The sequence below is a fragment of the Xenopus laevis genome, chromosome 3L, assembly GCF_017654675.1.
Source record: "Xenopus laevis strain J_2021 chromosome 3L, Xenopus_laevis_v10.1, whole genome shotgun sequence".
Lineage (NCBI taxonomy): Eukaryota > Metazoa > Chordata > Amphibia > Anura > Pipidae > Xenopus > Xenopus laevis.
This window is the reverse complement of record NC_054375.1, coordinates 102265000-102553357: the sequence shown is the minus strand read 5'-3', so window position 1 is coordinate 102553357 and position 288358 is coordinate 102265000. Positions and strand designations below refer to the sequence as shown.

At 38.0% G+C, this 288358-nt stretch overlaps 4 protein-coding genes across 9 annotated transcripts; 1 reads left to right on the top strand and 3 right to left on the bottom strand.

The window, feature by feature from the left end:
• Window positions 1-71826: 71826 nt before the first annotated feature.
• On the bottom strand, window positions 71827-89291 carry mphosph10.L (M-phase phosphoprotein 10 (U3 small nucleolar ribonucleoprotein) L homeolog). Its single transcript, XM_018253001.2, has 11 exons — window positions 89151-89291; window positions 86824-87499; window positions 83342-83523; window positions 82676-82868; window positions 81747-81888; window positions 81530-81597; window positions 76768-76905; window positions 76107-76217; window positions 74663-74770; window positions 74232-74465; window positions 71827-72252 (listed from the first exon to the last, which is right to left on the bottom strand). The coding sequence occupies exons 1-11, from the start codon at window positions 89237-89239 to the stop codon at window positions 72103-72105; spliced, it is 2091 nt and encodes a 696-aa protein (XP_018108490.1). The 5' UTR covers window positions 89240-89291; the 3' UTR covers window positions 71827-72102.
• A 127-nt stretch (window positions 89292-89418) lies between these two features.
• fan1.L (FANCD2/FANCI-associated nuclease 1 L homeolog) lies at window positions 89419-107698 on the top strand. The gene is made up of 14 exons (XM_018253000.2): window positions 89419-89557; window positions 89959-91227; window positions 92269-92409; window positions 93119-93320; window positions 94496-94729; window positions 96412-96543; window positions 97363-97471; window positions 98821-98940; window positions 101346-101510; window positions 101602-101767; window positions 103952-104055; window positions 104243-104437; window positions 106353-106481; window positions 107489-107698. The coding sequence occupies exons 2-14, from the start codon at window positions 90015-90017 to the stop codon at window positions 107624-107626; spliced, it is 3048 nt and encodes a 1015-aa protein (XP_018108489.1). The 5' UTR covers window positions 89419-89557; window positions 89959-90014; the 3' UTR covers window positions 107627-107698.
• Window positions 107699-111369: 3671 nt separating this feature from the next.
• On the bottom strand, window positions 111370-158386 carry mtmr10.L (myotubularin related protein 10 L homeolog). Its single transcript, NM_001091102.1, is given in 16 exon segments — window positions 111370-113216; window positions 113666-113848; window positions 115941-116111; window positions 116574-116743; window positions 117393-117463; window positions 117748-117817; window positions 120471-120601; window positions 121546-121634; window positions 122300-122387; window positions 124359-124515; window positions 125148-125238; window positions 128396-128538; window positions 132636-132708; window positions 133989-134125; window positions 157675-157735; window positions 158092-158386. Coding segments are annotated over 16 exon segments (2295 nt in total). The 5' UTR covers window positions 158149-158386; the 3' UTR covers window positions 111370-112613.
• Window positions 158387-170003: 11617 nt separating this feature from the next.
• LOC108710294 (transient receptor potential cation channel subfamily M member 1-like) lies at window positions 170004-250531 on the bottom strand. 6 transcript variants are annotated; one of them, XM_041586741.1, is made up of 27 exons: window positions 250231-250531; window positions 218730-218809; window positions 217223-217418; window positions 214045-214258; window positions 213584-213708; window positions 212030-212201; window positions 211183-211357; window positions 210147-210270; window positions 201195-201267; window positions 200160-200260; window positions 198067-198237; window positions 196695-196829; window positions 196217-196267; window positions 195284-195424; window positions 193740-193769; window positions 192030-192319; window positions 190634-190862; window positions 188912-189034; window positions 188407-188538; window positions 182001-182129; window positions 181287-181538; window positions 180415-180589; window positions 177512-177532; window positions 176346-176490; window positions 173179-173381; window positions 172624-172756; window positions 170004-172328 (listed from the first exon to the last, which is right to left on the bottom strand). In XM_041586741.1, the coding sequence occupies exons 1-27, from the start codon at window positions 250360-250362 to the stop codon at window positions 171032-171034; spliced, it is 5049 nt and encodes a 1682-aa protein (XP_041442675.1). In that variant the 5' UTR covers window positions 250363-250531; the 3' UTR covers window positions 170004-171031. The 6 variants fall into 6 exon arrangements, with proteins under 6 accessions (XP_041442675.1, XP_041442670.1, XP_041442674.1 ...); XM_041586736.1 differs by lacking the exon at window positions 250231-250531 and adding an exon at window positions 224141-224484 and having other exon boundaries at window positions 193740-193814; XM_041586740.1 differs by lacking the exon at window positions 250231-250531 and adding an exon at window positions 224141-224484.
• Between the last annotated feature and the right edge of the window lie 37827 nt (window positions 250532-288358).

The following is a 288358-nucleotide window of genomic DNA, read 5'->3' as shown; positions in this document are numbered from 1 at the left end:
GGGGCACACCATAACTTTCGTTTTTTATATCTCAGTGTGGATTTGCTTATAGAAATACAGTATAATTGAATGTGTATATTTTCTTTTTTGTGGTCCCTTTCCTGAAGCCTCTATGAAGGTATTGAAGAAGGGTCTTCACAGTCTGCCAGGGAAACATTACTGATTTGCTTCCTTCACAGAAAATATCCCTAGTGCTTTTCCCTAAAAACTATTTTAATTTTCAAAAACCCATGATTTGCTGATCAGATAATTAATGGCATCTTCCTGGTGGGATGCAGCACTTAACCTCCTCAAGTATTTTATAAACTTTATATTAAAATTCTTATTTGATGTAATATGGCCCTAGAAATAAATGAACTCATAATTAGCACACTATGCTGATTAATCAACAGAGAACCAACAACAACCTACAATACCAAAAGCAGCACGTTTACAGTTCGCAATATTGTATTTTTCTTAGGTAGTCCATTACTAATTAAAGGGTTTTTTTCAGGTTCAATGTCGTTTATTTCTTCTTAAGGAAGGATTTGTCATTGTTGTCCTTTTTGCCACCATAGTCTTCCAGTGTACCAGCATCCTATACACCACCCTGGGTGAGCACAAGGTTCCGAATATTTCTATACTATTTCTGACAATGTTGTGGCACTTAAGGTGCATGAAAGTGTTTGGGTTTGGTTTGGAATTACTGATTTGTTATGTTCCTACTATTAAGGTATTACTATTTAAGCATTCAGTGTTGCATAAGCAGCCATTTTCTCTCTGAGTTTCTGGCCACACTCACAATCCTCTGATCTCCCGTGTGTTATAATCCCAATACAAAAATGCAGAAGCAAAGCAAGGCCTAGCAATCTGGGTGTATGTTATCATGGCAGGGGGTGGATGCGACCAGACAAACAGAGCTGTGAATAGCAATCGTTGCTGCAAGGTCAAACACAATTCTACAGGACATGTTAAGGGCATAGGAGGTGTTTAATTTATTAGATTCATTGTTTGCACTGTTCAATAATTAGTTTACTCAGTAAAAAACCTCTCTGGCATGCTCTTGCTACAAACAGGTCTGATTTACAGTCCCATTACCTGAAAGAAAACAATATATACACACAGCCATCTTCTACCAATACCATATATGGAAGCACTGATATATGCTATACTACTATTAGTAGTATAATATACAATAATATAATATAGTATATAATATAGTACTAAACTATTAGTGCAGCAATGAAACAGATTATATATATATATATATATATATATATATATATATATATATATATATATATATATATATATATATATATATATATATATATATATATATATATATATATATATGTATATATATATATACACACACACACACCCACCCACACAAACCTGGACACCCATGAGTCATTATTATTTCCTTTTTGAGAGCATTAAACCATTCCCTTGCTCTATATATGCCAAATACTGCAATACAGTGATTATGTCTAAGGATTAAATACATGGGGCCTATTCATAATAATTTCAGATTTTCAGTGGCAGGAATCTGGATGTTCCTGGGAAAACCTGGAAGTAAGGGGCCCTACCCACAGTTCTATCATGTAAATGCTGGTCTTTTAGACAAGTGAAAAAGAAACACTTGTAAAGAAAAAAAGACACAGATGGAAACTGGTGTATCTCATATTAGACTAAGAAAAGCAATTAACTGCAACATGACAAGAAAACATCTGTTATATAGAAAAGCTGAATCTTGAAACAGCAATGCGATATGGTTACCAACAGCATGGTAGAAAGGAATTGCGGTGGGTTAAAGATGCAGGCTGTATGCCAAGTTTCAGACAATAAAAATACTGCTGGAAAATGAGAAAACGCTAGCATCTTTTCTATTTTTCCTTTTTACGGGAAATAAATGATCTAAAAGAGGGTATAACTGATAACTGCTATTTGGAATAAAAATAAAACCTGCTATTTAGAATCTAAAAAACAATAACATTATTGAACAACAAACACTGTATTGCTGGAACACACCAACAGTGCCAACAAACTGTTTTATTGTCAATGGGAAGTAATCTTTGTGGTAGACTGAAATACAACCCTTATCACTCTGTCTAATGTGTCAAACTATGCTTCAGCATTCCCATACCCATCTCACCACCTCCCTGCCTCCATTTTCTGAGCCGGAAAACCTCTACATGCACACAGTAGGTTATCAGGCACCATAATTCCCACTAACTGTAAAAAAAAAACTAGAAATAAAAAAGGTGAATGAATTATTGTTTTAAAAAAAGGGCACACAATTAGACATCTTTAAATGTTATTTTACACAGCACGGTATTAATATGCCCCAGAGTTACAGTCTACTATAGAATGTGCATGGGTTCAACCAATGTTGGCCCATACTACAATTTTGATATGAGGGTTTTGCAGCCATTCACAGATTAAGGTGTGAAAGTATTGGATCTGATACTAGACATACCAACTTGGTTAAAGGGCAGTATTTCTAACTCGGAGGAACAACAGATGTATGACAGACAAGTGCAGTATCTGAACTTGTTCCCATTATTCTGTGTCTGGTATTCCTCAACCAACTGCTCATGTCATAGGGCATATGAAGGGAGTGCTACATAATGAGTATTTGTCATAGCCAGTCATGCACTTTTAATGCATGCCCCAAGGTCCCAGTTGGGGGGCTGACAAATTCTAAGAAATCTGCAATAAACTGCCTGAGGTATTTTCAATCCTAGATCTGTTTATGTTCTGGAATAGCATGCAAGGCCTATGACAAAGATTTGTTTAAGGCTCCAGTTAACAAGTCATGTTTGGTTCTACTGCGAGTCACCCAGGGGTAATAGAACTTTTTATTCTACCCATACATGACACTATGTTAAATTAATTCATATGAAAAACCTATAATTCCCAGGCATACATATCTTTCTCTATCCACATGTTCCTAATGTGCCTCTCTTAGCCCTAAATAGAAACCTCAGATGGTCTTGTATATTTAGGGGCAGATTTATTAGAGTTTAGAGCTTAATACATAAAAACTCACCCAAGTTCTATTCATTCCTATGGGATTTTCAGAAGCGTATTTATCAAAAATAACTTTCGCCCATTCATAAACACGCTTCTAAAAATCCCACAGGAATGAATAGAATTTGGGTGCGTTTTTATGTATTAAGCTCTAAACTCACATTTTGATAAATCTGCCCCTTAATGTAGACTAAAACATGAACAAAGTGTCCAGCAACATATAGTAATTCTAATTATTTTGTTTGCAGACTGTATAGTAAAGAAAAGATCCGCAAATACATATAATCCTCATTCCATCCCAAAAACTTGCTACAAAGTGCTGAGGACTTGGTTTATTTTGAAAGTTTTAATGCTACTGGAACTTGTACCTACTTAATTATTCGCTAATGCAGAATAAAATATAAGCAGCCGAAAGGAAATTATTAGAGCTCACATGAAAAATGAGATGCCGAGAAACAATTTGTGAAGGAAGCTCTGGCTCTAATCATTTAAATTAGAAAACACTTTTTGTGAGTCTGGGTTATCACTGTTCTGCAGGTGCCAGAATATTTGACTTAATACTGCAGTGTTTGCAAGTCTAACATAGCAGACATAAACACAAGGACAATATGTTTCCAGCATTATAGATCTGACTATCTTATTTATTCAGCAACCCTGTTCGAAATGCACAAAAAGCTGATTATTTCTGGAGCTAAAATATTAATGCGGAACATCTCTTAATCTGGTGATCTAATCCTGAAATAATCAGAGAAGCTACAATATCAAGCAAGCGTGTATAATAAATAAAACACCTCTTATTTGCCCTTCAGCAAGACATTTCTTGATTGTTCTCTTTGGTTTGATTTAAATATTATGTGCATCAACAGAAAGAGCAGAGATTGATGTAACATCTAGACCATTTCATATAGCTACATAAGCAGTTTACACTAAGGGGCTGAATCGAGTTGTGGTTTTTCTCTTGATTCTAGAAATATGCGGAGAAAATACATGGACGCAGAAAAACCAGAGAGTATTTTTTGAAACCTCGAATAGTCGGAATTTATTAAAGGAAAAAAACACAAAAAGTCTTTAGAAAAAACTCAGCAAGTAAAAGCTGGTGAAGTTGTATAGAAGTCAATGGGAATGTTCTCTAACAACTTTATTTATTTTCCTACATTCGAGATAATTTCAGGCAGGAAAAAAACACACACAGGAATATTTTGTCGCATTTTTTTCTTAAAGTGGACCCGTCACCTAGACATAAAAATCTGTATAATAAAAGTCCTTTTCAAATTAAATATGAAATCCAATTTCTTTTTTTTTTATTAAAGCGTTTCTAGCTGTTGTAAACTCATTTAAAATATCAGCTGTCAATCAAATATTGCCTGCCCTCCTCTATGCCTAGGCATAGAGGCGGGGCAAGCAATTACTTTCACTTTCCATTAGGCACTTCCTAGGTGTCACTGCTCTCCACACATTCCCCCAGTTCTCTTAACCATTTCATTGTGTAGTCAGGGCATGGGAATGGACATCATGTCCCCCATTCTGGTGCACAAACAAGATTCTGAGATGATGCAAGGCTTGTCTTAATAACAGTGTCCACAAATGGCTCCTGCCTGCTTGCTATAATTATGAATTCCCAGACTGATGGAAACAAGATTCAAATAAATTATACAGTTTAATTAAAGTTCATTTTGCTTGACTAACATGATAAAATAGGATTTGAAATATTTTTTTTTGGGTGACGGGTCCCCTTTAAATAAGCTAAGGTTTGTGAAAGAAGACTCACAAGTTTTGTCTACGTTTTTTTTTTCCCTCATCCATTGTTGTTTTTTTTTCACTAACTCAGATTTTGATAAATCTGCCCCTAAATCATTATGGTTATGCAAGTTTATAAGCTACAATATAAGTGTAGGGACCCTGAGATTTGGGTTAAATTACTCAGGCAGTTCCACTTTAGTATTTGGACACCTAAGGGTCCTTTAGATAACTCAGGCAGCTATGTCCCTTGCTGGGTCCACATTAGTTCACAGAGTTTGTCCACTAGGTGGCAGCAGTATAAATTATAAAGGGGTTTAGCACCATGTGGTCGGGGTCTGTCCTGGGACTTTGCCTCACCGAGAGGTACTACAGGTCCAGGTCTGCCAGTGAAGTTAGTTAAGTGTGAGTTAGTGATAGTGAATACAGTAATAGTCACTCTAGGAGTGAGAGTCAGCACAGGGTAGTTAGTGAGCAGATGTGGCTCCAACGAGGAGAAATAGTGGGGTTAGGACCCCGTGGTATTGGAACCACTAGAGCAGGGACTACAGTGGGTGAGTTGAGGACCAGATAGGGTACCAAGACCCAAGACCCCAGGCTGAATACAGTGGGTGAGGTGAGAACCAAGTCCGGTGCCAAGGTACAAGACCCCATGCTGAGAAACCCAAGCTTTAGTGTTCATCCGGAGGGATAGTGCCTATCTCCTAAGTCTATTATTGCTGATACTTTGATATATTGAATATTAGCTCACCTGGAGCACCTTGTACCCCCTGGAGGGAATATTGCTGTTTAAAGCTTTCCTATTATGCCTGTGAACATCTAAGTACCTGTGAACTACTCCATTGCAACAGTTCTCCATTAATAAACAAGTTTATGTTACTGCAAAGAAACTTGTCTGGCTGATTATCGTGCTGCATTGATCTACACCATGTACCAGGAGTTGCAGGGAGTTGCACAAGTACACTGGGGGTTCGAGGCACACTACAAGCAGTTTTAGCCTGTCACACACTGCCTTAATACACAGCAAAAGTACACTCAAGGGTGTGCTACATAAGAAATGTAATGGTAGAAATGGATTCAAAGTATCATGGTCAATGGAGTTCTTTAGGTATCTCAGATGAAAGGAAATTTTACCTCTTTGATGAGAACACAAAGTGCTGAAACAGAGTCAATATCACAGGCAGTGTTCATTAAACAATAAAGTAAACCTGAGTAATATGGAAAGGAAAAAATAAATTGTACCAAACAGGCATCAAACAGGAAAAAGCAATCTATAAGCAGAATTTGTAAAAAATTACACAATTTTAAAACATTATTACTAGCGTACCGATATGGGTCTTTTGTATCAGAAGTAATGGTAAGTGTGGCAACTTTGACCTAATACGCCATGGTAAAAATCACATCTATATTCACCTCCAAGAAACAGCAAATACATTATATGCAATGCAATTTCCATGCAACCAGTGGAATTCATCTACTGTAATAAAACATGCATGTTTTTGGATTTGAGCGGAGAACAATTAAGAGTATTGGGTTTACTTCTGTGAAGCACAGTATATTTTAGAGAAAGTAGGACTATAGAACAAGAGGAGAAGGTCTGAAGTTCTCAGGTGGGAAACTCGTAATTAATGTCAGCAAGAACTGATTTTTTTATTATGGCTAAACTAGCCATAATAAACACGCCTGGGACAAGCAAAAATCACTGGCATTTTTATTTATATAGAACATACATGAGACAGAAGTAATAAGGGTTATTACACGGAAATACTGGCAGACTAGATATCTTTTACATTAATTTATCTGCATTTCTGATTTTCTAGTTACATCATTTGCTGTGTGTCCCATACTCTACACTAGGATCCTATTTATCTATAGGTGATAATGCATTTCAACTAATAGAATAGGTTGCCACATCGCCTCTTGGCTACCTTCTACATAATACATGTGGAATAACCTAAACCCAAATAGAAGCAGATGAAGGCAAAGTTTAATTTTTTCCTGTGGCCCCAATAGCAAGCATAAAAAGCAAGAGATGTGGTAGAATGCAGACCAAAGAATAGGAGGAGGATAAAGAGGTAAAGAAAACCAGAAGATAAACATTAGAAAAGCCAATATGCATTAGGACTAGAGCTAAAGCTGGTAATTGATAGCAGTGGATCCAAGTAAACCAATATTGCCTTAAAGTTAACATCAGTGCTATTTGCGTGTGATGTGATTCAGCAGCATAAATTCTCTAATGGAGAGAGACTAGGAACGCAGTCCATCTGCCACTGTTCACTATAGCTTATGAATCTTCAGACCTACTGTGTAAAAATGATAGCTAACAATAGTGGCCAATTCATGCCATTGGCCCAAAGAGAGAATCATTAACTGTATAGTCAGGGACAGATGTAAGCAAAAGGGAGTTATACTAAGATCAGCCTAATACTATGGCAAGGTTACATTTTAAAAAATATATATACTGTATATATTTGTTTGGGACCTACTATGCAGAATGCTCAAGACCTGGAGTATTCTGGATAAGGGGTCTTTATATAATTTGATTCTGCATACCTTAAGTAAATTCAAGTTCAAGGTAATGTATTATTAATACAGAGAAAAAGGAAATCATTTTTAAAAATGTCATTATTTGCTTAAAACGGAGTCTATAGAAAATGTCCTTTCTGTAATTCAGAGCTTTCTAGATAATGGGTTTTTGCATAACAGATTCTTTTCCTGTACTAACCTTATTTAAAAATATATGTTTGCCCATTTGTGTGTGGCCTGGACAATAAATACAATGACATGTTTGAGGCACAAACTACCTTTTCTGCAAACATCAGGCCCCTGTGCGCAATGTCTATGAATATCTTGCGTCCAGAAATGATCATTTATATTACCACATATCAGTAATTTGTACATGAATTGCAAATGTTTTAAAGGAACCACCTACAGTGTCCTACAAATTGTCATGCCATTCAGAATTTGGCAACAAAATATATACAGTACCTAGGGGATATTAGTTTACTCCAAAATCACCAATGAGATTAAGCAATTCAATAGTATCAGAGAATTATACAGCAGGACAGTGTGGCAAAACATACCTACTGGTTTTCACATCGATACCAAGTATCAATCTGTCATTGTGAGTTGGTCCCTAAGCTCAGTAAGTGACAGCAGCACAGAGCTTGTGAAGTGAATCAGCAGAAAAGAAGATAGGGAGCTACTGGGGCACATTTCGAGACACAGATCATCCCTGCCAAAGGGCTGTGGTTACCTTGGGCTGGTATAGAAGCCCAAAACATAATGTACAACACTTCTAGCTACTTCTTTAGTTGAGCTTTAGTTTCCCCTTTGAACAATCTTCTGTAAGGAATAAAGCTGTGTGAGGGGACTTGGCTGCCTGGTTCATATATAGCAATTTTGTTTATGTATTTAGGAATGAACCTAGAGATTTACTTTGTTACCAGTTATAATAAATTGCTGAAGAAGATCCTATGACAAAAAAAAAAGAGAGAGATAATATAAGATTCATGCCCCGGTGGGGGTAATAACACTATACCTATTGAAGGAGGGGCTGAGAGACATAGGTGGATAGAGGAAGATATATTAAGAAACTGAAAGTGATTAGGATTATATTTGGATTACCAAATATGGCAGCAAGGTCTTATTATTACCATTAGCCTCAGACACAAATACAGAAGGATACTTTGAACTACCTTGATGGAAAAAAGTTGTTTTTTTCAAAACCAAAAAAAAATTAAAAAAACTGAGGGCACGCCACTTCATAAAGTAAAAACTACTGTTTATTATAGCATTAAGAAACAGGTGGCTGCTGTGTAATGGATGCCTAATGTGTTTCGGGAACACCCCTTAATCATTACAGCAAAAACAGTAATGTTAGAGCGAGTGCAAAATGTACAATGGCTAGAGTTCCAGAGCAAACTGGAAGGGTCAGAGTTTATACATCACTTGAGATGGGCGGAGGACAACAAAAGCTGAAAAAACAAAGTATATGTTTGCTTCCAAGGTTAATAAAAGACACAAGACTAAAGAAAGGTCTGCCAAAGCATCGGTGGCAAAGTGAAGAGATAATCACATTTCATTTTCCCACAGTGCTAATTAAGCAGACAAATGTGTTAGTTTTTTTCCAGCAAGGTGTTAATAGGCAGTTAAAATAAACACACAGCCTATTTTTTATTCAGATAACAGTAATAGCAATAGAAACATGCATTTATACTGTATCTCTGGTATGTAACTTCATTAGAGTTTTAATGATGGTAAATACTCGTTGCACGCTTCTCTGGGGTTGGGCATACATGAAGTGGGATACACGGCAATGTGTCTATTTTACACTACTCCAATTTACATTAAGTTGAGCCTATTATTTGTCTTAAAGGAACAGTTCAGTGTAAAAATAAAAACTCTGTAAATATATAGGCAGTGCAAAATAAAAAATGTTTCTAATATAGTTAGTTAGCCAAAAATGTAATGTATAAAGGCTGGAGTGACTGGATGTCTAACATAATAGCCAGAACACTACTTCCTGCTTTTCAGCTCTCTAACTCTGAGTTAGTCAGTGACTCGAAGGAGGGCCACATGGGACATAACTGTTCAGTGAGTTTGTAATTGATCCTTAGTATTCAGCTCAGATTCAAAAGCAACAGATATGACCCATGTGCCCCCCCTCAAGTCACTGATTGGTTACTGTCTGATAACCAGTGTAAACCAAGAGAGCTGAAACATTCCATTGGCAACAAAACATAGCTGCAAACATGACATAGAACTCTAGGTCATCATTTTGCAAGGCGGCTTGCAAAAGAGAACAGGTCTGCAAGTCACTTTAGTATATATATATATATATATATAGCTTGCCACATCGTTATATAGGCATGGGACGGGTTATCCAGAATTCTCGGATAAAGGATCTTTCCGTAATTTGGATCTCCATACCTTAAAGGGGTGGTTCACCTTTAAGTTAACTTTTAGTATGTTATAGAATGGCCAATTCTAAGCAACTTTTCAATTATTTATTTTTTTATAGTTTTTTTTACGAGTTGCCTTCTTCTTCTGACTCTTTCCAGCTTTAAAATGGCGGTCATTGATCCCATCTTAAAAGAAAATACGCTATAAGGCTACATATGTATTGTTATTGCTACTTTTTATTACTTATCTTTCTAATCAGGCCTCTCCTATGCATATTCCAGTCTCTTATTCAAATCAATGCATGGTTGCTAGGTTAATTTGGACCCTAGCAACCAGAATTCAGCTAAATGCTGAAATTGCAAACCGGAGAGCTGCTTGAATAAAAAGATAAATAATTTAAAAAACACAAATAATAAAAAATGAAAACCAATTGCAAATTATCTCAAAATATCACTTTCTATATAATACTAAAAGTTAGCGCACTGTTGAACAACCCCTTTAAGTGTACTAAAAAATAAAATTTAAATATTAATCCCAATAGGATAGTTTTCCATCCAATTGGAATTTATTATATCTTAGTTGGGATCGAGTACAAGGTACTGTTTTATTATTACAGAGAAGATGGAAATAATTTAAAAAAAAAATGTAATTATTTGATTATAATGAAGTCTATTGGAAACATTTTTTCCATAATTCATTACTTTCGTTCTGTATAATGGGTTTTCTGGAAACTGATACCATACCTGTACTATGTGTAGAAGTGTAATTAACTGCAAGACAAGCTCTAGTACTCACATTTGCATTTTACAGACCACGTTGCCAAGACAGACAATGATTTATCTGCAGCTACCAAACCAAAGACTAAAAATATAAATGCAAAAAACAGCAGCCAGTGCAGACACAGTAGCATAGATGGCCCAGCGGTGGTTAGAAATTTTCATTACACAAATGTAAAATTGATTATCCTCACAAGTTATGAGCGAATCTGTCCCATTTCACCAAAAAATTTGCGAAACTGATCAAAAATGTGTGAAACAGCGGAAAAATTCGCAAAACACATTGAAGTCAATAGGCGACAAATGTTTTTTTACGCATGCAACTTTTTTATGTCTATCTCCAAATGCATTAAAGTTATTTCTTGCAATAACTCTTTTGTCTTGGCTACATTTTGTCCAAATGAATTAAAGTCAAGGGGCGGTTCTTCTCAAGTTATTTCTCACTCAAAATACATTAAAGTCAATGGGTGTTTTTTCTTACAGTGACTTTTTTGCAGCAGCAAATTTTTCCATGCTGAATTTTTGATGCACGTTCACAAAAAAACTTGCAAATGGCGAAATGTGGAATTTCGCCACAAATCAAAGCTTGGAGAAAACACTCGCTCATCAATTATCCTCATGATTGAGGACAAGATCACTAAGAAGATTCTGAAAGTTATGAAACTATACATATGCTGCAGATTATTTACCTGGGGCAGTATACTTAATTAAGTTGAACAAGTACAGGGACATCTGGAGCAGTACTTCCAAAACTATCTACAAATAAAGGCAGAGAAAATCCCAGCAGGAAAGCCACCAGTTTTGCTCAAGTCAATTTAAGAAAGCTAAATAAAATATTTGCGTGTAGGCTCTGCAGGGCTAATACTACCGAAGACTAGACAAACAAAGCCATTTTACTTACCAGGTTGATCTAATTTCATAGTACAAACAGCTTAATTGGCATGATCTATCATTATCATGGGAAGTAATGGGTAATTAGGATTGTTAGTATTAAAAAACTTCACAAATTCTCTTATACAATGATGGGAAAATGCTCCTCTTTCACAGAAACAAGGGCAAACATTATAACAAAGACTTATTTTACCCAGCTTTTAAAAACATAACAAATGCTAACTAGATAAAAGCAGCAAACAAGCATTTTAAAAGATCGTAAAAGAGATACTGTTGTTGTATTTCACTTATTCTTAATCCCTCCAGCTTCCTTAAACAAACATACATAGGATCAGTTATTCAGAAACCCATTATCTGGAAGGCTCTGAAATACGGGAAAGTCATCTACCATAGACTCCATTTTAACAAATAATTCTAATTTTTAAAAGTCATTTGCCTTGGTAACCAATCTGCATGAATCCCCATTGGTGCCAAAACAATCCTTTGGGTTTATTTACTGCTAAAATGATTATTATTAATCATAATGATAATATTAAAACCTGTAATATGGTTTCATTGTTTTTGTTCATCTATGATTTATCTATCTGGTGTCAAGTGTTTGCGTTTATGTAGTGCTTATGTGTTCGGCATTTATCTAGAGTAGTGTGGAATATGTAATAATATAATACTTCCTCAAAATCCCAGCACTCTCGATAACCAAGCTCACGATGCCTGGGTGCACGCTTCACAAAACTGCATACAATCCTCTCCGGAAGAAGCCGCACTACTCAGGACTTATCAAAAAAATATAAATGTTTTTATTTCCAAATAAAAACATTTATATTTTTTTGATAAGTCCTGAGTAGTGCGGCTTCTTTCGGAGAGGATAATAATATAATACTATATAATAATAGTTTGCTTTCCTTTAGGAATAAAAAAATGCTAGCACATCCGTTTTTGGTGGACTTTTTAGTTCAATATTAACAGCAATTATTATTTACAGTATTGGGATAACATTATTACTTTGCAATATAATCGTTTGTGTCATAGGAGGGAGGGGCAACTCCTCTTACAGGAGTCTTACAGGGGAATGTAATAAAAGTTGCTAACGGAAAAACTATTCGCAACGCAAAAAGTTATGCCTTTGCTTTTGCTTTGGGCAAATTTAATATAGCTTTTGCGGGCCCAGAAACTATTTAGCGTCCGCTTACGCCCGTGGAAGACCGTTTGCAAATTTTATAATTTGCACCAATGTGCAATCAATTTAATAAAATTTCTTAATGAAAAAGTCGTTATGTTTACTCCAAAAGATTACAACACCTTCAAGTACCCCTTAAGAGTGCGCAATTAAAATTTGCAATGCAGTAACAGTTTAAGGAACAATATTGCATTGAGTGATGTGGATTTTTAGTCTTATTGGTGCGAATTGTTTTGCTCTTAGCAACTTTAATTACATTCTCCTGTATGGGTTTTAATGTGTATATGTTGGCACAGTTGTTTATTAAACATCACCATTTTAATTACATTCAATATTATCAAGGATCTTATTATCTGGCTTTTGGGGGATGAAGCCCTATTGTGTTTTTTATTTTATATTATAAAAAAAAGTATTGCCTTTTTTTTTCAATCAGTTGTCAGAAGTCAAATATCTGCTAACAAAATCCAAACTGTGCTTTTGTGATCTCAAAGCTCAGAAGTGTATTCTGAACAGGCCCAACAGAAATAAAAGATAAAAAAGAAATCTGCTAGTATCAAAAACACTGACATGCTTTCAGATTTCGGTCTTTTGTGCTCTTACAATATCCCCTGTTCAGAATACAGGATTTTGTCTTCTCTAGCAACCACAGATGAAATTATATTGTTATACTGAACCATGTGATTTGATTAAATATTAGAAGAAGACAGACAGCTGTAGTGTTCACAAAGCAGTTAAAGATAAATGTCCACCAGGGAAAGTTAGACAAACTTTCAATTCTAACAACTGCTTTATTTGCCCAGCTATGCACTTCGGATGTATATATATATATTTTTTTTTTTAAAAAACTATAAAAATAAGGTATTACAAACACAGCATTTTCATTTTATCTGGACTATAATAGCAATAGATCAGGACTGATATGAACGATGAACAATCTCTAAAGAGATATCTAAAGGGATTGCTCAACCAAACATTCCTAGAAAATGTAATTCTAAGGGGGAAATTTACTAACTTGTGAAAATTCGCTAGCACCGGCTTCACACCCATCACTACACTTCGCCAGGCGAAAATTCGCTCAGACAACACTAATTGACTAAAATGCGAAGTTGCTTCCAGGGCACCGTTGGCAAATTTTTGCTAGCGTTACTTCGGCAATCAAATCAAAGATGCACTAGCTTTCAATTATGCCTATCGCAACTTCGTTAAAGGTCTTCGCTCAGGCTTATTTGCATAAGGCGGGAAATTATAAAGTTAAATGGACGTATATGTTGCAGCAAATACATTACATTACATAAGTCCAGGGAACCTTAATAAAGAAAATAGAATTGTTATAATGCCCTACACATGAACCCACTGTATAGTTTATGTTTCATATGTTAGAAAATGTATGGGGGAACCCGGCTAACCAAAAACATTTTAAGGACTTTTGAAGGCTATGACTCTGAAAAAAGGAAAAGACGCCAGCGTTTTTTGGGACTTAGAAACTTTTTCCACTAAAAATATGATGTAAGTAACAGAAGACTGAGGAAGATCTATGCGCTCCAATGCACTTCTCCTGGTCTGAGCTGGTGAAGGCAAGCCTGGCGAAAGAGGTAACGTTCAGTAAAATCCAGATCTTAGTGAATTTTCGGAGTAACGTCCATTCACCAGAGCGAAAATTCGCCTTGAGATAGAGTGCGTATGAGCACTTGCATCTGTCCCTTTCGCTACCGAAGTTACGCCTGCGCCTGTTAGTAAACCTGAAAGCGGTAAAGCTGGCGAATTGTTGCCAGCGTTAGTCACTTCACTCTTTAGTAAATCTGCCGCTAGTAATCTAGAACTGCAATGTGCTATAAATGTATGTTTACATTATAAAGCTGAAATTAACACAATGAAGTCTCGCAAGCGCAAACCTGCAATGTAGGAGATTTACTAATAACAAAAGTCAAATCCTAATGTTAACTGATTTTGACTTGTTTCAAGTTTTAATTGTTTGAAAGACTCTTGAATTCTGACTTCATTAAAGTAGATAAAGTATTTAGCTGTCCTCCCCCTATTATACACTTATGAAGGGACTTCTTTTCTCAAGCCAGAACTGACATTTATGTTATCACAGGTTAACATCATGTAGGACTCAAAGAGTTAAACAATGGTCCACATTAAAAACCAAAAGGGCAACTAAGAAACGTTAATAATATGAGGACTGGCCCCCTCTTTATAACATATGGTTGATTTCATCAATAAAACAAGAGCGTTCCAGCCATGAAAAATTACTGAGAATATGTATGACCAGCCTTAAAAACAGTAGCAATATGAACAAAGGCTGCTTTGCAAGATCTCTGGGAAATGCAAAACAGCAACTGTAAGGTAGAACCCATTCTAGCTCTCAAGGAAACTATTTATAATTGGAAACCAACTGAACCGTGTATAGTAGTTACTAAAGCTTTAGAACCTTTAGAAAATTATAGAAAGATATTGTTCAGTGCTATATTGTCATAGTAGAATAATAAAAGCTTTTCCTAATGCTTCTCTACTGTGCTTGGGTAATTGTAGCCTTTCTGGAGACCACATATATGGGGGAATATGATATTCAGCCTACATGCTATAAGCTCTTTTGATGTAATCATATCAGAAAAGGGATATAATTGACATCAATCATCAAAAATAGCTTTGTTGCCAACAAACCCAGCATGTGCCCAACACCACACACACAAATAACACAGCTCACAGAATAGCTAGCTGTCTGTCTGCTAACACTGGAAGTATTCAGTCACCAAGTCATTAAAATATAAAATTACTTGTGATAAGCCATTTGAAGACTAACCATGGACTTTCTTCAAAATCTTCTTTCCAGCATATGATTTTACAGTAAAATAGATCCTACTGGTTAACAGCATAATCAGCAAAATAAGTGCTCACAATTTTCCACTTCCAAGGAGCCTCCCTGAAAACAAATTACCTTTGTAAACGTGACACCAATATTCAAGTGGTTGCCTGCCCCATATTACTTCTGCGAAGAAGTGTGAAAAAGTAGTGCAAAAAATTCAACAAGTTTTAAAAGAAAATGTCAGATTGCTCATTTAAATTAGGTATCAATTAGCTATAATCACTGCACTGGTTTTGAGCTGCATAGGTTGCAAAAAGGCAGAAGTAAAAACAACAATGATACATGATGATACTGATGATTGCACATAATTGCTTTAAAAAAAAAGAAATATACTGAAGAGCATATAAAGTCTCTTTTTTCCTGTTTCTGTTCTCCTAGTGTATTGGATTTATGTACCCATTGTTTTTAACTGTGGTCCCTTACAAAATGAGATCTGAAACCCCAAAGCCAACAGCTGCAATTGTGCCCTTCTTAAAAGAGCTTTTCTTCCAGTAGAGATTCCAAATTATTCTAAAAAAGCAAGTCAAATCCTTTGCTTAAGCTGTTCTGACTTGGAAGGCACAATTTTAAATGTGAGGTTTCACAGCACCGATCTTAAAAGCGAAGTCAAGTCTAACTACTATTCAGATTATATATTCATTCCATATGATTATGAGATATCTGCTTACCACAACCACACGCAATAATAACTACATGCTAAAAATCTAGTAGTACAGGATCCATTATCCGGAAACCAGTTATCTAGAAAGTGCTGAATTACGTAATGGCCGTCTCCCAAAGACTCCATTTTATCCAAATAATCACAATTTTTACAAATTATTTCATTTTTCTCTGAAATAATAAAACAGCACCTTGTATTTGATCCAAACTAAGATATAATTTATATAATTAATTATTGGAAGCAAAACCAGCCTATTGGGTTTATTTAATGTTGACATGATTTTTTAGCATACTTAAGGCATGAAGATCCAAATTATGGAAAGATCCGTTATGTGGAAAACCCCAGGTCCAGAGCATTCTGGATAACAGGTCCCATACCTGTATATATGCTGCACAAATTGAGAATCACATGTGCGTGCATCATATTGTACAGAAATCTTTTTGTGGCAAAGTGGTATAATGCAGACACATTGCACTGGTCATCTAATAAGGACCATGTGCTTTATCTGGGCTCCCAAACTCCTATATACGAGGCATCATGTTAATGCAAAATTGCATCCAAAGGTTTCTGTGTATAACTTGGCAAGAAAATGAACAGAACCACCGAAAAGCAAAAAAAAAGTATTTTCTTTCCTACCCAACAGGTGTATTAATAACATAAAGCATACATGTAAATATGGCAAAGTTAAAAACACCATTTTTTTTTTGTCATATTAGACTTGTGTCTATGCAGGCAACATGAAATTTAAATCCGGACAGCCATCTGAGGATGAAAAGAATTGCAGTGCTCAAGGACAGGAGGGCCATGCCTCTAGTGTACAAAAGATCCTAAATCTACATAACCCCCATGGGACAGAAAATGTAAAGTTGATTTATTTTTTTAAACTGCTCCATAACAGCCCCTTTGGGACAGAAGGTGTGTCCGTTTGGCTATAAATACTTTAATAAAGTATTGATAAAGCTTGCGTATATCGAGTGAAATGGTATTGATAAAGCTTGCGTATATCGAGTGAAATGCGTCAGATACTATTGATTATAACTTTATTAGGCAGGGAGGCGGTTCATCAATAATTGCTTCAGTGGATAGGTGGAAGGGTTGATGTGGGTGGAAGCGGGTGGTTTTTGCACTGCAGTGTAGTAGAATCCATAACAGCCAGCATTTAGAATCTTCCGTTAACAGCACCTTGTGTTACGCGCATATCAAGAGAACTGTGCGGGTTGGATCAGCTCGTCGAATCTTAGACACACATGTGGCTATAGTAATACCGGCAAGAGAGAGCGGATTCTCAGATCTATTAAGAGTAATGCTAAGAGCTCTTACAGATGAGCGTTTTTAGCTGCGCTCCCCTGCATTCCGGTTTCATGCGTTCAGCCACACAGGAGTAGACGCACTGAATTATTTTTAATGGGGCTGTACTCACACAGACGTATGTAAGCGCCGAACGCAGGTTGGGAAGCAGCATGTTGCATTTTTCCTGCGTTCGGCGCTTACATGCGCCTGTTTGAGTACAGCCCCATTGAAAAGAATTCAATGGGGCTCCCCTGTGGCTGAACGCATGAAACTGGAACGCAGGGGAGAGCAGCAAAAAACGCTCATCTGTAAGAGCCCTTATACTCTCACGTATACTTTGCTCTGGCTTTATCTCCTTAATACCTAGGTATACATACGGGTATTGAGTCTCATTCCTGCAAACACTTATATCCCCATAACCGTACAGTTAACCAAACATTATATAACGGAGGACGGAATTGTATTAACCAAGATGAATCATACAGTTACAATTTAACTCTCCATATTCTGTCTATAAGCTTTGAGTCGGAACAGTTTTTCTCTCCTAATTTCTTTTTTTCCATACAATTTTAAACTATTATGATTAAAGGTTAATTTTTATCTTAATCACATGGTGGGAATTCCGACTTATACAGTGGGGGATGCAAATCTATGGGTCATGCTTCTTTTTCTTTGGACTTATCTACACATTATCTGACCCTGCACACCACTTGCTTGTTCTCATATGTCAACCAAGGAAGGTGCTACCTACTACTCTCCTTACACATTTGGCTATAAATACAAATAAAACATATTAAGCAATGTATAGCATTAAAATGTGAAGCAAAAATAACTAAGTCCCACTGCTTAAGGTGTAGTACATGCATTGAACGGTACATACTGGCTATTTGGGGTAAGATCTAAGCACAAAGTAGTGGCAAAGTGCACAGATACCACCCACAGGAGAGACATTTGCATCAAGATGTGAAGAACAGTCATATGTAAAGCAGAGACCTGTTCTCCGTTATTAAGGGATCCTTTGGCAGAAGTGACAATCAGAAAAAAGTGACAGAAAATGGTGGAAAACGAAAGAAACAAGGAGCAGAGTCATAACAGATTTAAAGCAAAAGAAAGAAAGTGGTAAATAAGCTCCTCCGTCCCTCCTAGCCAAAAATGTCCAGTAGAACAAAGCTGCGGAATACTGTTACCAGTGACCTGTATTAAAGATGACAGTTTAATAGAATCATTTGTAATCGACAGAGATTGCTTTCATAAAGGTCACGCCTGCGTATTGAAAATGAGCGCAACTTTAATACCAGTGAGATTTATTTTGAGTGATGCTTGCACTGATTTACAGTCTCCAAAATATGACCCAACCGACTCTCAATTTAATTTCTTTTACACACAGAACTTAGCAGGTTCATTCTCTCTGGCTGGCTCCAGGCATTGTTGTATTGACACCATTTAGAAAACTGTATGAAAGCCATTCTCCGTATAAATCACAGATTCCTTAAAGTGGTTCTTTACTTAAGATTTTCCATCTGTTCTAATATCCCATATTTGCATAATTTTGTAACATAATTATTATACAATTCTATGTGATCACATATATAAATCATACTAGCATATTGAATTGTTTGGGGCTCATGCTGGAAGCACCAATTTAATATTAGCCCTACAGATAGAAAGTAGCATAGAAATCCATAGCATAATGTAGAAGGTATACTGATTCACCAAACTATTGATGTGTCACCCCACCAGCAACTTATTGGGCTCCTGCATAATCTTATCAGTTCAAAAGCTGGCTGGTAAGCTGTGCCTCTCCTTATTAACGTCTTGCTCATAGTCATGCTGTGCTATTATGTATTAAGAAGGAGTAAGGGTCTAATACAGATTAGGCAGCCAGTAAAAACAGGAACAGCAGAATATAATGTAGGGATCATAGTATATAAAAACATGTTGAGAGTTCAGTACTAAATTTCAGATACACCTTGGTCAGGACCAAGAACAGCTCCATTCTCCTCCTGCCACCAGCATTATCTGTTAGCCCAGGCACACACTAGTCCCCACCCCTGGCCATCAGCTGGGGTTTGTTTATTAGTGCATAGAGTAACACATCTATCCAGGCATCAGCTCCCCAGTCTTGATGAAGCAGCACCATCAGCAGCACTTACAGAAGGAAGCAAGCCATCCCAATAACATGCCTTAACACCACTCCTTGTTCTGTCCCATTTCATGAAATGATTATATTGCTCATCTCCAGACCCAGCCTAATGTGCACATGCCTTTCATAGCAAATAGATGTAACCACAAACAATCATCTTGAGCACCAGGTTTGTTTAGCAGTCTCTACATTCATCGCAGACCTCCCTGAAATCTCTTTCCACAACAGGGTGTCAAAGCAAAAGGTCTCTTGTCCCTACCAAGTTGCAGCTCAGCCTACCTGTTCTGCAGTGCCTTGCTCTGCTCTCTTCTCTGCGGAAGCTCAGGATTCTCAGGCAGCAAACAGCTCTTTTGTGTGCCTGCTTCCCAGCCACACGCTGAGACTACTAATTAACCCCGGAAGCAGCATGGACCAGCCCCATCCATCGCCTGGGAACATGCATAGGCTAAATCTGTAACACCCTGATGGAGAAAGGGAGAAGAATGCACCAGAGAGAGAAGGGAGGGGGAGAGACTGTAACCATAGAGATGGCTGCCCCCATCCTCCTCCTGTAGGCTTCTGTGCCTTGTAGTAAAAAAAAAAAATACATAATGTGAGCAATACACAAGAGGGGAATGTTTGTAAATGTGTATTTATCCCCATCTGCTGCAGCTCACCCTAACTAAATGTTTTTGCATAAATGAAATGCTATTGCCGTCGCCCGAAAGCTTATGTTTTATATAGGAAAGGATCACGTGTTCTTCCATTAAAATGAAGCGTTGCCTATTTACAAGGTAATAAGTACAGTGCAGCGTCTTGCAGCTTCTCCATTATTGTAGCAAATTAGCCCTTGACGGTGGTGTGATATTGCAAAGTTTTTCATTTGTTACTGGGCACAATTGGAGTAACAAAAAAAAGAAAGTTGGAGCTCAAGCTACACTGGATTTGTACAGTTTTAGATGCACACACACACACAACCTCGTTTTTTGTGTTTGCCGTAATCTGTCTTGCTCAAAAGAATTAAGAAACAACAGTGTGAAAACCTTGTTTCAAATGAACCCCTTACTTGCCAGGGCACTCTGATCTTGCGGTATCACTCGGAGTTAGACAACCATAGATCAAAGGTCAGTTCAGGAAAATATAATACACTACCGCTGCAATCATGTCCCTTGCTTGCCAGCAGTCCTATAGCAATAACAATACATGCTTTCAATTGGCTTAAAGCAACTCACCATCTTTTGGGTGTCAGGGAGACTGGACATGCTCAGTGTGCTCTGGGCTGCTATTCAGATGCTAAGCTTACAAGTCATCAACAAAACAATTATTAGACAGTCTGTCACAGAAGGTAATGCTACCAAGCTGATTATTAATAAACTCTCACACAGAATGTGTTGCTTTCCTGACGAAGGGGTACGCCCCCGAAACGTTGTTTCCTGTTTGGCATTGACAATAAACACGGGTTATGAACCCTTAAGCATCCGTGTGCTGGAGTTTCATCTTATTGCTTTCTATGTTCCCATATAAGAAGGATGAATAAATGACTAGTCAGCCAGTGGGTTTTTATAAATATTTTTGTTTTACAAACGCTACAGTTTCCAAGTCATCCATTTTAAAAAAAGAATGCCTCTAAGGGTAGGACTACATGGACGATTTTGGCGCAATCCGATGCGCTGCTTCAAAATGCCTTTGCAGCCTGCACCATCTGCATCCAACAGCCGTGTCGCATCGGATCAACGCTGCGACACCATGCGACACTGTATTCAATTACCTTATTTCCGTCGCATGCGATTTGTCGCAGCACATCGGATCACGCCAAAATCGTCCTTGTAGTCCATCTCCCAGAACACGTCAGGCAATGCAAGTCCTTGACTTGTTGCAATAAAGACTCCTATTTCCATCCGGAGTGCCGTCTGATCTATTTTGGAGTGGCTATTATTTTTGTATTATATGTGTTTTTTTTTTAATAATTTCACTTTTTGTTCAGCACCTCTCCAGTTTGAAATTCCAGCAGCTATCTGGTTGCTAGGGTTAAAATTACCTTAGCAACCATGTTGGTCTGAGGTTTTACTGAGAGACTTGAATATGAATAGGAGAGGGTCTGAATAGAACAATAATACAAAAAAAATAGCAATAACAAAAATAAAATTGCAGCCTCACAGAGCAATAGTTTTTGTCTGCTAGTGACTCCCATTTGAAAGCTGGGAAGAGTCAGAAGGCAAATAATTCAAATACTATAGAGAATAAAAAAATTGAGACCAGTAGGAAAGTTGCTTAGAATTGGACATTCTATAACATAGTAAAAGTTACCTTGTGGGTGAACTACAGTATCCTTTTACTTTTAAAGCACTCTAGCCTAATTCTTTGTTAGGCGTTAAAAAATAGCAACTTTACTTGTTTTTGAATTATTTTGTTTTTTGTTCAGCAGCTCTCCAGTTTGGGATTTTAGCAGCTCTCTGATTTGAATAAGAGAGGACCTAGACAAAAAGATAAGCAATAGAAGTCAACAATTAAATTGTAGTCTCAATTATAGCATTATAGCGGTTGTTCACCTTCCAAACACTATTTCAGTTGAGTTGTTTTCAAATTGTTCTCCAGAAATAAAGACTTTTTTCAATTGCATTCCATTTTTTAGTTTTTCCAAAATCTTATTTTAAAGTTGAATGTTCCTGTCTCTGGCAGCTCAGAAATTCAGGTGCAGATTCTGAACTGTTACAATTTTTTTTTTTTTAATTCAAATCTGCTTTTATTGTAAAATATAAGCAAAAATAAACAAACAGAAAGGAAAATAAAATAAAAGGTAAGTACAAGGTATTTGGTGCAAGAACATGTGATAGTAATAACATGTAGAATGCTACAAAACATTATCAAAGCAAATACACAATCTCCTATGCAGATTCCCTCACTACGTGCCTATGGGGGTGGGACCATGATTATGGGTGGACATGGAGATCTGATGGATAGTCCAGGGTTCCCAAATTTTAACAAATCTATCTTTCCTGTCAGTGTCCGATTCAGACATTATCTCCAAGGTCCTCCTTGTGTTGAGCTGAGTATACAACTGTTGTGTCGTGGGAGTCACAGGTTGTTTCCAGGTAGTAGCTATTAGGGTGATTGCCATGTTAAAAATTTGGAACAAAAGGCATCTGTCCACTTTGGAAATTTTGATAGGATATATTTGGAGCAGAGCGACCTGTGGCAGCTGCGGAACATCCAGATGGAGTACCTCTTTGATTACCCTAAAGACGTCATTCCAAAATGGTACCACTTTCGTACATTCCCACCACATATGGAGCGCTGTACCCTGAAGACCACACTGTCTCCAACACACATTGGGATAGGCTGGAGAAAAAGTTGCAATTCTACTAGGTGTGAGGTACCAGCTACTTAATAGCTTTGTGTGGGTCTCAATGTGGTTTGTACAGTGTGTAGCACCTTTGGAACTATTTATGCTGCGATTCCATTGCGCAGGTGTGAATGACAATCCCAATTCGTTTTCCCATTTTTCCATATATGGCAAGGTACGAGTTTCATCCCTCTGAGTGAGCATTTTATAACAGTCTGACAGGATGGCCTTGCCACTCCAAAATTTGCCACAGAGGTGTTCCATCAGAGTGTTGTTACGGAGAGATTTGTAATCCTGGTTTAATGACTGCAATAAATGGGTTATTTGTTGATAGACATAGAGTTGGTTTTGGTGAAGACCATATTTTTCCATCAGATCCTCAAATCTGCTAAATTTTTTTGCAAAGTAAAGATCCCCCAGATTGACAATGCCAGCATCAGTCCATTTGTTCAAAGATAAGTGCGGAATATAATATTTGAATGCTGTCAAAGGAAGCAACGGTGATGGGAAAGGTCCAAACCTATACTTCAAAGATGTACTGTCCCAAACTTTCATGGAGAGTAATGTTGTCGGCAGAAGGGTAGCTACTGATGGTCTCTGCTTCTTAGGCATCCAAAAAAAGTGAGTAAGGGACTGTTCCCTGACCCTGTGAGTCTCCATGTCCACCCACATTTTATAACCACTCTCCGCATGTAACCTAACCACCGTCTCAAGAATTGCAGCCAAGTAGTAAGACTTTAAATTGGGTATGCCCAACCCACCCGAGGATTTAGAATATTGTGAAATAGCAAACGACAACCGCGGGGGCTTTTGTTGCCAAATAAACCTATTAACCTCCTTCTGGAGTTTAGCAAAAAATTTGAAAGGAAGGGTTATCTGTAACATTCTGAACACGTATAGTATTCTAGGCAGAAGATTCATTTTTATGGATATTATGCGACCATACCAGGAGATTGACTCTTTATGCCATCTGTGACATTCAGATTCGGCCAGTTTGAGTAAGGGCAAGTAGTTTAATTTATAGATCAGCTCAGGATTTTTAGGTAGTTTTATGCCCAGGTACAATATATGGGAATCCCTCCATTCAAACGAATGATGTTGCATGACCCCTGTTATAGCCTGTTTCGAAATGTTAATGGGGAGAGCTTGTGTTTTCTTAGTGTTAATTTTGTACCATGAGATTGACTGAAACCGCTCTAATTCCTGCATCAAGTTTGGTAAGGAAACAACAGGCTCGGTGATAACCAATAGGATATCATCCGCAAAAAGCCCTATCTTTTGTTGTCCTACAGCCGTAGCTACACCCTTTATAAGCTGATTGTCTCTTATTGTCTGGGCTAGCGGCTCGACCATTAAAGCAAAAATTAGAGGCAATAGCGGGCATCTCTGCCTAGTCCCATTGGTGAGCCGGAAGGCGCCCGACAGGGTCCCTGCTGTAGAGACTTTAGCTGTTGGACTGGAATAAAGCGGCTGAATAGCTTTTAGGAATGCGTCTCCCAAACTGAATTTTGTGAGCGTGGCTCTCATATAGTCCCAGTTCACCCTGTCAAACGCCTTCTCAGCGTCCAAAGACAACAGCAGAGCAGGCGTGTTAGCTTGTTTTAACATGTGTAGGATATTATGAAACCGTCTGGTACTATTTGCACCCTGTCTGTTCAAGACAAACCCTACTTGGTCATTATTAATAAGGGAAGGAAGAACTAGATTAAGCCTTAGCGCTAAAAGTTGAGTATATTTTAAGATCGGTGTTAAGTAGAGTGATGGGTCTATAATTTTGGCATTGGTCCTGGGTTTTGCCCGGCTTGGGAATGGTGACTACATGTGCCTGTAAATATTCTGGATGTATGTGGCCAGTATCCATTATATTCTGAAATACCTTAAGGAGGTGTGGGGATAGGATCGTTGCAAATGTTTTGTAGTACTGGTTAGTATACCCGTCTGGGCCTGGGGCTTTGTCAGGTTTAAGGCCCTTAATCACTGTTTGAATCTCTTCCAAGGTGATGGGCTGACTGAGTGATTCAAGTTGTTGTGCCGAGGGTATAGGGAGCCGAAGTTTATCCAAATAATCTGTGATAAGATCCATAGAAGGGATCGGGTCATTAGTGGCAGGGCCCAAATTATAAAGAGATTCATAATATTGTGCAAACCTATTAGCTATTTGTTTAGGATCAGTTACCTTTACCTGACCATCCATTAAGTATTGAATTCTATTCTGAGCTTGTTTCTGCCTCAATAAGGTAGCCAGTAATCTGTCCGCTTTATTCCCTTTGGTATAAAATAGATGTTTCAACCGCTGCAAACGGTACGATGTTTTAGCTGCCAATATAGCATTCAATTTATTCCTTGTCTCATTTATTTGTTGAACAGTGGATATATTATAATGTTGGATAAGTTTTTTTTCTAGCTCCGACAATCTGGTTTCTAGTTGTGATTGTTCTAGTTCTCTTTGTGTTCTCACTAGTTTAGCTTGGGAAATTAATTAACCCCTTATAACTGCTTTATGTGCCAACCAAGTATTCTGCAAGTTAGTATCTTCCGGTACATTATCACCAAAGTATACTGTCTACATTCAACTTTCTGCAACAAGGCACTATTCAGTCTCCAAGGGAGCTTCTCAGAGTATCTATCCAGAGATATATCCATGCCAATAGGAGCATGATCAGACCATGTACGTAGCCCTATCCAGGGGTGCCGAACTAGTGTTGTGGTCTGCGTATCCGTCAAGAACATGTCAATCCTAGTATGTGTGTGAAATCTCGGGGAAAAATAAGTGTATTCCTTCTCCGTCGGGTATTTCGCCCTCCATACATCTATCAAAGCGAAATTATGCAATAAGGTCCTAAGTTTGTTGGCCTGTGCCAATTGACGACTGCTGGCCACCCCTTTAACCCCCCTATGGACATCCATGTGTGGGTGCAATGTCATATTAAAGTCTCCAGCAACGATACACCTTCCCTGTCTCTCGCTAAGTAGTTTGACAAAAGTTTGTGATAAAAATCTACATTGATTTTCATTTGGGGCATATACATTTACCAAGGTGTATTTGACATTATCCAACATACAGACTAACATGAGATATCGACCTGCCGGATCAGCAATGGACTGCAAGAGCCGAAACGAAATCCTAGTAGATAGCAAAATAGAAACACCTTTTGTCTTATTTTGAGAGTATGAGTGGAAAGTATGGGGATAGTATCTGTTAGAGAATCGTGGAGGATTCTTGATACTGAAATGCGTTTCTTGGAAAAATAGCACATCAGCCTTTGCCAGATGAGCATCTCTAAGAGCTTGACTCCTCTTATGCGGGGAGTTTAAGCCCCTTGCATTCAGTGAGTAAAATCGTACCATTTCCCCTCTACAGTCCATTGCTTAACCCCCAGCCTCGATGTAAATTTCACAAAATAGTCTGGCCTGGCAATCTGCACCGTATCACATTCAGTTTCCGCAGCAATAAACAACATAATCATAACAGTCACATTCACAAATTCCTTGTACCAAAAAAATATAGCAAAGAAAACTATCAAAAAGAACATACATAAATGAACAGCAGACGTTAAGAAACGTAGCATCTGCAAACCAAGCATGTGGTAGCACATAGCAGGAACCACAAATTCACTCCTCACCAGAACATTTGGGGGGCTCCGGAGATTTTCCATCCCTGTTTAGTCAGGGGACCTTGAAGAAAAACTGTAATTTCTGTAACTGTAGTAGCCTTAAGGGGCTAAAATCAGCAATGAAAAAACAATAACTTTCTACCAACTCTATGTCTTGACCCATTCTTTCCGTAGCCTGCGTGGTGAAGTTGGAGGTTGATGCAGGGAGGGAGGCTCCATGTCCTTGCCTGGGACGAGGATATTCCACCTAATAAGGGCCTTTTTCGCTTCGTCAGCAGAGGACAGCGTGACTGGGACTCCATTTCTTTGTATTATAAGCTTGACAGGGTATCCCCAGCGATAGGGGATGTTATGTTGGCTTAGCAACTTAGTTATGTCTGCGAAAGCCTTCCTTTTCAGGAGCGTAGCAGGCGACAAATCAGTATAGATCTCTAGACTGTTATACTCCTCCGGCCATCCCTCTTTTTTCCTGGCAAGCGATAAGAGTCTATCTTTTGTTTTGTAAAAAACAAAACGCGCCAGCACATCCCGTGGAGCCGCCTCCGGGGCCGTTTTTGGTTTAGGCACCCGGTGTATGCGGTCTAGTGCCCTTTCCAGTCGATGTGTATCAGGCATTATGGCAGCCGTCAACTGTAACATGTATTGTTCTAAGTCCTGCGGGTTAACTGCCTCAGGGATGCCCCTTAACCGTAAATTATTGCGGCGCGACCTGTCTTCCAGGTCTATTACCTTATCTTGTAGACGGTCAGCCCCCGACTGAAGTTTACTGTGGGCATCAGCGAGTTCATTATGGGCGTCCGCAAAGTCGCTCAATTGTTCTTCCAAGTGCGCAGCCCTTTCACCGACATCATGTATGTCTTTGCGGAGTTCCTCCGACATTTGCTTAATGTCTTTTTGGAGTGCCCCTTTCACTTCTTGCAGCATGTCACGGATTTGTGCCGCCGTAGCAGGGGCGCACTCTTGTTGAGGATCCGGCATGGGAACTTGCTGTGCTGTACCCGCGCAAGGTGGCGTGTCCAATATGGCGCCTGAAGCCCTCGTGGTACGCTGCACCGCTGGAGTAAAGTAAGTAGAAACTGTTTTCTGATTCTTTTTCAGGTTTCTCTTTTGGCCCATAATATTCCGGAAGCTGTCTTGTAACTTTACAAGCTGGTTAGGGCTCAATAAGTTCGCCCCTTAAGGCTGTTTTCTCCCCCGACACACGGAGCTCGTTCCTCAAGCGGCCATCTTGGATGCTCGGCAAGCTCCGCCCCCCCAATACTGTAACTGTTACAATTTTTCAACATTTAGTTGATACATTTCTCAGCAGCATCTCTGGAGTATTAGCAACTATTGTATCAATTCTAACAGCTGCCTTTAATAAAAACTCAGGGATTCTGCTCAGCAGTGACAAAGATATGAAATGTATCAACTAAATGCATCAATTTAGAACAGTTTAGAGAGTCAGCAACCCCCCCCCATAGCAGCTTTAGAAAGGTGAAAAATTCAACTTAAACTTCAATATTAGAAAAATGGTAGCATATAGAAAATGGAAAATGTCTTTAATTCTGGTGAACTATCTGAAACCAACTGAACTGAAAAAAAGTGTTGGAATGTGAACAATCCCTTTAATATTTTGGCTTCCAGGCAGAGGATGCAAGTCTATGCACTTCACAGTTGCTGGAAGTACAGGAATCTATTCATGCAGATGGACTTGACAGATTTATGGTCTAATTGAACAAAACAACGCAGAAGTTTAGTGGAGGACATGTCCTCGGTTGAATCTCAGAGTTGATGCCCTCATTTAGATTATGAATAAACTGTCTAAATTTGTGGATTAGCAAATTCTGTGAAATCAGAGCTGATGGTAGCTTTTTTTGTTGCCTTTGGTTTTAAAGAGTAGTGGATAATTAGATTTCTGTTATAAACCAGTACTTATAGCAGGAGTCAGCCAGACAAGTCAGGGCAGTGTTTAATCCGCACATCTAAAAATTGTTTTGTAGCATCTTATAGGCAACATATATGTAATAAGAGGAGTTTTTTCATTGATGGCTCATGGTAATACTTTGATCCAAATATAAGACTTTGATATACATATAAGACAAAGAACTGTTATCAATGGTGGCTCATAGTAATACTTTGATAGAAATATAAGACATAGAACTGTTCAACTGCTGAATCCAATATTGTATACAAGACAACTTTATAACCTATAATCCTGTACAATGAAGCTTTATATGAGCTTCCCTTTATTATTGCCAAGGGCAGAATATGTACTCGAATACTACTAAACGATAAGATAAGGCCTCTGCTTCGGATGTGCTTGTTGGGAGCCTGGCCAGCTACTGATGAGCGCATGGGAAGCAAGAACTGTTGTTGACTTAGTGGTTTAATGTAGGAGCTCATTGTTTTTGAGCATAAAAATTGGGAGCCTCCATTTGGTTAGCTAAGATCTCTCCTATGGGGTAATGCGCATACTGCCCAGGACCTTGTGGACCATTTGAGGCTTAGATCTGCTGACTGTATCGGGATGTCCCAGCCTTGGTTGCAGAGAGGGGTGCTTTGCTCATTTGCTCTGAATCTGAAATAAAACCTTTGCTTATACATAGGTGTTGTGTGCTAATTGTTTCCGAGAGACTCATAGAACCTCTAGTAAAACACTATAGACAAAAAAATTATTGCTAACCTCTAAATATAACTGAGGCATCTTTGTGTATATGCCATACTCCATGAAGGAATGAATGTACCAGCAACCGCAAATACCCTGGGCCTGCCTGTGGCCAATGAGGTTGCATTGCTGTCTACAGGGCATTGAGAAGCATAGCATAACATCAAAATGGAAGATGGAATGGAAGTGTAAGAGCAAATTCAGGCCACTTTGTGCTTATTTACACAGGTCCTGCACTTGGGGCTTTTCTGCAGAACCTACATGCACAAAGCAGCCCTGTACCTGCTGAAGCTTGTCAATGCTGGCAGCCCAAAGACCTGAGGCAAGACTGGTTCAAAGGGAAAGGATACAAATAGCGCAAAAAACATGGCTGGCATCTGTAATAACCCAGTGCAGGGTGTTGCAGAACTAGACGAATCTATACAGAGATGCGAGACTGAAGGGTGGAAGTCTACACACTATCTGCTCCTCCACTTCCTCTTCCTGTGTCCATAATCCTTCATGTTACTCCACCCAGTACTAAGCTGCTAATGTATATTAAAATGAACGTTTAACAATCTCACAGGAATGGACAGCAAAACATTACAGCATCTATTATCCAGAATGCTTGGGACCTGGGGTTTTCTCATAGTTTGGATCACCATACCTTAAGTTTACTAAACAATAAAATGTAGTGCTCTTGCACACACGTGTTTTTTATGAATTTACAAAAACATGCTAAGAGCATAAAGACGCTTATATATTGCATTTTTGAATGCAACTATGTGCATTTGAAAAACAAGCCTATTGTCTTTTGAATGAGCATTAAGCAGAATAAAACTCAGCATGTTGCATCTAAAAAACACATACAAACAAAACGAATGCTCACGAGTACAACCAAATAGATATATATATATATAGCATTAAGGTATGTTCAGACCTGTATCTCAAACTTGCTTTAAATGCAGAAAAGAAATCCCAAACCTTTAGAACCCAAAAAATCCATTCCTTGTCCTAGAATCATCTTGCTGTGATTACCTGACATTACACCACTGTAGATTTATCAAATATTTAAAATGTATGGATGTACTATATCAGTATGGGAAAGCTGATTGATGATCATGATTTTCTCATGTCCATTTTTTAATATCAAGCAGCTATGGTGACATATGCATCGGTAGAGAACTGTACCCTCCATTAATTAAACATTATATATACCGAATAGGATACATAAAAAACAATCATGTAAAATATCTGCTTAAATGCACACTATGGGAGTAATTCAGAGTTTTCTGGTTATTGGGTTTCAGGTTACGAGATCCCTCTCATACCTGTATAACACTATCAGGATCATACATAACATAACTACTGTAAAAGAAACCCAACCAATGAATTGAATGATAACATGGTCCAATGATACATGTGCCAAATGACATCACAAGTGGTTATTTTCCTAGTAATCAGCCATATTGTGGACATAAGATTTATGTAAATAATGTACAGCCAAGTGAATAAATCTGAGATTATCACCATGCCATCATTTGCAGATCACAGGGAAATCAGGACACAAATAAACTGTCACAAGTCTTATACAATATATGTTAGCTGATGGTCTGAAAAGTTGTACAGTATTATATGAAAGATACAAAATGCTGCAATTCAATCCAGCTGTCAGGAACAATTATTACAAGTGAATTATGATTTTCATGAATACATTATTAGTCAATCAGTGAATAATATAACATCATTTATGACTGATATGTATTCATTTGTAAAAATGACGGTATTAATACAATTGATAGATAATCCATAAAATATTCAGTAATTTTGTATGGTAAAGGCTTGATTTAGGGCTTTTACACGCACGCTGGCTTTTTTAAGTGCATTCTGATGTGGTGGATGTATTGTGCATTCATCGGCAATGCAATGCAGGAGTTAACTAACCAAAACTCAAATAAGTCTGTCCTCTATGCAGTCAATACTCTGTATTAATTATTATTTGGCTCCGATTATGGCACATATCTTGCTTACACAGGGAGACTTATAAGAAATGCATTGTGTAGATGGATATGCATCCACATGCCTTAAAGGGGTTATTCACCTTCCAAACACTTTTTCAGTTGAGTTGTTTTCAGATTGTTCTCCAGAAATAAAGACTTTTTTCAATTGCTTTCCATTTTTTTATTCTTTACAGTTTTTCCAAAATCGAAGTTTAAAGTTGAATGTTCCTGTCTCTGGTGTTTGAGTCTGACAGCTCAGTAATTCAGGCGCAGATTCTGAAATTTAGTTGAAACATTTCTCAGCAGCATCTTAGCAAAAATTGTATCAATTTTAACAGCTGCCTTTAATGAAACTCAGGGATTCTGATCAGCAGGGACAAAGATAAGAAAAGCATCAGAACAGTTTAATAAGTTGCCGACTCCCCCCCCCCCCCCCGAGCTGCTTTAGAAGGTGAAAAATTAGACTTACACTTCAATTTTAGAAAAACGGACACAAATAGAAAATAGAAAGTAATTGGAAAAAGTCTTTATTTCTGGTGAACTATCTGAAAATAACTGAACTGAAAAATGTATTGGAAGGTGAACAATCCCTTTAAGCCTCTTTCCATGGAGATGAAAAATAAGCATGCACCACTATCCTCAATAACGGCTTTTATAGAAAACACATTTGTGACTTATTTCAAGGGAATGACACTATTCTTTAAAACCAACAAGCTACACATAAATAGCAGGAATTGGTAACCTGCAGTCCTCTAGCTATGATTGTACTGCAGTTAATGGCTCTTTGTCTATATTGGGGTGCTTGAAGTTAATCATTTAAACAACAACTAGAAGGCAACTTCATATACATACTCTATACCCAGATAGATATGCACTCGGGCACACACACACCTACATACTGAGATACATGGAGAAAATTTTAGTCACCTGCAAAATCTATGCATTAACTTAAATTCATTCTTTGTAGGTTTGGAAGCAAATAACCATATTTCAAGAGCAGCAGATATTTGTTGTTTGTGAAGGTGGATGAAACTCGAGAAGAAAAACATTATCACGTAAAAATCAAAACAGCTTACTATCAAAACAGCTTACCAGCAGCTCCCAAGGCAGGCAGCACAATTTGGGTTGTAAAACTTGCAGTAAATAGAGTCATTACCTTCAGCTGTGTTCCTACACACACACACACACTCACACATGCACTTACCTGCCCTCAGATCTCATGCCATGCAAATCACTTGTACAGTGGAGACTAGTATCCATTTGGTTTAACACATACAGAGTAGCCTGCTACAGGTAGCCACAGATAACCTATGGATCCCTTTAAAATAAATACACATAAAAGAAATTCTGTTTAATAACACCAATAATGACTTTACATGCTTGCAATGCACCTTGCATTCCGGAGTGGCTTTTTTTTGCATTCTACCATATAAGGGCTCTTACTGACGAGCGGTTGTAGCTGCGCTCCCCTGCGTTCCATTTTTCTTCGTTCAGCGCAGGAATAGACGCATTACATTACACAATGGGGCTGTACTCACACAGGCCCGTGTAGGCGCCGAATGCAGGTTGAGACACAACATGCTGCATTTTTCCTGCGTTCAGCGCCTACACACGCCTGTGTGAGTACAGCCCCATTGGAAAAAATGTAATGCGTCTATTCCTGCACTCCCCTGCGGCTGAACGCAGAAAAACGGAACGCAGGGGAGCGTAGCTACAACCGCTCGTCAGCAAGAGCCCTAAGAATGCAAGAGTTAACAGAACCCATGTTACCCTAAAGAGAAACATCTTTAGCAGTTCGGCCTGGCACACTAAGTACATTCACTATGGGGTAGCAATGGGCTCTGTGTAACTCATTCCTTCCTGTGTGGTGTGTAAGAGCCTTTAAATAATTCATTTGAACGCCGCAGACTGCAATTTCAGTATGCAGCTGACTTAACTGATAATTAGTCATACAGTACATTGATTACATTTTAAAGTGGTCAAGTGATGAACCTACTAACTAGCATTAAGGGCTCGTACATACAGGCTTTGTAACTGCAATCCCATGCTGTGAATTTGCAACATGGAGTTGTAAATTTGATGGTCTTTAAATGACAAGTTAATGACAAATATAGCCTTACTCCAATAAGGTCAATACTAGACCAACATTATGACCTGCAGCGGGGATTCATAAAAGAGGTATTAAGAATGTGGAGTTCAATGTTCATTTACACCTGAAAATCATTAAATGAATGGGATCCGTTATCTGGAACCCCTTATCCAGATAGCTCCAAATTACGGGATGGCCATCTCCCATAGGCTCCATTTTATCCACATAAACCAGATTTTTAAAAACAATTTCCTTTTTCTCTGTAATAATAAAATAGTACCTTGTAGTTGATCCTGACTAAGATATAATAAACCTTTATTGGAAGCAAAACCAACCTCTTAGGTTTATTTAATGTTTACATGATTTTCTAGTAGACCTAGGGTATAAAGATCCAAATTACAGAAAGATCCCTTATCGGAAAACCCCAGGTCCCAAGCATTTTGGATAACAGGTCCCATACCTATTCCAAATGACAATTTAATGCCAGTGTTTAAACAACATCATTAATTATTTTCTGGCATAAAGGAAGGTCACTTTTGTGAATTCCTCTGTGGGTGTATTTTATGCATTGGGGCTGACAGAATTGTGCATCACTTGTGAAACATGCTGCAGCTTTTATAATACAGCTATAGGATCCTTTATCCGGAAACCAGTTATCCAGAAAGTTCCAAATTACAGGCAGGGATAGACTGGGGGGCCTGGGGATGGAGATCCAAATTACTGAAAGATCCGTTATCCAGAAAACCTTAGGTCCCAAGCAATCTGGATAACAGGTCTCATACTTGTACTGTACTGTCTAGATTTCTCCTTGAAGAAAATCCCCATGTAGGTTAAATGGGAACATTAAAGAGGCCATTTGCAAATACAGTATAGAATGCTTAAAAGATTTTTTGTTCAGCATATCCTAAACAATGCAATGTCAGAGCGTATGCTGTGCCTGTAAAGTCTTCTATGCCATCATAATATGCAATTGAGTTAATTACAAATCAGCCATGCAGTACATGTATTTATGGGTTTATCTGACATTGAAACCCACACACATGAGTGCTGAAAAATGATCTATTCAGTTGTACACTGCATTACTGCACAAAAGCACATCTATTCTCCTGTATGACTAAGAGCTGATAATTAGTTAACTAATGATTAATGTTTTATTAATTTGGGTTTAAAGTTAAAGGGAAAAATAGCCCCTTTTTGTCATAAGCTTATTCCTATGTACCCACATACCTGATTTCACAGGCTGTCTATCTCTTACTCATATTAACTCATATTAACCATTACCCTAAACCCCTTAGGCTCACAGAGTAATTTTTCCATTTTGAAATGATGAATTCTGGGACTTCCAGTGAATCTGTGCACCATTCACTATGGAAAGTAGAAAGACTTCAAGTCACAGAATTCATAATTTCGCAATGGAAAAGGGTGAGGGAGGGATTGTATGACTCTGTGAGCCTTAGGGTAGGACTCCACAACGATTTTGTCACGATCCGACGCGCTGCAACAAAAGGCATGCGACGAAAATAAGGTAAGAGATAGAATTGTCGCATGGTGTCGCAGCGTTGATCCGACACGACTGTCGGATGCAGACGCAGCAAAAATAGACAGCCTGTGACATCAGGTATGTCTGTGAAAAAAAATAAATATATATTTATTTTTTGAAGTCCAAATAGTGTTAATGCACCTTTTTACATATGCCCAACTAAATGAGCTCACGTAAAAAACAGGGGTATATTTTAAGTGTGACTGAAGTAGTATACATTTCCGCTTAGTCTCATATTGAGTGTAACTAACTTTCCTCAGATGAAGCTAATAAGCAGCTGTTTTAAAGTTCATCTGGTTCTGGCATGCTCCTTACATTTACATAATGAACTATCTGGTTCCTTGGCAATGTGTTCCTCTTCTCACTACAAGCCTAAAGCAGCATAAGATCAATTCATTTGAAATATGCCATCATTTTTTTTAAAAGGAGCCCCCTCTTAAAGCGTACCTGTCACTTACATATAAAAATCTGTATAATGAAAGTCCTTTGCAAATTAAACATGGAACCTAAATTATTTTCTTCATTAAAAATCTATACCTGGTATAAAGGTGTTTAAATATCTGAGCTGTCAATCAAGTATTGCCTGTGCCACCTTTATGCCTAAGAGGCATAGAGGTGGGACAGTCAATTACTTTCACTGTCCATTCAGCTCTTACTAAATTTCACTGCTCTCCTCACATTTCCCCTTCCCTCCTGAGGCTCTATAATTGTGGAAGGCACTGTGTATGGGCATTAGGTCCCCCATTCCTCTGTATACACAAGATTTTTGGGTGATACACAATTTGTCCACAAAAGGGTGTCCACAAAAGGGCACCTGCCTGCTTGCTATGGTTGTGTAATTCCAAGTCTGAAGGAAACAAAATTGAATTAATAAATATAGCTTAAGCAAGGTTTCTTTTGCTCAACTAACATGATAGAACATAATTTGGAATTATTCCTTAGGGTGACAGGTCCCCTTTAAGGTCCAGCATGTAATCTTGATAGTTTTTTCTTCATACAAGTTTAGAGATATATGAAGACATTGTCGGTTCAGTCATCCATCTGTAGTTCCAAGAATATCAAGGAGAAAATGTGTTCAGTCCCAGTATCATCTTAAATTGCCATCAGGGCTACAGGACTGGAGCTAGGGGTAGGCAGAAGAGGCACATGCCTAGGGCACAAGTTGGGGGGTAAGCACGTACCTCTGCTGCCTGTCAGGTACTGTAAATGCTATGATAAGCAATATGGACGTTTACAGCTTATCAAGAAAAAATGTCTGCTGATTATGTCCGAGCAAGATGTGTACCCTATATTCTTTTTAAATGGAAATCTGTCATGATACCTTATTGTCTGCACAAACTTGAATCCACTGTTCATAACGGGCATTTCTGTTCATTCATATGGATGGGAAAGGGTCCAAATCCCTTTAGCTTAGAACTGAAGTACAGTGTACAGCTTGTGTCATGTAGGTAGCGGTGAAGTCAAGAAAACTTTTGCCATTCATGTGCTGTTTGATTGGGTGCCAGGAGTTTGAGATCAGCAATTATTGAAGAAGCAAGGGCAAACTAATTTGTGCAACCACATTAAGGGCAGACTATAGTAATGAAATGTACTAAGAGTACTGTATGCTACTTGGGAATTAAAATACCGTCACATTCCTATAAATATCATAGGAACGTGTCAGTATCAAGTAGGTGCCGCACCCGGAATAGTTCCCCTCAAAGCCGCCCCCAGCCCCGCAAACCTGCATTAACCCGACCCTCCAACACTACTAAAAGATCTTCGGTGCTGTTTCAGTGACGCTGGGCTGGGGGCGGCGAGATCCTCCCATAGGCTGATTATGAATGAAAACAGGACTTCAGCCTATGAAAGGATCGCTCCACCCCAGCTCAGCGTCACTGAAGCAACACGGAAGATCCGTTAGTATTGTCAGCGGGTCGGCTAAACAAAGGTTCGCGGGGCTGGGGCGGCTTTGAGGGGTGCTTTGAAGGGAACTATTCCGGGGGCAGCACATACTGTACTTGATCCTGACATGTTTCTAAGATTTTTATAGGAATGTGTCGGTAAGGCTTTAATTATGTTTTATGGACTGGAGTAACAGAAAAATGCACATATAAAAGAATACAGGAATAAGGAAAACATGAAAGTAGAGTCTCAAGTAATCTACTCAGTAAGGCTCATTTACTAAAATTGCAAAATTTGTGCCAGTTTAGAAACCCACAGCAGCCAATCAGCAACCTGGATTATGGGGACAGGGTGAGCTGGAACATTTTTTAAAAACACAGCACACATCATGTGGAAAGCCTCTGATTGAAAAAGTGTATTTATTCTACAGTTTGGGTGGTCGCTAGGCCATCACCCCTCAACCTCACTGCTTAGACTTTTTTTTGCTTTTTTTCAAATAAATAACTGAGATCTTATATCATATAATTGGAGCTCTAACAGCATTGCAATTACTACTAGTCATAAAAGAGGCTGCTTCTTCTGCCCCACACACGTGAGAGCACAGTGACACTTGGGTCAAATGGAGACGGCCCATAAAATGAATTCCACCTCTTCATAAATAACAGACCATGTTTCCTGTGCTTTATTACAGACCCATTTCAGATGATGATTCATTCTTCTCATGTGAGAGTGTGGGTGACGGTAGAGATGTTATCAATATTACATTTAATAATTTAATGCATTATGCAATAATAAGCTGCAGACAATATCCACAGTGGTTGCAGCAGCTCTATACCCCTGGAAAGCAGCAGATCATATACAGGTTTTCAAGGAATTCTTTTCTTTAATTCTCTGTAGATATTGTTTACGTACAATATTATCATTTGAATAGCCTGTTGCTCCACACATTAACAGTCTACTATTGAACATATACAGTCTATGGCAGCAATGGATGTGTAAAATTATAATATAGGGTGGAGAAGGGCCACAGATATATGACTAACTCATCACAGTTAATGCTGGACACTAGAATGGGAGAGCCCTTAAAATGTAATCTAGGCACCCCCCAAGGCAAAAACATGAATCATACAAAATGCTTGATACCTGCACTTTTCTAGATCAGTTCTTTCTATGAAGTAGGGGCCAGGGCACAATGCATTTAGGCTTCTAAATATAAGAAGTAGAACTGCTTGCAATATCCATGTGTCCATGATAAATTAATTAAAAATCACAAAAAAGAAATTAAATAGAATGCAATGTGAAATTGTGTTATAGCAAATTTTTTTTTTGACCATTCCCATTTTGTGGCCACACCCCCATTTTACAACATTTAGCAGGTTATGAAAGTTTGAACACATTTCTGCGGTTTTTATGTGTTATTACAGTTTTGCTAATGAAGGTGAATTGCCATTTAAACTGTGAGTCTAAGTTCTCCCAAGAGACCTGCTTATCTTAGACTGTTACAAAAGTATTTAAGTATCTTTTCTGGGCTCTCTGACAAAAGCCAAATAAGTTAGTTAGTTTGTTTTTCTGGCTGTTCAGTGCAGGAGATCAAAGAGAAAGTCGGGACATTTCATTAAGAAACCCGGGACTGCAGGTTGAGCTTTAAAAATCGGGATTGTCCTGTGAAAAACGGGACATTTGGGAGGTATGCTGTTATTCCCACATCATTCCAATAGTAGTGCACCCACCTCCTTATACAGAAATATAATACAAATCCCAGCATGCCCCGTAATATGAAGACATTGCATGTAGAACTTGTCTGCACAGTACCTACCTAGTACAATGCCATATTATCCCCACATGATTCAAGTCTCTGGCCACCTCTCCACCTATGACTACTACTGATCAAATGATCTCTCGCAGGGTGAAGAAGTTTGGTGACAAGCTCCACCGCTGCCACTTGAAGTGTAGGGTTACCATTTGGCCACTAAAATTAGTTATTTCTGCCTAATGGTATCAACTGAGTTAACATCGATGTGAAGGGCAGAATTGTTTCTGGAAAAGTTGGCAATCCTAAAAATATATTCCTAGTTTTTAGCTTAATGTTCATGTTGCCCTATAGCTTAATCACAATAGTAGGTTTAGCAGTCCTATAAAAAAACATAATCTAAAAGATCATAGACTCACTACTTTTCCAACCGTGTTAGAAAATGAACTGATCTAAAATTCAGTTTTTTGTTAATATGCATCTGTTTCCCTGTTCCAGATATTTGTTGTATAGATTCCATTCCCCGTGGCTGAAATATTTTAATAAACTGCTCAGCTACTCTATCCTCTAATGTAGCTGTCAGTATTCCCCTTAATTAGGTTTTAATTATGCAGACAATGATTGCATTCCATTTCAAATCTGGTTTTAATCACATTTTCTCAGTATACAGCGTTATCCTCTAAGCATAGGGCTGGTCCCTTCCTATACATATTTCATTTTATTAACTCTCAAAAGTCCATTCACACTATAGTATGTAATTAGTTTTAGATTGCCTATTTTTCTTTTTTCTGTTTCATTCCATAATGATTTAACTTTTATTTCCATTTGTCTATGAATTCTTCAAGCACAAATGCTAGTGAACTAGTTCATCCCCTTAATTCATTCTGTTGCATTCAGGACACAGATATATCCCAGGTTCCCTGCCTTTGTAGAGCTTGGTCTCATAAGTGACTTGCCATGGAACTACTTGTAGCAGATCAGAAATGGGTTTCATTGATTATACATGGCACCATATATTTGCTACACACAGCATAAATCACACAAGGTATACTGATTAGAATTTTAGATAGATAGCTCCAAGATATTTCAATAGAGATTGCAGTCAAGATTACTGCATAATGTATGGACCGCATGCTAACCTAGAGCCATGGTCAGAAATGTATTCCTTTTGTTAAACAATGGAGCTAAGGCTAGACTATGCTACTTAGATCCCTGTTGGTAAACTAGTTTGAATAGCTAGGGTGTTTAATTTAAAGTGTAGTTTCCAGTGAGCGTACATTTGTCCTTTACATTTACCTGACGTCTGAAAGGGAAAAAAATGGACCTTCAAAATTGCAGTTTCTGGATTTGACTCTTAGATGTGGAGTTTAGAAGAGGATTGTGACATCAAAAAGGAAGACAAATGCACCAGTGAGGATGTTTACAACTCCTGCCATTAGTAAACTTTCCTCAAATGGAGACTGCAATTTCTCATGGCCATGGCCTAAACAGAAAACTCATAAAAAATAAAAAAAATAAATAAAAAACAATACAAGTTACTACTTTGGCAAGTTAAAATGCTAGTGCTGACTTTCCTGAGTCAGTACAGAGGATCTAAATTCGAATGTGTCCAGATGCAGGAAGAATATTACAGATCTGGAGTTTAATGTTATAAAAGATATATTTAGCTACCATCCACTGTAACTGTACCATCATCTGGTAAGCTTACTTTGGATGTCACTGATGCCATATTAATGGAGGTCAACCTTAAAGGAATTGTTCAGTGTAAAAATATAAACTGGGTAAATAGATAGGCTGTGCATTATTAAAAAGATTCTAATTAAGTTAGTTAGGCAAAAATGAAGAGTTTAGAGGCTGGAGTGACTGGATGTCTGTCAGGAGCGCATGTTTCCTATCTTCCTGACCCTTGGCTTGACCTTGATTCTGATTCTTGCTGCCTGCCTTATTGAACTTGACTACGCTTACGCCTGGATACAGCAAGCTTGGACTTTAACCCTAAGCTTCCTCCTTGGTTCGGACTTCTCCCTATGGTAACCGATAGGCCCCCTGACAATGTATAACATAATAGCCAGAACACTACTTCCTGCTTTTCAGCTCTCTTGGTTTCCACTGATTGGTTACCAGGCAGTAACTGGGCAGGCAACTAGCAAGGAGAGAGGCTGACAGGTAGGCCTAGGTCAGGGGCAGTCTGAAGAGGAAAGTCCAGTAAACAGGTTGAGGTGAATACCAGGAGTTCAAACTGTAGTCAGGCAAGGATGGGAACAGGAAAAGAGGAACCAGGGCAAGGAACCAGGAACGAAGTAAGGAATCATGCACGGGAATCATGGGAACAAGAATATCACTAGATCTGGCTATGAGGCTTTATTCATCAAGCAATGGAGACTTGCATGGTGCAGACTTATAAAGGCTCTTAACTGACAGATTGAGAACACTTGATGTTAGCAAGGTAGGCAGAGGAAAAGAACAGCAGTGTGGCAATATATAGTATGGTTTTCCTTATATAAAAAGTTGGACAACACTGCTTTCAATATGCACTTTGTCTTTTAAATTGCAATTACAGAGATACTTAACAGAGCTGTTTTTGCATTTATGTAGAGTACAAATGGGCCTATGTTCAGTATTAGACTTAAAACAATATGCAGATAAATTCACATCTGGTGCTTAAAAGCAGAATACTAAGGGAACGCAATCAGTAGCGATTATGTGAGATACATTTTGGTTTCAGGCATTATTTAAATAGATCGAGTTTGTGATGTTCTAAGTGTGACAAATTGGCTTTCTTTTCACATTTATCAGAGACCCATTATCAATTTACATTATGTGCCATCAGCAAGTGTTTCTATTTAAATAGGAAAGATGGTATCTGCTGATTTCTGCTTCCTTATCCTAGAACAGGAGTGTCCAAACTTTTTGCAAAGAGGGCCAGATTTAGTGAGGTGAAAATATGTGAGGGCCGACCATTCAGCCGGACATCCATTCTGATGTAGCTAGCTTGTGATCAGGATCATTCACTCCTGGAGATGGACGCGTACACGGCATTTAGGAAGTGGAGAAGTGGAGTCTGTTTGGACTTATTCTCCGTACCTCATTTAAACAAGGAATTGCATAGCCGTAGCAGCAATATTTGGGCACATTAGTGAAATGATCTGCCACTTGGTCTATACTGCTGCCTGTTTGCTGAAGGTGTTAGTAATAGACACTTACTGCATGTAGTGATGCACTGCTCTCACATACGTCTTTAGTTCACTGTACTGGCACGTCAGTACGTCTATTGCACCTTCAGCCCTAAAGAAGTATGCGAGAGCGGTGCGTCACTACGTGCCAGTACGTGTCTATTGCTAACACCTTCAGCACACAGGCAGCAGTATCATTTCACTAATGTGCCCAAATATTACTGCTTAGGCTACGCAATTCCTGATTGTACAGTGCTGGGGGGCCACATTATTATTAATTTCATGATGGAGGCTGAGGGCAGGTGTAAATTTGAAAATGGGAAGCAATTTGGCCCCCGGGCCTGGTTTTGGACATGCCTGCCCTACCATTTATTCCTTGTTTTACCCTGATTTTAACCTGGTCTTTATTTTTGTTCAGTACAAGTCTTCCATATTTGTTTGTGCCCTCTACTGACTTTGGTCTATAGTGTGAATAATGTTTGTTTATCCTTTGTTGGTACTGTATTTTATGGGCTGTTCTAAACTCCAGTCTCTTAAAGCTAATACTGATATATTTGGCACCTTTGCCTGCCCTTGTGGTTGTTCTTACAGCTCTGCATTACATGACATAGTGGCAGCAAAGTACCTGATGGCTACTTAAGAAATTAACGGAAGCTTTAGGTTAAAGAGCTCAAGCTGGATTCTTTGAGCTTTGTCGGCATTTAGGTTCCCTTAATATACAATACAGTACAGATATAAGATTAGGAAAGGTCATAATAATTTATCTTGGGCATTTGATGTCTGTGAACTACTGTAACTCTTTGGCAGGAAAAATACAATCCAATGAAATATGGCTGCCACTACAATACTGGAATCATTAAGAGACAGATTTTTATTTCATTTTAACAGAAAGAGTACAAGTGAGAAACATCATAAACACTATTTACTGTGTCATGGCAGAGTGAATCTTGGAATAACAATAAAATAAGGATTATATATAAGAGCTTGGCTAAAGGCATACGAATGTTGGGGGAAGAAACACTGAAATATAGAATAGAATATCTAGCATCCACAAGTCAATAATCTGCCAACTTCCTTGCACATTACATTCTTGGGCTCTAAAGGTAAACTGATGGCACAAGATAAGTAAATGTCTATTGCTCTTGCCTTGGCAAACATGTCACAATAATAAGGAACTATATAGGATCCGGTGTAGTGGATTTGCAGTAGATGTATATATTATGATATATTTTGAAAATAATTTTTGATATTCCCACGTAAATGTTTGCTTTTTGAATGAAGATCTGTTGGTCTCAGGAACAATATTTGTACATGGATAGAGAACTGGGTGCAGAATGAAATTGCCTGTTAGCATCCTTTAACTGGATTTGGGTTTGAAGGGAAACACCGCATGGTTTTGTTTTTCGTATTGGGACACTTTTATAAAAGAAAAAAATCTGTTAATTAATGAATTGCAATTGTTGAAAGCAACATTGTTGGTCAGTGTTTGCCTAATATATATACTGTACATAAATATATACCAAAAGCATCAGGTGTAATACTTGCAAAGGGACCTGACAAATTAGGCATTGAAGTGGCAGATTAGAGATCAATGTAGGGAAATATAAGGGTAAACATTTGGGTTACCTATACCCTTATTGTGACTATGTCAGTTATGAGAAAGCTTCAGACAGCAGGCAGAGCACACAAACCAACGCCCGCCTCGTTGCTCCTCTGGGCCGCAAATGGGGAAAAGTTAGGGCGCGCGCGGCGCGTCTCTTCCTGGTTTATGCGCGCTGGCGTGTGACGTCAGCGCGCAGTGGCGCGAAATTTAAAAGTATTAAAGGCACAGTTTGGATTTTTATCATTGCCCGTGATAGGATTTAGTTCCTGGTGCTTCTGAGCTTTGTGCTATATTCTGAACCTGTTTGATTCCTGTTTTTGACCCCTGCCTGGCTATTTGACTATTCTGACTTCTGGATTCTGACCCTTGCCTGATTATTGACTACCGCTTCTGATTAACCCTCTGATTGACATCCTGGTTTGACCTTTGCCTGTCTGATAACGTTTGTTCTCTGCCTGCCTCGACCCGGCCTGATCTGACTACTCTTTTGCCTAACGCCTTGTACTGCGATCTTCTGTCCAAAGACTTTGCCTTACTGTCGTGCCCCTCTGCCTATCCAGAACCCTCATCTTGCACCTCTCGTTTAAGTCCAGGTGGCATCCAAGTAAGCCGAGGGCTCCTCCTGAGGCCCAAAGGCGGTCACACTACTGGTGAAGCACGAGCCGAGACTAGGGTGCCTGGTGTTTGTTCTGGTGTTGGGTGCCGACCGTGACATTATCACGGGCCCAAGATGGACGAAGAAGGTCGAGCTGCCGCTGCTCCTTCCACCACTGAAGCGCTACTTACCACTCTGTTACAGCGCCTGGAAGAACATGAGCAGAGGCAAGATTACCTGATGCAAGGTTTCCACAATTTGACCCGTCGACTGGATGCTTCGGTTCAGTCTCCAACTCCAGTAGTCACACCTCCTGTGGCCACTCCGGTGGGTTCTCCTGCTCTGTTGGGTAATGTATCCAAAACCCATGAACCCAAAATTGTGTTTCCTGATAAATTCAATGGGGACAGGTCAAAATTTTTTGTGTTCCAAGAGGCATGTAAATTATACCTCAGCTTTTTCCCCCATTCATTCACTACTGGCAAGGAAAAAGTGAGGTTCGTAATAACCCTATTACAGGGTGATCCCCAAGTTTGGGCTCTCAGATTGCCCCTCTCAGATCCTGCCCGTTTTTCCCTTGATTCATTTTTTAAAACCATGGCTGTACTTCACGATGACCCGGATCGTGCATCTTCTGCCGACTCCGCGATTCGTAAATTGCGCCAGGGGAAACGGGATGCGGAGGTGTATTGCACCGAGTTCCGCCGGTGGGCAGTGGAGACTGGGTGGAACGACATGGCGCTTTGTAGCCAGTTCCGTATTGGGCTGTCTGATCCTGTCAAAGATAGCTTGCTAAATTATCCTTTAGCCTCCAACCTGGATGATCTCATGTCACTTGCCATCCAGGTAGATAGGAGGCAGAGTGAAAGAAGGGGTGAAAGGGGTTCTCCTATGCATTCTGGGTTTACCAATGTTAAGTATAACTTTCCTAATATGGTGTCCAATGTTAAGCCCTCTAACCCTTCCATGGTTCAACCTCAGGAGGAACCTATGCAATTGGGCATATCCCATCTAACCCCTGAGGAAAAAGCCTGCAGGCGTTCCCTTGGTCTTTGCATTTACTGTGGGGAAAAGGGTCATTTCCTGAATTTATGTCCTAAGAGGCCGGGAAACTTCCAAGCCTAAATGGAGAAGGGGAGCTCCATTTGGGTGCAGAAGTTTCCTCTCCCCAGTCTACCTCTAGGATTTTGATACCTGTTAAACTCACCTGGCCTACGGGTTCTGTCAGGGTGTCCGCTTTTGTGGATTCAGGGGCGGAGGGAAATTTTCTGGATGCCACCTTTGCGGCAAAATTTGGTATTCCCTTAATCCCCCTAATTCCTCCTATGAGGATTTTGGCTGTTGATAAAAAGCCTTTAGGTTCAGGCCTGGTAACTAAAAAGTCTGTGTCCCTTTCCATGTGCTCTGATAATCATCACAGTGAGAGGTTAGCCCTTTTTATCATTGAGGGTGCATCTTCTCCTCTTATTTTGGGGTTACCTTGGATCCAGTCCCATAATCCTCATATTGACTGGGTATCGGGGAAGATTCTGCAATGGGGTCTTAAGTGTGGTGGTTCATGTATTCCTCAGGTGGTGGCAACCACTTCTTTAGAAGGTTTACCTGCAGCATATGCTGAATATGCTGACGTGTTTTCTAAAAAAGCTGCAGAAACCCTACCTCCACACAGGCAGTATGATTGCTCTATAGATCTAATTCCTGGGTCTATTTCCCCTCGGGGTAGAACATACCCTGTTTCATTGCCGGAGGCCCAGGCAATGAAAGAGTATATTAAGGACAACCTTGAAAGAGGGTTCATTATGCCTTCCAGTTCCCCTGCGGGGGCAGGCTTTTTCTTTGTTGGAAAGAAAGATGGTGGTCTACGCCCCTGTATAGATTATAGGGGTCTCAATAAGATCACCATAAAGAACCGCTATCCCCTCCCGTTAATTTGTGAATTGTTTGACCAGGTTAAGGGTGCTAAGATCTATTCTAAGCTAGATTTTAGGGGCGCCTATAATCTCATACGTATTAGGGAGGGGGATGAGTGGAAAACTGCATTTAACACCAGGGACGGCCACTACGAATATCTTGTAATGCCCTTTGGTCTCTGTAACGCACCCGCCGTGTTCCAAGAATTTGTCAACGACATATTTCGGGACCTGCTGGGGATATTCGTAGTGGTCTATCTTGACGATATCTTGATTTTCTCCTCTAATTTGGGTGAACATAGAAATCATGTTCATCAAGTCTTGTGCAGACTCAGGGAGAATAATCTTTATGCCAAACTAGAAAAGTGTATCTTTGAGGTTACTTCCGTTCAGTTTTTAGGGTTTAATATTTCCAGCAAGGGTCTTGAAATGGATCCAGGCAAGGTGAGAGCTGTACTGGATTGGACCCAACTCCAATCATTACGTGCTACCCAAAGGTTCCTGGGGTTTGCAAATTACTATCGTCAGTTTATTAAAAAATTTTCCTTAATTGTGGCCCCCATTACTGATTTGACTAAGAAGGGTGCTGACCCCAGCATCTGGCCTCCCGAAGCGGTACAAGCTTTTGACTTCCTCAAGAAGGAATTCAAATCTGCCCCCATTCTTCGACACCCCGACACTGCGCTTCCTTTTATTGTGGAGGTTGACGCCTCTGAGGTAGGAGCTGGGGCAGTCCTTTCTCAAAGGCACCCGACTACCAACAAGTTACATCCCTGTGCTTTCTTCTCCAGGAAGTTTTCACCCGCAGAGGTGAATTATGATATAGGTAACAGGGAATTGTTGGCAGTCAAATGGGCCTTTGAGGAATGGCGGCATCTTCTAGAAGGTGCTAAACATTTGGTGACGGTCTGCCCCCATTCTTCGACACCCCGACACTGCGCTTCCTTTTATTGTGGAGGTTGACGCCTCTGAGGTAGGAGCTGGGGCAGTCCTTTCTCAAAGGCACCCGACTACCAACAAGTTACATCCCTGTGCTTTCTTCTCCAGGAAGTTTTCACCCGCAGAGGTGAATTATGATATAGGTAACAGGGAATTGTTGGCAGTCAAATGGGCCTTTGAGGAATGGCGGCATCTTCTAGAAGGTGCTAAACATTTGGTGACGGTCTATACCGACCATAAGAATTTACTGTATATTGAATCAGCTAAACGCCTAAATCCAAGGCAAGCCCGGTGGGCTTTATTCTTCTCTAGATTCAACTTTTCGTTAACTTTTCGGCCTGGTTCCAAAAATACCAAGGCGGATGCACTCTCTAGGAGTTTTGAATCCTTTTCCGCTGACTCTAGTGAGTGCACTCCCATCATTCCCAGGGAAATAATTGTTGCGACCTTGGAGTCTGACCTCTCTTCCTTGTTGTCCCCTTTACAGTCATCCGCTCCTGCTGATACCCCATCTGGTAAATGGTTCGTTCCTGAGGAGCTTAGGGAACAAGTGTTAAGAGAGGTTCATGATTCTAAAGTGGCAGGTCATCCAGGTATTGCAAAAACCATTTCTCTTTTATCCCGTCATGTCTGGTGGTCTTCCTTCAAACAGGATACTAAAACATTTGTCAATTCCTGTCCAGTCTGCCAAAGGTCTAAGTCATCTCATCATCTGTCGCAGGCTCTATTAAACCCCTTACCCGTCCCAGAGAAACCATGGTCTCACATTTCCATGGATTTTATTGTGGAGTTGCCTCCTTCTCAGGGTAAGACAGTGATTTGGGTGGTGGTCGATAGGTTCAGTAAAATGGCTCATTTTATACCTCTTAAACATCTCCCTTCTGCTAAAACCCTGGCTAACTTATTCATTACTCATATTTTTAAGTTCCATGGTTTTCCTGAAAATATTGTTTCTGACAGGGGGGTTCAGTTTGTTTCAAGATTTTGGCGTGCTTTCTGTTCCTTGGTGGGTACTGAATTATCTTTTTCTTCTGCCTATCACCCCCAAACTAACGGTCAAACCGAAAGGGTGAACCAGTCCCTTGAGCAGTATCTCAGATGCTATGTGTCCGATAACCAGTCCACATGGTCCGAACTGCTACCCTGGGCAGAATTTGCATACAATAATGCTACCCATTCCTCCTCAGGAGAGTCTCCTTTCTTTGTTGTGATGGTTTGCACCCCAAAGCGTTTTCTTTTTCTGACTCTAATTCCCCTGTACCCTCTGCCAATTCTTCTGTTCTGAAATTTTCCGAAATTTGGTCTCAAGTTCATAATTCTTTATCCGCAGCTTCCCTAGCTCAGAAAAGGGCTGCTGACAAATCCCGTAGGGAAGCACCCCAGTACAAGGTGGGAGATTTAGTATGGTTGTCGACAAAGAATATCAAATTGAAGGTTCCCTCTCCTAAACTGGGTCCTAGATTCATTGGTCCATATCCCATCATTACAGTAATTAATCCATCCTCTGTCCGTCTTCAGTTACCTCCTCAAAATTTCTAATTCCTTCCATGTCTCTCTTTTGAAGCCTGCCAATAATTCTTGTCACCTGTCTGTTCCTCCCCCAGTGTTGGTTGAAGGTCAGCCTGAGTATGAGATCCAGGAGTTCCTCGACTCCCGCCTTGTGAGGGGTAAGTTACAATATCTTACCAGGTGGAAGGGCTTCGGTCCTGAGGAGAACTCTTGGGTCTCAGTTGATGACATCAAGGCTGACCGCCTCAGGAGACAATACCATGCTAGGTTTCCCGGTAAGCCTGGGGGTCCAGTGGCCCCCCCCTAGAGAGGGGGGTAATGTAACGAACTTACCTGGTGGTCTAGTGGGAGGGGGTCTGCAGGGACGCCTGCAGCCCCCTCGGCAGGGACGCCCGCCTCGTTGCCCCTCTGGGCCGCAAATGGGGAAAAGTTAGGACGCGCGCGACGCATCTCTTCCTGGTTTTGTGCTCATGCGCGCTGGCGTGTGACGTCAGCGCGCAGTGGCGCGAAATTTAAAAGTATTAAAGGCACAGTTTGGATTTTTATCATTGCCCGTGATAGGATTTAGTTCCTGGTGCTTCTGAGCTTTGTGCTATATTCTGAACCTGTTTGATTCCTGTTTTTGACCCCTGCCTGGATATTTGACTATTCTGACTTCTGGATTCTGACCCTTGCCTGATTATTGACTACCGCTTTTGATTAACCCTCTAATTGACATCCTGGTTTGACCTTTGCCTGTCTGATAACGTTTGTTCTCTGCCTGCCTCGACCCGGCCTGATCTGACTACTCTTTTGCCTAACGCCTTGTACTGCGATCTTCTGTCCAAAGACTGTCGTGCCCCTCTGCCTATCCAGAACCCTCATCTTGCACCTCTCGTTTAAGTCCAGGTGGCATCCAAGTAAGCCGAGGGCTCCTCCCGAGGCCCAAAGGCGGTCACACTACTGGTGAAGCACGAGCCGAGACCAGGGTGCCTGGTGTTTGTTCTGGTGTTGGGTGCCGACCGTGACAAATGGTTAGCGAAATGTCAACCTGAACCCGCCCAACTGGAGGTAAACCTACAGGTCACCTTGGGTATCAGGTCAACCCACCCATCACTAATGTACAGGTATGTTAACTAGCTCCTGATGAAATGAACTCTAGAGTGAGTGTAATAAAAAGTAAGTTTCACTGGAGTAGTGACTGAAGTGAACAGTGAAAAATCTCGGTAAAAATCTGCGCAAATGTCTTGGTGCTATATAAAAGATAATTAGAAGCTGAGTTACAGTGGTAACATATGTTACTTAGTACAAAAGGCTCAAATCATTCCACAGAGTTAGGTTACCTGGCAATAAACAAATATAGCAGCAGAATTTTCTTTTTATGAGACGTTCATAATATATGGTGACTCACTTTCATTTGTGACTCACACAGAATGATCTATAACTTCCCTACTGTCTAATCTAATCCCTCTTTTTACCCCTTACGTATTTCTTCAATAGTACTGTTTCTATCTAGTACTCAAACATTTATATTATATAAGTCATTCTAGTCCAATCCTTTCCTGCTGCTATGATTTCCAGCCCAAAATAAAAAACTAACATCTCCAGCTCCTATAACGACAACACCTACACTTTATGAGAATCTGTGATATAGAGCAATTGCAGTAAACAATGTTAAAACCCCTGAGTCATGCCAATTGCTTCAGCTAATGTGCTAGCCCCCTCAGCCTTGAAAAAAACTATATTGTATTTTTACATGAATCAGTTATCACAGAAAGAGATGGAGCCCTGCACAAATATTGCATTCTTTGGGCATCGAAAATGTCATATAATGTAAAAATAATTATCCGTCTGTCATAACAGGTTACGGGTTTTTTTATTACAGAGTAAAGAGTAAAGGAAATCTTTTTTTTTTTTTTTAAATGTTGATTATCTCGATAAAGTCTATGGGAGGCGACCTTCAGGTAATTCAGAGCTTTCTGGATAATGGGTTTTCCGGTAAACGGATCAGAACAGCCACATTAGTAGTTACAGGGCTCATCATTTATTAATATACTATTTCAAACCAATATCTAGTTTACAAAGTTATAAAAAAAAAATTCTACTAGAGCTGAAATGCAGCAGTTTGTTTAAAAATACCCAAACATATCACCATTTCAAGGCTTATCTTAAATATTCAAGGCACTCTTATGCTACATTTGGTTGGGCCAGTCTGCTCGACCATCTGGGCATGTATGGCAAGTCAGGGTGTAATTTTCAAGCACTGACGTGCCTAAGAAAAGTTCTTGAAATTTTCTCATTCAATACTGTTATTAAAAGACAAAAAATGTAATAATGGAGTAAAAAAAGAAGGGTTATAAATTAAGATGGTATCAATTTAACATTCCCTTTTATAAAACCAATAGAGTCCAAGCTCCAAATTTATTTATCAAGGTACTAATTTATCTCAGTATTTCTAATATCCAATTTCGAGCAACTCTGAATTCCCGAATAGACCTTATTTATGAAAAAAAAAGCCCGAAACAATGGGGTCGGGCAAAACTCTGAAATCATTGGATATCAGTATGGACATCAGCACAGACACTGGGACCTTCCCCATTGACTTATACAGGACCTCGAGAGCTTTTAGATGCCGGGGTTTCGGATTCAGAGTTTTTAGACCATCGGACTTTAATAAATCTTGAATAATTCGTCGTTTTTTTTTTTTTGCTCCGAAAACTATGAATTATTTGAGGTACGGATATTCGAAGCTTGATAAATAACCCCCTAAAAGTTAGTTATAGATCATGATGATTGTTTTTTGTTGCTATGCCTGCTTTTGTTAACTGAACTTCCTAAACCTGACTGTTTTGTCACCTAACTGTCCCTTTTCAACCTATCAGAGTTTCTAATGCTAATGGACTCTGCTGCGCAAACATGTCAGCCCCCTCATAGAGGAATGTGGGGATCAGATAGGTAATGTAAAAGCACTGGGCAAAGGCTTTTAAGGTAAAATTAGAAATAGCATTTAAAGACAATGTTATGATAGATGTAAAAAAGGTTTAATTGTGTCAATATCTCTTTATGGTTCTATTTATGGGTCCATTTGCTTTTAGCAACATAAAAGACTTTAATAACTGATTCTTACTAAATGTAATTTACAGCATCACCTCATAGGAAGACAAATTCCTTATAAAGATCGCTACTACAATCCTGCTGTACCTTCTCCATGGCGTCCTATTTTTCTAATAAACTCGGAGACGATGCAGCATGTTTGTTTTTCTTCTTTACTTCAAGCGATATTGATTTTAGCTTGAAAAGAATAGATTCCAAGAAAATCAGATACAAATCTAATAGCAAGTAGATTATTACTAAGAGGGTCGAACTGGCATGTTTTATTAAATAAAAACAATTTATTATGTATGAACAAAATAATTCATTGAAGGAGACAATATACAGAGATACTACGGCAGGCATAGCGAAGTTATGCTAGCGTTGGCTAATTTGCATATAGCGGGAAGTTAAAGTTCAATGGACGTATATGTAGCAGCAAATACATTACATTGCCCTACACATGAGCCCAGTGTTTAGTTTATGTGCCATATGTTAGGAAATGTAGGGAGAAAGCCGGATACCCCACAAAAAATTTACAATCTTTTTCAGCCTATCATCCTGTAAAAAGGAGAAGACCCAGCGTTTTTGGGACTTAGAAAAAATGTAAACTTTTTTTGGGACCAAGTCCTATCTACTCTATTGCACTTCGCCTGGTCTGAGGTGGCAAAAGCAAGTCTGGCGATAGAGGTAACGTTCAGTAAAAAAAAACTTAGTGAATTTGTGTAGTAACGCTCTTTCGCCAGAGCGAGAAGTTGCGATAGAGTCTATCGCCTTCGCTAGCGTAATTACTCCAGAGACCATTAGAAAATCGGCAAAGTGCCGAAATGACGTCACGCTGGCGATTTTTCACCAGCGTTAACCACTTCGCCCTTTATAAATTTGCCCCATGGGAGATGGCCTTCCTGTAATTCGTAGCTTTCTGGATAACTAATCCCAAACCTGTACTAAAGTGAAACTAGCTTCATGTTCTTAGTTTAGTGCCAGAAATAGAAGAAGCCATAGATATTTCTTAATTAAAACAATAGGCAAAAAGTGTGTTCAGTACAAGCCCTATTAATTTGGCTAATGTTGAAAAGGGATGTTTGCTGTCCCTTTAACTTTGTATTTATTCCATTATTTCATTTAATTCTATGACAAGCCATACATTTCTACAACTGACATGTTTCAAAAAGCAATACACACAAATTAGATTCTAAAGTACTTATTGCACACTTTTTTACTTTCTGAAAAGCTGCAGTCAAGTATTAATCAACATCCATAAGAACAAAATGTCCTGCGTCACCAGATTCTGTTAAAGGAGGCCCTGGCCATTAAACCTTGTCATTTATAAATGCTCTACCTAAAACTTGAATTCAATCGGCAATCTGTACTTTTCTGTAATAGTTTTTATTGCATGCACAGATGCGCCTTTTGTGGCCTGCTTCCAAGGAACATAGGTTTCAGTGGATCCCTGAGACTCGTCTCTAGTATTAGCTACTTACACACAAACATTTAGTTGTTCTTAAACATCTTATTTTACAAAAAGGCAATTTATCACACGTGCTGGAGCTGCCCTAAGCTATGTTACCAAAAAACATTAAACTATTAATAGCAAATAATATATATATATATATATATATATATATATATATATATATATATATATATATATATATATATATATAATGTGTATAATATCAATACAACAAGGCACATTTACTTACCGCACCATATTGTGGCTGCAATTGCCATTTTTTTTACCCTCAATTCCAGTGTTGCTGTGCTCCGTCACTGAAGCAGCACCTAATGTGTTTATATTATGTCAATTGTGAGCACACTTTGTCCTGAATCAGATGCAATGGCGCTGAATTTCAGCTGGTGTAATGTCTGGCATTTGTGTTTGTATCTTATTCTTTTGGCTGCAGAGATTGACACAGGGCACTATGAAAATCTTGGAGCTACCAATGGGCTCCAAGGTGGCAGTAGTTTAGGGGTTCCCCAGTTTCATAAGATGCAACTATGCTCAATTAGGAATGGGTAGCAGGAGGACTGAGTGCTGTCAAGCACAACTATAAGGAAGTGCAAAAAGTGCCCTTTGCTTCTAGAACCTTTAATGGATGGGAATTATCTGCACAACTGACTGCAGGGAAATTAGCAAGACCACAACTTCTGTAGCGGATGAAAATGAACCCTATGCTGTTGTTTAATTATGCATAAGTTACTTCTTATTTGCATGAGCTCCTTTTCTATAGGGTTTGCTCTCCTAACAACTGGGAAGTTGTTGATTCATAGTATATTCACTTGAGACTACTTGTCCTGCCTCATGAGATGTTAGGGTGAGGGAGGCATCACATGTCATCCCAGACTACAGTGAGCCTGAAAACTGCAAACATCATTGAGATATATGTTTATAGGATAATAACCATGTGCACAGATAAGGGTTCAAAGGAGATTAAAGTCAAAAAGAATTATTATAACAACTCACTCACTTTGCCCTTCTGATCATTTTTACTATTTATTTGAATTTCCTAATTTCATTAATTTTTAAAGGTTTAAAAACATTTAACTGCTTGGTTTATCTCAGAGCTCCTGCGTCAGCAGCTTGAAGGGTAAATGCATATACAATCTGCATCCCCCACCCTCTGGAGTTAAAAGCTGTGCTAACAGCTGGAGGGATGGAGATGCTTTGGGGCACCAGCTTAACATACTGCTTCTGAGCTGTAGGCTCCATTTACCAGTGACTGCTAATATATGTAAAAACTCTTAAAAATAGAAAATTAAATTGCATAAGTGTTCAGGAGAGCACTCCAAGCAGGTTTACTTTAATTTTCTCATTGACTACAAATCTTCTTTAAATGCAATTCGTTTCATTACAAACACAGCACTGTCTGAGAGAAAGCATTTTCATTATGTCTCAATAAGTTTGAAAGCCTCGGCTATGAAGCAGTGTGCCCCATCATCACATCAGAAATTTCAGTCCAAATTAAAAAAAAATTTAGAAACTACGGTTCCTCACTTTTAACTAGATGAAGTTCTAATAGATATGCTGATGAGGATGCTCCTGTAGGCACTAGTGTAACTGAAGACCCTAATTAGCGTCAGGAATTTCAAGTTTTCTTTTTATGAATATTATAGTGTTACAGAAAACGGCTGAATCTGCAGAAGTCCCAAATGGCCCAAATGATGATGCATTTGTCTGATCCTCAAGTTTGCAAATTAGATATAAAAGCTTTCTGCAGCTAGCCTAATTGTCTGGGTGATTTCTTTATATAAGCTAATGCCAAAGCAAAGAGCATATATTTATGGGAACTCTGCACACAGTAACTGATATTTCTACAAGATGCCAAAAAAACAAACATTGTATTGATTGCTATGGGTAGCTACACCTGGGCAGATGTTATCCCCCATATGTAATAAAAGGCACTAAGTTTGCCCATGAGCAGTAACCTATAGCAACCAATGAGATTGGTTTAAACAGATGTCCAGTAAATGCTACCTGCTGATTGGTTGCTATGGGTTACTGCTCCTGGTCAAACTTAGTACCTTTTATTACATAACTCAATATGCCTTTTATGACATACGGAGGGTAGACTTCTGACAGTTGAATGACAATCACTTAGACGACTTTAAAAGCTTTTAAGATGATGATCACATACAGTACATGTACAATTTCAATTACTAGATTAGATTAGATAACCAGCATTGGCAGTCAGTCTTTGTTTTATCAGACAGTCTTGTCATTTTGTGTCACACACAGGGCCATGGGCTCATTCACTAGCACGGAGCAAAGCCAAACCTGTCCAGCAACCACAGCCCAATTAGAGATTTGCTTTGATTATAATCCGAAGCGCACAGGATCGGTCACAGGATATGTCTCTCATGACGAAAATCTTAATTAAAATCCAAGTTTATTGAGTTATTTTAAAAGCATATAGCATACAAAAAATGGAGATAGGGCAGGGGAGTGCACGGCTCGACGCGTTTCGTGACTGTGCTAGTCACTTCATCAGAAGCCTGCGCTTCCCCTGCTGACAGCATACTTACATAAACACACTTTTAAAAGCAACAAGTGATATTAATTAAATAAAGGAATCACACGAGCATGAATTAATGAAGTATAAGAACATTGCATGTAAATAAAAACAAATACATAAGTAGCATACAAGGATTAAGTAGTATATATATATATATATATATATAATATCAAAATGTAATGTGATGTAAATACAATAACAATGTGTAACATAGTAACGAAATAAGGCATAATAGTAGACTTATATATGTGGTATAAATTGTAAATAAATAATAAACATGAAATGCGAACGAAAATATATCCAAAAAATAAATAAATATAATAAAAAAAAATTAATGAAAGAGCCAATATTGTAAGGGGCAATCATAATTCATTAAGGAATAAAGGGTATACTGAAATATATATAATAATTCATAGAGAGGTTGCTACATTATTGGAAACCGATGCAATTCATCAAAAGATACACAACCCCATCCATTAATAGTCAGTTATTTTTTAAATATATATTAACCACTTAATCAATGAAACAATTAAGTTCCCACTCTCTATTGAGGCCCCTTGGTGTTATTTTGTTGATTAAGTGATTAATATATATTTAGAAAATAACTGACTATTAATGGATGGGGTTGTGTATCTCTTGATGAATTGTGTCGGTTCCAATGCCCTATCTCCATTTTTCGTATGTTATATGCTTTTAAAAAAAAAGACTCAATAAATTTGGATTTTAATTAAGATTTTCATCATGACATACATACTCTGTGACTGAACCGGTGATCCTTAAGTGCGCTTCTGGTTGTATTCCTTTATGGCTGCCCACATGACCAGAGTGGAATGGATCTACCGTACGGCGGGTAATGTTTTTTCTCTCCCTCCTATATTCAGCGTTCTGATGCGCATCTTTTCTCTCAGTAACACTGAGATTTACTTTGATTATACCACCCATGGTACCAAAAATAACTAATTGCTGCTTGGCTGCTATGGGTTACAGCACTGTTGAAAAAGTTACGACTGCTAATTTGACCCCTCTAAAAGTTATGCTGTAGTTTTCCACTTTAATAAATAATTGGGGTTACCCCCTTTCATTGCAATCCAGTATAGCAACCTTTCTGTATCCCTTAAACTAGTATGGAAGCAGTTCTTTAGTAAAAGCACATTGTACCTCTGTTGTTGTAAATTAGATCTATGATTGACAATGTTACAGTCTTATGAAAAAGTTTGGGAATCTGCATGTTGTAATATCCACACATGAGCTGATCTCAAATTCTGACTAAAAACACGAGAGAGTAATTAGTACAAGACCAAAACAAATTTTAGCACAGCAAAAATATTCAACACCAGTGAGAGCTGTTACATTGTACGTTATGCAAAGGGTTTCTGGGATAATGAATTTTTAGTTCTGCAGTTGAATACCCACAAGTCACAGTGTTAAATAACTGTAATCACCAAATTATATTTAAAGCGTTTAAAACTGGTTATAATTAGATCAGAAAACCTACTTAACACAAATTAGGCAATTATTCTTTTTGCGTTATTGCATCATCACAAGGATTAGCACAAAGTGCTCATTAGAATAAGCCTGATGTGATGAGAAGAAGCTCCAAATTGGAAACGTTTGTAATGAATTCTGCTTAGTAAGTAATAATTTCAAACATACAACTTTTTTGTATTGATATGCAACTTTTACACTTAAAATAGTTTTTGCAGTTTTTATGATGTTAAAAATAGCAAAAATTTAACAACTGGAAAAGATGTGGACATCTATGTGGGGTAGTAAGTCCAGAAATTGTGGGATGCCCCCACTCCCTCCATTCCATTGAAACTTTGTTGTATGCTGTATTGTCACCCTTTAACAAGTAATAGCAATGGACTTTCCAACTTATCCACATTCCTTAAAGGGGACCTGTCACCCCAAAAAATGAATCCAAGTCCTGTTTTATCATGTTAGTCAAGCAAAATGAACTTTGATTTCATTGTATAAATGATTGGACTTTTGTTTCCTTCAGTCTGGGATGTTCTAATTATAGCAAACAGGCAGGAGCCATTTTGTGGACACTGTTATTAAGGCAAGCCTTGCATCATCTAAGAATGGGGGACCCGATGTCCATCCCTATGCCCTGGTTACACAATTAAATGGTGAAGAGAACAGGGGAATGTTGGTAGAGCAGTGACATCTAGGAAGTGCTGAATGGAAAGTGAAAGTAATTGTCTGCCCCGCCTAAGGCATAGAGGAGGGGCAGACAATATTTGATTGACAGCTGGGATTTTTAAATGAGTTTACAACAGATATGAATGCTTAAATAGAAAATAAAACTTGGATTTCATGTTTATTTGGAAAAGGACTTTTATTATACATTTTTTGTCTGGATGACAGGTCCACTTTAAAACACAGTCATTGCATTTATTTCTTATATGCTTCAAGGTATATTATCTGTATCATATCAGATATTTAGTTTTTGTTTAAAATGCAAATAGAAAATAAATAAACTATATACTGTATTACTGTTTACTCAACGTTCCGGAATGAATTAATAATCATACCGCAATTCCCCAGTATTTTAAATTGCACTGAACTTTGAGCAACTTTAGTTCTTGTTTACTCTTGCAAGATGCATAAATGCTGCATACAATTATTATACCTTTACTTTCCTGTTTCCATGTTTGAATCTGCACATTATGGGGCGGATTTACATAGGGTCGAATATTGAGGGTTAATTACCCCTCGATATCCGACTGCCGAAGGTAAATCCTTCGACTTTTCGATATCGAAGTCAAAGGATTTACCGCAATTAGTTTGATGGAACGATTAAATCCTTCGAAACGAACGATTCGAAGGATTTTAATCCATCGATCAAACGATTTTTCTATGACCAAAAAAAGCTTAGAAAGCCTATGGGGACCTTCCCCATAGTCTAACATTGCGCCTCGTTTTACTTGCCGAAGTAGGGGGTCGAAGTTTTTTCTTAAAGAGACAGTACTTCGACTATCGAATGGTCGAATAGTCGAACGATTTTTAGTTCAAATCGTTCGATTCGAAGTCGAAGTAGCCAAAAAAATCATTCAAATTCGAAGTTTTTTTTAATCTATTCCTTCACTAGAACTAAGTAAATGTGCCCCTATGTGTTTGTCTGTTGTTGAAAAAGAAGGTGGCTCATCCTTTCCTGCCAGTGCAATGTGTTCCAACTCCAACAGAAACATGCACACCACCCATATCATGCACAGAGAGTGGAACCTAGAATACATTAACAAACTTCACATTTGTATCTGCAGTAAGCCCAAGGACCAGAAAAAAGTTGCTGGGTATAATATGTCACCTTAAAGTGATGGAAAATGAAAGGAAGGATTCCTTGGGGTACAGACACATGGGTACTAATGAACAGTGAAAACTGTGTTCAGCAATATTATGATAATATGATTGTCACTGGTCAAAGAAACACTTGGGGGCAGATTTATCAAGGGTCGAAGTGAAAATTCAAATATCTAATTTTCAAATTTAAATTGTCTTGTTTTTTTCAAGGCCAAAACTGTCAAATTAGACTAGGGAACTGTTAAAATTTGATTTGAGTTTTTTTAAAAAAAATTAGAAGTAGATTTTCGAGATTTATCATACACTGGCACTTTAAGAACTCAAATTTGACTGTTCGCCACCTAAAACCTGCCAAATTGCTGTTTTAGCCTATGGAAGACATCCTGGGATCAATTTGGAGTTGTTTGCAGCCTTTCTGACATTCAAGTTTTTTATGCAGAAAAAACTTGAATCAAGTTTGAAAAACTCAAATTGAATTCGATTAGAGTCTTCGGGTCAATCCCATTCACCAGACTTTGAAAATTCGTTTTTTTTTTATAAAACATTTTGATTTTTGAATTTGTTTTAAAAACTGTTTTAAAAAAACTACCATGAACTCGAAATTCAACCCTTGATAAATATGCCTCTTGGTTTCTCTATTGTTAAACTAAAGCTCCCCATAGACACGACGATTCTTCTTGCCGAACAACCGATTTTAGCGAAGTCCGACCAATCCATAGAAATTATCGTGCGGTTAGTGGGATTCGAACGATCGTACATTTTACGATTTTTTAAAAAATCTTTGTCGGTCCCAGTGCAATCTATCTATGTTTGCAGGGCCAAGCAGGCAGCTCCCCTTTGTTTTCCTGGCAAATTGGTCTTTTTAGATCGTACTATTGTTCCGAGAAAATCGTGGTCTCACGATGAGGCTCGGATCTTTTAAAAATCTCAACATCTATGGCCAGCTTAAGAATTTATAAAATTGTCCAGATGTAGTAAAACACGGGTGCAGTGTAGAGAGTTAAGGCTTGGTGAAAATGATAAAGCAAAGCAATCACTAGAACAGCAAAATCTAATGCTCTAATCAAATGCTAATGCTCTAATCAAATTCCAATGCTCGATTAGATTTGTGATTTGAGGGAGGGGGTACACACAACTGGTATAAATTTACTCTCAAACATTAAACCACAGAAACCAATCAGCAATTAGCTAGGGTCAGTGAACGAAAACAAAAGCAATGAATGCAACTGCTTTATAGCCCACCCCCTTCCCAGCTATCATGATAACATCCAGAAACATACGGATCAGCTCACACAACAATCCCATTAGCACAATTTTCCATTCAGGGTGTGATTTTGGAGTAGAGTATTCCTTGGCAAATGCTGTGGATTCAGCTCCATTCGCTATACATTCCAAAGGGTTTCTCATGGATTTGGATCCAAGCCCTGTCTACAAGACTATTTTTATGGTTTAATGCAGTCTTGTAAAATAATTTGAAACATTGGTGAAGGTGATTAGAACTGTGTTTTGACATACTGTGCTCTTTATATTAGTGAGGATGTTTTCTTCCCCGTTGAGAAATGCAGTCTGTAAAGGGCATGGCTTGTTTAGCACATGAATGTACTATTAAAGGATCCATTTGTTGTACCAGTAGGGACATGACATTGAGTTGGAGTGCCACTGTTATGCCAGTGTCTTAAAGATGTTTTTCAAACTTATGTTGTGGATTAACAAAGGAAAAGTGACTCACTATCCTGCTTTGCGTTATGTCAGTTACTAATAGTGTAGCCACCATGGTTTATTAAACAGCAACCTTACCATCTATGTTAGCATGCTTGTGGTTTCAGGGTTTTGTTGTGTATATAGTAATGGTCACATATTTAGACTTGAACATTACAACCCATTGGTACCACCCAGCAGTTGAGCAGGTAATTGCAATACAAGTGCAGCGTGAAGCACTTTGTACTAACCTTCCTGCCCATTAAGCACATGCATAACAGATAGGCTGCCGGTGTGTTGGCAAAGACAGCAATATTGCAGACACAGAATGAATAGCACTGTCAAATATTCAGTGTTTTATGAGACTCACTACATAACACAGTTATAGTGAAGAAAATGCCACAAAAGCGCTTTCGCTATTATCAACATAATAAAAAAATAGGCCTAAAACATCATTTGTTTACATATATCTGGAAAACACCTATAACTAATAACACCTAGTTTTTAATATATATTTCAATAAATACTGGTTTTAATATATATTAAAAACACCTAGTTTTTAATATATATTTCAATAAATACTGGTAACATTAAAGAGTAATAAACAATGTAATATTTAATAACGAAATGTTTTTGTACCCAAAACAATGATCTGAAAATCTGCCTCAAAAACGAATATTAATTTAGCATCTTAAATTTCATTGCAATCCCTATATAGCGCAGAGACATCAATATACATATCTGGAGTAAATCTAATTTAGATTATTTCCATACAAAAATGCATAAATTAAACTTTTATCTTTAAAGTATAAGAAAAAAAAAATCACTTTTTAAAAAACAATGTTCTGTAAATGATATACTTTTGGTGTAAAAGCCATTTTACACTGGGAGCCCTGACGGATTATCTAACATACAGTAACAAGAAGCTTCCCTACATGGAAATTTTATCAAAATAATTTAAAAAAACATTTAATTAGTATAAAGCATTTCTAACCAATTCTTCAATAGATATTACATTTTTTCAATAATTTTAAATTTTTTTTAAATGTAAGTGCAATTAAAAGCAGTATTTGTATCTTCTTATTCCCTCAACTTTCTGTCCTAACTACAGGTATATTAGCCATTATCCGGAAACCTGTTATCCAAAAAGCTCCGAATTAACGGAAGGCCATCTCCCATAGACTCCGAACTAATCAAATAATTCACATTTTTAAAAACGATTTCCTTTTTTTTCTGTAGTAATAAAACAGTACCTTGTACTTGATCCCAACTAAAATATACTTAAGCTTTATTGGCAGAAAAACAATACTATTGGGTCAAATTAACATTTTAATGATTTTTAAGAAGACCTAGGGTATGGTGATCCAAATTACAGAAAGATCCCTTACCCAGAAATTTCCAGGTCACAAGCATACCTGTACTTGCCTAGTATTGAAACACTGTGTGGTTAATACGCTCTCCTTTAACCCAAGACTTCAATTCCAACAATGCCCTGCAAAATCTGTAATAAACAGACAGATGAGACGTAAAATTACAAAAGCATTCAAGGCATTGTGGGAGCTGGAGTCTAAACTGGAGGAGAGCTGCTTTCTGCTTTATTTTTTCTTTAGTCAGGCAGGCAGAGAATATAATAGCAAAGGCCAGACAGATACTGCTTCTAAAGCAAATACATTTACATTATTCACCTTTATCAATGAGTTTTATTTAAATTAATGTGTATTTGAACATTGCTTAGATTTACTCATTTCATTATTTGATTGGACACTGCCTTTAAATACTAGTTACAATGTAATTCCTGATGAAGGGTGGGTCTTTCCCCCCCGAAACGTTGATGTTTGGTGGCTGAATAAAAGGGGATAATCCCCGACTGCACTAATCGGTGTGTGTGCGGATCCGTTTCTTTTACACGTTGGTTTAAATACTAGTTGCCATGGTATTAGTTAGACAAGATGCCACAATGTGAGTATTATAACAAGTAAATAAGAAGAGGTTACATTTGCCAGAGTGAATTTTAATGGCTTGAAGTTTCTCATGTATTTTATGACTAAGGTTATAGCCATATGTATTCGGCTTCTTCAAGCTCTACGAGAACGCCATCACAATCTTTTGGATGTAGGAAAACAACTGGCTTTCCATGAGCACCTATTCTTGGTTCTTCGCTTAGGATTTTGATTTTTTTGTCTTTCAGACCGGTCATTGCTGCTTTAAAGTCATCAACCTACGTGAAATAAAATGCAGTAGCGGGGAACTACCGGGGGAGCAGCCGGGCCCCGCCCGCGTCACGCACCAGGGCCCGCCCCTCTCTAGTTACGTTACTGATAAAATGGAAAGAATTATAAAAGTGTTCAGCGCGGGCCCTGGCCCACTTGCACCCCCTGCTCCCCCGGTAGTTCCGCCACTGCATTTTATTTCACATAGGTTGATGACATTAAAGCAGCAATGACCGGGCCGTACGATGGGGGCGGGGCCCGGCTGCGTGTCACGCACCAGGGCCCGCCCCTCTCTAGTTACGTTACTGATAAAATGGAAAGAATTATAAAAGTTCAGGGAGTGTTGCCAACCTCATGATATCGGGTTCTGGAGAGGGTATCACAGAATTTTAAAAATGTTCAGATTCCCTTTAACATATCACAAAACTGTATACATGAAATAAAACATTATTCTGATTACAAAGCTGTATTTTTCTGCTTGAAGGGGTAGACATGTCTCGGCCGCAGGCTAACTATTTGTATACAAAAAAGCAATTAGGTCTCATTTTTTTTTTGCATTCTTTTTTTATCCCCGAGGATGTAAGCAGAGTTTTTTTTGGAATATGGGCCAGGATCCAAAAATAAATAAAATATAAAACTAATTAGCATGAAGTAAACCGGTAAAAACAAATCCCTGCCTGACATGAAGATACTGGAGATGAATGATAATAAACAGTACGTTTAAATACAGGTGTATATTCATTTGTTGTCCAGCATTAATTAATGTCACCTACTAAATGTGACATCTGAAGACTTCCAAATATAACATACTTCATTGCAGGACCAAGCAACAATTTTAATATGTGGAGATATTGAGGTAAAGAGTAACCTTCAGAGAAAACCAGTGGCGTAACTACCGGGGGAGCAGGGAGCGCGATTGGGCCAGGGCCCGCACCCCCTCAGGGCCCTCCGGCAGCTTGCGCGCCACTGACTCCGGCGGCAGAAAATGTCATATGGAGGGGGGCAGGGGCCCGGCTGCACGTCCCGCACCAGGGCCAGTCCCCATTTAGTTACTGGAGAAAGCCGCAAATGATCAGTAGATGCAGAAATATAGGATGCTGAAACCATTGGCAAATCCTGGTGTTTCCTCATGAAGTGACAGTTGGTCATGCCTGCAATGTGATTGTCGGCCTCACTTACCAAAAGAAATCATTGGAAGTCAAGGGGAAGGGGCAAAGAATAACAAAAGCCTATGTTGCTGAATCTGACGTGGCTTTTGCTGAAAGTAAACTCTGGTCATTAATGTAGCATTTTGAAAACATTCCATTTGCCTTCTGTGTTTAACCCTGCAAAAGGGCATCCCCAGTCAATAAGCTGCAAGTTACCCTTATACTGAGGTTATTTGCATGTCTAAAATGTCCATTATACAGTTCTCTGTAACATAATCTCAAAGACCATGTTATGCTCACTATGCCTTTAGGCTAGGGCCAGACGGGACTGAAATCTGCTGGCTGATATCAGCCCTACTGTGGGCAGTAGCCTCCACTCTTTTCCACAATCAAAATTTATGAATGCAGAGACTCCTGGTTCTTCGCAGAAACCCACCAATCGCATCAAAGCCAATTCAGAAAAGAGAGGAGGCTACTGCCTGTGGTAGGGCTAATATCAGCCTATTCTCACAGCTAGTGCATTTCAGCCCCTGTGGCCCTAGCCTAAATACTTACAAGAGAGATTTGCAGATAAATTTTGTGTTATTCAAGATTTACAAGATCCAAAAGAGCATCTTTCCAAATAAGGTTCTGAACTAACTGTGACAAAAAGTTACCGTATGTTACATATTCACAAATCTGTGTGCTTTTTTTTTATACAACGATAGAAAAACTTAGAAATGCAAATAGTTACAGCCTGACCTATCTCTGAAGCTTTTTCCATTTGTAATAGTAACAGGGACCTTGTTCTCCTTACTGGAAGGTTTACACCTTACAATGATTATTATTTTTTTAGCAATTGTGATTCAACTGAGCCTACAGAAAAGTCCTCCATGTAATCCTTGGCAATGTCTTTTTTTATTGCGTGACATTGATTTTGGTTCTACATAAAGACTTCTTTTAATCCCTTTGTCTCCTAAAAAGAACACCAATTATATTTGAACCATCAAGTAACATATTAGACAAGGAAATATACACAATGTGGTAAAACTACAGTTCCCAGAATTCTCCTTTGGTTCCGACTCAGTTTATCCCGTATACTCCTCGGGTGGCAATCACAATATAACAGTCTGTATGAGTCAGCGCTAAAAGCAAGGAGAAATAAGAATACAGCATAAAGAGAATCTAAGTGTAGCGGGTTGTTGGTAGTTGTAGTTCCACACTCTCCCAAAATTCTACTTTAAGGTGCTTGATTACTTGTTACTTCCACCACGTGTCTTACTTATAAGTTGGGTACTTACAAACGTTTTAAGACTTTTAGGCATTCAAATATGACGTCATTCAAATATGACGTCACTGCCCTCGCCTTACGCGTTTCGTCTCCTTCGAAACGAAACCAGGAAATGACTGGGGAGAACACAGGGCGTCTCCATGGCAACAAAGTTGTTTAAGAGGCAGGGAAAGACACCTTGCCCACACGAAGCCTCTGACGAAGTCCCAAGGAGACGAAACGTGTAAGGCGAGGGCAGTGATGTCATCTCCAGGCGCCTAGGGGAGCTACAGCGGGTGGAAGCAACGCGGGTTGGAGCTGACACCAGGCTAATAACACGCATAGTAATTTTCCCCAAGTGGAGATTCAATACACCTTAAAGATCTTCTAAAATGTGAGTGGAATAATTGTTTTTATTTACACGTTAATAAAAATGTTTCGCACTACCTTCTGCGCTCTATATTTTCCGACAGCACGGAACAGTCACAGAGCAGACTACCCTGGTTATATTTGAATGTCTAAAAGTCTTAAAACGTTTGTAAGTACCCAACTTATAAGTAAGACACGTGGTGGAAGTAACAAGTAATCAAGCACCTTAAAGTAGAATTTTGGGGGAGTGTGGAACTACAACTACCAACAACCCGCTATATTTTCTTTATGCAGCATTCTTATTTCTCCTAGCTTTTAGCGCTGACTCATACAGACTATTATATTAGACAAGGCCCTCATTCCAGCCAACCACTCCTACACTATGTCCAACCTCCTCTCGCTCCCTCAATTTGCCCAGACAGTACAGGTGGATTCAGAGAACTATCTAGCCGAGTGATTTTGTTTCCTTTCCTCTGGATCAGCTTAAAGAGTGTGCTTATAAATCTGAACTCAATGGTAAATCTGTAGTATGCGTATGCTACACTCGGATACTAATAGCAAATAGTTGTAGCTAATTAAAACACAGTTAAGTGATTTCTTACTGTATATGGGTGCAGAAACCTACTTTCCCCACACATAACAACTATGCCTCTTTCTACCCAGCTGCAAGTAGGAGCTACTGATCTCCCTGTATGACATAAATATTAGGCATATTTGGACAAAATGGCATCAACTGTAAGCCACTTTATTGACTTCAATGGAAAACACTGCAAGTCACAGGCAATTATTAAAATGGAACTACGGATGACTGTAATTTGGGATGGAAATCTTTAGATTTATGGCACTTTCAACAGAAGCAATCTGTGGCAGGAAATGGATGTTTTGGATGCTGCTACACAGTGGCATAACTAAATAGTACTGGGCCTCACAGCAAATTATTTTACAGGCCCCCAAAATGTCTAGAGATTTACCAATATTTATTGAAACTGTGTATGAATTAGGGCCTCAACGGGCCCCTATACCTCCTGGGCCCCCCTGCAGCCGTAGGGTCTGCTTCCTCTGTAGTTACACCCCTGCTGCTACAAGTAGGAATGCTCAAACTTCCACATGTGACATAAGAGACAGGGAAGAAAATTAGTCATTTACCAGAAGTTTCAGCAGAGAAAATGTATGCTGGGCGGCAATGACAAGAACCTTGTGGCAACGGCAGTTATAATTTTTAGAATCACTTGTAATGAGCCTGTTCCAGGAGAATCAATGTAATTAGTTAATTGTGCCATGAATGAACTGACAAATGCCTGACTTAAAGATGAAAGCCTGCAGCTTGACATAATTAACAGAACTGGTACCCCATCTGGTAAAAGAACAGGAAAGACACTTAACTACGGTAGAAGCAAATCTAGCACAAGTGGTACTTGGTAACATTCAGCTTTACTTTCAATGCTGATGCAATCAATTATACTTCTTAGAAAAATCAATTCTAACCCCTCTTTCCTGCAAGGTCTTTGATAATGATCAAACCTTAATAAGAGATGTTGCAAGATTAAAAATGCTGCCTCTAATAAATCGCTGCATTACCCATAGGCCTCTAACAATGCACTTGCTCCAATCAAAAGAAAGATGAACTTACATTCAAGGTGCTTTAGAAGCAGAGATCGTACATAATTAAAGGGGATATAATGCCAACAAATTTTATTTAAATGCATAGCAACTATTATTCTGAGCATGTTTACCATGTATTTACTTTGTTTCAGTGTTGCTGTGTTTAGACTATGTTTACTGACAAACATATCTGTATACCAGGGTAAAAGGCAATTGCAGTATTAGCCACAGGGCAGCCAATGCAGGGACACTGGAAGGTCTAGGAAGCCCAATGGGCCTTATGATTGGAGATACAATTACTTGCTTACCATCTTGAAAAAGCGTCTGCGACACTCACATACTCAGTGGGCTCTGAATAGCCGTTGAGAAGCTAAGCTTAGGGGTCGTCACAAATTTACAAGCAGTTAATTACATTGGCCTGTAATATAAGCTGATGCTACAAGGCTGATTATTACATTCTCATGCTAGTTGCACTGTTTTCTGTGCTGTCATGAAGTAATTATTTGTATTGTGACATTTCTATTCTATGTGTACTGTATATTGTGAGTGGGTCCCTAAACTCAGTGCCAGCAGCACCAAACATGTGCAGTGAATCAGCAGAAAAGAAGATGGGGAGCTACTGGGGCATCTTTGGAGACACAGATCTTTACTGCTAAAGGGCTATGGTTGCCTTGGGCTGGTACAGAAGCCCAAAACATTTCTAGCTGCTTTAGTTCTCCTTTCAGGGATTCTCATGTTCAGAAGAAAAGAGGTTGCTACACCCCATGCCCTATTACTGTTATACTTGAAGTCACTCTGCACTGATTCTTTCTGAATCTGTAATGAGTATATAGCTGTCTGGGTTATAGAATTTCTAACACATTCTCACCAGTGAATTATTAAACAATATTTGATATGAAGAGAAACATAAAATTAAACATGTGCTGCCATCTCCTGGAAAGGAGAGGAAGTTGTTTTTGAATCATTATAGCTATTAATTTCCATTGTAAGTGCTGGAGATTTTTTTACTGTTTTCAGTTTGTCATATGCCTGTACTAATAATTCAAATCAATAGCATACCACTTTATATAGAAAACTTAATATCACCCCAACTAGCTGATACTGCATTTGATTTTTTTTACTATGAAATTTAAATGTGAGAATATTCAACCCCTTTACTGGTACAGGCATGGGATCCGTTATCCTGGAAACTTGTTATCTAAAGTGCTCTGAATTACAGAAAGGCCATCTCCCATAGACTCCATTTTATTCAAATAATCCACATTTTTAAAAAATATTTCCTTTTTCTCTGTAATAATAAAACAGTACCTTGTACTTGATCAAAACTATGATATAATTAATCCTTACTGGAAACAACCCCGGCCTATTGGGTTTATTTAATGTTTACATGATTTTGTAGTAGATATAAGGTATGAAGATCCAAATTACGGAAAGATCTTTTATCTGGAAAACCCCAGGTCCCGAGCATTCTGGATAACAGGTCCCATACCTGTATATAGAATTTCAACTTTACTTCAGCACTTGAACCATGTTGGCTTTTTAAAAGGCCTGTACAAATATCTCTCCTGTATAACAAGTACTAATACTACCTACTCAATGCAGTTGGGATACAACATAAAATATCTACCATAAAAATTACTTTGCATGCTTCTTATAATTTTGCCATAAAGTATTTGTCCAATGCTTTTACATTACCTGTCTGACTCCCTGTGATCGCCTATGAGGGGGCTGCCATATTTGTGCAGCAGGAGTCCATTAGCATTAGAAACTTTAACTGACAGCCTGAGATGCGACAGTCAGGTTGGGGAACTAACAATTACTTACAAAAACAAAACCTCTCAGCAAAACTAACTTTTAATGTACATTCATATTTTAAAAAGTAGTTTTTTTTAGTGTCAGTATCACTTTAAGCATCCAAAAAACCCCACATCTTAATCTTTCAATAGGATTTTACCTCTTTTCTGCTGCAGAAAACTAGCAGCATTAATCTGTTTATTTTCAAAAGGTTTCCAATGTAGGCGTGTTAAACTTGCTTCTGACATTACCACTACTTTTTCAAATTACAGGATCAACAACTACATCCCCCATAATGCCTCTCCTTATTAGTCTCCAGGACAGTGATTTGGCTCTCCTTACCACAGTGTTGGTAGCCTGGTAACTACCACTCCCCCCTTCCAGCACGCTCAAGCAGCAATAAAAATGAAAGAGGAAAAAGTTAAAACACCCTTGCCCATTACCTTAATCAATCGCACTGCCCAAGGATGAAAAGGAAGCTATCAGGGGTTAAGTGTCTGCTTTCCTGAGTGCGATGATGTCAAGATTTGTGATGACGACTACTTTACACTTCAGAGGTCTATAATAGCAGTCGGAGACAAAGAAGGGGATAAGGGTTAAGTAACCGTTAGGAAGGAATTTGGAAAAAAATTGACTAAAAAAGGTAAATTAAAAAAATAATGCATTCCTATTGAGAAAAAATGGAGATTTTAAGCCAGGACCAGATCAGCATCCACAGCATCAGGGTTGCCAGGTTGGTGGGTTTCCAGCCAAATTGGGCTACTAATTTAATGCACAGGTGGGTTTTGAAAATACAAACTAGCCAAGGAACGGATTTGGGCTACTTTTTGGGCCTTTGGCTAGTTTGTACTTTGGAAACCAGCCAAAGTTTTTTGTTGCCCTAATGCGCCAAGCCTGTGTCTCCCAATGCATGTTGGGTAATGTAGTTTTTGTTTAACAATTTGCCGACTGCCAAGCTTAATGTAAGTTTAATGTAAGACTACAAAATCCAGCATGTAATGGGACTGACTTGTGCAGAAGGTAGGAGTTAACAGATTTTGGGCTCTGTTCCCCAGTCTCCCTCTTATGCATACTCGCATGGACTTTTCTCAATTTCAGACAATTTTGGGGCAAAAATCTCGTGGCCACCAAAATGTCTAGAGGTTCACCTGTTTTACCAATATTTATTGAAATTGTATGTGAATTAGGGCCTCATGGGGCCCCTATACCTCCTGGGCCCCCCTCTGTAGTTACACCCCTAGTGACGGGCAAATCTGTCCCAAAAAAAAATCGAAACAATTTCCCCTGTAAATTAAGGGTATAACGCAGTATGACCATTCATTGAAGTGCTCTCAATAAAGTCAGGCGCTGTACCTGCAGCATTCCTAACTGTGGGCGCCGCCATTTTCCCACTGTCATTGAAACAAACATTGCACGCATTCCAGAGAGCGCGGCTTCAGTTAACGTCAAGGAAGGCGTCGCCATATTATCTAAACAAGCAAAGCCTTATTAGCAAAGACAACACTCGCAAGAGAACTGGCTTATTCGCAATGTAATGTTATCACTAGGCCGAATGGAAAGGGAGCACATGTGCTAAAAAGTAGCGCCAGAGACAATAACGCGGATGTCGACGGAACTATACAGAGATATTATTTTTGTCTTTTAGAATCCCGTGGACTCAGAGCTGCAATATGTATTTTACCTATGATACGTGTGTCCATTTGTATTACGTACAATCATTACTCCGAACGCGCGTGATTTTTGCGATTGTCCTTCTGCGACTGCCGTACCTGTATTAAAATATGTCACGCCCAAAGAACTCTGTTTAAAAGGATTGTTCACCTTTGAATTAACTTTAACTATAATGTAGAGAGTGATAATCGGAGAGAATTTCCAATTGGTTTCATTTTTAAGTTATTTAGCTTTTTATTTGGCAATCAAGGTTGAAATGTCAACAGTCTGGTTGCTAGGGTCCAAGTTACACTAGCAATTATGCATTCATTTGAATAAGAGACTGGAATATGTTTAGGAGAGGGTAGAAAACAATAATACATTTGTAGCTAGGGTTGCCACCTGCCCGGTATTTTACCGGTCTGGCCAGTAAAAATGATGGTTGATCCAAATGTCATTAATAGGGAAAAAAGATAAATATATAGGAAGGCCGGTATTTTTTCCAGAAAAGGTGGCAACCCTATTTGTAGCGCATATTTTTTTAGATGGCGTCAGTGACCCCCATTTGAAAGCTGGAAAGAGTCAGAAGAAGAAGGAATATCATTTAAATACTATAAAGAAGGCCAATTGAAAAGTTGCTTAGAATTAGCCATTCTATACCCCTTTATTGAAAGGAATAGGAAGAAAGCGAGTAATTGCAACATAAAGCAGCATCTCTAGTCTGTGCCTATCCTGTGAGCACTGCTGGTCTATGGAATCAGTGTAGCTGATAGACAGACCTGGGGAAGAACTGATTTCTGCTACATGATTGTTTCAAGAGTAAGAACCAGCAAATGAGAGTATACATGTACTGTTTTCATTTCCAATTACATTTAAAAAAAAACATTCAACGTTTTAATGAAGGTACGTTGCAAATTTTAGTCCCTAGTATTTATCTGCAGCATAACTTTGAGTATGTTTTAGACAGCATATTATAGTTTGCAGTTTGTCGTTTTTTTATTGTTTGCAGGATTCAAATAAGGAGAGTATGAATAATGTACTGATAATTAAAAGAAACACAAAATAATTAAGGGCAAAGGAAAAATTGCTTCAAGCCCCACTTCAAGGACTTGACCAGGGTTCTCCTTTGCTCATGAAATGAGTACAGATTTAGGAAAATATTGGTGCATCATTGATTCAGTCTTCAAGAATATCCAGGACAGCACTCACTCCATATCTTAAATCAATTGACCCTAAAGCTAGACTTGCCCATTCTTTCCATTGTAACTGGCTTTCAGACCGAGTCCCCCTGCCATCCTTTTGGGTGGCTGGAGGGTTTCACAGTTAGGGCTCATCCATGAAAGCTAGACCTAAAAGTCCCCAAATATGGGCAGAGATCAGCCACTGGTTTGGCATTTTCACTACAGTGTACGTTTTTTTGTTGTGACCAAAATGATTTTCTCCCAAAACTATATTTGATTAAGGTTATTTGAAATTTAAATTGGGCTGGCTGGAAAATCCCAGTAGCCAAATTAGGCTGAAGATGTAGTAGGAGGTAAACTGCACAGCTCTCCTGTGTTATCCAGTTACTGAGAGTGCCACTTTTGGATTTTCTAATTGGCGAGTCTGTTAATTTGGAAATGGAGGAACTGCTTACAGATTGTTTAAAAAAAAAAAAGGAAAAGAAAAAAGAAGGACCCATAAATCAGAAAGATAGTTTTAACTTACATTGTAAAATACAATTTTTATTTTTCAAAACGTGTAGCCATAAATTTCCTTATTACACTCACAGCTATTAAACATTTCCCCCAATCAATATGAATACATATTAAGCGGGGGTAACCTGCAGCTCTCCAAATATTTTAGCAATACCACAGCCAGCACCCTCGACAGTACATTAGTATAGTTACTGAAGCTGTAGTCTTAAGGGACGTATGTTGGCTGGGCATCTGCGTATTCTCTAATTAGATGTAGTAAAGAGCAGCAGCCACAGCTGTGCACTAGAGTTTGAGTTTATGGACCGAAAGTTCATTTCCTTTCTTTTGTTTCTTCTGTGCTGACTTAGCTCCCTTGATCTGTAATTTGACTTGATCCTGCAGCTGAGAGAAGAATGCTTGAGAAGACTTTAAAGCTTTATCCTTCCCTTCATCCTGAAACAGAAAAGAGAATGTTATGAAGAATGCAAATCAAGATTTAGCTTTTTACTCACAGACCAAGAAAAAAAAAAAAAAGAAGCAGCGTCACAGTGTGTGTATATATATCTATCTCTCTCTCTCTATACACAAAACAATTGCTTTGTACTTTGTAGACATTTTTCATTCTCTTGGGCACTATCAAAGCATTGATGCTTCTGGTTTCTAAGAACAGTAATCAAGAGATGCCACAAAGGCATTAAATATCATAGAAAGCTTTGATTTATTAAACTCAAACATGAGATGTAAAAGGCTTAAAAGCATTTATTAATATAATGATTATTCATATTATTGTTGCTCTACAGTAGAAATATAAAAATGAAGCAACCTTTCTATATACATTTATTAAAAGTTTTCAGTGCTTTTTTGTAAAAACGTTTGCTATTAAAAGCAGCATTTGCTTAACTCCTGATTGTTTAAACATTGTTTAAAGAATGTTGCAAAATTCTTGGTTTCCCAGCAAAGTCAGGTCTGTTAATCAGCAGCTTGTCTTACATTGTATCAACAGTCTGAGCCATCGAGGCAGAGGATAGAAAGGGACAGACAAACACTGCTTTCAATAGCTTAACATACATATACAAATCAATTAAAAACCATAGAAAATTTAACAAAGTTGCTTAGAATAATATTTTCTTATTATTAGGCAAATTTTTATTTAAGGGTTGCCCTTTAAGCAGTTGATGTACTCAGAAAATTCTCCTGTCTGCTTTTCAGAGGAATGATCCAGGCACTGCAATCTGCACAGTGCTAAACAGAGAGTTGCTGTACATGGAAAAGTTGGTCAGATGTAATGATGAGTCCAGCTTAGATTTAAAGTGGTAGCTCGCCTTGACCATTTGACACCAAAGTAATTCAAGTTTTTAATGGGCCACTTTCAACATAACTAATTACTTGTGTTAAATTCATCACAAATCATTTTACCTGCCACTATGTTTTGGGAGTGTGGGAGGAAAGCAAAACACCAAAAGGAAATCCGCACAGACATAGGGAGAAATTTCTTGCAAATAGAACATGGGTTGGAAATGTAGTTAAAACAGTAATGCTGCAACCAGCCCTAAGATAACTGAGCCACAGACAAGCCCATATTACTAGAAGTCCATTAACAGTTTATTCTTAATTTGATATAATATTAAAAGGGAAGTATACCCACTTTTCAACTTTAGTTCAATGAATAGGGCTTATGATCAACATACATTTCGATATGGTTTTTGTGATTTCATGCACTAAACAGAAAGTCACATTCTACTTCCTAGTTAGTATGAGCACAATTTAAACAAGTCGGCAATTCACTGAAAAGCTTTTGTATAATAAGCTGCTCCTTTTCTGAAAGGGTAACAATGGCTGCAGCTGGGGTGAGGGGAGGGGTTTGCTTATACAGCGGGTCTCTTCGAGCAATAGTGATTTGTTTTGATCATGCTCATATGAACAAAAAGAAGAGTGGGACTTCATATTCAATTCCAGATGCTGCCACATTTAGTGCAAGGAATATCAAAAACTATATATATATATATATATATATATATATATATATATATATATATATATATATATATATAATAAGCAAAACATTTTAAACAGAAACCCATTTAAGTAATGTTGAAAATACTAAAATATGGGCAGCACACATTTGCACTGCTACCTTGCAGTGCTACAGCCTTGAGTGCATGTTTCATTTCAAATACAGTTAACATTTAATCTACATAAAAAAAACTGTGTAAATAAAGTAATGATAACGGACTCTTATGAATATAGAACCCAAGGCAAAAATTGCCTTTATTGGTCTACTTGTAGGATCATGATTAAAACTAAAAGGATTGGTTGCTATCAGTAATTGCACTAGTGCAAAGTTCTGTTTATAATCAGTAAATGATTTCAGATATTTAGATTAGCCATAACAACTAGTTAACAAGTGACCAGAGTTTAACACAAAAAATTACCTTTAGTACTGTAGCCTTTCCTTCTTTGGTCAGTTTTTTAAGATCAGCTGCAGCATCTGCTTTATTATACGTTTTCTTTCCTTTTTCTGCTTTTATTTTATCCGCCTGCTTTTTCCTTTCTTCTCTTTCTTTAATTTTCTGCCTCTTGGTAGCCTTCTTCTTCCTTCTCTCCCGCTTCTTATCAGTGGTTGTTTTCTCTGCATTGGTCTTTACATCTCCAGCCTTGTTCTTTTCCTGTGAGAGAAATAGAAAGAACAATCAAGACTTGTGTTCATAGGATTCTACAGCTGCAATATATATATATTGCTCCTACAAGCAATGATTATGGCTGTTCTAGGGAAGAGCCACAAACAGCAGAAGTGAGCATACACATTTACGCTCACTGCCTTAGTCTTAGTTGCTCTTGGTCAACTATTATTAGAGATTCTTACCTTGACTTCCTCTGGAGCCAGAAGTGTTGCATCACTGACACTTACTGGTGCCACTTCTTCCATGCTGATTGCAGGCAAGTTTGAAACCACCTTAATATCAGGAACAGGCTAGGGGGGAAAAAATCATGTATAGAATTAGTAAGAGCACTCCCATTTGCATTATGTAGAAATTAAAAGTAAAAAAATAAAAGTGAAAAGAATATTTTACTGCATAATTATTCCCTTTTTATTACATTATCAATTACTTTTACACATGTTCAGAAATTTGCTGCCATATTACAGGATCAGATTTCAGTTATTTATATAGTTACATTTGCCTCAGTTACAGGGGAACTCCAGCTTAAAAATAAATGACAAAGAAAATGTCATTCTGAGAATTAAATTCTAATAATGTATGGATTGGACTCTTGGCTGGAGAAGTACTGCCTTTTGCTGCATTTTTTAAAAAGTCAAAACCAATATGTTTAACTTTTACATATACAAATAACTTAAAACTGTTAACATGGCTCCACACAGTTGCTATACCTTCTTACAAAGAGTAAGCGAATACAGTTTCCACCACAAAATAAGTAAGCTTTCATGAGAAAGGTCTATATAAATACACCAGTAAACCATCAAAGTAGTGCTGCTCTGAGTCCTCTGTCAAAAGAAACACCACATTTCTTTCCTTCAATTGTGTACACATGAGCTTCTGTATCAGACTTCCTGTTATCAGCTTAAAGCTCCAGGGCTAGGGCTTCAGCATGTTCAGATTGCTCCTCTCTCCCTCCCTGTTGTAATCTGAGTGAGCAGGGAGAGACTCAGGCAGGAATTGACGTCACACTAAACTAATCTGGCAGCTGCCATCCTTAAAAAATCAGAGAGCTTCTAGAGCCGTCAACTCAGGTATGGTAAAGCATTTTACATAATATAGCGTTCTAGCTTGCACTATTGTGGCTACTCTATTGGCAATAAACTGTCTTTAAATGCTTTTAAATGTACTCCAATATTTTTGGTTCACAATAGGCAGTGTAGGATTCACATTAAATCGAGTGCCTTGGCGTGGCACGTGAGCTTACATATTTTTGGCCAAAATGTGGTATATTTTTGATTTTTCTAAAATATATTAAAAGGAATCCAAACAGGCTGTATTTGAACTCTGGCAATATGGTTTCGCTTTTGTATGTGCAAATAATGGCTGTATATCGTTTGTAGCAGCTGGTCAATGCTACACCATGGGTTAGACCTAGCACTTATGATTTCAGCTTGTAAACTGAAGAGCTGCTGAACAAAAAGCTAAACAATTTAAAAAGCAAAAAAAATAAAAAAATAAATAATAGGACCAATTGGCAATTGAGACAACAAAGTCAATGTGTTATAGCTTCAATGTGAAGAATAAAGAACAGATCTTTACACTGTTGTAAATACAGAAAGGATAGAAAATAAGTCCTTTACAAATACTTACTGGTTTGGGTATGAAATGGAAATTTGAAAGGGCATCCAGCTTTAGGAAGAGGGAATCCATCATTTTTTGAATTTCCACATGTTTTGGATTTTCTTCCTCTTCTTTTTTCTTCTGTAGTAAAAAAAAAACCCACAATCCGTATTATTACAAGAGATGCCAGTATTTTCAGAGTATATAAGAGGAGTCTGGCAAAGTGGTCTGTTAATTTTTTTTGAGCTGCGCCATTGGAGCTGCTATATGCTAAAAAAAAAAGTATTGCTTATCATTAATTCTGGTATCTGGAACTGCAATAGTAGTGTTTGCGTGGTTCCCAAACTGTGAGCTTGCCCCCCCAACCTCAATGCCATTTAGGTTAACTGTGGGGAGAATGCCGATATGCTCACTTATATAGGCCTGAAAGTTTAGCTTCAATGTCAGTTAGGTTGAAACTTGTATTCTTGGAACTATGACTTAATAACCAATTCAGCAATATTTTTTCATATCTACAACTGTGTGGCCCTCCAAAGGGGACTTGAAGTGAAAGTCTGACAATGGCTGTTATACAGTTACAGCACATTTAATGTAGAAAAGAGTATTTATTGCCATCAATCATGCTCAGTGGTATGAAGTGAAACTCATATAATCCAGGCTCAAACAAACATAAATAGCTTAGATTTCTTACCTCATTTTGTTTAATATATTCCTGCTCATAAATCTCTGCAAGACTGAGTTTGCTCTTATCGTGGTCCAAGGTGAGTCGTTTCTTGTATTCAAAAGCATTTTCTTTTGGCTTTTCCTTGCGCACTACATCATCCCATAGCTTGGCAAAACAAATAGAGGAAAAATGGCAGAACACTTTCAGCAGGTTTTAACAACATGTAAAGCTTATATTTAAAGCAAATTGCCATTTAAAAAATAACATCTGTTTCTAGTTACAATAGTGGACTCTTGTTGGTTGATACAATGCAAAAGTGCTTATGAAGCATTATACATAGCGGATCATTACACATAATCAGTATTGGATTTTGAATACAGTTCCTTGCTGACCAACAAAATATAGAATGCAGAGGCACACTTCTCATGATCCTACACTTGGACCAGTGCAGTTTGGCCATGCATGTGTAAAGTGAAATGGGTGCAATATTGAGTTATTCTTCGCACAAGCCATGTTTGGGAGAATGTATCACATTAATGATATACTACTGTTCAATGATTTGAGTGGTGTACACTGGCTGTAAATAGTATATGGCCATGGTTAATAAAGTGGATTGTGATTAATTAAAGGGGTGGTTCACCTTTAAGTTAACGTTAACTATGGAAGTTATGGAATGGCCAATTCTAAGCAACTTTTCAATTGGTCTTCATTTTATCTTTTTTTATACTTTTTGAATGATTTGTCTTCTTCTTCTGACTCTTCTAAATTTAAATGACCCCATCTAAACAACAAGGCTACATATTTATTGTTATTGCTACTTTTTATTACTCATCTTTATATTCAGTCCCTCTCCTACTAATATCCCACTCTCAAATCAATGCATCACTGCAAGGGTAATTTGGACCCTAGCAATCAGATTGCTGAAATTGCAAACTGGAGAGCTGCAGAATAAAAAGCTAAATAACAAAACATATCACAAATGATAAAAATGAAAACCTTGTTACGCTGCACTGACATTTCATCCACTTTATTCCTTGCTGGCTCAATGCCCACTGTTACTCTGGGAATGGTATGACTACCTGAAGAGTTTTTTTTCACGGAACCACAATGGCGGTTTTTTTGACACATAATGTCAAGGGACTTAATAGCCCTCAAAAACATTCTATGGCCTTTCGCTATTATAAATCTATGGGAATACAAATACTTTTTTTGCAGGAAACACATTTTTCCAGAACTTCAATTCCTAATTATTTTCACAGCCAGTTCCCACATGTTTTTTGGGCCACGGCGGAGAAGAAACAGAAGGGAGTGGGAATCTTTATTAACAAAAATGTACCATTTAAATTGTTAAAGTGTATGCCCGACCCACAAGGGCATTTTGTGATTATTGTTTGTCTTATTGGGTAGACGCTCTACACCTTAGCATCAGTATATAGCCCGAATGATCACCAACATAAATTCTATAATAGATTTTTTACATCTTTGTCCATACACAACAGAGGACAAGTTATAATAGGAGGTGATTTGAACGCTACTTTGAATGCTAATAAGGGTTGTTATGATCCTATGAATCCACTTAAGAAATATACTGAATCTATTTCAAAAGTATTACAAACGAAACTAAAAGATACAGGACTTGCTGATGCATGGAGAGAGCATAATCCCTTTAAAAGTGATTATACCTTCTATTCGAACCCTAATAAGACATACTCCAGAATTGACTATGTTTTACTTAGTTTCCCACTTTTGCCAAAAATAATCTCGGCAACAATCCCTGTATGCTCTTGGTCAGACCACAATCCAGTGAAAGTTATTCTACACGATTTAGATTCTCTGAGACATGCTCAAATATGGAGGTTGAATGAAGCCATCCTTACAAACCCACAAGTTTGTTCCCAAATTGAACAGAAATTAATTTCCAATTTTGAAATTAATAATACTTCTGATGTTAGTGAATCAATACTTTGGGAAGCTCATAAAACCTACATCAGGGGTATTATTATTAAAATTTGTTCAAAAACGAAGAGGGAAAAAACTATAAAAGTGAATAAATTAAAGCAATTGGAACAAACTGAATTAGAGTATAGAACTAATCCTAATAATAGATTGATTAAAAGTATTTGACAACTCAAAACGGAACTCAATTTAATCCTTTTGGAAGATGTTGAAAAACAACCAATGGATGAGACAAAAATTTTATACTAAGGCTAATAAAATTGATACGTTGTTAGCAAATAAACTAAGGAAGATGCAGAAAGGTTCTTCTACGTATAGCTTACTTACCAAATCGGGCGCTATTACAGCTAATCCCTTAAAGATTGCTGAAACATTTAAGGATTACAATTCACAACTTTATAAGAACCAAACTATATTTAATAAACAGAAAGCAGACTCAATCTTCCGAGATATAGTGATTCCCACTTTAACTAATGATCAAATAGCTTCTATGGAACAACCTATTGCAATGGACGAAGTCCAGTGGGCCATAAAATCTTTGAAATCACAAAAAGCACCAGGGCCGGATGGGCTTACAGCCCCTTATTATAAACATTTCTCCAAAGTCTTGATACCTCATATCACTAATGTGTTTAATTTCATAGGAACCGGTCAGCAATACACTTCTGATTCTCTTAGAGCATTTATAACAGCCATCCCAAAACCAAACAAAGATAGCAATTTAGCTGAAAACCATAGACCAATTACAATATTAAACCATGATATAAAACTCATAGGGAAAATTCTGGCCAGGCGTATCAATGTGTTTTTAAATACCTTACTAAATAGAGACCAAGCAGGTTTTGTGCCTGGTAGACAGCCAACATTCGTAGGGTTATTGATTTAGTGCATTGGACCAGAGAGAGGGGCACACCCGCAGTGCTCCTCTCTCTGGATATAGAAAAAGCTTTTGACTCACTGTCATGGGATTTTCTTAAACATGCCCTGAATAGATATGGGTTCCCTCTGACTTTTTTGTACAACTTCACTACGGCCCAAATAAAGTATCGTGGCTTTCTTTCTACTCCAATTGTAATAGGAGGGGTACACGGCAGGGATGGCCACCGTCGCCAATCTTGTTTGTTATGACAATGGAATTTTTGGCAGCATGGATAAGGCATAATGTAGATGTATCGGGTATCTCTATAGCACAACAGGAATACAAATGCTGTTTATATGCTGATGACTTGCTGCTTACTATTACCAAGCCATTGATTTTATTGCCGAACCTCTTTAATATCATGGATAAATTTCAATTACTTTCTGGGCTTAAAATTAATGTAACTAAATCGGAGGCACTGCCGCTAAATATCTCACCTGCTATGAAGAAACTTTTAGAATTGAACTTTAATTTCGAATGGGTACAAACTTCAATAAAATACCTAGGGGTACGTATTACGGATCACACGTTAAGTATAAATAATTATAAAAACCTTATAAAGAAATTAGTGGATGACTTAAGATTCCTGGAAAAGTTTTTCGATCTCATGGTTTGGTAGAATTAACATCATAAAAATGAGCATATTACCCCGTATATTGTACCTGTTTCGTACCCTTCCTGTTCCACTGCCAGTTGATTTATTAACCAGGTTGCAAAATGCATGCCTCAATTTTATCTGGTGTGCTAAATGACCAAGAATAGCTAAAGCAATATTATATAGACATAGGTCAATGGGTGGTTTGTTCTTTCAAAACCACAGAAATGGGTACTGATTGAACAGGATATTTGTCAGTGCAGTTTCCTTGGGGATACCTTATGGATTCCTAATGTACCACAATCTGCTAAGAACTTTCCTACTGTAAAACATACCTTGACTATATGGCACGTTGTAACCTCTAAACCTCACTGGTTGTCTAAACATAAACCCTTAGCACCTTTGTTTAATAATCCAGACTTTCCACCGGGTCTGGAACCTAGGCAATTCAATTGGTGGGTAGATAAAGAGGATGTGCCACACTAGGCACAATGCTGCATATATTTTGGCAGTGTAATAGGGTACAACGCTGAACAAACCAATAGAGGCAATGTATAAACCACACTATAAACTAATCACACATTTTTTCACTGCAACAAAGCAAACTATTGCAAACGATTGGCGAACTTCACATTTGGCCTTCTCAGAAGTCAAAAACAGAATAGATACTGTCTTCCTTATGTAAATACTCACTAGCATAACGCAAGATAAACGGTAACAATTCACGAAAGTTTGGGACCCATGGATTCAATACCGCTACCCCGATAGATTTGACTGTAATGTTTAAGCCTACTAGTAGGCCATATGAAGAAACAGGAACGGAGTCCTATGGTACAACCTTACTGATAAGTTGTTTGTATAATACTTGGTGCAGTGTATGGAAGAAATCATCTTCTTCCCCCCCCCTTTTTTTTCTCTTCTCCCTTTCTCTTCGTCTCTTCTCACTGCTTTTATTTATTCCTCTTTTCTTTTCCTATGCTACCTAACCCTAAAAATTTTGAATACCTTGTTTATCAATATTTTTACATTCTCGGTAGCATATAGCACTCACCAATGAGTCGGACAATTGAATCGTATGTATTATGTTTAACTATGATGTGATGTCTCCAACGGCTGTTTAAATGTATACCCTATATCAATGCCCTGAGATGTAATTATTGAATATTTGCAATAAAGAAATATTGAAACAAAAAAAATGAAAACCAATTGCACATTGGCTCAGAATACTACTCTCTACATCATACTGAAAGTTAATTTAAAGGTGAACAACCCCTTTAAAAATACTAAACTAATAGCTTATCAAATGAACCAATACACACCTGGTCTTTTATTCTCTGTTTGATTATATCTTCAAGTTGCATAGTGGTTTCCTCTGAGATAACAGGTGCTACACGAAAAAAAGTATTTATATTAATAAATCTGTACCCATTTTAGCAATTGACCAGTACACATGTAGGGCAACAAATATGGACTATTTTTGTCATAAAGTTTGAGTATTCTGCCCAAAGAACATAACTGGACAAAGCTATTACTCACCCATCCTGGAAGCGTGGTCGAATACCAATGATTCTGAAAGTAGACTGTTTTCTGGCCTTTTTTGTGCTGTTGCCTCACCAGATAACTGCCATGGCTTCTCTTCTAGCATTTGCTTTTGCAGCGCTTGAATCTTTTCTGCCATCTGAAATCAAAACAATTCTAGCAGTTGAGTAGAATTACAATAAGGTAGAGAGCTACTCCTGATGTAAGGGAGGGTGGCCATGTGTGTTGCATTCTCAACATGCATCACATATGTGGTAAAAAAAGTACTTGAGTTTGATTTCTAGCTTATCCTTATGATATCTGTTTTTGAATTCACAGTATGTATTTTGCCACTACTCATTAAATGTGACAAAAATATATCGTTCTGTAGCCTTAATGAAAGCCAAAACCTCAAATCCTGGAAAGATCAATTCTAAACAGTTGTAGAAGGAACATGACATGGTTTCTTGACAGAATCAGAATGAGCAGAATGAAACGGTTTTACCTTTTGTGACCTTTTGTGCAAAATAGAATTTAAAATACAAACAAAGGCACAAGGCATATTAAGGAGTAGGGAGAAAGTCCAGGTAGGTTGTGAATATCAGTTAGGGGGTATAGACAGTGACTGCTGGCACAGAAAAGTTTATTGTAACTTTTTCAGAGTTAAATTTGGGCAAAATGATTCTGCTTAACACTTCAATTAAAAAAATTGTATCTTTGTGGCTCTGTCCTATTAATCGCTGCTCTCTTTTGGAGCCCAGTAAAGTTATGTAAATTTTTCCATCAGTTGAGCACAGGACTGCAAACCGTAGATTTGGGCAGATACCAGGGGGCCATACACAGTCAATATTTAGTGGATCTGGGGGGGGGCTGTTAGCCTATTTCGAATCTCAGTCCACATCTGGCTGTACTTTCTCCTTGTGTAGAATAAAACAGAAGACACTGACCTTCTCTTCCCTTTTCTCAAAGGAAGACTTGACTTCAACAGGCTCTGAGATCTCTTGTTTCTTTCCACCCAGTATATCACCAACATCTTCTCCTTCACTCTCATCAGAGAGATCAAATGTTACACGCTTAAATGCCTCCTTTGCTTTTTGGCTCTCCTCATTGTCCTCTATTTGTTCATCCTCCTCTTCATCACTAGTAGAAAAACACCAGTTAGTTTTCTAAAATTAACTATCCTATGCATAAGATTGTATTAAAGTCAGAGTGTTACTTTTATTGCAAATGCTGAATTCTTTTAGCAGGGTCAGAGATCAAGGTGTCTGCTTGGGTGCCCGAGTTTTTGTCTCCTTTCACTAGTGCTTTAGGTCTGGTTAAAGGATTTTCAATAGTCTTATAAACCCAGTATCACACAGATATTTGACAGTCGGTTGAGAGACTGTACTAACTAAGAAGGGCAAAGACATGAAAATATGTTGAAAGGGGGATGATTATTTGAGGACAGATGACCTGCCCATGCCAAGCGAAAACAGTTAAAGGGGAAAATTGCATCATAGCAATAATAAGGCAATAAAGAAAATATGGTGGTTGATTTACATATTTTTCCAAAGTCAGTCAGTTTATTCAGTAACCCAGAACCATATAAAGTCTCCTCATTATAAAAATCTTACTTTTCTGACATGTTCTCTTCATCTTCTCCCAAATCATCTTCTCCTTCATCTTCTTCTAAAACATCTTCCTCCTCATTTTCTTCCTTCTTATTCTTTGCAGAATGATCACGGTCATATCCCTCTTCTCCTTCAACAGGGTCAAAGAAATCTTGGTATTGAAGATCTCTTGAACTTATTTTAACCTGAAATAATAATTAAAAAATAATCCATTAGCAGATATGATAAAAGTAGCAATTCAGACATTCCAAACTGCTCAATGCTATTGCATTATAAGAAGAGGCTTCCTTTAGTTTACAGCATAGCGACTATGGGCCAAGTTGCTTTAATATTTAAGACACAGGTACCATTCTCATGGGTATGTTCATCAAGCCAGTGGAACAGGAATTAACCCTGTTCTTGCAAGTTACTGCTTACGGAGGTAGGTTGTTATGCAGATCAAAAATAGAAACGGTCAAGAACAGAAGTTTTATTTTAATAGGGTTATTATGGGGTTTTAATTATAAAGGAACCACTATATGTGCCAGAGGTAAGTTTATGAAAGTTAAAGCTGTTAGGCTGATGGCATATGGGGCTTGTCTTATCAAAAGAGTTTAAAAATACTACTACCAACTCACATTTAAGTCTCCACTGGTAAAGAATACTATGTGTGTGCCATTGCCATAAGCCTTCAAAGGCACAGCATATTTTCAGGCCAGACTCCCGAGAGTGATTTCATGCCCAACACAGCCCTACCTGATATAAATCATTTAAGTCTCGAAGAGGAAGTGGAGAAGGGAAGTAGCATGAGATCACTGCTGATAAGAAAAGTGTCTTCAAAAATGCCAATAAAAACAATTGGAAAAGAAAAGTGTCACCGCAATAGGATGCATAATTAGGTAGTGCAGTACAGCCTATTGCTTGGTACATGAAAGTGAGCTATAGATCATGTAAAAGGTTGTACACTACAAGCCCACACTTACAAAAGATTGTCCTTGAAACCGGGCAGTAATGCATTTAAGAACATTATTGTTGTCCCAGCTACAAACCAGCTAGTGCAAATCCCGGTAAGTATTTGTCTTTAAAGTTCTAGGGGTTTTCTAAGACTGAGCATGTATAGTACAACCTGTGCATAATTTACAGCTCACTCTTTATCAGCTTAGATATGTTATGTACTACAATAAATGACCACATGGTAGAATGCAGTTCTGAGCAGGCAGGCTACGAAAGAAGTATAGTCGGTATAACAAAACTAAGCAATTCTATGAATTTACTGCACTGCTAATATACATTGGCAACAGATGAAGCTAATGTGGCAGAAAATTACATCTGCTCAAGTGAGACACAGCAAATTCATCAAACATGTGGAACATGCACTGAAGAGAGATTGCTGGAGAAAGAAATACCTCACTGGAGAACAGGGAGCATAAAAAGCCTTCAAGGCTTTTCTTCAGTAAGTTTTTAGCTTCTACAATAATACTGACAAATGTAATTACATAAAGCAGAACTGAACAAACTTCTCAATTTCAATGTTCTTCCACGTACACCCCTTACTGGCAGACAGCAACATAATAATTGTACATGGTTACCATGGTTTTTGTAAATGGCATAGATTAAAATGGCTAAAAAGTGTGCAATGTAAATAAAAAAGAGGTGGAAGTCTTTTTATTACTATGACAATCACAATGCCTATGTGTCTTGAAACATCACTTCCATCTTTCAGTATTTTTTTCATAATTCAGTATAATAATGTATCAAATCCAAGATTCAGTGTTGAACATAGCTTTATTCCAAATATTATTTTGTTTTCCAATTGATATATGCCGTTACTGCAATACACAATAAATGGCAATTTTTGCTTGTAGGAGCTGTAACTGTGCTAAGAAATGTAATTTGGCGAAATGTTTTTGTGGACGCTTATATACTACCTCCCACTGATTAAAATACAGTGGTGAAGAATCGTTCCACACAGTTATGTAATTAAAGAGGTTGTTAACCTTTGAGTTAATTTTAGGATGATATTCGGAGAGAATTTACAATTGGTTTCCATTTTTTATTATTTGTGATTTTTGAGTTCTTTGGCTTTTTAATCCGCAGCTCTCCAGTTTGCAATTTCAGCATCTGGTTGCTAGGGTCCAAACTACCCTAGCAACCAGGCATTGCTTTGAATATGAGACTGGAATATGAATAGGAGAGGGCTGAATAGAAAGTAAAGTAATAAAAAGTAGCAATAACAATACATTTGTAGCCTTACAGAGCATCTGTTTTTTAGATGGGAACAGTTACCCACATAGGAAAGCTGTAATGTATAAAGGCTGAAGTGACTAGATGTCTAACATAATAGCCAGAACACTACTTCCTGCTTTGCAGCTCTCTTGCTTTCCACTGATTGGTTACCAGGCAGTAACCAGAGACTTAAGGGGGGGGGCTACTTGGGTCATAAATCTGACCTGCATGCTAAGGATCAATTGCAAACTCACTGAACAGTTATGTCCCATGTGGCTACCCTTAGTCGCTGACTAACTCAGAGTTAGAGAGCTGAAAAGCAGGAAGTAGTGTTCTGTTCGACATCCAGTCACTCCAAGCTTTATAGATTACATTTTTGGCTAACTAACTAATAGAAACCTTTTTTTATTTTGCACAGCCTATTTACCCAGTTTTTATTTTTACACAGAACTGTTCCTTTAAAGGAGATTGGCATCATTTATTTCTGTAAAAGCAGGTGAGAGGTGAAGGAATGCACGCACTGATTTAGAAGGGGTCTTGGTTCATTTTTAGATTTATGGCTGACCAGTGTGCTGCTGCATTTCTTCACCTCTCGCCTGCTCTGCTTTTTTCACTGCAAACTCGCCTCATTCAGAATTATTGCCCCTTTCCCTTTGTGCACACACAGTATTTTGCCTGTACAGTACTCTGAAAATTTTTATATGACAAAAATTTGCTGATCTTTTTCTCCAGTAACCAAACTATTGGAACTGTACAGCAAATTGTCTTTATAAACAAGGGACAAGCCAAGGTAAAATCACTTGGGTGTGCCAATTTGTTAGGCTCCCCCAGTGATTTTAACAACTCATACTGCAGGCTAGCACTTCACTTCTTTAAAGCAATTCTCAGTGGCAGGTCAGATTTGGTGTATGCTCATTAAGCAATTCATTTCACTAGGAATTCCTAACCAATTGGCACCACCTCCCAGCGACTTTACCGTCTTTATCCTTTTGATGCTACTCTAATTGGACATCATATTTTGGATACCTTTTTTGTTATTAAAAATTACCATTTGACTAATGAAGTTTCCTTTATTATCAACCAGTCATGCCTAGTTATTTAAAGCAGACCATCGCATCCTGAAGAGCTTATGTTCAATCCATTTTATATTGGAATAACATTCCTTTATTTAAACTGTCGTACATTCACATGTGTTTAGAGAGGTACAAATTCATTGCAGAGTTTCATATGCTATTTACTGATTAAACGGGGACAGTCATTCAGTTAGAACACAACTTTACCTGTGTTTTGCTTTTTGTAATGTCCAAGTCTTCATCCATATAATCATCATCCTCATCCTCATCATCATCAGAGTCAATATCCTCAAAATAATCAATTTCATTTTGGTCATCCTCCTCGTGGTCTTCTTTCTCAACTTCTTCTAAAAAGGCCTCCATTTCTGACAACTTAAAGAACTTGTCGTCAACTTCTGACGTTTCATTAGATTTAGCCATTGGCTTCTTATTCTGTTTCTGCTTATTTTGCTTTTCCAGTTTATCAATATCAAAGTCCATATCTGAATCATCATCACTAAATGTCTCCACTGGTATTCTTTTGGGTCTTTTGGTATCAGTGAGTTTTTTCTCCCGAGATGCTGGTTCATCTTCACTGATAAACTCTGACTCTTCTTCAGACAAACCTTCCTCAGCTTCATCTTCTAATTCTGGTGTCTCTTCCTCGGTTGTCTGTACAAGATAAATATCCTTGTCCTTTTGTGCTGTTCTAATGACTTTCTTGAAGTAGTTAAGAACAGCATTGTTCTGCAGTTCTAGTTGCTGCCATATTTGCTCTTCATCAAAATTCTCTATAATTAGATTTTCCAATGGGCTTCCCACTTCTAGTGCAAGCCGGGACTTTTGCAAATCATATAGAACTTTTGTTAAACAAGAGAACTCTGTTGCCAATTCATCCTGCACACTGAAAAACAAGATATATTTTAAAATAATCCTTCATAGAAGTTGAACTTAGTTTTGCAGTAAAAAAAATAATTTGCAATATTGCAGAGTATTTATAAAATAGAACTGTTGTCCACATTACAGCACAGCAGAGTGTAGATAAAAAAAATCTTACACACACAAAAGCAGAGAACAAGAGTGCAGTACTAGACAGTATCATGGAAGCAAACTGACACAACAGCTCTTAAGTGCCTTGAGGGTGCAATCAAAAATGCTCTAAAACTGGCACGGCCGGCCCACTCCTGATTTTAATCTAGCTTTTAGCCTATAAATTTGGGGATAGTGCAAAGTAAACAGAAGATGATAAAGCTTGATTATAAAGTGCTTACTCAAAAGAAACTAGCACACAGTTGCCCACATTTAAAGATCAGAGAAAAATACTGGAAGGTGGAACTACCATTGGGTTCCTTTTGCCTGCCGGGTCTAGAACATTTTGGCCCTAAATCTGCATGTGAGCCTACTGTTCCCCTCAGACATTGCCTACTGGAGCAGTATACAATAAAAAAACACAACATTTTCCATGAATTGCAGATGACACAATGGACCTGCAGCAGCCTGGCATGACCTGAGCAAATGCTGTAGCAATTAAAAAAAGGAGAGAAAAACTCTCTTGAGCAGTTTAGCTAAAGCTACTTAAAAGAACCCTCCCACCACATAACTTCTCTTTTCTTTGAAATGACTTTAATTAAAGTGTGAATTTGGTGTCCCTTGCCCTTAGTCCTTCACCTTGTTGAGACTTGTCAAGCGGTTTCCACCATAAGACTGCTCATGGAGAAATTAAAGTCACTAGTTATTGCAAAAGGTCCAAGTGCCAACCTATATAATCTTCCAAATCCAAAAAGTGGGCTTTCACACCAGAAACATAAATAATAAAACAAACACTTCTCATATTCTTAGAAAATGGCTGAAGTGAGTTGTACAACAGGGTACATAAGCACAGGCTATAATTATTATTCACTATGGTATACAAAACGCTTCAGATGCTCTTTAAGGATACAAAATAAACGTATTCATTTACATCTTTGGTGGTTCTGGTATTCAAGGCTGTTTGTTGGAACTGGAACATTTAAAGCACTTTTGGATTTAATGCAGATTTAAGAGTATGGCCATCCAAAAATACTTTTTTTGCATCATGAAAATAACTAATCCTAAACAACTTTCAAATGTATATTAATGAAGACAATCAATGGTTTTAAAGTTATGTTCAATTGAAAACAGTATTTGTATATGGCTGTTCCCTGGTTCTGACCCTTGAAACAAGAAGTAATTTCTTTTCTAGGTCTGTTTAACCAGTTTCTTCGACATTGATTCTAGTCTGAAAAAGCAGTGCAGAGATAATAAAGGGACAGGCGGTGCTTTCAGCTGCACTTACAGCTTTAAAACCATTGCAAAGCTATAATGAATATATATTGGAAAGTTGCTTAGAATAACATTTTATTTCATTATACAAAAATAAATAACAGATTGATTGACACAGGCAGCTCAGTGGGTCTCCATGATTTAGTCTACCAGAAACACAAATGTTATAGCAGTAGAATACGTGGGGAAACGGCGGAATTAAGGACTAAGAGGGAATGACTGCCAATAATGGGAACTGATTACTTTCTCTGTACCTCAGCAGCTGCTCCGGATGGCCACTCACTGATTCCAGGACCTCCATGCAGTGTTCCAGTCCATGCCTCGGTTCCTCAGCCTCTGCCATCTTCCTTAACCACGATCAGCGCTGCTCACTCACATGTTCAATTCTGAAGAGGATGTGCGTCTGCAAACCACTCCGACCGGAAACGCTCGCTGTAGTGCTTTGGTTCCGTTTACAGTAAGACACATCAAAGTGACTGATATCTGCCTAATTGTCTGTTTGGCATATTTTCAGCATACGTGCTCGCTATACACTTTGTTGGCTGCTAAAATTTAATTGCGTATAAGGTCTTTCATGCCACTTCTCCTGGCAGTATTGTCTGTGTTAATAAAGCTATCCTTGTTTCGGTAAGATGGCGTCTCCCGTAAGCTGTGACAACAGGTAAGAAAAGCGGCTTATTTGAGACTTACAAATATGAAGCGTGTTTTAAAAATGAGAAATGAATGATGTTTTTAGTAGCTGCTGCCTAGTGTGTGTTTTAGTACTTCGCCCATTACATGAGACTGCTAGTCACCAACATCTATGAGAGTTAATAAAATCATAAATTAATGTATAGGGATTGCCTTTCCATAGAAATTGTTGCTCCTTGGGAATGGCCCAAATATTATTTAATATTAAAATATGATTAAACTTATTGGGACAGCCCTCTTGACCTATAGTTGTTGGGGAGGGTGCTTAAATCTCTCAAAAGTAGAAAACACTGAAAATGTATTACAAAGTAGCACTTGGTTCTACAAATACCCTACAAATACCCTTCCATCTCTTCTTTTGTTACTTTGCAGGGGATGAACCATTCTTTCAGAGGCTTAGTCAAAGCATATATTTCAGGACATCAGAAATGAAGTCTCCTGAAAAGAAAAAATCCCGCAAAAGTCTATCCTTATCTAAAAAGAAAACTGATGTAAACCTAAAAACCAATCCGTTATCAAGCAAATCACCAGCATCCCCATCAATTATTGCACTATTTAAAAATGCACCACCTACAAAGCTGTCCTGCCCTCTTTGTGCTGAAATGGTGCCACGATTTGGTCTTAACAAACACCTGGATGAAACATGCCAAAAAGCAAAGAAAGGCGACGACGATGTCATACTGATTGAAGAACAGGATTCCATGCAGTCAGAACAATCATGTGGAAGCACCCAACTAGAAGACCTCAGAAATCCAGCCTCTAGAATGAATAATAAGATTAGTCCTCCTAAACCTAATGAGAAGCAAACAAGCTCCTATTTTAACAAAGTTGACCCTGTAAAGGAACTTCACAATGAAAAAGAAACACATATTATTAAAACAGTGCCACTGGGAAGTCTTTCCTCCAAACTCTCCAGAAGACGGCAAGTACGTGAAATGAAGCAGGAAATGCAAGAAAATAAGAAAGATGCTGCTGGTTCTGTTGAATCTTTAAGTGAGGACTTTTCTGTTTTGACAGATGATCATCTTAAAAATGCTAATTACAGCTGTACCTTTGTTTCTAAGTGTGAAGAGACAGACCCTACTAATAGAACAAGATTTGATGCAAAATGCCACAATCAAAGTGCTGCTAAAGGGGACACTGGTGCAGCGCAATATAGTCACAATCATGATGAATGCCTAAATCCCACATCTAGCAGTGTTAAATCTATGTCTCTTGGACCAATGGACAGAAAGCTAGTTGATAAAGATACAAAACCTAAAAGGCACAATTTGGAACAAGAGAAGAAAGTTTGTAAAAGAGCAAAACATTGTGATCTTCCTGCAGAAACTTTTGAATCTGCTTTGGCAAAGAAACACGGTGATGAAGACAACAGTCATTCTAATGAAATGGAAGATAAAAGTGTGCTAGAAGAATTTTTTAAACCGTTTAATGATCCAGATAGCCAAGAGGAAGTAGATAGAGTTCAGAATGAAATGGATGTTAGCAATACGCAAGAATCTTCACCTCAATCTACTACCATACCGTATTATCAGCGGAACTTTCTGATGGTTCTTCATACAGTAATGGAAAGTGAAGAAGATATGAGTCTCTTCAGTGAAGAAGATATACATATCTTAACGACATTTAAAGAACTTTCAGGTATGCCTTAAACGAACAGTTTAGTGTAAAAATAAAAACTGGATAAATAGCCTGTGCAAAATAAAAAAATGTTTCTAATATAGTTAGTTTGCCAAAAATGTAATGTATAAAGATTGGAGTGATGGGATATCTAACATAACATAACATAACAGATCACTGTTCTAGTTAGTCAGTGACTATAACGGGGGCCACATGGGACATTACTGTTCAGGGAGTTTGCAATTGATCCTTAGCATGCAGGTCAGATTCAAAAGCAACAGTTATGACCCATGTGGCTCCCCTCAAGTCTCTAATTGGTTACTGCCTGGTTACCAACAGTGGAAACCAAGAGAGCTGCAAAGGAGGAAGTCGTGTTCTGGCTATTATGTTAGACATCCAGTCACTCCAGCCTCTATAGATTACATTTTTGGCTTACTAACTATATTATAAACATTTTTTTATTTTGCACAGCCTATCTATTTACCCAGTTTTTATTTTTACGCTGAACAATTCCTTTAAGCAACACAATAAAATATGACTTTTATGTATCTGTCATTTCATAGCTAATTTTATAGCCCAATCCAATGGATCGGGGAAGTTATGCAAGTACTGTTATTATATATGTATTGCTTTTAAAAGCAGTGTGTCTGTCCCTTTCTATTCTCTGCCCTGATGGCTCATATTGTTGATGCAAAGTAAGACAAGCCAGCTGATTAACAGACCTCTCTGCTAAGTGTATTTCTATATTATCTGCCTATATAGAGATTATACTTGTCTTGTGCTTCTTTTTTTTTTTGTAATTTAACTTTTTATTGATCTTCATTTCCAAGGAAAGATAACAGGTACAACAATGATGTAATAAATTATTCAGTTGACTGTATCAGATGCTTCACAACAGAATATAACTCTTCATTTAGCTCAATCTATACTTATGCATCATATCCTGAAAATGTATATTGCAATAACGAAACATTGAATCCTCATGGAAGTGAAAGAAGTTTTTGTATTTTTGTGTCTTGTGCTTCTTTAATTAAATAATTTCATTTGATTTGCATACCACAGCCGGTGGGCAAAAGCTATATGTGCGGTTATTTCAACGGAAGCTAAACTGGCTGAAGATAAACAAAATAGAGTATCCAGAGATTTCCTCAGATTTGGTTCCATTTATTGAAGAACTGGTCCGAAATGGATTTCTCCAGTCAGGTATTTAAAACAATAATTTACTTATGAAACATCTGTATAGTCCTTTTCATAAATTTGTCTTCCAGTTTTAAGGGGAATTTTGAGAGGTATCCTTCTTTTTTATAAAATCGGACTTTTGAAAAATCACAAATTTATCGGAATTTATTAAACCCTGAGGATGGAAAAGTCCGAATCAGAAAATCCGGCATCTCAGACCTGTCGAGGTTGCATATAAGTCAGTGGGAGAAGTCCCAATGATTTTTTTGATGTGCGCTGGGTTTCATGCAATACCCCGTAGTTTTCTGAGTTTTCGGGTGAAAAATCCAAAAAAATCTTGAAAATCGGATGAAAAATCAGTAAAAAACTTGAAAATTTGATTTTTTTCCAGCAAAGCAGATTTTCGGGGAAATGTAATAATAAATAAGAGGGGGAAAAACCAGAGCGGATTTAATTGGAGTTTGTAGAAGAAAATATTGAGATAAATTTGGACTTTGATAAATAAGCCCCTATGTCTAAAATTATTTTGTATTACTCACAAACATAAATCTTATACTGAAAATTTGTAAGTAAATAAATACATTAATTAGAGATTTATGGATTGTCTTGTATAGTCAGAGCACATTGTTAAATGTTAGGTTTATGTTAAAAATGTGTGGTGTTAGATAATAAGATTAATAATTATTAGCATTCTTGACTTCTCAACTTTCACTCTATTATGCTCACTTTCCAGACTCCGAACTGCAAGAACTGTCTGAAGCACTGGATCTTCTCTCTGCTCCAGAACTGAAAATGTTGGCAAAAGGCTTTCATTTGGCAAATCCAAATGCTCCAAAGCAGCAGCTCACTGAGGAGCTTCTGCGATTATCAAAACAACGCAGTGTGTTCAGTCTTGGCAAGAATCAGCCTGGCATTGCAGCAGTAATTCTGAAAAAGTAAGACTGTTCTCTTTTTTTTTTATTGGAGACAATTGCTATAAGTGCATGTTATAAGCAAAACTTTCTAAAGCACATTACAATATTTTTTATGATATTGTTTTTGTGTACAAAACACAGTTTGCTTTTATTGTACAAATAGGTAGTTGAGGGCAATTTTAGATAGGTGTGAAGCATTCTTGTCATCCAGATACCAATTTAGCAATGCTAAAAGACAAATACAGTCTACAGTCTATAATATTCTGAGAGGCGTTAGTTCTCCTGTCTTCTGGAGAAGGAAAGGCCATGTGCATTGACATTCCCCCTTTAAATAAAATATCTGTATTATGCAGTACCTACTTTACACAGAGCTGGTCTATTCTCATCATCACAGTCATTTTTATGTCTATAGCGCACCAAGTGTTTTGGTCACCATAGCCCTGTTCAGGAGAACCATGGGGCTCAAGCCCCTTTGCCTGTATGCAGTTGCTAATATTCACAACGCTGCTGTCAGGCATGGATCACTTGGGAACCCATGAACAGTTAGCAGTCTCCCTTAACATTAAAATCCTTTCACAGTGTCTCTGTACAAAGTCCTCAATTTGCCTCCACAGGTCTATAAAAGCATTTTTGATCTTGAGATGCAATAGACTGTGTTTACACTGCCTCAGATAAGTTGTATGGTGCAAGTCTCAGCACATTACACTGCAGCTTAAGCGTACACAAAGGGGAACATTCAGTATCATTAAGTCCTTTTAATGACACTAATGTACAAGACTAGGATCTCCTGTGTTTGGCAATATAATATATTATAAAACTACTAGTTCTCACTTTGATTTTTGAAATTAGTTTCAAAGGCTTCTTAATTTCAGACTTTGATGGCAGGACAGATTTTAGGCATTTTCCTACTTGGCCATTGGTAATTTAGTCAGCAGTTCAGCAATTATGAATGTGGTAATGTGGAGCTGTGGATATACATGTTTTACTTTTTATTTTTTAATACCTTTTTGGCGAGAAATGGGGTCATGGATTTTGGGCGACTGGGATCTTGGGCCTGTACTAGGGTGGGGATTTAAGTATAGATGTTGGAAGATTATATATTTTTATTCCCTCCAGTTACAGACTGCAGGAAAGAGACGGAGGGTCTAGGTTTTTTTACCTTTTGTGTGCATACTATGATTTCCTGTCATTACCAGGGCTAAAGAGATTGCAGGTCGAGCAGTGCGGGTTTGTAAAGGTCCAAGAGGAGTGTTTTCCAGAGTCCTTCTTCTTTTCTCTTTAACTGAGTCTATGGATGTTGAAGAAGCTGCCAGTGGAGGACAAACTCAGCTCTCCACGGTCCTTATGGTGAACATGGGACGTATGACATTCCCTGAATATACTGTACAAAGAAGCACTCAGATCTTTAACGACCGAGAAGATCTCATTCGGTAGGAGACTGAATCAACTAATATTAACATAGTTCTATATACTAGTTGAAAAACACATACACCTACCTAACCTCTTGTTGAAGAATATGAAAAGCCCCATTTTATGCAGTCAGAAGAGGGAAAACTCTCATCATAACTCAAAAAGGGCAAGCAGATCATTACCTGGATCAGGATTATTCTAAGAGTACAGATAGTAATAAAAGCCTTGTGTTTTATCAATTTCCAAAAAGGCATCAAACCTGAAAGTGTTCTATTGTTAAGGCCAGTACCACCCTCTTCAGTAGATAATTCCGCAACTTCACAAAGTCACTGCAAAAAACTTAAACCCCTCCTTTCTTCCAATCTCATGGGAGGTGCTTGTATGCTCTAAAGATCTACTAATGAATAAGGCATCAGTTTATCTATTGCATGCCCCCCTGCTGCTACCTGCCCCTGCCACTAAGGGCTAGTCCACACGGGGAGATAGCGACGCGTTTGCGGTCGCGGCGACAAAGCGCCGCGACAGTCGCCGCGACCGGCGCAGGCGACAGTTTTGTATGGGCGCCTATGTAAAAACGCCTGTGCTAACCACACGAGGCGATGCGCTTTTCAACAGTCGCCTGAAAAAGCCTGGCGAGGCATTTTCAGGCGACTGTTGAAAAGCGCATCGCCTCGTGTGGTTAGCACAGGCGTTTTTACATAGGCGCCCATACAAAACTGTCGCCTGCGCCGGTCGCGGCGACTGTCGCGGCGCTTTGTCGCCGTGACCGCAAACGCGTCGCTATCTCCCCGTGTGGAATAGCCCTAATACCTGTTCTGGTGTAAGTTGTGTACCATAAATAGAAAAGTTTGGTTCCTACCTTACATCCCTTTTTTGAAAACACATATTGGTTTTCAATGCTTCTTAAGTCCTACGGTACCTCCAAAAACTCTCTTTATGGCTGGCACATTTATTGGACAGCCTATATCTAATAATTTAGGAATTATATGTGGCATATTAACTTATGCAGTTCTTCTGTGTATTCAGAGCTATAGTTCCCATAACATCCATGGATAAAATAAATATTTTAAAGATGAAATATTACTGCTTTCTAGAGAATAACTCGCCTTTTAAATCAACAATGAAATGGTTGTCAGAGTTAAGAATGTCATTTATTATCACACAGCCAGAAACTGTCCGCTACAATAAAAGCCAGGAGAGAGTAAATGTTGTGACAAATGTACACTGAATGACATGTTTTAATGCTTTTTCTAATCACTCTAGTTTTTAAATATAGGCCAATCAGTTATATCCTTGGGACCACGTAATAAACTACGTGTCTTTATCAGATGGTATTAGAATACCTACACTGATGAATAAAGCTTTTAAATTCTGTAGTTAAGTAAGATTTTTAGACTGTTCTCTCTGGGATGTGAGTGTGTTGTAAGGGCTTTCTAAAGTTAGCAAAGTTAATTCTGACCATTGCAGCACACTATATGAATGAAATTCAGCTTTATTTGAAGTTAAATGCCAACATTCTAACTCTTTCCACCTGTGTATATACCATTCTGGAATGAATAATTAGTGAAAAGATATGTTCAAACACTACACTTTTGGTTTCATAGGACTTTTCTTGTATTTCTTTTTCAATTAACCATACTTAAATATGCAAACATTTCAATAAAATAGTTGTATACTGTGTACTTTCCCTGCCGTTTCGTAGGTATGAGTCTGCAATGCACAAGTTGGTAGACGTAGCAGTAGCCATGACGAATGGTCATTGGGAAGAAGCACATTTCCTCTATCAGCTTGCCCGAAAGGAATGGGATGAACTGAAGCATGACCCATCATTAAGGTTTGTTGCATTTAAATCTATGCATGTATAAACAATGCTTTTCAATAGACAGCTTCATGAAGAACATAAACTAAATGCAATGAGTTTACAGTTTTGAGAGAATAAGTCCTGCATCTTGGACATTTCATTATTTGAAATCAATAAGTGTTACTGACATATATGTATACATTGGCAGTGCTTTTACTTTATAAAATTGCATTTTCTTCTACCATATTCAAGCACAACTGCACAAGTTGGTGAAGGTGCTCAGCTCAATCTGCACTGCCCCCATTATATCATCTCCAGAGTATCAAGTTAATGTCAGATTGCTGACCTGATAAAATGTGGCTTTCAGGAAAACTGTACAGCAGGGCTATAGTCTGGGGAAAGCTGTTCTGTTGTTCGAAAGCTCAGGAGATGATTAAAATAATCTGGTACCTTGCAAGAAGACTTTTTAACTGTGAAGCTACCTGCATGGTAAGTTAAACTCTGGGCCAATGGCCCACTGCAGAAATCCTTGCAGAGCTGTCCAAGAGAGGAAAGTAAAAAACATTTTAACTAGTCTTAGAGCAATGGTCAACGATTGACTTGATGCTTCCCTAGTTTATGTGAGGATGTGCTGCTGGCTCAGCTTTGGGAGTGGATAAAATACCAGATAAAATAACACCTATGCTTTGTCTTTTGTTTTTCATCTCTGTCAGTATTGCTTTATCTTTTACTAAATATGCTTGAAATTTATTTATTTTTTTAAAAAACAGTATTTATGAAAATGATGATACAAAGGTGGTGTAATGAACATTTCATCTCATGATATTTGTTAAACACCTGTGTAATACTTAGGAACCATGAAAAACTGCCAGTGTATCTTCGCTGCTTTACTGTTGGCTGGGTATATACCAAAGTCTTATCGCGAGGAGTAGAGATCCTGCAACGGCTCCACCTCTATGAGGTATTGTTATACTACGCAGTCATTTTTCATACTCGTTCTTAAAGTAGATCGACTGCCTTTTTTTCAACTTTTTTAAAATTATTACATGAACACAAATGCAGATTTAGATTTAGGGATCATGTAAAATAAAAAAACACCACTGGAGAACAATATAAGTGCAAATTAGTGTTGATTTATTTTAAGTTGCATAACATTAGTGCTATGCATCTCGGAGTAAATCAACACTAATTTGCACTTATAAAAGATACAATAACTTTGCAGTAGTTACAGAGGAATTTCCCAGATTGACTGCTGAGATAGCAGCAATACTCGGCAGATTTCTGACTGCAGCCAAAACCCTTTGCCTGCATTTAGACCTGTCATAGATAATGTTTATTTGAAAAAAAAAAAAAACAAGGGTGATGTGGAATTATTATAATGGCTGTCTGTGGCTGCAGATCAGCATATAGCTAGAAAGTGGTTCAAGCTTTATCCTGTGCATCCTATTGCATATTAATTATGTGTAGTTTATACATACAAGTAGCACTGTTGTGTATTCGTAAACTATCCTCAAAGTGGAACGTTATTGTTTCCCCTAATAACAGATGTATACAGCCTTTTGTAAATGTTTATGGTTTATAAACTGACCCCATGATGGGATAACTTTTATATCACTATGATATAAAACAAAATTCTATGGTTAAACTTCTGCTTATATTTCCTAGGCATGTGTGTTGTCCGTAATCCTCATTTATTCTTGTAATCATTAAAGCTGAACAAGTGTGTTGGTCCCATACTCTTGCTTCAGCCAGATATTGAAAAGAAAACTAAATTACATAAAGCATAAATAGCAGAAACAGTCACTGCAAAAAAATGCCCACTTATGTTTCACATCAACAGTATTTTATGGAGGCTTCTTCCTAGTAAAAAGCAGACCACAGAGGTATTGCAGTGGCTGGAACAGGCTGTAGGTATATAGGCAGGATAGTTTCTGGGACAAAACTAGGTTTACTGTGATAATCTACTTCCAACTATCATGGTACAGCAGTTCTGTGCGGTTCATCCTCCCCCGCTCAATCATGGCGGGGGAGGATGAAATCTAGGCACGCGCGCAGCGGAAAAAATGTTACTTCCTTGTTTTGCGACAAAAAGTCACATGATTTTAACGATTCGGTCTGGTCAGGCACAAGGATTCGATGAATCCAAATCCTGCTGAAAAAGGCAGAATCATGAACCATCGTGGATTCGATGCATCCCTACAATAAATACATAGTTAATGAATGTTGAAGCTATTACAGCTATGTAAATATAAATTTTGTGGTGACGGTCTTTTTCTATTGTTACCCTGTAGCTGTATTTCTTTTCTGCAGGAAGCAGTGGAACTGCTGCAGTGCCTTTTGTCACAGAAAGTTTACTGTCCTGACAGTCGAGGCCGTTGGTGGGATCGTCTGGCTCTTAACTTGCATCAGCATTTAAAACTCACCCAGAAGGTAAAAAGTCTCTAATATACTACTGATATAATCTCCATATAGAGTCCAAACAACATATACTGTTACTGGTTTATGTTTGATGTAGTAGAGCATATTCTTAGCCGTTACTATGTATGTGTATTTATAACAATCCATATGTATATTTATATAAAGATCTGGTAAGAGGATCTTGTGAGTTATGTGCTAGTAAGCTTGTGTAAACTACCCTTGAATAACTAGAATTTATCAGGAAAACACAAATCAACCTTTGATAAATTCTGCTGTATGTATGAGAGGAGTATACTATCTTATTTGGAATAGGTCACATTCGACTAATACAATCTCTTTTCATACTGATTATGCTATAATGTAGGGATGCACCAAATCCACTATTTGGGATTCGGCCTAATCCTTCATGAAGGATTTTGCCAAATACCGAACTGAATTTGCATATGCAAATTAGGGACGGGAAGGGAAAAATTGGGAAAAACATTTTTTACTTCCTAGTTTTGTGACAAAAATCGAATTTCTATTTTTTATTAAAGCATTCATAGCTGTTGTAAGCTCATTTAAACATCTCAGCTGTCAATCAAATATTGTCTGCCCCATCTCTATTCCCGCATAGAGGCGGGGCAGACAATTACTTTCACTTTCCATTCAGCACTTATATGTCACTGCTCTCCCCACATTCACAACCAGTTCTCTTTACCATTTAATTGTGTAGCCAGGGCATGGGGATGAACATTGGGCTTGTCTTAATAACAGTGTCCACAAAATGGCTCCTGCCTGCTTGCTATTATTTTGAATTCCCAGACTGAAGGAAACAAGATTCAAATAATTTATATAGTGTAATTAAAGTTCATTGTGCTTGACTAATGTGATAAAATAGGATTGTGAATATTTTTTTAGGTAACGGGTCCCTTATAACCCATATTTCTTTCTGCAGAGAGGCATCAATCCAATTCATGTTAAATAAATGGGACAGTTTTAAAATGAATAGAGTGTTGGATGGGGGTTTTGGTTTAATCCAGACCCAAAGGATAGCTTTCTTCGCTACAGCTGAGAGTTTGATTGGAACCCTGTTGCTGCCCCTGGTCAGTTTGGATGGAAGCCATGTTGTAAGGCCCAAGGTGGCCCATTTGAGGGTTATTGTGGTGTAATTGAGGAGGTTAGTGTTTGAGAAATCTCTCACCCCCACCAACATTTCTTAATTATCAGCCATTTTACAAAGGGCATGGAACATGTCTGCATAACTTTAGTTACATTATGCTGCCATAGTTTTAGTTTATATCATTTTGGGGGGAGTAATAAAAGCAATGGAATAGTTTTAGAAACATTTGCCTGCAATAAGGCATGGGGAGTTCTTTCATGCAGCTGAACAGTATTTGCATGACATCTACCATGTTCAATTCAGGTAGTCGTTGTATCCATGTTTCCGCTCCCTCCTTTACTTTGGTGTAATTGTATAGTTCAGTATTTCTCTTATAGTATTGAGAGATTGCTCCCTTGCTTATGCCTACCCTCACTATTGGTAATGTCTCCCTGAGTTCTTAGGTCAGAGGTTTTTTGAAATGTTTATTCAATGTGTGTTTTATAGCTGAAGACCCTCCAGCTTCCATCTAACAAAAGGTAAGGGAATGAGACCTGGCCATTCTGATATTCCTCATTGTTTAGGAAAGTGCAAGGAGTGGTGGGAGTTCAAGTTCTGTTTGCTTCACAGAATGTGCCACACCAGTTTGACATTATCAATGGCTTGTTCAGTATATCTTGTGCGACTTCCTGCTTATGTAGATGGGTTTAGCATGTGTCACTATCCCACATTGTGTAAATAGACGTAGAGTGTAACTAGTCTAGTAGAATTCTTGTGAGTGCAGCTATATTGTATTGTTTGATCTCTGGGAGATTTACCCCTCCGTGCATTGTCAGCTGCTGCATCTTTATCATGTTGATGCGGCCTTTTGCCCATTCCAGATAAAAGTCCAGAAAAGTGCAGTTATTTCCTTGAGATCATTTTATTTTAACATGAATGGTAATGTGTGTAAAGAGGATAGCAATTTTGGGAATTGTGTCCTGATGTTTCCAGGTATTCATTATGTTTATTACATGTTTTATATGAAGGTTGTACAGTTTATGGTGATTATGAAAGATAGTTACCCCAAGATATTTTATACGATCTCGTGCCCAAGTTCATTTGTAGGATTTGCTCCAGGCATCTATTTAGTTGCTGTTTAAGGATTTGTGCTGTGGATTTTTTCAAAATCTTACAAAAAACCGATATGTCTGAAATCTAAAAATTTACACTAAGGAGCAGAGGGGTTAACCCAAAGAAAACGTGTCTTCGTCCCAAACAGCAGTGTGTATTGCTTTCCATAATGTATATTTCTTTGCTACTGGTTTGGTCACACTAAACTTCTCTTATTTCCTAGGCAATTGGCGCCATCCTAGAGGGTTTGTCTGATCCTCACGTGCGCACAGGTCACCAGCTTTCACTGTATCAACGTGCTGTGCGTATGCGAGACTCGCCCAGCTGCAAAAAATTCCGCCAGATGTTCTGTGAACTGTCTCTTATTGAAGTGGATGAGGTACCTCATGTGAGTCATGTGACCATTTTATCTATGTTCAAACTGCCACTTCATTGACAGTGTCCAACCCTAATATTGAATTTTGCAATGTTATATATAGGTCACCATCAAAGGCAAAATGTATCCTCAGACTGGAATGGGCAAATCTGTATTTATAATGGAAGAGCTGTCTGAAGAGGTTGGAGCAAATGACAATCTTTCTACTGTGATGTGTTCGGTTGAGGAACTGTCTCTCGCCCATTACAGACAGCAGGGCTTTGATCAAGGTATGTCAGTAATTATATCTGTGTAAGTGCATTTATCCGTATTGGCTTGAAACTGGGGATAGAACGTCAGCTCCCAGTACCCCTTGCTATTTGACTTAAAGTACATGTAAAGCCTACATTTTCCTACCATGTATATACGTTGAGCATATCTTCCCCACCCAAGCCACATCATTTGTACTGCATATACCCCCTCCATCTGCCAGTGCCATCACATTTTCTTAAAACGAATAGCTGGCGCCATTTTCCCGCTGATGACACCTCATCAGTGACACTGACATCTGCAAACAGGACAAGTATGCTATAAAGTTCATGCAATGCAGAATGCAGGGTTACATAGGCACAACATATTTTAATAAAAAGTTCTGCTGCGGTTGAGCACTGTAATGGTTAAGCTGAGCTCAGGAGAGGTGGTTAGGAGAAGAAAATAGGATCAGACAGCTAGAGCAGAGTTTCTATGGGAACCAACAATGCTATCTCTTCATTGGCTGTTAGACTGGAGGGTGTGTTTAGTAATCTGAGCTGAGAAGAACTGAGCATGCTCATGAGCCAATAGCCAAAGTGAATTCCTGAGGGAGGGTCAGTTAGAGGAGGAGAAGGATTTCTAAGTGATTAGGGACCAGACGTACACGTTCAGCGTTACTCCCGGGCTTCACAAATTGTTTGAAAACACAAAGTGGGATAAGATTACAGGATCCGTGTGTTGCTCACCATTAGGCACTTTGTGGTCCGGGTGCTTCCTGCCCCGGACCCCTCGTTTAAGCCTTAGAGTCGGTACAATCCACCCGATCTCCCCTCACATGGTAAAAATGTATAGATAATAGTTATAAAGACCAGTCTTACCCCAACACCCACCTGCTGCTGCCCCGAGTCCGTCACTAAGAAGAACGTAGTCAGCACATCAACCGTTTCGGCAGCGCACTCCAGAACCACTTTGAAGAACCGCACAATTCCAGATCACAGTTAAAATTAAAGATTGTCTACTTTTACCTGTGATCTGGAATTGTGTGGTTCCGGAGTGTGATGCTGAAACGGTTGATAAGTGATTAGGTGGGTGCAGCAGCCTTACTGTTAATCTTTTAACAATCAAAGTGGCAGTTATGTAAAGATTTCAAAGAGGCTGTTCACGGATTAAATTTTTGTGGGGGGGGGTTACATGTCCTTTAATGGGGGCAAGGAGACTGGCAGTTCTGATGCAGGAATGGAAGATTCTAGAGTATATCTAAGGGGCAACTTGGGTGGTGTTACATAGGCATCCCCTCTCCACCAACGGGTGCAAGGTGCAGTAGAGTTCTGTACTTAAAGGGCAACTAAAGTCTAAAATAGAATAATGTTAGAAATGCTGTATTATGTATACTAAATATAAACATGAACTTACTGCACCAGCAGCCTAATAAGACAAATGATTTATGCTTTCAAAGTTGGCGCAGGGAGCTGTCATCTTGTAACTTTGTTAGACATTTCTGCAATATCAAGACTCGCACATGCTCAGTGTGGTCTGGGCTTCAGTTGGGAGGTTAAGCTTAGGGATCGTCATAAATTATCAAAACAGCACAAGTCAACTAATATTTGCCATAGAAGCCAATACAGCAAGGCTGATTAATAATCATAATATAGAGACTGCACTGCGTCTCTGGATACAAATCTCTACAGGGAATCCAACAATGCTGCTCGAGTTCTGGGAAGTAAGGTGGGGGGGCTCCCCCTGCCATTTGAAAGTATGATCGTTTACCTGCACAGCAGTTGGGGACCATCTGACAATTCCTATCCACAGCAGTAAAAGAAGGGGGAATTGCACTGCATACAGTCAGGTTTATGATAAAAACTGTAGACATCTTTTAATTAAAGTATATTGGAGATAGATTTCTTTTTCATTAAAGAAAGTAAAAATGGGATTTTATATTTTTGCCTTTACATGCCCTTTAATCTCCTGAAAGGACACGAATGCCCAGGGTCTGGGTTCAGGTTACATTGTCAGGGTAAACATTATGATATGGGATGAATACAGTTCAACTTTCACTTCAGTGAATATAAATAAGGGAAGGACAAACACCATCCAAATTGATTGCATACATGCCCCAATATCCAAGACATCTTAAGACACTCTTCAGAAATCTTAGAAATCTGTACTTTATGGCAATGGTCAGCAGAATATGGTAGTAAAAGCTCTTCCCTTTTGTACATTAGGAATTCATGGAGAAGGATCCACGTTCTTTACACTTTATGGTTTGCTTTTATGGGACATTATATTCATGGAAGGAATCCCAGATGTTTTCAGAAACTCTTACCAGGTAATTGATTGTGTGCACAAAGTAGAATAATGTTTAGAATTGGTCCTTGATTTAAATGTAAAAACACAACAGATTTCCCCCAAGCATTTTTTGTTATTTTCCTTTCTAAATCCAATTAGAATTTACCCAAAATACTGTAACGTATTGCCGTGCTCTGTAGCTGAAGCTGTTGGTGTGTCTGATTCAGGCCTTCCCATTGGATCTGTACACGGATAGCTTTTATGAGAACAGAAGAGAAGCCATTGAATGTCGGCTCCAGCTGCTCCAGGAATGCTCCACAGAGACCCTGTTTCAGCTCATTGCTGATGTTTGGAATTCTCATGAGGGTAAAGCGGCAGCATTAGTTAACTGGGAGCGCTTCTCATCCCTTCAGCAAGCCCAGGTAAACAAAGCCAATTTGTCAAAGTCGAGTTAATAGTAGTTAAGCTTTTTTTTAATTCCAATTGGCAGATTGGGAGCTATAGTTCAGCTGAGCTGGATTGCTGCAAGTTTATCGTGCCTGACATAAATAATGCAATTCAACTTCTCCTGTACCATGAGTATGTAATAGATTTCATGCTCACTGCCTTCTAATAAACCTATAGGGTTTCTGAATCATTTTCAAAGAAGATTGCGGCTATATGTGACCACATAGCAGTTCTTTTATCAGGTAAGAGGTAATCATTTCTGTGTTGAGGAGGAGATAAGCTTGGAGTCAATACCCAGCTCTTTTCATAGTTGGGGAGCAACACAAGCATGAAAAAGTCTGTGGAGTACCAAATAAGGACTGTGATTGGGTATTTGGTAGCCCCTATGTGGACTGGCAGGCTACAGAAGGTCTGTTTGGCAGTGTACCTGGTTTTTATGCAACTAAAACTTGCCTCCAAGCCAGAAATTCAAAAATAAGTATCTATTTTGAGAGCAACATCAAGGGGTTGGTGAGCAACAAGTTGCTCATGAGCTAATCGTTGGGGATCACTGATCTAGAAGATTCATTGCTTCTAGTTATGCACGAGACTGTAGCATATTGGATCTTCCATGGGGACAAATCAACATCCCACCTAACCTGACAATTGTTGATTGGGTAGGTTTTATGAATTTCATCGAGGACCATGTCAGCCCGTTGATGCCATCTTCTCTAGATGGGTCTAGAGAGATCCATCTTATATTCAGTGGCCAAATTAGGTCGCCAAACAAGCAGATCTTGTCGTGTATGGGTAGGTTAAAATGCAAAACCAGTGGGCAAAATCAAGGCCAATGCTGACTCACAACAATTGCTTGTGTGCCTTGCTGGCTGTCTGGGAGTCTAATACTGGTATGGGACCTGTTATCCAGAATGCTCAGGGCCTGGGGTTTTCTAGATAATGGATCTTGCCATTATTTGGATCTTCATGCCTTAAGTCTATTAGAAAATCATGTAAACATTACATAAACCCAATAGGCTGGTTTTGCTTCCAATAAGGATTGATTATATCTTAGTTGGGATCAAGTACAATGTACTGGTTTATTATTAGAGAAAAAGGAAATCATTTTTTAAAAAATTGGATTATTTATATAAAGTGGAATCTATGGGAGACGGCCTTTCTGTAATTTGGAGCTTTCTGGATAACGGGTTTCCGGATAAAGGATCTCATACCTGGATAAAAAATAGCTGTGAAGCCACAAGGTGAATATTTCTGCTCATTTAAAGGTGAGATCACTTTCGATAAGAATCTTCTATTAGGGTAATGGCTAACAGGGAAGTCTGTACCATCCCACTAATTTATCACTAAATGGGAGAGGAACAAAATGTATGATATTTGTTAAGCACAAAAAAAAAATGGAATGTAAAATTTGGGACAAAGTCAATCGGAGTGGTCTATGGCAAATTTAAAGCATTTTTAATACAGTATTTTTTTACCCTATAAATACAACTGTGAAAAGATTTGTACTCATGTTCATTCTGAAAATTAATACATAAGCAAACATTTAAATTTTTTTGAAATTAAGAGTTTAACAAACGTAAAAAACCCCCCCCAAAATTTTAATATTGAATTAACTTTTTTTTAGTTGTGATTAATAAACTTTATATTTTTGGCAGCACTAGTGGGGTCCTGGAAATCTCCCCCCATATATTTTGCTTGGTTTGAAGCACAGATCAATTGGATTTTTGTTTTTTTAGACTGTCAAACCTGGATAGATTATAAGATCATAGATCTTTGCATGGGACACTGCCCACACATTTGATGGCCAAGGGGTTGTGTTTATATTTTGACTTTATTTGGTACAAGACCATTCAATACAAAATGAATTGAAACAATAAAAACATTGCTTTATAGAGTTTGGTGTCTTGCTTTGGGGGACCATTTTTAAGTGGAGTATGCAAGAAGATGTCCAGAGATATTAGACACTGCAAAGGAGGACTCCCTGATTTGGTAGTATGGAATGGGCAGACAAAGCAGTACAAGGTAAGTCAAATATCATGAATTCTTCTTTTCGATTGTTGAACAGACAGACCCCTAATTCATAGGATTAAAATAGCCGTATGCTGGCTGTAAGTAATAAAAATGGTCCAATTTCTGACACTTCTTCTAGTGTAGATTGTGACTTGTAAACCCCAATGTCTAGGGGAACAAACAACAAAACATGGCTCCGGAATCATCTCATTGTTAAAACTGGGTTGTACAGGAGTTTGGCTTCTTAAAGGAAACCTATACCCCCCAAACAATGTATGTCTCTATAAAAAGATATTGCATAAAACAGCTCATATGTAAAGGCCTTCTTCATGTAAATAAACCATATTCATAATAATATACTTTTCTAGTAGTATGTGCCATTGGGTAATCATAAATAGCCCAAAATTGCCATTTTAAAAACTAAGGGCCTGGGATCATACAATTCACTGTGCACACAAACATACCAACAAACCATACATGTTAGGTCACATAAGCCAATTAACAGACAAAGTTCTGTCTTTTGCTTCCACACTTCTTCCTGTTAGAGTTGAAGTATTTCTGGTCAGGTGATCTCTGAGGCAGCACACAGACCATCACGAAATGGTGGTTCAAGGCAAGAGATGTAAAAGGGCAAGATTTACTTAAATATATATTCCAGTTTGGTAAGATTCTTTAATATGATATAAACTGTTGCTTAAGTGTTCATTTTGGGGGTATAGTTTTCCTTTAAATAATCACTGGGGAAAGAACTGTTGAAAATGCCTTTTTCATGTCCAGCATAAAACTATTCCCCCCTTAGCTCATTAACATACATATGGACATATGAAGCAGTTGCTATAAAGAGATAATCATGCCTGTGCACCATATTTACCATTAGTGGTAAGTATTTTCCAATGTTTTGCCACCCACAAACATGAAAGTGTACAGTGGGGCCCAAGATGGTGTCAGTTACTTTTTTTTTGATCAGCTCCATTTGTGGTTAAACTCCATGAAATGCACCTTTACTCTTTATTTTGCAGCTGGTGGAGGTGAAAGGCCCCAATGATCGACTGTCACACAAGCAGATGATTTGGTTACATGAATTGCAGAAGCTGGGAGCCAGTGTGGAAGTGTGCCATGTTGTTTCAATAGGAGCCAAAAGCAACCGAGTTGGCTAAAGTGGTTCTGATGTGCTAGTATGTATAATCTATGTCAAAATATTTGTATATAAAATTAACTTCATTAACTAACATTCTTTTTATAGTTCTTCTTCTGACCATCTTTCTTTCTTTAATCACTCCAATCACAAGACAAGGTTTTGAAGAGTCTTTATTTAGTTCCCATTTTTTTTTTAACATACATTATCCCAGTAACAACAAGTTAGCAGCCCATGGAGGCACAAAGGCTTCCGTCTGTTCCCCGTTGCCCAGTTTGAACAAGAAGCCCCTGCAAAAAGATTTCAGGTTAATGTGGTCAGAGCCAGATGATGTGAAACACAGCGCTGGGTAGTGAGATTTAAACTGTTGCCAAGTATTTTCCCGTTTAATTGGCAGGTCTCATAGCTCATTTATCTACATGTACAGTCACCTGCACCAATCACTGTAGCAAACGTAGAAGTTCCAGGACTTCCAGCAGACCAGAGAGTCCGGTAAATAAACAAACCCTTGTGTGAATGGAAACATGTACTGTGACTAGCTTAACTGCCTCCAGTTCCATACCAATGCTCCATCTCCTAGTAGGCTCTAAAGCAACTCTGACCTTTATTAAAGGAGAAGGAAAGGCTTGCAGTACTAGGAGGGACAAATGTTAAGACACCCCAAAGAATTGTATTTAGTTACCTGAAACCCCGGGCCAGGGCTCTTATCAGCAGAAACTGGACCGGCCCAGGATTGTACCTGTGAGCACCACGGAGCGATTCTCTTCTGTCTTCAAATTTCCCAGGGCAAATGTATGCGCAGTTGAACGAAATCGCTGATTTTTTAGTTAACGTTCGGCATTTTGCTCTACTGCGCATACGCAGCCACGCGAAGAAAGAGGAATACGGAAGAGGATCGCTCTGTGGTGCTCACTGGTATAACCCTGGCCCGTTTTCTCCTGTAGGAGCACCGGCCACGGTTTCAATCACTTGGGGGTGATAACATTTGGCACCCCCAAGTGCACAAAGCCTTTCCTTTAATGGCATCAATTATGTTACTAGTTGGTTACCACCCACCAAGGAGCTGGTCCACATTTCTCAGCTGAAAAACAACTTCCCTAGGGTCAGGAGAATCTTTGGTTAATTATATCTCCATAGAACTGGACCATAGTATCTTAAACGAATAACAATGTTAAATACAGATAGATTCTTTTTAAAGAATGAGGCATTTTGTTCATTTTTATGCATTGGGTGAACAAACGCAATATATTCTGGTTGTGAACAGAATGAGTTGCCCACACTGACAAATATCTCATTCTTATCAGATCCATTATTAGATTTGAGCTTTGAGGTTACTTGAATCTAGCCGAGGTACCCGCCAAAATGTTTTTTCATACTGTGAAAAACCCTCACAATATTCATATAACATTGCCTACAAATGGGTACATCACCATGAAGGACTGTTAACCAGCTCAATTGGACACAAGCCATTGATACTTTAACCTTATTATTAGGGATGCACCAAATCCACTATTTTGGATTTGGCTGAAACCCCCAAATCCTTCACAAAAGATTAGGTTGAATACCGAATCAAATCTGAATCCTAATTTGCATATTCAAATTAGGGGTAGGAAGGGGAAAATTTTACTTCCTTGTTTTGTGACAAAAAGTCATGCAATTTACCTCCCTGTCCGTAATTTGTATTTGCAAAAAAATAAAAAAAAAAGCCAAGCAATATACATATGCAAATTAGGATTCGGTTCCGTTGGGCAGAAGCTTCGGCTGAATCCGAATCCTGCTAAAAAAGGCTGAATCCCGACTGAATCCTGGATTCTGTGCATCCCTACTTATGAATGTAACACACAGTAGTACATAGTGCAAATGCCTTGCAGCAAACGAACAAAAGGAAGTGCGCCCTGAAGACCAATCAGAGTGAAGATATTTGGCTTTTATTCTTTATCATGTATGGTGATTGTTTTAATTAGCAATGTCACCAATGCAAAACTTGTCTTAACCTTTTTCCCTTTTGTTAATGATCCTATTTAGTATGTGCTTAAATAACGTGTGCTTTGCCACTCAACATAACCAGTACTTTTTATTACCATGGTTTTGATTTCTCTGCCTTGCTTGGCTTTTTAAATGAGTAAATGAGAAATCAGTCAGTCGCTCTTCAGCCCGAAAACGACGACCACGAGTTCTGACTCTTGTAGGCATTTCCTATCCAAGTCACTGGGAAGCCACAAACAGCAACATCAAGTCCAAGAGTCAGCAGTCATTTGTTCTCTTATAGCAAAACACAGCAGCTGCCTGGTAATGATTATCAAGTATTAGATCTATTATCTGGAAATGGAAAGTGATTATCCAGAAAGCACAGCAGCATTGTATTACTTAAATATTAAATAAGCTGGTACAAGTCCATGTTGGCAAAACTATCCTACTAGATTTCAGTGTTTTTAGTAGCCTTCTGATACAATGCTCCCCATTTCAGAAAGGCCCCTGGATAATAGATCCTACACCTGTACAGGCAAGGTGGGGGGAGAACTAGCTAATACAATCAACACATATCTGCATCCACAACTGAATATGCAATATTGTATGAGATGAGAGAGGAAAATATTGCAGATGACAATAGTATCACTTGATCTTTTCTTTTGCTACAGGCTTATTTATTAATAAGAAGTCACATATAGACCCCTGCTCATACCCAATATCCTCCTATAGGGTCAGAATTATATTGCTGCAAGGACTGGACCCCAATTATGGATTGCCAATGCTGTAAATTCAACATTTCTGATATTTCTATTAACCTTTATTTACTTTCAAGTTTGTTTTGCCTTGGTGATACTTTAAAGGAGAAGTCAACCTGTACAGGGAAAAAACCCTCCCCTGTGTAAGCACTCCCCACAGGCAAATGCCCATAACTTGTTACTCACCCCTCGGCACAGGTCCTCTGTTGCCAAGTTCACGGGCGCCATCTTCTCCAGAGCGCTCTTCTTCCTGCTTTGACCAGCGTTTTTTGGCGCATGCACAGTACGAGACATTTACCGGTAAGGATCTTCTGTGCCTGCGACGAAAGTCACGAAGTTTCCAAAAAAAAGATCGTAAACTTCGTGATTCCGGGTGCATGCGCAGTTGGAGGCATTTGCCGGTACGGAGCTACTGCGCATGCGCCCGAAAGTCACGAAGTTTCCGATCTTTTTTTTTGGAAAATCCGTGACTTTCGGGGCACAAGCGCAGAATATCCTTACCGGTAAATGTCTCATACTGCGCCTGCGCCAAAAAACGATGGTCAAAGCAGGAAGAAGGGGGGGGGGGGGTTGGTAGGCCGGGGGAAGGAGAGAGGGGGTCCTACACAGGGGAGTGTTTTTCCCCCTGTACAGGTTGACTTCTACTTTAACCCTTGAAAAGAGAGAGAGGGGATACAGATTTATCAAAATGTGAGTTTAGAGCTTAAAGGAGAAGGAAAGGTGAAAATTAAGTAAGCTTTATCAAAAAGGTCTATATAAATACACCAGTAAACCCTCAAAGTAATGCTGCTCTGAGTCCTCCGTTAAAAGAAACACCACATTACTGTCCTTATATTGTGTACACATGGGCTTCTGTATCAGACTTCCTGTTTTCAGCTTAAAGTTCCAGGGCTAGGGCTTGAGCATGCTCAGTTTGCTCTCTCCCCCCTCCCTGCTGTAATCTGAGCCCAGGGCTATGAGTGAGCAGGGAGAGACTCAGGCAGGAAGTTGTCACACCAAGCTAATATGGCAGCTGCTATCCTAAACAAACAAACACAGACAGTGTCTAGAGTTGTTTACTCTGGAATGGTAAAGCATTATACACAATAAATACAGTGTTATATCTTGTACTAGTGTGGCTAATCTATTGGCAATGAACTGTCTCTGTAGCTGTCCTTCTTTAATAAATAAAAACTCACCCACGTTCTGTTCATTCCTATGGGATTTTTAGAACTGTATTTATCAATGGGTGAAAGGTAAAATTCACCATTTGATAAATACGGTTCTAACAATCCCATAAGAGTGAATAGAACGTGGGTGAGTTTTATTTATGAAGCTCTAAACTCACATTTAGATAAATCTGCCCCTAAGTGTTCCGAAAAGCATAGCTTCTCTTTCAGATGCTGCAAGTTCCACGGAGGGTCCCAGTCTGACTAAAACTGGGATTTGCCATCTGTGCATAAATGCAGGTAATCGTACCATTATGAACCTATAAACTCTTGCTCGAACTATATACATCATTTAATTTAAGGTCTCTTAAGGCACTTCTACATCTAATATTATCTACAAACAGGGATTAACAGTGCACATTATCTTCCACAGATCCCAGCAAGCTCAGTGTACCCGACTGAGATACTTTCCAGTCTCAGAAATATGTACAAAGACTAGCTTAGCTTAAGTTATAATTTGTACCCTATAAATACATTTCAGTCTTTCTAAAATAACCAAAAAAAAAAACAAGGTAACATGCAGAATTAATATCCTGCAGTTAATCTGGTAAAACCACAACTCTTGAGTGCAAGTCACAATGGCATTTTGTAAATGTACCCCCCAATATAGGTGCAACCTCAACACCACTGTTGGGAATTGAAGTCTGCCATTATGTGTAAGTTCAGTCACAGCTTTTAGTACACATATCTTGCAATGCATAGTTGTAGTATACTTAAGTGGTGTAATGCCAAGCATCACATAAAAGCTTAAAAACATTATACAGAGCTGCAATTTGTGGCTGTCCATCATATCCCAAACTTAGGATGCAAAAATTCTGATAGCTGAAAGTAGTTTTGGGATGCAAGAGAGCCACATGATGCTTAGTTCACAATCCCACAAATACACACACTCCACAAGCTGAACTACATTTTGTTACTCTAGCGTTTTAGCCCTGTATGCCTGTTTTTAAAGTGAGGCGCACCCATATTTCTTCAACTTAATACACTGCAGTTTACGCCAAATGCAGTGCAAAAAAAAACAAAACCTCACCTCTAATATCATAATGAAAACATCCGAACCCCACAGAACGCAGCATCAGTCCTCATTTGCAAGTGTTTCTGTTGAAAGCCATATTTTGGCACCATTTAAAAACTTGCTTAAAGGGGTGCCCAAAATACTACGGCGGCACAAGTTCCCAATAGGGGAGAAGGGGAAAGAGGAGGAGAGAATGTCCAAGCTTCCATTGCTGCAGTGTAACTCATCTGGTCTGAAGAACATTTGGTTTTGTTCTCCGACAGGGGAAGTGACAGTGGCCATTGGATAAGCCCTATATTGACGCAGTCTTGACTGCAGCACTTCGATCTCACTTGCCAGGAGAGATATTTTATGGAAGGCCGTAATAAAGCCACCATGGTTAATTTGTGCTTCAGGTGTCCAGCGAAGGTAACAGAGCTTCCATATTTGTATGTGTGTTCCATGCAGGCAGGGTAGGATCACCCCATGCAGGTCTGCAGGTTTGGAAAACCAGTCTCTGAAATACTGCTCAAAGCCATTGCCGGGTATTACTGGCACTTGCTGGAGAATTTCAGGCTTTAGTTTTAATATAAGAGAGTTCCTGCGAGGCATAATCTCTTGCTGAATCGACATTCCATTCTTCACAGAAGGCGGCATCCCACGCATTGTAGAACTGTAGTTCTTCTACATTCAGAAACAGAAAATGACAATGTCGTGGATGACGTTCAATCAAAAACATTTCCAAGAGATTTGGTTTTATCTAATGGTTCTGCCATATTCAACACCTAATGGGCATTTCAAATTCTCTGTCTCTGGTCAATACCTGAATCAAATGTAAGACTGCAATATTTAGTTTCTCATCCGAATGCCCTGGGAGGATCCACATGCAATTTGCAGGTGTCCTTTCACTCTTTGACCTGCTCATTAACCAAAATAGTTTTCATTCTAAACTGACCATGGGTTGTCAGATCTGTAGTGGATATTTTCTGATGTTATTTTTCTGTTATTTTTCGGTTATTTTCTACAAAAGAGAGCAACCCTTATCCATTGCTCTTGGATTGGCATTGAAGGAGTAATATGGGTCACTGGGTGGGACTGCACATTGGCAACAGTAATAATGATATCAGACATACCTTTGTGCGCTTAAAGGATTTCACAGCTCCATTCTGCACACAGGGAACACTCTTTCCAATATACAACGGGTTATTGAACAAAGCCCGATCCTTGGCAGAGAACTGCAGTGACCAGTCCCACACAGAGGGAAACTTTAGACCCTTTTCTTCTCCCAGCTGGATATTTTTGCCAATAGCAAATTCCTGGATAAAGAGTATGAAAAGGAAAAGAGACATAAACATATATGGAGCATTTATCCAGTTGTACCCCATATGGAGAAATAAAAACATCTCAAAAAGAACCAAAGGTCACATTTTTAATACTAATGTGAAAGCAGTCCTTTTATATGCAAGTGAAACTTGGAAGGTCACATAACCTATTACCACAAAAATCCAGATCTTTTATATGAATATAAAATGGCCAGAGAAAGTGACAAATGAAGAACTGTGGAAAGACACTAACCAGCTACCAATAGAAATTCAGTTAAGGAAAAAGAAGTGGGGTTTGAATAGGCCACACACTCAGGAAGGGTGAGGAATCTATAGAAAGAAAAGCCCTAGAATGGAATCCACAAGGATCAAGAAGAAGGGGACGGCCTAGAAAAACATGAAACATGGAGAATAACAGTGGAAGAAGAAATTATAAAGATGGGAAAAACATGGAATGAGATCAAGAGAATAGCAACAAATAGATCTGAATGGAGAGTCTTCACGGATGCCCTATACTCCACTGGGAGTCAAAGGAATAGATGATGTCTCCCATAGACTACATTATAATCAAATCCACATTTTTTGTTTAAATGATTTTCTTTTCCTCTTTAATAATAATAATAATAATAATAAAACAGTAGCTTGTACTTGATCCAAACTAAGATATAATTAATTCTTATTTGAAGCAAAACCAGCCAATTGGGTTTATTTAATGTTTAAATTATTTTCTAGTAGTCTTAAAGTGTGAAGATTCAAATTACGGAAAGACCGGTTACCCGGAAAGCCCCAGGTCCCGAGCATTCTGGATAATAGTTTCCATACATGTATTTTAATTCACTTTCAGCAGATGATCCATCAGGAGGCTTCAGATACCCTAGGAAACCATCAATTCCTATCTATTTCAGGCTACAAGTATTGGATTATTCAGCAGAATAGCTCAGTAATGCATACATTAAGTTCGATTTAGAGAGGAGAGGATATCACATGGGCAACATTTGTGTGATATTTATGCTGTGTGATATGGCAATTTCTACCCCCGATTTTTACATCCCCAGATTTTACACTTTCCCGGAATTGGCAGCAGTTTGTCATGGTCCCATTCAGGCAAGCTGCGTCTTTTTCTTTCCTGGAATTTACACTGTTGTGATGCGGCCCCCTGGGAAATATTCAGAGTTTTACTGTATCTATAATTTTGGAACCATGTGCAGCTTTTCATGTGCTTGGGGTTCAAGCCCAGTTAGATCAGTACTTTGGTGCTGGTCTGGGCAATCACTCTCTTTAACAAGTATTAAAGGGGTGGTTAACTTTTAGTATGTTCTAGAATTATTTATTTTTTACAGTTTTTTTAATGATTTGCCTTTTTCATCTGAATCTTTCCAGCTTTCTAATGGGGGTCACTGACCCCATCTAAAAACAAATGCTTTGTAATGGTACACATTTGTTGTTATTGCTACATTTTATTACTCATCTTTCTATTCAGACCATCTCCTGTTCATATTCCAGTCTCTATTCAAATAAATGCCTGGTTGCTAGGGTAATTTGGACCCAAGTGGCCAGATTACTTCTAAAATAAAAAGCTAAAGAACTAAAAACAAAAAAACACAAATAATAAAAAATGAAAACCAATTGCAGATTGTCCAAGAAAATCCCTCTCTGCGGCACACTAAAAGGTTAATTTAAAGGTGAGCAACTGTCAGAGCATTTGTTTTTTTAGATGGGTGAACCCCGTTTGAAAGAAGGCAAATAATTCAAAAACTGTAAAAAATTACAGGCCAATTGAAAAGTTGCTTAAAATTACCCATTCTATAACATACTAAAAGTTAACTTTGATGAAAGTTTGTCTAACAGTTCGTCTTTTGGGATATATACAGCTCAAGCTTTGAGAACATTGACAGCTAAAGTCACACAGCAGACATTTTTAAGACCTGAGAGTCTGTAGTACAGGGGAGAGCAACTCAAGGCCTTCCAGCTCTTTTTGCTAGAAATTCACTGGAGGCTAGCATCATTGGTATTAATGGAAAACTGCAACAAGCTGAGATTATTGAAAATGGAACAGTAACAGTATTAAAGGCTGGAAGAGACTCACCGTGCTCTGTTGCACACGCTGGTGAGGGGAGTTGAACATGAATGTCCCAAACAGTGAGATCCTGGAGCTGTCATGTACCACAGTCAGGTAAGTCTCTGTGAACTGAAAAGCTGCTGGGTACTGCTGTAGTAACTGCCAAACACAATCCAGGAACAGCACAAACAGTGGACTCTTGGGGAAGAAAACAACATTTTGTTGTCAGAAGAAAGCAAAATAAATTTACAAAACCTGTTGCTTGTGAGAGAGAGAGAGAGATAGATATATATATATATATTACATCTTTTATATCTTTTTATTACATATCATGTATTATGTAATAAAAAGAAAAGAAATTGGATTGAAGTAGGACCCCAGCGTGAAGCATTATTTTTTTGACTATATTAAATGAAATACTGATGATGATCCTCTTTGGGATCAAAATGTGTTGATGTGAATATGGAGGAATACATTTTTTTGCACAAATGTATTTACTGTGAGTTCTGCTATATTATTGATGGTAAGCACCCAGCCTATGTTTTTCAAATGATGAGTGCCAATGAAACAGTACTAGTGTTAAATGTATTAAACTTAATTTTAATGGAATGTGTTGGAGAGACTGTAAGTAATGGTATATTGGTCAAGCAAGTGAGGTACCTCTTTGTCAGATCTCTTCAAGTGGTTACACCTGTCAAGAAACGGATATGCAGACATGACCCACTCCTTCTGTATCAGGCTCTGGAAGCCAATGATGGTCCGGAAGTATGGATCGAGCATGAGTTGGACAAGGGAGGCCACCACACAGCTGAGGTCTCGGCCTTCCTCTTCTACAAAAAGGAGAATATTACCCCAAATGTATTCAGTGTATGTATGAACTGCATTGTTACAATCTGAAATTATGTATTTTGTCCTGATACAGTTGCTAACAGTTCTTTTTAGTGGCAGATAACGCATAATATACGAGTGGCAGTTTCTCTTTTGGGTTACTATTCCATAACCAGTTCAATTACACTCACCACAAGCTGAACCAGGTTAAAGTCCTTGCTTGAGGGTCATAAAAAAAAAATCTCACAGCAGTCCATATTCACAGATAGTTAGATTTTGAGACTTGTTAGAGAAGAAAAAAAAAATAAATACGTGAGCTGGAACTGAAATGTTTAGCTGGAAAGTATTTGGGGCTTCAGTAAAATAGCAATATTCTGACTCTAATTTTATGAGCTCTTTAGATCAGTTGACTTGGCAAGAGCATACAAACTGAAGGGAAATTCCTCTGTCTTTATCAGACTGAATACAATCATACTCTAGGGACAAGGATTAGGAATGCACAGAGGCAAACAGAAGGGATGGCAACTGCTGACACATTCCCATAACACACAGGGCTAAACGTTCTCATGGTGACACTGGCTAGCCTCTGTTTTGCTGGCAGAATACTGGGAAATGAGAGGAAGAGTATGACAATATATTGTTCATAATCACCTTGCAAAACAACAGAACGCCGGCTGAAATCCAGCATGTATACAAGTTCAGCAGCCTGCTTCAAAAACATTCTGTATGGAAAAGACAAAGAAAGTATTGTATAATACAGAGATAAAATGGCCATGTAAATAACGTGTGTTTCCCTAGAATCACTCTGATCTAAGTATGTAAGGAGGAGAGGCCGTTGTTCTAATGTGCTGGACACAACAGTCATCACTTGGGGATTGATATAGTGAGAAGCCCCTGACTGAATACACACATATATATGAAGGAAAGCTCAAACATATTCAGAATTGTTCCTATACTGTAGCAATGAGCTTATCATTCTAATATAAAGCAACAAAACAGCCTGTACCTGACAAACTCAAGCCACCGTGTGTTTTCAAGGGATGAAAGCCATTTTTCCTCTGTTTCATCAAACGGTTCTAAAAGTGTATAGAAGCATGTCAGGATAGGTAAATGGCAATCCAGCAAATAATGGTGTAACAGTTCCACATTATAAACCTACAATGAGATGCTGGAGAGAAACTGAGAATGATGCGAAAGATGAAGTGAACTGCAGTCAGGGCAGCCATCAGGGGGGAGAGTTGTAGGGGGCCCCGAGGGTAAGGGGGGCCCGGCCATGCCACACTTACTTGATTAGCCGGGCCCCCCATCTTTCTGAGAGCTGCTGACTTCGGAAAGGCATGGACGTTTAAGGGGCCCTGGCCACCGATTTTCTCATAATGGGGGGGGGGCCCTGGCCACCAATATTTTTTAATGAGAGGGGGCCTGGCCAAAAATGTTTTTTTATGGGGGGCCCTGACCACGAATATCTTTTTATTTTTTATTAACATAACATGTTGGACCCTAGCCACCAATATTTTGTTTTTTTACTGTGTGGTGGGGGGCGGACCTGTAGGTGGGGCTTGCGGTGGGTGCAGCCCAGGGAGCCCAGGAAATTGTGTCGTATGGGGCCCTGCGATTTCTGATGGCGGTCCTGACTGCAGTCACTCTGAGGGGCAGTTACCGTGTGTGTGTGTGTGTGTGTGTGTGTGTGTGTGTGTGTGTGTGTGTGTGTGTGTGTGTGTATATATGTGTATATGTATATATATATGTGTATATGTATATATATGTATGTATATGTATATATATGTATATATATATGTATATATATGTATATATATGTATATATATGTATATATATGTATATATATATGTATATATATGTATATATATGTATATATATATGTATATGTATATATATATATATATATATGTATATATATATATGTATATATATATATATATATATATATGTATATATATATATATATATATATGTATATATATATATATATATATATATATATATATATATATATATATATGTATGTATATATATATATATATATATATATATATATATATATATATATATATATATATATATATATATATCTACTTAATAACAGCACTGACGATGAGCAGATCAATTTTGAAGAGAGCTTATGGTTGTTTGCTATGTAGAACATAAGGAACTACATGTGGCCAGTATAATCTGGGGCAAGACCTAAATAAAATGATGCAATACATTTTTAGCAGTTACTGCACCGAGAACATAAATACAATTAAAAGCTTATGGGAAAAGTACAGGTATGGGATATTTAATCTGTAAACTTGTTATCCAAAACACTCCAAATTACAGAAAGGTTGTCTCCATTTTATCCAAATAATCCAATTTATCTCTGTTTTTATCTCTGATTTCCTTAATCTCTGTAATAAAGCGGTCCCTTGTACTTGATCCAAACTAAGATATAATTAATCCTTACTAGAAGCAAAGCCAGCCTATTGGGTTTATTTAATGTTTAAATGATCTTCTAGAAAATTTAAAGGGCACTTATAACTAAAATCATTTACTAAATAAAGACTCTATGTGAAAGTTCAAGAAATTTTTAAAACAGTTAGAATTGTTTGTATAATGTAAATCATCAGCTCACTATCCCTTCTGCAAGATCCCCTACCTCCACTGCAGTTCTAGTTGAGGCAGGCATTTTGGATTTCACTGGCTCCGCCTACATATATCTATATCCTATATATACAGCCAAATGCAGCTCTGAAATCTCGCACATGCTCAGTTGAAATTACTTGGTTGCTTATCAACCCTTCTAAGCTATTTTCAAATCAGCCAAACCTCTGTGTTAGCTGCTGTTCAGTAGTGCCGCCACCTTCTGGAAGTTAGTGTGTGCCCTTCATTTGCATAATGACATCACCAGCAGGGGACAAGATATGGACATCTCGTGATACTTCTAGTGGAGGAGTTTACAAAAGCTAGGCATTCTGGGTAGAATACTCAAGGCAATGCTACAATCTGAGCATGCTCGTGAACTTTGCATGTTCTAGTAACTGTATGGACTCCCTCCGTGAACCCATTTGACAAAGTAAGGGATTTTTTAAAAACTGCTGTGTTTTTTTTTTTTAAATGTGTTTAGGTTGTACTGGTCAGATTGTTAATATGTGTGATTTTTGACTGTGATAGATGCCCTTTAAGGTATGAAGATCCAAATTACGGAAATCTCTGTTATCCGGAATGCTCCAGACCTGGGGTGGATAACAGGTCCCATACCTGTACAAGCTTTTCTAAGCAGGGCCCTCTGAACCCTGCTTCACTCATACTGGGTCATTCTGGGCATGCACATAGGCCTTGCTTTAAATATCAACTGCCCCAGTGGGAATATGTTTACTCAGGGTTTAACAACATTTCAGCCATAACCAAGTCTGTTAACTTGCTTGTTGTGAGGAATTATATTAGACACTCAAACAATGAGCACTCTGATTTTATAGTCTGATGACCAAGGAATGTCACGGTGACCTGCCCTAAAGATCTGAACCTACAGCTTAATAGTAATCATGAAAAACCTCATATTTGTCACCTGCAGACTCAGGTAGTTCTGACTGAATCATAAATAAATATTTTATATTAATCATGGCACTTAGAAAGAAGAACTACTGAAGCCCTCAGTTCATAACAGAGCAGCATACGGTCTCCTTGAACTCTATTCTACAAAGAGACGAGAGACACAAGCTGACTTCACTCACCATTCACACACAGCTGTCTGAGTTTGCTGAATGCTGCCTGGATGTCCTGGATACTGGGCACATTATCATCTAGATCACATTTGTAAACTTCACTCCGGAGTGGGTGGCTGCGGGTGATTCCACTGCAAACCCTTAGAGATGAACACAAATCAAACAGTCACAAAATAACAACTATAATAAACCTACTTAAAGGAGAACTATCACCATTAGATTGCATTTAAAGTTTTGCTCTAGAGTGGATCCTATTTCCTGATGGTTACATATTTTGCTGTTGATATGTCTAGAAAGTTTTCCTAGTCTTATCTGGCTTTTTATCTGGCACACCAATAGCATCCTAGTGTGTCTCATTGAGCTATGAATAACTTGTGTTATCAAAGAGACATTTTTAGTGTAAAAAACCTAGAATTTCCTCCAGGCCATTCCCCAGAATTTACATCATTAGCTACCGCTGGGAATCTTTTCCATCTGGGCAGGCTATTTCACTCCTTAACAGGGAAAGTAAAAAAAGTACCAATATAATATAGCTATTGGATATAGCTTTTGTGAACCTAGAAACTGTTTAGCGTCCACTTCTGACAGGAGAAAAAGGTTTGCGAATTTTATAGGTAGAGAAATTGCTTGACAAAGGGGTGTTACCCCGAAACATTGCTTTTTTCACTAATAAATCGCAAGGGCCTGACCCTGCTTGTATCTTCCATGTGTGCCAGTGAATTTTTCTACCTATTGGATTGGGAGGGTGCCGAGCCTTCCATAATGGAACACAGGGCTTATGGTAATCAAAAGGCCAGGGTTTGCGCCAGTGCGCAGTGAATGTAATAAATGTTATGCTTTATTACGACACCTTCAAGCACTTCTTAAAAGTGGGCAGTGCGCAATTAAAATTCCCAATGTAATAACAGTTTAATGTAAGAGTATTACATTGCTAAATGCACATTTTTATTCCTATTTGTGCAAATTGTTTTTCTCTTTGCGACTTTTATTACATTCCCCCATAAGACTGTTATGATTACTCCTGTGTAATTCCCAGTGTCCCACTTTGTGCAGATTGCTTAACAAGTCATGACTATTCTCTTACCTTTGGTCTATTTTCCTTTGCTGTAACAGATCTTTGATGCTGGCCATCCTCACCAAGGCACTCCCATTGGAATGATTCCAGCACCACAACTGTATTAGGGAAACACAAGGAGATATACAGGAAAGCCTTATATTTCATTTTGCTCACCCTTTATTCTAGTGTGGCCCAACTACTGACATTTCATTGTGGCAGAACAACAAATCCCATTATGCCCCAGGAGTTGACAGGGCTAGAATTAGAGAAGGGAGAGGAGTGCAGTGAAGAGCAGGAACTGATATCAGGGATGTTCAACTTGCAGCCCTTGTGCTGTAGCTGAATTAAAAATCCCTGTACATGTACATCCCTGTAAATATAAATGTACATCACTAATATAATTAATTCGAAAATATATAATTTATTGCATAATGTTTAACACCTTAAGGCAGTGGTGCCCAAAAGGTAGATCAGGATCTACCAGTAGACCATTAGCTGGTGATCAGTAGACATTGTCAACAAACAACTTGACTTAATTACCTGCTTGTTTCATGCTTTTCATTCATATATTTATTATGTTAACGTTACATAAGAAATAGTTGTTAAATATAGTAATATCCGTTCTCTCATAAATCAATATCATATTTAAGTAATATTTTCCATGGAATACAATGCTAACAATGCTTTTATGGATGTAGATCATAATGGGACAAAATCGCTAAAGTAGACCTTACATTAGTTAAGTATGGGCACTCCTGCCTTAAGGTCAATATATACTCACTGGCATACGCCTTCCTACAAATGCATGGGAATACTGCTTCAAATCCTGGTCAGCCAGAGAGGAAGGGACAACAAAATATTCTGGGAGGCTGCAAGACAAAACGGCATTAAATGTAAGGAATACACGCACTACATACAGTCAACGTCAACCAAATATACAACTGTTCAAGAGACTCCATCATGTTAAAATAAAAAATGAGTTATGAGGCAATAGTATTTCTTGATGTCTTTAATGTTTTTAATCATGAGGGAAATTATACTAATAATCACGGAAATTATCCTGAAATTTCCTGATAATTGCTGCATGATCAACAATCAATCTTTGCAAGACTTTTTCCTCAACTCTTGCACACTATGGGGTCTATTTATCATGCAATGAAAAAGGTGGATTGAAACATTACCGGTGATCTGCCGATCAGGTCTTCGTTTTGTTTCCCATTGAATACAATGGGAAACCGATAATGTTTCACTCCACTTTTTACTCAGCATGATAAACAGGCCCTTAACGGTCATCTGTAAATTAAAGAATGATGGCATAATACAATCTAATACACTAATACGTTGAGTAAGACAAATGTTTGTGCATAGGGGAAATATCATATGACACCCAGTATTGATTAGACAGTATTTTTAGATTAGTGCATAGCTCTACACAGGAAATGGAAAAGATTAGGATACTTGCTGTAAAGAAATGCTCAACCCCAGGCAGCCAAATGTGCATTTTATAATTTCAAGTAATTCTAGGTCTGTGTGTTTTTCATCAGAAGAAACACATTATCTGTGCAAAGCAGGTCTGAGAGGTGATCATAATACTCTCATATGGCTTCCTAGAATTACTGTCATGGCTCACAACACTGTTTTCATGTACTCCCTACTGAAAAAAAAAAATTGAATGAACCAAATATTAAAGCCCAACTAAAACTAAATCTAGGGTCTTTTAACGATTGGCTCTTATTGCTAGGTTATTTTAGTTGGAATGTGCGAGCAGGATACATTTCTGCAGTGTGTACAAGTGCAGTTGATATACATTTGTGACAATACTACTATATGCTTGGCAGGGTGCGTCCTCTCACCATCAAATGTTTGTTCTTTGATAAGTAATAATCCACAAGGCTAAAGAGCAGAACTGAACCCCCACCCATTTGTGCCCAACTTTCTCAGTGTGGTTAGACAATGCACTGTATGTTCACAAACTTGATTGCATGCATATTATACTGCAAGCACAGGGCCTAAATATCTTGATGACAAAGCTTTTTTTGCTTGTTTTCTTTTAGCTATATCTGAATATTTTTGATTGAAAAATATTGACCACAATAATATTTGTGAAAAATACCCAAGCTATCTTGTATGTCATATTGGTTAAAGTAGTGTAGTTTTGGGGTTAAGCACCATTTTACTTTGCTTCAGAGTAAAACAAAGTTGCTGTTGAAATTGTGTTGCCAGTGGGGTTTTTTTTTTTAATTTTGGGTAAATATTCAGTCAAGATCTGAGCAAAATTTTAAAACACACACAATGGTCAATTTAACAATATCTTATTACATTTACGGCTACAGGATCTCTCATCCAGAATATTTCGGACCTGGGGTTTTTCATGAATAATGCATCTTTCTGTAATTTGGATCACCAGACTTAAGTCTGGCAAAAATCATTTAAACATTAAACCCAGCAGGATTGTTTGCCACCAATATGGATTCATGCAGGCTCTGTTATTACATAGAAAAATTAAAAAGTAGAATTACTTGCCTAAACAAAGTACATGGGAGATGGCTTCCCCATAATTCTGATCTTTTGTGGATAACCGATAACCTGTATTACTATGAATTAGCTGAAACAATCATCTGAAAGTGTGGCAATTTAAACTACTGATTTAATCAATTGAACTAAAGTTGAACTAAAGAAATGCATAGGGAGAACTAACCACATGGTGATCTGAGTGATCCCCAAGCCAACTGGTTAGATCAGATTATACCATGGGATAAGCAACAAGCTTGAGAAGACTCAAATGCTCAACCTCACTTTTAGGCAAAGGCAACATTAAAATGAGATTGTTATATCCTCACCATGTAGAAATCATGTATCCCTCATTTACAGAGCAAACTCTCCAATCTGAAGCCCCTGTACGTTTTATCTCTCGATCCCAGTCAGAGTAGGATTCAAATAAAGGAGTCCTTTGGCAAAAGTCCCCTCCTCCTCCAGGGTCTATCCCATTGACTTTGTCTGCAATGAAACAGAAGTGTTATAGGTTTACAAGAGTATACCTATGATCAACCAAATTGGGACAAATACTGTATGTGTCATCTGAGGTATGTTTCAGAACACTTGGCTGTACATTAAGATGGTGAGAAAGTATAAAATTGTGTATGCAGATTCCCCCACGAACTGCGATGGATTCTGTTCTCAAGCTAGCCTTGGTCACTTTTACCCTGGCCTTGAGGCAGAACCACTATGGCTCTATGAGCAGTTTTTTTGTTGTTTTTTGTATTGTGGAACAATATCTCTATGATCTCCCACCAGAAACACTCTCTCTCATCTCATTCCCATATGTGTATGTCCTCATGTCTATGAAAACGCTGATTCTCTGTGCGTTTAGAATCCACGGAGCTCGTGTCAAATTAACTTTGTCTTTCACCTCAAGTGGTCTTCTGTAATTGAATTTCCATGACACAGGGAAATTGTGGCTAGCAAATTCTGACTTGTGGGCTAACAGAAGGTAGAGCATTTGGCCACATGGCTAATTGTTATGAGCCAAAGTGTGAAAGAGCTGAAAGCTATGGTACATTCGCATTTATCATTTGAAAAATGAGACCAGTGATATTTAATTTGTCAAGAATTTTTGGACGAAAACTTACCTAGCTTATGATACATTTGAGCAACATATTCAAATGCAAAAAGAAGCTGGAGATCAGTTGGCTGGGAATAGTGAGCAAGTGCAAGGCATACCTATAAAGTGAGAGAGAGCAACAAATGAAGAAAATGAAGACGTATTAACCAATGAGATTGTGTAGCATTCATGTTTTTATTATTGTGAATGTCATTTTATACACATCCTGCATATCCCAAGTGCAGGGGTAATCTGTACATCTAATACATACAAACCAATCAGGGTTTCTTGGCCCTAAGGCACAGTGAGAAGCTTTGAGTTGAGCAGATTAGCCTGGACCAGCCCTATGGTGAAATTAAACTATTAAAGGGGTTGTTCACATTTTAGTATGATGTAAAAAATGATATTCGAAAACAATTTGCAATTGGTTTTCATTTATTATTTGTGTTTTTTTTTAATTTAGCTTTTTATCCAGCAGCTTGCAAAAGAAGGCAACAACTATACAAAAGAAAAAATAAAGGCCAATTGAAGAGTTGCTCAGAATTAGCCATTCTAAAAGTTGACTTAAAGGGGTTCTAAAAGTTGACTTAAAGGGGTTGTTCAAACTTTGCGTTAACTTTTTGTATGATGTAGAGAGTACGTTCTGAAACAATTTGCAATTGGTTTTCATTTTCTATTATTTAAGGTTTTTGGGTTATTTAGCTTTTTATTCAGCAACTCTTCAATTAGCATTATAAATAATCTGGTTGCTAGGGTCCAAATTACCCTAGTAACCATGCATTGATTTGAAAAAGAGACTGGAATATGAATAGGAAAAGACCTTACGAGAAAGGTGAGACATACAAATTAGCAATAATTTGTAGTCTTACAGAGCATTTTTTTTTTAGATGGGTTCAACGACGCCCATTTGAAAGCTGGAAAGAGTCAGAGGGAAAAGGCAAATAATAAAACTATAAAAAATAAATAATGAAAGCCAATGGAAAAGTTGCTTAGACTTGACCATTCTATTACATAACAAAAGTTCACTTAAAAGTGAACCCATCTTTAAATGTGAATCACCTCTATAATGAAATATTATGGTTTCACATGTATGCTTTAAATGGAATTACCAACCTTACTGAATTTCAGCTCCCAGCATGGGGAATTATATTGTTATTTTACAGGCAAAATCAATGTGTGGGATATAGAGTATGGGACCTGTTATTCAGAATGCTTGGGACCTGGGGCTTTCCGGATAAGGGATCTTTCCATAATTTGGATCTTCATACCTTAAGTCTACTAGAAAATCGTGTAAACATTAAATAAACCCAATAGGCTGGTTTTGCTTCCAAGAAGGATTAATTATATATTAATTTGGATCAAGTATAAGGTACTTTTTCATTATTACAGAGAAAAAGGAAATCCTTTTAAAAAATTTGAATTATTTGGATAAAATGGAATCTAAGGGAGACTGCCTTTCCATAATTCAGAGCTTTCTGGAAAACAGGTTTCTGGATAACAGGTCCCATACCTGTACACTAAAAGTAGCTTTAAATAATTTAATCGGTTAATACCCCTCCCTGATTAAACTTACCAAAATACAGGGCATAGCAAGCTAACCAGTACTAAGGCTCCTATAACGGGAAAGAACTCAATGAGACAGCAATGATGATATTTAAGGAGGTGAGGTGCCTAATGTATTGGCATTCTAAAGAAAGAATTCATCAGCTAGAGGGAGCATGGTAAAGGTTAACATTTATGAACTGGTTCACCTCCAAAAACTTTGGTCCACTGAGAAAGTCACATAAAGGGACTGCAGTGAAAATACGGTCATGGGGTTTGGAGGTTGCTACTGATACTAAACAGGATTTCTGTTTATTACCTTATTAACAAATCTAAGTTACAAATATGTTCTTAATGCTATCCATTTAGGCACTCACAGCAAACTGATGGGGATAAGCAGTAAGTATTATTACTGGAAACGATTAGCATTCTGCCCTGATAGTACTGATAAGACATTAAGGACATGCCTCTGAAATAGCCACACACAGTTGTATGCCTTGGAATGAGTCCAGGCAGCTGTACTGATCTGCGGCTATTTCACATAAATCAGATGTCTGTACGATAAAATACGTAGTTTCAGAGAATGCTGGCTATCTGAGCAATTCCAAATCAAGCCAGGTTACAGGGATTCAGCGCAGGCAGTGATGTTTTTAGGAAGTGCTGATGAATAATTCTGTTGTTCACCCTTTCCTGAACCCTCTAACACAACGGACTTGGCAGGTAGACTGGTGTGAGGAAGCACGACTCTTGCCAAAGGAACGCTAGTTGTGCACAATTTCCAGGAGATGAATACAGATTACATTAATGAGTGACTAAATGTCCTGTAAGGCTGGGAAAAGAAACATTTTCCATTTCACAAAGGAACTGGCCGATGGGATAAATATCACACATTTTTAATCATGCATGCAGGTACCTCCAGCCTAACATAACACGCCATATACTGCAAGTCTAGTTCACTGGCAGAACATGGAGTTATTTCCACTGAAACGCTCTGCCTCTAACTACAGACACATTATCTGCTCATCAGCCTTGTGTATACAGATGATCCACAGGTGCCTTCATTTGTGGAAAAACTACAAAAAAAAATTAACATATCAAGAATTTCAAAACCCACAATTTAGTGATGTGTGTGGGCCAGCCTGATACCAGACGGTCGGGCAGATTCGGCCAACCTCTCAACCCCTTTTGTGGATGGCACCTTGCACTGCCGGCTTTCGTCAGTTTATTTGCATCTCCATCCGTCCTACGCGTTTCGCACCCACTCAGGGCACTTAGTCATGGAGGGGGTTGAACACTCCATCAAACCCCTCCAAATGACTGACGTACCCTCTTTACCTGTACCTAGAACCCAACTCTCATCTGACCTATCACCTATATAGAATCTCTGTTTCGATTCAAGTTTGCGAGTCGATCCCATTCAGCCGAATTTGAAAAATAAAATTTTTTTGGAAAAATTCCGATTGGTCGTTTTTTGGATTTCGAGTTCATGGGAGTTTTTACAAATTCGACCATTGATAAATCTGCCCCATAGTGAAAGTATTGGTGTACATTGTATTGAAGAATTAATGTGTTGTTTCAATAAAAAGTGCTGTGTAGAATTTAAAATATACCTAAACCTAACGGTCAGAAAATAGTATATGGTAAGAACATGGCAAAAATATAAGTGCAGGCTAGATCTTGATGGTACAATCTTAGATACATTTTCCGGGAAAACTTTGCATAACCAAGCCTCACCTTTTTGGCACTCTCTGGGCCAGCTTCATCAAAACGAAAGCGCAGGATGCGGAAATCTTTGCAATAAATAATAAGTTCTGTAGGGTTAAACTTCAGTTTCTGGTTGTGAGAGAGAATCTTTTGCTTTCTCTTGGTGTCATTAACTAGGAAACAAAATACGGGGAAATTAAATTAAAAAATGAAAAAAAAAAGCTTATATGACAGAACAGCAGCACCACTGGGGTAAGTACCATGGGGGGAGGGGGTGAAAATACATTTTCCTCCCCCCCTCCCCCATGGTGCCCAGAGGCAATAACGCAAGTTAGGTAAGGAGTATGGTAAGTACTAGTGCATGCAAATACTGCACTTCTTTATCAGCCTTCAGATAACCAGGTTACTAATTCAGAATATATTGTCCATTATACATATCTGCTTAATTCTACTGTAAGTGCAAGGTATCAATTTATGTTTCTATGGAAAGTTTATATTGCGATTATTTTGAAGCCAACCAAAAATAACATTTATTATTTTATTCTCCTTTAAGTGAAATTAAAGGGACACCTTTATCAACATGTATTTATTTATTCCTGAAAATACTATGGTGATATTTATTGAAGGAAATGCTTATGTCGAGGTAAGAAATCTAGGCAAAAACAGAGGAAACAAACAATATAGCAAATAATTTGAGCAACATTACCCTAATGGGCAATTTTATAAAAACTGGATATCTTAAGATAAAAAAAAAAAAAAAGAAATCAGAATTTGAAAAATTATGGGATAAAAGAATAGCTCTGTGAGAGAAAATATGCACATTCCCTGAACACTGCCAAATACATGTTGGTGTAGAAATACTGGGTAGAGTACAACAAATGTCCAGGAGATGGCACTACATAAGAGTATATTATTTCTGTTTTCAAAGACATGCATTGAATGTTAGACACCTTCACAACAATATCATGTATTCAACTGCAAAGGAGCTTCTGTCTTAGATATGTTTCCCCAGCCCTTTGCTTTTCATGCACACTCTTGCATATTTTCAGTAACACAAAACCATTCTCCCTTGACATCAATTGGGGAAAAATGGCAACAGTGTCTACGCAGAATGTTATCTCTAAGGAAAACTACATGGCAAGTTAACTCAAATGTATGAAGGATGTTTAAACTACCAATTTTACCTACACCCAAACTGGGAAGATAATGAAACATGCTAATGCCATAAAAGGGGATGAATGCATTCACAAATATAGCAAAAGAATGTGAATTTATTTTATTGTAGTCGCTTAAATAGACAACAAATAGGCATGTATCTAAATGAACATCTTATTAGGTATGCATTTCATTTATAATTACATTTGTGTTATTATTATGTTTAGGTGTTTCCCATTGCTTGCTTTCTTGCAACCAAGGTAAAATGAATTACCAGGTAGTCCCGGATGAATAACCAGGTAGTCCCGGATGAATAACCAGGTAGTCCCGGATGAATAACCAGGTAGTCCAAAGTGAATTACCAGGTAGTCCCGAATGAATTACCAGGTAGTCCCGAATGAATTACCAGGTAGTCCCGAATGAATTACCAGGTAGTCTCGAATGAATTACCAGGTAGTCCCCAATGAATTACCAGGTAGTCCCCAATGAATTACCAGGTAGTCCCCAATGAATTACCAGGTAGTCCCCAATGAATTACCAGGTAGTCCCCAATGAATTACCAGGTAGTCCCCAATGAATTAACAGGTAGTCCCCAATGAATTACCAGGTAGTCCCCAATGAATTACCAGGTAGTCCCCAATGAATTACCAGGTAGTTCCAAATTACCAGATAGTTCCAAATTAATTACCAGGTAGTCCCATATGAATGACCACACACAAAAAAAAATTATCAGTATGGCAGTGCCTAGCGAATTCATTTTGGGAGAACAAACAATGCAACAAACAAGACAAGACTAGATCTCTGAGGAACTTGCTTCACAACTAGAGGTGTCACTTGTTTTGTGGCTCTTTCAGACTTCCAGAATAACTTTGTGAAACTGTGTCTTATACACGAGTGCAGGTATCCATTATATATACACAAATATGGATGTGGATGCCTGCACTCATGTGTATAAGACAAAGAGGTCTGGGTGGAGTAGCAAAATAAATAATAGATACTGAAAGAATGGGTCCACACTCAAAGGACTTACAAAATATAGCGCTTGAGCCTTTCTCAAAGTAACAAAACAAATGTACAACTGTCTATTAAACACTGGAAGTGAAGGGGAAAAAAGCATGTGTGGCGTCATCAATTAGCATCAAAATAGTACACATCCCAAAATCAATAAAAAACTGAGTGCAAATACTGCACAAAGGAAATAGAAAATAATATAGCGAATAAAATGCTACCATAAAATATGATATTAAAAGTAATGCTTAAATGTATCAACAGTAGTTTATCGGTTCCTGTCAGTAAACTGGCCGAAAAATACTGCAGTTTTAACAGATAGTACCTCAGTAGTTAAGGTGCAATAGAAATCAGACAACAAAAATGTATAAAGCAGAGCAGATAGTCATGGCTCATTAGTCCTATAAATAATGTAGTAAACACATTCCGTAATAACCCCCCACATCAACTAAACTAGAGCCCGCAATAAAATCATATGCATTAGTAAACACAGGCTCACGGCGACCGAACTGCAGTTAAAGGAAAACTATACCCCCAAACAATGTAGGTCTCTATAAAAAGATATTGCATAAAACAGCTCATATGTAAAACCCTGCTTCATGTAAATAAACCATTTTCATAATAATATACTTTTCTAGTAGTATGTGCCATTGGGTAATCATAAATATAAAATTGCCATTTTAAAAAATAAGGGCCGCCCCCTGGGATCGTAGGATTCACTGTACTCACAAACAAACCACATGTAAGGTCACATGAGCCAATTAACAGACAGAGTTGTGTCTTTTGCTTCAACACTTCTTCCTGTTACAGTTAGAGTTGTAGTATTTCTGGTCAGGTGATCTCTGAGGCAGCACACAGACCATCACGAAATGGTGGCTCAAGGCAAGAGATGTAAAAGGGCAATATTTACTTAAATATATATTCCAGTTTGGTGAGATTCTTTTATATGCCACTTAATATGATATGAACTATCTGTTGCTTAAGTGTTCATTTTGGGGGTATAGTTTTCCTTTAATGGATCCGTATCCCGATGTGTTGCCATGTCAACGAGTCTGATCGTCTATGACTATATGCATAAGTCACTATGGCGTTGCACCCCTAGCAACAAAAAGTGGCTAGTACCAGGTTAGGGTTGGTCACACTACGAGTTCATCCCTGTTAGACCATCATAACAATTTGGACATTTTCGTGTTTTGATTAATGCTCTGCTGGGACTGCCAATGTGTTTACTCAAACATATGATTTTATTGCAGGCTCTAGTTTAGTTGATATGGGGGTTATTTCAGAAAGTGTTTACTAAATTATTTACCAAACTAATGAGCCATCAGTATCTGCTATGCTTTATAGCTTTTTGTTGTCTGATTTCTGTTGTACCCTGATTACTGAGGCGCTATGTGTTCGAACTGCTGTATTTTGCAGCCAATGTTTATGGAACAGGAACTGATACACTACTGTTGATACCGTTTAATATCATATTTTATTGTTGCATTTTAATGGTCATACTATTTTCTATTTCCTTTGTGCAGTATTTGCACTAGTGATGCGCGGGTTCGGTTTTTTCTGACCCGCACCCGACCTTAACCCACCCTCCCTCAGCCCACATCCCACTTGCTTTTATAAAGCCGCAGGCGCCCACCACCCGCAAACATGAGTGTTAGGTCGGCCTGAACCCGTGAGTAAACCAATGGGTATTGGGCCGGCACGCACATCACGAATTTGCACTTGATTTTGTGTATCGGGTGTTTGGGGGATGTACTATTTTGATTCTAATTGATGACACCACACATGCTTCCTTCCCGCCATTGAGTGTTTAATAGAAAGTTGTACGTTTATTTTGTTACTCTGAGAAAGGCTTGAGTGCTAGCCAAACTGTCACTTTTTGAATAAACACCTATTGATATTTGTAAGTCCTGTGATCCATACTTTCACACACAAAAAAGAATGGGTCACAGGACTTTGGTAACAAATAACCAAAATTTCAGATAGAACAGGCAGTGAGTTACCATAAATTACAGAGAATTGCCTTTGGCTTTTCTAAATATAACAGCTAATGGCTGGATTGGACTTGCAGCTCTATGATCTTGCACAGAGAATAAAAATCACATACCGACAACAATTTGTTCTATGCATGTTAAAGGGACATCATGTTCACCCAGAAGGAGGTTCTTGTAATGGAATCTCTGAAACATAAAATATTTTAAGAAATCAGAATAAACACCATCTTGTTACACCACTGTGTTATAGTGCTGTATATGACACATGCAAAATATAAATCCGCTGATGTCTACCGCTACAACGATGTGTTTGTTACAATTACTAGTTACCGTAAGTATGGGCAGAACGGTGGCTAGTGTTTATTAGCAGTGCTGACTTGCAATGCTGGGGTTGGAGTTTGATTCTAACTAGGGCACTCTCTATAAAGAGTTTTTTTAGGGCTTGTACGGTCTAGCGTTTCTTACCCTGTGGTCAGTTTTCCTGTGTACCACAGATCAAAACACAAATACATCCAAGCACCGGTGGAACGCAACATGGTGAAGAGTTCCACCTGTGTTTGGCACGTGGATGCGCCTATATGAGTACAACGCTATAGGGAAATACTGGCTGTGCTTTGTTGTGAGCTCCGCAGGAAAACAGACCAGAAGGAAGGGCAGGGTCACAACACCCGTCAGTACGAGCCCTTATGCTGCTGTATGCACCCATTTAAAATATGCTCCGTGTCCATCTTTTTGGTATGCAAAGGTGCCATATTATTAGAATATTTGTATTCATTCATATGAGTGGAAACTGCTCCTCATTTAAGTTATAGTTTATACATCACTTATGGACTCCAATGCACATTTTAGTGCACTCAGAAGGCTAAAGAACTCCTTACCTTTACTAAGTGATTACTTGTGGCCTGAGTAACTCTCTGATATGATATTGCCAGATCTGATCTCCAAAACAAAACAGAATATGCTTTTAAAACATGCCTGTGACCCGTCATTGTGTGATAGTCTCCTCTAGTTCTTGGAAGACTACATTATAAAAAAATGTTTGGTCTGCGCAGTTTTCCTAGCACAGTAAGAACTAATTATTGCAGCGCAATGTGGCTCCTATCACTGCAGCCCTGCCCGCACATCTGGAGGTCAAAGCCTGCTGGAAGTGACAAGCTGTTCCAGATGTTTACTACAGCTCATTGCACTCAAGGGTACAGCTGCAGGGGAATACTCTACCGCTTCTTATATGAAAATGCTTCCCCTGTAAAGTCAGGGCAATCCACAATGAAGCATGGGCAGTGTTGCAGGCCTGAATGTGCCAGGTACAGCAATTATTGGAAGGTGAAATGTTTGATACAGCTACTTAACTGTAAATAAAATGACTATGGCCTAATTCAATTTCTGATGACTGCTATGGAGGTAAAAACGTAGTTGTATCCAACTGTCGCACCATCCTGTAGAAAAATACAAAGTATAAGACCAACCTGGAAAGGCACACTATTCTCTGTAATGAAGGAAATCTTGAAATTGGTGCAGACCAGTTTCCCCCAGAGGTCATACTGACTTGTATCAGAAGCAATGCACTTCCGGACAAAATTCACTTCATTCACAACTATCTCACCTAAAAATACAAGAATAATTTGGTTAGGTAACATTTGAAGCTTCAACTGAAATAATGCTAGTCATTTATCTCCTAATGACAAATTCATATTACAACGCGTCACGTGACTTCATTTAAAAGCCACCAATGTTAACAAATCAACAAAAAAACTAAATAATAAACATGTTCCTTTGTTTGAGTACCACACTGGACTGCATACCCACTGTACTTATTAATGTAAGGTGCTGTTACAGTAGATAAAAGATTAAGGACATGGTTCAAAAGGCACACAATAGAACTGCCATAATATGCAAGAAAAAAAGTGAAGTATCTACAAGTTATGTTGTACAGTATTTTGGTCAATTTGACAAGGCACAAACACTGATACTTTCACCTAAAAATAAAACATGTTGATTTATGGAGCAATATACAGGAAGGCTTAAATGGCATGTGATGCATTCTGTGAGTATCTATTTACTCAGAAGTACTTAAAGGGGTTGTTTACCTTTAACGTAACCTTTAATATAATGTAGATACTTATGAGACAATTTTTTATATTATTATTTGTGGTTTTTCAAATATTTATCGGTTTATTCAGCATTTCTCCAGTTTGGAAATTTGCCTCCTACCTAGTTGCTGGGGTCTTGTTTACCTTAGAAATTAGGCAATGGTTTGAACAAAAGACTGGAAATTGAACAGTAGAGACTCATCACCAGTGTTAAAATCTGCGCTACCTTGGGTAACAAATCGCTTCAAAATGTTTTCCCAACAGCAATAAAGTAAATCACTGGTGGGAAAATATACAGTGTGCTTAGTTTTCTGAAGTCAGCTGAAGTTTCCTTGCGGTGCAACTTTCATTATGCAAAAAACTGTTTCTTTAAGTATACATCACTTCCAATAAAGGAAAACACAATGGAATAAACACTGACAACAAATAGCGGTTTCTCTTCAGACAGCTCTGGAATAAAAACAATATTCTGTCCCCAAACTGTTTGTACTGGAGCCACTGCAAGCAAGAGTAAATATAATAAGTATAGTGATTAGGACTTTAACACTGTGTTACATTGCTTCACAGCAAAACACCTACCAAATCATTAAACACTCTGCCGCTTCCTTCCTCTTTCCTTTAAGGAGGGCTGATTTATATAACTGTTCTCAATTAGTAAAAAAAAGATTGAGAGCTTGATGAGTCACTCGTGTAATATCTAACGTAACGTGACTCACTCCTTAAAACCTGACATGAAAGTGTCTTTGGGACTGGTTACCAGAGCAACATATTATATTATTTTTAGTATTTGTAACAACCAAATAGCAATCAGTTATAGCTATAAAGGATAATTTTTTTTTTATACCCAGGGCTTAAATTTAGGTTGACAGATTGGATGGTGTAAATGATGGGCATAGTCTAGATGAGTCACAATATATGCAAATATCTACACTCATATTGCCATTAATATTTAAATGCACATTTATCCGGAATGATTCTAAATATATAAAAGCAATAACATATCCATTGGAAATACTGTCATTTCTGTATAAAATACCTGCACTAACCTGAATAAAGTTAGATTTTTTTTGTTACACCATATGGCAATAGGGTACTTAAAGGACAACTAAAGTCTAAATTTGAAAGGCTGTATTTTATATGCTGAATTTACTGTACCAGAGGTTCGGCAGCTCTGTAATAGTTATGACCTCTGCATTCATTTTTGTCTACAGCAGCTCTCCATCTTGGATCTCACTAGACTGTGTTTGAGAGTCAGTGACTCTGCACACACTCAGGATGCTCTGGGCTGCTGTTGAAAAGCTAAGCCGGAAGCTAGGAAGTGATGAGAAATCATGACTCCTCAGCAGAAGTAAGATTAGATCTTTCATAGAAATTGTTGCAGCAAGACATTCTGATGCAGAGCACCTTTATTTTTATGCTACCATGTAAAGTAAATCTGAATGAATTACTAATCAGCCTTGTATTGTACATTTTTTATTGTGTATATTTTGTATATTGTGAGTTGGCCCCAAAGCTCAGGTAACAGACAGCAGCCCACAGCTTGTAATCTGTAGAAAAAAAGATGGGAAGCTGCTGAGGTTTCCTATAGTAAAAGAAATCTTCACTGCCAATGGCCCGGAACAGAACATGAAAAAACAATAGCCCTAGCAAAAAAACAAAAAAAAAAAAAAACAGATTGACTGTCAAGGTTGATTGTGAAGGTTCTATTTAATTGCTATATATATTTTTCATTGGATATCTTTTTTTTCTGGCCTTCCCTTATTGAGCTTACAATCCTAACTGCAGCCTGGTTGTTGTTAGGGCAATTAGGCCTTAGCAGCCAGATAGCAGAATGCATTTCAAGATTGAAAAATGAACAGAAATCACAAAAAATAAAAATAAATAAGAAGGCTGATTTCTTTAGACTACTGTTGAGTACATCAGGTATGTGATCGGTTATCTGGAAACCTATTATCCAGAAAGCTCTGAATTATGGAAAGGTCATCTCCCATAGACTCCATATTATCCAAATAAATAAATTATTTTTAGAAATAATTTCCGTTTTTGTCTGTTATAATAAAACATTGCCTTGTACTTGATCCCAACTAAAATATAATTAATCCTTAATGGAAGCAAAACCAGTCTATTGGGTTTATTTAATGTGTAAATGATTTTCTAGTAGATTTAAGGTTTGAAGATCCAAATTACAGAAAGATCTGTTATCCAGAAAACCCCAAATCTGAGCATTCTGTATAATAGCTCCCATACCTGTACTTAAAAAGCTAGTTTCTAGGTGAATTACCCCTTCAAATTCAGCTGTTTCACAAATCCGGTTGTAAATAAGAACAAAATTAGTCAAATACTTTTTCATTTGAAGATTTTTAGCTTCTAAAAACTGCCTTTTGCCTAACTAGGATTCAGTGGGAGCCACCATGACATGCACAGGTATGGTTTAATGGAGCAATGGACTTCAGGTCAGCACTCAAGTCCATATATATTAAACAGCATATATATAAAATAAACAAACACACACATCTTCAAAGCCATATGCATCTCCATGGCTTCAGTGTGCGGATCACAGTAAATTGCCATTTTTTAGAAACACAACAATCTCCACTGGATAAATGCTGAAAATATATAAAAAGTTCCATCAAAAAGGTTAATGTGACAAGCCATGGTGAAAGGCGACTAGAGAAACAAATCTTGTTAAACTATTTTTCTGAAATTCCTGGTTACTTGGCAGGCAAAACGGCTGACACATGCATGGATTCTTAGTCATCGATAGAAAACTGTGCCAGTAACATTCTTTTGTGTTAAAGGTCTATGAACACACACTCCTTTGTCCGACGTTGGATAACTGTACAGGATCCCTGCACAAATTAAGTGAATAATTTAATTATGAAGGAATTAGATCAGCTTGTTACATCTTCCACCCTCACTTGAAATAGCAACCAGAAGTAGGGGGAGAGCTAGCCAAGTCGTTATCTGATCAGGCTCCCCCCCCCCCCATTATATTCCCAGTAGCCACACTGTTACAGTGGAAGGCAGCAGTTTATTGTAAATGCCTGGGAACGTTTGTTTTACATTCCAAGCAAATGAACTGAAGGTTCTACTGTCAAACAAAGGTAAAGCCCTAACATTTCATTTTCACTTCTGACGCTGCAAAATGCAGCTTGAAATACAACTCTTTCACATTAACATATGTGCAGGTAAAAACTTTGGGAAGAAAACTCTAAAGCACTAACATTCCCTCAGTAAATCAGGGTTTACTTCCCCTTTAAAGCTGGTGCATTAAAAAAATAATTTTTTTTCTCCAAAATCCAAAGCATTAAAAGGGTTTTTTAGCTTTGAGTTAACTTTTAGTATGACATAGAGAGTGCTATTCTGAGACAATTTGCAACTGGTTATTTTTTGGTTTTTGAGTTATTCAACAGCACTCCAGTTTGCAATTGGTTGCTAGGGTCCAAATTATCCTAGCAACCATGCACTGATTTGAAAAAGACTTGAATATGAATAGGAGAGGCCTAAATAGGAAGATGAATTATAACAAGTAGCAATAATAATAGTTTGGTAATGATGGAATATGTGTGAGAGCATCTGCACAGAACGGTCTTACATTCCTATCCCAAATGAGCAAAATGTGGTCAGCATGTTATCCATAGTCATCTGTAGAGGTAACTTATAAAGTTCTCTGGGGCAGGGACTTCCTAAGAGTCTGACTGGGGTACAATTGGCCCAACATCCAGCCACTGAAGTACCCACCGTCGCTCCCTGCACTACTGACTTTACTGTTAAAAATTAAAGATGCCCCTGCTTGTGCTCTGATGGGCCAGTCCAACCCAGAATCTCCTTCCTACTGTGCCTCAGACCAAATGGCACTTAGTCTCTGTGTATTCATACTTATTTATTGTATTGTATTTTGTAACAGTACAGCATTGCATATCATTGTAGCGCTTTATACAACATACTTATTTCCATACTTTTGAGGTACATACTACCAGTACTAAGAAGTCCCCATGGAGAAGAAGATATCCAGGACAGCACATTATACATTGTTTGACCCACAGAAAAAAAATTCTATAAAATCACAACCTACAATAACAGGGTAGTCGTCTCATCCAAACTCAGCTGTGAAGTTGGAAAAAAAACGTAAAAATGGGTCCTAACCGATGACTGTTTTTCCCTAATCAGACACCGGTTGTAGCGGGTCAAACATCAAAGATTGCCATGCTAATATTAACATACAATGAAGGTTAGGCTTGGAATTTTAAATGTCCTTATAAAAGACAATAGCAAATTATTTATTACACCATCAGGGTTATATGGCAGTTAAACAATTCCCCCCAAAGTCATTGTAAAAGATGTAAAAAAAAAAAAAAAAGATTGTAACATGTCCACTGAAATTCATTATAAACCACATGAGAGAAATTCATCAAAAAGAGCAGCTGTTGACTTGCAGACTATATTAGCATATTTAATTTACTTTAGATATAAATGCCTAGTTTTCAAAATAAAATTACAATGGCCACCTTGTTTATCCCAAAAACAACTATGATTAAAATCTTGGTTTCTCAGGGTAAAAACATAATTTACAGTTTATTTTATGCCAGTTTAGTCACTTGCTAAACTGGGAGCTGAACAAGAAGACCTAGCCAATAGTCTGCAACCACAGCACCCCACCCATCCCCTGAAATAAGCAGCACTTTGGAATATGTTAAACAAGGAGCTACCGCCTATACTTGCCCTGCCAACTCTCCTCTTTCAACTTTGAGAACACTTTGAGCATATTTTTTTCCAGCAATTGCCAGGATATATTTAGATCTTGTTCTGTGTCCATGTGAAGATGTTTATTTAAAAAACGCAAACAATACGAAAACTGGTTTTGTGTTTCAGCACCTACAGTATATGGGTATCCAAAGGGAACTCTTTTTGTTTAAGATAGAGATTCCTAAACTTTCGATCAGACTTTTAGGTTGGTTTATTAGAGGTCATTCTCCAAATTAATGTAGATCCCTTGGGAAAATGGTTAACACACTGGATTTGTAACAATCAGCTTAGCGTTCATTTTTTATGTGGGCAATGTACCTACATTTCTTCCTTGAAATACATCCCATCAGAAAGTCGGACCATGCCAGATTAGTGAAATCTCAAATAATATTAACATCTTTGGATGCATCTCAAACAGGACTGCACACAACTATTTATACCTTGCCATTATATTAATATAGTAATAACATGCCCTGTGCATGTTAAAATAAACCAGTATTTTTTGTACTTAAAATTAACCAGCAGTGAGTTAATGATGTTGCTGTACTAGCACAGCCAAAATATCCACATCACATGCACAGCAAGTGTAGGAGGAATAATCACATCACAGACCCTGCGGGGTCTCCGGCTAGAGGAGGAGGAAAGATCAGGCAAAATACAACAAGTAAATAAACAGCCCAGCTCTGAAAGCAAAGTAACATAAAAAAAGAGAGACTAAAGGGAAGTCAACACTGCTGTTTTGTTGTAGTTAATGTTTATTTTGCTTAGCAATAGGTTATATACCGAGACTTCTTTTTATCCTGTTATAGTGGAAACAGGAAATATGTGCTTATGGTATTCTCACAAGTACAGCAATAAAAAGAGTACATCTGCAATATAAACAAAAGACATTTCATTACAACCCACCTTGAATGTTCTAAAAGTTTCGCTTGTTTTTTCTGTGACCCTTTTGCAGATAAAAATGTCAGGTTGTCCTGTGGTACAACTACCCCTGCTAAATAGTACATTATTTTCATCCTCTCTCACGGGATGTGAGATATGTATGGTTAGATGTAACAATTTCAAGCAATTTTGCACTATACATCAATTAAAAAAATTTGTGAGTGTGTGCACTAGCTGTCAAAGTAGAAAGTTTTTATTCTTAAATCTTATACAGATTAGTCTTAAAGTGATAATCTTTCAGACCAGAATTAAAGGAATTGTTCAGCGTAAAAATAAAAACTGGGTAAATAGATAGGCTGTGCAAAATAAAAAATGTTTCTAATACAGTTAGTTAGGCAAAAATTTAATGTATAAAGGCTGGAGTGACTGGATGTGTAACATAATAGCCAGAACACTACTTCCTGATTTTCAGCTCTCTTGGTTTACACTGACTGGTTACCCTGGTTACCAGGCAGTAACCAATCAGAGAGACTTGAGGGGGGGCACATGGGTCATATCTGTTGCTTTTGAATCTGAGCTGAATGCTGAGGATCAATTGCAAACTCACTGAACAGTTATGTACCATGTGGCTCCCCTTCAAGTCGCTGACTAGCTCAGAGTTAATGAGCTGAAAAGCAGGAAGTAGTGTTCTGGCTAATATGTTACACATCCAGTCACTCCAGCCTTTATACATTACATTTTTGGCTAACTATATTAGAAATTTTTTTATTTTGCACAGCCTATTTACACAGTTTTATTTTCAGACTGAACTGTTCCTTTCAGTTGGCCATACGTTGTTTCTAAAATCCTAATGTTTCCATTGTACCCTAACCTTTAGTTTGTAAACTGAAATTTGTAGGGTTTGTAGGGCCCTCTAATCCTATTGTATTCTGTAAACCCTTGTTTGTTATCCACCATTGATTCCCTGTTTGTTAAAACCAAGTTTAAGCACTGCGTATCTTGTCGGCGCTATATAAATAAATGATGATGATTATGATGATGTAGAGATCTGCTCGTTTGGCGATTTGACCAAACGAGCGAATCTCTCCCCTATATGCCCACATTGAGGTGGGCGATATCGGGCTGATCCGATCATGTAACACAGGTTACGTAGCACATCAGATATACCCTGTCCAATACAATGGTGTTTTTTATCTGTTAGGTAACCTGTGCCTTTGCTCCTTTTTTCCAGCTTGAATGGCTGCCTCCATGGCTACACAGCAGATTGTTTATATAAATTATAGTAGTCTTTATGAAGCAAACATAACAGCTTTACCAGTGCAGAACAATAGTACATTATATTTTAATTACTTTGATACACTTTCAGTTTTTGTGTTACTGTTCCTTTAAAAACAGTTGGAGTAGAAGGATTTATGTACCGATTCCACAGCCCTGATTATATGAGCTGGAGTAAGCTTGCATCTGTCCCAAGGTGATCTCAATAGAGATGCTTCTTACTTGCCTAAAGCACATGATAAACTAAAGTCACTCATTTTGGAGGCACAATCCCTAATTTTGACGTGGCAACATTGTCCCTAGTGATATCCCTGCTATTAAAAATGCCCAGAAATAGTTCAGTTATTTTCGCATAAAATGAGGTACTTGGTGTCTGCTCTCACTATGCAACAAAATGTTATAACCATGAAAAAAGGGGATTTTTGCTCCATTTGTACACAATTCCGGTCAGCAGAGAAGACCAAGCAGAAATGAAAGAGTTACAGCCACATCATATCTGAGCTGCTGTCTTAGCCAAGACTATTACCATGCTATTTATTTACTGAATAAAACCCCCTGTCTTTGTAAATACATGCATCTGCATAGATTACTGATATGTCAGGGGCCCAGGGAATGTGCATTGATCAATTTTTCTTCTTTTTTTCTATATTTATTTACTGAGGCTCTAGAATGCTGTACAGACACCAAATACCAGAACCATGCAGAAGGCTAGACAGCAGATAGCTGATAGACAGCTTTATAAGCAACCTGTACCTTTCTGTTTCAAGATTGCAAATCTGGATATAATGTCACAAATAATGCACACACTTTGGGGAAAATCACAAACAGATTTTGGTATTAGGAAACAAAATATCTGCAGGAAGTAAAAATAAAGAAACATATCTGTAATTCTTTATTGTTAATATGCTGCCTGTACAGAAGGGCTGCCCTCCTTATTGCCTGATACATTAGCAACTCTCATGGACAGAATTAACGGTAAATGTTCACAAGGTATTTTTTGTACACCTGTTAGGGTAAGGGCACACACTAAGATTCGGGGAGATTTAGTCGCCCAGCAACAAATCGGCTCTTCTTCGGGCGACTAATCTCCTCGAAAAGCCTTCCCGCCGGCTAGAGTCTAAATCGCTGGCGGGTTGGCACTCGGAATGCTTCGTTTTCCGAATTCGCCTCACAAGGAAACTTCATCGCTCCGAATGAGAATGATGAAGCAACAGCACATATCAGGAATATATCACAGTCTGGCATTCACATGAATGGAGTAAAACAAACTGCTATATTCTATGCCTTCATGTTTGTCTCATGAATTTAGCAGTTGTGAATATATACTGTGTTATACTTTGTTTATATAACATCAACAAAACTCAAAGCTTCGTGCCTTGGTTTGGAGATCTTGCTATACAAGTTTGTCTAGTTTACAACAATGAAGAAGCAAATTTTCCTTTTGGTAGTTGTCCTGTGGAAATGGATTAAATACTGAACTCCACAAAATAACAAAAAATGGTCTAAGCAACCTTACAATAAACATTATTTAAAACTATTCAGTGATTTTAAAGCTATTTGTACAGTAATTGCTATTCAAAGCAGGATCAGTCTAGATTCTATGTTTCTGGGTTGTCTTCAGGCAAAAACTGGTACGACAAGATCAAACGGAATTGACCTAGAAAAGATTGAAGGTGTAGCCCACCCACATAATAAATAAAAGTTTGCATAACAAAAAAAAAAAACATACAGCAGGCACGCCTAGAGCAACTTCAGCCCCTTTCCAGGCTGGATAAGATAGAATACTCTGCAAATACGTAGCTACTGTGCCAATCCCCATGGGCAGTTTAATCATCTGGATTGAAATAGCATAGTTTTATTTGCAGTTCTTCTGAGATTCAACTCTCTGCAAAAAATAAAAATACTGTAGTGCGTAGTACCCAGCATCCCAAGCACATGCACTGCTTATGCACTTAGAGAAGAAAGACCTAGAAGAACATGGAAATAGGAGCAGCGGGGGGAAAAGGCTGTTGGTTGTGCAATGCAGCGGTATTTTAACAAAACTAGGGGTTTTAAGATGCCCTTCTATCCGTGCAGAATTCCTGGGCAACAAACACTGAATTGCTTCAAATTAACAGAACCATAAAGCTGTGGCAATAAACACAAAGCCTTATGGAACTACAAGCTAATGGGTACAAGAATATGTGGGATGCAGAAAGCAAGTACAGGTACAACTTTTATTTATCCAGATATCCCATGCATGCCAAAATTATTTAAATTATTGATCTGAAGAATCATTAGCTGGTCATGTGTGGTTTATCAGGTGTTTATTCATACTGCCTCTCCAACAGCATTTCCAATGTAAATGTTAGCACAGCACCTCCTGAGCCATTATATCCACTTATCAAGTGCTCTGTACTGTGAGCTCTGTGGCGAATACTCCCTTTGCTTTCTAAAATTGGATTTATTTATGGCCAATTTATTTATGTTTCCACATTTCCTCTCTGGTACATGTGGGAAGTGAGAATTTCTGTTCTGTGTCAGGACCACACGAACAGTTCTGCTTCATCTCTTCCCCTCAAACTGCTATTAAAGGCAAGCCTAGTACGCACTTAGTGCAAGGCTACCACCGAAGAGAGTCCATTTATCTGGGTGGGGGGGAGCATAAAAATCCTGAAAATACACATACACGCTACAAAATGCTTTTGACAGATTCAGTACAGTAACAATACATTCCCTCTTCACTTTGTTAACATGCAATATTTATACAATGTGCTAAATTTAGCTTGAAGTGTGTTTGCCCAAACTTCTTTGCTTATTGACATGTTATAATAAATCATTATACAGGTATGGGACGTGTTATACAGAATGCTTGGGACCTGATCTGGATAACGGATCCCATACCATGTACCAGGGAAACCAAACCACTTGAATGTGAGAAATAAGAAAGCACACATGGGTTTGCCATTCCTGAAATCTGAGAATTCTAGATTTATAGGAAGAACATGGCAGCTTTTATATTGGTTTATTTTAAACTGGTAAATGGTTTATTCACTGATTTAAGATAAACCCCCAAAAAAAGAGCATGTTCAAAGAATATGCAAGAAATGGAAATTAAACCAAGGCACATGTGAGAGCAGATAGGTGATCACCACTAGGGATACTAGGGGACATTAAAATGTCAATTTCAGCAGCAACGATCAGGGATATAAGCAATTGATGTGAAATCCTAATTTAGACTGAATTAAACTGAAATGTCCCACTAGTTCACTATTGCAAGGATGAGGGGCTTTGTGTTTACAAGTGCTGCTGAACAGTAACCAATATGTGAAACTAAATATAGTTTACAACACTGGCTTTAGGCTTGATATAAAAGAGACAACCACTGACATAATCATTGTTTTTTTCTGGAAATGAATGAGGCTTTTGTTTGAGATGCGTTGTCAGCTGCCATCTGATTTTTTAACATCTGCAATTCCACAATAAATCATATCCCCTTAGAGCCAATAAATCAACTAGAATTAGTCTAACTAGTAGAGATCAATCCCTGCAGAGAGACAAATATAGTACTCACAACCTGCTGGGAAAAGTAACAAATACTGGAAGATATTGAAGCTGAGTGCTTTGTTCATGACAAGCACTTTGCATTTCTGGTTTGTAAGCAGGGGTGGGGCATTTTATTTTCCCATAATAAACCAATAGTCTGTATCATAAGGCATGCATTAAGCAATAAGTGGTTTAAAGCTAAAAGTAGAAAAGCATAATCAGCATGCACTTTATTTCCAGAGGATGCTGGAGCTGTATCTAAAGAGCACAGGTTGGGCTGGAGGTTGAAAAATCCTGCTCAGCATCACTGGTCCTCAAACTTGGAAGCAAAACCTCACCATTAATATTGTATTTAAGATTGTGGCCACATGCCATCAATACCACATATTCCATCTGGTATTAAATGGCTACTGTAAAAGTCCTAAACTTTTTTTAACTGTTATAAATGGCAAAGCTGCTGATGACAACTTCAGCCTATTACATGCAATAACACTGTACATTTCATGATTATGTCAATGTCCAGGTATAGGACATTTACACATATATTTAGGAATAGGCTTTCATGCACAGCACTGACAAACAATACTTTAGATGTAGTGGTCATGTAACATACCATTACAGTTTAATACTTGCTTTGAGATAGCATGCCATTTTTATTATTATTAACCTCCAACCTATGATAACCTTGTATTACCCAGGTATTAGGAGCCATTAGGAGCTTACCTTTGTTATTTTATGAGAGCTAATTATCGTTATCACACGCCTTTGTATCTGCCCAACTCCAGAGGGCCTTAGGATAATACCTGCAAGTAAATAAACTTCCAAGACCTTTGATTAACGTATTGCGTGCGTTCTGTGTGCCAAAAATGGTCAAATTGCAAAACATGAAAAAAATTTGCAGGTGAAAAAACTTGTAACTTCTTTTTTTATCAGCAGCAACTATATTCTAAAAACAGCAAAACACTGCTTGTAAGCATCTGTCAAAAGCTCTCAGGAGACAATGCTATTACATACAGTGTGAAGTCCCAGTATTTATTGCTAAACAGTCTGTGATTGCATTAGTATACAGGTATTGCCACTAACTAGACACTGTAACACTGTGCTGTTTGCGCTCCTTGTATGTTTTGTGCTGTGGGTATTTAGCTCCCTATTTACTGTCACCTATACAGATACATCACAACCAAATACTAATCCAGCCACATCACATGACTGGTATGACATTCTGTGCTTAACCAAGGACAGACAGATCTAAATGCCAACAGCAACATGGCTCATAAATCTCCCTCCTGACTGTTGTTTAAGAAATGTTTACATATAAATAAGCCAATAGGATTCTTAAATATCACAGAGTAATGTAAAAAAGCTTCATTGATGCCTATAGAGCCCTTCACATGATACAATACAAAGATTGTGAATGCAAATGAAAGCTAATATGAAAAAAATACAACAAACGTACAAGAGAAAACGTAAACAGTATGTTTGCGCACTTTTGAGTTACCGGTAACTTTTAGTACGAACTCTCACTTTTACACTTTTAACTGTGGCAAACCTCTAGATTTACGCTTTGATAAATATGCCCCTAAAACAGGGAGTTTACTTAGAAATACAAAAATGATATCTGAATTTATGACCTTAGTTCAATAATTATGCACAGTATCTAGGATTTTGTTCAGGATTCAGCCAATATTCTGGATTCGGATTTTGTCGAACCAGATCCAAAAAACTATGTGACTTTTCGTTGCACAAACAAGGAATTCAAAAGATTTCTGTCCTTTTCCCTCTTTTTGTCCTAATTTACATATGCAAATTAGGGTTAGGATCTTTCACAAAGGATTTGAGATTCATCCGAACAGTGGATTCTGTGCATCCCTAAAAATTACACAAGCAACCAGGCATTGAACTGAACAAGAGACTGGAATATACTGTAAATAGGAGAGGGCCTGAATAAAAAGAGTAATAACAAGCAGCAATAACATTAAAGTTGTAGCCTTATAGAGCATTTGTTTTTAGATGAGGTCAGTGACCACCATTGAAAGCTTGAAACAATCAGAAGGCAAATAATGAAAAAACCCATAAAAAATAAATGAAGACCAATGGAAAAGTTGCTTAGACTTGGCTATTCTGCAATATACTAAAAGGTAACTTAAAGGTGAAACAAAGGACAAATGGAGGAAGAGGATTTATCACTCGCTAGTACCCTGGCCTGGGCAGTTTTTTTGCTAACAGGAGCAAAGGCCTGGGACATCATGTAAGTAAGGCATTACAATACTTGGGGGGGTGCTAAAACATTTGTCATCCCCCATCGATAGGAGCTTTTTGTTCTCCATTAAGGTACTAAAGCCACAAGAAGTATATAATGTTCCTTGCAACTATTATACAACTGGTAATATAATAAAGCTGGCCATACATGGGCTGATAAAAATGAGCTAGCCAGATATATTTCAGGCAGATTTTAAAAATTGATTGATGCTGTTCTTGTCCGACCAATACCTGTCGGCCTGCAGTATTATCCAATTGTTGGCCCACGGATCGACAAGATCAGCCTGATTTGGCCCCACACATAAATGGCCAAATTGGACAAAGATTCATTTATTTGGCTACCCCACCAAATGCCCAGAAGTTTACATATATCAACAAACTAACTAACTAACGTAAACTTTGATTCACTGCTAACCTTTTAGCATTTCCAGATTTTTCAAGGAAACCATCTGGAGGAAAAATATTTCTTAAAAAAAGCATGCCTTTAATTAATATTTTATGTGCTGAGGTTCATCATTTATTTATGTAGAGCCAAAGTAGTTATACAGCTCTCATTAGGGTTACAGAATGAGACAGAAGGCCCTGCTCCCAAGAGCTTATGATGAAGGGGAAACAGTATATTCTTACTTCCTGCTTTATCATACAAATAAAAGAGAACACAATCCTCAAAGCAGTGACTTCCCTCTGCTATATATAGAGCATATATACAGTGAATAAAGTACTCTCTGTAAAATATAATAAGTCACTGAGGCGTTCCATGATAAGCCTTTTATAAAAGTCATGTAATTCCAAGATAACATATCCTCTCATTTTACAAAAGGGGGTGCTTTATTATAACACACAGTTTTCCGTGAGCAGAGTGACAGAAATGACATCACTGAGCACCAATTCTAACTGATGATATCACAAATCACCATTTATAAGGATATTATGTATAAGATATTAATGGTTCTTGTGTATAATGATTTGAAAACATTTACATATCATAGTAGTACAGGTATGGGACCTGTTATCCAGAATGCTCGGGACCTGGGGTTTTCCGGATAATGGATCTTTCCGTAATTTGGGTCTTCATGCCTTAAGCCTACTAGAAATTCATTTTAACATTAAATAAACCCAATAGGCTGGTTTTGCTTCCAATAAGGATTAATTATATTTTAGTTGGGATCAAGTACAAGCTGATGTTTTATTATTACAGAGAAAAAGGAAATCATTTTTAAAAATTTGGATTATTTAGATAAAATGGAGTCTATGGGAGACAGCCATTCCGTAATTCGGAGCTTTCTGGATATCGGGTTTCTGGATAAGGGATCCTATACCTGTATTACAAAGTGTTTCAAACCAACGCGCTAAAGTGTCCATTTGCAGAGCATAGGTTAGAAACGGGGGCCATGCCATGTTTTTCTGCATTTTCCATAATGTCTTTTGCAGTTTGTAGTCACATTACCCAGTTAAATAGAACACCAGGCAGTCTCCGTGCAGCTGTTATACTTTCATTGGGGCCTTCCCTTGGGTGACCCTTCATCTGACAGCACTCCAGTATCCCAAACATGACTGGAGTAGGTTGGAGTGACAGGCCACTATTGTTCTCAGGCTCATGTCACGCTGCTGCAGCGCTGTTTATCATACCAAAGCTACAAAATGAGGGGAAAAACAAAAGGCAGCTGAAAGCCAGGCTGAATGCTCAATACCAGTATCACTTTGCTAACAAGCAGATTTTGAAACCTTGACTATTATAAAAAGGAGTAGAGACATCATATACTCCTATTAGATTTTCAGCAGTGTAAATAAACACTTTTTCACATTTACAGGACCCGAGGATCCTTGCTTATTATGGAGTTATGTACAGTGTATATATTTAGTAGTGCAATGCTACTTGCTGCTCAGTCAAACAATATAATAAGAGAATAGATGGGCACCTCCAGAATAGCTTATTAGCCTGTTTACAGGCCCTCCAGACAGCCTGCCTGAGCACTCAAGCACTCTCTGGGCAAAATCAATCAGATATCTATGGGGCGGCTTAGAAAACGGACACATTAGAGAGGTGATTCTGTCCATTCCTGATGGGTCTGCCTAGATTTCCAATATGAACTTCATTGTTCAACTGGGAGCCAAATGACAGCCGGAACTCCCAAATTTGGCCAGTGTGTGTTAATGGCAAAACTGTGTAAACATCCACTTATTTGGCAATCTTTACAATAGGTTACAATTCCTGGCATCCGCCGAAAGCAAGCAGTAAATCATAAATATTGAATTGTAGGACTTTCAATGCCAAGAAAGTACCCGTTCATTAAAAAGGAAAAAAATTATTTATTCTCTGCATAGTATTACTTCCAAAACGAATCCAATTAGGTTAGACAGATTAATGGAATTTGTAATTCAACAAAGGACATGAACATGACATCTGTGGCCTAACTGTAAGAGAGAATGGTAAAAAGGAGAGTTCTGAGTGTCTTTTTAACAGAACAAAAGATAAACCTGAATATTATAGTATAGGCATAAAAGTGTTTAGGTGCTGAAAACATTAACCGTTAACAGTGGTAATTTTCACCCAACCATTTACAGTGGTGTGAAAAACTATTTGCCCCCTTCCTGATTTCTTATTCTTTTGCATGTTTGTCACACAAAATGTTTCTGATCATCAAACACATTTAACTATTAGTCAAAGATAACACAAAACAAACACAAAATGCAGTTTTTAAATGAGGGTTTTTATTATTTAGGGAGAAAAGAAATCCAAACCTGTGTGAAAAAGTAATTGCCCCCTGAACCTAATAACTGGCTGGGCCACCCTTAGCAGCAATAACTGCAATCAAGCGTTTGCGATAACTTGCAACGAGTCTTTTACAGCGCTCTGGAGGAATTTTGGCCCACTCATCTTTGCAGAATTGTTGTAATTCAGCTTTATTTGAGGGTTTTCTAGCATGAACCGCCTTTTTAAGGTCATGCCACAACATCTCAATAGGATTCAGGTCAGGACTTTGACTAGGCCACTCCAAAGTCTTCATTTTGTTTTTCTTCAGCCATTCAGAGGTGGATTTGCTGGTGTGTTTTGGGTCATTGTCCTGCTGCAGCACCCAAGATCGCTTCAGCTTGAGTTGACGAACAGATGGCCGGACATTCTCCTTCAGGATTTTTTGGTAGACAGTAGAATTCATGGTTCCATCTATCACAGCAAGTCTTCCAGGTCCTGAAGCAGCAAAACAAGCCCAGACCATCACACTACCACCACCATATTTTACTGTTGGTATGATGTTCTTTTTCTGAAATGCTGTGTTACATTTACGCCAGATGTAACGGGACGCGCACCTTCCAAAAAGTTCAACTTTTGTCTCGTCGGTCCACAAGGTATTTTCCCAAAAGTCTTGGCAATCATTGAGATGTTTTTTTAGCAAAATTGAGACGAGCCTTAATGTTCTTTTTGCTTAAAAGTGGTTTGCGCCTTGGAAATCTGCCATGCAGGCCGTTTTTGCCCAGTCTCTTTCTTATGGTGGAGTCGTGAACACTGACCTTAATTGAGGCAAGTGAGGCCTGCAGTTCTTTAGATGTTGTCCTGGGGTCTTTTGTGGCCTCTCGGATGAGTTGTCTCTGCGCTCTTGGGGTCATTTTGGTCGGCCGGCCACTCCTGGGAAGGTTCACCACTGTTCCATGTTTTTGCCATTTGTGGATAATGGCTCTCACTGTGGTTCGCTGGAGTCCCAAAGCTTTAGAAATGGCTTTATAACCTTTGAAATTGAACTCAGGTGTGATAAACCACAGTTAAGTTATTTTTTAACAAGGGGGGCAATCACTTTTTCACACAGGCCCATGTAGATTTGGATTTTTTTTTCTCCCTTAATAACGTAAACCTTCATTTAAAAAACTGCATTTTGTGTTCAATTATGTTATCTTTGACTAATAGTTAACGGTTTTTGATGAGCAGAAACATTTAAGTGTGACAAACATGCAAAAGAATAAGAAATCAGGAAGGGGGCAAATAGTTTTTCACACCACTGTATATGAAGAAAGTAGTGAAGGGTGAAATACCTTGAGAAAATACTTCATTGTACAGATATAATCTTCCCCATCTGTTCTTTTAGGTGAAATTAAAAATTGTGGAAAAATGCAGAAAAACTGCAAAGAAAATGATTGGCCTTTACTTTACCCACCCCATCACACTGCACAGCTGCCTTCTGTGTGCCTAAAGGTGAAGCTGTAGAAATGTTATGACATGAATCATAGCAAAACAAATAAGTGAAAGTGCGTGCATTTTATATATATATATATATATATATATATATATATATATATATATATATATATATATATATATATATATATATATATATATATACACATACACATATACACACACACACACATATATATATACACACACACACATATATATATATATATACACACACATATATATATATATATATATATTTTTTTTTTTTTTTTTTAGTTCCTGAAGATGGCTCCAGCTGTTGAGCCGAAGCGTTGATCAAATAAAACCTTTTTGTTTATATATATACACATACACATATACACACACACACACATATATATATACACACACACACATATATATATATATATACACACACATATATATATATATATATATATTTTTTTTTTTTTTTTTTTAGTTCCTGAAGATGGCTCCAGCTGTTGAGCCGAAGCGTTGATCAAATAAAACCTTTTTGTTTATTTCATATAAAGACCTGTTTGGTGCAGTTTTCTTTTTGATTATTACCGACCGGAAAACTCGAATTTGATTCGAATTAGACCAAACACGATTCAAGTCTTTTCTCCGAAAAAAAAGGAAGGCTGAAAACATCTCCAAATTGGTCACTGGACCTCTCCCATTGACTTATACAGGAATTAGGCAGATTTTAGGTGGCAAATAATCAAATTTGAATTCTTAAAGGGCCAAAGTATGATAAATCTTTTTTTTTTTTTTTTATAAAACTCAAAACAAGCAATTTTCATATTAATAACATTGGCATCAAGCCTCATTTTTACCAGCCAGGCCGGTAAAATACCGGCCAGGTGGCCACACTACCTGTGATACAGGCTCACTGGTGGGAGAGGCCACGTGGCTGCTCTGGGCTTTAAAGTATTTCTTCATTGTGTCAGCAGTGAATAGATATATCAAATAACACAGCAAGTCCCATTTATATAACAAGTGAACTATAATTCCCTAGTCGAATTTGACAGTTTTGACCATAAAAAAAAATTTGAAAATTCTAATTTTCAATTTGACCCTTAATAAATCTGCCCCTTATAGTTCACTTGTTATATGAATGGGACTTGCTATGTTATTTCATATATCTATTCACTGCTGACACAATGAAGAAATACGTTAAAGCCCAGAGCAGCCACGAGACCCCTCTCACCAGTGAGCCTGTATCACAGGTAGTGTGGCCACCTGGCCGGTAAAAATGAGGCTTGATGCCAATGTTATTAATAGGAAAAAACATAGAGAATAGAGGAAGGTCAGTATTTTTTTCCAGAAAAGGTGGCAACCTTAATCACAGGACGTTGGAGACAAGTGACATATTTTGCTGCGAAAAAAAATGCCCATAGACTCAGTTTATTTAGGTCTTTAGTAGCCCACCCTATAAAAAATGTCTACCAAGCAGGGATCAAACAGTTAATTATATAACAACAATGCTTAGCGACAACTATTAATGCAAGCCTTTGATAAAGCCAACATGGCTGCAGTCTCTTCTAGTAATGGCTGAACTATAGAACAATTGTTCCAACACTTCGATACACTGATCTGTGTGTGAACTTGGCTTGATGACACAATTAGCTTTACATTAGTAACATCTTTAGACAATATAAAGGAAATAAAAGTACTTGGAAAAAAAAAAAAAAAAAGATTTGGGAAAACAGAAACTAGGGATGCACCGAATCCACTATTTTGGATTCGGCCGAACCTCAGAATCCTTCTTGAAAGATTCGGCCGAATACCGAACCCTAATTTGCATATGCATACATGCATATTTGCATATGCAAATTAGGGGTGGGAAGGGGAAAACATTTTTTACTTTCTTGTTTTGTGACAAAAGTCATGCGATTTCCCCCGCCGCCCCTAACTTGCATATGCAAATTAGGATTCGGTTCGGCCTGGCAGAAGGATTCGGCCAAATCTGAATCCTGCTTTAAAAGGTCGAATCCTGCCCGAAATCCCAAACCGAATCCTGGTGCATCACTACCAGAAACCATTTTTTTGCTCTCAGTAAAGTTAATTTACAAACATAAGTGCTAAACTGCACAATTGTAGTTGTCCATTGCAACTAGTCAGCAATTCATTTTGATCACTCCACCAATAGTAAGAAAACTAAATCAAAGATCTGATTGGTTGCCATGGGCAACTGTACAGATGCAGGTTAGCACATATCTTAGTAAATAAGCCATAGTCTTTTTCCATCCAAAGGGACAAAAGAGTACTAATCACAGAAAAAATAGATTTTATCTGTGTGCAGCTTTAGTTCCTAAAGCTGGTCATAGACCTGCACATTTTATTCTCATGCAATGACAAACTATCATTCATTCGTTTCAATGTACTGACCTACAACTAACATTTCAGAGGAAATAAAGTAGTAAAAATATAAAATCACACTAGGGCCATTCATTGACAGACAGCAATTGCATGAAAGTTATGTCTGGCATATAGTGGTTACTGCCACCCATTGATATTGTGACATGCAGAGATATTATCGTTAACCAACAAAAAAAATCTTTTTAACCTGGTACAAAAAATGTCAGGCATTCCATTCACAATCTGAAAATCGTACAAACCATTTCGTACGACTTTATCTTTGTATCTATGGGCAGCTTTAGGCACAGATCCACAGGAATGTTTCAGACCAATTAACAGCAATGAATATTTAGATGCCATAACATGGAAACTCCAAACCAAACACTCATGGGTACATATCTCAAATACAGACCTTAATGTGGTTAAACCATGTCAACAGACTTATTCACAGCATGAACATTGCAACATCTTTTATGATAGTAGGACATTTTAGCTGCCAACTTGATAACTATATTGGGCAAAAACAAATTTCTACCTCAATTAGCCATTTCATATATTAATCAGACATATAATCCTTTCAGTTTAAGACCACCTCAGACAATGGATGAAGTCCTCATACAACTATGGGTATGGACCACCTGTGCGACCAGATTATTTACATGGGGGGGGCATCAATCGGATCGCGTGACCTGCTTGCTTGGTAACTTTACCCAATAAATTTTGTATGGCCAGCTTTATTTTATTATTCTCAGAAACTCTTCATATGGTTTCTACAAAACACAAACAATGTTACTTCTTGCGACAACTGTATCAATTATGTTGTTTCATAGCAGCCAGGCGAGGAGAGAAAGCATTTGCCTTCACTGTATTTACTTCCTTCTCAGAAATTAGTCCTCTACAATGACAAGAGAGAGCAAATAACTACAAAATGTCCCAAATCCCATACAAAGTAAAAGCAATGTGCAGCCTCATGTCACATTACAAAGGTTATTAATACCTTACCTATTACACCCCCTGGATATTATTTACCCAAGAGGGGCTTTCAGAGGTTGAGTAACAAAACCCCTTTGCAGGTGTCTCATGGGTTGGTGTAAGAGGGGAAGTCGGTTGGACTTTGGAGCAAATACCTATAGCTGCCCACCGCATAAAGAAGTAAAATCACTTGAATGGGCAGCATGGGTTCTATAATATAACCTATATTAAACCAAAGCAACTGAGCAAATGAAACCCATGCTTACTTTATTTGCAAAATTAAAAGGCACTAAAAATGTGTTACTTTGCTACAAGGTGTAAAGGGGAATTGTGGTTAAGTGTCAGCTGCTACTAAGTGCAAAAATGCTGTGGTTAAACCACTATGAATTCTGGAAGAGGTGAGACCTGTTTACAAACAAAAAATACTCACACCACCCTTCAAAAGTGTGCACTGCTAACAGAATATCAAACAACAAAGGCCAGTGATAAATGTTAAGTTCACATGAGTTTCTTAAAGGGCCAACAGCAACAGCAACTGTAATACTCATGGGGCACATTTACTAAAGGGCAATGAATTCTCACTAAAAAGACAATTCACAGCGATATCTATTTACTATAAGACAAGTAACACACTTCACTAGCAAATTACCTTGTTGCTGATGAACTTTCGCTCAGGTGAACAATCGTTAGGCCATGTAACAAAATGTGAACATTTTAATTCGTTACCCTTTCACCAAAAACTATTTCGCCAGGTGCTGCGAATTAATACATTATTATGTCAGGGACATCATATCCTGCATTCCAAAAAAAAAATCATAACCTTCACATACTGGAAGGGAGGAATGCTGGGAATAGTAGTCTTGCAAGATAGAAAGGGCTAATTACAAAGTGGTGGCAAAGTGCAAATTTCAAAAAAGGGCACCCTGCCCCGAACTTTGCAGTATGTCCAATGGGCTTTGTGTTCCAGATTGAAGCCTAAAACCTGCTCTACCCCAATAAATACATTGTAACCAGCAGTCACCAGCACTGTTTTCATAAGAGTAGGCTGAGGAGTGCCGGTGGTCATACAGACCAAGACAAATCAGTATTATGTTATCACTGGAACATCTAGGGTCACAATTCTATGTGTGCATGGATACCGTTCCCAGCTATGCAATATAGAGCACTTCATATGGGATCTATTACCCAAAACACCTGCAACCTGTGGTTTTCTTGATAAGGGAGCTTACTGTGATGTGAAACAACACATAAAATAGAATTTATTTTAGCTAAGTTATCGACTACAAGGTACTGCCTTATTGCAGTGGGAAATGACATTCCCGTTTTTCAGAGCAAGGTTTTTGAAAACAGATTTATACATTTACAGCAATTCAGGTTCAATGCTAACCAAGTTACAGTTGACAAACTTCAAATAAGCAGAAATAGCCTTTTTCCCATATTAGAAAGATTGCTAAAGCTCAGCTGTACCCGCTCTAGCACTTTTTTCAAGGATGCAAATCAGTGCCTTGGACACAGGCAGATAATTAGTGTATAGCTGGCCATAGATGTTGAGATTTTTAAAAGATCAGATCCTGATCGTGAGACCACGATCATCTCAGAACGATCGTACGATCGTACGAATCTACCATCAACTAAAAAGACAAATTTACCAGGAAAACAAAGGGGAGCTGCCTGCTTGGCCCTGCAAACATAGAGAGATTGCACTGGGACCGACAAAGATTTTTTGACCTGGCCGATCAATTTCCCGACAGATGTCGGCCGAAAAATCGTAAGATGTACGATCGTTCGAATACCACTAACCGCACGATAATTTCGAAGGATTGGTCGGGCTTCCCTAAAATCGGTCGTTCGGCAAGAAGAATCGTCGCGTCTATGGGGACCTTATCTCACTGTGGTGTCTGCTACATTGACCCACTTTGCTATTCTGCGCATGCCCCAGACACTGATTTGCATGCAAGGGATCAGAAGAGAGAGGGCTGTAGTCGCAGAAGCATTCAGAGACCCCTTTTTGCATAGGAATAAAGTTGACTAAAGTTGTTGTTCTTCCATCATTAAATTAACAGTATTTTTCACACAGTATCACTATCAATGCCGATGTCACATTATCGCCACACTTAATGTTATCAGAAATGTATTATAAAGATGCGAAAATATTCAGCAGTGCTGTACAATAAATTGGTGTATAGACATAAAGATGGCTGATAATTACTACAAGGTAAAAAGGAGCCTGCTCAATAGAGCTTACAATCTAAAAGGAGTAAGGGCACGAGACCCAATGTGTAGTGGTGCGACACAAAGCATAAAATATTACTCAGCTATAAGTCTTTGTGGGTAGCTTTTCCAATAGGCCCCCTCCCCCACAGCGATCCCTAGGAGGCAAAGATAGGGGGGTTGCAAAATAAAGAGAAAATGCCATGCCTTCTCTCCAGCAGAAGAGCAACGCCTGCCCTCACATTCCATTTCAATGAATGGGGTTGCACAAATGTCAGCCCATTTCTGCATGGTGTATTGGCTTATATGAACCCCGCCGCCGTAATGCTTGATGCTCTCACTGCCCAATAAAAAAAGTGAATAAATCAATTTAATTAGAAGTGCCCATAAAACAAAATGATGTTTATAGAGACGGATCGGCTTAGATAATGATGTGATTTATGGGCAAATCCTTTCAAGCAAACTATTAGCAGATATTTACATTGTGTGCCCTCAGGACAATTTCCAAATAGTTGTCAATACAATGTGAATAAACAGCCTGCTTTTCTGTACTACATGTCCCAGCATTCTTAAATAGACCGGGAGATACAGGTTGGGCATGTCAGTGGCACATTAGCTTGCTTACATGTACAGATACATATTACTGACAGTCACACTCACCTGGCAGAAGGACCGGTTTCAACTTTTTTATCTTTGTCTCTGGATTTAGTTTGTCTTCTTGCTGCATAAATGAGATAAACAAAGCAAACTTAATCTGGGTGCCAACATACAGACCGGCAGGTGCATGCGACCCAGCAAACCTGCCATTCTCGTACTGCTGTTGCTGAACTGCAACTCCCATCATCCCAAAACTGAAAATCAACACTAAGCAGCCACAGGTTGCAAAATAGAGGCAAGTCTGGGGTGCACAGTTGTCTATACCCTACCAGGGATGCCATGCCACACCAACAGCAGCTCGGTTCCAACTCTGCTGCAACTCCCACCAGGCAGGCTGAGGTTGCTGGGAGTTGAAGCCATGGGAAGGCTTGAAATGCATGGGAGACAGCTGTGTAGTGCGAGACTACAGAAATCACTCACCTGAAGAGGCAGAAGGTAGGATTTAAAGGAAGGTTTGGGTTGCTTGAGAGAGAACATTGCTGAGCCACAAGTGGGGTTCCGTAGACTAGAGGACTGGAAGCCCAAAGGCAGCCGGAAGAGAAAACACAGAGTGCAGCTCCCGAGCACTAAAAGCTCAGTGCAGTCCGTCCACCACTCGTGCAGCCTGATTCATGACTGGGATCTTCTGGCTTTTGTTGCGTCTCAGGGCAGACATTTCCCTGTGTGCGAGTCTCTCCCACACGCACTGAGAATTTGCATTGATTTCCTGTGAGCCTGTCCCCCTTCTCTTTCCCAGGATGTGCACATGTGCAGAACTGCTGCGCTCTCCTCGTAAGTAGGGAGTCCACAGCGCCATCTGCTGACCGAATAGGACACTGCTGCCTGTGTCTTGCATTTCCTCCAGGTTTCTTCTTACTCTCCCCTCAGCTTGTTTACTTTCAGGCACAGGCACATGCTCCTTACCAGGACTGGACTGGGATTCAAAATAGGCCCTGGCATTCCTAGTACACAGAGGCCCAAACAGCCCACTTAATAGTCACTTTCTATGGCATCTTACAGCAGCCCCTCTGGCATTTGCCAGAACCCACAGATTGCCAGTCTGGGCCTGCTCCTTACAACACAATTCCAAATCCTGTTTAACTCCCATAATATTTCTTACTCCAATTTTGGTTCACTGCGCATTTTTGCTTCTCTGGTTCTACTCAAACGATGGAAGGTAATCTTGCTTTATGACAGGAATTTTATATATATATACTCCCCTGATCAGAGCCACTGACTCACAATAAGGGCTCTTACTCACTGGCGTTCTGACCTGCGCTCCCCTGCGTTCCGTTTTTTGGCGTTCAGCCGTAGGGGAGCGCAGGAATAGATGCATGTCATTATTTCAAATGGGGCTGTACTCACTCAGGCGCGTGTAGGCGCCAAACGCAGGAAAAATGCAGCATGTTGCGTCTCAACCTGCGTTCGGCGCTTACACGCGCCTGAGTGAGTACAGCCCCATTTGAAATAATGACATGCGTCTATTCCTGAACGCCATAAAACGGAACGCAGGGGAGCGCAGGTCAGAACGCCAGTGAGTAAGAGCCCTTAAGATCAGAATCAATTCCAGTTCATCTGATTAATAGCTCATAAACAACTAGTTGGGGCTCATTTATAAACACTGGGCAAATTTGCACCTGGCCAGTAACCCAGAAGCTTGCTTTCACTGTTCAACCTGCAGCTGAAAAAAGCTAATCATTGATTGGTTGCTATTGGTTACTGCCCAGGTGCAAATTTCCCAGTGTTTATAAATGAGCCCCAGTAGTGTATTGTTACTTAGAATGCCTGTGCTAACCTAACAAGTGAAAGGGATAAAATGGCAACATTGAAACGTCTAAGCTAAAAGTCCCTAATGAGAGGCCACTCTTTCTCTATGGACAGCTTTCAGAAGTAACTTAGAGCTTCTGGTTGGATGTGCCCTACTACACATGGACATCACTGCTTCACGACAAATTATTTAACCAAGGCCCACCATTAGATAGTGTTGTCTACCACAATAACTTTTTTCTTTTTTAAAGGTAATGCTTTATTTGTCTTCATTAACAATAAACATTAACAAGTCAATAAACAATTCTTTTTCGAACACATGTCACTTGATTTGATATACATAGTCTTATTTCTTTACATACGGATTGACTATACATATAAAGTGATTAGTTGCAACGGGGTTACCTTATTCACTCACCATGTCATCTCTTGGTTGAGTGCCAGGACCCGATTCCCACCAGGGGCTCCATATCTTTTCAAATTATGGGCGGTGCCTCTAGCTTCATATGTCCAAGGGTATAACATTGTTGACAAGCTTTATCCAGGAGTCCCTTGTGGGAGGGGTGGCTCCCATCCAATGCATGATTATGCATGTCTTGGCATAGTACAGTAATGCTCTAAATCTCATTCTTGCATGGGCAGGAGGCACTAGTTGGTCCACTACCCCCAGTAGACACACCAATTGAGAAAGTACCTGTGGAAAGTCAAGGGTGTTAGCTAGGGTGGCAATTACCTGAGACCAATAGGTGTTTATTATTGGGCATGCCCAAATCATGTGTATGAAATTGGTTGCTGGGGTTCCACAGCTGGGGCAAATATCATTGTTTCTCTTGCCCATAGCCTTACGTTTTAGTGGGGTTGTGAAGACTTTATACTGAATCAGTCTATGTCTGACTGGTATTATGCTAGTATACATTGTCTCTGTGACTTCATCCCAGTCGTCCTGTGTGAGCTCTGGTATCTGCAACTGCCATTTGTTTTGAGCTATATGGAATGGGGGGGGAGATACTAACTAATAGATTGTGGTATAGTCTGGACGCTTAGTAGGTTGTTCTACCAATGACTCTTCTAGTGCCAAGTAGGGTTGCCACCCGGCCGGTTTTTTACCAGCCTAGCCAGTAAAACACCTGCCAAGGCCGGGGCCGGTATTACAAATTTACCAGCAATGTAGTTGCCGGTAATTTGTAATACCCATAAGAAAAAGCCCTTGGCCCACCCCCAATTCGCTCAGTACTTACCTTTTTTTTTCAGGTTTCTGTCCATCGCGAGTGTTGCTCTGCACCCTTTTACATCACGACCCGCCCCTTTTTGTTCCCACCCCCCACCAGCCAGTAAATTTTTTTAGAAAAGGTGGCAACCCTAGTGCCAAGGTGGTCAAGGTTGGGGGAGAGAGTGCTGAATTGGGCCCTGAATACATGTCGGATTTGAAAGTACCTGAACAGGGTACTTTCCTGACTGTCTGGAGTATATTCGCCTTTGAGCTCTGGATATGAGATAAAAGTGTTATTTGTTAGCAGGTCTCCCAGGTGTTTAATTCTAGAAGAAGTCTCCTAGGTTTCAAAAGTGCGGGAGGTTAGAACCACAATAACTTTTTAAAAAAAATCTTATTAACCTGCATTTCCCTGTGCTAGATCTTTCAGGGGTTCCAGCACAGAGAAGCTGCCAGTTATTACATTCATAATCCTATAAAATGTCACACTAACAGTGAAATAAATAAAACCTATATCTTTTTACTTTACTGTAAATCTTTTATTTAAAATTGTTGGGGCAGTACTGCAATACATTTCTTGGAGGTGTTTAGCTAGAATGCAGGGTCACATGAAAGGGATCTTTGCTGTAGCCCACCAGTATCTTAAAAGGAGTCTGTAAGAAGGGAGTCCACCAAACAGGATACTTTTTTAGAGCTCTAAGCAACCTCAAGATTACCCCTTGAGCCCCTATCATCATCATCATAATAATATATTATTGGCTCAATATTGTTCCAGTTAAAAGGAAGGAAGAGCTGACCTTGGCTCCCAATGAGGAGGACACATTTCAATTTGTAAAGATCTCCATCTGCCATCCTAAAGCAAAAACTATAGAGAGAAGCACAGAACTTTGTCAAGACGAGAGGGCTGAATTTTCCACCAAGACACTGAAGGGACTTATCTGGACTTATACATCCTGTCTCATGGGAGGCAGCTAAACTTAAATGCTGGCTTCGGAACAGCATGACGTTGGCGCGTCATACATGCTGCTGGTGTAGAAAAGCTACAATTTCTTGTGCTGCTACAAATTCAATGTGCTGTAAGTATTACAGTTTAAGTGCTTATTATCTATTAAAATCTATAAAATAAACGACAAACATTACCTAAGGAGACAAAACATGCATAATGTTAGACTTATCAAAACAGGCATTAGCTGCGGCAATCACAGCAGTGAAGTTTTACTCCAACAGAAATGCCTGCAAATGATCAGTACTAGTTGTCTGTTTAGCCTTGATAAGGTAATCACTTTCAGCTTTCCTTCATTCATTTTCTTCAATACAGATTGAAAGCATGTTTACTATTATTATCATGTGGAATTACAAAGGACTGCCCAATATATCTCATACTAGTGGATATAGAATGGCACTAAAATATACTAATATGTGATTAAGAATTCCAGACAGTCTATGCAAGTCCTTAACTGTAGAGCCAATAAAACCCCCCAAACCATAACTGGTGCACATGGAATTTGCCATCCTTCTATGGGTTATGTGGGGAATATATACATGGAATTGCACTGTGCCATACTGCTATGAATCCAGGGGGTATTTATACATAGAATTGCCACCATGCCATCTTGAAATAAGTTCTGGGGTGTTAATACATGAAATTGCCACTCTGCTATGAATTCTGGGGGTATTTATAAAATTAAGTTGCCACTCTGCTATGAATTCTGGGGGTATTTATAAACTTAATAGAGATGCTCCGAATCCAGGATTCAGTTCGGGATTCAGCCAGGATTCTGCCTTTTTCAGCAGGATTCGGATTCGGCCGCATCCTTCTGCCTGGCCGAACCGAATCCTTATTTGCATATTCAAATTAGGGACGGGGAGTGAAATCGTGTGATTTTTTGTCACAAAACAAGGAAGTAAAAAATGTTTTCCCCTTCCCACCCCTAATTTGCATTTGCAAATTAGGATTCGGTTCGGTATTCGGCCAAATATTTTGAGAAGGATTCTGGGGTTCGGCTGAATCCAAAATAGTGGATTTGGTGCATCCCTAAAAATTAAGTTGCCACACTGCTATGAATTCTGGGGGTATTTATAAAATTAAGTTGCCATTCTGCTATGAATTTTGAGGCTATTTATAAAATTAAGTTGCCACTCTGCTATGAGTTCTGGGGGTATTTATAAAATTAAGCTGCCATTCTGCTATGAATTCTGGGGGTATTTATAAAATGAAGTTGCCATTCTGCTAAGAGTTCAAGGGATATTTATGCATGGAATTTTTATTGTGCCATCCTGCTTTCTGTGTGGGGGGTTTACAGAAAATACAGGGTTAAAGATCTTAGTACAAAGTTAATCCAAAAAAATGGTCCAATTGCATCTTGGAGTCAGGAAGAATTTTTTGATGCAAATTGGAGAAGCTTTTGAAGGGGTTGTTCTCCTTCCTTTGTATCAGCTAGAAGATAGACAGGTTTTAATTAGGCCAAAAGACTAGACGTGTCTTTTTTCAACCTAAATTACTATGATTATATATAATTATTATGCCGTGCAGTGGGATTGGTGAATTTGTACAACTGCCCCATTATAATATAACATTGCTGTCTAACTAGCAAGAAAAGGGATCCATATAGTGAGAGATATTTGAATTTTTCACATTACTAATGCAGTCACTGCATGGCTTTCCCTACTAAAGGTTACACAATGCTCCAGACCTACAGCTCCTCATACGTTGCATTTTGGTAGAGCAATAGAGTGAGGCAGTGGAGTGACTGTGCTCACTGATTCTTAATGCATTCTTGTACTTATACCCACTTTGTTTTATTGTATATTGTGCTTTGCCTGCCAGTATTCTCTATATCGTACTGCTCGTGGTGCCATTGTCCATTGCTGTCTATGTATGTATTTGGTGTGCCAGTGCCCTCTGCTTCTTACTATATAATGTTCATTATAGTTCTTGTGGTGCCTTCTCTATATTATGTTCTTGGGAGATCAGTACCTACTGCTTAGTATGTCTTTTGAGTATCTCACAGTCTCTGCATGTAATGTACTTTAGGTGCCAGAATCTTTTTTCCCCCATATGTGCTTGTAGTACAGTGCTACGCAATATGTTGGAGCTATATAAATACATGTTAATAATAATAATAATAGTGCAGCATTCACAGCTCTCAGTCAAAATTGTAAAATGTGGCGTTAATATCCCTGCTTGCAGTGCTAGACTTTAAGCAAATTTTGCCTCCACTGCTATGGTTTGATTTTCCTGAAAATTCAGTGAAAGCACATGGGAAAGTGGGCGGAGTCCAAAGGGAGTTGCCAAAAGGGGGCGTGGCAAAAATTGCAGTGGCGCGCGTAGCCCCAACCTGCTTCTGCTGCCTATGTCTGCCCCTGTTAATAGTATCTGTGCTCGCTGTGGTCACAACATACAGTATCCTGTAAGTTTTCTTTATTTTGCTCCATACTGAACATACAAAGACACTTAAAACATACATTGAAAAGATCATTTGACAGTTGGGCAGAATCAACACAAATGATAAATACCAGGCCCTTACAAACAAAGTCAAACCTTCCAAAGAAATGTAACATATTTGTTCCACAAGGAACATTTAGAGCAAGGTTTCTTAACCACAGTGCACCAGACTGAAATTCAGCCTCTGTCTGTTAATTTATTTTTAAAGGGATACTGTCATCGGAAAACATGTTTTTTTCAAAACACATCAGTTAATAGTGCTACTCCAGCAGAATTCTGCACTGAAATCCATTTCTCAAAAGAGCAAACAGATTTTTTTATATTCAATTTTGAAATCTAACCTGGGGCTAGACATTTTGTCAGTTTCCCAGCTGCCCCTGGTCATGTGACTTGTGCCTGCACTTTAGGAGAGAAATGCTTTCTGGCAGGCTGCTGTTTTTCCTTCTCAATGTAACTGAATGTGTCTCAGTGGGACATGGGTTTTTACTATTGAGTGTTGTTCTTAGATCTACCAGGCAGCTGTTATCTTGTGTTAGGGAGCTGCTATCTGGTTACCTTCCCATTGTTCTTTTGTTTGGCTGCTTGGGGGGGGAAAGGGAGGGGGGTGATATCACTCCAACTTGCAGTACAGCAGTAAAGAGTGATTGAAGTTTATCAGAGCACAAGTCACATGACTTGGGGCAGCTGGGAAATTGACAATATGTCTAGCCCCTTGTCAGATTTCAAAATTGAATATAAAAAAAATTGGTTTGCTCTTTTGAGAAATGGATTTCAGAGCAGAATTCTGCTGGAGCAGCACTATTAACTGATTCATTTTGAAAAAAATGTTTTTTCCCATGACAGTATCCCTTTAAGAAATTAAATAAATTTACAATTTTCTTTTTAAAGAGCTGAACTTTTACCCATTTCATTGTTGTGAACTCTTTACTCTTTGATAAATATGCCGCTATAACAGGGAGTTAACTTAGCAATACAAAAATTGGATCTGAATTTATGACCTTATTTGAATAATTATTCTTCTTAAGGAGGAAAGTGCAGTGTATGAAATGATATCTTGGAGCCCCACCTTAATAACCTGGTGATCCTTTTTTTGGTCCTCACCCATAGACAGAATCTATAATCAAGATAATTATATTTTACATATCTGTGAAATCTGGCTCTGCCTTGCAGATATGTGGAATTTCAACTATTAAATGTGCCTCTTACACCAAAAAGTACAATTTTGTTTAGTCTCACTTTAAGTTAAGAACAGAACATTCTAAAATTTCAATGGCATGACAAGTGCTGGATAGGTGGCAAGTGCTGGAGGGTCAGACACACAAGTCTTATATCAAAGATGACTTGGTTGTTTTGAAAAGATTATAGCCAAACTTTGGAATGACAGTGCTCAAGTCAGTTGTAAATGAAAGGGTACTGCTACTTTTTGTTCTATTTTTATAAACACTCTTTTATTCTTTGCCAAGATATTATTCAGTTCAATATTTAAGCTTTGTAACTTAGATGTTCGAAATCCCCAACCAACTATTTTGCACACATCTTTACTAGGATGAAGGGAATCATTCTCAGCTTTTTGTTGTTCCTTATACAGTTATTTATTCTGGGCACTGAGGAAATAATTGTTATGGGTGCATAAAAAAATTGTGCCTAAAATCTGCAAGATTTTAGGTAATGCCATGATTCTAAAGACAGTTTGGTATTTTGACAAATATCATAGCTCAATTCTCTTTATTATTTAGAGACAGGGCACACAGAGCATTGGCTCTGCTGCTCTTAGTCTGCGTATTTTTGCAGGCAGGCAAATGTAGTGGATTTTAGCATCAAAATGTTGATCTGGGTGCAGCACAGAAGAACGCTGATTAGAATGTAGGGGCTCATTTTCAGCCTGCGTTTATCAGCACAGTGTGGCCTTAGCTTAAAGGTGGCCATACACAAGCAAATTAAGTTGCCAATATGTGCCCTTTGAACTGATTCTGCAGCTTATCTGTCCATGTATTGAGTTCTCCTACAGGCCCACCCAACTGCTTGATAATCTAGCAGAAGTCTATCAATTAGGTTTGATTTTCCCATCGGATCAAGGTTGCCATCTGCCTTTATTGCTTAATTGTGTTTAGAATAGAGTAATGCCATTGCTAGTGTAGTTTTATCTTAGAAGTCCCTAAAGTTCCCTAAGGCTAGGCCAGACGTGTACAAAATCATCCTGCAGAATTGAGCAGACTGATGTCAGCCCCATCTGGCCCTAGTCTAATGCTATCCCTTAATTGTCTCATTATCACATTTCTTAAAATGACCCATCCCCTGCTAGGCCATTCTCTCCCCCGGGTGCCTCTTCTGTCTACCCCTTTTTCCGGCCCTAGTAGCTTGATAGAAGTTAACAGAAACAGTAAAATGAAAAAAATCCTTCACCTCCATATTACAAACTAAGAAAAAATATGAAGGTACTCACTGGACCTTTTTAATATTATCAGCTGTCTAAATCTCAAGTCTGGAATTTACATTTTTACCATTTCATGTGTTTTGTGGTTTGAGATTTAATTTCTGTTTATTCTGGATTTCCAAAGAATGTGCATATATTTAATTTCAAAAGAATAACGGAATGCCATGTGGCTGAAGAGAAATGGTCATCATTATCAAGTAAGAATGAATTAAACAGCTGAAAGTACCAGAGTGGAATTCACAGTGGACAAACCATTTTGGGAACATTTGGGCAACATTTTTGGGAAAATATGGGAAAACATTTTGTAAAATTAGGGAAAAGCATCCATTGAAATGCATTATTAATTGATGGAACCAGAAGATAACAGAATTCATCCTAATCTGATTTCTAAAAGTTTCAGCAGCAGAACATCTGAGGAACACCTAAGCACAAGAGGGCTTATTTACTAATGGTGGGGCATGACTTTAAATCAGGTCCAAATTGTGCAAAACTGAGCCTCTAAGTGCTTATTCACACAGAATTTGGACATAGGTCCAAATTCCGTGTGAATAAGCACCTAGAGGCTCAGTTTTGCTCCCCTTAGTGCACTTAAATCAGCTGCATGTGTAAATGACCCCCTTTATCCCTTTTTAAATGTAACTAAAATGTTTGTTTTTTTATGCCTAGAATACAGCATACCATTGTGGCTGCTCTAATACAAATAAACAAATGGAATAATGCTGTTAATAAAGGGTTTTTTTTCTGTAAAAAAGCATATGCCAAAATCCAGTGTTTTTTTGTGTATTACTTTTTTTACATTGTGTTTCCTGTGCTTACACAAACTGTGTGAGAGCACAAAGCAATGCAATAGATAGCACACAGACATTTTGCACACAGAGAGACAGTGCACATATGCTTAAGGGAAATATGTCAAGTAGCTCTTATATAAACTAACAGAAGAAATTCCTTTGAGCTGATGGCAGCTGTTATACCTGCTCCCCCCCCAACAATGTATAAATAGCAAAATGGTCATAAATACTAAAATAATAGTTTATGGGTTTTATATTTATCTCTGGCAGCTCACTATAATATTCTTTTATAATATTCTGACATATGATATAGATGATAAAGGTAGTACAGGTATTTTTTTATAGAGCCCATCTCAGCATATGGCTTTCTTTTATTATCTGGCCTGTTCCAGGTACTTTGTATCAGACATTTCTTTTAATAAATAAACACATAGAATACAGAGGTTTTTGCAGGAACTAGGAATACTGATAAGAATTATTAAAAAGTCAAGACAATATTCTCTAAAGCCTTGTGACAGTATCTTTTGTTTTTATGATACCTTCATGATACTGCTGAATGCACTGTATGGAACTGTCCCTTGCTCAAATGTCTTCTATTTTTGCAATATTACACTGACATACCATTGTACCCACTGCCCCCCTTCCATATGTTTAAACATACAAATTAATAAAACCTGTTTAAAAAAACCAAGCCAAAACTTATAGATAAGTAGCAAAGAGTTAAGGTGCTGTGCTTCAGAAAGGAAACCCAGAGTTTTTCTGGTATCATGGCAAGCCAGTCTGAGCCGGAACATACTGTAAGGGGAGTATTTGATACTAAACCAGTTTTTGGGTCATAAAGCAAACTCCCAGACATTACATAAGTTTTCTGATAAAATGGTTTAGAAACAGTGGATTAAGGTAAAGTATGCAGAATATCGGTGCAAAAGCCTTTTTATTGCTTGACTATCCAAGATAAAATAGGGCACTAGACACATTGTTATTATAATGACTGCTAAAGAAGAGAATCCTTGGGATAATGTTGTCTTTAACAGACTACAACTATCTTGGAAAAAGATACAAAAATTACCAGAGTGTGTATTCCTGTGAGGTTTGAAGTGACCATGCCACAGCTCCATTCCTATATTTAAATACACAACACCCTATTTTTGGTCTGTGAATGCCTTGTATATTTGACGGCAAACTAGTGCTGGAGTACTTCAGGACAGTTAGCCTAAGACAAATACAAAAGTTGTGAATAGTGATGAGAAAGAATTTTCACCGAGTTTTGCAGCAAAAAAATTAGATGCACAGCATCACGCAAATTTGACGCCCATAGACTTTGACGCATTTTTGCCGTTTCACGGATTTTGGCCGAAACAGGTCAGATTCACCACCTTACTAGTTGTAAATAGATATAAGTAAAACTATTCAGCAAGTTCCAAAATTCTCTTTATGGACCTGGAGGGTTAATTCCCTTCCAGTCAGAGCCTCATGGTGCAGAAACCCTGTTTGGGACTACAGGGTTTCCTAGGAGGCAAAGCCTTTGTGTTGGTGCAGCATGGCCAATCCCAAAAGGTGTCACTAGGTGTCGCTGCTGCACCCTATAAAATGAGATTGCCATGTGCTCACAGCCATTACTGCTGGAGGATTTCTGCTGATTGTATTTCACTAAGGAGATGGGGTAGTGACCCCATGCCTAGGAGCTCGATCAGGAGGGTCTGAATTTTCCAAACTGAATGTGGAAATGCTCGCGCTATATACAGTGCTGGGAGCTACAGTTCAGCTACGGAAAGCTGCATGTGCTTCATGAAATGGATTCATTGCTGTGGATGCCTGCTCCAGCTCTGGATGAGCCTAACCATCTGTGTGAATCCCCAGGGTAAGGTGTGCCCAGGGGAGAGTAGATCCAGCATGGTTTGTATGTGACACAGGCTGTTTTGTAGCCATTACCTAACCAGAGGGAAAGGTATTTTGGACTGTTAGCGCTGCCTGGGACCAAGTGTGCTCATTTGGGGGAAAAGGGACTGAGACTCTGATTCTGCCAAAGGGAGTAGTGCGGGACTTTGCCTGGCATGGAGGGCTAGGAAATGGACTGCCACAAGTTCCCAGGGGAGTGGGTTATATTTGTATGATGTAAATGGCATTTTTACTTACCCATTAAATTTACACTTTCTGTATATATAGTTGTTCTTTTTTATAAAAGCAAAGTGTGTGTTCAATGTTATTCCTAATGGGCCACCCGCAGGTGTATTCCCAGATCCCATTAGGTGTTGGCACTGCCGGAGAAGAATTCCCAGTACCCTTTCACCTTGCAAAGGGGACTCAGGACCTATAATTCAGTAATAATGTACAACCTTGGAAACAGGGAGGTCGCCAAGAGGGTGTTACATCTCTTAAATCATTTATTTCAGGATTAGGTAGAGAATAGGACACATCTACGTTCAAAGCAGGCCCTTTCTGTTTAAGTACTTTCTGTAAGACAGACAAGGCTATAATATAAAAGACTATTAACAGGCCTGGATTTTTGGCAAGGCCACAAAGGCCAGGGCCTAGGGCGGCAGAATTTGGGGGGAGGCATGCCGCCCAGCCGCATTGCAATTAGCTACTAGCACTGGAGACGCACATCAGTCTATATGATATGATATATAGATAAAATATTTTTAACCATTTTTAAACCAATTGAATACACCAGGACAAAAAATATGAAGACATAGAAACATGTGTGGCAAAAAGTTATTTTATTTTACAAAATTTAGCACCTTATTTTGGAAAGACAAATAGTTCTATAAAGAGACAGAGAAGAAGAACAGTGGTGTTGTAGAGATGGAAAGAGTGCATAGGCTAAAATGTGCTTGTCAGAGTCACCATAATACTGTTATTATAATCTTATTATAAATAAGATTGGAAAAATATTGGAAGAGATATTAATTGTGCTTATGCAACACCATTTTTTAGAGTGATGTTATAAGTTTGGCATGCCTAAAGTCAAGATACTTAAAATTCTTATAAATGAGATGGGCCATGGCTGGGATCAGAATAAGAGAGAATGCCATAGTTCTTATATACTACATAAATTAATAGTGGTCAAGGAGAAGAACAGAAGGCAAGCCGATAAGCCAGACTGGGGCAACCACACTTCATGAAAAACACAATATTGAAGAGCACAGATCCAGATCACCTTTATACATAAAGTATTACAAAGGCCATGTGGAGCCAAAAACATTGTTGCGCAGACCACTATAATGTGTCTATTTTTGCGAATAGAGGCAGTTCTAATAGAATTTGGATCTGTGCTGTTCAGTAGAGTATTTTCAATATAGTGTTTTTCTGTCTATTGTGGGATGTTCTGACTACTAATACACATTAATCATGTTTTCAAGGCATAAAAGTATTCTTATCATTCTCCTGTTGCAGCCCTCTTTCAGTGGTATCATTTTATCCTTATGGCACATGATGTGACCCTCTAATGAGAAGAAAACTACATCTAAATACGGTATATGGGTAGGGGGTACAGAGAAGACCATTGGACCACTGAGGCTGAATGAAAATAGGTGAAAACTGGAAAACAATTAAATCACCTAATCTGGCTTCACTAAGGAGCCTAGGTGGCATAACTGAAAGCATGATGCCCTCCACATGCAAGTATTAACTGGGTTTTCATCTCAAGGGCTGTTTAACTGGAATTGATATTTTTATGGGGACACATTTATTTAGTGTTTTTGTAAGGTAAATGGCTAAACTATGATGTGCCAATATCAACATTCTGTTTCTGCGGAGACATTTTCTTGTTCAGTTTTTGTGTCCTCTGCTACACTACCGCATGCCACCACAATGTTCATAACACTACTGGCATGACCAGGTCTCTCTAGTTTATCTATTAAGAACCGGGACTTTCCTGTGTGGCTATGTAAACTTTTTGACCTTGGGGAAGCAAATCCACAAGTCCTGTCTAATTGCACAGACAGTAAGTTTTTAGATTCTGTCCTTTCAGGAAAAGGTGTACAAGGATGTGAGGCACTGTTTCCCGTTTCTCCAATATCACTGTCCTCTTCAGTGTCTGTTAATAAAGACTTTAATTCTGCTTGGATCTCAGCATCTGATATGACATTTGTAAGCTCGGGACTCAACTTTTTTGAAGAGTCTCCTTGGTAATTCCACCGGTCAGCCCACTCTTCCAGTGATGTAGGACACATTTGATCCATGACTGCACTGTATTCTGTCCAATTGTTGACACCACCCATCAGTTTTACACCTTGGGTAAAGACAAAACTTCTAGATTTAGTCATGGTAGTTTGGCAGGTATTAAAGGACTGACCTGCATAATATTTCATAGCTTTAGATCTCTCCAGGGGAAATGAAATAGTTGCTTCTAACTTTGTTCTTTCTACAGTGAAATGAGAGTTAGCAAATTCTGATTCAGAAACGGCTGTTGCTTCGGCTCCTGACTGACCATTTGTAACAGTATCTGTTTGGCTTAAATACTGGATACTTGGAATTTCACTATTTGTTTCCTTCTTATCACACTCTGGAATCCAAATATCTATGCAAGAAATTGGTCTTGTACTTTTGGAAACAATTCCTAAGGTGACTTTATTGGCATCCTTTGTTGCTACTGGATTAGTGCTTGAAGCATAACGGAGACTTGCCTGGTGTGGTACCAACTGTGCCTTATTATCTTGTTCTCCTTTCTCTGTCCTCATCCCAAATGAATTGGCTTTTCTACGTAACCCCAAAGCTGGTGAAACTGAACCTGTGCTGTCATCACATGTCACTTCATCTGCTTCTACATGGTATTTGTAAATGCTGTTGCCATCGGAGCTGTTCACACTGCCTTGCCGCAGGAGATAAGCTGCATCGCACACAGAGGATGCACGAGAGCGTTCGTTAATCAGCTCTGACTTATCAATACCAGCAAGTTTCTCCAGAGCATTTACCATTCTCCCTGAAAGCTCTTCTAGTTGAGAGAGTCGAAGATCTACAGTTTGCAGAGAAGCTTTCATGAAGTGCTCCCTTTCATTGACTTCTTCTAACCTCATGGACATATTTTCAACTCTGAAAGCAAAACAAGGCAGTATATCACTACAAATTATATTCATTCTATAAGCAGGTAAGGAGAACAAATATGTAGGACCTTCCCATTTAGTTGGAGAGGCGGCAATTGCACACCACTATACCACTATGTGAGTATTGCATCTTACAGGATGCAGAAGTAAATAAAGCCCCAGTCCTGCCTCTGTTTTTAAAATCACATGAGTTTTTAAACTTTAAATATGCACAATAAATATCTCTGAATGTTTTTGCCCCTTCAGCCTTCAACATCACTGATTGCTACCTTAACCCATGTTACCTTTCTGAAGTGACTCTGATCCGTTCATCATTGGAAGACTGCTGTTCATCTTCTTTCTCCTGGAAATATTCCTCAACACATTGTTCCTCAAATTCATACAGTTTCTTCAGTTCTTCATCATTTAGAAACAACTCTGTAAGCAATCGGAGCACATACACATAATCTTTGGTACTGTGATTAATCATACTGAAAATGAATTGCAATGGAGAGCCATTTGGTAAAAAAAGAGATGCGCCTATGCCTATGGTCCCTATCACATGCATACCCACTAGGCTCAATGTTATCAACATCCAGTTAACTCTCCTGTATGTTTTGGAGAAATCAGAAATAATTGTAGCAAACCCCCAAGATCTTGTAGAAAACAAACATTCAAGCTGTTTGCAGACGTGCCCTGGCTAACCTCAAACCTAGAAGTGCTAACCTTAGTACCACTACTGCTTTTGTGGAGCAAAGATTATATTATTATCTTCTGCTAACAATAAATCATTGTTTAATGTATACCAGTCATTTACCCTAGCATATTATGTGAACTGGAAGAAAAATATTTTAACATACTCAGGCCTCTGTCACGTTCATCCTGATCCCCTTCCTGTATCTTCTTGCACCGACAGCAAACACGCTTCAAAATGATATAGAGGTGGCTGAAGATTATCATGGGAGGTGGCAGAACTGGGCGGTCATTAAAGGTCATGATTAGCTGATAACGCTGGAATTTCCACACTTGGTTTGAAATTGACTTTATTTCAGAAAATGTATTGCTGCAAAAATCATAGATATACAAACAAATCAGTCTTTCCATTATCTATCATATTATATAAAGCCACCATTTAGTATAAAACCACATATTTCCACCAAATGCGATACTTATCCTTTAAATGCTACTTAAGGGCACATTTACTAAGGGTCAAATATCGAGGGTTGATTAACCCTCGATATTCGACCACCGAAGTAAAATCATTGGACTTCGAATATCGAAAGGATTTACCACAAATACTTCTATCGATCAATCGAAGGATTTTCCTTCGATCAGCAATAGCTTAGAAAATTTATGGGGAAGGTCCCCATAGGCTAACATTGGAGCTCGGTAGGTTTAAAGTGGCAAAGTATGTAGTCGAAGTTTTTTTTAAAGAGACAGTACTTCGACTATCGAATGGTCAAATAGTCGAACGATTTTTAGTTCGAATCATTCGAATTGAAGTCAAAGTCGCAGTTGAAGGTCGAAATAGCCTATTCGATGGTCGAAGCACCCAAAAAAAACTTCGAAATTCAACGTTTTTTATATTCGAATCCTTCACTCGAGCTTAGTAAATGTGCCCCTAAATGTCTATTTTGTCTGAAAAAAAATCATTATTTTTCTGCAAATGCACACTGCAGTACAATGTATATCATTCTAATTTCATCTCTATAAAGGTTTGGCTTAAATATCCTGCTTTTGTACAGTATATACCTAATGGTATTGGATTTGTAAATAAAAAATGTCTGGCTCATTTGTTATTAAATGCCATATTTTATTATCCATAAATTAAAAGGAATTGGCACTGGAGGTCAGCCTCACCATTTTGTAAATACAACATTTGTAGTTTTGGCCACAACTTTGGTCATCTTATTAAATTATCATCATTTAATTACCCATCAAACACTAGACTTAGAGGGAAGATACTTGTATTATATATTGTAAAATAAAAATATATAATATATGGGAAAAAGATCAGAGGCAAATCAAAGTGGACAAAATGAGCAAAAGCTTCTTTTTATTATCATTGTCAAGCAGCAGATGGCAGAATTGCTCTCAGATGCTGTTTTTACTGCCATGGAATATAACTGCTTGAAAAAAATTAGCTTGGCAGTGCACAGTTTCCCTAACAAGCTTACTCTGCCATCTGCTTTTTCTTAAACAGACACTGTCTGCTTCAGTAACCTCTACCTTGTCTGCTACAAACAGGTGAATCCCAAACTTTATCCCATGGTGCTCACAACACTTCAATGTTCAAACGTTTCGGGACCGCATGGCCCTTCCTCAGTGACCACTGGCAGTGAGCACCATGGAATAAAGTTTTGGATTCGCCCGTTTGTAGCAGACAAGGTATTGGCTTTCCATTTATTTTTGACTATTTCACTGGCGAGTGGCTAGGCCAGAGCCTCTACCCAATTCCCCTATCTGGACTTTAATGAGTGCTTCAGTAACCTGACAGGCAAGCTATAGGAAATGCTGCTGCCCACACAAGGCAGATACATCTAGAATTAAAGGGATGGTTCAACTTTAGGGTAAGGGCACACGGGCAGATTCGGGGAGATTAGTTGCCCCGGCCACAAATCGCCTCTTCTTCGGGGCAACAATCTCCCCAAACTGCCTTCCCCCTACCTTCCGGCCGGCTAGAATGAAAAATCAAAAGCGGGATGGCACAAGCGGCGCTTCATTTTCCGAAGTTGCCTCACGAGGAAACTTCGGGTGACTTCGGAAAACAAAGCGCGCGCGAGTGGCATCCCACTGGCGATGTTTCATTATAGCTGCCGGGAAGGCAGTTCGGGAAGATTGTCGCCCCGAAGAAGAGGAGATTCATCGCTGGGGAAACTAATCTCCCTGAATCTGCCCGTCTGCCCTTACTCTGAAGTTAACTGTCAGTATGTTATAGAATGGCCAATTCTAAGCAACTTTTTAATTGGCCTTCGTTATTTATTTTTACTCGTTTTTTTTCATTTGTCTTCTGTAATTCTTCTAAATCTTTCCACCTTTCAAATGGGAGTGACTGATCCAATCTAAAAAACAAATGCTCTGTAAGGCTACAAATGTATTGTTTTTGCTACTATTTTTTTTTGCTCATCTTTCTATTCAGGCCCTCTCCTATTCATATTCCTGTCTCTCATTCAAATCAATGCATGGTTGCTATTGTAATTTGGACCCTGGCAACCCGATTACTGAAATTGCAAACAGGAGAGCTGATGAATAAAAAGTTAAATAACTAAAAAACCACAAATAATAAAAAATGAAAACCAATTACAAATTGTCTCTGAATATCACTCTCTACATCTCACTAAAAAGTTAATTTAAAGGTGAACAACCCCTTTAATTGTTATCCATAGAACGTTTGCATTTTTAAGCATTGCTGGCTTTAAGTTTTTCAACAATGGTCAAAAACACAGTGGACGTCATTTAGTAACTGCAGGTGTTGTGCTAAACTGGTTAATAATTTACATCTATAAGTGCAGGGAGTACTAGCATCATGGCCCTGTATCATTTAGGGCCACTTTTGTAGTTCTTAGTGTACCTATGCCTTAGCACATATTAATGAGGTACAATGGACAACACATACTGCTATAGGCTCAAAGGAACCCTATACTTTGCAGCTGACTGACAATAACCAGGTTAAGTACCCACCACCTATGCTTTTCTTTTGTTTGTGGTGGTCTAAAAGTGGACATGTAGAGAATGCTCACACCTTCCTACTGCTCACTTATGCTGGAGCAATTGGTGCACAATTCACAAGTGGCACAAATTTCATATATTGGCATATCACTTGCACCTAGCAGCATAAAATTTTCATTCTTCTATGTAACACTGCCGCAAACCCATTTTTTATTATGCATTTCGCCTACTAGTATCCTTTTACATTTTCTACAAGTCATATCCACCTAAAGAAATAGCCCAAAGGGCATATTGTAGATAGTTACTGAGCTGACTTTCTACTCTACAGGCGTTATCTGCATCTTTATTTGGGACTTACTTGAACACTGCTATCAGTAAGTTTACTAGAAGAATATTTGCTACCAAAAGATAACATGCCATGAGTGCTGGAGTTAACCATGCTCCAGGGATACATGGGGGAAGGCGTTTTCCATCCTCATCATATAGATTATCACCACAGGGTGCTGTCAAATAAAAAAAATATATGTACATAACCACAACTTCCTATTCATTTACAGTATATGAACTATGATTAATCCAGAGTTTTGTAAAATGCACTGTATGTATGCTGAGTTTTTAGGGTAAAAGCAAGAACTACTATTAACAATCACTGATGAGTGTTAAACCAGAACAAAACGTAGTAACATAAGAATATGTCTAGGGCTCCTGGCAAGCTAGCATTAGCTCTTTGATTTGCTGCTAACTGGAATCTCTGCCAGCTATAATCATTTGAGCTAATGCAAGGGTATGTTTAATACAGGCAGTCCCAAGGTAATGTACTAGATAGGTTCTGTATGTTTGTTTTTAAGTTGAATTTGTATGTAATTTGAAACATATACAATTACTTATTAGATAAAAGAAGACAGGTTTTGTCTTAAAGGGGACCCTTCACCCCAAGAAATATTCCAAATACTATTTTATCACATTAGATAAAATGAACTTTAATTACACTACATAAATAGTTTATATCTTGTTTCCTTTTGGTATGGGAACTCATAATTAGTGATGGGCGAATTTATTCTCCAGGCGCTTATTCGCAGCGAATTCCTGCCGGCAAATAAATTTGCGAAACCGCCGTGAAAATGGGTGCCGGCGTCCAAAAAATGGACACTGGTGTAAAAAAACGAGACAATGGTGCCGTTTGGCTAATTTTTTGCAGTTTCGTGAATTTCGCTAATTTTTCGGCGAAACGCCCCAAATTCGCCCATCACTGCTCATAACTATAGCAAGCAGGCAGAAGCCATTTTGTGGACACTGTTATTTAAATGCTAATATAGGCCAAGCAAACCACAGTGCATTACTGTAATAGCTTCTGTTCGTAAGTATGAGCTTTATGTAAGACAGGTGTATGTAACTTGAGGACTGCCGGGATTTTTCCATACTACGTACATTTATATTTTGTATTGCCCATTGTTTGATAAATAATAAATTCTGGTTTGTCAGACAAGTATATAAAACTTTTGTGTAATTTTGGTGGAAACTTACGATTAATCTCCATTGCATAAACTGTTCAAAAAAAAGGCAGCATGTATTGGAAAGGAGAAAGAAAAGCATAATAATATAATAAAGGATGAATATCATCTAAATAAGCAAATCAATGAATCCATGGTAATGTTGATAAATTATACTAGCAGAAATCATATAAAGAAAGATAAATTCTAAAATATGTACTAGCAGATGATCATAGTAAGTCTAAGAAAATTCATAGCAAAGTATGATTGTGGACATAGAGAGTTTGTCATCTGTAGGGGAAGATTTATCAAAATGTTCTTTCCTGCCAAGTGGTGCACATGAGTATTGATGTTGAGGTTTTTATCAAGTCTTTATCATTCTTTCACTTGAGTGTAATAAAGCCTGAGAAAATGTTTGGAGAATTCCTGGAAGGTTCTCTTTAGACTTTAAGGGGCCGATTCACTAACTTCGAGTGAAGGATTCGAAGTTAAAAAACTTCGAATTTCAAAGGTTTTTTTGGGCTACTTCGACCATCGAATGGGCTACTTCGACCTTTGACTACGACTATCGAAGGATTCGAAGTAAAAATCGTTCGACCATTCGATAGTCGAAGTACTGTCTCTTTAAAAAAAACTTCGACCCCCTAGTTCGCCATCTAAAAGCTACCGAAGTCAATGTTAGCCTATGGGGAAGGTCCCCATAGGCTTGGCTAACTTTTTTTGATCGAAGGATATTCCTTCGATCGTTGGATTTAAATCCTTCGAATCGTTCGATTCGAAGGATTTAATCGTTCGATCGAAGGAATTATCCTTCGATCGTTCGGTCGAACTATCTGCGCTAAAAATGTTTAAGAACCCTAGGCTGGAAAAGCTGCTCTTATACTATTTGGTGTGTAAAACCACTATATATTAAGCTCATGCCACTAGAATAAGACACAAAAGCATACCTTCCAACATTTGAAAAATGTAAAGAGGGATAAAGGGTAAAAAGGGACAAATTAGGGATGGGAAGGGGAAAATATTTTTTACTTCTTTGTTTTGTGACAAAAAGTCACATGATTTTCCTCCCCGCCCCTAATTTGCATATGCAAATTCGGATTCGGTTCGGCCAGGCAGAAGGATTCAGCAGAATCCAAATCCTGCTGAAAAAGGCCGAATCCTGTCCGAATCCCAAACCGAATCCTGGATTCGGTGCATCCCTAATTTTTGGCAACATCCTCTAAGTACCACATCCATTTTACAAAATTTGGCAGGTTATGGAAGGTTTGAACACATTTCTGGGGGGTTTAGGTACATCTTTTATGTGTTATAACAGTTTTGCTAATGAAGGTGAAATTCCCCTTTAAGCTGTGAGTCTCAGTTCCCCCTTCAGCTTATTTTATTAGTTACAAATGTAAGTGCAGATTTTAGAAACATTGTATATTTTTCTGGCGTCAGTGCAGAAGATCAAATTTATTTAAAAAGGCAGGTAGAAAGTATGTCTACGACAAGCTCTTTCTATCGAAATTTTTTAAACATGGGGTCTTCCACCCAAAAAACATTTTTTTAAGCATAATGAAAATGTAATTCTAAAGCATCTTTCTAATATCCATCCATTAAAGATGCCTGACTTCTTAAATCAATGTAATAGAAGTCAGTTCTCCTCCTGTTCTTTTAATCAGCTTTATTCAGCTGACTTGCAACATTGTTAATGGGTCAGAGGCAGGAGTGCAAAGAATGTAAAAGGATAGATAATTCTTTTAATAGCAATTATATTTTCTAAATTTATAATTAATATATATTGTAAATTTGCTTAGCGTTAGATCTGCTTTAAGTGTTACTTGAAGTTATTAAACCTGACTGTTTTGAAAACTTGATGGCCCCTTCTCAACCTGTCAGAGTTTCTAATGCTAGTGGAGTGTGTTTACAAATCTTGTTGCATATATCAGTATATAGCACTGTTCTCACAGTTAGTAAAAATAATATAGCCTCACAATGAATGGCACTCCTGAATAACCCATTAGATGGTCAATGTATTCATTCTTAAATTAAATCTTGTTTATTCAGATTGAAAATATGGGAACTGGTTTATTTTTTCATCTTACAACGGCCATACAGTATGGTAAAACAAAAAACACACAGTATCTATTTGTTAAGCATTCTATTGCATCATAATTTTTTCAAACTTTGAAATTTCTCTCTAAGAAAGGTAATCCTCAGGGCAGTGCATAGCCCTAGGCTAGTTTTTGAAGAAATTCCTTCTCCAGAAGACTTTATTAGAATCTAGAGTCTTGCTTTTTTCTTTAAGGGTCTTAGTGGCATGCCTTTCCAGCTATGTGACCCTGCACTAACTTTGACAGCACATGCAGCTGTAGCCACATATGTAATGAGGCAATACAGGTTTGGGACCTGTTATCCAGAATGCTCAGGACATGGGGTTTTTCCAGATAAGGGAATTTAGATCTCCATACCTTAAGTATACTAAAAATAATTTAAACACTAATTTAAATCAATAGTATTGTTTTTTGCCTACAATAAGAATTGATTATATATTGTTTAGGTTCAAGTACAAGATGCTGTTTTATTATTAAAGGAAAATATGAAATACATTTTAAAATGTGAATTATTCGATTTAAATGGAGTCTATTGGAGACAGCCTTTTCATTATTCAGAACTTGCTGGATAATGGGTTTCTGGATATTGCATCCAATACCTGTACTCATCTTGCTCTGTTTTTCTGGGAACCCAAAGAATATTCCCCATTTAACCGAAACCCTAAAATGCAGCCTTGGGTCGCACTGTGTTAGCAACTGAAGAGGCATGAGGGTTTCTGTTATAAGAGTTACTGATGAGTTACACAATTCACAATATGCTTTCCAAATTAAAACAGATATTGTGTTAATTTGGACTGATCATCTGCTTTTGCAACTGGAGTCTTACTATGAATTCTAGTCTTACGGTCTATCTGGTCTGCAAACACTTCTCCGTAGATCATCCAATAAGGCGTGTAAAAGATGTTCCGGGCAAGTCTCCACGATGGCTCTTCATCTGGGTGCAGGATTGCCTGACGCGCTACACCAAAGCTCATCAGTACCACCAGCATAATGATCACAAAGTACAGCATGTCAATCATCTGTAAAAAAGTAGGTCATTGATATACATCATTAGTAAAGCATCATTTCCCACTAAGGACATACTCTTCCCACCAGCACTATAAACACAAATATACAGTTATAGTTAGGTTCTTATAAATTATCATCTGTTCCAAGGTCAGGTACTTAAAGATAACCTTAATCTATAATGGGCATATATTTTTGGTTTGAAACATTCGCCTAGTACAGCTAGGTGTTGTGTAGGAGCCTTTCACTGTCAGAAACATATTGTACAGAGTAGATATTAAGATATGTGAAAAGCCTTTTAGATCAGAATATATTTGTAAATTTTACATTTTAAAATTATGCTTTTTCCCCAAAAAATCTTTAGGTGCAAGTGTGCTGCACCCTATTGATGGGGGACACAAGGAAACCCTGGAGCTACCCCCTGGCCAGAAGGTGGCAGTAGCTCCAGTGTTCTCACGCATCAGTAGGTGCAACAGATCTCAATTTAGAATGGAAGGCAGGAAGGACTGAGCAGCACAGGGAGCAACTATAAGGAAGTGTTAAAAGCGCATTTGAGTGCAAAAACCGTTAATACAAGTAGTTTCATGTACAACCGACTACTGCAAAATCAGAGAGATGTAAGTAAGTCCTATTTTCTCAGCGATACACTGTAAAGTTGGTAATTAACTAGTTTCAGGGTGTTATAATTTGGACATAAACATTTACACTTACCATTTTGCCAATCATCATGACATAGGGTCCCAGGTATTTGTTGACACCAAAGATATCCAATACACGAATATACCAAAAGATGATATCTACACAGTAAATGACTCTCCCATATCCCATATACGGCTGATTTTGCAGTCGCAGAATAGCTCCAATTAGAAATACAGAAATGGCCACAAGATCAGTAATATTCCAATATTCCTCGAGCCAGACTTTCACTTTCTGGCTCAGCTTTCCTGGCTCCGACATTAGAATCTGAAGATAAAAGGGAAACATTTATATAGTTTCAAGATATTTTTCTAATGAAATGCTGTTTTTTGTTTTTTTTTTAAATAGTACAGGTAGGCTATGAAAATAAGCCTCTGGGAAAAGTATGACATTTAAAGACATTTAAAGACATTTCATTATCATTAGAAAAATAAGTATGAAGGCACACGCTGCAAGTAAAATACTTTTACAGTGCAATAAAATATAGCTGGGTGGGGTATGTAATAACAGGTGCAAAGTTTTTTTCAAGCCCAACAACCCATTGCAACAAATCACAAATAACTGCAGAAGACAGTAAATGCTATCTGTAGCTTGCTCAACATTGCTTGGGGTGGTTTACTAATATTTTCTTACTATTGTCATTACTGACTGTATAAGTTCAATTGCATACGCAAAAAAGCACACTGGTTACATTTTTTATTTTGGGATATATTACATACAGTTTCTTACCTCTCTAACTTTTTCCAGTGCAAGTGTCACAATATAGGAAATGACTACCCATTCCTGGACTGAAGGCCACCTTTCCATCTTCACCAGGATGACATAGTTAAATAACATTAAGTATGCCAAGTATGAAATCTGGAGGGAATAAATGTTTAACTTTTCTTAATAACCAGGCACAGTTTATGTAAAAATAAAGCAATAATAATATAATGACATGCTGCTGAGGTTGCAAAGGTGGAGAGATTCATAGATATTTATGTGGTGTTTTTTTACAAATGGCCTGTAGATGTCACTGTGCTCAAGACTTATACTGTGCATACTTTCTATACAGCTTGTGGTATTAGAGTTGCTTACTGTTGTGTAATTGCTGCATGAGCCTGCTAATAAAGCACTGTTATACTCTACTCATCCTCGGCTACCCAAAACATAACAAATTGGCAATGAGATGTCTCTTCTACCTCTGCAGCAGTCTGTACCTTATCTTCCAAACCCTGGTAAACTTACCATACCTTTTACTGCTTGGATCCGTATGTTTGAAAATTACATTATAGCTGCTGACCAAGGGGAGATTTCTCCTGCTAGAAAGCGTGCTTTACTTATTCACTGCCTGGGAGCAGAGGGACAGCATATATTCTATACATTACCATTAGCTGAATTATTACATGGCAGACAGGTTACATGTTGCAGACATCAAACTTCCACAAAATACTGTTCCTACAAAATCGTCTACTGCTGACAATGTCAAACGTCAACAAGCCAAATGCAAGGCTTATACTGACAGAAAACATGGTGCCAGAGAAGTACACTTTCAGCCTGGATTTTTAGTCAGAATTAAGAAACCAGGAATACTGAAACAAGGGCAATCTAAATTTACTACACCACTTGAAGTGAGACACCAGTGAGGACCATACACATATGAACTGTCTGATGGACGCATATGGAATGCAAGTCGTCTTGCTCCTGTTAGATATGACTTTGGAGAAGCTCCATTTGATGAAAGACATTTTCCTACTCCTGATGTCAACTGCAATAGGCCTGAAGAAAGGGAACCTATAAGGCGTACTGAGAGAATCAGAAAACTACCTGCATGGACCAAGGACTTTGTGATGTGAAGAATGTATAATATTGTTTTAAAATGCATACTGTTTAATTGTTGCTGTTTATTATAGTAGTCCAAATGCTTTCCTACTCTAGGGGGCATATGTGGTGTTTATACAAATGGCCTGTAGATGTCACTGTGCTCAAGACTTATACTGTGCATACTTTCTATACAGCTTGTGGTGTTAGAGTTGCTTACTGTTGTGTAATGGCTGCACGAGCCTGCTAATAAAGCAGTGTTATACATGCTGTGTAGCTAAAGCTCTGGGGCTGGGTTTGGCCAATAAAGAAATTTTTATGGCTTTCAGCCAATCAAACAGCTTTTACAAACATCTATGAATGAATTTATAAAGTACTACAGTCTTATCAGTATTGTTGGGGCTACCACAAGAAAAAAATTGGAAGCAACGACTGGAGAATATTTTTTGAATTCCAATTTTTTAATACTTTTTGAAATCCGAATTCCAAAGTGCCCCATAGCAGAAAGGAGAAAAAGCGATGGCAGCTTGAATTCCTCTGTGTGCTGAACCGGAAGTCAGCTTCACACTGATGACGTAAGCTATTTTCAGAATCTGCAGTTAAAATGTATGCACACAACATTACCCCCAAAGCTGTCTGAAGGAAAAGAAACATACATTTAAACTGCAGATGCTTATGTAACCCATTTTTGGCCACCCCCTGGTGCCAAAGTGGTACATCACCATATTTACTGACTTACAGGTCCTGAGTCCCCTTTGCTAGGTGAAAGGGTACTGGGAATTCTTCTTCTCTGTCAGTGCCTCCACCTAATGGGATCCAGGAATGCAACTGCGAATGGTCCCATTAGGAATAACATGAAACACACACTTTATTATATAAAAACAACTTTATATAAGGAAAGTGTAATTTAAAGGGGAAGTAAAACACATTTACATCATATCAAATATAACCCACTCCCATGGGAACCTATGGCAGTCCCTTGCCTGGCCCTCCATGCCAGGCAAAGTCCTGCAACTCCTTTGGCAGACAAAGAGTCTCAGTCCCTTTTCCCCAAAGAGCATAATAGGTCCCAGTAGCAGTAGCAGCCCAAGATACCTTTCCCTCCGGTTAGGTACTGGCTCCCTCGTGGCAGGCATCTGGAAACAGCCTATGTCACAAACAGAAACCATCCTGGATCCTCTCTTTTTCTACCCTCGCCATGGCACACCTTACCCTGAGGATTCACACAGATGGGAAGGCTCATCCAGAGCTGGAGCAGGCATCCACAGCGATGAATCCATTCCATGAAGCACATGCAGCTTGCTTGATCCTCCATTCATAGCTCCCAGCACTATCTATAGCGCGAGCACAAAAGATATCTTTACAGCTCCCAGCACTATCCATAGCGCGAGCACAAAAGATGTCTAGCAAAACTCCAAACCGGCATGGTTTAGCTTTCAAGGCATTTGGAGTACCCTGCATCAGCCCACAGTGCTATCGAACTCCCTTTTAGCCCCTTACATGTTTTCATGAGTTCTGGTCACCTTCCTACATGAAAGTGAAAGTAGGAATCCTCCAGCAGTAATGGCTTTAAGCACATGGCAAACTCCTTTTATATAGCACAGCAGTGACACCTTGTGGCTACTTTTGGAATCAGCCATGCTGCACCAATCAGGAAACCCTGTATACACCATGAGGCTCCAAATGAAAAGGGGGAACTTACGCCTCAGGGTCCCTACACTTAAAAAAAGCTTAGGTGCTTTAGGTTATCACTGTGAAGCTGATGTCTGGTTCAGCACACTGAGCAATTCAAGCTGCCTGTCGCCTTTTCACCTTTCTGCTATGGGGCACTTTGTAATTCGGATTCAAGCTCAAGATTTAAAAACCAAAGGAAGAATAAGCCTTAGCTACTACTATAGCAGTTGGAGGGGGGATTAAGTGTTAACCTAATTTGGTCTAAATGGTCCTTTAATGTTGTAGAAGGCAGGGGACAAGTGCAAGTCTTTGCATTTTGTACCCTGCCTTCCACTCTATTTAAACTTCAAAGCTTAGGGACAGCATAGGATTCATAAGGGATGGGAGGAGAGATGCAGGTATGCAGTCCCCTAAATTGTGCATTAGGAAACACAAGGATGCAGTCCACAACAGACCCTGAACAGGCCCTGTACTACACTTGCCCTATGGCAGGTGATAAGTATAGGACTGACCTACATCCAGTGATACTGCTCTCTGTTATGTGTGGTGTAGAGTGCAGCCAGAAGTGCTCTTGCACTTTTGCCCAGAGCCATAATTATTATATAAACATTGGCTTCAACAAAAATACACATGCCCATGAAGTTTGTCATTCTTTCTGAGAGTTTTTTTGAAAAGATGTACAAAAGCCCAACACGCTCTAGTTGTTTTGATAAAGAACCAGATCGTGTTTAGCCAAACCAAGCCCTTAAATTCATATGACACCTGCAACTGAATGTGAGAATTATTTGCCCACAACTGATACACACAACTGATAAAAAAATTTTCCTCTAAAAATTTGAACATGCAAATTAGTGTACAGATTTGGTTTGGTATTTGATTCTGTATTGGCCAAACCCAAAAATCATGAATTTGGTCCATCCCTAGCTTTAGGTCAGACATGATGTCTGACGAAGGGGCACACCCCTGAAATGTTACATCACGTGACTTTAATAAAATTGCAGGGGATCTCCCCGCTACACCTGCCTAAAGTGTTTGGTAAATCTTTATTACCTCCACATTTCCCCTGACTAGACTACCGACGATGAAGGCCCTGCTTCTGCCTAAGTATTAAACACTCCTCATTGTATTTTGTTTCCCTTGCTGTATATTCTGTTCTGCTGTTCTTTGTATCCTTCTTTCTTCCCTTTAACCTTTTTGTCTGCCCTGCTATGTTCAATCAGTATTCCCTAAACTCTTGTACCAAAGTGGAAGACAACAGCAAACAGGAGATAATTAAACTTCCCCCACCTGAGATAGGAACTAAAAAAGTAAGGAAGCAGGGTTTTTAGTCTTTTTCCCTTTTTGTGTCAAGTTCTCCTCTTTCATCAGATTTACCCCACCAAGTACCAGTGCTTAACAGTCAGCATAGGTGAAATTCATATATCATATATGATACTGCAGGTACATTCCCAAGTACAAAGTAGCTATCATAGTTAACAGTTCCACTATCACCCATCTCCCCAGGCCCAGTGCCTTGGGGTTATCCTAGATTCTGCCCTGTCCTTCAATCCTCATATCCAGTCATTTATTCAATCAAGTCACTTTCACCTAAGGAACATATCCAAAATACGATCATTTATCACCCAAGATGCTGTCAAAATTCTTATTCACTCTCTCATTATATCACGTCTAGTCTACTGTCATTCTCTTTTAATTGTCACCTCTCCAGTCGATAATGAACACTGCTGCCAGGCTTATGCACCTCATCCTCTGCCATGTCACTCTTCCAATCCCTGCACTGGCTTCCACTACCTCTCAGAATAAAATTCAAACTAATGACCCTGACATTCAAAGCACTTCATAACTCTGCCCCACCCTATATCTCTGAACTTATCTCTAGATTCTACTACTACTACTCTCTTCTACTGACCTGCTCCTGAGCTCTTCTCTCAATAATATTTCTGTAGGATACGCACAAGGTACTTGTATTAGAGCCATATTAACAATCTCCTACATCGTCTTTCCATTTTGTAAAGTATCAGCTGCAGCCCATATGGTAAATGGAAATATTGGGATGACCTAATGCACTTCTTTTTTTCTTGATCTTGACAGTATAATACCCATTAAGCTGATTTAAAAAGCATTACCAAATGCCACTAGGATTAACTAACTAATCAGCTCTTAAACTTTTGTTTTGACCTTAGAAAAATCCACAACAGTGTGATGCCAGCTCTCTTTACTATTTATTTAGTAGTCAAAATAAACTAGGCACAAGATGAAATTTTATATTTTTTCATGAATTTATATATTTTTTCAATGAAAAACCCTTACAGTTCTTATAAATAAAAGGCAACATATTTGAAAATAAATAGTTTTTATAAAATAATCAAGGCACTATTAAAAAGGGAAGTGGTTCCAAGGTGTGCTTAGTCTTGTGTTTCAGTAGCAGTATACTCCCTTTTTCACCATTAGTGCAATGAAAATGCCTTGTGCAGAACATACGTTTTGTTTATCTAGTATAGGTAAATCTAAAAAAAATGGATTTGCTGAGTAATCAATGAAGTCGTTTCACTACTCATCCGAGCAGCTTCGTCAGTTCAACTGACTGGTGTGGGAAATTCTCGGCATATAAACTCTTCCACTTATCCAATCACAATGGCCCATTGTAACTCTTCAAAGAGGTGACATCTGAAGAAATTCACAGAGGTGTAGATTCTGTGTAGTTACTGTGATAGGATTATCCAATGTGTCATGCAACTCCTAGAAAGAGGTGTTATTTGTGAGAGTTGCATGAATGGACGTGTGAAGTGTTCTTAATCCGCCGGGGTACAGATGTTAGAACAGCATTGTATGTAGCAGACAGGTGGTGTCGAAGGCCCCCACCTCCGTTCAGGGATGGTTTCTCCACCTTGACATGAATCCCCTATAGTCATACTTTTTGTTTGTTGTTTCAGTTAGGAAATATGTTAGTTTTTTTGTTATTTCTTTCACTGAACAGGTTAAATTTGAAAGTATAGTAACATTCTACTTCCCCGCCTGTGATCGTAGGGCTCTAGAAGTAGCCTTATGTAATAATAGTGTGGATCATTCATAGGTTGTTTTTCCTGCACAAGAGCTGACTTAAGTTCCCTTGATTAAATGATGATACTATACACTGTTTTGGAAGTATGCAGTTTTATGACATAGAACTCCCTCATATGTATTGTGTCATGTAAAATGTGTATATTATTGAGACTTTTTCCCACTAAGAATCCCTTTTGTATTTTTTTGTACATGAGAATGTGGATATATTGATAATATGATTGTTAAATGCGGAATTCCTCTAATGCATGCTCTGTCTCTTTTCAGTTGCTGATCTTAGGAACCAAAACACAATAGGGGTCCAGGGGATCAGTCAGTAGCTCCAGGGTCCCCCCAACGCTCTGAATCAATAGGTGCAGAACATTTACATACAAAGAATCGGGCACACGTTACTCTCGCGCCTAACTTCACTCTTTGATAAATATGCCCCGATATGTTAACTTCAATTTCCTCACTCTAATTTATATTGTGCCCCCTTATTCTATCTGTATTCCTCTTTCAGAGTAGTGGTAATCCAACATTCTATTCTCAAATCAAATTGTAGTCTCATAAAATCATATTAGTTTACATTATTTAAAATAATATGGCATGAGAAACTTACAGTGTAGAACCAGAACTTGACAAATGGTGCATTGTAGAACTCATAAATCTTGGTGCCTATTGGGATACTTTTCTGCTTTATATTGCCATTTTCTTCATCTCCTTTTCTAGAGGTTGTATCGGCATTTCCATCCTGTTCATACAAAACAACACATAAATCCTACTTTTAGCACATTGTTGAAAAACTATCTCCTGCCCATATTTAGCAATTAACTGGCTTGACTTAACCAAGGCAGGAAACATTGCATTACATAAATGGCAAATCTCTAGGTAATTTATGCACAAAGAATATTAAAATATTAGTTAAAGGAAATGGTGGCAACTTCCTGTCACAATTAAGAGCTTTTTCCTGCTAAGGCTATGTATTAATCTACTTTATGGCCTAAATAAAGTTCTTAGTTCTTTTTACAAGCCTGTTTGTGGGATCTGTGAGTGCCTGCTATTTTCTCCTTTGCTTGTTCCTGCTACCACTCATTCTCTAAAGGCCATAGCACTGGGCTACTCACCATGTTTTCATCTTCTTTTTCCTTGCCTTCTTCATATTCTTTGGATGTATGAAATGAAAGATCATCCTGGGATCGGAACTCAAGAAACAGGATGGTCGGTGGGAAAAGAATCCCCATGATTACCTATATTCAGTAAAGAGAAGTGGTAAGAAAGTACATGCAACGTGTAATACAATTGTAAAAAACCTGGTGTCTAACTGGCTAAGTGTGACAGTTTCTTTTTGTATTCCTTTGAATTTCACATTAGGAAAGGGATCCCTTACCTTTTATACCTGTGAGCCACATTGAAATATAATATATAGTTGAAGAGCAACATTTGCAAGGAAAACGTTTCCGGGGTTGCCAAATATGGGGTGTGATTGGCTTTTGGTAACCCCTATGTGGACACTACAGGAGGCTCTATTTGGCTGTACACCAAGGGGCCGATTCACAAAGGGTCGAATATCAAGGGTTAATTAAACTTCGATATTCGACTGGGAATTAAAATCCTTCGAATTTGAATATCGAAGTCGAAGGATTTTAGCACAAATAGTGCGATCGAACTATCGAAGGATTATTCCTTCTAGGGGGGTCGAAGTTTTTTCTTAAAGAGACAGTACTTCGACTATCGAATGGTCGAATAGTCGAACGAATTTTAGTTTGAATAGTTTGATTCGAAGTCGTAGTCGAAGGTTGTAGTAGCCCATTCGATGGTCAAAGTAGCCCAAAAAACACTTCGAAATTCGAAGTTTTTGTACTTCGAATCCTTCACTCGAAGTTAGTGAATCGGCCCCCTAGTATTTATGCAAACAAAACTTGCTTCAAAACATGGAATTCAAAAATAAGCACCTGCTTTGTGGCCACTGGGAGCAACATCCAAGGGGTTGGTGAACAACATGTTGCTCAGGACCCACTGGTTGGGGATAACTGCTTAGGGTATAAGGATGGATGTAATAAAAGTCTTTGACGAAAATGTACATGCAAAATAGCCATTCTCTCTAAGTATTTTGATCCCACAAAGGTATTTAGGATTTAATCTACCTTTAAGAAGGCTAAGCACTGTGTGCCATAAAATTATGAAGTAAAATGATGGAATTAAATTTTTATTCCATTCATGTCTTTTATTCTACCATTAGTTTGAAAAGAGGTTTGATTTTGTTGCAACATTTTGATGTACTCCTAAAGATCTACACAATTTTGTTGAGCATAGGAATTTATTTGTTCTGAGGAAAATCATTTAGTCCAGAGAAAAGTAAAAACGGTAAGAACTGATTCTTAGAAAACAGAAATTCCATCATTGGGATTCCATCATTTGCTCCACATGAGGTTTCTGTTCTACATCCTCCTCCCTCCTGTGTTGTCCTTATTCATCTCAAATTTGACACCTATTTACACTTATTGTTTCAAATTTGACATGAAAACTGTCTAGCATAAGTTCTCATTGTATGCCATGCATACTATATGAGTGGCACATAGTTCTCCCCTGGCAGATGATAAGTACAGGGCTTCTGTGTTTCTTTGTGAGCTATGCTCTATACCTTGTTCCAGCCAATGGTTTAGGTGCAAGTGACCGATGTTTGGGCAATATGTGTGCTGTTTTGCCTGTACCAGTGGTAAATGAACCAGAGTCCATTTTTTCCTGTAACAATTGTAAATGAAATCACATATATACTGAAGACAGGCCAAAATATCTGAATAAGATAATAGATAATATAAATAGCAATGATCAAAATGTTTAAATACTTTAAGGCCTGGATTTTTCCTCATGCGAAGACGTCCCATCCACATATCAGTAAGTAACATCTGGCTGCATGTGTGTGCGATAAAGTCTCGGTGTTTGGCAGCCACTGCGAGCTTTAGACAGGTAGAGTTGCTCCAGTTCTTTAGCTCATAGGTTAAGAGTTTCATGGCAACCTGCTCATCGTGTTTGTAAGACTGATCCAACAACTCCACAGCCAACTGACCAAAATCCCTAAGAGTGATGAGAAGACAACAAACATGTCAACCATATATTATTAACCTAGAAGGGCTCATTATTTAGATGCAGATGCAACAATGGGAGTAAGTAAAAGGTTCCTGCTCTGTACTGAACCTATAGGCTTTAATGGGGGTTTATCCAATTGGATGCTCGTGTCATGCCCTTGTGTCACAATTTAATGATAGTACAACCTAAATGCACTACCCAAAACACATCTTTAAACATTCGGTACTGTTGGCAAAAATCTAGATTGCGGTTGCCACAATTATACTGTAATTCTGGAACAGAATGGTGCATTGTGGATACGAAAATAATGAGTTGTGCCAGTTCTTTTGCACTTTTCACTTAACATCTTTTGAATAAATGATCCCTTAAAATATTTTTAGTACAGGTATGGGATCTATTATGCAGAAAGCTTGTGACCAGGGATTTTTGTGAATAAAGGTTTTTTCCATAATTTGGAAACGTAATAAATGCAATAAGAATGTTTTGCCTGCAATGCAGATCTATGCAGATTAGTTAGGATCAAGTACAAGGTACTGTTTTATAAGAGGAAAAAGGAAAACGTTTTTAAAAAAGTTAAAATTAGGAGATGGCCCAATAGGAGGTGGCCTATTGGGACCCAATAAGAGATGGTATTTGTAGTTTTCTTGATATTGGGTTTCCCAATAAAAGATCCTATACCTTTAATGGAATGATTACACTATAAAATGGAGAAAATGTCAAATTGCTGTCAAAGCTATCCTTGCCTGTATGGCCAGCAATAGATTTGCAAATAGATATATGAAGGTTACCAAACCATAAAATCACCCCACAGTGCTGTGAAATAAAAGATCTAATCTTAGAGTTTGAATGCTACAGATGAAGCCACTTGGATTTGTGTGTTAAATGCATCATGACTCGGGATAAACAAAAGAAATTGTGTTATCTAAATTTATCTAAACTCATTTAATGCATTTACCCTTCTCATTAGCATACCAAAGCACCATTGTTCACAATGGTGAGCGCTATAATTAGATGGTATGCTGTGACACAATTCTCTGTGTTAAATGGGATAAATGGGTTAAGTGTGTTTATATATTCTGTGTTAACACACAAACAAAGTGGCTTCATCTGTACATCATATACAAATATAAATATATTCATTGACATGAAACTAACTTTGAGTTGTTGTCTAAATCCTGGGAGATGTCATCTACAAGTTCACTCTCTGAGCATTCATGTGCCATAGATTTGTATAGCTTGCATGCCACAAGTGCTTTAGCCATAGTTTCCTCCCCTCGTTGCCAGAGAAACAGAGACATCTTTTGCCTTTTCATGAGCACAGCCCACACCATCAGCTCGTGAAATGGGTACTTGAACCGGCTAACCTCAGGATCATCGACATCAATGTCAATTTCTTCTTCCTTTTTCTTCTTTTTTCTTTTCCCTTTAGTAGGAGGCTCATCGTCCTATAGAAACAACTGGAGTTAACTCATTCATCGCAAGAGTCAAATGCAATACATTTTCCATGATTTGTTAAAGCTTTCTTTTTGGGCAGGAGCAGCCTGTTGTTGAACAAATCCCAGCATCCCTTCAGAATAAGGAAATAGCTTTGAACTTTAACAACAGCTGGTAACCTTCACCTATATGTTTTATATCAGAAGTAGCAGCATATGTGGTTACCTTTTCTGCACAGTGTGCAATAACCACAAATGTTTTAAATGTTACAACTTGAAATGTATGTAAAATCATCCCAGAAATATGAAATACATCTTTGTTGCTTTGGAGTGAAAATGAATGTATATACAAATATAAAAACAAGGGTTGGCTGGGAAAAATAAGATGTTCTACTAAGCAGGAAATATTAAATATGGAGGAGAAATGATCACATTAAAAAAAAAGCAATATCTTCGTATTACTGCAGGACACAAATATGTGCTATAACTATGGAATCAGTTCAGGAAGAGTAAAAGGAAGGTCTCAGCTACAGGAACCAGGAATGATGTGAAGGGCAGGGATTGCTGGCCATGAAGCAGGTTCCTAAGGAAAAATACAAGGAGTTAAGAAGGGATAGGGATATATTTTAATAATAAAGAACGGAATGAATAATGATCTTCTGCAATACATAGCAGCATGTAAACCTTTTAGTGGTGGTTATCTCATTGGCAGGTTTCAACATTACTGAGGGGCAAATTTGGGGCATTTCGCTTTGCCGAAAAAGGCAAAAATTTTGCGAAACGGTGCCGGCGTCTCGTTTTTGATGCCAGCGTCCGTTTTTTACCCTGGAATTCACCGCGAATTCGCACCTGGCGAATAAATTCACCCATCACTATTCAACATCTCTTCTACATGCAATACCAAAGATGTGATGAAATCCTATAGGTCAAAAGTCTTTGGCAAATAGGTTCTTACATCTCATTCACACTACAAACTATATTTTCATAGCACTGAGCTTGAGTGTCTGTAATGTAAATTGGATCTGACTACACAGTTCAGTACACTGGCACACACATACACTGTATTCCCATATGTGACCAATGCACCCATGTGATTTTGCATTCATAAGTAAATACATATTTATTTAGAGTGCTTATTTTTGCTACATCTACAAAATAACTCCATTTAGTACATTTGGATACACTGACAAATTGAAATGACATGCAAGTTTCCACTGAGCCATTCAATATATCATGTTAGATCAAATTTAAAGTATATTTAATAAGGTACTTTTAATCCAGTGAGAAATACTATCCGCTTTTAGGTAATAAACCAAGGGTTTGGAACGTTTGGAGATTAACATAACAATTTTGAGAAATTAAATAAAATATTCTAAAACATTTATATTATGCATAGCATATCATATAAAGTGAAAAAGAATAAAGTACTTACCTCCATTCCTAAAAGCTTAAGAGCTTTCGGCTGCAGGAAAAAAAACCACATCTGGTTACAGTAGAACAGCACCTTCTGTTAAAGCAAAATTCAACATTTTGAACAGGTGAAAGAATATTTATCCTTGAATTAATGTGCATGGCTATGTCTATGTAACCCAACATTATACTTGCCGGCTTCTTTCACATCATATATTGGCATGTTCACTGGTTGAATGAGAAAATGTTAATGGTTTTGAAGTTTGTGTCTTTGGATGACTCCTGTATCAATTATTCTCACTCTGGGAAAATGTCTTCTCTATGTGCTTCAAAATGTAAGCACTCTCATAAAGGAACTCTGGCAACTTATGCTGTGTAATTAGCTTAGTAATAATAACAATAATAATCTATTGTCTAATGCCTTGAAATCCTGTTAACAGAAAGGCATTGGGAAGCTGTTAGCCACCCATTTGATCATCCTGAAACTTCAGGGCAAATTTACTAAAGAGCGAATTTTCACCTCAAGAGGCTCCACCACATTTTGCGCAACTTCTTCAGACATTAATTCACAGCGAATATTTACCAAAGTGAAGTCTGCAAGTTTCGTCTTGGCAGATGAACACTGGTGAGATTTCAACAGCGAAAATTTGTCAGCACGGACATTTCTAAGTGCATTTTCGCTAGCATTACTTTGTTAACATACTTACGTCAATTTAAATATGGCCGGTACATACAGGTCATATATATATATATATATATATATATATATATATATATATATATATATATATATATATATATATATATATATATATATATATCTTTATAAGTGATGTTGGTGAAATTGCTGGAAGTGGACATTAACTATTAAAAATGTCCAAGGAAGCAAAAGTAAGACAAAAGAGATAATTTATTGTCCTAGACACGAGCCCACCCTAAAACAAATGTGTCATGAGCTTCAAATGGTTAAAAAAAAAAAAAAATCAAGTTACAACTTTTAAACATAATCCCATATTAAAATATGAAAAAACAGTGTTTTGCCTTTTTTATGACTTTTTGGAATACAGGATGTCTCTGACATAATATTGTTGAGAATGTAGCTTAATCTTATCAATTTGCCAGGTATAACCTGGTGAAACAGACTCTGGTGAAAATGGTAACGTATTGGAAAATTCTCACTTTGATAAATCTGTGGAGGAACAATCATTTGTCTGAGTGAAAATTCACCCGGTGAAAGGGATCGAAGCTCTTTCGTTAGCGAATATGCCTTTTAGTAAACTGCGAATTGTCATTTTGGCAAATCTTTTGCTAGAAAAGCCCACTTCGACTTTAGTGAATTTGCCCCATACTGTAGTATTTTAGTGCTTGTAGCCTATATTCAGAAGCCAAGTATATGGAATCTTATAGCTTTTACAGACAATGAAACAAATATCTTAGAACTTATTAGAACTTAAGGGAATTATTTCACTATAAATAATCAAGGTAATACTTCTCAATTCAAAATCCAATTTAGTTGCCCTTGAGGAAAAATCAGACTGAAACACAAAAAATGTATGTAGTACTTACTCTCTTTGGTCCAAATAAGTTATTGTAAAGCGTTCGGAAGGTTTTTCTTGTATAGTGACAGCGGTAAGCTCCACCCATGAGGTATTCAAGCACAAGACCAATATCAATCAAGCTGACATGATAATCAGGTGGAAGATTACCCTAGTGAAAACACAGGAATCTCATAATGCAGAATACAGTTCTCATTATTGAAACCTTATTGAAACCATTTTGAAACACTTTAGAAAGGATTTGCATTAAAAACGTGTTAAAGATACATTCTAAAAATTATCTTTCGAAGGCTCCACTTGACATCTTATTACTTGGTTGCATTAAAGTATCTGCTTTTTGTGTTTTAATTTGTTTGTTAGTGTGCACATAACTCACATGATAAATATTACTCTAACCATGCATTATAATATACATATATATATATATATATATATATATATATATATATATATATATATATATATATATATATATATATATACATGTATATACTAGATAAAATCAATTTAAAAACTAAACATTCACCTCTAGTCATTCGCTGAATGAGAACGAAGAACAGATGAACAATGGAAAAGCAAGGAGGAGATGTTACGATGAAATGAGAGAAACAGACAAGGATTAATGCAGTGAATATTATGTAGATATTAAGATATACAATGATTTAAATATTAACCTCAGTGCAGACTTAACTGAGATAGATATTTAGAACAATAGATAAATAGATGATAGATAAATAGCAATAGATATATAGATTAAAGATGGCAGATAGATAGAAGATAGATCAACAAAATATAAAATTAATAGAATGCTGAATATGTTTTTTCACTAGAATAAATAAAATCTTTCTGCTAACACTCCAGTTCATGGTGAAATAAAATATTTTGCAGTCCCAGTGTTAAAATGAGCCGTTTAGTGTAATTTCTTTCCGTGTGTAAAACGTACCTTTTTAACATCTCTGACAAGACAATGCAGAGTATTTGGGGGCCCCAACCTCTGCAACAGATAAAAAAACAGAGGTTAGCATAAAAGATCCTGCTAACATTTGGCCGTATATATTTCCATTATGCAACTTTGCAAGCTTTGTGCACTGGCAATAAATTTGTTCTTATGAACTAGTCATTAGACTGTAGGTTATATTTTGCTCCTAAACACCCAAGGGGCATATTAAACCAAGATTTAATATAACCGCATATAAAATAACTTGAATTATTCTGTAGATTAAAACTGATTTACCATGAAATTGATGAGACTCGTTTTTCCCTGTACCCATAGGGGATTAACAATGGGAAGTTTTGTGACCGTTTCTCTTTCATTTTACAAATACAGGATAAAAATATATAGTATTTCAATGTTCTTTTTTGTTTGGAAGGCAATTGGCGTTCAAAAAAGCTTGTCAGAAAAAAAGAATGTTCATACTCACTGTGTTGTAAAGTTCTTCTAGGCGAGGGATAGTTAGAAAATGCTGCATGTTGACTCCATTTTCAATCAAAAGCTTAACAAAATCGACCCTATCAAGGACTAGGGCATCCATCATGGCTTGTTCTAAGGAACTGACCTTGAAAAATGCATACATTAATGTTAGCTTTATGGAATTATATAAAATCTGTTCTTAATACTATTTGTTTTGCATTAACTGGACAGAATGGACCACTGGCTATAAATTGATCTTGGGAAACAAACTGTAGTTAAAGGGGAACTATACCCCTGAACATTGCAGGTCTTCATAAAATATATGGCTATGGGATCCGTTATCAGGAAGTATCCAAACGAAGTACTGGCGCTTAATAGCGTTTGCAAAAAGGAATGTCCCCTATGTGTTTAGTGTCAAACAAAATTCACAACGTTTCGGGGGCTGGCCCCTTTGCAAACGCCATTGAGTGGCAGTACTTTGTTTGGATACTTGAACTAAAAGGACTGTGCATCTAGCTAAAGCATCTGAGGAGGGCCAGGGAGTGCAGGCGGACTTCACTATCCGTTATCAGGAAACCTGTTATCTAGAAAGCTTTGAATTACAGGAATCCATCTCTCATAGACTCAAAAAATCAAATAATTCATCAAATAATTAAAAAAAATAAAACAGTACCTTGTACATGATCCCAACTAAGATATAATTAATCCTTATTTGGGCAAAACAATTTTATTGAATTAAATTGATGCGTTATATTATATTTTAATAGCCAAAATATGGAGACCCAAATTATGGAAAAAAACCCTCATCTGGAAACCGCTAGGTCTTGAGCATTCTGAATAAGAGGTCCTATACCAATATTACATAAAATGGGCCATATGCAAAACATTACTTTATCTAAATAAATCATGTTCATACAAATAAACTTTTCTAGCAGTATGTGCTATTGCATAATCCAAAATAGAAAACTTTCATTAAGTACTTAAAACTGCACCCTGGGACCATACAATTCACTGTGCTCGAACACAGACCAAGGGCAAATACATGTTATAATACATCAGTCAATGAATGAACAGAGTTCTGTCTTTTAATCCCACACTGCTTCCTGTGATCTCTGAGAAAGCACACAGACCATCACAAAATGCTGTCTTAAGATAAAACATGGCTATATAAATAAAAAATGATGATGAAAAGGCTATATTTTCTAATGTATACTGGCCAGTTTGGTAAAATTCTTTAATAGGCCACTTATGATATACTGTAAAGTATCTGCTGGTTAAGCATTCATTCTGAAGGTATAATTTCCCTTTAAACAACAGAGGGATATTGTGAATCAACATTTACTGCAGTACATAATGCAGTATCATTTCAGTTAATGATATACCCAATTAAGTAGTTCGATCTTCCTTGGATCCGTTTCTTCCTCTGGCTCTTCTTTGCCCTTGCCTTTCCTTTTACCTTTGCCCTTTCCTCGTGCTGCTTTAGGTTGGGCAGCAGGTGATTTCTTCTCTTTATCCTTGGTTGTCCCATCAGCTGCTGTAAGGCTTCCTAAGGGCTGTTATCACAAAACAAAATACCAGATCATGATCGTTTCCAAACATAACAGTCAAAAGTATTGCAAACACTCTATCTCATCTACCACAGTGTATGTTCACTGGGACGCAGCCTTTGTTTTGAAAATCAGCATGACAGTGGATATTTACTATTGACTTTGGTGGAGCATCCAAATAAACGGCTCCCATTGCAGAGACATTCATTATTCCTGTATATATAGTAACATGGATCCCTGTGCTCTGGTACACTCACATGTCTTCTATCCCCTGTAGTTAGGTCACTGTATATACCCAAAATAATAGTGCAAATTGTTTTCTAATCAGAAAGTCTCATTTTCAAACACAGTGTATTTTGCAAAGTTCAGATTCTGGATGCAAACCATGATATAGTCCTTGCACACCCAGGAATTACTGGCAGCTCCATGCTTACTGTAATTCCAGGGATCCCTTACATCAGGCATGTCCAAAGTGGGGCCCGGGGGCCAAATGCGGCCCGTCTTCAAATTTACACCGGCCCTCAGCCTCCATCATGAAATTATAATAATGCAGCCAGCCAGCACAGTGCAATCAGGAAATGCCTAGGCGTAATATTTGGGCACATTAGTGAAATGATCTGCCACTAAGTCTATACTGCTGCCTGTGTGCTGAAGGTGTTAGCAATAGATAAGTATTGGCACATAGTAAGGCTCTGCTTCACATACTTCTTTAGGGCTGAAGGTGTCAATAGACATACTGAAGTGCCATTACAGTAAACTAAAGAAGTATGCGAGAGCGGCACGTCACTATGTTCCAGTACGTGTCTATTACTAACACCTTCAGCACACAGGCAGCAGTACAGACCAAGTGGCAGATCATTTCACTAATGTGCCCAAATGTTACTGCTACGGCTAGGCGATTCCTTTTTAAATGAGTTAAATGATGTTAATGGTTCAAAGAATGTCAGGCTGAATGGTCGTCCCCCACACATTTTCACCTCACCAAATCTGGCCCTCATTGCAAAAAATTTGGACACCCCTGCCTTACATCAATGCTTGCACTTGCACATACTTCTTCCGAGCAGGCTGAAGGGGTGCATTGCCCTAGCATCAATAAGCACTCATTTTGTGCCCATACACGAGCTTTGCACCTGCCATCATAAATGAGGTCTAGATCAAAAGTCTCATTTTGGTTCTTTTAGTAAACTCTAAAGCTGGCCATAGATGTTTTTAAAGATACGATCCTCATCGTGAGACCACGATTTTCACGGAACGATCGTACGATCGTACAAATTGACCATCAACTAAAAAGACCAATTTGCCAGGAAAACAAAGGGGAGCTGCCTGCTTGGCCCTGCAAACATAGATAGATTGCACTGGGACCGACAAAGATTTTTTGACCTGGCTGATCAATTTCCTGACAGATGTCGGCCGAAAAATCGTAAAATGTACGATCGTTCGAATCCCACTAACCGCACGAAAATTTCAAAGGATTGGTCGGACTTCCCTAAAATCGGTCGTTCAACAAGAAGAATCGTCTATGGGGAGCTTCAAACTACGAGTGAGATGTATTACAAATAAAAATAAATACAAACCGAAAATTATGCTGAACTGTGCATTAAAAAATCAAATACCTCGAAAAATGGGAGTTTTTCGGACAATTCCTAGGAAAAAAAAAAATACGAAGACCTCTAAAAGTCAGAATTGATTTAGAAAAGTCCAAAAAGATCAGGGCAGCTCCCATTGACTTATATAGGATATATTGTCATTTGTCAACTTTTACATGGCAAAGTTTTGTATTAGTAGTTTTCAAGGTTTTTACACTTAAGAAATCTCACATTTTTAGAGAAAACCACAAATTTTTAGAGATTTGTGGAAAAATTTGAAATTTGTTTGTCAGTGTTATTAGTCATCAGTCTGGACTTGGTGATTGTTTTATCATAACTTACTGGCCAGTGATGTCCAAACACGAAAATCTGACTCCGAGCAATGTCAACACGATTCCAGGCCAATGCCAAGCTTAACTGGTCTGGAGCAGATGCATTTGTTCCTTAAATTAAACAGATAATTTAACCTTATGATATTATCTATAAACTAATAACAACATTAATTAAAAAAAACTTCCTGTTTGTGAAAGTGGTACATAGTTTGAGAATACTGATTTAAGTATATAGCTCACAATCTGTATTATCAAACTAAGGGCGGTAAACCAGTATATTTTTCTGTGCTTTTCCCTTTATTGGTCAGTAGTGAATGCACACTTAACTTAGAAGTTACTTTCTGCTTATTATCATTTATAGATAAATAAATGGAGTATTGCTTGTCACTATTAGGGCAGAGACACACGTGGAGCTTCGGGGAGATTTAGTCACACGGCAACAAATCGCCTCTTCTTCAGGTGACTAATCTCCCTGAACTGCCTTCCTGCCAGCTAGAGTGTAAATCGCTGGCGGGATGGCACTCGGAGCGCTTCGTTTTCCTAAGTCGCCCGAAGTTGCCTCACGAGGAAACTTCGGGCAACTTCGGAAAATGAAGTGCTCCGAGTGCCATCCCGCCAATGATTTAAATTCTAGCTGGCGGGAAGGCAGTTCGGGAGATTAGTCGCCCGAAGAAGAGGCGATTTGTCACCGGGCAACTAGTCTACCCGAATCTTCACGTGTGTCTCTGCCCTTAAGGTACACCTGGAACTGACCAGACATGACAGGAATCACGTGTAAAGGACAAGACAGGGTACTGTTCTGTTCAGGTCTATAAGGATTGCGTGAAAAGGTAATAAAAGGGAACTACCATTAATTAATACAGCTGTTAAATAATTAGTAATTCCCTTGCACCTTACGGTCTACTTAGTGGAAAATGAAACGGTTATGTTATTTTCTCACTGAGGTAAAATTATATATATTTTATTTTAAACCTTGATTATTGCTGCCTAAGGTTACCATGGTGACTAATATTTATAATGTATGGTTAAAGCCAACATTGCCTACCTTTTAGGAGAGCTGTTAGAATGGCCATTTCAATATCCTGCTGACCCTCTGATCCCATACGAAACACAGTGATCTGTATTGGAGTTAAATGGTACATTTGTAATCTTGTTACATGCTGAGGGCACTCAAGTAAATGTTAAACCACAAATTGAACGGAAAAAAGTGACTATGATTTTCTGAGTTGTGTTATACTGTAACTTTTAAGTTATAAGGAAATTTTTCACCAATTATTTGAACTTATTACAAAGAGCCTCAAGGAAGAAATCTATTGTGGGTGGTAATATCTATGAAAATTGGTGTTAAGTAGTGATGAGCAATCTGTCCCTTTTCGTTTCTTCTTATGGTGATTTTTTCTTCCTAATGCATTAAAGCCAATGGGTGTTTTTTCTTATGGCGACTTTTTTTCTGCCAATGCATTAAAGACAATGGCTATATTTTTCTTATGGTGACTTTTTTCTCCAAATACATTAAAGTCAATGGGCTTTTTTTTCTAATGGTGACTTTTTCTCCAAATGCATTAAAGTCAATGGGCGTTTTCGTATGGGTGTTTTTTGCTGCAAATTTTCGTGGAAAAAATCACACATGATGAAATTCGGAAATTCTCGGCGAATCCATGGCTGGCAAATTAATTCGCTCATCACTAGCGTTAAGTTACAGAAAATTGCAAGTAACTATTTCAATGTTTATAATCAATCTACAGGGGCTAATAAAATGGAGTATAGTGGCAGAAATACCGATAGAGCTTATAAGTAGCAATTTAAGATGCCAATTTGGCTCCTGCAGACCAACTTTGCAGGGACCTTCTGATGGGCCTGCTCAATTGATATCTGGTGTTGATTGACCAGGTTTGATTTTATTGTCGGATCTAAGACCCCCAACTGAGCACTAATGTGGTCCTCAATCTGATGGCTGGCATAGCAGCAATTATGATCAAATAGTTGTCCTGAGGGCCACTTAAAGATGGGCATGTCGGTAAAAGGTCCACACTTAACCAGCCTCATCGAACATGTGGATCTTATAATGTATGGCCAGATTTACTACTAAGATAGAGCTATGCATACTACCTTAATTATTTTTGTTGTCATTCTTGTTATTTAGCCTTACTAACTATATGAAGCATATTTAGAGGTATGGGATCCATTCTCTGTAATAATAAAACAGTACCTTGTACTCAATCCAAACGAAGATATAATTAATGCTTATTGGAGGTAAAACCAGCCTATTGAGTTTATTTCACGTTTACATGATTTTCTAGTAGGCCTAGGGGCAGATTTATAAGGGTTGAATTTCGAAGTTAAAAAAACTTTGAAATTCGACCCTCGAATTGAAATCCTTCGACTTCAAATAGCGAAGTTGAAGGAATTTTCACTGAATTTAGCGTTCGACCGATCAAAGGAAAATCGTTCAATAGAACAATTAAATCCTTCAAATGTAACGATTCGAACGATTTTAGCGTACGATCGAAGGATTTTCCTTCGATGTACAAAGACTTACAAAATGGTTGTAGAAGGTCCCCATAGGCTAACATAGCACTTCGGCAGTTTTAATTTGGCGAAGTATTGAAGTCAAAGTTTTTTTAAAGAGACAGTACTTTGATTATCGAATGGTCGAATTTTCAAACGATTTTTACTTCGAATCGAAGTCAAAGTAAATTCAAAGTCGTATTATCCTATTCGATGGTTGAAGTATTCAAAAAATTACTTTGAAATTCGAACTTTGTTAACTTTGAAAATTCACTCGAACCTTAATAAATCTGCCCCCTAAAGTGATACTGACACTAAAAAAAATACTTTTTAAAATGTCAATGTACATTAAAAGTTACCTATAGGTCATGGTTTTTTTTTGCTGACAGGTCTGCTATTTTAAGTAATTGCTACTTGAAGTTCCTAAACCAGACTGTTTTTCATCGCCTATCAGTTACAGTTTCTAATGCTAACGGACTCCTGCTGCACAAATATGGCAGCCCCCTCATAGAGGGACATGGGGATCAGAGAGGTAATGTAAAAGCATCAGGCAAAATTATAAATAGCATGCAAAGACAGTGTTTTACAATACTGTAAAAAAAAAGATTAATTTTTGGTGTCAAATTTTTTTGAAGTATGATCATCCAAATTACTCCACATAAAGGTTATGACTGGATGATTAAAGGGAAACAAATAATTTTGCTGGGAATGATGCAATCTATATACTGGAGTTATTTAGGGGGCTTTTTATGATTGCTCAAGTTTGGGTTTTGGGCCGAAAAACCTTGGTCATTTTCATTATTTTCCATGAACAGGCTTTTGTAACGAATAAAAAACATCAGCACCTAAAAGCAGCCAAAAGGCTTGAGCAATCATACATAGGCCCCATAGTACGACAATTTGAATTCACAGAAAAATCACAGCGGCATGATTGAACCCTTCTAGAGAGACAACAGTGGGACCTAAAAGATCCATCCACAGGAATTTAATCACATTCTGCATTTACTACTTTCTGTTTCCTCTGCGTTCTTTTCATTTTGTGATGATGTCATGTTTTACCATATGACACACTATTTAGGGTCCAAATAAGTAGCCTTAAAGAGCATCTGTTTAAGATGGGGTCAGTGACCCCCATTTGAAAGGTGGAAAGATTCTGAAGAAGAAGGCAATTGAAAAGTTGCTTATAAATAGCTAATCTACAACATACTTAGGGGCACATTTACTTAGCTCGAGTGAAGGAATAGAATAAAAAATACTTCGATTTTCGAATAATTTTTTTGGCTACTTCAACCATCGAATTGGCTTCTTTGACTATGACTTCGACTTCGAATCAAATGATTCGAACTAAAATCGTTCGACTATTCGATTCGATTCATCCCCATAGGCTTTCTAGCCAATTTCTGATCAAAGGAAAATCGTTCGATCGATGGATTAAAATCCTTCGAATCGTTCGATTCGAAGGATTTAATCGTTCAATTCGAAGGATTTAATAGTTCGATTCGAAGGATTTAATTGTTCGATTCGAAGGATTTAATCGTTCGATCGAACGATTATTCCTTCGATCGTTCGATCGAACGAATAGTGCTAAATCCTTTGACTTCGATATTCGAAGTCAAAGGATTTAACTTCGATTTAACTTCGACGGTCGAATATCGAGGGTTAAATAACCCTCGATATTCAACCCTAAGTAAACGTGCCTCTTAAAGTTAATGTTAAGGTGAACTATCTCTTTAATAGCCAGAACATTACTTTCTCATAAAACATCATTTGAGGATTCAGTATTCTTAGTCCAATCACAACTGCTTCCACCCAATGAAGCCTTGTATTCCACAAAAAGGCAACGGTGGTAAACAGTAACGTAACTTGGTGGGAGCGGGCCCTGGTGCGGGCCGTGCAGACGGGCCCGCCCCCACCCTCGTCGGCACAATTTTTCTCTGCCGCTGCAGCCGACTCCAGCCGGCTGCAGCGCGCACAATCTTCAGGGGGGGCCCTGCGGGATAGCGGGCCCTGGCCCATTTGCACCCCCTGCTCCCCCGTAGTTACGCCCCTGGTGGTAAAGTTACCAGAGTTGCCTTTTTGTGAAATACTACTTTTTTTTGCAGCTTTAGTCAGTGACTTGAAGGGGGGCCACATGGGACATGAGCACATAAAATAAGTGTTTCATTTTAACACACACACATATATATATATATATATATATATATATATATATATATATATATATATATATATATATATATATATATATATATATATATATAGATATATATATATATATATATTGCAATATATTTAAGCTGGCCAACTAAGTTGCAGGTAAAACTTAGTCCCTTTGTATAATGTATAATTAAGCAATTGAATTCTTAATGAATCAGATGAAAATTAAGCGTAGGACTGGCCAGATATGGGATGACTTTGACGTAGTTGGCCAGCTTAAATATATTGCAATATATGGACAAACAATCCCTGTTTTGTTTAAAGGGTAAGGCATTTTTCAGTAGCAGTATGCACAAAATGTCGCTGTCTTAAATATATTGATAATGGGTTGAGTGCAGAGGACTCTTGTATTTGACTATATGTATTTTGTGGTCACAGCCTCATTGCACCCCCGCCTAATGATTTTAAAAAATAGTGGTGAGCACAACTTTCCCTTGTTATATATATATATATATATATATATATATATATATATATATATATATATATATATATATATATATATATTAGAAGTGGTAGAGATCGCACTCACAGGACTTAATATAGAAAAAGAAAATTTATCGTGGACAAGTGCTACTAGCACTTGTCCACAATAAATTTTCTTTTTCTATATTAAGTCCTGTGAGTGCGATCTCTACCACTTCTAATTGATGTTACCGACCTTGGACTGCACCCAGGCACGCTTGACCTCCATTTCGTGAGTGCCGGTTTTTTGCTTTATATATATATATATATATATATATATATATATATATATAAATATATATATATATATATATATATATATATATATATGCTCCATTTCCATGTGATTCTCTGACTTCAGGGGGCCGATTCACTAAATTCGAGTGAAGGATTCGAAGTAAAAAAACTTCGAATTTCAAAGTATTTTTTGGGCTACTTCGACCATCGAATGGGCTACTTCGACCTTCGACTTCGAATCGAATGATTCGAACTAAAAATCGTTCGACTATTCAACCATTCCATAGTCGAAGTACTGTCTCTATAAAAAAAACTTCGACCCCCTACTTCGGCAGCTAAAAGCTACCAAAGTCAATGTTAGCCTATGGGGAAGGTCCCCATAGGCTTGCCTAACTTTTTTTGATCAAATGAATATTCCTTCGATCGTTGTATTAAAATCCTTCGAATCGTTCGATTCGAAGGATTTAATCGTTCGATCGAAGGAATATTCCTTTGATCGTACGATCGCACTATTTGCGCTAAATCCTTCGACTTCGATATTCGAAGTCGAAGGATTTCAATTCCTAGTCGAATATCAAGGGTTAATTAACCCTCGATATTCGTCCCTTAAAGAATCAACCCCCAGGTGTTAATAGAATCAGTCATTCTATGTTTCTGCAGTGTTATGCTCATTTGAGTGTAATATATTGCATATTATTCCTTTATTATCAGTACTTATGTACAGTAACTGCCTTGCATAATGACCCCATGAAAAATGTCAGGATCAATTTGCTGTGAACTCGATGGATAAATGTACATACATTTGCATGAATGCAAAGAAATATAGTACTGAATGATCTAAAGCCATTATACAACTGCCCGTGATGTCTAGAGGTTCTGTACAATATCTATGCTTCCTATCAATCACTTTGGGGGTCTCTAAACTTGTTTTCCCAACTGATCTCATCAAGCCAGTTTTACTGATATCTATAAATCAAACTGCACTAAACTGCCTACATTTGCTATATGTATTGGTCAATATTATTGATCAATATGGTCTCCATTTGGTAAAAGCATTGTAATAACATCATCTCCTTAATATGGTTTATTGAATATTAAATGGAAAACCTGTATTTAATTTGTCCAGTAAAGCATCTCTGATTTGGTTATTTGAACTGGAGAACTTTATTTATCTGCACTCTGTGTTTATTCATAAGAGCAGTCATTATTGCTGTGACATGTGTGACAGCAGGTCAGTAACAGTTTGTGGAGTTGTGCAGGATGGTGTGTATGTCTGTCCCAGGTTTGAGCAGTTTGCTCTCAGTTTCTGGTAATGCAGTCAGCTCACAGACCAGTTAACAAGCTCAGCAGAATCGAATCTGCTGATCCAGGTTGCTGTAAGAATTCACAGCCTGCTTAGGGTTTGGTTCCACCCTGGAACCAGTTCTGACGTGAGATATCAGGCTGGGGAGTTCTGTGAAAGACTTATTTTTTTTGGTAAGCAAACTTTTGGGGTTTTGGGTGAAATACAAACCTTTCTCTTGTGTGTGGTAAAGACTGCTGTTGCTAACGTAGAGACCAGAGCAACGCAAGGTTGTTTCTGGTCTAATAGTCAGGGAAGCCTGAATGTATAGTTAGCTGCCAAGCTGGCAAGGGTTTATTTTGCTGTTTTGTTTTATTTTTAACCCTTTTCATTTTGTCCAGCTCTTAATGGTGTAAACAGGACTGTTTAAATAAAAATCCACATGTGTGTTTCACTCAAACCCATTGTTCTACTGTGCCTGATTTAATCGGTGTACTCATCCAGGGAGTCACTGTTATCCCGTTGCTGGGCTAATCCCTACACATGGTAAACTCACCCAAATACTTTCTTTAAATGAAGCCTGGATAAACTGGATACATTATCGTTATTTGAATTACAAAACAATACAGTTAATAAACTTCTAGGCAAGGATAAACATACATTGTTTAATTCATTTTTGGGTATAATTAATATCAGTTTAATATCAGTTGTCCAGGGATATTAACTTGACACTGATAGGTGTTTCCCTTGCTTTACAATTCAGTTCAATTCAGACGCATCCTTGTATAAGTTGCTATACAACTGTATGATTATAGATCTGGTAGGAAAGGCAGTATATGGAGGATGGCACACATGAAGGACAAAGCAATGACCGATGACTTATTGCAGACACCATAAATGTTCTTTATTAGGAAATCAATTTTATTTTCAATCCTTCAGTTCATGGATAATAGATCTTACTTTCATGGCAAGTTTTTGATAGTATAATATAATCTGGGTACATTTTACCTAAGAAAACCCAAGCAGAAGCAATGCCACAGTATAAAATCATGCAGTTTTTAATGTCATAGAATCAGGTATCAGTTACTTAACCAAATCGAAAAGTATATAATATATTCATATTTATAAAATATACAATTAAATTCCACATATGATGTGGAATATATATTCTAATTTATAAGTCCAGTGCTTAGGTCATATCTGAGCTATTTAGTCCTGCTTAACAACAAAACAATAGGCTGAATAGTGTGTGCATTGGAATCACATCAGTTCAGCATATAAAGAAGTAAATATTTAAAATTAAAAATGTGGTTGCCAGATTGTTTACTTGGATAAATTAATCCAATGTTACAAAGTGTCTGAAACTCCATCAATTAATAATGAGCAGTAGTTAAATCAAGAATTGTCTATCTATATCTGATGGAATTGTATGGGCTCCTGTAGGTCAGCTGAATCTCAAATCTGAATATATAATTGTATAAGAAGTAAAGTGATTTACTGTAATTTACAGAACTACCAATTGTGTTGTATAAATAAACAAAACTAACGTATGTGTACGTACATAGATTTGACAAAAACACATACACAATTCTTTTCTCCATACCATTCAATGCTCATTATCATATTGATGGCATCCTATTGTATACTTAAAATTGGAGTTTCATCACTACACACTGGGGGCATTCCCAATAAATTCAATCCAGCAGATGGCAATAAGATTGCATTGTTGCATTTCAATAGCTATAGGTCCAATTTAAAGGCACAGATCACAGTATAGTCATATCATCTTGCAGTGACAGGGTGTTATGCTTAGGATGAACTTATGGAACTGAGATGAAATTCATGTGAAGAGTCATAATGGGAGAAAACATTTTTATTAAAAAAAATACATAGTACAACAGAAACATGCTATTCTGGGCAACAGGATAAAATAATGTAAAATAATAATCAGCCAAAAGGATGGACAATTTAAATGTTTGCATCCTTAAACGTGATACTATTTGTAGACATAGATGGCATGTTGGTACATCAGTCTTTCCATCTTCCATTAAATCCAAATCCACTGCAATGAAGGTGTAAATCACAGTAACATTGTAAGCTGCACAGTAGTTTATTATTACTATGATTATTGTAGCTAAATGTGACTCCTGGGTTATTTGGCTGTAACAGAACCAGCTGACATACACTGTCTGCATGTTGTTCAAAAATCAGTTTCGGCAGTGGCCTACTATAGTCCAACTGCAACAGTTTGGTTTAGCACAGCACTCGCAACAGTTAGGGGAGGATTTATCAAAATGTGAGATTAAAGCTCACCAAGAATAAAACTCAACCCCTTTCTATTCATCTCTACGAGATTTTTAGAATCATATTTATCAAATGGTGAACTTTCACACATTGATTATTATGGTTTCTATAGTTCAAACTCATAGGAATGAATAAAAGTGGGCGAGTTTCTTGTTTTGGGCTTTAATCTCACATTTTGATAAATCTGCCCCTTAATGTAAGGGATGACTTATGAACGCTGAAGCACCGAGACGAGTCAAAATCTAAAAAGATTCACTTCAGGGCAATTCTTTGTTTGGGGTAACAAAAAAAACTCCCATTACCAAAAATTTTTTATAATACAGGTATAAGACCTGCTATCCAGAATGCTCAGGACCTGGGGTTTTTCAGATTAGAGATCTTTCCGTAATTTGGTAATTGGATCTCCATACCTTAAATCTGTTACACAAATTACTCAAACATTAATTAAACTCAATAGAGTGGTTTTGCCCTCCATAAGGATTAATTATATCTTAGTTGAAGTCACATACAAGGTACTGTACCGTTTTATTATTATTACAAAGAAAAAGGAAATAATTTTTAAAAAGTCTAATTATTTGATTAATATGGAGTCTATGGGAAATGGCCTTTTGTAATTTGGAGCTTTCTGATAACAGATCCCATATCTGTACCTATTCAGAGTGGTCTTGTTATAAACTACATCAATCGGCAAATGATAATAACATAAACCAATAGAATTTAATTCTCTTTTTTTCTCTTAATAGCATTTTATATAAGATGTATTTATGTTGTATTGTTTCTGACATTGTTTTAATAGCAACATATTTGGTGCTTTAAGAATATTGAATTATGTTTTAAAAAACCCTAATTAAAAAGAGTTTTTATATTTGCTACTTGTCTCCTTAATATTTAAAGGGCACTGCGAATGGAATTCCCATTGAATTACTTTGTCTTATAATAAATTCAGGACTATTGAATGTGTTTATAATGACTAAGCAATCTCACCAGTTCCTTCTTCTTCATGCACTCCATCAGAACCACTAACAGTTGGTGAGCCTGGTTGCGACTGTAGTTAAAGGTTTTCTGAATGGTAACGAGAAGCTGGTCACGGAGAGATTCAGTAATTATTCTAAAAAATAATCACCAGAGGGAAGAGAATTGGAGTCACATCAGAATACAGTGTATAAAGAAGTAAATCAAATATTACACAGTGTTTATTTAATGCTGAGCAGCAGTTAAATCAAGAATTTATTTAAAATTGGTAACCATTACTAGAATATTAACTGCAACTAGCCAACTCCTGAGAAAAATATAATTAGATGGAGAATTTCAGGTCATATATATATATATATATATATATATATATATATATATATATATATATATATATATATATATATATATATATATATATATATATATATATATATATATATATATATATATATATATATGCTACACAAGTTTGAATAATTGGATTTGGTCTATTACCAGGGTGGCATAGAACTGAAATATCAGTTACATTTATTTAATAAAGTTAACATCAGATACGTCTTTTGAGTGTTGCTCTTTCTGCATACACGCACTTACATAATTTATTATGGTCAAAACTCTCAAATTCAAATTGTGAATTATCCAATCTCGATTTGAGTTTTAATTAATACTCTGACCCTTTAAGAACTCAAATTCGACTATTCACCACCTAAAACCTGCAGAGTTCATGTATGTCAATGGGAGAAGTCCAGGGACCAATTTGGACATGTTAGTAGCCTTCCTGACATTCATGGGGTTTTTTTTTTTTCAAAGAAAAAAATCGAATCAAGTTTAGTCGAATTAGAATTCAATTCGAGTTTTCGAGTCGGTAAAATTTGTGTGAGTTTTAGATATTTAATTTTTTTATCAAATCACCCCCCAATCGAATTTCTAGTATATTTGAATTTAAAGAAGTTTAAAAAAACTCACATCAATTCAACATTCGACTTTTGATAAATGTGCCATATTATTTTTATAGCAAAAATGAGTAGATAAAATCAAATCTTACCCTCCTTCCTCAGAATACTTATGTGCAAAAGACATTATATCCGAGGCTCGGCCACTACCATCACAAATCACCACAGGGACAGGAGGTTCTTCCCGTAAACATTCCAGTACTATTGTGATGACATTAGGACCTCCTTCCACAATGAGAGCAACCACAGGTACACCTTGGCCTAGACCTATGGCACAAAGACAGCAAATTTGTGCAGTCATACTGGCACCTCATATACAAGTTCTGTAAATAATAGAATATGTGTTGTACAGAATACAAAAAAAATCAAAGTGATAACATCTTTTTTGCCAGTACATGAAATAAAGCATTAATAATATGAAGTTTATACCTATCAAATACATCATTCTTCTTCTCAAAAACTGAATCTCCCCAAGCCCAGAAAAATAATCCCATGACATTGTTTCTATTTTATACTAGGTGGTGCATCCGGTGAAGTGGTGACATCTGAGCGTCCCCTTGCTGTCCCTGCCTCTCCAGTATTCTCAGGCATAGGATGACAAAGGGAACCCCATGGGTCACAAATTCCAGGTTCTCTCTTGCACAGTATAAACTATAAGATATCATTCAACTTGACCCAGCCTCTGCTGATCCAGCATCTTTTTTCCTTTGGTCAAGTTATTAGCAAATATAAAGTAAAATATTACATTTGATCTTAGAATAATGTTGCACATCTTTGTAATTAAAAAGCTACAGGCACCTAGACCAATTTTAGTTGTATACAACAATGTGATGAATATCTATTTGTGTATATATGAAATAAATGACTAAATTGCAGCTTTCCTTCAATAGAAAAAGAGATACAATTGAAACCATCTGCAAAGACATGGTGCCTACTTACGTGTATTGATTTTCTGGAGAGAAATGTGCTTCTCTAGCTGGCGCCGTAATTTCACTTCTGCTCCATACTTCCCTAATGTCCCATTATCAGCTAGGATGAAATGAGTATGACTGCTGTTTAGCACAGAAAGTTTACTAAGGGGGTTTGACATTGTTTGGTAAGGTTTTGTTACCTGTAAGAAACAAAACAGAAATACAATGAAGCAACTAAATCTTACATTTTACCTTGTTGACTTGATAACTGCACAAAAACCCAACAGTAATACTCATGGAGACAGTGTTGTACCAAATGTACAATTTTCATGTATTTTCTAAAACCCATCCACATTCAGCAATAGCAAGTCTGTCTTTATTTCAGTACTCCCAGATGAATTATCTTTCTATACCTCAGTTAAACAAGAAAAGGGATATTGCTGCCTTATGCTGATATCCACACTCTCCAACTTTCCACTAAATTCCACTACATTCTCCAAAACTCTTCCAGGGCCTTCTTGAAAGGTTAATAAATCATATCATGTGGAGACCCAGGTAAATCGGCAACAAACAGCTTGCAACTCTTGGTCTTTAGGATCCAACCAATTGGCATAAGGAGGGCATTTGCAGTCAGTTCTTGTTTGATTATTGAAGTATGTGACAGGTTTGAAGCTAGAAGGTGAGGGGTGGAGGATCAAACAAGCCCATCAGAGTACAATAACTAATGAAAAACCTTCAATGCTTGAAGTGGCCATATTTTATTACAAATGTGCAAGGAACCTTAATAAAGACAAAAGAGATCCTATAATGTCCTACACATGAACCCACTGTAAAATGAATGTTCCATGGCCCTCAAATGTCTGGGGAAAAATGTTAACCCAAAAAAGTTAGAACTTTCGCAGGCAATCCCTCTTAAAAAAAGTAAAAGTCGCCAACGTTTTTTTTAACTTTAATGCATTTTCGGCAGGCAGCATATGATGTAACTGACATAAGATTGAGGAACATCTATCTTAATTTTAGCAGTTCGCCTTGTCTGAGGTGGCAAAGTCAACTCTGGCAAAAGAGGTAACGTTTAGTAAAATCCTCACTGTAGAGAATTTGCGGAGCAACGGCTATTCGCCCGAGCGAAAAGTCGCCTGTCGACAGACTGCGAAGGAAGCTAGCGACAGTCGATTTCACTAGCAAATTACCACCTGCGCCTGTTAGTGAATTGGCAATGTCCCTGCGGATGTGATTTCTTGCGAAAAGTCGCTAGCGTTAGCCACTTTAGTAAATCGCCTCAATGAGCCACTTTTAGTGCCCTATAGTAAATCGCCTCAATGAGTTAGTAAGCCACTATAAATGGGATGATGTATAAAGCAGATACTTTACCTACATTTATCTTCTTTTACGGTTAGAAAGACTATAAAAAGGCATTGACATTAGTATTAAAGTCACAACAAATTCTTCTGTTGTATCGAACTCATAGCAACTTAAGATTCATCTGTTCACATGCTAACTGCAGCAACCTCTAGTTTAGTTGTGCCCATAGAACACAACAAATAACCCTAGTAATTTTATTTCTGCACAGTTGTCTTCTTACATCTTTTCCAATAAGGTCCTCCTTGTTTTCTACAATCCCCCACGGTGCAATTCCTATGGCACATATTCTTCCCCTGGATTTAGAAGAATGGTCTTTCAAGGCATCTCCAACATGGCGTATAACTCCTGCAGGAATAAAAGGCACAATAATAAGTAAAAGGTTTTGTTATTATTTGTGAGAGGGACGTGTCTCAATAACCTACCGCTAATATTTAAATTTTTTATTATAATGCATTTTCACTTGTAAAACCTATGGTTGGTATGGCCAATAACTGGCTACTAATGGGAGAGAGATAATTAGAGTAAGTGCATTAAAACTTTGGGGGGGGGGAACATTTTTTGAGAAGTATTTTTTTGCATGTGGGACTAACCAGGCAGCCCTTAGCAAAGTATTTTTCAAGGGAATGCTAGTGCTACTTTGATACTCATAAAACATATACAGTAACTGCATAGGCATCTTACCTGTACTTACTCCTCCAGTAAATATCCAGGCCCCAGTAGTCATGGCAGCTTTGATTAGACCTTTCCCAAAGACCTGCTTTAGTTTGGGCTGCATTTCAAAATTTTGAAGCCCTCCATGTACTGAGATTAGAAGCTTTGGAAGTTCCAGCTGCCATTCTTTTACCATGAGCTGAAGCAAAGAGTCAGGCTTTGTGTCATAGGACACACGAATATACTGAATACAGAAAATACAACAATGTCAATGCAAGCCAATTCAAGCTAAAACAAGTTTAATACTATTTTTAATTTTCCTATACAATTTGATCAAAGACCCTTACAGAAAAATAAATACATTTCTGTTCAAATAAATATGCCCACTCATACTTAAATATATGAGTTTGTTTCTGTTTTACCAAAGGGCCAGTTTGTTCCCTCTGGCATATTCAAGTTTCCTATAACTGCAGCCACAAACAGATATTCTCAGTATGGTGGTTCCACAATGTGAGCTGACACATCTGTCTACCACAGCACTTAAGCATTTACGGCAGATATTGATTTTAATAGCACTGCTTTCTAAAGATCTCTAATTTCATTGAAAATGTTTAATTTTGTATATATGAAAGCTGCTTGCAATTACATTTTCGTTCATTAAGAAAAAAAACAGTTTTTGGCAATGGCTGGCATTTATTATCAGTAACTGAACAATTATAATTGCGACATGTGGAATGTTTACTTCTAAAACACTCAGTAAACTCTTTGGGATTTGGCTAGAATGAGGCCATGTCTTTCACACTAACAGCAGTTAATTGACGTATTTCTGTTTCAGATTTCCCGGAGATGCTTTCTCTAGCGTTGATATTGCCTTCAGCAGGGATTGACTAGATGGTGATAAGTAAAGTTCCATAAACAAAACACATTGTACAGATGGTCCTTGCACCAGGTGGCTGGGCATCTTTTGAAATGAGATATGTCTTATCAGCCATAAACTCTGCCTTAACTCACTTCATTTAGTTGCATGTTATTTTCCTACCTCCATTTATATTATTAAAATCGTCTATTTATTGTGCTGGGATTGTGAATAAGATGCAGACATACTGAGTTATTACAGAATCCAATTAAAAAATGTATCCAGCAGGTCCTCAATAACAGACAGTAAAGTACAGTATAATGTAGATGTGGTCTGGTGGGTCATCTACTTACACAGAATGACCTCTTAAATTTATAAAGAAATCATTTTTTTTTTTACAGTGGACAATGTTTCTCTATCCGTGAAATATTTTAGGTGAATGTAATGAAGCTGTGAGCCAGTGTTTCTTAAACTGTGGGATCCCCCGCCTTGGGAAAATCTGTTGGGGGGCTCCTAATTGGAACCTAATTAGGGTGAGATCTGGGAAGAATGTTTGTTTTCTCTATAAGACCAACTTAAAGGTCAATTAGGGTGAGGTTTGGGGCAAACAGTAATTTGGTTCTCTAGATTTTCTTGAAACTATGGCTGACTGACTGATACACCAATGTTTTCCTATATCTGCAACCTTGTTATAACCTAAGGGAGGCCCTAACTAAGGTGTGGATCTCCAAGGGGGGTTTGACTGGAAAAAACACTGCAGTACCCTTTGGTACTAATATTTTTGTTGTGTGATGAATACTTCCTGCTTCCAGATGTGCCTTAAAGAAGGGTCATTGGGTTTCAGGACATGCACGCTCTCGAAAACCCTAACCTGGTCAGGAAAGTTCACCTGAACCACTGAAACTGTGAGGCATTGATGTTGGTAACTGAAGCGCTCTGAGTGATATCTTCCTGTGTGAATTAAGCCCTTTCATGTGGTATAGATAGGAAGTACTCATTTAGTAAGGAATAGCAAGGGCAGATGACACCCTGTAAAAGGGCACAGGAAAGGCTTATATGCTTATGTTATTATGTCCAGAGTTTGAAGCTTTGTATTTATTTTTTATGGAAAGTCATCTGTTTTTTCCAGAATCACTAATAACTGAAGTTAAAGGCTAAGGACAGTTACTAGGTCTTATCCACCACTAAATTTGTCTTGTTTCACCAGGAAAAAACACCCATAGTATTAAAAAATTATTGCTCGTTTTTAAAAATTGTCGTGTGAAAAAACACCCATTGACTTCAATGTGTTTGGTGACTTTTTCGCTGTGTCAGTCCCCTGTCAGGATATAATCATACATTATTACATATCAAGTCCTTATTTGAAGCTTTAATATAATCAATTTAAAGCATCATGAAAACACCAGAGCTGCTGCCTGCTGTTAGCATCAATCTAAATGTTGACCCCATAATTTAACAAGACATTGTACCGATATGAGTTTTATCTAGATTGGTGCTCTTGCTATTTGCTATTTTCTGTTTATTATTTGACAGTGGTGCTATGTTAATAAACAAAGAAGAAATGGCCCAACAACATAAAAGTAACTCATCTAGTAATGGAAGAGGCCCAGGTGCACTGCTCTTCCACTAACACCAGAAGATTGCTGCTGGCTACAAATGGTGACTGAATCCAAGAAATGTACCCTTTATAAAAAGGGTACAGTGCAGAGATGTGCCTACTAGGACAAGAGCACACAGCATGAAAGTAAAACGGGCATATTTATCAAAACCCGAATTTTTCATTAAAAATGTCCAGCCAAACTAGAATCCACAGTTGGACCTTATTATTAAGAAAGCACGATTTAATCATATTGGGGGCAAACAGTCGTTTTTTTCTGAGTTTTGTCCTGAACTGCTCAATCTTTTGGATCTTTGATTGAAAAGGCCCGAAATAGTCTGAATTTCAGCGCAGACCACAGAAACTTCCAAATAGGATAGGGACCTCTCCTATTGACTTACACAATATACAACTTCAGTAGGTCTGAGATGCCAGATTTTTGGATTCTGACTTTTTCCATCCTCAGGGTATAATAAAAAGTGATGGGTGAATTTATTCGCCAGGCAGGAATTTGCGAATAAATTTGCGAAACAGACGCGAAAATTAGCTGGCCAAAAAAAAAACCGAGGCACCGGCGCCGTTTCACTAATTTTTCGGTGAAGCGAAATGGCGCAAATTCGCCCATCACTAATAATAAATCTCAAAAAAATTTAGTTTTTTTCCCCCCACTAAAAATTCATATGTTATAGTAAAACAACTCAAATTTTTCGAGTTTTTGGCATTCGGATAAATAACCCCCTTCATCTTGATCTTACCATGGCCTTGTTGGAGTGCCCGCCCCCCTGGAACTCCAGAATTCCAAAAGCATCTGTAGGGCTTAGCTGAGTGTGTTTACTGATTGACCATTTTTCAGGCACTGCTTCCAGCTGCTTGCACTCTTCTCCATTCTTGTTACCCGTAGCATTTTGAGGAACTGGGATATGTTGCGTAAGTAGCTGGCCACAGCAACACCTACCGATGAATCATGGTCAGATCTCAGCACATGTATATAGTAAGTGAGTCAAGTCAACACATGCTAGTGTATTCTCATTTTATGTCTATGTTAATGGTAGGACAGAAGCTCCAACCTCACAAAGGTCAGAAAATGTCCATAATAAAAATACAAATAACTTGAGATTTATGGTGTTTATAACAATGATGTCCAGTCTACAGTCCCATCAGTTATTTTTGAACTACAGTTTCCAGCTATCAACTGTCAGCCAATAAACTGTCATTTTGGAAAAAAAGGCAATGCTTTGCTGCTACTAAAAGTAAATGGGAGGGGAGTGACAATAAGCAAGAAGCACCCCTGTATATGAGATTTTGTTATTGAGAAACAGTTGGCTGAGGTTGCTGGTACTTGACCACAGACAAAGGTCTATAGTTTGCATATTGCTGATATAACTCATTGTGTAAACAGTTAACTGAAATAAGGGAATTAGAGTGGACTATCACTTCCTTTTATAGAATGTCACAAGTGTTTAATTGCTGCAGCATTGCTAAATGTGGAAGTGACCAGGGGTAGGATGTACTGTGTATCAGTCTGATAAACAGAATACGGGATATTTACTAAAAGCAGTGTGAAATGTGCCCTTTTTTGCAGTTTGACTTAATTGAATGTAGAATTGCCACAGGTCTCCCTGCTCTGTTTCTGCAGCTACCCCCATGAATACAACACTGCCTGCAATTAGTATCACTGTATTCATGTGTGGTAGGAAGGGTGGAGACATCTACTCTGCCACCCCCTAACTTGTGCATCATTCAGACATGCAAGTTAAGAAGTAGCAGAAGCCACAGGCTGCAAATGGGTGCTGTGTCCCCCTGACACTGCTGTCTGCACCATTATCACCATATAGTGATTCACTTAGTTAAGATAATTAGCAACATTTTAGATTTTTTCCTATTTATTGCAATTTATGTTACTTTAATTCTTATACAGGTATGGGACCTGTTACCCAGAAATGGGCAGGACCTGGGGTTTTCCGGATAACGGATCTTTCCGTAATTTGGATCTTCATACCATAAGTCTTCTAGAAAATAATTAAATCATTCAATAAACCCAATAATCTGGTTTTGCTTGCAATAAGGATTAATTATATCTCAGTTGGGATCAAGTACAAGTTACTGTATTATTATTACAAAGAAAAGGGAAATAACTTAAAAACAATTGGTTTATTTGGATAAAATGGAGTCTATGGGAGATGGCCGTCTCATAATTCGGAGTTTTTTGGATAACAGGTTTCCTGATAACGGATCCATACCTGTATTTTTAACAATACTCACCTGTCGATGTCTTTGCTGTTGGCAAGTACGTAGATGCATTCTCGCTTTGAAAATGTTTTTTCTATCCAAGCCTTTTGACCCTAAAAAAATGGCAGAAATGTGTTTAATTCTTTACATGGCAAACCTGAGGGGGTGGCTTATTTATCAAAAGGTGAACAAAAAGATCAAAACAGTTCTCCAAATTGCCATTTCTTTGACACAGAATGTAAGGCATTTTAATTAAGCTAATGAGTTGTGAACAATCTTCCAGGATCTCTAGATGAAGGTCAGGTGTTAGTAAACCTTTTCCTTAAGAAAATCAAGCATATTATAAATGTGTAACGCTTAAGACATCTTTTACATAACATTCCTCTTAATAATTTACACAATATCAGTTTAGCAACAGTTTAGAACAGGCAGGATAACCTTTTGTTTCTATACTGAAAGGAACAAATAACAAAAGATGGAAACAAGTAACAGACTTCGGGAGTAAAGTCACAATGTGCACTAGTTCTAGTAACCCATAGCAGCCAGCCAACTAATAGGATTTACTGGCAACCTGATTGAAATTTAAGATAGTATTTTGGTTGCTTTTGGCTAGTAGAACTGGCAGTTATTAGTACAATTCCCTCTTATGGCATCAAGATCAGCCAAAATGGCATCTATTGTCACCATTTGCGCATCCATTTTTCTTGTGGGAAACACAGCCAAGTTCCTGATTACTTATGAAACTTATGAAAGTACAGCGACAGTTTGTGGTTAAAAAATGGGATGGTTCTCTCACTTTTTGCTATCCTTCTGATGTTTTACAGCTGACCTATACGTAGGTGAATGCAAATACTATTGTAAAGTAAATGAGTTATACCTGAAAACCTTCTCAAGTCTCTCAAGTCTAAGGGTAAGGTCACACTGGTCGTTTCAGGGAGATTTCGTTGCCTGGCGACTAATTGCCTTGTCTTTGCGGCGACCAATCTCCCCGAACGCCTTCCCTCACTCGTGTGCTAGCTAAAATTAAAAATCGGCGGCGCTAAGCACACACGGCGATTCATTTTCTGATGCAGCCCGAAGTTGCCTCACGAGAGAACTTCGGGCAACTTCGGAAAACGAATCGCCGCGTGTGCTTAGCGCCTTCGATTTTTCATTTTAGCCAGCGCAAGAGTGAGGGAAGCGGCAAAAGGCTGGCATGTGATATCTCTGCAATAAAATTCATGAAGCATGCATAGACAACCTTTGAAGTGTCACTGCCCTTGTCTCTTTAATCTTCTTAATCAAAGCCCCATTATCATCCTGTGACAGATATACATTGCCTGGAACTGTATGTGTGTGTATTTTCCCTGTTCACTGTGTCAAAGAAACTGGAGAGTTACATTCATTTGTTTTTTAAACCATGCAGTCTTTCATAATGAGTTTAGGAAAAGAACATTTCCAGCAACTGTTATACAGAAGAATTCAGAAAGGATTATGAACGATTAGCTGTAGTGCTCAGGCCAGGGGCCAGGAGATCCATTTTTACTACAAGACAAATAGAACATTTGTTAGTGATTTGATCCTACTGATAAAACCTGTTAATTCCTCAGTAATCCCTCAAAGCACATAACTGTACTAGGCACTGAGGCCTAAAACTGCATTAATAAACATTCTGGTGCAGCAGATTTACACTGGTAACACAAAGCTTTAAATCAATGTTTTTCTTAAGCTATATGTGAAATCAGCATTAAAAAGACTTCTCAATGTCACATTTAAGTGTCATTTATATTCTAATACTAGGTTCAGTAGCATTCTGGAAAACATGGCACACTATTCTCAGCTGAACTACAAATGAATACAATAATAATACAGAAATGTAAGTGCTGAGCTATACATATCATCTCTATCACATCATCAGCAGTGACCTCTACTATAATATCCTACAAAAACAGGCTTTTCATGAAACCATAGTTGTACATACTGCACTGATGTTCCTTGTTCTTTGCTCTTCTGCCCTTTACTGACTATTTTTTCTCTTAAACTGGCCATAGACGCAAAGATGTGATCGCGCAAATCGAGGATTGGTACGATTTTCGGACCATTTATGGAGAGTCCCGACATTTTTCATCCGGCGGAGATAGGTCGTTTGGTCGATCAGACAGGTTAAAAGATTTCTGTCGGCTGCCAATAATATCTCTGCGTGTATTGCTGATCATATGATTTTCAGAGGGAGACTGTCACCAGCTTTGGTCAATGCCATGGTTAATGGCAGGTCGGGAGATGGGGAAGTCCGATAGTACGATGATTCGTACGATCGGAGGTTTGCGTCTATGGCCAGCTTTATATTGCTTGTATCAGTCAGAAAATATGTTTTATAAACCAATTCTTGTCAGAAAGAGGGAACTTATGTGTAAGGGAACTTTAAGGACTAAAATGGTAGGAAATCTATTTACAATTACTGCCTGCGGAGCTAATTCTGCAGATGGTATGGTGGCTTTGAACATTTAAATGATACACACAGGGTTGGACTGGGCAGGTGGGACACCGGGACAAAACCCAGTGGGCCCCCGGGTCTTGTGGGCCCTGCCGGACCAGATCCACTCCCTGCGTCTCTGCCTTGCTTCCAGCCATGGCAAATCTTAGTGAGTGCGCTTGCATGCACACACGAGCGGCGGGTGGTCGCGGCAAAAAAGCAAAGACGGGGGGGGAAGGGGGGCCCCCTGAGGAAGCAGCCCTGGCAGGCCGGGCCCTCCAGTCTGACCCTGGATACACAAGTGTACTTATTTTTGATTGACATCTTTAAATTGTGCTGTAACTGTATAGATGTCTAGGGTGTTGTGTTTACCCTATGACCCCCAATGTTCAGCGTTAATGTACAACTGTTTAATGTATAGGGATGGGACTTGTTATCCAGAATGCCCAGGACTTGGGGTTTCTGTATAATGGGTCTTTCCATAATTTGAATCTCCATACCTTAAGTCTACTAAAAAATCATGTAAACATTAAATTAGTCCAATCGGATTGTTTTGCCTCCAATAAGGATTAATTATATTTCAGTTGGATAATGGATCCCATGCCTGTATATGAGTTTGACATTACTTTTAATGCTGGAACTATGACAATAGTTCAGTGGCTATGAGTTTGACATTTACTACAATGATGTTCCTCTCTACCAACAACTGCATCCCATTATACTCCCAATCTATTTTATGGGAATCACTCTGTTATGGCACATTGCATTACCCAAAATGAAAACTGTTATATCACATCTGGGTAGGCCCAAAACATACTGAATATGTACACAATCTATTTCATTTGTGGGTTATTAACGGTTTTGTTCAAATAGGATAGTTTGAATCCCAGAATGTGCCAAGTGTTTTTCTTCTTCTTTTGTTTTGCTATAAATGTAAAATAAATAGCACATCTTCATAGGGTGCAATTAAATAAATATTTAACCAGTGTGCACACGATGACACACTACTACTACAGGTATGAGATCCATTATCTTGAAATCCATTATACAGCAAGCTCTGAATTACGGAAAGGCCATCTCTCATGACTCCTTTTTATCCTGATAATCCAAATTTTAAAAAATGAATAATAAAACAGTACCTTGTATTTGATCCCAACTAAGATTTAAGTCATCCTTACTGAAAGCAAAACCAGCCTATTGGGTTTATGATTTTCTAGCAGACTTAAGGTATGAAGATCCAAAATATAGAAAGATCCATTATCCGGAAACCCCCAGGTCCCGAGCATTATGGATAACAGGTCCCATACCTGTGCATGGCACTGTCCAGAAACTATCGACTACCCAGAACAAGACAATAATAAACAAGGCTGCACTTTCCAACTTTAGTGATATGTGATCTAGTGCTGGATCTTTACTAGGTCAGATGAACAAGTATTATGCTCTGGGACCAGGCATAAAAATAAAGAAGTGCAAGAAGGCATGGGTATGAACGACCTACAGCAAGTGTCAATAAAGATACCCTTGTGCAGCTTTTGGATGCTGGGAGGGAGATGTTTCCTGCCAACAACTGGAAGGAGCAGGAAGTAACTGACTGATGTGAATGCTAAAATATTGAATGTTTACTATACATGGCAATAATATTTTATTTTAATTGTTTCCAAGGTACTCTAAATTTCTAGCCAGGGGTGGGAAGAGGAGGCACCTAGGACTAAGCATTGCATTCTCTACCTTGCAATCAGAATCACAATTCCCATAAGTCAGCTGCACAGTATTTTTATTCCATAAATTGGCTCCTTTTGCCTCAAGATATGAAAGGTGTGATTCATTAATAAACTGAAATTATAATTCTCCTAAATATAGATGATGATAATGATGATGATAGATAGATAGATAGATAGATAGATAGATAGATAGATAGATAGATAGATAGATAGATAGATAGATAGATAGATAGATAATCTATAATAGCTATAGAAACACAGCAACACTGTTATTAGGGATAAAATTAAACTTATGCCCTTCAAATTTGCAAATGCTAAATTTATCCCAACTTGCAAGGATATAATATGAATGATGCCTTATACAGAACAGTGTTCATACTTTTCTAACTAAAAAGAAAAAAGTTTGTAACTTTTTCTCATAAACTATTGGCCATCAGGGCAAAAGACAATTTAAGAGAAGTAAGGGTGTAATGATTTAAAAGGAGCCAAAAAGATACTGTACATGATATATACAGTAAAAGCTTATCTATAAATAGATCAATGTGAGATATTGTAACATGACTTCTGAATCTCACCCTAACTTCTCTGGTTCTTTTGTCTGTTTAATCTCCTAGCTCAAATATGCTGCACTGCTGAGATCTAGCTGACTGCAAATTTTGAATTATGGTTCTGAATTATTAGACTGTATCTGTGCTACTAAAGTAGGAGTTCCAGAAGCATAGTCAGCCACAGGACATAGAGAAGAAATGTGCATGTCTGCCTATAATTTCTGAAAGGCAAAATCTGAAAGGCAATGCATTGCGTGTAGCAAAATAACTGTTTTATGCTCACAGAATAAAATTATTATTGCATCTATTCTATTTTCTATATTGCCACTGAATATGATCTTGCAGCCCATTTACTATTAAATTTACTAAAATACATTTTCAACTTCTGCACCCTATAATTGCAATATAAATAAAAAAAAATCCCATTGGGGCAATATTAATTTTGTAGAAACGTATTATATTTTGCCCATAACCACAATAGAGTAGGAACAGTTTTTATAGCATATCTATGGCAACTGGATATGAGAGAACATAAAATACATGACATAAAGAATAAACTTAGCCCAAATGGCAGATAGTACCCTACAGAAAATAACTGACTAATTTAATAAGGAGAATGGATTTTCTTATCCCTTATTCTACCCAAGCAATATTGGCTGAGGCAGATAATCCCATTTAACTAAAAAAACAATGAAATAAATATACATTTTAGTTTGTTCCTACCTTAGATGTCCTGAGCGGTTGAGTTGCTTGACAGGGAGCTAGATTGCTGTCTTGCCTCCTCAGTGCTCTGCTAGGAGGTGGTTAGACTCCCTGAGGAGATGGGGTGCCAGCACTTTAAGAAGAGAATCTCATATGATAAGCATGTGAGCAGTCTCTTTGTTCAAGCCAATCTCATGACTGCCTTTTGAAGGTAATCCTTTTGCAGTCCCATGATCAATCTCCCTGCCCTGAGGGTATTTTCATCCCGTGGTGGAACAAGGCACAACAAATCTACTTTGATAATGCCCAAATCTCCAATTTGTTAAACCTACTGTTACTGTGTGACTACAGAGAAGGAACTGGAAGACTGCCTGCTTTGCAGATGGAATGCTGAAAACTCTAATCTGAAACTCTACTGCCCCGCTTATAAAAAAAAAATCAACTTTATTTGCATAATTGAGACAATTGGGCATAATGGTGCTTTTCAGCAGTCTTCATTAATCTACCCATTCTTTTTCAAATGAAAAAGGAGGCCACACAGCATTAATTACAGCTAATCCTTAAAAAGTCTGAAACTCCAGGGAGACCTACGTATGAAATGCCCGAACAGTTCTACAATCATTCTCCGTATAGTGCAAAACTTTTCATAATTTCTACCTTTCCTACATAACACCTGCTTGCCCTTAGAGGGCCAAAATATTTCAGATTTGTTATTTACAAAGAGATTAATGAGAGATCATCTTCTTCTAGTGGTTTGTGACTTTTTGAACACCGTGCAGATGCCCTGCAAGCCAATACAGACTATAGGGCTCATTTATGTTAAGTGAGGTTGTGGTCCCCGTAATATCCCTACAGTCCATTGCACATAAAACCCACTTTCATGAAAGGTCAAAATGTGCTTCTTGCACCTCCATATACATGCCCTCCTTGTCGTTCAGTCTTTCCTGCCTGAAATGTGCACTCAGTTGCATTCATTTTGGTGAGTTGTGTGAAATTGTGGTACGCACAGCACACTATACACCAAAACACTGTATTATGGGAAAAATGCACTTGTAATTGAACTTTGCTTAAAGAAAATATAATTCTAAGCATATTTTCAATATACGTTTATTAAAACTTTTAAATGCTTTTACAGTTATTAGTAAAAACAATTGCTACTGAAAGCAGCATTTGCTTAACTCCTTGTTGTTACTTTTTAAACAATACTGAAGAAGTCTTGGTTGCCCAGCAAAGACAGGTCTGTTAATTGGTTGGCTTGTCTTACATTGTATCAACAGTCTGAGTCACCAGGACAGAGAATAGAAACACTGCTTTCGATAGTAATACATGTACAAATAACTTATAAACCATAGAAAATGTGTAATAAATGTATATTGCAAAGTTGCTTAGAATTATGTTTTCTTGTATTAGACAAAACATTATTTTTGGGTTGCCATTTCCTATAAGCCATGCGTTTATCCACCTAACCAATATATAGTACAGTGATGGAGAGCCTTTGGCTGCGTTGTTATTTGTATTTCTGTAACACAGGGAATACCAGTTGCAGATACCTGCTGTAGAACCTTTAAACAGTACAAGGCATACATGTCAGGAAGCTACATCTGGCTTTATAATATGGTGGGAAAATGTGTTTATGCTCCATTAATTTACCAGCAACAGTCAGCCAAAGAGCACATTCAAAGCTCACAAAAATAACACAGATGGAAAATAAAGAAAAGACAGACAGAGCTAATATACCCATACAAAAGGTGCCTTTGTGGGTGACTGAGCAGTCACCATGGGATGGTTCAATTTTCTATGAGTTTGTTTAGTGAGATGACAGCACAATGGTTCTGTGAATCCAAACAAAAACAATGTGCCCTCGGATGTGCTCTGAGAAGTTCCTGACAGTGCTTGGAGCCATTGGCAGAGATGCTTTTAGTGCAGAAATGGTACATATTCTGGGACCCCAGTCTCAGAGGAGCCCTGTGCTATGAAAATAATCTTGGGCAAGTTACGGACTTGCTATTTTTACAAAGTACAATATTCGAGGGACATCTTTCGAATTTGTTGTAGAAATATCCAAACTGTTGGTGAATTATAACTTCCAACTAACCAAATAATTAAAAATATCTGTGAAGATGAAGCGAATTTAGTTATACAGCTGGAGCGATGGAATTCCGCAGCCCAGAGTAGGGCTCATTCTGCTGTTTACATCTTTTATGATAAAGATGCCTTCTAATAGCATAGACATTCACACCTGGGCCTCTGAAATACTCTGGATACAGGTACAAGCAGCGTCGGACCGGGATGCCTGGGGCCCACCAGATAACCTTTGGCCACAGACCTACTCTCCAAAATATTTTTCCTGTATTTGTCATTCACTTTCTTTATTCTTTTAATCACTTTTTCTGAAATATTATCATCAGTCTCTACCTCCATTTCTTCTCTATGTTCTTATATAGAAATGGGACAACTGCTGTTTTATAGGAATACAAGGCAAATAGTTGGGTGCGTAGAAGGGCCCACTGACACCTGGGCCCACAGGGAGTTTTCCTGGTATCCCGGTGGGCCAGTCCGACACTGGGTACAAGATGTTACATGATGTTTTTAGAAGATCCAAATGACAGAAAGTTCTCTTATCTGGAAAACTCCAGGTTCCAATCATTCTGGATAAGATTCTGCAATGGTGGTTTAGTAACTATTTACACCACCATCTATGATTAGAACAGCTAATCTGGTACTTCCTGTGAGCACTAATAGACACCCACAGAACTCTCCTTTTCAGATATACTGCAGATAATGTTAGTAAAGGTGGCCATAGATGTAAAGATTTTTAAAAGATCCGATCGTCATTGTGAGACCACAATTATCTTGAAACGATTGGACGAATTGTCCATCAACTCGAATTACCATTTGCCAGGAAAACAAAGGGGAGCTGACTGCTTGGCCCTGCAGACATAGATAGATTGCACTGGGACCGATAAAGATTTTTTAACCTGGCCGATCAATTTCCTGACAGATGTCGGATGAAAAATCGTAAGATGTACGATTGTTCGAATCCCACTAACCGCACAATAATTTCGAAGGATTGGTCAGACTTTGCTAAAATCGGTCGTTCGGCAAGAAAAATCTTTGCCTCTATAGGGAGCTTAAGACTCTTTAAATAATGATAATATATAAAGAACTGAAGCACTTGCCCAGTAAATAGGAAATAAGAAAAGTTTAAACTTTTCTGTATTCGTGTTTTGTTTTTTACACAAGCTGTTTTACAAAACTGCAAAAAGAAACAGGCTCTAAGTACCATGTTTTAGTCTAAAAGAAAGCTGAACCGCTTTGTCAGTTACATTAGTCTGAAAGAGAGGATATGAATAAACAAAGCTGAAAGAGGTTTCATTGTTCCTGGGGGCTAGGCATAAACTCAGAGTTCTTTCATTATTATGGCTATATTATATTATGCAAATCTCAGCTTTTATTCATCTTTGTCCCTTTATGAAGTATAATAGATCGCTCAGTTCTTTGCTGCAAAATACATTCCTTTTTAAGATTAATGCTGACTTTAGGAAACCTTTCTGAATGACGTTCAGCTACAGCAGAGCAATATGCGGTCTGCTGTTACATAGATTTTACCTAGTGTCTGCTTGTCATTGTACGTGTATATTTATTACAATGCAGAAAAAGTAGAAATTTCTTCTTTACCGGCATTGTAAGAAATATTTACTCACAAGCAGACACTAGACAAAATTTATGTAACAGCAGACAGCAGTAGCTTGTTTGTGCAAAAACAACATCATTTAGAAAGGTTCATCAGTAGAAAGAATTTACTATGAAAATCAGGCTATATAACATATTCATATTGCTCTTCTGTACCTAAGCCATTGTACTATTGTCATCATGCTTATAACTTTTTTTTTGCTATGGAGATGTCTAAACCCTGTTTGACCATTTCTCAAAGAAAAATAATTTAAAAAAATAAGTTCATCTTAATTTTAACTTCGATTATGACGTAGGCAGACATATTCTGAGACAATCTGTGGTAGGTCTACAGTTTTTGCTTTCTGTGGTTTTGGAATTTTTTCCAGCAGCCAATTCCAGTCTGGTTGCTAGAGTCCGATTTATCCTAGCAACCTGGAAGTGGTTTGATAGAATACAAGCAGGAGATGGCTTGAATCGAACGATAAATAATACAAAGTAACAAATAATATGTAGGCCTAACAATGCAATGTCAACCATTTTAGCATCCCGCCATGTACTCAATCCCATAGAAAGGCATTCCTATAATATGTCATATAGTACTATTCTAATTAAAGACAGTGTTAGGAAAGGTTAGTATTTCCTGATGCTTGTTTTCACTGTGCCTTCTCCTGTTTGGTGATCATGGTCAGGGAGACAGAAACAGGATTGAAGATGGGGACCACCAACCAAACAAGGAACTTTTAGCTGCAAGAACTTATGTAGCTGGTGAGAGGGATGGAGGCTAACAGTTAAAAATACACAGTGGGGTTATGTCCTCCTTTAAATACAAGAATCAGTGAAATATGAATTCTATTAATTACACAAGATATAGCAATCCACTTTTAAAGTCAGTCAATGCAGTGCCCATCACCACCCCCTTTTCACATAGAATTCCAAAGTCTGGCTACTGCTACTTTTGATAGGTGGATACTCTTGATTGAGTAAACAGGTATTGGCCTGGAATACATTATATCTATAAATATTTTTACAGTCATGGGATCCCTTCTGCTTCAAATTACAGGATGCCTATCTCCCATAAATGATATTTTAAGAAAATAATATTTTAAAACAAAAACATTTTACTTTTTCCCTGTAGTGGTAACAAAGCTGCATGAATCCATATTGGTGGCAAAACAATCCCATTGGGTTGACGTAAATTTTTTTCAGCCTTAAGGTATGTCCATCAAAATTATAGAAAGATTCCTTGTCCAAATACGCCAGATCCCAAGCATTCCAGACAGTGGCGTAACTATAGAGGAAGCAGACCCAGCAGTCTCAGGGGGGCCCAGGGAACAGGGGGCCAGACTGTGGGGTCTACTTCCTCTATAGGTAATAAAAAAAACCCTCCTCCCTCTTTCTTACCGAGGAAGGGGGAAGCAAGTTAGGCGGGAGTGGGAGGAGTCGGGTGAGACGTGGGCGGAGTGGAGGTAGTAAGTGGGCAGGGCAGAGGCAGGGCAGAGGGAGGATAGAGATCGGAGTGCGCCGGGCCCTCTGATTATTTTTCTGCAAGGGGGGGCTCTGCACTCTAGTTACGCCACTGATTCCAGATATAGTTTTTTTCTTATTCTATAGCATCTTCTGCCTCTAGAAAAGACACAGGCATGGAATCTGTAATCCAGAATGCTTGGGATTGGGGGTTCTTTTGTTGCTGTTTATCCAGATAATAACAAGAAAAAAATCCCAACCCATCCCCTGAGATATACAGTATAATTGGATCAAAACACTTCTCATGGTTGCATTATGTGTAACCCTGAATAACCTGCTTTTCCAAGCCTTTTTCCAAGTCAATAGAGCTTTCCCTGACTGAAGAACCTTGAAGGCATATATAATAGGTACATAAGTAGGTAATTACATAGGTAATATCTGCAGGTCGTCACGAGTGCCAACGATGGGGATTTTAAAGAAGCGAAAAGAAAACAACTGCCAATTTAACAGTTTCAGTTAGTCTTCAACCAAGACTTTATTTTGGAAATCACTTTTGCCTTTCAACCGACTGAGTTTGAAATCTATTATACAGTATGTCACATCAGAATAAATGCTGTAGGAATAAATGTAACTGTACCGCAGGTGATCATGATGATCCATTCTAATCAGCATTGCAAGCTGACTCACAGGTTCAGAACCACTCAACTGCCATAGCTGACCTTATGGTAGATTAGGTTATAGTATACAAAGTAACTGAATATAACACATTGAACAGAAGTTTCACTTCATCCGCTTCCCAATGAGTCTCATGCCATGTGAAAAGCATGAGATCAGGGTTATGATGTATAGGCTTGCTGTCAAGACATTGAGACTATTGTTTCCCCCAACTAATATGGCTTTTGCGCTACATGCAGTCACTTAGTAGTGTATGACTGAAATTACACTAGTGCTTTAAGCAGTCTTGTGCATTTATTCGCCATGCATTTTCATAAATATCTTCTTTCAATATGATCCTCTCAAACTACTGTTGTGCTCTGGGGGTCTAGAGTAGAGAATCAAAGCATGAGAGCACGTTAGTGTCCCACTATTTTTTATGCTCAGAAATAGCAAATACTTTCATGTATAATATATAAAGATGTTTGTTGGCAGAACATGAAGACTGTGTGTCCCATCTCCTCTGATCAGTTAGATTATTTCATGTCCGTGGTTTATATTCAGCATAGTCTTGTGGTTATCTCAGAAATGTTTCAATATCTAATTGTTTCTACTTAGAAAACTACTCTATATAGCACCTCTCTCGTTCAGTGATTCTTGTTTGCATTACACCAGTGCGCTTTAATATGTTTACATATAAAATTTGTGAGTTTTCACAAATTCTATTTGTAGTTGTATTTGTTTTTTATCACCAAAAAAGGAGGCATTTTCCTTTATTATATTAAACGTAAGGTTTTACACAAAAAAGGACACTTTTCAGTATAGTGTATGTAACAAACATATGAGACTATAGCAGACTGGTCCACTGGCTGAATAACTAAGAAATCTTATTTTTGTAATGTACCTCAGCCACAATTAGGGCACATTTTAAATGGATCAATAAAGCTGCATTTGTTATATCAAGCTTGGTTTCACCGTGGATCGTGTTCCGGTAGTACAATCCCTATTGCTATGCATCAACGTTGAGTGTTTGTTGCCGTAACCAGAGCGGTGAAGTGGAATTGACCGGTGAGCTGATGTTTTTTGCTCTCTCTCCTCTGCAATTAGTGTTTGCCCTTGCTCTTTAAAATTAGGGTACAAGTAGGGTAAAATAATCCCAAGGAAAAGTATTCTACTTGCTGGTTTTTTTCTTACTTCTGCTCAGTTCTCCTAGCTGCAGATGCTAGTAACCCACTTACTGGTCCTACCTCCTGGACAGAGATCACCCTCACAGTAACTCCAGTTTTCTAGATGATTACTCATAAATTCCAAAACCTGTAATGGCTTCTTCAGTCTAAAGCTGGCCACAGACGCAAAGATCCAATCGTACGAATCAACATACGATCGGACTTCCCCATCTCCCGGCCTGCCACTAACCATTCCGATCAAATAAAGTACAAAAGAACAGATCAGCCGATGTTCTGCCCCTGACAGCAATCGTACGAAAGTTATGTCCGACAAAACCTAGTTACAGTCTCCCTCTGAAAATCGTACGATCGAGATATTACCCTCAGCCGACAGAAATCTTTTAACCTATCTGATCGACCAAATGACCGATCTCTTGCCGGACGAAAAATTTCTGAACTCTCCTCACACGGTCCGAAAATCCTCGATTCGTACGATCAGATCTTTGCGTCTATGGCCAGCTTTAGGGGCAGATTCAATAAAGGCTGAAGTGGCTAACGCTAGCGACTTTTTGGCAGCATTGCCCCCTGCAGGGACACCGGCTATTCACTAACAGGCACAGGCAAGTGAATGGGACCAACGCTAGCGTTCATTCACACACTATCGCCAGACGACTTTTCGCTATGGCAAATGATTCTTACTCTGCAAATTCACTAAAGTGCAGACTCTACTGAACGTTACTTCTTTCGTTGACTTCACCACCTCCGACCAGGCGAAGTGCTAAAAAGAAGCTCAATCTTCTGTCACTTACATCATGTCTTGTGTGCCGAAAATGCATTAAAGTTCAAAAAACGCTGCTGACTTTTACTTGGGAGTGCCTGCAAAAGTCCTAACAAACTTTTTTTGGGGAACCCGTTTTCTCCAGACATTTCCTAACATATGGAACATTCATTTTACAGTGGGCTTATGTGTAGGGCATTATATACATTTTCTTGTCTTTATTAAGGTTCCCTGGACATTTGTAATAAAAAGTGGTATCTTCAAGCATTTGCACCGACATTTATAATAAAGACCTCCATACAACTTTTAATTACCCACCATATGAAAATAGACCTAAGCTAGGCACAAGTAAACACTAGTGCATCTTCGCTATGAAATGCTCGCACTGCCAAAGAAACAATAGCGAAAAGTCGCCAGCGTTCATCGTCCATGTCGCAACTTGACATATTAGTGAATTAGCGTAGTGGTAGCAAATTTGCGCCTGGAGAAGTAGTGCGATGTGTGTGAATCGGTTGCTGGCAACAATTTGCCCTTTAGTGAATCGACATAGACGTATCGATAATATCATATAAAAACATTTTTGTACAATATTGGGTGAGTGCATGGTGGGAGACGAGCCGATCTATATCAGCAGAAGACTTGGATCTTCCAATCACTGTACAGGATAGATAATATAATACTGTACACAATCCAAAACAGAAAACTCACCAAGTGCACAGAAAGGCTAGGCACAAAAGTATAATTAAAAGTGAAAAAAACCTTTTTTAAACTTTCATCTCTCATCTGTGCCATACCATTCTAAAATGTTGTGGGAGCCCACGTCAAAATGTAAACAAACAGTTATGGACCCTCACATTCTGATTATACTGTAAACAGACTCATAATAAAACTATAAATCCCATTTGCGGAACATCCAGAAATTGTGATACCCATGAATACTGGGTTCCTAGCACAGGAGCTTAGAACATAACATTTAGCCCATTTGCATGTTGCAGTTTCACATTAATTATGTCCAGTAGTTCAGGATTTTAATAAAAGCTACATTTAAATGATTGATATGCTAGTAATCGTTTTGCACCCTGATACAAAGGAAACATTTAGTAAAACAATGCATGATATTATCTCTCTTTTTTGTGCTTTAAAAGAATTTGTTTACCCTTTTCAAATATTATACTGTTTATGATCACCCTTTTGAAACATTATACTTACAAATATTCCCCCCTATCTGACCGATCTTTTATGCTCTGCACATCTCCATGTCTCTACATTGTGTAAAATCATTTGAACATGCTCTGGGCATTCTGCACAAGCCAAGACAGTGCTTTGGGGCAGAAGGGACATGGAGGAGGTTGTGGTGATAGGAAGTTACAGTAGAGGATTTTCTCACAGCTCTGTAATACAGCAGACCAGTGATGGAGTTACATATGATGGAATAAAAGATCCTGTACCAGATAAATCTGTGGGAAGTATAGGTGTTTGGAAGGGCCTCCATCCCTGCATAAGCTTTCAACCCTGATTGAGATCATGCAATGAAGAATTGAGACTGTTCTGAGAGCAATGAATGCAAAACAATATTAGAAAGGCATCCCTAATATATATTTATACTCACACATTATAGTAAACCAAACAAGGTGCTTGGTTAGTAATGCTTGTCAATGTTGTAATCATTTAAATACCCACTATGAATCTTTTTCTTGTCGAGGGGCCTATTTAGGACCTGAGGCCCAGGAAGAAAAAAACTCTCTACACTGCACTAAAATCATCCCTGTAATTAGTAGCATTTGAGTGATCATACAGTGTAGCCATGATTATTCTCCTATGACATTTTACACAAGTTTGTTCAAGGGAGGTTAGGAGACCTACATAGTGAGATTAAGAGCAAGCAATTTCTAGCTTGTATAAACCAGGTTTATCTTTCAATAAATGGAAAATAAATCCTACTTATGTACAGTTTATATTTTCCTTTTGATAGACAGATAAAAATAAAATAATGCAACATATGTTATATTTATTAAACATTAGTGAATCGCTAACCAAGTTCCTCTGAACAGCCCATTAAAGCATACTGATATCTTGAGGACGACTGAAACTCTTTTAACCAGCACCCAACACTAGGGGGTTATTTATCAAAGGATGAGTTGATAGTAGCCTTCATGACGGTCAGGGGTTTTTTGGTGGGTTTTGTTTGAAAACTTGATTAATTCGAGCAATTAAGAGTTTTTGGGGTCCTTACCCTGAATTCCTTGATTGTAGTTTTTCCATTCAAGTTTTTTCTTAAATTAGAAACCATTTGAGTTGTGAGTTCATTCAATGTATAAAAAACCTCACAAACTCGACCGTTGATAAATAACCCCAAGGTCTTGTATGAACGATTACAAGTGAAACAGAGCAACATACATTTATTGCAAAATTAGTTGTTTCAGAAAAAAACATATTATTCATTCATCAAACCCCCACATTTATTTCCAGATTAAGAAAAGTGAGAATCTTTTTACATATATGGCAAAAATGGGTCAAGCACTCACAGTAATATTGTCCATAAAAGGTTAAGGCTCTGCTACAGTACAGTAGACCTGCTCTAACTACATTTCTATTTAAGGTAACTGACATACAGACTGATTAACAGGCCAAGATTCAGCCCCAAGTGTTGGACATTCTATAATTTCAGTGCATAATAGCACTCTCCTTGTGACAGACAAATCCCGGGCATGTGGTTTCATAAACATGTGGTAAAAAATAGTCCTAAAATATTTAAATATTTTCAACAGCTTTACTTCTAGACAATAGCATACAAGAGGCATATTATTCCAACAGAAACCCTATTCAATGCAAAAGTAACTTAATGCAATTACCCACAGACTTTTACCCAGCGGATAGGAAAGAAGAACTTATGATTTTTACATATGCTGCCAAAAGATATGAATAAGAATCACCAGCCAAGTTTAAAAGTTGAAAAGGACAAAAAAGTGTTAGTAGCCCATTCCTAGGCATTTACAGGTATGAGATTCTTAATCCAGAAACCGGTTATTCAGAAAGCTATGAATTACGGGAATTCCATCTTCCATAGCCTTCATTCTTATCAAATAATTCTAATTTTTTCAAAAGTGTTTATTTTTCTCTGTACTTGATGGTAACTAAGCTGCATGAATCCATAATGGTTGAAAAACAATCATTCAAACAAACATTGCACTTTGGTAGCTTTAATTTGGCGAAGTATGAAGGCTAAATTTTTTTTAAAGAGACAGCACTTCGATTATCGAATGGTCGAATTGATTTTTACTTTGATCATTTGAATCTAAGTCGAATGATTGAATATAGCCTATTCTATGGTCGAAGAACCCATAAATTTACTTTGAAATTCGAACTTTTTGAAATTCGAACCATTCACTCAAGCTTAGTAAATCTGCCACTTGATTCAGGTAAATGCAAACAGTATTCTAAAACTATTGAGTTAAATGTCACAGAGCTCTGATATTTATGTCAAATCCAATTGTATTGAGGACTACTTTTTCTTAATATTTAATATTATAATATAATATTATATATATATAATATAATATTTTATATAAATATATTGAACTTTAGCACTAATGATACAGGCCTTCAAAGATGACTATCTTGGATTTGTTAGGATTGTCTGCACATGCTCAGTGTGCTTTGAGCAGCTTTTGCGATGGGGTGGTTCACCTTTAAGAAAACTTTCAATATGCTATAGAATGGTCAATTCTAATCAACTTTTCAATTGGTCTTCATTATTTATTTTGTTTAATTTTTTAATCATATGCCTTCTTCTTCTGACTCTTTCCATTCATTTCCTATTCATATTCCAGTCTCTTATTCAAATCAATGCATGGTTGCACATCACTCTCTACATCATACTAAAAGTTAATTCAAAGGTGAACAATCCCTTTAAGGGTCGTCACAAATGATCAAGCAGGTTTGACTGTCATATAATCTGATGCTGCATGTCTGATTATTACATTCTGATAAAGTACAGCATTTCTAGCCTACTTCTTAAGCTTTTGTTGTCCTTTAACATCTCTGTTTTTTTTATTGGAAATGTATAATTCATTTTTGTATTCCAAACACTGCAGAGTAAAAAGCTCAGCAGATCTAGGCTCCTATGCTTTAGGGCTGGGACACACTGGGCGATTTGGGGAGATTTAGTCGCCTGGCGACTAATCGCCGCGACTTTCCACGACCAATCTTCCCCGAATGCTTCCCCTCTCTCTGCGCCTGGCTAAAATGAAAAATCGCCTGCGCTAATCACACGCGGCGATTCGTTTTCCGAAGTCGCCCAAAGTTTCCTCGTGAGGCAACTTCGGGGCGACTTCTGAAAAAGAATCGCTGCGTGTGATTAGCGCAGGCGATTTTTCATTTTAGCCAGGCGCAGAGAGAGGGGAAGCATTCGGGGAGAAAAGTCGCTGCGATTAGTCGCCAGGCGACTAAATCTCCCCAAATCGCCCAGTGTGTCCCTACCCTTAAATGGGCTTTCAGCTTCTTGAAGGTGTGCAATAAGGAAGTGAATAATCTGGTTAGGATCACTGACACTGGTAACCAATTACTGTTGCTTTGTGATGCTAAAAGGTTATTGTTACTTTTTATTGCTTATCTTTCTGTCCAAAAACTCTTATATTTATTTAAAAAATTGTCTTGTAAGTAAGTGGCACCCTTGCAACCAGATAGTAGAGCATTGCAGAACAAAATGTTAATGCTACATCATATTAATAGTTAATTTCTAAGATAAACTATACCATTAAAGCACCAGTAACAGCAAAAAACATTTTATATCAAAAAGTGATTTATATGCATTTAACCATTGCTCTGCACCAATAAAAATTGTGCATTTGCTTCAGAAACATTGCTATAGTTTATATAAATAAACTACTGTATAGCCCTTGGGGCGGCAATTCACATTACATGTGGCAACAAGACAATTTTGTAATGGGTTTAGTTCTTACACAGGAAGATAAACTCAAATGCCATTTATGGCTCTCTACAGCACTACAGAATAAATGCCTCTCTAATGTAAAATACAATGTTTATTGCCAAGAATCGGTTTATTTGCATGTACTGTATCAACAAATGTATGCTTTAAAGGAGAACTAAACTCTAAAAATTAATATGACTAAAAATGCCATGTTTTATATACTGAACTTATTGTACCAGTTTAAAGTTGCAGCATCGCAATAGCAGCAATGATCCAGGACTTCAAACTTGTCACAGGGGGTCACCATCTTGGAAAGTGTCTGTGACACTCACATGCTCAGTGGGCTCTGAGCAGCTGTTGAGAAGCTAAGCTTAGGGGTCGTCACAAATTATCAAGAGGAAAATTAGGTTGGCCTGTAATATAAACTTATGCTATAGGGTTTATTATTAAATGCTGATGTTAGTTGCACTGGTTTCTGTGCTGCCATGTACTTATTATCTGTATTAATTACCAATCAGCCTTATATTGTGACATTTATATTCTATATGTACTGTATATTGTGAGTCAGTCCCTAAGCCCTGTAAGTGACAGCAGCACAGAGCATGTGCAGTGAATTAGTAGAAAAGAAGATGGGGAACTACTGGGGCATCTTTGCAGACACAGATCTTCACTGCTAAAGGGCTGTGGTTGCCTTGGGCTGGTACAAAAGCCCAAAACATAATGTACAAAATTTCTAGTCTACTTCTTTTGTTAAGCTTTAGTTCTCCTTTAAATATAAAAGGCAATACTTTAATTTGTAGACTGTACTGGTCCTTTAAAGACAACAGTTTCAAATTAATGGGATTATTTAATACATTTTCAAATGGGAATTATGGCAACTAATCAGCTGGATGTATTTAGGTCCAGTGCATCGTAGGCACCAGACTGTACTGTGCTTCCCCCGCAGTGTGTGAAATGAGATCACATGAGTATGAATGTCACTCCCAGTGCTCAAACACTGGGCCCTGTTTCCTGGCACCAAAGGATTTCAGTGCTAAGTCTCTGCAGTGGGTGTTGTTTTTTTGTTTTATTTTGAAAAACATTTTCAAATATATCGGCACCCGAGGGCCACCCTAAGCAGAGGCCCTAGGGTGCCTATATATATGGAGGAGCACTCACCAAACAAAAACACAGCATGCCTGAGTGCAGGTAAAATGTGTACAAAATAGCAAAAAAAAATACCATATTCAACAGGCTCAGTTACAGTAACTGATTAACAAATTTGAACTTTTATATGCCAAGCTTTGACCAAGCACCCACCATTGGACTACGTATGAGTGCAGGTACTTTTTGAAACATTATATATATATATATATATATATATATATATATATATATATATATATATATATATCCCTGCCAATCAGCAGGAAGCATTTATTGGTCACTTGTTTAAAAGCAAACATCTCAGTGGGTGCTATGGGTTACTACATCTGGGCAAACATATATGTATGTATGGGGGAAAAACTTTTGACAACATTTCTGTAATGTCACAGCTGTAGTGGAGCAAAGAAAACATTGCATGCGGGTCACATTTTCCAGTTCTAAACACAAACACCACTTGATACAAGGTTCTAACAAGATTTTTTAGAATAACAGCACCACCTAGCAGCTACTGTTCCCTGTGCAAGGGACCTCTCTGTAATTTCCCTCAAACACAAAAACTGCTATTGGCCATACTCCTTATAATAGAGAGGAATGAAAAGTTTGCACCTGGCTAGAACAGGATGCTGTTACGATTAAGACAATCACTATACAGGTATGAGATCCATTATCCAGAAACCCATTATCCAGAAAGCCATCTCCCATAGACTCCATTATAATCAAATGAAAGAAAAATGATTTTTCCTGTAATAATACTTGATCCCAACTAAGATATAATTAATCTTTACTAAAGGGAAAACAATCCTATTGGATTTAATAAATATATAAATGATTTTTAGCAGACTTATGGTATGGTGATCTAAATTACAGAACGAGCATTATGGATAACAGGTCCCATACCAGCTTTTGAATCTGAACTAAATGCTAAGGATCAATTGCAATCTTAATGAATAGTTATGTCCCATGTGACCCCTTAAAGTCACTGACTAACTCAGATCTATTTACACAGTTTTTATGTTTACACTGAACTGTTTTTAATTTTGAAAAAATGCTTTCCTTTATCTCTGTAATAGTAAAACCGCAGCTTGTACTTGATGGTAAATAAGTTGCATGGATCCATATTGGTGGCAAAACAATCCTATTGGGTTTTTGTTATTATTATTACTTATAAAAGTAAGTTTATATTTATAAAAAATTTTTTTTTAGCAAACTTAAGGTACAGTGATCAAAATTGTGGAAAGATCTCGTATCTGAAAAACCCCTGGTCTCAAGCATTCCCAATAATAGCGTTTATACTTGTATGTAGAAAATGTTCCAGTTAGCACTTTAGCAATTACATTTTTTAGTCATTTTAGAGAGTCTAAAATGAGCCATGTTTATGAAAGGAGGCTTAAAAGCTTCTTTTCATCTGTATTAACGCAAGACCAGCACTGTAGCAATTAATTCCCTGTACAGGTGGCCTCACTAACCAGGGTGTGCTTGGGTCCAACATTGTAAAGTTGCAGCACAGGGTTCTGAACGGAATGGAGCACTATATCCTAGAGCAGTACTTTGATAGCTACCATGGAAACTTCCTTGCACCGGTATTGATTCTCTCTGTAAAAAAAACACCCTTTGCCCCAAAAACTGTGAGGTCACAGCACTCTGCGTCATCCATTCACTGTCAGGGTTTTAAAAAGTTGCAGATTGTTGGCAAAATGTGTTTCGTTTTGTTGCAATACTAAAATGATACTGTGCATAAAACTTCACTAAAGCATGATTTTTGCAAAATATTATAAAAGTATTAAATTTTTCTGGATATAGAGATCAATTTATGCACTAATCAATCGTTATACATTTTAATATACAGGTATGGGCTCCCTTATCTGGAAACATTTATTTTAATCTTAATCTTTTCATCTTAAAAAGTACCTTGCACTTAATGGTGACTAAGCAGCATGAATCCATACTGGTAACAAAACAATCCTGTTGAGTTTATTTACATGTTTAAATGATTTTTAGCAGACCTGAGGTATGGTGATCCAAATTAAGGAAAAGTCACTTATGTGGGAAAAAAACCTATATTCCGAGCATTCTGGCTAATAGATTCTATACTGTACTAACAAATCTCAGTTAGGTTATGTAAAGAATTAGAAAAACTGTAATTTCTTGTATGTTGAATTTTGAATGTTGTGCATATTAGAAACTGTATCTAATTGTTACTGTTTACATCAAAAGAATTGCTATTATACATGCATTTCACTACCGCTATGATAAATTAATTTAGTGTATTCCCTATGTTTTTGTACTTTTACTGTTTACTGCTTCGCTCATAAATGTTTTTTATTATTTGATACAAGTGTATCTCCACCTATTTTTGGATAAGTATAGAATGGTGTATGGCCTCTCCCACAGTACTTACATGCTCCACTTATAGCATTGCAAGTATCACAGGTCATACATTTTTATGCCTTAAAAAGATAGCAGTAAGTAAATGTTGTTTTAATTTGTTTTATATTAATTAGTTAATGGGTTAATTCTCTTAGTTAATGGGTTAATTCTCCTCTGACAGAGAATAATACCTTTCAAAGTCATAGCCATCTGTACACCATTTAAAGGCTTATTAAAAAGAGCAATGATTATGCTGAGCAGTGGTTCAGTCTGTTCCTGATACTGTCTTTTAGATGACAGCAAAGTGTATGGTGATTAGAGGGATGAGAAAATTACATTTAACAGAAAATATTTTTTTACATGATATAATAAACTATGTAATATAATAACTTTAAATCAATGGAAAAAGCAGTACAGGTATGGGATCCATTATCTGGAAACCCATTATCCAGAAAGCTCCGACTTACGGAAAGGCTGTCTGCCACAGACTCTATTTTAATCAAATAATTAAAATTTTAAAAATGATTTCCTTTTCCTTTGTAATAATAAATCAGTAGCTAGTATTTGATTCAAACTAAGATATAATAAATCTATATCAGTGACAAAACAATACTACTGTTTTTTTTAATGTTTAAAATTTTTTTTAGTAGACAAACCAAATTGCAGAAAGATCCCTTATCTGGAAAACCCCAGGTTCTGAGCATTCTTGATAATAGGTCCCATACCTGTATTAGTTCAAAGAATCCATTTGGTACCACTATCAGAATTAGGGCATAACAGAATAAGCGGTTATACAGGAGCTGATCCCACATCGTTTAGATCATGTAATAAACGGATGATGGGATTTGTTCTAATCTGGGCCCATTGGGGCTTGGGTTTATTGGGAGATCCTTTGGTGACCTAGCAGGCTAGTTCAGCCAACCATTAATTGATATGCCTTAGGCTTAATATCACTCTGCTTGCTAAAACTCTATTTGAGGATAGAATAAAATTGTTTTTCTGACTTGGTACACTATGGGGCACATTTACTAAGCTCGAGTGAAGGATTAGAATAGTGAAGAAGATCATCGAATTGGCTACTTCAACCTTCGACTTCTCTATAACATAAATAGCATTGCTTAACTTTTTGGCTCAAACCTAGACAGGGCACTATCTGCAAGGAGTTTGAATATTCTCCCCATGTCTGTATTGGTTTCCTCTTGATAAAATGGAATATAGTGTATGATTTCCATAGGGACTTTAGAGTGTAGACTCAACTGGGGCTAATATAAACGATGCATAAATGTGCCTAAATAAAGGATAATAATAATGAACTTGCACTGATGTATTCTGAGCAGCATTCAGATGAAGCTCCAATGCATAATGACTTGCAGTGAAATCCCATACTTAAGTATGCAAACAGGAAAATTCTAATCCATGTCCTGTCAAAGAAATACTTATATATTACTTAAATATCACTGTATAAAACAGATCAGCTTTGCCTCAATCTTTCTCTTTGTGTAATCCCATATAGTAATGCATCTCTAATTTTAGGGAAAATTTCTGTCAAACTTACTAAAGCTTGCCATAAACTAGAAGCGTTGCTTGGTGACCTTTATACCTAATTTGGTTAAAGGGGCTGTTCAGCTTTGAGATAACTTTTAGTATGATGTAAAGAGTAATATTCTGAGACAATTTGTAATTGTTTTTTATTATTTAAGGTTTGTGAGTTATTTAGCTTTTTATTTTGCAGCTCTTCAATTTGCCTTTTAAGCAATCTGATAGCTAGGGCCCAAATTAGCCTAGCAACCATGCATTGATTTGAATAAGAAACTGGAATATGAATAGGAGAGGCCTGAATAGAAAGATGAGTGATAAATAGTAGTAATAATATTACATTTGTAGCCTTACAGAGTATTTGTTTTTTAGACAGAGTCAGCGATGCCCATTTGAGAGTTAGAAAGAGTCAGAAGAAAAAAGCAAATAATTATAAAACTATAAAAATAAATACTAAAAAAACAATTGAAAAGTTGCTTAGAATCGGCTATTATATAACATACTTTAAAGGGGTGGTTCACCTTTGAGATAACGTTTAGTATGATGTAGAGAGTGATATTCTGAGACAATTTGCAATTTGTTTCCATTTTTATTATTTGTGGTTTTTGAGTTATTTACCTTTTTATTCAACAGCTCTCCAGTTTGCATTTTAAGCAATCTAGTAACTAGGGTTCAAATTACTCTAGCAACCATGCATTGATTTGAATAAGAGACTGGAATATGAAAAGGAGAGGCCTGAATAGAAGTATCAGTAATAAAAAGTAACAATAACTATACTATATTTGTAGCCTTAGAGAAAATTAGTTTTTTAGAAGGGAGTCAGCGACGCCCATTTGAAACCTGCAAAGAGTCAGAAGAAAAAGGCAACTAACTATAAAACTATAAAAAATAAATATTGAAAACCAATTGAAAAGTTGCTTAGAATTGATAATAAAAATAATAAAAGTTACCTTAAAGGTGAACCACCCCTTTAAGGGTAGGACTACACGGACGTTTTTGGCGCGATCCAACGAGCTGTGACAAAACGCATGCGGCAAATCTCATGCGACTGAAATAAGGTATGAGATAGAAATGTCAGATGAAGTTGCATCGTTGATTCGACGCGACGCGATTGTCGGATGCAGACGCGTGTCGCGTCGGATCCATGGTTCATGGTCGTGGTACATGTATAGCCAGGTTTATTTAGTATGTATACACAACCAATAATCCAAATTGATCACGTGACATAATGGCAAAAGTTATTTGTTTATTTAATGACTTTACTCTGATGTGATCTCACATGAGATGGTTATCCAAACATAAAAAAAAACAGACTTGCCCGTGGCCCCAAAAATACATGAAACTGGATCAGTTCAAAGCTTCCACATTGTCATTATATTCTGACATTGTATCAGAAGGCATTGGGGGCTGATGAATATGGCTTTCTACTATATCTGAACTCTAGCCAATGCCATTCAATATGATATACAAAACACATAATTGCCTATTATTGTAAAATGACAGCCTTTGGCCTACTATATTTTCCCACCCTATACAAAGCATATACAAAGCTGCCAATGCATGTACCTTCAAAGAGAGTTGCTGAGGCTGCAGAAAAGATTACATAGACTCAAGTTGATGAGAATCACTAAAGGTACTAGAAAAAATGTCTCCATTGCACAAAAACTGAACTGTAATATGGACTACTCTTCTGGTCTACAAGATTGCTTGCGTACCAACGATGATTCTGATCTGAGATCTGATCTGTATGTAAAACTGTCCATAAAAACAGAAATATGCTCAGGCAACATGGCCTCACTTCACATATATTACAGGTATGTGACTTGTTATCCAGAATGCTTGTGACCTAGGGTTTCTGTGGATTGGATCTTCATAACTTGAGTCTACTAGAAAATCTTTTAAACATTAAATAAACCCAATAGGCTGGTTTTGCTTCCAATAAAGATTAAAAGTAGTTTGGATCAAGTACAAGGTACTATTTTATTAAGAAATAATTTTTAAAAAATTGGATTATTTGGATAAAATGGAGTATATGGGAGATGGCCTTCCCGTAATTCAGAGCTTTCTAGATTACAGGTTTCCTGATAACAGATCCCATACTTGTAATACATATGGGCTCCACAATAACTGGTTTTGTACTGCCAGGTGACTACCGTCTGTCCAGAAATAAATCGTATCTGCTGATGCCTCTGAACTGACACAATACATCTTAATTATTAACAAGGTAAATGTACCGTACCTTTTAAAAGCTAACCCTGGTACAATAACTATAAGACTTAGAATCAGAATCCAAAAAAGCTAAAATGAAATCACAGTTCATTTCAACTTGACCAGTATTAAGAAAATAGGTCACTGATGATATAGAAAATTCAGAATATGTACAAATGAACGTTAAACTCCAAATCTGAAAATGGGTCATTTACAAACAAGGCTTTTAGCAGGAGAAAATAATTTATTGTGATATGTGTTGAAAGGCAGTTTCCAGGAAGCTGACACATAAGCAGTGATTATGTGAACTCACATTACCTGCTACATAAGCTCAGAGAGCACTAAAGACGTGCCCAGTGTCACTAGAGCTACAACACTCTCTGTAGGTAAAGGTTTTAACCATCTATCTATTAATCACATGAAAGCAGATATTAAGGAATATTAATCCACACCAGCTGCTAGCTCTTTGGCCGTGCCATTATCAGAGATTAATCTTTGGCTGCCTTTTCCCTGCTGTCTCTAAGTACACATCAACATTTTGCATAACATCCAGATGAAATCTTTCTGAGCGACACCAGAACATCACGTACTGAAAAACGTAATGGTTACTACTGATAGTGGTTAATACGGATGCATGAGAAGGTCTCTACAGGCACAAATTTCTGATGTCTGATGATTTAGGGTGCTATATAAGAGACAGGGGGAACTATTTAATTAATATCAACAACATACAGCAAGCAATTGCTTTGCATTATTCTTACTGCATTAGACTAATAAATGCTAATTGTTGATTGGTTGCTGTAGGATACTGGGTCAGGGCAAGCTTTACCAGTTATTACCCTAAACAGTCACACCCACATTTTTATGATGGTGATATACAAATACATCTGTGGAGGCCTTGATTAATCATGGGGCCCTACAATTCCTTGAAGAACCACAACAAGCCCTTGTTGCTGATCAAGGAGCAAGGGTTGGTTAATCTGGGATACTAGACCTTTAAAGTTCTTAAGAGTCTAAGTGTTGCTAATAAACAACCCCCCAGTTCAGTAAGAGTAATAAAAAGGCCAAGCTGAGTACAGTGTGGGCATAGAAGCCCAGTTGTTGCTTCACCTCTTCTAGGAATGCTAGCTACAGGCTTCAATCTCCAAGGCTCCTATTATATTGCCTATTCATACATTGCTTTTCACAGACTCAAATAAGTCTGCTCTCGACTTATCAAAGTTGTTGGGGGTAAGCAAATACCCAATAGTGGCAGCGCACACCAGGAAACTACAAGTCAACAGCTTGAATCAATAAATGTTAATTTTTATTAATACATCTGGTAAAAACAGTGCCTGAGGTCTGACGCATTCCGTGTCTATGCACTTCCTCAGAGACCTTGGAGTAGCGGACTCTGGGCAGAGGCACCCGGGTCACAGCATCAAACAAGTAAGTATATTTGGATTTATTATTGGATGATTAAATGTGGTCTGTATTGGTTTTTAGAGCAATGCCTCACTGCCCATTATAAGTCTAACTTCAGTTTCCTTAAAGTCTGATCGTTTGGTTGGCCTAAACCCAGTAATCCCCAACCAGTGGTGCACAAGCAACATGTTGCTCACCAACCCCTTGGCTGTTCTCAGTGACAGGTGCTTATTTTTGAATTCCAGACTTGGAGGCAAACTTTGGTTGCATAAAACCAGGTGTACTGCCAAATAGAGCCTCCTTTAGACTCTACCTTAGCCTGTGGCCTGACATCAGCTATGCCTCTAATCATGTACTCTGTTAACCAGGACCATTAAACCATTAAAAGAAGAAGTGGTGGGAAGGGAGATTTGAACGCTAAAGAGGAAACAGACCCCTTTTTCCTGGGCCCCCATGCGACCATGGGCTGTAGTTACGCCACTGCTGTTAACCAATATGATTCTGAACCTGCCTCCCTGTATTGGCCAGTTACCTTCTAGGTGGGTTTCCAAGTTGACCAACCATCTGCTTGTTGGGCAATTGTGCGGATGCTTTTGTCTACCCAGATTAACATCATAATGTGGATATATATCTATATATATATCTATATATATATATATATATATATATATATATATATATATATATATATATATATATATATATATATGAATGATACCCCAACAATGGGGGGAATTTACTAAAGGGCGAAGTGGCTAAAGCTGGTGAAAATTTGCCAGCGTTACTTCACTATGCCACTTTAACGGATGCTAGCGTAAATTTGCTAGCGAAGGAGATAGACTCTGGCACAACTTCGCACTCTAACGCCAGGCGAATTTTCGCACTGGCGAATGGACGTAACTACGCTAATTCACTAATTTTTTGATTTTACTGAACGTTACCTCTATCACCAGACTTGCCTTCACCACCTCAGACCAGACGAAGTGCAATAGAGTAGATAGGACTTGGTCCAAAAAAATGTAAAACGTTTCTAAGTCCCAAAAAATGCTGGCGTTTTTTCCTATTTAAAGGGTGATAGACTGAAAAAGATCGTAAGTGTTCGGAACCCTGTGCACAACTTCGGATCTTCATGAGTTAGCGATGTCCAGGCGAATTTACGCCTGGTGAAGTGTTGCGTGTATGCAAAGCCAGTGCTGGTGAATTTTTTTCCGGTTAGTGAATTTGCCCCAATGAATCCATGTCTATGATTCAATTCTAAAATCATGGATTGTCTGTGTGTAACATTCCTAGCAGTTTTACAAAGAGTACTCTGAGCACAGCAATAAATCTGCACAGATTTCTAGAAACGTGGTACAATGTACAATGGGCTGCTGTGAGTGCATTGTACATTCTAGGAAGACAGACAAAGCAGTTGGCGAAGTTCACAAAGGCTGTATGTACACCTTTTTAAATTCGTTTCCAATAGTACACCACCCATCCCAAAGTATGCAGGGGCACTATTAGATATCCATTGTCACATAACTTACAAGGAACTCATGTCTGAAATCAGTGTCTGAAGCCAATATCTGATCAGTATCAATGGGTTTATTTACCCATACGTTCAGAGTCAATGACTGTAATCATAGTATAAGCACCCATCTCCCATTTGTTAGAGCAGATGATTTTAATGCAAATAATTTTTTTGTTGGTTGGTTTATTCTAGAAGTACCTGATTTACATAAATCTATAGTAGTCATATGCAGTTCCATGGCCATTCCTGTACCAAACTACTTTTTGTCTATTTTTATCAGTGCCCATGATTTGCTGTCGGTATTGCTGCTTCATGTCCTTATTTTGTGGTAAATTTGTTAAACTGATTTAGGGCACCAGCTGGTCATGGGTTATACAGCAGTCTTTTGACTCATGGACTTTGTAAAAGTCATACAAAAACTACTAAACTGTATTAATGTTAGTAATGTCCTTTCACCAGCTTTGACATGCAATGAGAAGATAATGAAAATGTGGACACCACCATTCATCAGTTGTTGGCAGAACGACCAGGATGCCATCAGAAATGTCCTAGGGTTTGATTGCTGATATTAGAATCCCAGTAGCCAAATCCTGATATAAATATCACATTAGGCCTGAGCCAGATGAAGTGCCAGTACAATTTTCCCCAATAAAAACACTTTGCAGTCATAGTTACTGCCTTGGATATTTCCTGCTTTCTACTATATTATAAGTGTACTTCTCTAGTTTGACCCGCATCCAACCTTAACCTGCAATGGTTGGCCAAATTTCAACCCATATCCACCAAACCAGGTGTCAACCTGTAGGTCACCATGGGTTTTGGGTCAACCCTTACATTACTAGCAGCTACATAATAATTCTTGTAAAGATTCTTATAAAACTGAACTAAGGCATTATCAGTGTATTTTACCTATAATCTACTTTACATGGTATTCACTTAATCCAGAGCCTTTCCATCTTTGAAAATGCTAGCCACACAGTCTAAAGCAAAACTTCCCTAGCCTCCAGCTAAGTGATAGGCTTGTATATTATTATTTAATTCTGTTTATGTTTATGCCTCTACTGCTTCATTTATCAACTGTTCTTTTTGATATCGTGTGCTGTTTTTCCCTGATGCCTGTTATAGACTTCAAATGCAGTTTATTGATCATGAGATGATACAGACGAAAAGCAAAAACCAGAAAACTGAGTTGGAAAACATGTTTGCAGCTTTAGCCGCAGCATCAAAGGCAAAAGTGATAAGATACTGTCAAAGGCAATTTCAGAAAAAATAATGAAAGAAAAATTTGGGAATATAACGCAGCATTAAAATGAATAGTTTTTTTCTTTGAGTTATTGGAATAAATTGTGAGCTACATCCTCTTTAGTCAGTAAGATAAGTAAATATTCTGTATTAAAAGACTCAACACTTTCAAGAAATGCCTGACAATATGACATTTAACACTTTCGCTAAAACTAGTTATAGTAGGGCTGGTTGCACATTAACTCTAAGCAGTGTCTGGCTGAGATGTCAGGGGTCCATGTGGGAATGGAAATCCATTATCCATAAAGCTCAGAATTACAGGAAAACCATCTCCCATAGAGAGAGCAAATAATTCTAATTTTCAAAAACAATTTCCTTTTTTTCTAATAATAATATACATATAACAGTCACCTCTTTGCATCACTGATTTAGAATATGAATAACTGACTCCCAGATATCACACAAATAAGAAGATTTACTAATGTAGATGTAATTTTGCACTTGTGTAGCATTAGAATAGGCCTCCTTGGGTTATTTCTACTGGTGCAAATATGTTATAATGGACGTGTGACTACTGGAATATATTTGAGAAAATTAATGAAGGCCCTAATGTGTATGACCAGACATTTAAAAAATGTCCAAAAATCTCGGCTCAACTTCTGAAATACAAAGATATAAAGTGATTGCTAGGTTCTGTACAGTCATGGTAAAAAAATTACCATGGCCATTAGTAGTGAGAGAGAGAGAGACACATCTCATAATGATTATTCTTGGTCCCATTACATACAAAGGGAAGCTTCCCTTTATTTAAGGGGGTTTAATACAAGTTGCTACTATATAAACACAATATAAAAGCAATACAGTGCAATTAAGTCATTGTTTACTGCATTAGTTGTTTCTCAGGGAAATGCATTTCCTCTGTATCAAACTTCCTGCAGAACAGGAAGCTGCTCATTTTAAGGCTACTTTAAATCATTCAGAGACATACGGATAAGAGACAGCTCCCAATGAACTAGTAAAAAAACAGCAGAACAAAAAAAAATAGTTTTTTGTACAAATGTTGAGATCTGTTTTCTCAACAGACATGGATTCCATCCATCTTAAATTCTGTAAAGGTTCAAATACAGGTTGCTGCGATTTATCGCGTTTCGCCGTGGTCCAATAAATTTGCATAACTGCAGAGAAAATTCGGTGTTGAAAAATTCGCTGCGTGTATCAGAACAATCACGCATAAAAATTGATGCGCGTCAAAATTATTCGGACGTCCATTCACTTTAACGCATTTGGACAAAATAGGCGTGCATATACAAATTGTCGCGGGCATCGAAATCGATGCGCATCAAAATAATTTTTATGACCATTGCATTCAATGCGTTTCGCAAATTTTATGCCGTTTCGCAAATTTCGTTGGACATATTCTCCCATCACTACTTATGATCAACATATGCTTCATAGTCTTTTTATGCCATACTGTAGTCATTTGTTTAGGATTAAGTTCTTGTAAAAAGCAAAATAAAAGTAGTAACAGTTTATTCTGTGTAGTACGTCCATCATGTTGGCATGCCCCTGCAGCTGACATTACACTTTCCAATAACAGATCCAGTACCTATACTGAACAATACTGGACTTCTAGAATTAATGTTCAGTCTATCCATGAAACTATACAAAAAGAGCTTCATGTCTAATGACATAATAGTCATTCATGATTAAATGCAAATTGCCTTTTTTATATACACATACTCATTAACTTGAGTTTTTCCTGCTTTTACTTTCACATTGTTTTGTATTCTGTACCATTAGTAAAAGTAAAGGGAAAGATAATCTTTGCATGAGCATTCTCTGGATAATATCTTAAATCATGGAATTATAATTATCTTGTCATATTTATTTGTCTTTAACTTTACCCATTTTAATCTCAGAAAGCAATTGACATGTATAAAAAGCTATTGTTTAGTTATACTGAATTTTAAAAATATGGAGTTAAAAAGACAAGGCAGAGAAAATCATCCCAACTTGCAGTCTCTTACATACCTTCTGGGATCCAGACGAAGAGCCCTTTAGAGATGTGCGTTTGAAGGACCCGCTCATCCTTCTTAAGGAACCTGACAACTTTCCACCTCTACCTCCAGTTGCACGCTTGCCCCCTTGCCCTTTCCCCTCCATAATGATATATTTAGCAGCTCAGGAACTTTATATGCATTCATTTACTGAAGTCACAGCTCATAGTTCAGCTGGCCAACAGTAAGAAAATGAACCTAGGGAAGCAGACATCTCTTCTCAGTGGTAACATAAAAGTTCCAGAATATAGAAGCTTCTGTAGACATAGCTTGGAGACATAAGCAGAAATGAGCAACACATGGGTACAGGCTGCTGCCTTCCCATCCCCCTTTTCTACAGCCTCTATAATCAGGCTTAATGCACGCAGCTCTAGCAATGGTTTTTAATGGATGGAGATTTAATAAATGGTGATTGAAGGTAAATCTACTTTACGTAGCATCAGCACAAAACAAAGTTATGTTTTCCCTTTTTCTACATTGAGCGGCATAAGTCCATTGAGCGGCATAAGTCAGATGGAAGTGATGCTAGGATCCCTGGAAGAAGAGCAGATGGTCCCCAGAGCAGAAGATACTGTAGAAGCTATAATGTGAAATGTGAGTAGCAGCTTGCAGGAAAAAAATGTCCACAGCAGATCAGCTGGGAAAGGCAAGATAAAGATCAGAAAAAGCAGAGGGTTTAACTTTATACTCATCACAACCAATCAGTAAGAGAAAGGAGTTCACAAACATCATATCTCCACATTGTATTTAATGCAGCCAAGCAAAACGCAAAATTCAAATGAAAAGTTCAAAAAGATTTTTTACAGCGAGAACATTAGTTTCATTAAACACTTACTTATATATGAGGACATTAAAAGTAACTCTGGGGTTCTATGACTTGTATAGAAGCACTGATCTGATGGGGGCTGGGGCAAGCTTTCGCAGCAGCCGGGGTGGTGGGCCTTTAGGATATGGTTTCCAGTGGACCTCAGATACCATTGTCCACTCTGCTGCTTATAATCTAAGATCCTTATCACATTAACTCACACTATGGTCAGTTTTATCAGAAGCTAATTAAACTTCCTGTATGCTTTTGGAGTGTGGGAGGATACCCAGATGAAACCCACACAGACAGGTGGAGAACATAAAAACTCCTCTGTATAAAGTGTCTAAACTGAAAACAGGACCCCATTGCTGCAAGGCAGATGTTCTACCATTTTTTTTTACATTTTAAGTTAAAGCTTTATTCAAGGTGGGAAAGTAACCTCAAGTCAGCTAGGGGGAAAAGTGCCCCAGTAGCTGAAAAGCTGACAGGGCAGAATTTTAGACCACTGCACTTCAATGCATGCACAATCCTCAGGATTTCTCCTTTGAATTTTATTTTCAAGAGAAAATCCAGAAAATGGAGACATCCTATATTTGGAAGTCAGTTGATGGTGGTAAAAGCTTTTTTTTTTTTTTGCAAAACAAAGTTTATATAATTTGCAAGGCAGGAAAATGTATCCTGCCAGCAAACACCAATACTGAATCTCCCATTTATTTCTTATAGTACACAAGGAATATTTCCATCTGTTGGGCTATTATATTAAATTATCATTAACATGCACCTCCTTATAAGCTCTTTTTGGAATGAGTAGCGTGCCATGAGTCAGGATCAGTCTTGCATTATTTGGATAATTTTTTTGTTGTTGACCCTTATCAAGTGATCTTTTTCCTTCCCTCCTTAATACTAGATACACCAGAAATAAATTATAAGGCACTTTGACCCATCAATCTACTACTCATTTACTTTACACCTGTGCAGTATGCAAAATGCAATGTTTGTTTACCCACAATGCAGTGTGCATTTTGATGTATCTGATTTAAAGGTGGACTGGGTAATTTCAGAGTCTGGGATATCTTTTTATCTATCTATCTATCTATCTATCTATCTATCTATCTATCTATCTATCTATCTATCTATCTATCTATCTATCTATCTACCCCTCAGCACTCGGCTGCCTGCACCAGAAGAGGGCTCCTGGTTGTGTAGTGCGCATGCATGTAATCAGCTTATGACAAAGGTGCCTCTCAATCCGACGTCACGTACATGCACATACCATGCAAGTTGCAGCATTCACTTATATATTGTGTGCCCAAACATGGCCAAATGCACGGGAGCTCCCACCCAGTGCGGGCAGCCTACCACTTGTGGGGGCAATTTTTAGAGAGTGTGGGAGACTATTTAAGGTGGCAGGTGGCCTGAGGATAAATTAGACTACAATAGCAGAGAAGTCACAGATGGCTCCAGTGTAATCTGACATGTTAATAATAATGAGCACATTTTCTTAATTTTTCTTTCAGGAAACAACTCTTGTTGGCAAAGTCAAATAGGTGACTGTTTACAGCAAACTGAAGTCTAAATGGAGGCACAGTGACAGCGTGAATACTAACTGGATCAGTGAGCAGAATATTAGTAGCAGGCCAGGTCAGGACAAAAGACAGTCCAGTAATAAGCACTCACGGGGGCAGGTGAGAACAGGCTCATAGGCCACAGGGTCCTTGCACCTGCCCTCGCAAGTGCTCCCCTGCAAGCGCATGCCTGAATGCATGCTAGAATGCATGCTGGGTGAGAAACAGGATCCAAAAGCCATAAATAAGGGTCAGAAACATAATGAAGGAACACAAGATACACCAAGACATAGAAGATGAGACTTAATTACTCAATAACCAAGCAAAGAAGCTGGGCCAGATCGATCTGCTAAGTGCTAAAAAAAAAGTCTGATTCCCTGAAGATGAAATGGCATCACCCTCCAATGTGTAATGCATTGCATTACTGCGATGGACGAAATTCAGAGTCATGAAAAGTACTCAGTGTCATGGATACTTTAGATACTGTTTATGCACAAATATATTCTGTATATAATGAGCGCAACGTCTTTCTGAATAGAAGACAACTACAGACTCACTTTCATAATTAATGCCTTTTTCTAATATCTCTGCATCTTTTAAGACACAAGAGTTGCTTTAAACTATCAGCAGAGGGAGCCAGTAACACACTTACAGATAAATCTGTCGAAGAACAAAGACATTTCCTGTCAATAGACCTGTAACTATAAATTGAACAAAGCAACACATATCACTGTTATCCCCCATGAAATAAACATAATATTGAAATTAACATTTAGTATCCTGCATGGCCAAAAGTACCCAGACATGGAAATACCACCAATCCAGTTTACAGATGATGCAATATTGTTTTAAGAATGCATTGGAAAACATATATTTCTTAATGTTATATCACCACACTGGTATATAGAGTTGCTACCTAGCCAGTATTTTATAGGCTTGGAGAAAAAAAATGCTTTATATCAGATCAGATAATTACTGATCAATATTGATCATATAATAACTACACAAATCCATGCATGGTAAGCAAAGGACTGGACCAGGAATAATATACTAATACCACTGGCTTTTGTTGTAAGTGTTGCAATTAATCATGAATGCAAATGTAGATGCAATTTGCTTCACTGCTCAGAATGAGACAGTTTCAAAGATAAGTGTATAGGATAATTACATTTCTGCTGTAAACCAGTGAACAATGAAATAACTTGGGGGTAAGCGAAGGTATGGGATTCATTATCCAGAAGCCCGTTATCTTTCCATAGACTCCATTTTAACAAAATAAATAATATTTTTAAAAACAATTTCCTTTTTCTTTTTTAATAATAAAACAGTACCTTGTACTTGATCCCAAATAAGATATAATTCTTCCCTATTGGAGGCAAACAATCTTATTGGGTTTACTTCATGTCTAAAATAATTTTAGTAGACAATGTTTGGAGGGGTGCTTGGGTCAGTAGGTAATGCTGGAGAGTTGTTAGAAGATTTCTTCTGGGTGGTGCTCCTGTTCCCTGACCCAGCAGGTGAAGTAAACCATGACAACCAATGAGATGCTTTAAAATAGGTAACTAGTAAATACTACTTGCTGATTGGTTGCTGTGTCTAGACCTGTTGCAAACTTTGCACCTTTTATTACATTACCAAGACCTTTATTTTGTTGTGTTTGATATGTGTGTGCTACAGTTTATAGTTAAAGTTTGTTGAGCGTGGGGCTGATTTACACTGTTGCCTAATATGGTTTTATGATGCATTATCAACAAAATTGGACTTTTTAATATGACCCTAATGCTGCCTGGTGCTCCATGATTTGGATACCATAGTTAAAGTTCATCCCAGCAAAAACACATAACTTTGACAATATGCTCACTATGTGCTTTATCCTATCATTGCCAGAGCTACTAAACATACTAAAGCCTTGCTTACAAGATAACTGGACAATTGGATTTACCCTGAGTACCCTAATGGCATACAGTATATGTAGAAAGTAACCTGCACGACGTAACATTGCCCACTGTTTGGTGTTTTAACAACTTTGTCCTTAGGTGACCAGATTTGTATTTGCGATTTAATGTATTACAGATCCGCAGCACCATCTACTGTAGGCTTTTAGAAAATGTATATTGGTGGAAGGATCAGTATCTTTCCAGATCTGTCCAGAGAATTATGCTTGAAGCTTCACCCTATTATTTTACCATGCTGTACATCAATATTAATAATAATAATGATAATAATAATAATATACATTGTTTGGTTAAGTATTGCACCCAACTCCTCTCGGCACACATCATGGGTCATAAATATACAGTATATCTCAATGGGAGGGGAATAAAAGTTTGTTACAATTCACAGAGGGGAGTTTTCCAATCACTTGCACAAGATTTTCTGAGCAGCAAATATGAACTATTCTCAATATTTAATTAATATGCTTCTAAGAATCCTATACACAAAGCTGTGGAATTCCCTGCTGATTACTATGCCCTAGTGTTTCTGTGCTGTTTATATTCCCAGTTTTAAGAATTCCAATGAACTCTATAAACACAATAGCGTTAATTTACAAACACGCTGTGCAAAGGCACCTATAGATGCTGGGGAACCTTGGAGCTACTGCCACCCAGAAAGGGATGGTAATTCCAGGCTTCCCATAGTGCATTTCAATTGCGTTAATAAGCACAGCAGACATGTCCTAAAAGAATCAAACATCATTTCACCCCAAGCCCCAGAAGTGATACAATCCCAATTCTGAAAATGTTACCTGAAAATTGCATCTGATTTGCTACCACATGTTTTGAAGCACCAAGTGCAACTGCAGTGGGTGCAGCTTCAAACGCGGCTGCAGTTATGCTGGAATTCCACTGAATTGAAGGTAAAAAACATGACAATTTGCATTTGAAACTGCACTTGCGTCATAAATGATCAACTGACCATTAATGTCTGCTGGACAAAACTGTTGAAGCCCAGCTATCACGACGTATGGGGAAAGCTGCCTAAGGGCCCAATTTATTGAGCTGTGGTTTTTTTTTTACGATCGTGCTTTATGATGGCAAAAATCCTAAAAAGTTATCAGAAAAAAAGTGTGACTTTTCAGGATTTATTATGTGACAAAACTGTGACAAAACATTGCATGCAAAAATACTCCAGCTATGGCACATGTCCCTTTCACAAATGAAAGATCTTGCTTTGATTTGAAAAAGTTGTTGCTTTTGTGACTTTTCTGTGCCTTTTCCCGTTCGTACTTTTTTTATTTGAATTTTAAATACATAACATTCCTTTTAGAAAAAAAGTAGGGCTCATTTATTAACACTGGGCAAATTTGCCTGTGGGCAGTAATCCATAGCAACCAATCAATTTCTAGGTTTTTTCAGGCAGCTGCAGGTAGAACAATGAATGCAACAATTTGATTGGTGGCCATGGGTAACTGCCCACGGGCAAATTTGCCCAGTGTTGATAAATCAACCAGTGTTCAGTTGTGGTTTCAAAAACCTCTAAAGCCACTAAAATCCGTCCTTTTCTAAATAGGCCTCCATGTGCTGGATTTTAAAATACATTTCCGCACTGAACATTTCACAAATGTGTCAATTTAAGAAAAACTCATCCAGAATTATTACAATACTAATATGAAGTACACATAACAGTATGTTGTAGCATATAATTATTAATGCATTGCTGATATTAAAATAATAGAACATTCATTCTGAGAAAGGTGTCATCGCTTGTATTTGTAAGTCAGTTTAGCATCTAACATTAATCTCTGATGAAAAGCTACTAGAGTCCCACAGAGCAGCTCTGCTTGGCAATGCTAACAAACAACATCAATGGCACTTATCTGTGCGGGGTGTAGGCACTGCTCCCACCTCCTGCTTTCCTCTCCCATATTGGAAAGATCAGAGCCCTGATTATATGTTTGCCTGTCTTCATCTGGGTTATACCTGCTCGCTTTTATTACATTCCCCTTCAAGATACCCTTTATTTAGATAAGCCATATGGCAGGACAGCTTAGAGTGTGTATTTTAGTCATAATGGTATAGAATTATCAGTTCCTGTATGAAGCAGAGTAGGAAACGGATAAACATGACCGTGAAGCCTTTCAGAATAAGCAGGTGGTTAATGTACATAGTGTTAGTAGTAACTAATGCAAAGACAATAATGGAGACCAGAGTTCACTTTCTCATGAGATCTAGTTGAGCACTTTCCCCTGGAATATACCAAGGAATGTTGCAGCCATTTGATATTCCCTGAAACAATTATAGCATTAAACAGACACATGTACACATATCCTGTATATGGATGAATGCCGGTTATGTACATGGTAGATAAATGGATTTCTGTGGGGCAGTGTGTGTCTAATAGCAATCAATGTCAGTCACTGGAAATTCTGTATGACAGAGGCTTATAACAACTTGGCCCTTATGATGGTGCATCTTTAGGAAGCAATACAAAGGAGATAATAAATAGTCATATAGCAATCGTTACATATAAAGAAGACCTGTTGCAGGATTGAAGCTAACTGAATCAAAACCACTGGTGGAACTTACTTAATAACATGTAATTACAACCACATTCTTGTAGAAATGCATCCAAATCGGTTGGAGCTTGACCTTTGTGAAAGATTTCCTATACATAATAAAGAGCCCACGGCTATTTTAACACTGTGCCTTGCTAGCTTTTTCCATCAATTCCAACAACAATTTAAAATAAGTTAATTAAAAAGCAGGAATTAATCCATATTATGGATTGCATTAGCTCTGGCATCATGACTTGAGTGATAACTTTTGGATAGAGAAACTTCATCCAATCATAAACCTGCGCTGTGTGCTCTCATGTTTGCACTGTGCGATGGTGCCAACATGGTTTAACATCATATTTCATAATGTAATTGGAAAATAAAATCAAATAAGCAAATCTTATCTGATGGTATACTTTCTTCCCTTTGGCTCCCAGAAACAATTGACCCTATATGGTGTACAAAGGAGGCCCATTAATACTTTGTCTGCATTAAGTGTTACTGTCTGAGTGCAGGTAAATTACAAATTAAAATCACTGGTAACATTAGCCAAAAACAATCTTGCCTTAAGACAAACAGAGCATCCTTCACCAAGCACCAGATACAATGACACAGCATTTTGCCTCTAGCATAAGCAAAATATTGGCACATTCTATGGCAACAAACGAGGTGTTGGGTGGGAATTAGCATTTCTTCCCCTCCCAGTACCCTTCCCCAGGCACCAGAACATTTTGTTTTATGAATACATTGATCAATTATTTTCACATTATTGTTGCTGTAGAGAACAACAGGGAACCACATTAATGAGAACAGGTCTAGCTTTTACAGTGTCTCTTACATACTCACCTTTTCATGGTTTCTATAATCACATGCAAAACATGGACCTATAGCGAGCTACAATGTACTTGGGATGTGCTTTGATCATGAGAAGGCTTTACATATATAGCTATTATGCACCACATTGACTTGAGTGGGAATTTAATTTGACTTATTACTGCTCATTTCCATGTGCATAAAACAGTTAAAACAATTAAAAAGCAATTCTTTTTTTCTAATTTTTATAATACAGTACAAGTACAAAATAGAAACAGGGCGCTGACTCCCCCAGGGTGCAGCTAATAACATTCAGATTGTTGAATGGGCTATCTTACAGGCTTGTGATTGGGTTGATAGGATAAATACAATTACTTGCCATCTCCCATTATAACATCTCTGCTGGGTGGAGCCAGGGCCAGGCTGGTCGACCCAATGGACTGGGCAACTTTTCATTCACTTGAACAATTTAATGTTCTGCATAAAGCAGGTTTGCTCCCCGTGCACCCAGAGAAAAGTCTTCAGATAATAAGGTCACTCAACATTAGGGGTCTCATACAGTTAAACTGGCTACACATGCTTATTTGATATCCTAGAAGTTCTACAGGTTGACTGACATGAAAATGTTTCCATATATCTATAATCTTATTAAACAGGAAAGGGGGAAATGATCAAATTCTGGATCACAAAGGGGCTTGAAAACATCAGCCTTGGAAGTGCCAAAAGGAACATGAAATTCCAATTCTATTGTTACACTGTTTTACTGTGAATGGGAAACAACTAATTAAATTTGTAGCAGATATATTGCACGGTTTTTGGTGAAGAGCTATAAAAGAACATTTGAAGGTTGTTTTGGGTGGATGTTTCAAGAATTCATCTGGATGATGTCCATATGGCAATCTATCAGCTATTAACCCACAGTGATCTATAAATAATATTGTAATAATTTGCATGAAAACATTTTTGAGAATGTTAGCAGCTACATTTCTTTCAATCCTGTATTTATTATATATTAACAAAATGCTTTACCTGCACATTTGTGGACATTTGTATAACAATGCTCAAAATGGGCGTATTATTCAACCAAAGAACCTTTTTTTACAGTGATTAAACAAAGCAGTACTTATTCACATAAGGATTTAGTCTTAAAAGTACTTTGAATAATAATTCACCTTGTCAGACATAGGGGCAACAACATATCCTTGGGATATGATAGTTCTATCCAGACAGAAGATCCATGATGAGAGAGATGATGGTATAAGCCATTGATTCCTGGATGGATGTTAAACTCTGGAATTGAACAGTATCCTATCCTATATGTGCTATTGTTCTAAGAAAAGCCGATTCGTAATTCCATCAGCTAAGCCTCAGTGCAGCTAAAGACTACAACAGGATTTATTATTCTTACAGAGTCTTCTAAATTCACTTAGGTGACAGCACTGAATGGCAGTCATATAACAGGGATTAAGGCAGATATTAAAATGTTAAACAGTCACTTACTTTTTTCGTTGTGAAAATGTTGAAGTCTAGGCATTTATAAAAGATAACTATATTATGTAGTTTATTTAATCAGGATGGACTTTTGCTGTTGTCATTTGTTATCCCATGCATACATGGATACATGCATAGCAAAGTCTTCTGTTCTTTACAGTGACACTGGCTAGACTTTGCATGCAACTTCCTATAGGGAGGGTATAATGCAGCTGACTTGTATATGCCAAGCACCACTCTTTCTGTGCACACTTCCTAGATACATATAGTAATAACATTAATAGGTCTTAAAACTACTGAAAACTCATTATCTAAAGTTTTTGTGTGTGTGATCCAATTAAGTTTGGCTAAGAGCAAGTAAAGGGAAGTCATTCATACTGAGACAAAACTGCAGTTGCAAGTGACGAATTATCATGATTCAAATGGAATCAAGATCAGAAAGAATCAGCTGGCTTGTTTCCCCCGATTGTTTTACAGCAGGGATTTCACCAAGAAACCCCCAGGCAGTTGGCCGCAAAGACACAAACATTCCCTTGTGCTTCAATGAAGCAAAATATTTGTGTGGGTGAGCACCAAAAACGAATAATCAAGAAATCGAAAAAATGCACCTATTTAACGCTGGTTAACTAAATGTATTTGCAGTTTGTAACTGTCTATTTACAGTCTATGGGGCAAATTTAATAAAGGGCAAAGTGGCTAACGCTTGCGAAAATTCGCCAGTGTCATTTTGTTACTTCGCCGATTTACTTACGGGTGCTGGCGTAAATTCGCTAGCGAAGTGGACCTACAATAGCGCTAATTAGCACCCTTATGCCAGGTGAAGTTGCGATATGGTAAAGGGACGTAACTACGCTAATTCACTAACTTGTGGATTTTACTGAACGTTACCTCTTGCGCCAGACTTGTCTTCGCCACCTCAGACCAGGCGAAGTGCAATAGAGTAGATAGGGATTGCTTCAAAAAAAGCTGAAATTTTTTCTAAGTCCCAAAAAACGCTGGCGTCCTCTACTTTTTTAAGGGTGATAGGCTGAAAAAGATCATACATTTTTTTGGGGGTACCCTCCTTCCCCCCTACATTTCCTAACATATGGCACCTAAACTACACAGTGGGCACATGTATAGGGCTATATAACAACTCTATTTTCTTTTATGAAGCTTTTCCAGGCTTGTGTAGTGTAATGTATTTGCTGCTACATATACATCCATTGTACTTTAACTTGGCGCCGTATGCAAATTAGGCATCGCTAGCGTAATTTCGCTTTGCTTGATGAATTAACGGTAGCGCAGCTTCATTACCTTTTACCTCCCTGGACACAACTTCAGATTATAGTGAATTAGCGGCGCCCTGTCAAAGTGCGGCGAAGCCAATGCTGGGGCAACTTTGAAGTAAATTTTCCCCTACATGAATCTATATCACTGTTTATTTTTTTTTAGAAATATCTGAGCTGCATGCTACTAGTAGTGGAACTACAGCAACCTTTCAGCAAGTCTTTCCCCTCTCTACATGCTCAACATGTAACATACACAGGATCTTCCATGCCCATGAGAGCTTGAATAACTAGGTCCTATAAACCCTCATTGATAATGTTCTGAACTATGTGGTGTGATGTCACTACCTTGGCATTGAGATCTGCCATTTTGAACTATAATGCTATCAGCAAGGCAACTGACACTGCTGAGTTTACTTGCCTGGGATAGATGTTACACATTTCAGAATCTCAGACAGACAAGGTCACATTGTGAAACCCTATCTATATGGATAGCCACATTATAGGATATTGCATGAAATAATCTCTTTATCTGTAACTGATTTCAGGTGGGAATACTTGTGAAAAATCAAAATTTATTCAAAAAAAATCTGACGTTTTGAACACCAACTGTGCTTTTTTTCAAAGTTGACAGTTGACAGTTGACACTCTCTCCTGATGCAGATTCTGTATTTGCTTAGCATCTGTAATCAGGCTGCATCTTGGCTTTATTCTTACCTCTCTAACCGATCATTCACTGTCTCCTATGCTAAAAACACCTCATCTCCAGTTCCACTTAATGTGGGGGTGCCGCAAGGCTCTGTTATGGGTCCACTGTTGTTCTCCCTGTACATTCTGTCTTTGGGAGATCTCATCCGATCATTTGGCTTTAATTATCATCTCTATGCTGATGATACCCAAATAAATTTATCCACCCCTTCATTAATAGCTGAAACTGAGGCGCAAATCTCTAACTGCCTCCTGGCTATCTCAAATTGGATGAACCAGCGCCACCTCAAACTCAATATAACAAAAACATTAACCCTGTCAACTCAGCACGCTGTCTGGGGGATAATCTTTGACTCCTCTCTCTCCTTCTCTGATCACATTAACACCACTGTCAAAACCGGTCACTTTTTCTTACACAATATTGCCAAAATCCGTACTTTTCTTTCACCTGCTACAGCCAAGACGCTCATGCATGCTCTCATCCTATCTAGACTAGACTACTGTAATCTTCTACTAACTGGCCTCCCTAACGCCCATCTCTCCCCCCTACAGTCTGTATTAAACACTGCTGCCAGAATTATCCTCCTCTCATCCAAAAGGGTACAGGACCCTCCCCTGCTGAAGTCTTTATCATGGATTCCTATAAAACAAAGAATAACTTATAAACTCCTTCTCATAACCTTCAAAGCCCTTCATTCCTCTGCACCTAACTACATCTCCTCTCAGAGCAACCGCTTGGTTGTACCCAGGGCTGGAACTAGGGGTAGGCAGAAGAGGCAGCTGCCTAGGGTGCAACAATTGAGGGGCGCTGGGCAGCTACCTCTTCTGCCTACCCCTAGACCTGGCTGCGCTCCTCTAACAGCACTTATGTGTGCCATCGTTGCCGTGCATGCGCACACCAGAGCATGCACTAGCATCTGCGAACGAGCTACAGGGGAAGGAGGGGGTGAGCTGGCCGACTGGGTTGCCTAGGGCGCCCAGCCAGCCTGGCCCGCCTCTGGTTGTACCCCCCACTACTACTGCTGTTTCACATATCAAACCCTTCTCTCTTGCGGCTCCTTACATTTGGAATGCCATTCCTGAATCTCTGCGGAGAGAATCCTCCTTCAGTGTTTTTAAAATGAAACTCAAAGACTACCTCTGGGAGCACCTGGATAACACCTAAAATTGGAACTGGCACTATTACAAACTTAACAAACTGTAACCTACAGCACCCTAATACCCCTCCAAATTGTGTGTGTATGTTACCCTCCCATTTAGACTGTAAGCCCTACGGGGTAGGGTCCTCTAGCCTTTTGTTTCCTTGACACTGAGCACTTAATCGGTATTGTAATTATATTTAATATGTATGTGAATTATATTTCTAATAATGCACTTATTGTAACTTTTTACTTTAATGACCCCTTGTTTGTTACTACTAATTTATTGTTGTGCTGTACAGTGCTTTGCCCTAAAGGAGTGCTATACAAATAAAAATATACATACATACATAGAAGGTTACAGAAAGGATAACCTTGAGAATGAGCATAGTTGGTGTTCGAAACGTTGGATTTTTTTCCATAAATTTAGATTTTTTCACAAGTATTCCTGTTGAGTGCGGTGTTATGTCACTTTATTTACCATACTTACCAGCACCCTGCCTATGACTAAGTGGCCCTGGTAGACACGAAACGCATCAAGCTTTGGTTCTTAATTATGGAGAATAAAATGTAAGCTTTTTAACCTTTTATAGTCTGACTCATGCTCCTCTACTTTGTGGGTCCAGGCTTGTGCCAACCTCTTCTGATGTTACCAACACCCAGGCAAGTTGCAATATACTGGGGGCCAGGATGGAAACTACTGATGCAAAGCAGAGAGAGAGGCACCATAAAATGCCTTGGAGGGTCACATTGGTTCCACAAGTCTCCAGCTGGACAGAAGAATCTCTTTGGTAGGTTTTTATCCATTACCTTCTGGAAAAGTGTGGTTAGCTCCTACAGTTGTGTTATGGTCTGATACCTGCTAAGCTTCCATCACAAAAGAATGGCCCCTCTGTGCAGTTCACATTTCTGGGAGCATATAATAAGATGAGCAATTCACTGCTTCTACAGTACCTAGCTATGCCATAAAATATCTCAACAGTATGGCTATCTGTCCTTTACTCATAGCACATGGAGGAGATTTCAGTTAGTCTGCCCAACTCATGACTTTGCATTTGTGTCTGAAAACAAATTGTCATTTTTGGGTAATATAATACTTGTGATTAAAAATCATCCACTTCATTTTTTTAAAAGTATAGTATGTTTGCATAGTTGAAAGTAATAATCTGTTTAATTGTCTCTCACATGGCATAAAGACCCCAGCAGGGAGAAGGTCTTCAACAGCTTTAAATTTCATGAAAAAAGTAATTGTATGAAAAGGAGTACAATTAGTAACATAAAAATGCCTGCACTTAGAAGAAATTAAACAGAACAATTATATTTTGGGGCAATAGCATTCCATTAAAATACATAATTGACAAATAGCTTTACAACATGCAGCCTGGCAACAGAGCAGCAAAAAGTTCCAAGATCACCCACTTGACACATATGCCATCACACATGTTGCTTAAAAGTGGATATATCTATGCTTTATATAATGAATATTTTTGTAGTTAATGACAAACTGACATTTTAGTGCAGCTATTGTAAAGAATAATTAACAATATATTGCATGGTATGACATCTAAAAAGTCATTTCAGCACCACCTTCTTTATACTTCACACATATAAAGGCTCATTTACGAAAGTGGTCACACAACTTTTGTTGCAGTCAACGTACATATTGTCACTATTCATTAAAGGTACTTGTGCTGCTCCTTGCATTTCTCTTTCTGGCACAAAGTGCCAATGCACTCGGACTTGCACCCAGATTAAAGATTTCTTTATATATACCAATATATAGTGTATCGAAATCACATTTCACCCAGGCCTCTCATAGTGCATGGTGAATAAAGCATCCCCTACTGTGAAATATAAGGATATTATAAGACGCCAAATAGTTCAATGCTATTTATTTTATTTATTATAATACAGTTATATTATTATTATATTTTATTTATTATAATACAGTTCCAGTGAGTCCTGTGAGAGAAATGACATCACTAAACTCTGATTATAACTGATGACATCACTAAGCACTGTTTATAAGGACATCGTTTTCAGGATATTCACGGCCCTTGTGTATTTTAATAAGGATAAAAAAAACATATTGTAGGGACAAAGGACAGTTATAAAGTGACAGGTGCAAGTGGCATTTTACATGTTTGTACAAATTAGTGCAAGTTCAAATTTAACCATGAACTGAACCTCAGAATAAAAAGACAGGCAGTTATTTATGGTAGCAGCGAGTTAAGAACTCGAATTGCTTCCAGGAAGTTTCTGGCAGTTCCAGTTTGAATGCTGTGGAACATTATTCCAGACAGAAAGAGCAAGAACAGCACATGAGATAGATGAAAAATGTCCTAATAATATATTTCTTCTTTGCTGTCTTCAGTATCCACTGTAAGAACTTTTATTCAGCAGCAGTGCAGTTTAAAAACCATACTGTGATGTAGCTACAGAGAACTCTGAAAGGTCCTTCAATAAAATGATGTGGGAATGGGAAGAAGAAGACTGTCCTTCTTTAGCTTTTGTATAAAGTGTAGACTATGTTGAGCTTTCTTGGTGATGGAGAGGTAAAATCTGCCATGTGAACTATTTGGAACTTCAAAATGCTGACTATCTCATATCATCAATATACAGAAGGGAGTGAGCAGCAGGATTCTTTCTAAAGTCAGGTTGTTGTTCTGACACCAGCCAACCAGATGTTTTACTTCTTCTCTATATGCAGGTTATTCATTGTTTATGAGGAGACCCACCACTGTTGTGTCATCTACAAACTTAATGATGTGATTTGAATTGTACTGGCAGTGCATTCATGTGTCTGCAGAGAGAACAGCAGTGAGCTAAGGACAGATCCCTGGAGGGAACCTGTGCTTAATCTAACACACTGACAGTGTTATTTCCATACATACTGGGGCCTGTCAGAAAGTCCGGGATCCAGTTACAGAGGGAGGTGTTTATGCTCAGCAGGTCCAAATTACCAGCTTCTGTTGTCAATAGAGGGTCAAATGAAAGGCAGTTGAAATAGTATCATCTGTGGAGTGGTTTGAATAGTAAGCAAACTGTAGAGGGTCCAGGTTCCCCTGGAGTTTCATTTTTGTGTTCTTCAGTACCAGCCTTTCAAAGCAGTTTTAGGTGATGGGCTTAAGTTGTACAGGCTGGTAATCATTATGACACGACACAGTAGACTTTTTTGGCACTGGGGTGATTTTGCTGGTTTTGAGACATGCAGTTACCACAGCTGAGTTCATTGGTGAATTAATGATATCAGTGAAGATGTCAGCCGGCTGTTCAGCACATTCCCGTAGCACCTGACCAGGGCAGCCATCAGGGGGGGACAGGGGGGAGAGTTGTAGGGGGCCCCGAGGGTAAGGGCCACGTCACACTTACTTGATTATCTGGGCCCCCCATCTTTCTGAGAGCTGCTGACTTCGGGAAGGCATGGACTTTAAGGGGCCCTGGCCACCAATTTTCTTATAATGTGTGGGGGGGCCCTGGCCACCAATTTTATTTTCTCATGTGGGGTCCTAGCCACCAATATTTTTTAATGGGCGGCCCCGGCCACAAATGTTTTTTTAAGGGGGGCCCTGACCACCAATATCTTTTTATTTTTTATTAACATGTGGGAACCCTAGCCACCAATATTTTTTTTTTGTTTTTTACTGTGTGGTGGGGGGCGGACCTGTGGGGTGGGGAGGGCGGACCTGTAGGTGGGGGCTTGCGGTGGGCGCAGCCCAGGGGGCCCAGGAAATTTTGTCGTATGGGGCCCTGCGATTTCTGATGGCGGTCCTGCACCTGACCCAGTAGGTTATCAGGTCCTGCTGCTTTCCATGGGTTCACTCTGCAGAGGATCATCTTAACTTCCTTACTGGAAAGACAGAGTAGCTGGTCATTCTGGGAGGTTGTCATCTTTCTTGTTGGTTACCTGTTCTGTGCTTCAAAACGTGCGAAGAAGTTGAATTCATCTGGCAAGGCTGGCTCATTGTTGGATGCCTGAGGCGCATAGGCTTGCAGCTTCTGATGGCTTGAATGCCCTGCCACATGCAACGTGTCTTTTGAAACCATTAATGAACCATTAATCTTCTCTGCATATGCTCGTTTAGCCACTTTAATGGCCTGTGACAGGTTTGCTCTGAACTTGCTTTGTTTTGGACTTCAAGGCAAAATACCTGATTTTTACCAGGTTGCAAAGCCTTGTATAAAACCAGGGTTTTTGAATTGCACATTTTTGGAGAGAGCAACATCTGCAATACACTTGCCTTTGAAGTCAGTCACTGAGGCTGTGTTCTCCTCCAAGTCTACTATATGTTCATAGGTGGCAATGTCTCTGAGCATTTTCCAGCCTGTACAGTACTGTCTGTGAATGGGTCTTTAAACTGAGTTGAAAAGTATGGAACTATGGTCTGATTTTCCAAGGTGGGAGAGGGGTTCAGTGTGGTATGCATGTTACATATTTGTGTACACAAGGTCTAATATCTCTTTTTTTTTGTAGCAAAGTCAATAATTTGATGACGTCTGGGTAGAACTGACTTGAGTGATGCATTATTAAAATCCCCAGCAACTATGAAGAAGCCATTAGGGTAAGCAGTTTGAAGATCACGTATAATTGTATAAAGTTCAATTAGTGCTCTGCTAGCTTAAGCATTTGTGCTAGTGTCTGGTGGAATGTACACAGCAGTGATGGTCACTAATATGAACTCTTTTGGAATATAAAAAGGGTTGCATTCTGACTGCTAAAACCTCCAAGATGGCAGTACCTTTATGGTTCCCACAATGTCCTACATCAATTGAAACGCAAACATGTGCCTAAATAATTAGACCTATAGAGACCCATCAGAGAGGATAGCTTCCATAACTTTATGTGGTCCTCTCCTATAAAATATCTGACAAAGTTCAGATGATGGTCAGAGAGGCCTTACTTTTTAGCCCCATACAGACATCAATAGGTTGCTGACCTGGTCAGAAGTGGCTGAGTAGTTAGGCAACATCCATCTTTAAATCTTTATTGTTTGATCCATCTATGTGTGGCTAGTATTACTATACAGGCAGAAGGAAGAATGGAAGAGACAGAAGGGAGAAAAGAATGGAAAGGAGGGTAAAGAGGGAAGGGAATGAAGACTGCATCATAAGGGTTTGATCATTTTTGTGAAAAATTACACTTTTTGCTCTTTCACCATGTCTGTCCTGAAAATATACAGATAGTGTGCTTCAGGGTTCTCATTAGACAAGTAGCAAGGCATCATAAAATATTCAGGCTGACTGCACATGCAGTCACCTAAGGAGGAGGAGATATCTTTAAAGGCTGTTAGTCGTGGGAGGTTTGCAGAAAGTAAGCGCATTATGGCATACCATGTCTTATTTGTGTGTTTCTTAACAAAATCTTATTTTATTTTAAAAGAGAAATAGCATTGTGGCATTTCCATGCATGTGTCAATATCCCTTTCATCCAAGTGCACCCACATAACAGACATCAGTTTTATTCTTTTGAGCTGAAGTGTACAAAGGCAGCTTGCTTCAACAGATATATTTCCAATATATTATCCTCTGTTAGCTGAAACTTGTACATAGATATGAATGTTATACAAATAGTATTTCAAATATGTACAAAGCCTAAATCAATTTCTCTCCCATGTGGGCCATATAGAGCTCAAGAGGACCATTTTCTTGCAAAATAATTATTGCTTCCCCAGCTGGAGTGTGGGCTCTATTAGAAATTATCTCCAGTGGGGAAACAGTTTTTCGATGATAGGTTGGAAATAACCAAAGATCATCTTCTGAGGTTGCCAATTTTGCAGGGCCAAATTAAGATGATTTGTTTGATTGTCATCCAGGCCAATGAATGGATCATTATGGGGGCTTATGGAGACTTGTCTGGAGAGGACCAAACCTGGATTTTCAGACATGTCTGATATATCTAGCCAATACTCAGAGGTGCCAATTTACTTACTATGGCTAATTGTGTACTAGTGCAGTTACTCATGGCAACCAGTCAACGGTCTTCCTAAAGTTGGCCAAACATAGTCAATCACTGATTTCTATGAGTTACTGCCCAAGAGAAAATTTGCACAACTTAAGTAAATGTGTACTGGACTGTTGTAGTGGCTTAAAGCATACGCCCAGATTGAATAACACATGGAGGATCCTATTACAGACCTCAAGGGGGGGGGGGTGAGTTTAGAGAAAGATGTTTTCAGTGTAGTGGGGCTGTAAATACTGGTGCTCACCTGGCACTTTTTATTAACCCACAGATATACATTCTCCACAATTAGGGGCACATTTACTAAGCTCGAGTGAAGGATTCAAAGTAAAAAAAGTTCGAAATTTCGAAGTTTTTTTTGGGTACTTCAACCATCAACTACGACTTCGACTCGAACGATTCTAACTAAAAATCATTCGACTATTCGACCATTCGATAGTCAAAGTACTGTCTCTTTAAAAAAAACTTTGACTACATACTTCACCACTTTAAACCTACAGAGCTACAATGTTAGCCTATGGGGACCTTCCCCATTACTTTTTAAAGGTTTTTTGATCTAAGGAAAGATCGTTAGATCGAAGTATTAAAATCCTTCGAATCATTTTCCTTCGATCGATCAATCGATTTATGTCGATTTATGTCTGCTTGGCTGTAGAGCAGTGGTCCCCAACCAATGGCTCAGGAATAACATGTTACTCACAATCCCTCGGATGTTGCTCCCAGTGACATCAAATCAGTTGCTTATTTTTTAATTCCTGCTTTGGAGGCAAAGTTTGGTTACATATACATATACATAAACCAGGTGTACTTCCAAACAGCACCTCCTGTTGGCTGCCAGTCCACATAGGACTACCAAATAACCAATCAGAGCTCTTATTTGGTAACCCCCAAGAACATTTTTCATGCTTGTGATGCTCCCCAACTCTGTTACATTGGAATGTGTTCCACGGGTCTAGAGCAAGGGTGTCCAACCTGCAGCCCGAGGGCCGCATGCATCCCAGCATGGATATGAATGTGGCCCAGCTTGAAGGAGAGAGAAAAAGAAGAGAAGGGAAAAAAAGAAAGAAATTAAAAAATACATGTATGGAAATACAGAGAAAACGAGAGTGAAATAACACGTTGTGCTCTCTAAGTCCAGACACAGTAACCAGCTCAGTCTGTTGTCTTGTTAGGAAAAGGCTTACTATGCCAGGTTGTAACAATGTGGTGACCTATGGAGTAGGGAGGATGGGGGACTCTGCCCATTGTCCAGTTAGTAATAATAATATAATAATAAGTCTGTTTAATATCCAGGTGTTCCATATTCCAATGTATAGCTCCATCTGGTTATCCAACTGGTATTGTAGTTCTTTTCTGTGTATTTTCTTTAATTTTACAAATCAAAAGTGTTTGTGTATTTCATGTGTGGCCCCAATTTTTCTTTTTCCAGTGTGGCCCAGAGAAGCCAAAAGGTTGGACACCCCTGCTCTAGAGCATTCAGTAGTCTAGAGCCCACAAGCCTATACTTACATTACTAACACAGATCACAATAAAGCTTGTGTGTACAATAGCCCACATTACATTTCGCATGGAAAACACAAATCAATCTGCAACAGTAAAACCAACCACATGAAACCAGACAACATGAAACTGTTCTTTTCTCCACTTAAAATATGTGGATTATTTTGTTCTTTTTGTGCCAGAAGCAAAATGACCTTTTCTCAAGGTCATAAACACAACAGTATTATGAATGACAAGAGGTGCATAAAAGTCAAAAACAACCCAAACCTATTATTTGCACAGTCCTCCCATCGTTTTGCTATGTTAGGCACAGCACATTATAAGAAAAACAAAGCCATATTATATAAGCAGTGTTCATGGAAAAACAAAATACACTGCTCAAAATAGACCACATGTTTACTTACTGTTTCTGTGCTCACAAGCTTTAAGATCAATTTTTCACTGGCATTATATTTCATTTATAATGATTTATAAAGATCAAAATATTCTGCAGCACATATTAAATCAGTAGTGTATATATTCCATCAGAATTTAAATGTATTAGGGTTGAGTTCCAACCCTATAAAAAGATATTAACCTGAGCAATAACCAACCCAGCTGTTGCAGAACTAAAAACCATGACATTTTAGCCAGCTAGTAATGGAATTGCTAAAGTATCTTTGTTATAAGAGGTAAATCTAGGGTAATCTGCAACTACATATTGTTGTTAAATGTTAAGATTATGTACATTTCAATTGTGGTGAATAAGGCTCAGAATACCCAATAGAGCTTATACACTGTGGCCAATAATTATCTAGGCAGGTAGTAGGATCAAGCTAGTTGAGGCCAAAACAATGTATCTGGCATTTCATCATACTTGGCTTGTAAATAGGTAGGAGCAGCATGACCCCTTCAATGTGATTGGATGCAAAGGGGGCTAATTCAAGGAGTGGAGTTATTAGATGCATTAGGTAGATGCATCTATTATTCAGAAACCTGTTACCTAAAAATCCCAGAAAGCCGGCAATGTCGTTTTCCAAAAGTGTACTGTTTAGCTGTGCTAAAATTCAGGGAATATAAATTTTAACCTTATTTATAAATAGGGTATTATATAAGTTCTATAAGTTGTTCTTATAGCAACACATTATTATATTATTGTTTAGCCTTAAAATGGGTCTCTGTCGGTCAGTGTTTCTTCAACTGTCAGGCTTGCTGGTTTCTGGTGAAGCCCTTGCTCCCATTTATACCAGACCACTAAAGGGTTTTCAAAAAAGGTATATTGTAAGCCTATGACAACATTGTACTGCATGAGTTCTACCTCTCTGACATGCTAAAATTCTTATTGTGCAGCATAAGAGGTGGAGTTTTACAACACCACTCCCTTCCTCCACGTAATACTGTGAGGGTTCAGCTGAGAGAGAAGCTCTTTATGTAACCGTGTCCTACATGAGGAGTAGCTGAATCATTTGTTTACTTTTCCCCTTCTGTTTTAATCATGAAAAATCTAGGATTTTGGTATTCCTAAATAGGGAACTTGAGCTTCTCCATATTTGGTTCTTGCGAGGCAGAATTATATTACCAGTATACCCCCTTTACCCCATTGTTATGACAGTTTTGTTAGCAGGAGTCCATTATAAATGGGATAACCTGTGCACAGGTAATCTAATTATTACTTAGCAAGGACCAAACATGGAGTATCTTCAATTTCTCTGTTTGCTCTATATTGCTCAAGAAATAACAAAAAACACAGATATTTCATGATTAAAATAATAGACAAATGTATGTTCAGCCCAAGCCGTTTTTACTAAACTCATGTTAAACAATGGGTCTACTGCCCTTTAATTGGGAGGGAACCTGACAGACTTCTGTGGTATATGGACCCCTGCTCTGTATGGATAGCTGAGTAAAATGATGACAGTTTCTAAGCATTTGTCATGGTGATAAGTCATTATTGAACCAGAAATTCCTTCATATATCAATCTTTTATAACAAATACAAAGCAAAACAAGTCCGTTGGTGTGTATGCTTGGCTGGTTTATGCAAACACAGGTGCAGTGTATATGGGTCCGGTTGGAGTGGCAAAAGATGAAAATGTTCACATTACACCAAATTAGTGAATTATATGCTAAAAGGTAAAGTACTTTAGATTAATTCTTAAATGTATTCTGTAGTCTTTAATATATACTTTATCATTTTTACTATTACATTTAATGCTTCAAGGCACTAAGCAAAAATATTGATGCTAAGTAAGGAGTCAAGCTATGCTTTAGTCACAATGTGAAAACATTCCTCATGTCTAAGTATAAACCTAATGACCAGTCATTGTCACCAGCAGATGTTTAAACAAACAATGAGAAACAAATTAAAGTGAATAAACAATATGCAAAGCTGAGAGCGGGGAAAATAGCACAGAATGTTTGTTTGGCAAAATATTTGAAGGTCTTGGTTTTTTTGTCTAGAATTTCATCTTTACCTGCACCTAATGCAATTGCACTGAAAATTTGACCAATTGGTGTCACTTCCAGGATCCCTGGTGCTATCGCCTGGTGCTATCGCCTGTTAATTGATTGTATTTAGAAAGTTTCTTATTTCAATATGCTGATGCTCATATTACATTTCCGTTTTTGCGATAAAAGGACCTTATCTAAAGCATAAAGAAGGTATCTTTTTACTAGTTAATAATGCTGCTGTAGTAAAATGCCTAAGAATACAATAGATAAGTATATCTGTAAAACAAGAGATTATGTTCCCCTCTCACAATCTGTATTTTATCATTTTTACATAATTTGTCTTAGTATGTAAACCCAGCTTTCAGGCCGACAGCACATTCCCTGACATACCAGAGAATCTATTGTTGGCAGAGAACATCTTAATGGGAGTTTTTGTGTTTTATTGTCAGTGTTATTTGATATCCAATAGATCACAGGTTAGATGATACATGCACATCTGCAGGCATGAGTGGGAAGTTTCGGAAGGGCAGGTATATGGTAACCAGGATCTAAACCATAGAGTCAAAAGGACATGTTTTCCGCACCACATTCAGACACTCCACAATATAGCCTATTAGTATATTAAACCTAAACATATGTTAAACATACTGCCAGGAAAATAATAATACATTTTGGTGGACGGAGGTTAAGGGGCAGATTTATCGAAATGAAAATTGTAATTTTTGTGTACTTCGACTGGTGAATAGTCCAAATTTGATTCGAATTTGAAAAAAAATTGAAAATTTGAATTTCAAAAATGTGTAGCCTATGGGGGACCTCCTAGAACCTATTTGGAGTCAATTGGTGGACTTTTGATATCACTTAGCGTGTGTTTATTGTCTAGATGTGCTAGAATTGTTACATCACAAATTTGTATATTACCCTGTACTTGGAAAGAATTGTACTTTGTACCCAACAAATAAATAACAATAATAATGAAGATGATGCGGCTACACTACAGTTAGGCATTGAACATACCAGTGTGGTAATAACTCACTGAAATGTCTATAACTATGAAAGAAAACTGGTTTATAGCATGCTATCATATATTTAACTATGTGACTCCCACAATATAAAGGGTCAGATACAGAGAAAAGGATGCCCAGGGAAATGCAACAAGGCTGGGATTAGTAAACAATAACTGGAGGGCTACAGGATATAAACCATGACATAGATTAGCAAAGCATATTTTGCACAATGCCCTGCCCTAAAAACAGCTATGAGACAATCATGCTATAATAGCATTGAGCATAAATGCAGCAGAACTGGAATGGCATACAGGTAAATGGCACAGCTATTAAGCTAATGTTTAAATGTGGAAACCTTTATTTTCATACAGAAATGTCTTGGCTTGAAACGGTTCATTTTATTATACAGGCAATAGGATTGTTAACCTAAACCTTGTAAATTTTAGTTCCAGGAAATATTTTGAAACTTAGAAGAAAAAGTAATTTTTCATGTAGTTTTGGTGACAAAAGCATTATAAGATTTAGGGCAGGGAGTTGAACTTTTTAAAAACAAGAATTATTCCCTAATTAGAATGGAGGGAGGAGACTCAAGCCTCATCCACAGTAATAGCAATATGTCCGTTTCATTTGCTTGAAGAAATAGGGCTTGATTTTTACAGATCCAAAGATTTAACAATCATAAACATTTAGAATGGGATTGAAGATCCCATCTATATTGGGGAATGATACTTAATGGTACTTAATAATTCATATTAGCTTGATAAAATGTTAATGTTTATAAATTCTACAAAGGGTATTGCAGAAACTCCCCTGGCGTATACCAGCAATGCGGCAAAGTGAAAATTGCTATACAGTGAAAATTTGGCATGTAATATTACTGTTTGATGAAATCTTCCCCCTGAATCACTTCCAGTTTCATGATCACTATTTTGCAGAATATAGTCACAACCTCTACCCGGAATAGTTTGCTGACTACAGGTGTGAGGCAATGGTTCTGCCCTGTGCCTTCTGTATGAGGCATCATAGTGTCTGTGCCTGGCACAGAAGCCTGTCTGCCATAATGATGCAGAATGGCTAATAATATCCCTGAGACAGGATGTTCTTGCACTGAAAGAGTCAGCATATACAGTATATATATCACAAACATGACTTTTAACCCCTTCTATATTAATTCATCCCAAAATGGGTCACAAACATACAAGTGAAGGTGGATGTGTTCTGATGCTGATCATTTTTTTTCAAATATTTAGATTATTTCTATGCTTTATTTATAAATGGAGTAATCAGTATGCACCAGAGTTCCTCCATGTTTGATCCAATGCATATCTTCTTTATGTATAATAAATCTCAATCTGGCCAGGATTAGTCGTGAAGAGTCATCTACAACCACAAGTACAGTGTGCAAAATGTTATTTCAGACACAAGAGATGTTTTTAACTCCTTGTATATAATTGGAGGAAGCTAGAACATCCAGAGTAAACTCCCAATGACAAGAGGAGAACATACAAATCCTTTGCAGATAGTGCCTTGATTGAAACCAACCCCAGGATACCAGTGCTGCAAGGCAGCAGTACTAACTATTGCATCACCATGCTGCCCCCTTCTACATTCAATATAATATAAATGACCCTCTTCTATATTCAATGTTGTTAAACATTACTGTCATTGAATTACCAAAGCTTCATTATGTAGGGCTTGCTACTGAGTTCAATGCTTGTGGTCAGAGGTTTACTAAATGGACATTTCATTACAAGTGATTAATGAGACCTGGGGCAGTGCAAAATTGACCTTGGAAAAGGGCCTGATGTTTTTAGGTGAAGCCCTTAATTATTTCACAGAAATAAGTGAATCTTCTTCCATAAACTACTAAAATCACAAAAGTCTGAGATAACAAGGAGGGTATGTGTCTCATCTATTGGGGTCTGTTCCCCCAAAACCCTTACAGGAACTAATTTTTGCTTTACGATTCTGTTATGACAATACAGCAATGAGCCACGGGAGAAAAACCAATTACAAATATTGCTGTAAATATAGGAAAAATACATGTATATTACTTATAATGCACATAAAAATATAATATACAGTATGTATCCATTTCTTAAAAGTTGGATTTACAGCTAAAAGTTTTAAAAGTTACCATAAAAATGACTCAATGGCATTTGAAGTTCTTCAGCTTCCTCACTGCACCATCGAATCTGTGTAGGACATGGTACTATCCAGTATGGGGCAGTGAAGTTCTGCTAAGCAGTGAAATGAATGCCATGGATTTACCACCATTGATTATTTGGTGTGCTGATTCAGATAAGTTCAAGGTAACCATGTTTTGCTTCAGAAAAAAAATTAAACAATATAGCGAAAAAATACCACACTCAACAGGCTCAATTAGAGTGACTGATTTTAATAGAAAAACAAACGAAAGTCCAACGTTTCGATCACATCATAGTGATCTTCCTCAGGGAAAAGATCACTATGATGTGATTGAAACGTTGGACTTTCTTTTGTGTATTTTTTCGCTATTTTGTACACAGTTTACCTGCACCCAGGAATGCTGTGATTTTGTTTGGTGAGTGCTCCCCTATGTGTATATATATATATATATATTCCAAAAAGATTCTATAAAATATTATAATAATAATTCTATAAAATTAAGTTGCAAGATTAAGTCGATCAAGCAAGGCCCAGTCTAGCTCCTCCTGATTCAGTTTTTTATTTGTGTAAATACTTTAGTTTAGTGTATAGTTTCCTGAACTTGTTAGTACAGCACTGCAGAATGTGATACAGCACTTTAAAATAATTATAAAGGTATAAAGTAAGTTTGATAAAAAGCAAGTCTCATATGATTAAAAAATGATCCTAATGACCTAATGACCAATTATCCATCTCTTGAACAGTCCTTTGCAGTAAGATTTGTCATTGTCCTGACCTTACAAATGTCACCACCAGTCTCTAGCAAGTTGTCCCAACCTGTTCTAAACCCTTTGCAAGTTGCAACATAATTAACTGCCCATCTCCACAGATGTTCAGAACAAGAACCTTGAAGAGGTAACACTCACACTCCTAATGTTTGAAACGGGACTTGGGCTCATTCCCATATATATATATAGTGTACCTAACAGTGTCTTGCATTAGCAGTAGGAATCTGTTCACAAATCTAACTCTACCAGACTCACTCTGTCAACCTAGCTCTGGAGTATTTTCCTCTGTATCAGTCTATTGCAATAAAATGAACCCCCAAACTCCTACTCAATATATTTTACCAGTTCCCTTTGCAGGAATTAACAAATTCCTATTACTGACTCTTGGTGGTATAACATTATTTAAGGCTCCAAATTACCTGTTTCACTAAAATATATTGAAACTGCTCACCAGTCCTGGTCCAACTGGACCCTTTATTCCTCTGGACCCCTGGTGGCCCCCGGCCTTCATGGGCCCCACCAACCCAGTTCCCATGGCACTGTGGACACTTCCCCCACCACTCCCTCTCAATGCAAGTTCAGGTAAAACATATGCAATGCAGTGCAGTAGTGGGGGGCGGGGGGAAATGGAGGGCGGACATCAGGAGAGGGGGCTCTGGACTTCACAAGGGGGCCTTGTGGTAGCAGACCAGGTGGGCCCTGGACATCCAGTCAGACGCTGGATAATGCTTTCAGTTGCAATTACATTTACAAATAACTTTAAAACCATTGACACAATTTAATGGCTGTACATTAGAAAGTTGCCTAAGATTGCAATTTCTTTTATTATACAAAATACCATTCAAAGAGCATTATACCTGACAACAGGGAAACTGTGTGAGTAGGCTCTTGGGTTGTCAAATGCCTCACATGTCAGTCATGAACCTACTACCTAAGAAATGGGTAGGTCAAATTTACTCCCTTATGTTTTGAAGCTGTGTGCCTCTTTACATTTTTCTCCCTTGACCTTGTGTTCTGCCCTTTTGTCTGCATATTTGTGTCAAGAAGAAATGCATTAGAAAATGTTAGTGCTTTGCCTGTGTTGTAACTTGCACAAGAACAGGAACGCGCCTCTCCCAGCAAACAAGAAGTTAACACATCTATACTTTGAGCACACCACTCCTTGGTGAGATAGCACTTGGCATGCAGGTTTATATTGGCACTATGTCTACAGTTCAGGGAAAACTTTTCAGATCTCTTACCTCAGTGAAAAAAATATTCTATGCTATGTCACAAAGATTAACATTGAATTGTTATGTTACTTTGGCAACTCCATGGCAGTTTTGTACTGGAACTGTGAAACTGCTACCGTAACTAACTGGAGGTATTTATTAAGGAAGAATTTGTGCAGCCTACATATCCATCTGGTGGTAGTATGTGCCAAGAACCATTGGCAAATTTTTATAATTATGCATGTATAGTGCCAGCAGGTCTCCTAGACTAATACCCAGTATGTTTTTCTATGTGTTTCTAAGTAGGTCATGCAACATAAGGAGTAGATTCTAATATGGATTATACTGAAAAAAAACTAGGAAGTAATGGCTATCTAAATAGATGGAGCCGTGGCGAAATCCTATTAAGATCCCCAGCCTCAAGCAAATGGCATATCTCATCAAAAATAAAATATAAAACTCATTTATATTTTATTGTCACAAAAGCCTTTAATTTCTCTTTCTTTTGCTCATCTGCTAATCTGCATTCAGTTTACAAATTTTAATTATTTCTGGAAATAAACGTCAGCAGCTCATTATAGGGGCATAGATAAAATAAAATGTTGAGCTTTATTTAAAACAAGAGCTCAGGATCTCAATATAACACCACCTATAACTATCCTTTTTTACCTTATCATTTAACTTTCTTCAAAATAACAACCAATTAATGAGGAATGCCACAAAATATGGTAATGGGTTATGAAACTAGTTTAGCAGGTGCCTTAAAATAACATATGAGATCTGCAGGAAGCTGAGATTGTGCAAAGCAAGAAAGAAAGAATAAATTCTGGTATATACCGGACTGATTTCAGAAACAAGTACAGAAGTACGGGTTATGGAACCTCTTATCCAGAATGCTTGGGACCTAGGGTTTTCTAGATAAGGGGTATTTCTGTAATTTGGATCTCCATACCTTAAGTCTACTAAAAAAATAATTTAAACATCAATTAAACAGAACAGGACTGTTTTGACTCCAATAAGGATTATTTATGTATGTACAGTTTTATTATTACAGAGAAACAATTTTTAAAAATGGAAATTATTTGTTTAAAATGGAGTCTATGGGAGCTAGCCTTCCATTTGGAGCTTTCTGGATAATGGATCTACCTGTATATGATAAATAGGATATATTGTTAAAAAAGTTATTCAAGTATTTTTCCTTGTACTACTTTCTAGCTTTGAGGCTGCAGGCTGTATGCTTAATATAGCTACCTGGCCAGGAAAGTAAGGAAAATACTAGGATAGGAGTATGATTTGTTTAAATTCAAGGCTGCATTATACAGTAGATTCCTGTGCCCCCAGGCTGATCTGAATCCTCAACCTGCCCCCACTGATACTGTTAGTATTGGATACAATGTGGCTACCTTCTTTTCTAATACTAGCAGTACCCACGGCACACAAGAAAATAGGACTGGTGGGCCATGCTAGGCCTTCACACAAATCCAGGGCTGTCAGTAATAGTGAAAAAGGCAGAATGAAAAAAGGCAGCACAATCTTTCAGGTGGTACAGTTTCCAAGCAAATCTGGTAGCACATGAATAGTCTATAAGGAAATCATTCTGAATGCAATTGCACAGCTGTTTGGCAAGCATTGTCCACATCATTTAGTCTTCTTGCATATTCACTTTTTCCTGGATCACCTTGCATCAGATAGAATGCTAAAATATTACAGATAAACATGGCTGCAAGCTGAAATTGATTTTCCAAAGAGAAGCTATATAAAACACTTTTTATTATTGCGCACAACGAAGACTATAAAAAGGTCCTGTGTTCTTGTATTAGTTATGGATGCATATTTCCATGTGTTGTCAATGAGGGCTCAAGGCCAGAGAGAGAAATGATTCCAGTTACAGGACCTGTGAAGACAATACTACAATAGGGCAAATACAGCAGTCGATTCATACAGTGCATTTGGCACATATTTATGCCAGCGGCAGAAACCATTCGTCTGTCAATAAATAAATGTAATATGATATACATATTTTATGCAATTTGTCTTACAAGTCATTTTATATATATTTTTTCCCACAGTGTCTTAAGTTACTGATTTACCCCAGTCAAGGATTTCTTAAAAAACTATTTTATTTACCACTCCATTCATTGGTCAGAAATTATTTCTCTGTGATTAATTTTCTACGTTTGTAGTTCCTGTACATGTATAGATAGGTGTTAAGCTGCTTGTCAGCCCAAAAATAAACATTTATCTAATAGACAAAAACATAATTCTAAGCAACTTTCCAATATGCATTTGTTAATCATTTTCACTGCTTTTAAAGTTATTTCTTAAAAAAACTGCTATTGAAAACAGCATTTGCTTAACTACTGGGTATAAATAGGAAGGCTGTGCCAATACAGTATATTTGTGACCCGAGATTACACAGGTAACAAATGTACATTCATTTTGGCTAGAATAAAACCATGACCAACCTGCAACAGGACAGCAGTTGGGTATTGCAGTGGGTATTGCAGTGGGTATTGTATGTTGGACTTCAAATCTTTTTTCACAGCAGATGCTACACAGCTGGTGGGGCAGTTATGGGAAATGAAACATTTCCTAACAGCCATGTTTAACCACAATGTACAAAATCACCCGATGCAGCTTACTTTGTAAATAAGTTATCTGACCTATCAGGGAATGCCAATGGACAGTTACATGGAATTATTTATGACCATGCTTAAGGGGCAGCAATGGATTTCACTATGACAGCAAAAATTATTATTATACAAAATAAATGATCAGCATCAGATTCCTTAAAGACATCCCTGCAAAATTCATGGTTGCTGTGTTAGTGCCACCAATGAGGAAGGGGTCCATTAAATCTGGCAAACATAATTCATAGGAATGAAAACTACACAAAGTTCAATTATGCTTTAGAGTACCTATATATATATATATATATTTATATATATATATATATATATATATATATATATATAGTCAACTACAAGAGGTCCTCTGCACTCAACCCATTATCAATATATTTAAGACAGAGACATTTTGTGCATACTGCTACTAAAAAATGCCTTACCCTTTAAATAACACAGGGATTGTTTGTCCATATATTGCAATATATTTAAGCTGGCCAACTACGTCAAAGTCATCCCATATCTGGCCAGTCCTACGCTTAATTTTCATCTGATTCATTAAGAATTCAATTGCTTAATTATACATTTTACAAAGGGACTAAGTTTTACCTGCAACTTACTAGCTGCTTTCAAAGTAAACCTCCACTTTGACAATCCCTGTGTTATTTAAAGGGTAAGGCATTTTTTAGTAGCAGTATGCACAAAATGTCGCTGTCTTAAATATATTGATAATGGGTTGAGTGCAGAGGACCTCTTGTAGTTGACTATATGTATTTTGTGGTCACACCCTCATTGCACCCCCGCCTAATGGTTTTAAAAATAGTGGTGAGCACAACTTTCCCTTGTTTGTTATATATATATATATATATATATATATATATATATATATATATATATATATATATATATATATATATATATATATATATATATACAGTTCATAAGTGGGGACATTTTGTGACATAAGTGTCAGGCCTACTCTGCCTTACGGTCTCTGATAAATATCTCAAACAAACAAACATCTGTGTCCACTCCTCAGTGAACAAGAGATATTTTTATAGCCCCAAACTTGGTTCTGGTGTCTGTAAAACTCAACCCTTTGCTAGCGGGTTAATTGATTAATTAGTCAATTAGGCTCTGTTTTTTCCAATCAGCTACATATAAATTCAGGCCCAGTATTGGGGATGGCACTCGTGTCTGGGGCATGGCAGGAGTGTTAACATTTCCTAAGTGCTAAAATTTCAAAAGTGCTTAGAAATGGTAGTTATACAAGGCATTGACAAGGCAAAAGGAACCGGTTTCTCTTCTATCAACTTTGAACCAGCTGGGATAAGAAGAACATAGTTTTGTTTGTAACTGCCAGTTTGTTACTTCTTACTCCAAACGTACTTCATTCTGTATTTCTTCTCCTTTCACTCTCATGCTTCATAAAACATTTTTCACTACCTCTCCCATCAAGTCCCAGTTCTATACAAATCTCTGCCTCTCTACTTTCCTCTCCTTCCCTCTCCACACATGAAGTTTATAAGGTTCTCTGTTTAACTATTCCAAGAAACTCCTCTTTTTCATACAAACTAAGAACTTACAAATCCCACTCTCACTTAGTCTATCTTTCCTTTCTATTGCTGGCAGCTGGGGACATTTCCCCAAACCCTGGCCCTTACCCCATCCCAGTTATATCACGGCCATGAGCTCCTTCTCTTCGGTGCAAATTCCAAAAGTACAGAACTCTTTACCCAAAAATATACACAAAAACCCAGTTAATATTTCCTGTGCTCTCTGGAATGCCAGATCTGTTTGCATCAAACTCACAGCTATACACAACCATTTCATTGCAAATTCCTTTAACCTACTCGCACTTACTGAAACCTGGCTTTCTCCTACCGACACTGCCTCACCTGCTGCCCTGTCCTATGGGGGCCTACACCTTACTCATACTGCCAGGCCTGGTAACAGACCTGGAGGTGGGGTAGGTTTGCTTCTCTCTCCCCGCTGTACTTTTAAAGTTCTTCCACCTGTTCCTTCCCTATCATTCCCCTCATTTGAGGCTCACTGTCTAAGGCTTTTTTCTCCTGTTTCACTCTGCATTGCTGTCATATATCGACCACCAGGACCAACTGCACAATTTCTAGACAACTTTGCTTCCTTACTTTCTTTCATCTAACATCCCATCCATCATATTAGGTGACTTTAATATACCTGTTAACAACATTAACAACCCTTCTGTCTCTAAACTTATTTCACTAACATCCTCCCTAGGCTTATCTTTGTGCTCAGACTCCCCCTCTCACTCCAATGGTAATGCTCTGGATCTCATATTTACCAGACTCTGTTCAACCACCAATTTTAAGAACTCACCATTTCCCCTTTCTGATCACAATATGCTCACATTTCAACTCTCACTAACTCCCTCCTCACCCCCTGCTATTCCCCAAACATGTACTTACCGTGACTTGCAAGCTGTAGATGTGTCACATCTCTCTTCTTCCTTTGACTCTCTTCACTTTAATATCTCAGTCATCTCTTGTCATAATGTGGCTACCTCTGTCTACTATAGTACTCTCACCACTGCCCTTAATGAGCTTGCTCCTACAAAAACTAAACTTGCTAGAACCAAACCACTTCAACCTTGGCATATTGCTCATACAAAAGCGTTCCAAAGACACTCACGTGCACTTGAGCATCGCTGGCGCAAAATTCCCTGCTCAGAATCAGACTTTTGGAGCTACAAATCTGCCCTGCGCTCCTATTACACCAGCCTCTTCCAAGCCAAACAAACGTACTTTACTTCACTCATTAACTCCCTTTCTTAAAAACCAGCACAACTTTTCTCCACCTTTAACACTCTTCTTTCCCCTTCTCCACCCCCTTGCACATCTGTTTCTGTTCAAGATATTGCTGAGCACTTCAAAAACAAAATTGACACTCAGACACATCAGAAGGGACATTACACTACTCAACCCCCTAGACTTCCACCACCCCTCCCTCTCCTGTGCTCCTTCACCCCTGAGAAAGTCTCAAAGCTTATGGCCTCTTCTCACCTTACCACCTGATCGCTTCATCCAATTGCCTCAAAATTTCTCCGCAATACCAATCCTTGTCTAATCAAAGCCTTAACTCTCCTATTTAATCTCTCGCTCTCAACTGGAATGTTTCCTTCTCAACTAAAACATGCTCTTGTCACCCCCATTCTGAAAAAACCCCTCTCTTGATCCCTCCAATCTTGACAACCTCCGACATATCTCTCTGCTACCTTTCATCTCTAAACTACTTGAACGCCTATTCTACAACCGACTAACCTCATTCCTCTCTGACAATAACCTGCTGGACCCCCTACAATCTGGTTTTAAGCCACAACACTCCACTGAAACTGCCTTGACCCGACTAACTAATGACCTTTTAACCAGTAAAGCCAACAATCATTTCTCACTACTAATACTGCTTGATCTCTCAGCTGCATTTGACACTGTAGATCACCCTCTCCTCCTCCAGTCCCTTCCTATGCATATTCCAGTCTCTTATTCAAACCAGTGCATGGTTGCTAGGGTCATTTGCACCCTAGCAAGCAGATTGCTGAAATTGCAAACAATAGAGCTGCGGAATATAAAGCTTCCTACATCACCAATCGTTCCTTCAGTGTCTCCTACAACGGAGTAGCCTCTTCTCCCCTTCCTCTTTCTGTCAGGGTTCCTCAAGGCTCTGTCCTGGGACCCTTATTACTCTCCCTCGGCAAATGAATGAGCTTGTATGGTTTCCACTACCACCTCTATGCTGACAATACTCAGATCTATCTCTCATCTCCTGATATCAACCCAGAACTCCTAACTCGCGTTTCCTCCTGCTTGTCCGCTATCTCTACCTGGATGTCGCAACGCTACCTTAAATTAAATTTCTCTAAAACTGAAATGGTTCTCTTTCCTCCAACTAACACCAGTAACATCCCGGAAGTATCCAACATAGCTAACAATTCCACTATCACCCCCTCTCCTCAGGCCCGGTGCCTTGGGGTTATCCTAGATTCTGCATTGTCATTCACTCCTCATATCCAGTCACTTACTAAATCATGTCACTTCCACCTAAGGAACATATCCAAAATATGATCATTCATCACCCAAGATGCTGCCAAAATTCTTATTCACTCTCGTCATATCACGTCTAGACTACTGTAACCCTCTTTTAATTGGCCTTCCCCTCCAGAGACTGTCACCTCTCCAGTCCAAAATGAACACTGCTGCAAGGCTCATACACCTCAGCAACCGCTCCTCCTCTGTCAATCCATTCTGTCAATCCCTGCACTGGCTTCCACTACCTCTCAGAATTAAATTCAAATTAATGACCCTGACATTCAAAGCACTTCATAACTCTGCCCCACCCTACATCTCTGAACTCAACTCTTTTCTTATTACCTGTCTGTCCGACTTTCTCCCAACCTTTCTGCTTTCAAGAAATCTCTTAAAATGCGCTTCTTTCGAGGAGCCTACCCTCATTCTGCTTAACTACCAAACGCAACACCACATACAGTACCACATTTCTCACTGACTTAATTCAATCTTGCCCACTCCCACACCGTGTGTATTACTCCCTTCCCTTTAGAGTGTAAGCTCTTTCTGCATAGGTTCTTCCTTACCTTTTGTACTGGTATTGATTGTGATGTATGTAACTTGATATATTCTATGCATATAATTCATGTGATTTAATTGTATAATCACACTTACTTTACAGTGCTACGCAATATGTTGGCGCTATATCAATACACGATAATAATAATAATAACTGAAATTTAAAAAAAAAAAAACTTTTAGTATGATTTACAGAGAGACAATTTGCATTTGGTTTTCATTATTTATTTTTTGTGGTTTTTGAGTTATTTAGCTTTATATTCCGCAGCTCTATCATTTGCAATTTCAGCAATCTGCTTGCTAGGGTGCAAATGACCCTAGCGACCATGCACTGATTTGAATAAGAGACTGGAATATGCATAGGAAAGGACCTGAATAGAAAGATGAGTAATAAAAACTGGCAATAATTATAATTTACAGAGCTTATAAAAGCTTTACAAAGCATTTACTTTTAGATGGGGTCAGTGATCCCCATTTGAAAGCTGAAAAATGTCAGACGAGGAAGAAGGCAAATAATTAAAATACTATTCAAAATAAATAATAATGATAGCTCAAATAACTCCAGTTATTGAAAGACAAATTCAGTGTATCACACTTTACTAAACATAGGAGCTGCATTCATTTTGCAGCCACAACATTTGCAGTGTAATACGTATTGATGATTTATAGCCATTTTTTTTATGAAATAAAAAAAAAAATGGATGCCTTGGACCCACAACTTGCTCCCTGTGTCTTCACACTCTTTCAAGGCCATGTTTTTTGGATATCACTATAAATATATCGGTAGCCCAGGAGAATCTGTCAGTTCCTGTTTGCCAAAACACAGAGACAGACCACCTATATTTAAAGAGATACTGATGCCAGAAATGTAACCTTTTTCTACTATAAAATTGACTTTGCATGCTACTTTTAAATTTTCCATAAAGTATTTGCCCAATGCTGTTTCATTACCTATCTGACTCCCTGTGTTCGTCTACGAGGGGGCTGCCTTATTTGTGCAGCAGAAGTCCGTTAGCATTTAACTGACAGGTTGAGATGGGACAGTCAGGTTGGCAAAACAGTCAGGTTTAGGAACTTCAACTAACAATTACTTACAAAAACAAACCTCTGAACAAAGAACAATCAGCATGACCTATAGGTAACTTTTAATGTATATTCATATTTTAAAAAGTAGTGTCCGTATCACTTTAAGAACTGGCTGATGCTAATGAATATGGCAAAATCCAAGAGGCATTGCTAGCAAGCAGTCAGGTTATGAAGACGTTATTTCTTACTGGAAAGCCTTGTACATTGTATCAGATTAAATCAAAAAAATATTATGGGCAAAAATAATCAATTTACTGAATTAAAGCTGAGAAGAGTTTTTAAGCATGCAAATAGGATTACAAAAGTGTATTAAACAGTTTTAAGCCTATTTTAATTTGTTGTGGATGATCCTTTCAGGGATTCACTTTGTACTGTTCTCTATTATAATGTATAGAGTAATAGAGCTAGCCTTTTTAAAGTTTGTTAAGTTTAAACCTTCCAAAACACTATATACATTTATCCAGAGAAATACAAACAAAGCCCTACAAAGGTCAGCAGTCCATATAGTGTCACGGGGTGAGGTTTCCTTTCTAAATTCAATCAGGCAAACATCCTGGATCAGCTATTTCCACAGGCAACTAACTGGATTCCCAGCAAAGTTTAAAGTTATTACAGTGATTTCAATAAAATGCAGATTTGCATGTTTACACCATTACAGATGCTGGCACTGAACCAATTAACTATGATAAACAATATGGAAAGGACGTCTCAACTCGTTTTGAAGCTACAGTAGAAGCTTTAATCTTGCAAAAGGGGCCAGCCGGTGGCCTAGAATCATGTGTAATAGTGGAATCAACATATGCAGATTTAACAGTATCTATGAAGTGGCAACTGATGAAGCAAATCTTCTTCAAGTGTCTGTTTCTCTCTCTCTCTGTAGGGGACTTCAGCCACAGTTCATATGTAAGTTCTCCAATGTGATGGTTCTGTACTCTCTTTCTTCTTATGTGTGGTATTTGCCTATAGCATATCCTTGTTACTTCCATTTATTCTCTTCAAAGCTTTTTCTGTCTTTTTCTGTCTAAGTAATCATTCTGTACTAACATGAATAAAACTGGTCACACGGCAATGTAACTGGGCAGATATGGGAGTAAGGGAGGGGGAAAGTCTATGTGCTAGTACAGCTGGGCAAGATCAGTAGCTATCACATATGAAATAGAGTTTATAATATCTAACTTACTAGGAGTTTGATCACTGAATAGAAAATCATAGGTCCAACCCAAAAGAAATGGCAAATTTCTAAGCCCTTCGATATAGATCAGCAACAACTAAACACATTTTGTACATATAAGAAAAAGTGATCAGCTATACCATCTTTTGAAAACCCTTATATCCATAGCACATTATATTTTTATATATAAACTATAAGAGCTCAAGACTATTGGATTTTACATGTGCAAATTCACTGATAACATCTGACATGCAGCTGGTATTCTTGAGAGCAAAAAACACACATAATGTATTCTGCATTCTGTGCAATTATATCGCATTGGCATGCAATAGATTTATGTCTCTGTTCTCACTAGCAGCTTGCTGCAGAATGAGGCTGTTATAGTCTGGGAATGTTTCTTTAAGAATTGCTAGTCTGAGCAGAATTGCAGAGTTCTGCAGTCAGAAAACAAGATTGGAAGCCTTTATATCTGAATTGGAAAATATTAGCATAAAACTCCAGACAGTACTGTCATATTTCATATAATGACTATGTTCTCGTGTCCCCTATTGTTCCTACTTCTCCCAACCCTGTTTGGTGCCTCACAGGGTAACAAAAGCTGCAGTGTCTTTAGTTTTTGAATCACAGACCCTATAGAGATGCATGTTTAGAAATAGCCTCGAGGAGAGGGCAGTAAGACTGAACAGCAGCTGGGGAATGAATACAGGCAGTCAGGTTCCACCTGGCCTATAAACCGACACTATGTCATTAAGAGTTTACACTTCAGTGTCTTCATTAATCATATTAGCTTTACGCCTGTTGAGCTAATCCTACTGGTCAGTATGCTTAAATCCAACCATTTAAATTGACTGGCATATGGTTTGTGCAGTGCATTTTTTTTGTTATAGTTATAGTTGAATGTGTATCACCCCACGTGGTTATCATTTTAAACAAATGTGTAAAGCAGCTTTTATGTACTTTCTTCTAAACACAAAGGTTTTGGAATATTCACAGACTTACTTAAAAGCTTGCAGATTTTTCCCAGCAAGCTAAGAAACTGAAAATGCAATATGATGTTTTGGGTAATCATGTAATTGTAGCAGTACCCTTCTGTAATTGTAGAAAGATCAGAGAAAATGTATGTGACAAGTACCAGAACTGAGGGTGTAACTTGTAACAGCGGCTACACTGTTGGTTTTGCATTTACTAAATACACTTAATTTACTAAATACTGTATTGTTAGATTGTGTGTGCTTACAGAGCATGCTGCATTTGCTATAGTATGGGGCAGATTTAACTAGGGTCGAATATCGAGGGT

Coding starts and splice junctions, on each gene's coding strand:
- mphosph10.L (XM_018253001.2), bottom strand. CDS start 89,239: ATGGCAGAGGCTGAGGAACCGAGGCATGGACTGGAACACTGCATGGAG. Junction 87,500..89,150: donor CATCCGGAGCAGCTGCTGAG/GTACAGAGAAAG, acceptor CTTGTTTTTCAG/TGTGCAGGATGAATTGGCAA. Junction 74,771..76,106: donor TCCATTTCATACCCAAACCA/GTAAGTATTTGT, acceptor TTTCCCCCCTAG/CCTGTTCCTGATATTAAGGT.
- fan1.L (XM_018253000.2), top strand. CDS start 90,015: ATGAAGTCTCCTGAAAAGAAAAAATCCCGCAAAAGTCTATCCTTATCT. Junction 92,410..93,118: donor AAATGGATTTCTCCAGTCAG/GTATTTAAAACA, acceptor CTCACTTTCCAG/ACTCCGAACTGCAAGAACTG. Junction 96,544..97,362: donor AAGCATGACCCATCATTAAG/GTTTGTTGCATT, acceptor TGTAATACTTAG/GAACCATGAAAAACTGCCAG.
- LOC108710294 (XM_041586741.1), bottom strand. CDS start 250,362: ATGGAGGGGAAAGGGCAAGGGGGCAAGCGTGCAACTGGAGGTAGAGGT. Junction 196,830..198,066: donor AGATCGAACTACTTAATTGG/GTATATCATTAA, acceptor GCATTTTTCAAG/GTCAGTTCCTTAGAACAAGC. Junction 193,770..195,283: donor ACTTATTTGGACCAAAGAGA/GTAAGTACTACA, acceptor TTTTTCCTGCAG/CCGAAAGCTCTTAAGCTTTT.